This window comes from Balaenoptera ricei, chromosome 19 (assembly GCF_028023285.1).
Source record: "Balaenoptera ricei isolate mBalRic1 chromosome 19, mBalRic1.hap2, whole genome shotgun sequence".
Lineage (NCBI taxonomy): Eukaryota > Metazoa > Chordata > Mammalia > Artiodactyla > Balaenopteridae > Balaenoptera > Balaenoptera ricei.
The window spans coordinates 3,300,237-3,512,756 of NC_082657.1; the positions used below are offsets into that span (position 1 = coordinate 3,300,237).

General features: G+C 51.9%; 12 protein-coding genes and 1 pseudogene across 36 annotated transcripts; 11 read left to right on the forward strand and 2 right to left on the reverse strand.

The window, feature by feature from the left end:
- The first annotated feature begins 1,322 nt into the window (after positions 1 to 1,322).
- Positions 1,323 to 26,744, forward strand: PPP6R1 (protein phosphatase 6 regulatory subunit 1). Of its 9 annotated transcripts, none has more exons than XM_059905663.1 (24): positions 1,323 to 1,863; positions 12,525 to 12,757; positions 14,395 to 14,581; positions 14,662 to 14,799; positions 14,890 to 14,955; positions 16,304 to 16,416; positions 16,503 to 16,616; positions 16,943 to 17,114; positions 17,200 to 17,352; positions 17,469 to 17,603; positions 18,152 to 18,216; positions 18,309 to 18,424; positions 18,505 to 18,593; positions 18,752 to 18,841; positions 18,918 to 19,015; positions 21,457 to 21,514; positions 21,593 to 21,765; positions 24,152 to 24,285; positions 24,371 to 24,551; positions 24,623 to 24,714; positions 24,872 to 24,953; positions 25,412 to 25,522; positions 25,605 to 25,676; positions 25,789 to 26,744. In XM_059905663.1, the coding sequence occupies exons 2-24, from the start codon at positions 12,531 to 12,533 to the stop codon at positions 25,790 to 25,792; spliced, it is 2,670 nt and encodes an 889-aa protein (XP_059761646.1). In that variant the 5' UTR covers positions 1,323 to 1,863; positions 12,525 to 12,530; the 3' UTR covers positions 25,793 to 26,744. The 9 variants fall into 9 exon arrangements, with proteins under 9 accessions (XP_059761646.1, XP_059761651.1, XP_059761648.1 ...); XM_059905668.1 differs by having other exon boundaries at positions 24,644 to 24,714; XM_059905665.1 differs by having other exon boundaries at positions 18,508 to 18,593.
- Positions 26,745 to 26,832: 88 nt separating this feature from the next.
- TMEM86B (transmembrane protein 86B) lies at positions 26,833 to 29,732 on the forward strand. Of its 2 annotated transcripts, none has more exons than XM_059905786.1 (3): positions 26,833 to 27,741; positions 28,065 to 28,311; positions 28,986 to 29,732. In XM_059905786.1, the coding sequence occupies exons 1-3, from the start codon at positions 27,658 to 27,660 to the stop codon at positions 29,366 to 29,368; spliced, it is 714 nt and encodes a 237-aa protein (XP_059761769.1). In that variant the 5' UTR covers positions 26,833 to 27,657; the 3' UTR covers positions 29,369 to 29,732. The 2 variants fall into 2 exon arrangements, with proteins under 2 accessions (XP_059761769.1, XP_059761770.1); XM_059905787.1 differs by having other exon boundaries at positions 28,068 to 28,311.
- Positions 29,733 to 34,040: 4,308 nt separating this feature from the next.
- Positions 34,041 to 45,694, forward strand: PTPRH (protein tyrosine phosphatase receptor type H). The gene is given in 13 exon segments (XM_059905395.1): positions 34,041 to 34,065; positions 34,542 to 34,665; positions 34,667 to 34,806; positions 36,312 to 36,390; positions 36,507 to 36,554; positions 42,211 to 42,301; positions 42,965 to 43,055; positions 43,321 to 43,397; positions 43,494 to 43,628; positions 43,996 to 44,118; positions 44,324 to 44,484; positions 45,335 to 45,470; positions 45,569 to 45,694. Coding segments are annotated over 13 exon segments (1,356 nt in total).
- Positions 45,395 to 53,485, forward strand: SYT5 (synaptotagmin 5). Of its 3 annotated transcripts, none has more exons than XM_059905748.1 (9): positions 45,395 to 45,470; positions 48,101 to 48,203; positions 48,770 to 48,942; positions 50,587 to 50,706; positions 50,822 to 50,989; positions 51,314 to 51,481; positions 51,778 to 51,895; positions 52,172 to 52,305; positions 52,918 to 53,485. In XM_059905748.1, exons 2-9 carry the CDS (start codon positions 48,125 to 48,127, stop codon positions 53,116 to 53,118), a joined length of 1,161 nt encoding a protein of 386 aa, XP_059761731.1. In that variant the 5' UTR covers positions 45,395 to 45,470; positions 48,101 to 48,124; the 3' UTR covers positions 53,119 to 53,485. The 3 variants fall into 3 exon arrangements, with proteins under 3 accessions (XP_059761731.1, XP_059761730.1, XP_059761733.1); XM_059905747.1 differs by lacking the exon at positions 45,395 to 45,470 and adding an exon at positions 46,776 to 46,980; XM_059905750.1 differs by lacking the exon at positions 45,395 to 45,470 and having other exon boundaries at positions 48,020 to 48,203; positions 51,781 to 51,895.
- Positions 53,486 to 57,651: 4,166 nt separating this feature from the next.
- On the forward strand, positions 57,652 to 63,289 carry DNAAF3 (dynein axonemal assembly factor 3). Of its 4 annotated transcripts, none has more exons than XM_059905700.1 (12): positions 57,652 to 57,738; positions 57,843 to 57,931; positions 58,229 to 58,371; positions 58,727 to 58,820; positions 59,909 to 60,066; positions 60,276 to 60,545; positions 60,755 to 60,880; positions 60,985 to 61,107; positions 61,353 to 61,482; positions 62,114 to 62,228; positions 62,397 to 62,471; positions 62,556 to 63,289. In XM_059905700.1, the coding sequence occupies exons 2-12, from the start codon at positions 57,847 to 57,849 to the stop codon at positions 62,962 to 62,964; spliced, it is 1,728 nt and encodes a 575-aa protein (XP_059761683.1). In that variant the 5' UTR covers positions 57,652 to 57,738; positions 57,843 to 57,846; the 3' UTR covers positions 62,965 to 63,289. The 4 variants fall into 4 exon arrangements, with proteins under 4 accessions (XP_059761683.1, XP_059761684.1, XP_059761685.1 ...); XM_059905701.1 differs by having other exon boundaries at positions 62,117 to 62,228; XM_059905702.1 differs by having other exon boundaries at positions 60,363 to 60,545.
- Positions 63,290 to 63,394: 105 nt separating this feature from the next.
- On the forward strand, positions 63,395 to 67,436 carry TNNI3 (troponin I3, cardiac type). 2 transcript variants are annotated; one of them, XM_059905790.1, is made up of 9 exons: positions 63,395 to 63,730; positions 63,916 to 64,068; positions 64,378 to 64,390; positions 64,544 to 64,630; positions 65,082 to 65,123; positions 65,380 to 65,511; positions 65,911 to 66,000; positions 66,529 to 66,705; positions 67,287 to 67,436. In XM_059905790.1, the coding sequence occupies exons 2-9, from the start codon at positions 64,058 to 64,060 to the stop codon at positions 67,368 to 67,370; spliced, it is 636 nt and encodes a 211-aa protein (XP_059761773.1). In that variant the 5' UTR covers positions 63,395 to 63,730; positions 63,916 to 64,057; the 3' UTR covers positions 67,371 to 67,436. The 2 variants fall into 2 exon arrangements, with proteins under 2 accessions (XP_059761773.1, XP_059761772.1); XM_059905789.1 differs by lacking the exons at positions 63,395 to 63,730; positions 63,916 to 64,068; positions 64,378 to 64,390; positions 64,544 to 64,630 and having other exon boundaries at positions 64,712 to 65,123.
- Positions 67,437 to 70,858: 3,422 nt separating this feature from the next.
- TNNT1 (troponin T1, slow skeletal type) lies at positions 70,859 to 82,620 on the forward strand. 4 transcript variants are annotated; one of them, XM_059905812.1, is made up of 11 exons: positions 70,859 to 70,909; positions 71,057 to 71,128; positions 71,952 to 71,973; positions 74,531 to 74,594; positions 75,297 to 75,413; positions 75,627 to 75,704; positions 77,915 to 78,028; positions 78,589 to 78,698; positions 81,356 to 81,446; positions 81,577 to 81,617; positions 82,477 to 82,620. In XM_059905812.1, the coding sequence occupies exons 5-11, from the start codon at positions 75,315 to 75,317 to the stop codon at positions 82,520 to 82,522; spliced, it is 579 nt and encodes a 192-aa protein (XP_059761795.1). In that variant the 5' UTR covers positions 70,859 to 70,909; positions 71,057 to 71,128; positions 71,952 to 71,973; positions 74,531 to 74,594; positions 75,297 to 75,314; the 3' UTR covers positions 82,523 to 82,620. The 4 variants fall into 4 exon arrangements, with proteins under 4 accessions (XP_059761795.1, XP_059761796.1, XP_059761798.1 ...); XM_059905813.1 differs by having other exon boundaries at positions 70,859 to 70,888; XM_059905815.1 differs by lacking the exon at positions 71,057 to 71,128 and having other exon boundaries at positions 70,859 to 70,888.
- Positions 82,621 to 86,046: 3,426 nt separating this feature from the next.
- PPP1R12C (protein phosphatase 1 regulatory subunit 12C) lies at positions 86,047 to 109,399 on the forward strand. Of its 4 annotated transcripts, none has more exons than XM_059905674.1 (22): positions 86,047 to 86,470; positions 90,330 to 90,460; positions 90,537 to 90,655; positions 97,721 to 97,880; positions 102,454 to 102,598; positions 102,698 to 102,772; positions 104,092 to 104,165; positions 104,246 to 104,373; positions 104,492 to 104,565; positions 104,828 to 104,986; positions 105,063 to 105,130; positions 105,738 to 105,875; positions 106,062 to 106,152; positions 106,927 to 107,010; positions 107,089 to 107,149; positions 107,304 to 107,389; positions 107,488 to 107,534; positions 107,616 to 107,709; positions 107,926 to 108,030; positions 108,382 to 108,432; positions 108,625 to 108,675; positions 108,770 to 109,399. In XM_059905674.1, exons 1-22 carry the CDS (start codon positions 86,150 to 86,152, stop codon positions 108,854 to 108,856), a joined length of 2,349 nt encoding a protein of 782 aa, XP_059761657.1. In that variant the 5' UTR covers positions 86,047 to 86,149; the 3' UTR covers positions 108,857 to 109,399. The 4 variants fall into 4 exon arrangements, with proteins under 4 accessions (XP_059761657.1, XP_059761658.1, XP_059761659.1 ...); XM_059905675.1 differs by having other exon boundaries at positions 107,307 to 107,389; XM_059905676.1 differs by having other exon boundaries at positions 86,277 to 86,470; positions 107,646 to 107,709.
- Positions 109,400 to 111,975: 2,576 nt separating this feature from the next.
- Positions 111,976 to 123,608, reverse strand: EPS8L1 (EPS8 like 1). The gene is made up of 20 exons (XM_059905681.1): positions 123,501 to 123,608; positions 122,793 to 122,845; positions 121,230 to 121,270; positions 120,918 to 120,976; positions 120,195 to 120,356; positions 119,725 to 119,874; positions 119,065 to 119,147; positions 118,427 to 118,688; positions 118,035 to 118,161; positions 117,742 to 117,830; positions 117,572 to 117,646; positions 117,325 to 117,473; positions 116,179 to 116,320; positions 116,044 to 116,072; positions 113,924 to 114,053; positions 113,710 to 113,823; positions 113,232 to 113,502; positions 112,873 to 113,047; positions 112,311 to 112,443; positions 111,976 to 112,222 (listed from the first exon to the last, which is right to left on the reverse strand). The coding sequence occupies exons 2-20, from the start codon at positions 122,807 to 122,809 to the stop codon at positions 112,136 to 112,138; spliced, it is 2,295 nt and encodes a 764-aa protein (XP_059761664.1). The 5' UTR covers positions 122,810 to 122,845; positions 123,501 to 123,608; the 3' UTR covers positions 111,976 to 112,135.
- Positions 123,609 to 131,536: 7,928 nt separating this feature from the next.
- LOC132353903 (claudin-6-like) lies at positions 131,537 to 137,149 on the forward strand (annotated as a pseudogene).
- Positions 137,150 to 138,688: 1,539 nt separating this feature from the next.
- Positions 138,689 to 168,411, forward strand: RDH13 (retinol dehydrogenase 13). 4 transcript variants are annotated; one of them, XM_059905744.1, is made up of 12 exons: positions 138,689 to 138,889; positions 142,222 to 142,340; positions 145,318 to 145,473; positions 148,573 to 148,677; positions 149,797 to 150,009; positions 150,790 to 150,891; positions 160,977 to 161,012; positions 166,050 to 166,187; positions 166,282 to 166,324; positions 166,414 to 166,451; positions 166,657 to 166,709; positions 166,782 to 168,411. In XM_059905744.1, exons 1-12 carry the CDS (start codon positions 138,825 to 138,827, stop codon positions 166,899 to 166,901), a joined length of 1,188 nt encoding a protein of 395 aa, XP_059761727.1. In that variant the 5' UTR covers positions 138,689 to 138,824; the 3' UTR covers positions 166,902 to 168,411. The 4 variants fall into 4 exon arrangements, with proteins under 4 accessions (XP_059761727.1, XP_059761726.1, XP_059761729.1 ...); XM_059905743.1 differs by having other exon boundaries at positions 166,657 to 168,411; XM_059905746.1 differs by lacking the exons at positions 160,977 to 161,012; positions 166,050 to 166,187; positions 166,282 to 166,324; ... (1 more) ...; positions 166,657 to 166,709; positions 166,782 to 168,411 and adding an exon at positions 160,562 to 160,684.
- Positions 168,412 to 172,652: 4,241 nt separating this feature from the next.
- On the forward strand, positions 172,653 to 188,529 carry GP6 (glycoprotein VI platelet). Its single transcript, XM_059905763.1, has 8 exons — positions 172,653 to 173,429; positions 176,962 to 176,997; positions 177,113 to 177,370; positions 181,167 to 181,451; positions 183,575 to 183,628; positions 184,754 to 184,813; positions 185,973 to 186,023; positions 186,913 to 188,529. The coding sequence occupies exons 1-8, from the start codon at positions 173,372 to 173,374 to the stop codon at positions 187,131 to 187,133; spliced, it is 1,023 nt and encodes a 340-aa protein (XP_059761746.1). The 5' UTR covers positions 172,653 to 173,371; the 3' UTR covers positions 187,134 to 188,529.
- Positions 188,530 to 192,133: 3,604 nt separating this feature from the next.
- LOC132353904 (NACHT, LRR and PYD domains-containing protein 2-like) lies at positions 192,134 to 197,136 on the reverse strand. Its single transcript, XM_059905396.1, is given in 6 exon segments — positions 192,134 to 192,178; positions 192,277 to 192,391; positions 192,724 to 192,894; positions 196,429 to 196,599; positions 196,944 to 197,001; positions 197,004 to 197,136. Coding segments are annotated over 6 exon segments (693 nt in total).
- Positions 197,137 to 212,520: the final 15,384 nt, after the last annotated feature.

Genomic DNA, 212,520 nt, shown 5'->3' on the forward strand with positions numbered 1-212,520 from the left:
AATTAGATGGTTCAACAAATATCTGCTCCCTCTCATTGCACCTCCATGAGAGAAGTACATTTCCTCACCCGTGCTGGGTGGGGCGTAGGTGCCTGCCCCATGACTTTGGGCTTGACCATGTGACTTGCTTTGACCAATGGATGGTGGCACATGTGAGGCAACCTGAGACTTGAAATATGCTAACACAGCTTGGCTTGATCTGAGGCGCCTCTGTCTTTTCTTATGAGATGGTGCCCTGGGATGTCCATTGGTGCCCAGAGTATGAGAGACATGAGGAACAGAACCAGCCTCACCAACCTTCACACCTGCAGCTCTAAGCTGTGAGCATGATAGGTTGTGGTTGCCTGTCACTCAGCAGTAGCTAAGAACATCACACGCAACAAATACACTGGAAATAGCAAGGAACAGAAGAGACACGGCTGTAAAATGAAATTACTGACGTGGTAATCAGCAGATGCAGGTAGAAATGACAAAGATTAAAGCAATTACAGAGAAGCTAACAGATGTTAAGCACAAATGCATAATGACATCCTTGAAATAGAGAACAACTAGACTAGGATTCAGTAAAAATGTCCCTGAAATGTAAAAGGTAAATCTGCGAGTTAAAAAAATTAAAATATGCCGAGTCCTTACACGCACTTACAGCGCTGATTCTTACAGAAGGCCTGTAACATGGCAAGAGAGGGGTATGAAAATTGAGGAGACTGAGACTCAGAGCAAGATGGGACCTTAAAGAACATGGATACAAAGTCTAGGAGAACCCTTCCAGTCGATGTTGTTAGAGGATACCTTGTGCAGCGGCTGGCAACAGTAAAGACACGGCCGGGGCAAAGGCCTAGAAGTGGGACTGAAGTCAGCCCAAGGCACAGAGGAGGAAGGCTTCGAGAAAGATCGCAGCGGGACAAAAAACTCTTGGCCGGGGTTGGAGAGAAAACCCGAGATGGATTGCTCAGGAGCCGACCCTGGAGCCGAAGCAGGAATGTGATTGGAGGAGACAGAAGAGCAAGTGGATTTCCAAAGGGAGCGAGGGGATAGAGAAATTCAGGAGCAGGATTTCCTGTGGACCTTTGGAACGGAGTCGCAGAGAAACGATGCCCTAGTGTGCAATGGGGCCTGCGCACTGGGTTGCCTGGATTTACTCAGGGAGAGACCGTTGGCACAAAGCGGCGCAAGCACTTCTGCGGCGGAGTTATTCTAGCTGGGCGTGGTCCGCAGCAGCTGGCCCAGCGCGCATGCGCACTGTAGGGCTCGGGCGCGTGGCCTCCGCACACCTGCGCACCGAGTCGGCGGCAGGAGGGCGGGGCTTCCTGCGTGCCTCCGTACTCGGAGGATTGTGGGATAGTGGCGGACGGAGCCGGGCATCTAAGGCCCTGAAGCCGAATGCAAAGCCCGGGAGTCTCGCCGGTGTGGGGAAGGGGGTGGTGGAGGAAGTGGGCCTCGGCTTCCGTCAGCCGTTGCTCAGCACTGCGGCCTCTTCTGACTGCGGAGTAGGACGCCTTCTGTGACCAGCCCTTGCTTTTCCGCGGGGCGCGCCGGGCCGGGGAAACCGGGGCGACTTCCCAGCTGAGGGCCTACGCGGGCCTCGCGACCCCGCCAACCTCCCTCAGACACCTCGCCCGCGGGCCCCGGACCCCCGCCCCGCCCGACCGGCGCTAGCCCCTGAAACTCTGGAACTCGGCGCGCGAGGGCCCCCTTCCTAGGCCCGAGACGCGTGCGCGAGCCCCGGCGCCAGGGCGAGACCCCGCCGCCGCCCCCCGCCCCCACATACCGGCTCCCTGAGGAGGGACCGGAGCCGCCGGCGGCGGGGCGAGGGGGGCGCCCCGATGAGCCCCGAGTGCGAGGAGCCGCCGCCCCCCCGCGCAGGTGAGCGGGCCGTACCGGGAGTCTCCCCGCAGTCCAAGCACCCGAGTCACCCTCCCCTCCCCCGAGTGCCCCGCCCAGGTATCCCTCGAGTTTCTTCACCCCTTTCCCTTCGGACCCTGTCCCTCGTCCCTGGGGGTTCCCCACCCCCGGTCTCTCCCTTTCAGCGTCCCAGGTCTCCTAGTCTCTCCCCCAAGCCGCCCTAGTCTCCTGTCTCTCTCCCCCAGGCCCCCAAGTCTCCTGTCTCTCCCCTTCAGCCCCCCAAGTCTTCTGTCTCTCTCCCCCAGCCCCCCAAGTCTCTTAGTCTCTCCCCTTCAGCCCAAGTCTTCTATCACTCTCCCCCAGCCCCCCAAGTCTCTTAGTCTCTCCCCTTCAGCCCCCCAAGTCTTCTATCTCTCTCTCCCCCCAGCCCCCCAAGTCTCTTAGTCTCTCCCCTTCAGCCCCCCAGTCTCCTATCTCTCTCCCTCTCAGTCCCCCAAGTCTCCTAGTCTCTCTCCCTCTCAGCCCCCCAAGTCTCCTAGTGTCTCTTCCTCTCAGCCCCCCAAGTCTCCTAGTCTCTCTCCCTCTCATTCCCCCAAGTCTCCTAGTGTCTCTCCCCCAGCCCCCCAAGTCTCTTAGTCTCTCCCCTTCAGCCCCCCTAGTCTCCTATCTCTCTCCCTCTCAGCCCCCCAAGTCTCCTAGTCTCTCTCCCTCTCAGCCCCCCAAGTCTCCTAGTGTCTCTTCCTCTCAGCCCCCCAAGTCTCCTAGTCTCTCTCCCTCTCATTCCCCCAAGTCTCCTAGTGTCTCTCCCCCAGCCCCCCAAGTCCCTTAGTCTCTCCCCTTCAGCCCCCCTAGTCTCCTATCTTTCTCCCTCTCAGCCCCCCAGTCTCCTATCTCTCTCCCTCTCAGCCCCCCAAGTCTTCTGTCTCTCTCAGCCCCCCTAGTCTCCTAGTGTCTTCCCTTCAGCCCCTCTAGTCTCCTATCTCTCTCCCTCTCAGCCCCCCAGTCTCCTATCTCTCTCCCTCTCAGCCCCCCAAGTCTCCTAGTGTCTCTCCCCCCAGCCCCCCAAGTCTCCTAGTCACTCCCCTTCAGCCCCCCTAGTCTCCTGTCTCTCTCCCCCTCAGCCCCCCAAGTCTCCTGTCTCTCTCCCTCTCAGCCCCCCAAGTCTCCTGTCTCTCTCCCCCTCAGCCCCCCAAGTCTCCTGTCTCTCTCCCTCTCAGCCCCCCAAATCTCCTGTCTCTCTCCCTCTCAGCCCCCCAAGTCTCCTGTCTCCCTCCCCCTCAGCCCCCCAAGTCTCCTGTCTCTCTCCCCCTCAGTCCCCCAAGTCTCCTAGTGTCTCTCCCTCTCAGCCCCCCAAGTCTCCTGTCTCTCTCCCTCTCAGCCCCCCAAGTCTCCTGTCTCTCTCCCCATCAGCCCCCCAAGTCTCCTAGTCTCTCCCCCTCCAGACCACCCTTCCTTCCCCTCTCAGGCCCATCCCTTGCCTCAGTGTCTCTTTTTTCCACATTCCCCTCCCTCACCTCGTGTCCTGCCTCCCCCACCTCACCTGTGATTCCACGGGAGCCCCCTGTAGTTTTTCAGTGTCTTCCCCCTCTGACCCCCCTAAGCCCCTGGGCTTCCACCCCCACTCTCTTCCCCTCTGGCCCACGCCCCCTCGGACCCTTCCCCAGGACACCCCTTGCCCTCCCTCTCTCTGCCTCCCGATGCCTGCTTCGTAGACTCGGCTCTGCCTCCCACCCTGGGCTCGGGGAACTAGGGTAGTGGGGCTCTCCCTTCGCCCCGACCGTGGCTCCCCGCCCGGCTGTCTCGGGCTGCGAGGAGGCCAGGGAGCCAGATCCGTGGAGCGCCCGCCCCTCCACTCCGTCCCCTTCCTGTGAGGGGAGGCCGGCTGCGGGCACAGAGGTGGGGGGGGCCGGCCCAGGCCCTGCCCGGGGGAAGCAGAGGCGGAGCCGGACGGTCGCAGTGGCTGGTGTAGTGACCGAGGTAACCCAGGGGGTTGTGGAGGCCGCGGAGCAGGGGGACTGGCGGGACCGGCTCAGCGGGTGGCGTGTTCTGTCTAGGAAGGATGAGTAGGAGTTGACAGGTGGAAAGTGGGGAGCAGGGCCTTGCGTGTGGAAGGAACAGCACGTGCACACGTGTGAAGGTGGGAACCCAGGAGTCCTGCGCGCCTGCGGTGCAGATGTGCTGGGAGCGCGGGCGGAACCCCGTGGTCGGGCTGCTTGTCCAGGCCCTGGAATGTGACCCGGTCAGGGTCTTTCTTGCTGGATGTTTTACATACCTGTACGTCAGTGCTGAGGACACGGTTGTTACCGGTGCCACCAGCCTGAAAGGCAGGCTGTTTCTGGAAAGGAAGATGTGTTGTCAGGTGTGGGACGGGCTTCAGAGTTGTAAAGAAGAAACTTCAGTGGGGTGTAGAGTGGCACTGACATCAGTGCTCTCCGCGTAGGGTGGTTCTGGGGGTTCAGCGTGCTCTTTGTAGAAGCCTGTAGCGGAAAGCAAGGCACAGGAAGTGCACCAGCGTTATTATTTAGTTGGGGGTTATCCATTGCAGTGGTTCTCGACTGGGGGGGGTGGGGCGATGGTATCCCCCAGGGGACGTTTACTGCCGGTGGGAGACGTTTTTAGTTGTTACCGCTCGGGATGCTACTGGCATCTCGTGGGTGGAGGCCAGGGGTGCTCGAGCTCCTCCAGCGCAGAGGACAGCCCCCCACAGCACGGTGTTTTCCAGCCCAGCTGTCAATAGTGCTGCAGTGGACGAACTCTGCTTTCTTGCTTGGGTGTTGTATCGTTGTGGCTTGTTTGCTTTCTTGCTACTGTGAGCTCGGCTGTGTGTTCTGAGTTGTGTACTTTCATTTACTTTTGTGTTTTTGGTAGTTAGTTTTGTTGGGATACCTACTGTTTCTTTCCAGTAAAGGAGAATCTGCTGGTCTCCCCCCAACCCACCCACCCACCCACCCAATGTTTTTTCAGGATCCATGGCCAAGTGACCATAGCAGGTCACCTTTCCCCTCTGGACTCCAGTTTTCATCAGTTCAAGAAGTATCTCTAAAACCACAAGGCCCTATTGTATAACACAGGGAACTATATTCAGTATCCTGGGATAAACCATAATGGGAAAGAATATGAAGCAGAATGTGTATGTATGTATAACTGAGTCACTTTGCCGTACGGCAGAAATTAATACAACATTGTAAATCAACAAGACTTAAATAAACTAAATTAAAGAAGAGAAGAAGTATCTCTAGCTGTGGGCTTGGCCTTATGCTAGGTCCCGGGAAACTGGCATCTTGCTGCGGGAGGCAGGCGACCGAACAGGCAAGTCCTGTCGCAGAGCGCTCAGATGCCATCGTAGTGTGACCGCGGGAGCTGTGCAAGTGTGGAGAAGGCCTCTAACGCAGTCAGGGGAGGCTTCCTGGAGGAAGTGGTGTCTGTGCCGAAGCCTGAAGGACCCGCGAGGAGCTGGCTAGTCAGGCCCAGAGAGCTGGAGGGAAGGCAGAGGGAGCAGCCGAGCAGTCAGGTGTGGCGGGAGTGTTGAGCGCCATGCGGGTTGCAGCAAGAGATGAGGTGAGAGAGGCCTGGACGCCTTGGTGGAAACGAGAAGCCTTCCCCGCACTGCCGGCCTCCTAAAGGGAGCTTGGGCAGGCTCAGTACCTGGGGGGTGGGGACACACCTTCCTTTCCAGGCTGAACCATGGTTTCCCCCTGAACACTGGTTTTGTGGATCTTCCCATGGGAAGTGCCGTCTTACAGTGACCGTGAGGTGTCTCTCAGGGAAGAGACTGAGGTCCCTGGTCTAAGGCCCCAGAGACTGGAGTTTGGAGAGGCGGATTGGAACTCAGGCCTTTCTGACTTTGGATCACCCTATAACACTCACTCCTGCCCTCTGTTTTCCAAGAGCTATTTCAAAATCTATTCGTTGCTCTTTTCCGCTTTGAACCCATGACCGATCCAGGAGATGGTACTGAATGGGAGCTTTCGGGCCCCTCCTCAGTCCTTGGCTGGGTATCCCATTCTCTTCTGTTTCCTAATTGTTCCATCCTCTAGGGTTGGACCAGAGCCGCCACCTCCCCTGGGCAGGTGTGGTCTAGGGCCAGATGGGGAGGTGGTGCCCCTAACTGCTGCCTCCCCACCCCCCCAGCCCCCCATGGGAAGGATGAGCCACAGGAAAGCCCCAGCCCATCATCCCGTGTGGCCTTGGCCAGGTCCCTCTCCTCTGGCCTCTGTGGCCCCTACTTCCAAATGGATGTCCCGCTGCTTACCTTGCTGGGTCTGTGCTGGGTCCTGCTGTTATCCATTGTCCCCTTCTGGGAATTGGAAGTCCCCCACCCCCATTTCATTTCAGATTTGGCTGAGAGCTGACGGACGGGGGGCAGTTAGAGGGTGGTGGTCTCGCTGTCCTCTGAGCTGCTGGGCCCTGCCAGGGGCTGGGGGCTGGCCAAGCCAGCAGCAGGTTCTCCCCTCCTGCGGCTCGCCTGGCCGCTGTCTCTTTAGGGGCCTGTTGGCCTGTGGTGGCTGAGGGCAGCAGCGGCAGCAGGCCTGAGATGGCCTCTCCCAATGTTGGGGTCTCTGCTGAGCCTCGGGGCATCTCAGATGGCCGCCCCAGGGCCCTCCCAGAGGCCTCTTCACACTTGACCTCCACTTCCGGGTGCTTCAGGGCCAGGGCAGGCGAGAAAGGGGTGGCAGATAAAGGATCAGCCCACGGGCTCCCTGGCAGGCGGGGCCGTGTCGGACGGTGGCAGCAGCGGCAGTGGGGACGCTCTCTGGGAGCTGCAGTCGGGCCCTATCTGAGCCCAGGCAGGGCCAGGGGCTGGCAGGCTCCCGAGAGGGGCAGCTGGTGTCGGAGGCCTGAGAACAACGCAGCAAAGCAGGAAACCTGGGGCGATGGTGCAGAGCTGGCAGAGAGAGAGGTAGTTTTCGTTTTTAATGGCTTCCTTTCTCATTTACAGTTTCCCCTTCTTCCGTTTGCAGCCAGAGTCATGGTTTTCAAACGGTCGCTAAAAACCAGTAGGTAGTCACTTCCGTTTTCTTGAAGTTCGCTAAAAGTTGCAAAGAGTGGGGGTGGCGGGGTGTATGGCGCCCACCAGAGCACTTGAGTGACCTCGGTCACTCAGGCAAATGGGGCATTTCCTCAGGTCTTCTGTTTTTAGCGCCGTCACCCTGGGTAGTGGCTGTTCCTTCCCTCCTGCTCAGAAGTGTCCAGGCTCTGGCCTGGCCTCAGGGACAGATAGGAAAGGCCAACACCTGCTGAGCACCTGCTCTATCAGGACCACTGGCCTGACCCAGCTGTTCTCATGAAATGGCCCTTCCCGATGGCTGTGCCCCCATTTCACAGATGAGGAAACAAGGCATTTGGATGCCAAGTGCCTGGCCCATGTTCACCCCCTTAGAGAGAAAGAACGAAACCCACCTCTCCTGTCCAGTTCCCAGAGCTTCCTCCAGGAAGTTCCATTAAGTGGAAGGTGGGATTGACTGTCAGGACTTGAGGCTAGAGTGAATTGAGAGTTTGTGGCGGGGGAAAGTGTTTTTCTCTTTTTTCTGTTTTCTTTTTTCCACTTCTCCTGTGTCTGCATCTCCGTTCTGCGTAGAGCTTGAGACCTGATGTTTGTGGGATACCAACTACCACCCGACTGCCTCTGATCTTTGCAGCCTCCTCTGATTTTCGGAGGAGGGACCTGAGGTTCTGAGAGTTAAGGGGCCCCCTGGTTTCTGAGGCTGCTGGAGTCCACACCCCTCAGCCCTCCGCACCGCACCCGCCCTCCGTTCTCCGTTCTCTGGCAAGCCAGCTTTGGGAGGGAAGTCCTACCTGCTGTCCGAAGCAGGTGGGAGGGGTGGGGTGGGAGGAGCGTAGCCTGTGCCGCGTCTCCAGATGCTTTGGAAGTGTCTGGGCGTGCCTCAGCCTTGAGAATTTCCTCCTGTGCTCTGGAGAGGGCGCTGAGCTCTGGTTCTGCTGTGGCTCGACCCCTGCGGGTCCCCATCTCCTCAGCTATCAAATGGGAATAATAACCGTGCTGTACCTAGGCGTCCTGATGAGAGATACAGTGCTGTGCAGGTGCACAGGTTCTCGGAAGGGGTCGGCAGGGCCCTGTCCCCCAGCTCTGGGGGGCCTGCTTAGCTCAGGGGCAGCGTTGGCAGTGAGGGCGGGGAGGGGGGACCTGGGTGCGCTCCCGAGGCGGAGCCTTCACGCCTCAGCCTCGGCTCTGGCCTGGCGGCTTGTCAGCTCGGGGTGTCTTGGATGCAGAACAAGGCCAAGGCCTGGCCTGTCACAGCAGCCTCAGGCAGCTGTGGTTTTGTTTGTTTTTGATAACGGTTTTTTTGTTGAGATGTAATTCATACACCATATATGACTTATTCATTTAAAGTGCACAATTCAACAGTTTCTGGTCTATTCAGAGTTGTGCAACCATCAGTCACCACAATGGATTTGTTTTTCAAATTTTAATGACTATTATAGACTTTTTTATTCCTTCCCATTTTGACAGTATATCCTAATCCAGACATTTTGTGGCTTAACCATTTATTTATTTATTTATTTTTTGGCTGCCTTGGGTCTTCATTGCTGTGCGCGGGCTTTCTCTAGTTGTGGCGAGTGGGGGCTACTCTTCCTTGCGGTGCATGGGCTTCTCATTGCGGTGGCTTCTCTTGTTGCGGAGCACGGGCTCTAGGCGCGCGGGCTCTGTAGTTGCGGCACACAGGCCCTAGAGCGCGCGGGCTTCGGTAGTTGTGGCGCACGGGCTTAGTTGCTCCGCGGCATGTGGGATCTTCCTGGACCAGGGCTCGAACCCGTGTCCCCTGCATTGGCAGGTGGATTCTTAACCACTGCGCCACCAGGGAAGTCCTACAATGGATTTTTGAAATTGAGGTATCGTTGACAAAGTTGTATACAATTGATTTTAGAACTTTTTTTTTTTAGAACATCCTTTTCCCAAAAGGAAACCCCATAACCGCTAGCAGTTCTTCCCCCCCCCTGCCCCCAACCCATGTCCACCAGCTCCTGAAAACCACTAATCCGCTTTCTGTCTCTATGGATTTGCCATTTCTGGATGTTTCATGTAAATGGAAATATACGATGTAGTCTTTGGTGATTGGCTTTGTTCATGCCACCTGGGTGGCCTTTTGACCTCTCTGGTCTCCTTATCGCCGCACAAGTCTGTGATGTAGAAAGAGGTGGTGTTCTCGCCGTGGTGAGCTCCTTGTCCCTTGGGCCCAGCAGTGGCTGCCCCTTGAAGTGATTCTGGTCCCAGGTCCACCCAGCTCAGGAAACCCATTCAGGCCCGGCTGTCTCTTTTTTTTTTTTTTTTTTTTTTTTAATGTATTTATTTATTTATTTATTTATTTATTTATTTTTGGCTGTGTTGGGTCTTCGTTTCTGTGCAAGGGCTTTCTCCAGTTGCGGCGAGCGGGGGCCACTCTTCATCGCGGTGCGCGGGCCTCTCACTATCACGGCCTCTCTTGTTGCGGAGCACAGGCTCCAGACGTGCAGGCTCAGTAGTTGTGGCTCACGGGCCCAGTTGCTCCGCGACATGTGGGATCCTCCCAGACCAGGGCTCGAACCCGTGTCCCCTGCATTGGCAGGCGGACTCTCAACCACTGCACCACCAGGGAAGCCCCCGGCTGTCTCTTGAAGTGAAGAGGACGGTGGAAGGGTCCCTCAGAGGTCTGGGAACTGGGCAGAAGTGGGGAATTGCCCTTGTGCAAAGGCAGGTCTCTGAGCACTTGCAGAGCCGGGGGCGCTGCCTTGATTTCCTTTTGGAGCAGTGGTCCTCACTCCGACACAGGGACCCACGTTCGGCACCGGGTTCAGCCCACTCTCCTTCCTCCCGTCCCCAGCCTGCCTGCCCTGGTGGTCACCCCCACCCCACCCCACCCGACCTGTGACTGTGGTTTATAGGGAGCCTCTGAGTGTGGCTGGGGGAGACAGGGTGGGAGCGGGTCCCTTTACTGATGCCCTGACAGGTATGTCAGCTTCCTGCCTCAGGAGCAGGGTCCGTGGGAAAACTTGGGGTGTCTTTCAGTCAATGTTTCTGAGCACATATCGCATGCCAGGTACCGTGCTAGGTGCTGTCCAGGGTGCTCACAGCAGCCCAGCAAGGAAGGTTCTCTCTGCGTTGTCCACCATCCTATCAGGGCACATTCAGCGTAAGGGCTGTACAGGCTGTGAGGGACCTGGCCTAGCCTTCCTCCCTGAACTCTGAGATGTCCACTGAGTAAGTGCTAGACTTGCAGCTTAGCGTTTCGCTAAGCCCCACAGAGACCAGGAAAGAGCTGGTCTTCAGCTCCCTGAGGGTGTCAGCTGGTGAGAGCCAGGTTAGGGAAGGCCGTAGCCAGGGCAGAGCCAGTGTGGGCAACCACCTTGGGCCTGAGCTCACTCACTTGTTTTGTGAGTGTTCATTGGCAGTGGCTGGGCACCAGTGAATGGGATGAGGCCCTGCACCCCGAGAAATTACCTCCTGGGGTTTGGGTGCCATCTCCACAGTTCACTAGCCCCCAGACCTCGGTGCACCTCAGTTTCCTCACCTGTAAAATGGGGCCATCGGTTTCTTCGTTGGGGGCGGTTGTGAGGGTAGATTGAGATAATGGCTGTGTGGGCCTGGGAACGGTGTCAGGGGTGCAGCTAACGTGGTTTGTCCACTTCACGTGTCTGGTGTGTTGTCGGCAGAATGCCCCCATTCCCGCAGACCCGGAGGCCTAGGGCTGGAGGCAGTGACGTCACACAGGAGGCTCCTCGGGGCTGCAGGCTCTGGAGGAGATGCGCCCTGAAAGGGCAGTCGCGGGGCGACACGTGAGCAGCCAGGCCGGAGCTTGCTCGGGGCCGGGGTGGTACCAGGGGACGTGGCCTGGGCTCGGCGCACACATGGAGGTGGGTCGGCCGAGGGGGTGGCGGGTGTGAGAGAGCCTGGTGCACGTACTCAGGCAGGACTGGGACGGTGAGTGCTGACGGGCAGGAGGTCCTGGGTGCGCAGCGCCAGGAGACAGTCAGGGGCCCTCGGGGTCTTCGCGCGGAGACGGGGGAGCCACCTCAGGGTCTCCTCGGGGGAGCAAGCATGAGGTGCTCACGTTTGTGTTTCAGAAAAGCGTCCCAAGCGGGGTGGGGTGCAGGGCTAAGGGGGCGGTCCCGGCATGCTGTCGGACGGGACCCATGAGGCCTGCGGGACTGGGGGCTCTCAAGTGCCCCCTGCGTCCGCCCACTGTCTGGGGTCGGTGTCTGCTGCTGCCTCCCGAGGTCATGGCTCGTCCACTCCACCTTCAGCCGTAGGCGGCCAGGGCTTAGGAGCTGACATGAGTCCCGGCAGGGATTGCAGATTTAGAGCCACTTGTTCCCAGTCACTGAGAAGTCACCCTGAGGGCTGGGAGGAGATAAGCGAGGCTCCCGAGGAGGCTGGAAGGGAGAGCTGGGTGCTGGTGGCGGCTTGAAGGAACCGAGGGGCAGAAGGCCAGTCGCCTGCCCGCGGCCACACGTGCCACCCAGCTCTGCCCCACTTTCAGCCCCAGCTGCTTCCCGAGTCGAGCGTCTTTCTCCCCTGGGCTGGTGCCCCGTCTGGCAGGCACGCAGTCCGTGGTTGGGATGGTGTGGGCCAGAAGCGGCGAGGGAGGGCTTTGTAGGAGAGGGACCAGCGTGCGCGTCCGGGAGGTTGCGGGAGGGGCGTCCTGGCCTCTGGGTCTGTCTTCAGTGGTCTCCGCTTCAGGTGGTCTTCACGAGGTGGCTGGCGTGCGTGAGCTCTGGTCAGCGCCTGCACGGCGCTCGGGGGGCCCAGCTTACCTGGGTGTGGTTGCCCACCGTGCAGTGGGGTGACCACAGCCCCTCCCAAGGGCCATAGGCACAGTGCCCGGTGCATAGGGAACCTGAGTGGGCAACAAGTGGCCTGGGAACTGGCGGCCAGCTCAGGGCGGGTCTCTACACGGTGGTCGACGCTGGGAGCCTATAGAAATCTTCAGAGGAGCAGCCAAATCCCTGCTCGTCGAGGGCTTGGACCCACCTGGCACCTAGTCAGTCAGTGCTCCACCCGAGATGGCCCTAAGGCCAGTGCCGGGTCGGGTGGGCCACAGCCAGGTGTACAGGGTCTCCAGTGCTGGCCAGCGAGCTGCCATCCTCCAGTGGTGGGCGCTGGCTTTCCGTCCTCCTTGCTAAGGTGGTTCCGTGTCCTGGTTCCTTTCGGCCCCGGGCAGCGGCTGTTCTGGGAGCTGCCACCCCCTCCCCTCAAACTTTTCCTCTTCCTGTCGTGGCACTGGGTACGGGGGCTTGGGGGGTGTGTGTGTGTAGTGTCCGGGCAGCGACCACAGCCTGGAGACGTGGCAGACCTCCCTCCCTCTGCCCCTACCCCACACCCTGCACACGGCACGGAGATTGCCGGGCTGGATGGCGACCGTGCTGGCTGTCATGGGGCATTTTAATTTGCTCGTCAATTCAGATTGAAGCAAGTCTGATGCCAGCGGTTCCAGGATGAGCACAGTTCCAGCCTAGATGTGGGGACAGTGGACACAGGCCCTGGGGTGACAGGATCACGGCAGCTCCGTGCACAGCGTCGGGGCTGTTTTCCACGGGGCCTGTGTGTGGTCGCACCCGGGGGTCTTACCCAGGCCTGGGGGCTCGGCAGTGGACAGGACAGTCGCCCATAGGGTGGTCCTCGCAGGCTGGGAGGTGGAGGGAAGCGGGCGGGGTCGGAGCCCACGTGTGACAGCCTCTGCCCGCAGGGCGCCATGTTTTGGAAGTTTGACCTGCACACGAGCTCGCACCTCGACACGCTGCTGGAGCGGGAGGACCTGAGCCTGCCCGAGCTGTTGGACGAGGAGGACGTGCTGCAGGAGTGCAAGGTCGTCAACCGAAAGCTGCTGGACTTTCTGCTGCAGCCGCCACACCTGCAGGCCATGGTGGCCTGGGTCACCCAGGAGCCGCCGGCCAGCGGCGAGGAGCGGCTGCGCTACAAGTGAGCCCCGCCCTGTCGGTCCCCCACGGTGGGACACCCCGACTTGCTGTGGACATTGTTGACTCCCGTTTTTGTTACGGGGCTTCCCAGACATCTCCCAGGCGGAGGGATGGGCAGAACGAACCTGAGGACCCTTCCCCAGCCGTTAGGGGCGCCGCGTGTGGGCAGTCTGTTTCATTGGCCCACACCCCACCCCCACTTTATTTCCGTGGTATATTCAGTTGGATTTTTGTTCCCTTTTTGGAGTATGGGCAGCGTGAGGCCTGCCCCCTCACCCCCCACGTCCCCAGTGCCCAGCGCGACTCCAGGCGCTAAGGGTGTGCCTGTGCCCCCTCCCCCATGCTCTTCTGCCCTTCCCTCCCACCGTAGGGCCCTCGGGTGTGCCAGGGAGGGTGGACGAACAGGGCAGGGCCCTGTTGAGGGTCAATGGGAATCGTCTCCATGACGGGGGGCTTCTGTCTGCCCTGGTCTCTGCTGCCCTTTTTTTTTTTTTTAATTTATTTATTTATTTTTGGCTGCGTTGGGTCTTCGTTGCTGTGCGCGGGCTTTCTCTAGTTGCGGCGAGCTGGTGCTACTCTTCGTTGCGATGTCCGGGCTTTTCATTGCAGTGGCTTCTCTTGTTGCCACTGTAACTAAGCGTGGGCTTAGTTACTCCGCGGCATGTGGGATCTTCCCGGACCAGGGCTCGAACCCGTGTCCCCTGCATTGGCAGGTGGATTCCTAACCACTGCGCCACCAGGGAAGCCCCTCTGCTGCCCTCCTTGAGCCCTGTGCAGTCTGTCCTGGACAATCCTCCTGGTTCCCTGGTGTCGCCCTCTCCCCGGCCCCTCCCACTGTAGACACGCAGGTGGTCCTTACGAGCTCTGCATCTTCTGTCCCCGCAGGCCTTGAGCCAGATGGGGAGTGGGTGACTGCTTCTCCTCACTTTGCCCTTTGTGAAGCGGGGGTCTGTGAGGTGCTGCCAGCTGCTTAGTGTGGGGTCTGGTGCACAGTGGGGACCTCGGGGGGGGCCAGCAGAGTGTCCCCTGTGTCCCCCAGTGTTCATCTGTCACTTACCTGCCCCCACGTGTGTCTTCTCCCTTCTTTGCTTTGTTCGCCCGGCCTCTGTACCCCCTTGAGCGTGTCCAGCGGCCCCGTGGACGGGGCTTTTGCTCACAGTAGCAGGGAGCCTCCATTCTGACACCTGTGCCGAGCTGCCCCTGGGCTCCCTGCCCTGCCCCAAGGAACCCGCTTCCCAGAGGCCTTACAGTTTATGGGGCAGAGCTGGAGAAGGTTGTGGTCCCCCAGGGCCCTGGGTGGCACACTGGGTGGGGCAGAGCTGGAGAAGGTTGTGGTCCCCCAGGGCCCTGGGTGGCACACTGGGTGGGGCAGCCCTGTCCCTGTCTGTACAAGGCGGTGAGGGGGTGAGGTTGGATTTTAGCAGGGTCATCGGGGCTGGGCCTGGGTCAGACTGGAGGGTTGGGGGTAGAGGAATAGAGGGACAGGTGTTGGGAGGGGGTCAGGTCCCCTGACTCCAGGCTCAGGAGGCTGGATGCTGCCTTGGGGGGTGGGGAGCGTGAATGGGCTGCGACTGGGAGGTGGGGTGGTTCGGCCTCCGCCCCCACCGTGCCCTCCCCAGCCCTTTCTGGGTGTGTCAGGTACCCCAGCGTGGCCTGCGAGATCCTGACGTCGGACGTGCCCCAGATCAACGACGCGCTGGGTGCGGACGAGTCCCTCCTGCACCGGCTTTACGGCTTCCTGCAGAGCAGTGGCAGACTCAACCCGCTGCTGGCCAGCTTCTTCAGCAAGGTCATGGGCGTCCTCATCAACCGCAAGACCGACCAGGTGCCTGGGGCCCCAAGGAGGGTGGGCGGGTGGGCGTGGGGCCGGCTCCTGCGCTGATGTGCCAGTCCCCGTGTCCCCAGCTCGTGTCCTTCCTGCGGAAGAAGGACGATTTTGTGGACCTGCTGCTGCAGCACATCGGTACCTCGGCCATCATGGACCTCCTGCTGCGCCTCCTCACCTGCGTGGAGCGGCCGCAGCTGAGGCAGGACGTGGTCAACGTGAGTGCCGAGGGGCCGCGGCGGGGCAGTGGGCAGGGCTGGGCGGCAGGAGCGGGGTCAGTGAGCGGAGCTCCACCTTCTCGCCCCCAGTGGCTCAATGAGGAGAAGATTGTCCAGCGGCTCATTGAGCAGATCCACCCATCGAAGGACGACAATGTGAGTGCAGCCCACCCACCTGATGTTTCCAGCCTCCGCCCCACACCAGCTTGTCCCTCCACTCCCTTCGTAAACGAGTTGATGAGAGAAGGAAGCACTTGGAACTGTGTGTATTTGAGTGGGGGGCTCCTGCTGAGAACAGAAAAGGGGTGTACACACGTGGAACGTTTCGCAGGAACCTGGCCCATCATCCCATGTGGGGTCAGGGCTCTGAAGGGGGTCCTTTGGCCCTGGCCCCTCGCTGCTGCCCTTCCCAGGGGCCCCTGTCCTCCTCCCCTCTGTTGCTGGCTCTGTGGCCTGGTGGCTCTTCCTGTCTCTTGTGCCTGGATCAGCTCTGCCGGTCCTTCAAAGAAGCCCCCCAGGAGCCCTGAGTCTGTCCTCCCGGCCCACTGGCTTGTAGGCAGAGGTCCACAGGCGCAGGTAGTGAGCACCAGGCACTCAGCCAGTGCCTGGCCTGGGAGAGTGGTGACTGTCCAGGCCTTTGTGGCAGAGGGACGAGGGGTATCTGCCATGAGCCAGGTGGCAGGGCATCTGTGAGAGGCTCTGAAGTGCAGCCGGTGGCCTGGTTGGTCTTCATGGGTCGGGGGTCTGTGTGGGTGGGCCCTGGAAGCACCTGTTGGGTTAGACTCAGAGTTCTGCTTGTGTTTCTTTTTGTTTATTTTGCGACAACTTTATTACATACCACATGACTCATCCATTAAAAATATAGGATTCAGTGGCTGTTAGTATATTCACTGGGTCGTGCAGCCTTTGCCACGTTGACTTTAGAGTATTTTTCATCACTCCACAAGGAGACCCTGTACCCGTTAGCTGCCCCTCCCCATTTCCCTCATGGTTGCTTGGCCCCCACCAACCACCCGTTTGCTTTCTGTCTCTGGGTTTGCCTGTTCCGGACGTTTCGTATAAGTGGATTGCATGGGGCAGGGTCTTCTGTGACTGGCCTCTTTGCCTTAGCACCAAGTTGTCTGTGTTCATCCGTGTTGTGGTGTGTGTCAGCGCTTCATCCTTTTCTAAGGCCAAAGAACGTTTCAGTGTGTGGATAGACCACGGTTGCTTATCTGTTCACCAGGTGGCGGACGCCCGGGTTGTTCTCCTCTGTGGCTACTGTGGATAGTGTGGTGTTTGTGTGGGGTGTCTCCTCTTCCAGGAAGTCGTCTCTGGTTTCCCTTTCTCTCTGTCGTCTCTGCCTTGCCAGTGTTCGGTGCTTTTGTTCTCTCCCTCGGGAGGCACTGTGTCCCGGGGTCTGCGTGACCCTGTGTCCTCAGGGGCGGGTGGCCAGTCTTCAGCTGGTGGGGCTTCCCGGCACCGGGGCCGGCCCGGGGTGCCAGCTCTGTCTCCCCTCCCCCAGCAACATTCCAACGCATCCCAGTCCCTGTGCGACATCATCCGCCTGAGCCGGGAGCAGGTGATCCAAGTGCAGGACAGCCCGGAGCCTGACCAGCTGTTGGCCACCCTGGAGAAGTGGGTTTGCGGGTGGTGCCCAGGCTAGAGGGAAGGGGGAGCCATCTGGGGGCCCTTCTCCCTGACGCCTGCCACCCCCGCCCCAGGCAGGAGACGATCGAGCAGCTCCTGAGCAACATGTTGGAGGGGGAGCAGAGCCAGTCCGTCATCGTGAGCGGGATCCAGGTGCTACTGACGCTGCTGGAGCCCAGGAGGCCCAGGTGAGCGGCTGGCCTCCCTCCCCAGGTGACCCCTCGGAGCCCCACCCTTCGGCTCCGGGGTGGGGGTCGCTAGGGTTCCGGAGAGGAGTCCTCCTGTTCCCTCTGGCAGACGAGGAAACAGGGTGAGTAGACCGCCTGTAGCTTCGAGCTGGCCTTTGGGATCCGGGCTGCTGGGGCGGGTCACTGCCCCCAGGATCCCGGGCTCCCAAGGGCAGCAGCTTCTCCCTCCCTCCCAGGTGTGGCCCACACGTGCAGACGTGTGCACACACGTGCAAGTGCACAGGCTGTCTGGGCGGTTCACTCTGCCCTCTACTGTCCCTCTGCAGGTCCGAGTCTGTGATTGTGAACAACTTCTTCAGCAGCGTGGATGGGCAGCTGGAGCTCCTGGCCCAGGGAACCCTGGACAGTGCCGTGTACAGCGTGGGGACCCTGCATGCCCTGCGCCCACGGCTCAGCCGCTTCCACCAACTCCTGCTGGAGCCGCCCGAGGTGGGCAGGGTGCGTGGGGGAGGGGGTGGCAGCAAGGGCGCCCCGCCGTCAGGGCGGTGCTGGGGCAGGAACTGAGCCTCTCCTGTGCCTGCAGCTGGAGCCGCTGCGCACGACATGGGGCAGCCTGGCCCCGCCGCTGGGCAACACGCGGTTGCACGTGGTCAAGCTGCTGGCCAGCGCCCTGAGCGCCAGTGATGCGGCCCTGACCCAGGAGCTCCTGGCGCTGGACGTGCCCAACACCCTTCTGGTACAGGGGACAAAGGGCAGGGGGCGGAGGGGGCACCCTGCGGAGGGGCGGTTGGGTGGGGAGGACGGGGCCGGGGTGGGGGCCGCTCAGAGCCAGCCTGTGCCCCTTACCCCCAGGACCTCTTCTTCCACTACGTGTTCAACAATTTCTTGCACGCCCAAGTGGAGGTGTGTGTGAGCACGATGCTGAGCTCCGGGCCCCCTTCCAACAGCAGCTCTGACACACCCGCCCAGAACCCTGTCGTGAAACACGTGAGTGGGGCTCCCAGGTCCCCCTTTGATCTCGGGGGGTGGGCTCTGCCCCACACCTGCCCCTCGCCTGTTGTGTGCTGCCAGGCCATTCATGTGCCGGGCACTGGGGGCTCAGCCTCTTCCTTAGTTGGAGAGTCTTGGAAAGTAGAGGGTGACGTGTGGGGGTGGGGCTGAGTGGAGTGGTGACCTTGGGGGACAGTGGGTGTCCTGGGGGACCAGGAAGGGTTCTCCCAGGATGATGGCCACCACGCTAGTGGAGATGCCTTTCTGGTTGTAGCCCGGGGCCTAGGGAGGAGCTGACCGGTGGGGCGCTGGGGGTTTGGACAAGCAGGAGTTGGAGGCAGGTGGAGTGGCTCTGGGGCTTGCTGGGTGGGCTGAGCGGGCGTCACACAGGCAGAGGGCGTGTCTGGGTGAGCAGAGGAGGAGCGTGCGTGTGCACACTCGCTGCACGCTCCTTGTAGGCAGACCAGGGGCTTGGAAGCGGGCTGGGGTAGCAGGGCCCAGCCGTGGTCCCACCCCACGCCGGCCCCTCGCTGCTCCCCCCCCAGCTGCTGCAGCAGTGCCGCCTGGTGGAGCGCATCCTGACCTCTTGGGAGGAGAACGACCGCGTGCAGTGAGCGAGCGAGCGTCGGGGGCCTTCCCCGGGGAGGGCAGGGCTGGGCGGGCGGGGCGGGTCTGTGTCCAGCCGCGGCCCCTCTCGCCCAGGTCCGCAGGGGGCCCTCGCAAAGGCTACATGGGCCACTTGACAAGGGTGGCCAACGCCCTGGCGCAGAACTCGGAGAAGGGGCCCAACGCCGAGCAGCTGGGGCAGCTGCTGAAGGGTGAGGGCTGGGGCCGGCCCGGGGGCGGGAGGAGGCTGGGCGCCCGGGGCCTTGTGCCCTCACACCCACCCTTCCCCCAGCAGAGCTGCCAGAGCAGCAGCGGGAGCAGTGGGAGGTGTTCGTGTCGGGACCCCTGGCGGAGACCAACAAGAAGAACACGGTGGACCTGGTGAGGCCCCTGCACCCAGGCGCGCCCACGTCAGCCCTCGCCGGTGCTCCTCCCCCTGGTCCAGCCCGGACGCCCCTCCCCGCGGCCCCAGCTCGCGCGCATCCTCTCTGGGGGCTCCGCAGGCCCTGACCCCTGCCCCGCCCGCACCCGCTGCCCAGGTGAACACCCACCACCTGCACTCCTCCAGCGATGACGAGGACGACAGGCTCAAGGAGTTCAACTTCCCGGAGGAGGCGGTGCTGCAGCAGGTGGGGGCGGTGGGGGGGGCCGGCCGGGGAGGCTGTTCTGGACACCCGGCCCTGACTGCCCCCCGCACCCTGGCAGGCCTTCATGGACTTCCAGATGCAGCGCATGACCTCAGCCTTCATCGACCACTTTGGCTTCAATGACGAGGAGTTTGGGGAGCAGGAGGAGAGCGTGAAGTGAGTGTGGCCCCGGGCAAGGCCAGGGGCAGGCGGGGCCCGGCTGGCCGTGTGGCAGGAGGGGTGTGAGGCAGCGAGGCAGCGTGCGCTCCCGCGGCGTGCTCCTCCTGCCGTCCTCCCCGCTGCCCCCCAGCCCCACGTGGGGCTCAGCCTGGAGAGCAGCCGGCCTCGCGCCCTCTCCCCGCCTCTTGAGGACCAGGCCGGAGGCGTGGGCGTCCTGGGACACGGGGGCTGGCTGTGCAGAGCTGGGCTGTGGAGCTTGTGGGACAGACACTCGCAGACTCAGAGCTGGCCGGCCGGCCTGCCTGCCCCCCGCGGAGGCCTCAGGGCCTCATGAGAGATGGGTTTTCAACGACCAGGTCTGATTATTTGTGTTTGTCCTGTAGCACTTTGACAGCAGTCGCTTCTGGGCTTGCGCTCGTGAACTACCTTCTTTATTGTCCAAGTTTTTTGCTGACAGAGAAAAAATTAAAAGTTTTAGTGTTTTGTCATTTCACGAGCAGCCTTACGACAGCAACGGGTAAATAGAGAAGGGAAGGGCAGGCAGCGAGAGTCTGAAGGGGAGACTGTGTCGGGGTGGGAGCGGAGCCGCCGCCTGTGGACTCGCGCCGGGCCCTGGGGGACGTGCTCAGTGACCGGCGCAGCCAGCGCGGTCAGAGCAGAAGATGAGTCCATGACGCCCAAGAAAAAGTGGAACAGTCACCGAAGGGCGTGCCGTGGGGGTGTTCCTGAGCGGGGTGGTGACGGAAGGCCCCAGCTGGCCCCTTAGGGGCTGCATGCGGGGGCCGGGGCCCTGGCCTGGTCCGTTTCATCACAGGCAGCATGCCGGGCCCTCTCAGGTGTTGCCCACTTAGGTGCCATGACGACCCTCTGCTCGGGGCTCAGGAGCCCATCTGCAGCCGGGAGACGCAGCGTTGTCGCTCACCCCGGGGCGCTCACCAGTTACTGTGGGAGGGTCAGCTGCGGTCTCTCGGGCCCACAGCCAGACAGAGGCCCTGTAGGACTCAGAAGTGAGGTTCGTGTCTGCTGCTGCTCCGTCCCGCACAGCGCCCGGTGCTGGGAGGCCCCTGGAGAGGAAGGACACTGGCCAAGGAAGACACCACCCCTCCTGGCGGGGGTGGTGACACTCGGTGAATGGCCTCAGCTTAGCCGGCTGCCCTTTTGGGATGAAATTATGTTACTTCTTCCGTCAAGATAAATTCCAGTGAGGTTAAAAGCTTTAAATGTAAGAAAAAAGTAAAGCCATGAAGCATTCTGGAGCAGAAAATGGATGAGTATCCTGAATCTCAGGGCTGCAGGTGCTGCTCGCGGGGCTCTGGTTGCGGTACCTCCCAGCTGCGCGTGTGGGCCGCTGCCTCTCTGGAGGAGACGAGAATACCTGCCCTGGTGGTGGCTGTGAGTCCGTCTGTCACCTGCTTGGACTACGGCGGGTGCCAAGTCAGCACTCAGGGATTGTTCATGTACTTCCTGAATCAGAGAGACAGATAACAGCCTGGGGAGTATCCCTACCACATGGCGTGGAGCCCGGACCTCGGCATAGATACAAAGTGCTCTTTCCACGGAACAGGAGGAGGACGGACTGGTGCCCCAGGAAAAAAAGGGGGTGCAGGGTGCAAACAAAACAAGTAGGAGGCTGTTGAAAAATTGCACAGTCTGCGGGTAGGAGTATAAATTGACAAATGTCTTTCCACAATTTGTGTCAGCATTTAAAATGCATGGATTTAATTCCTTAACCCAGGAATTGCACTTCTGTGAGGCCTTCTGAAAGAGAAAGAGTTGAGCAGAGGTGGGTGTTGGGCGGATGTGGACACTGAAAGGCTGGAAGTTGGAGATGTTGAACACCGCGCTCCCCACGATCCCTAGGATCACTCGCTCCCATCTGGGTCCTGCCTCAGGCTGGCGCTGGGGCCCACACAGAAGCGTTTTTGTTTCAGCTCCAAGGCTGATTCTTTTGGCCCAGACTGACCCTCGTTGGGCTGGGGCGATGCTTTGTGTGGGGCGGCCCGTGTGAGGCTGCATCCAGTAAAGTCACCGTGAGCAGTGAACCGTCTCCTGGGGGAAGCGTGTGCATAGGAATAAATAATCTCACCCAGCATGTGATCTCAAACCCTAAAAACAGCCTCTCCAGCTAGGTTCTGTGTCCCTTATTTTACGGTAGAGGAAACAAGGTTCAGGAGTCTTAGGTGGGGCCTGACCCCGTCTCCTTGTGGGACCTCACTCGGCTGGGGGTGTGCAGCTTGGGCGACTCACTTAACTCCGCTCTGCAGACATCTACGCTGATGGAGGGTGCTGCCAGAGCTGATTTGGGGTTACAGATCAGCTTTAGCGAGGAGGTGCGTTCGCTGGTACAGGGCCCGAGGAGAGCGAGGGTCGTCCAGCGAGGGGATGCGAGGGGGAAGTGGCCGGAGCCTCCCCTCACTGCCCCTGTGCTTCTCCCGCAGCGCGCCTTTCGACAAGACGGCCAACATCACCTTCTCCCTCCACGCCGACGACGACAACGTGAGTGCTGCCCCGACCCCTGCTGGTGGGGGCGGGCTGCACGCAGTCAGCTCACCTCACCCCCCCGCCCCCCCGCAGCCCAACGCCAACCTGCTTGAGATATGCTACAAGGACCGGATCCAGCAGTTCGATGACGAGGAGGAGGACGAGGAAGAGGGCCAGGGTTCGGGGGGGTCTGATGGAGAGGATGGTGCCTGGCAGGGCGGCCAGCTGGCCAGGGGGGCCCGCCTGGGCCAGCCCCCGGGTGTGCGGTGAGTACCCTCCTGCAGGCACCCCAGCACGGCGGGGCCACAGGGCCCGTGTAAAATGGTTTTCATCAGCTGGAGTGAGCGAGAAAAATAAAGGAGAATGTAGTGTCTGTATTATTTGGGGCGCTTTCAATTGTGAGTGATAAAAACCCAATTCAGATGAGTTCAGTTACAAAAGGAGTAGGATAACCGCTTGTGCAAGGCTGGAACAGTAGGTGGGTCCTTCAGGTACAGCTTGGTCCAGGTGCGAATGAAACCATTATCTGCCCCCACCCCCGACTCTGCTCTCCCCTGTGGTAGCTGTCGGGCAGGTGTTCTTCCCAAAAGGGCAGTAGGTGTCCTGTCAGCTCCTTTCCCAAATCTCAGTGAAGTGAGACATGATGATTGTCCCTCCCTCACAGTCCCAGCATGTGGGTCAGTAAGCTGGGACCAGCTCTTTGTATAAGCAGTACATTATTTTTTCTTTTACTGGCTGGCCCCAGAATCACTGACTAAGTGCATTTGGGTGGCATAGGTTTGCCAGTGTGAATACCAACTCAGGGCCTGCAACTTGACCCCTATGGCTTCTGATTTGAGGGTTAGAGTGTTTTAACTTTTTAAATTGACGGGTGACTAGCATACAGTCAAGTAGACAAATCTTACGTGTCCGGACACGTGGACATCGCTTTGCCAGCACCCAGAGGAGGGAGCAGAACAGAACCATTCTTGTACCCCTGTGCCCCCTGCTGGCCGCCCTCCGAGGGTGACACTCTCCTGACTTCTTGCCCTATAGATTTTGCCTCTTCGTACATGTGAGGCCCATCCCTCGGGTAGGTGTGGTTGTGTGTCACTTCCCATCCGCTGGTGTGTCATTGTGTGACTGCCAAGTTGATTTGCACTTATGGGTGTCATTGCCAAATCCAAGGTTGTGATGCCTCCCTGTGTTTTCAACGTCAGCTCTTAACGTTTAGGTTTTTGATCCACCTTGAGCTAGTTTTTTAGATGTGGTGTGAGGTGGGAGGGTCCGGCTTCATTCTTCTGTGTGTTGGAATGCCAGTGTCCCAGCATCACCTGTTGAAGAGACTCCCCACTCACTGGATGGTCTTGACACCTCTGTCGAAAATCTTTCTACTGTACATGCAAGGGTTTATTTCTGGCCTCTGTCTTCTGGTCCATTGGTCTGTACACCTCTCTGTGGCGGGGCCACCCTTGATTACTGTTTCGTCGTAGTGAGTTCTGAACTTGGAAATGTGAGCATCCAGTTTGTTCTTCTGTTTTAAGTTGTGTTGATCATTCCAGGTTCCTTGAGATTCCAGGTGAATTTTAGGATCAGTTTGTCAATTTCAACAGAGAAGCCAGCTGGGATTCTGAGAGGGATTGCCCTGAATCTATAGGGCAGTTCAGGGAGTGTTGCTATTTTAACAATATTTTGTCTCCCAGTCCATGAACATGGGATGTCTTTACATTTATTTAGGTGTTCATTACTTTTCATAGTGTTTTGTAGTTTTCAGAGTATAAGTTTTATGCTGCTTTTGTTAACTTTATTCCTAAGCATTTTATTCTTTTTGATACAATCCTGAGTGGAATTGTTTTCTCAGAGTCATTTTGAAGTTGTCATAAGTGTATAAAAATACAAGTCTCTTGCACATTGATCTTGTATCCTGCATCCTTGCAAAACTTGCTTGTTCTAACAGTTTTAGAGGATTCCTTAGGTTTCTATATACAAAATCACCCATTCTGCAGTTAGAGATAGTTTTGCTCCTTCCTTTCCAAGTGGGAGGAGCACTTCCCTGATCTGGGGGGACGTCGGGTCTCCCTGTTGAGTGTGACATGGGTTGTGGGTTCTGGAGACGCCCTCCGAGGTTTCCAGGTTCAGGAAGCTCCCTCTACCCTGTCCGTCTGCCCAAGCGTCCGGCTCGTTTTCACCGTGCGGACGAGCCCCTTCTGGTCACGGCAGCCAGTGACCGTGGAGCAGCACCCAGGGCTGCTTAGCGGTTCCCCATCGGACACGGTGTCGGGTTGCGTGTTAGTCAACACTCAGCCGTTACGTGCGGAGCAGCTGCGCTGCTCTGCTTTGCCCTCCTCCGAGGCTATAGTGGATGGAGAAGAGCGTGGAGTCAGCCTTGCCTGCGAGGGCTGTGCAGGGGGTGGGAGGTGTCCCCGTTCCTGCTGAGGGCTGGGCGGGGCTTTTCCGCCCCTGTGCTGCTGGCCACGCTCTTTCCAGAGGGCACTCAAGTTCCCACCTGCCTTCCCACCACCATGGGACATGGGCTCTTTCTCTGGGCCTCTTCCCCACTGCCCCCTCCTCTCCATCCCTTTGATTCCTTCCCATCGTTTGCCTGGGGCCGGCCTTGGTGGGGTCAGGAGGGTGCCCAGCACAGTGACTGACTGACAGGTGTCCCTGGGGCAGGAGCGGAGGCAGCACAGACAGCGAGGAGGACGAGGACGACGAGGAGGATGAGGACGACGAGGATGGGGACCGGCGGGTGGCCCGTGGCAGGGCTGGGCCCACCTCTCACCCCAGCCCTGGCCCCCAGCCTCCAGGTGGGTGCATGCGCGGGGCGGGCGTGGTCGGGTGCATCCGGCTGTCTGCCTCTGTGCTCACCCCTGCGCTGCTCTCCCCCTCCAGACCCCAGCTGGACAGCTACCTTTGACCCAGTGCCTGTGGATGCCCCGACCGGCCCCCAAGCCTGCAGGGAGAAGGAACTGCACTCTGGGCCCCCTGCCCCACAGGAGCCCCGCAGCGGGCCCCCGGACCTCCCTGCCCCGAGCCCAGCTGGCCCTGCGGCCCCCAGCACCCTGCAGCTCAGGTGAGGCCTAGTGGCGGGTGCCCAGGGCCTGGTCGCCTTAAGCTCCAGTGCCGACCCCAGCTGCGCCTCAGGCTCCTTCTCTTGCCTCCTAGGTCTCAGGATCCCATCCCTTCCTCAGCACCTCAGGAAGCCACAGACGGCAGCCAAGTAGCGGAGCCCTCGGGTGAGCCGCTCTCTACCCACCCCCCGTCCTGCCCCCCTCACCCTCAGCCCTCCCGTACACAGCTGTCCCCTGGCCTCGCCCACACCTGCTCCTGAGGAGCGAGGCTGGTGTTAAGCTCGCCGAGGCTCACACCTCTGGGCCACTCTACTCCGCACAGCCCCCTGCCAGGCCTTGGTCAGTGCTGGGGACCTCCAGGCCACCCTCAGAGGGACGCACCCCACCCCCAGCTCCTCGGACAGGTAACTGGCTAGGGAGCAGCCGCTGGGGGTGCCGAGAAGGGGAGAGTCTGGGGAGGCGGGTGGAGCCTGTTCCCCGGGCCGTCCCTGCCCTGGAGCTACTCCACGTGGCCCTTGCAGGACCCCCCTCCCCCCACGTGTGTGCCACTGCCTCAGAGCTTCGGGAAGCTGAAGGTCTAGGGCTGTGCCTGTGGCCACAAGCGAGGATCCTGGACCCCAGGGTCCCGCGCTCGGCGCTGGGGTGGGAAGGCCCGGCAGGAGCAAAAGGGGGCTGGGGGTGTGCAGAGCTCGTGTCCCGCTGACCTTGAGCTGCTCCTGCCGGCGGGCGGCTCCCAGGGGTCTTCGGATGTGAGGGACGCCCCTGAGCCGTGCACTCCTTCCCTGCTTGCACGAGCAGGGGGCTGAGGGAGAGAGTGCCCAGCAGGGTGTCGGTGCCAGTAACCCCACGGGTCCCCCCGCAGTGCAACCAGAGACCCCGCTACCTCTGTCCCGGCCCCCAGGGCCCACCAGCCCCCCCAGACCACGGAGGGGGTGAAGAGCCCAGAGTCCTTGGGGCTCCCCCGAAGCCAGAGGTAAGCATGGTGCAGCCTCACAGGGCAGCTGGTGTTACGTAGGGGGCACTGACCTCCCCATGTTGTCCCTCTCCCCCAACAGTGCCCTGGCCCTCGAGCCACTTCCGATGCCCAATGGCTCTGCCCCAGGAGGGCCGGCGTCCCCGGGCTCCCAGTGAGTGGTGGGGCTGGGGGCAGAGGGTGGGCTGGGGCAGGGCAGGCAGGGACTTCACGGGGTGGCCACGGGGCGGCCGGCTCCTCACGTGGGTCTTCCTCTCGGTTCCCAGGTAACTGCCCGGTCCCAGTGGTGGCAGCCAAATCCTCCGTACTCCACGTGGACCCTGTCCGGGTGGGGGCGTGGCAGGTTCCGCAGTGGCCCTGTTGCCCCGTCACCCCATCCCTACCCTACCCACCCCGGGTCCTCTCTGGGCTCCCAGGAGGCAGGTGCCAGGGAGACAGGCCCCTCACCCCACCCCCGTTTGCACTGAGAAAAGAAATTACGGAGTTTTGTCTCCTAGAATAGAGTCGAATAGAGAGAAAGAGAGAGAGAGAGAGAGAGACCTATATTATATATTTTATATATATATATATATATATGTGTGTGTGTATATATATATATATATATATATATCTCGAGGCGGGAGAGAGTGGGCAGGCGGGGAGCCAGAAGGAAGCAGGGCTGGGCGGCAGTGGCTTGGACCTTCACCCTGTCCCACGGGGGCTGCGGTGGTGAGGGTCCTGAGGCTGCCACCCACCCTCCCCTCCCACCATGCCCAGCCTCCCTCCGGTGCAGACGCCCACACCCACACTCACACTTGGCCTTTCAGCTCAGGTCCACCTTGGGGGAGGGCCCGAGTGGGGGTCGTGCCTTTGCCCAAATCCCCTTGCCTCGGACCCTGCACTTTGACCCAGGCCGGGAGCTAAAAGACCCTCCACCTGGCCCAGCCAGCTCTGTGGGAGGGAGCTGGGAGTCCTGGTCCCAGGGGGCCTCCCCGGTGACATTCCCTCGGGGCCCTGACGCACTCACTGAGACCCCCCCCCCATCTCCCATGGACTCTGGGGTGGGGGTCTGGCTGGGGTCCCCGTCCTACTCCCAAGGGTCTGGGGTCCAGCCCAGCTGCCAAGTGACCTTGTCCCAGCTCCCTCTCCCCAGGCTGGCGTGCGTGTGCGTGTGCGTGTGTCTGTGCCGAGCTTCTGTTTCATATTGCAAATACAAACAAATAAAGGAAGACAGTTGAAGACTCTTGCTGCTCGGCCTTGAGTTCTGGGACCTGGGGTCGGGGAGCCTGAGCTGCTCCCGCGTCGTGGCCTCTTGGGGGGGACCCTTGGAGCACGGAATCGGGCTCCTCAAGCTCCGCGCTCTGCTGTGGGGTGACTTCTGCTCAGGCTGCGGAGCGCTTCCTGGAGGAGCTGAGCGCCGCCTGGCCTCACCCCCTGTCCACACGCGCAGGCTCCGGGAGGTGTGGTGAGGGGGCTTCTAACCAGCCCCCTCCCAGCACCTCCTCACCTGCCCGGCGTGTTGCAGAAGCCATGTCCCCGAGCCCTTTCCCCTTGGTGGAGCAGTGGTGGTTGGGGGCAGCCAACCAAGCCAGACAGGTGGGCGCCCAGCGGGCCCACATCTTCCAGCGGAAAGGTAAAGAACATACCAGGTGTGCTGGCGGACATGCGCGGGAAGCCTTCCCTGGAGCTGAGGGCTGGCACGGCCTCCTGGTTCGGCTCCTTCCTGTTGGTTCAGCAGGCGTTCGTGGTGGGGACTCCTGAGGGAAGGCAGGGCCGAGGACGGCGAGGGGAGGAGGGAGTCTGCCGACCTGTCCCTGGGCTCCGGCCCCCTGCCCTTCGCCCCGGCTCGTGGAGGGAGGGTGTTGAGATTCCGCACCCCGTTCCCTTCTGACCCGCCAGGCACAGCACAGCGGGAGGGCCACTGGCAGCCACGGCTCCCTAGGCGAGGGAGGAAGCCAGGGGCGGGGGCTGTGGAGGAGGAGAGACCCCTGGGTCCCAGTGGGCACCTTATCAGCGGGTGCCAGGCAGGGCCATCCCCAGGGTGGGGGCAGCATCTCCCTGGGCCCTGTTATCAGTCCCAGAGTCCACAGGACGCTCCTCGGGTTAACGTGTAACCACACGCCATCCCCTCCACCCTCAAAGCCACCGGTGCCCACATGCAGGCCAGTTGGGGTGGGTCACACGTTGACATGGACACCGGGGAAGAGGGGCTGCCTGGAAAACCTCGCTTTTCAGCTCAAGTGAGAGCCACGGAGTGTGGGGTGGGAGCTGGGCCTGGGCTCCTGGGAACCCACGTGACCTGGAAGAACTGGGGGGCTGGGTTCTGTGCAGTTGGACGTCCTGGTCCCTGTGCAGCTGCCCCCCTACCCTGGACAGCATGGCTGGCGTCCCTGGGTGGGGGTGGGGGGGAAGCCCTGACTCCCAACTCCTGGCCGGGTGAGGCCTGACCCCCAAGGGCTGGGAACTGGCTGAGACCAAGACCAGGAGGGTTCTGGAGCCTGGTCCCAGGGCCTGGGGGCTGGGCTGAGTTCCCGTGGCTCAGCGGCTCCTTTGTCCCCCGAAGCAGGCGCATGTGGGCAGGTGGCTGAGCCCGTTCTTCCTCACCTGTGCTGTCTACTTTCTCCTCTGGAGCCCTGAGAACCAGCCGTCTTGGGTCGGTGCCCTGATCAAGTGCCTGCCCATCCTCTACCTGGTGGTGTTCCTGTGGACCGTGTACCCCGGCGAGGGCTACAGCTTGCTCCTGCAGGGGGCCCTTCTGTGCTCAGCTGTGGGGGACTCCTGCCTCGTCTGGCCTGAGGCCTTCCTCCACGGTGAGAGGGGCTGTGTTGTGTTGTCCCTTGTGGACCCCGGCGGGGGGGCGGGGGGGCGGGGTGCAGGGGGCGACTCCCCAACAGAGCCCCTGCCGAGTGCTTGAGCCAGTTGGCGTGCAAAGGCACTGGGAAATGGACGGCAGTGAGGGAGACATACCCAAACCCTGGCCCCCGAGGAGCTCTCCTTCCATGAGGGCGCGGGCAGCATTACCTGAGGCTGTGTGAGTGTCCAGGGGTCACGGTCCTGAGTACGCTGGTCAAGGACAGCCTCGCCGAGAAGGTAAAGTCTTGAAGCGGGTGCGGGGTACCAGCCAGGTGCCCTTCCAGGGAAGGCCCTTCCAGGCAGAGGGGCAGCAAGTGCAGAAACCCTGGGGTGGGTGTGCCTGCTGGGTGAAGCCGACTAGGGGCTGAGCAAGATGGGGTGTCAGTCGGTGGACGGTTCTGAGCAGAGTAAGGAAGGAATGCAGTGCGCGTTTTTAGGTCATTCTGGCGCCAAGAGCGGGAGGAAAGAGGACCACCAAGGAGGCCAGCGTTGTAATCCTGGCAGATGGGGTGGTGTGGCCAGGGTGGGAGCTGGTGCTCGGGGACGGCCCTTTTCCTCAGGCTCTGAGGGCAACGAGCTGACGCCGGGAAGCAGGGGTCTCAGCAGGCGCACCCGCCCCTGTCTCCTCCAGGCATGGCTGCCTTCGCCGTGGCCCACCTGCTCTACCTCTGGGCCTTCGGCCTCACTCCCCTGAAGCCTAGCCTCCTGCTGCCTATTCTCCTGGCTTCCATCCCATATTATGGCCTCCTGCTTTGGCACCTCCCGCCTGACATGGTCCTGCCCCTGACAGCTTACTCCCTGGTCCTGGCCGCTATGCTGTGGCGTGGCTTGGCCAGGGGCGGGAGTACCAGCTGGGGCGCCCTGCTCTTCACGCTTTCAGATGCCGTGCTGGCCTGGAACATCTTCGTCCATCCCCTGCCCCATGCCCACCTGGTGGTCATGACCACCTATTACGCTGCCCAGACCCTCATCGCCCTGTCGGCCTTTCAGAGCCCCAGGCTCAAGTCCAACTGACTAGGGGCTGAGGCCGGCAGACGTCCACTCCCCTCCTCCCTCAAGGACCTGGGCCTCCAAGACCAGTGAGGCCAGAGAAACACCCTTGGGGGTGAGAGCCAGGCCCCCAGACTCCCATCTGCCGGTGCCAGTCTTATCTGCAGACACAGAACTGTTTCTGGAATTCCGAATCCACCGCCACGTTCCCACTGCCTTCCCTCGGTTCCGATTCCAAATTCCAGGCCCCTCAACCAGACCCACGTTGGGCCCTCCCCAGCCCCCTGCCTGCTTCTGTAATCCCACATGGTCTCCATGTGTGCCTGCCCCTTCCCTCTGGCCCTAATCTATTTTTCTGTTGCCTAAGTAAAGTGGGTGTTGAAATGGTGACATCTCCATTATTTGGGGAGGGGTGGGAAGGGAGGGGTGATCACAATAACAGCAAGTGGTTCGTTTTCCTTTTTTTTTCCCCCCACAAAATTTACCATTTTAACCACTTTTAAGTGTATGATTTAGTGACGTTAAGTACATTCACAGTGTTGTGCATTGAACACTCGCTGTGAGATCTACCCTCGGGACACGTTTTTACATGTACAACGCAATGTTGTTAACTATACCCACAGCAGACTCCCTGTGGACCAGTCCTGGTGCCCAGGACTTAGGGGGTATGGAATAACCAACCGCCCCCCACCCCGGGCCCTTTGCTGGTGGTGGGGATTCATCATGCTCACTGTACAGGTGAGGATTTTACAGATCTGAGGCTGGGAGGAGACTGGTCAGTGTATTAGTTTCCTGTGGCTGCTGTCACAAGTTACCATAAACTGGGTGACTTAAAACAACAGATTTAGTCTCTCACAGTTCTGGAGGCCAAAAGTCCAAAATCATAGTGTTGGTAGGGGTGCCCTCCCTCCAAAGCTCTAGGGGAGGGTCCTTCCTGCTTCTTCCAGCTCCTGGTGGCCCCAGCCACATTCACATGGTATTCTCCCTCTGTGAATCTGTCCTCTCCTGAGGACACCAGTTGTTGGATTTAGGGCCCACCCTAAATCCAGGATGATCTCATCTCAAGATCCCTAATTACATTTCCAAAGACCCTATTCCTAACTAACATCACATCCATAGGTGCTGGGGCTTAGGACTTGGGCATATCTCTTTGGGGGGTCACAGTTCAACTGATGACAGTCACATACAATACCAGGAGAGGAGGGGGTTGAGGAGATGAGGAAACTCAAGAAGAGACTTGGAGGAAGGGGTAGGTAGCAACACGGTGGGAATAGAGTACTAAAGAAGGAAGAACCTGGGTGTGGCCCTCGTCCTGGCTGTGACCTTGGCAGCCCACTGCCCCTCTCTGGGCCTCAGGTTCTACATGTGAGGACAGAAAGCACTCAGAGCTGCTCTCCAAACCCTGCTCAATTTCTACAGACATGATGTGCTTTTAGGGACTCTTACAGCAGAGAGGAGACTTCTACATCCATGATGTGATTTTTTTAGGGACTCTCATAGCAGAGAGGAGACTTCTACATCCATGATGTGATTTTTAGGGGCTCTTAGAGCAGAGAGGAGACTTCTGCATCCATGATGTGTTTTTAGGGACCCCCAGAGCCCACCCTTGGTTTCTAGTCCCTGCCTCACCTTCAGGCCAGGATCCCCACTCACCATAGACGAAGGCCTCAGGCCAGAGGAGGCAGGTGTTCTCGGTGGGGGTGCCCTGCTCTTCACAATCTCAGATGCCACGTTGGCCTGGGATGCCTTCCTTCAGCCCCACACCCACTTGGTGGTCATGACCACCTCTTAACGCTGCCGAGGTCCTCATCACTCTGTCAGCCGTTAAGGGTGGGAGACTCATGACAGACTAACTGGGGGGTGAATAAAGTGAGCACCCTCTCCCCTCCTAAAGGGCCCCCCAGAACAACCTTCCACCCCAGGGAAACGTGCTAAAGGAGCAATATTCCCAGCCTCCATCTGTCTAAAGCCCATATTCTGGTTTTTTAAATTGAGATATAGTTGACATAAAACATTGTGTACCTTTAAGGTGTACTGGTGTTGATTTGATACATTGATACGTCACAATATGATTACCCTGGTAATGTTAGCTAACATCTCTATGGCATCACATAACAACCTTTATTTTTTTTGTGGTGGGACCAATTAAGTCTTTTTTTTTTTTTTTTTTTTAACTTTGGGTTTATTTATTTTATTTATTTATTTATTTATGGCTGTTTTGGGTCTTTGTTTCTGTGCGAGGGCTTTCTCTAGTTGTGGCAAGTGGGGGCCACTCTTCATCGCGGTGCGCGGGCCTCTCACTGTCACAGCCTCTCTTGTTGCGGAGCACAGGCTCCAGACGCACAGGCTCAGTAATTGTGGCTCACGGCCCTAGTTGCTCCGCGGCATGTGGGATCTTCCCAGACCAGGGCTCGAACCCGTGTCCCCTGCATTGGCAGGCAGATTCTCAACCACTGCGCCACCAGGGAAGCCCCCAAGATCTAGTCTTTTAGCAACTTTGAAGTTTATGATACAACATTGTTGTCTGTAATCACTATACTGTGACCATGTTCTGTTTGGAGGCATTTATATCCAATTCCTGAAAACGTTATGATCGCAGCTTTATTGAGATACTCTTCATATACCACCAACTGCCCACTCAAAGTGTGCATGTGGTTTTTAGTGTTTTCACAGTTTTGCAGCTATCACCACAATCAATCTTAGAGCATTTTCATCACCCCCAGAAGAGACCCCGTGCCTTTTACAAATCACCCATCCCCTCCAGCCCAAGGAAGCCACTAGCATAATTCACTTTTTTTTTTTTTTTTTGCTGCGCCGCGTGGCTTGCAGGATCCCCGACCAGGGATTGAAGCCGTGCCCTCGGCAGTGAAAGTGCAGGGTCCTAACCACGGGACTGCAAGAGAATTACCCATAATTCATCTTTAAATGTTGGTATTTCCAATCATTTGGGTTGTTTTCAGTGTTTTTTTTTCTTTTTTCTTTTAATTTTTTTTAAATTGAAGTATACTTGATTTACAATGTGTTAATTTCTGCTGTACAGCAAAGTGATTCAGTTATACATATATATACATTCTTTTTTTAATATTCTTTTTCATTATGGTTTATCCTAGAATACTGAATATAGTTCTCCCGGGACTTCCCTGGTGGTCCAGTGGTTAAGACTCCTCACTTACAATGCAGGGGGCGTGAGTTCGATCCCTGGTTGGGGAACTAAGATCCCCCATGCCCTGCGGTGTGGCCAAATAACAAAAACAAAAACAAAAAAACGTCGAATATAGTTCTCTGTGCTATACAATAGGACCTTGTTGTTTATCCTTCAGTGTTTCATGATGATAAACAATTACGACTCTGCACTCAATTCCAGTGTGGGGCTTGCTCCCCACACCAGCAAGCCAATCTCCAACACCAGCTGGGCGTCCTACAAGTCAACTCAGTTCTGACACTATCCCACAGGTTAAGGACTCAGTCCTACAAGACTGCCACATTTTACCCCCCACCCCCACTTCAGATTCCAATCACAAGCCCAGGTTGTTAACCTGTGCTTCTGGCCAACTGGCTATAAATCAGAGGTTCCCAAGAACCCCCTCCTCGGGTTGAATTAATTTGTTAGAGCAGCTCACAGAACTCAGAAAAACGTTTTGCTTACTAGATCACTGGTTTATTACAGGATGTAACTCAGGAACAGCCAGATGGAAGAAGCACAGGCACAGGGCAAGGTGTGGCGAGAGGGCACAGAGCTTCCATGCCCTATCCAGAAAGTGTTCCTCTCCCCAATCTCCACGTGTTCACCAACCCCGCAGGCTAACTATAGATTGAGACTAGGCTGGGACCGGGTGGCCTGACCCCTACTTCAAGGTCACTCCCTCCAGTCCCATTTCCACCTGGCCCTCTGGCCACACAGAAATCCCCCCAGATTGCCCCCAGCCCTCTCCTCCCTCTTAGCCCTGACATGGGCTCTCCCCTCTGCCTGTGATGACGTCCCAATGCAGTTCTTCACTTGACCAAACCCTGCTCTTGTACGAAGACTCAGCCCCAATGTCACCTCCCACTAAGGGACAGGTGCTTCCTCGGTGCTCTCACCGTGGCAGCCCACTTCATGTCACTCTGCGGTTACCTTCCCGGTCTGCCTCCTCACCACAGTGTAAGCTTGGCCAGGGCTGGAAGAGGCTGTTTGCCCTTGGAGTCCCCGGTGCTGGTTGAGCCTGTGGTCCTGCCTGCAGGAAGCCATAGGTGTTGGGTAAACACCTGCAGGCAGGCAGGGAATTGCTTCAAGATGGTGAACGAACACGGCTTCAGTTCTTGAACCACACGAGGAGAGGAAAGCATGGAGCAGAGAGACTGATGTCCACTGAGCAGCAAAAATAGTGAGAAACTCCTGGGAAGATTGAAGGGGGTTGTGAGCTGGTGGTGGAGGGGTAGACAGGGTTGGCAGCTGGAGCGGGTTAGAAAGAGGATAGCCACGGAGTCTGTAAAAAGAGAGTGTGGCCCCTCCTGGGGGCAGGCCCCACAGAACTGAAAACGTACAATGTTTTCATACATACAACTGAAAACATACAATTCAAGCAACATTATTTTTAACAGCCAAAAAGGTGGAAACCCAAATGTCCATCAGCTGGTGAATGGAGAAACAAATTGTCATCTATCCATTGAGTGGAATATTATTCAGCCACGAAAAGGAATGGAATATGGACGTTGGATGATTATCATTGTGTTCATCAATGGTAACATGTATACATTTTGGGGATGTTGACAGTGGGGGAGGTTATGCATGATGGGGGCAGAGGGTGTATGGGAAATCCCTGTGCCTTCTGCTGTTTTGCCGTGAACCTAAAAGTGCTGGTGAAAATAACTATGTCATGGGCCAGCAAACGTTTCCTGTAAAGGTCCAGGTAGTAACTTAGATCAATCAGACCTGGGAGCAATGAAGGTGAGTGGACTCCAAATCCCATCAGGCCATGGGGTCATGACTTGATGAGCTGCAGTGACACAGAGAGTCCAAGTGCTCATGGGAGTTGTAGTTTAAGGGGGGGCACGTCTATTTGGGGACAACAGATAATGAGGGACGAAGAGGTATTTTGATTTGGGGGAAGGAAGGGGTAAGCTATTTCTCAGAGACCTGGCGCGACTGGTGAGGAGTGGGGAGTTGGAAAGCCTCCCTGGATGGATCCTACTGATTCGTCTTGTTCCCTCCACCCAGCCCCGGACCCCGTCACCATCACCGCCTGCATCAGCGCCTCGGGAGGCCACGGAGTCATCCTTACCTAGCCCTGCCCCCCGGGAGGCTATGAGGCCTTTGAGTTGGAGGTGGGTGGCAGCGGGACTCCAGGACAGCTCCTCTCGTGGGAGAGGCGTGTGGGTGTCGGGGCTCAGGCCGGCTCAGTCCTACTCAGCCACCATCACGACCGTCTGGGATGGAATGAGGGCCCAGTCTGCCTCCGTGACCTGCCACACCGAGAGCACAGGTGAGCAGAGCCCCACGGGGACAGAGAGCTATTGATACAATGACATTCTCTCCAGACCCCTTCACGCCCTGTTGTTGAGTCTCACCAACCCATGGAGTCCTTTTTGTTTGTGTTTTATTTCCTGCTTTCTTTAAACAGCTCTACTGAGTTGTAATTCCTATAACATACAACAGCTCACCCATTGAAAGGGAACAGCTCACTGGCTTCTAGTATATTTGCAGTATTTGCAACCGTTATTACCATCAATTTTAGAATATTTTCATTAACCCATAAAGAAAAGTCATCTCCTTAAGCCATCACCCCCTAATTTCCCCAATCCCCCACCAACCAGCCATTGGCAATCTCTAACCTACTTCTGTCTCTATAGATTTGCCTCTTTTAGAGCTTTCCTAAAAATACAGTCACACAATATGTGGTCCTCTTTGACTGGCTTCTCTCACTTAGTATAATGTTTTTAAGGTTCATCCACTGTTCTAGTGTGTATCAGTGCTTCATTACTTTTTATTGCCAAAATAAGATTTCATTGTGTGGATAGACCACATTTTGTTTATCCATCTGTTTGATGGATCTGTTGGGCCATTTCTACTTTTTGGCTATTATGAGTAATGCTCTGAACATTCGTGTGCATGTTTCCATGTGGACGTATGTCTTCATTTTTCTTGGGTGTATACCCAGGAGTGGAATTGTTAGATCATATGGTAAGTCCGTGTTTAATCTTTTGAAGAACTGCCAAATTTTTTTCCAACACGGCCGCACCATTTTTCACCCACCAGTGGGGTATTTGAAGAAGTTTGAACCTCACACTCAGGAAATCTTTAATCATGTACCATTGACCGTGGTCATGGGCCTCCCTGGGCCCTGTCAGCCATTTCCTAGGAATGAAAGCCTCTTATGAGATGGGGTCTCTGATCTGGAGACACTGGAGTTTGGTGTACTGATAAATGGATGCTCTTCCAAACTGGGTTCAGTGGGTCCCACTGTCCAGGATTCTTTGGTTTAGCAAGAAGGGTCTCTGAGAACACAGGTCCTCTTGGATCCTGGACTGGATCACTCTTTCTGATGGAGAGGTGGGGGCTGCCCTGGGCATGGTAAGATGTCGAGCAGCCTCCCCGGCCTCCACCCACTAGAGGCCAGTGGTGCCACCATCGCAGCTGTAACAACCAGAAGTGTCTCCAGACATTGCCCAATGTCACCTGGAGGGCAAAATCGCCCTCTCTGAGAACGACTAGTCTAGGCCAAATTGGGGAAGAGTCACTCTCTAACAACCAGGTCTCCTGAGAAAGTGATGCCGTTGGATCAGGCTCCTTGGGAAGTGAGGACCTCAGGGGAAGAGGTTGGGTGGGAGGTAGGGCTCTATCCAGAAGCTTTCTCCTTTCCCTTCTCTGCCCTCGAATCTACCCTCTAGACCCTCTGATCACAGTCTGGGTGAGGACACAGGTAGGGGAGATGGGACAGCAGGAGAGCAGACCTAGGCTCTCACAGCCCTCCATGCCTCCGTCCCCCAGGGGCCATCATCGGAGCCATAGTCGGTCCCCTTCTGTTTCTCATCCTGGTGGGCCTGCTGGTTTTCTTCCTGAAGAGGAGGTGAGACTCGGCGCAGGGATCATCGGGGGCCAGGAGGGAGGGGGCCTGGGGAAAGATGGGGATCCGTGGTTCTGGCCTCACTCCCCAAGCCTTTCATCCCCATGTCCTTTTCCCAGGCATAAGAAGAGTGAGAAGAAACCAGCACCCAGGGATCTGGTATTCAGGTGAGTGGGTTTGGGGAGCATCCAAAAGACTCACTGTCAGGTCAAATCCGGCTGGTCACTGTATAGGTCAGAGGGCAGGGCCAGGGAATCCACCCACACCAGCCTCAGATCCCCCCTGCGGCAGGGATCGCAATACCTTCACCGCTGCCCACTCCCTAAGCAGCCTGGGCCGGTGGCTGTGGAGTCTCTTTCAGTCTCAGTTCTGGGACTTCCATTCATTTATCCAAAAAGACATTCACTGAACCCCTGTTAAGTGTGAGGCTCTGTTCTAGGTGCCGAGGAAACTGGCTGAAACAAAGATTCCTGCCCTTGTGGAGCTTACATTCTAGTACAAGCAGCCATTAATAAACAAAATGATTGGGAATTCCCTGGCGTTCCAGTTGTTAGGACTCCACGCTTCCACTGCAGGGGGCACGGGTTCCCACCCAGGTCGGGGAACTAAGATCCTGCAAGCCGCGCAGTGCGGCCAAAACAAACAAACAAACAAAAAACAAAACCAAGATGATAAAGAATGTGATGCTTACTTGGAGACAAATAAAGCAAGAGGTGGAGGCAGGAAGGATGGAGGAATATTTTAAATAGAGTGTCCAGGAGAAGCCTTACTAAGATGACTGAGACGAAGTCATTTGAGGACAGACCTGAAGCAAGTGAGGGCAAGAGCCCTGTGCCCATCTGGGGAAAAGGCATTCCAGGCAGAGGGACCAGCAAGTGCGATGGCCCCGAGGCAGGCACAGGCTTGGCGTGTTTGGAGAATGTAGTGTGTCCCTGAGGCTGAGCAGAGTGGATGAGGTGGGGTGGGGGCAGGGCGGCGGGTAGGAAATGAGGTCAGAGAGTTACCAGGTGGGATCAGATCAGGTTGGGCCTTGTAGGTGATAGTGGGGACTTTGGTTTTATCCTGAGATGGGAGTTTTTGGAGGTTTTCAATAGACCTGTGACACAGTCTCACATTTTTATGAAGCAAAGGCAAAAGTAGGGAAGCAAAGGAAGACGTCTGTATATAATCCAGATGTCTGTTATGTCTTGGAGCAGGAAATAGTTAGAGGGAATCAGATTCAAGATGCCGTTTGAGTGTTTGAAGAGCAGACCTGGTTAAAGAATGGATGTATGGTGTGGGATTCAGAGAGGGCTCAAGAGTGAACCCAAGGAATTTAGCCTGAGCCCCAGGGAGGCTGGAATGGCCGTTACTTGAGACGGAATGACTATGCGGGGTGCAGGTTTTGGGGAAAGTATCAGGAGCTCAGTGGTGGACGCACTGATTTTGGGATGCTTGTCAGACACGTGAGTGAAGACAGTGCTGAATGGGCTGTTGGACACAGAGTTCCGTGGTTCAGAAAAATGTTTGTGCAAATGTCTTCATCGCTCTGAGTCCCCTTTAGGTTGGGTCAATCATCATCAAATCTCTATGTCAGAATGATCCCCAGGGATCAATAGAGGAGAGATAGGCCAGGGAGTTAAGGGATGTTGCGAGACCAGCTGAGACGGCCTGGGTGCAAAAGAAAGAGGCATAAACTGAGGGCATGGCCATCAGAGGCAGGGGCATGAGGGAGAGTAAATACGATGATGTCCAGTTTCTCCTTCGCCATAGAATCTGTCCTGGCCAGCGTCCCGCCCCACTCACCCTGTGACCTCTCCCCTCCTTACCCTGTGTCCATTATATGGCACCTGCAACAAATCACTGCGCCCATTGGATTCCAAGTCTGGCCCCACCTGTGTGCTGAGCATCTTGCCCTCCTCAACCTCAACGTGCGTGTTTGGATGTCCCAGCGATGACGCTCGAGGACACACAGGTGGAGATTCCAGGAGGCAGGTGGGAAAACAGCTCTGAAGCTCAGGAGGGGGAGAAGTAGGGACTGGCAACGGAGATTCAAAAATCACAGATGAATGGATGGAAAGCGAAGCTAAGGAAGTGGACAAACCCCATAAGAAGTGTGTGTCCAGTGAGAAAGGGGGGCTTGAGGATGGGCTCCCGGGGATGCCCACCTTTTAGGATGGGCAGAGGACCAGGGGCCCACCAAGGAGACGGAGAAGCAGGAGCCAGAGAGGCGGTGGTGGTGCAAACCAGGAGAGGGTGTTCAGGAAGAGGGTGGATCCGGAAGAAAGGAAGGCGCGGCCAAAGGTGCTAAATGCTGCTGAGCACTCACGCGAAGGATGGACTGAGAGGTGGCCTTTGGAATTGGTGATAAGGAGGCAAATAAGATAGGGGACTTTGAAAAAAGTCCTTGTTCCCCTGTAGTCGTGGTGTAGACACCAGGCCGTGGTGAAGGGTGGGAAGGAAGCAGAGAAAACCGGTCAGTGTGAGAAGTTTGAATGTGAAGGTGTGTTTTCATAGGTCTTATTATTGTTTAGGTGTGATAAGGCCAAGGGATCCAGAGATAGACACCACTGAAAGATAGTTCATTACAATCACAGATCCCAAGAGAGGGATTACACGTTAACACCAAGCAAGGCCATGCAGAGAAGCACCAGGGTCAGCTGGGAGGTCGGGGAACACCTGAGGAAGAGGCTTTATTGTGGTTTCTGCCGGAAGAAGTGGGCAATCCAAGGCGAACGGGTTTCGTTGGAATCATTTCACTAGACTCTGATGCACAGGGCCCGTCCCCTGTTCCTGGCGGGGATTCCAGCAGATGCATCCCGAAAGGGGAGGTGGTGAGGGTGTGGATTTAATCAGCTTCTCAAGAAGGAGAACTGGGGAAATCCCTGGCGGTCCAGTGGTTAAGAGTCCAGGCTTTCACTGCTGGGCCCAGGTTCAATCCCTGGCCAGGGATCTCCCACAAGCCATGCAGCGTGACCAAATAAATAAACAAAAGTGTAAAAAAAAAACCCAAAACCAAAAAAAAAAAACAATCACGCAAAAAAGAAGAAGGTAAACTGACGAACCTCCAACCAGGGTCTCAAAACTGAGTCAAGACTGTATACATAACATTGTATATATAACACTATACTACAAGGGGAAGAGAGACAAAGAGCTGGAGCTGGAGCCACAGGAGGTCAAAGGATTTTTTTTTTAATACAAAAGCGAGATTAGCATGTTTACACACAAAAGGGAAAGAGGAGAGGGGAGAGATACAGCAGAGAGGGAAGAACCATGGCTAGAGAGGGCCGCAGGGAACTGGGGCCCAGAGAAGGGCAGTGGTCCTAAGTGGGAGAAGAAATACCCTTTCCTTTTTTTGAGTCAAAACAAATTTTGATTGTGGTAAAAAACAAACAACCTCCAAATAACAAATTTAGCACCTCAACCATTTTTAAGTGTGCAGTTCAGTGGTATTAAGTCCATTCACATTGTTGTGCAACCATCACCACCATCCATCCATAGAACTCTTTTTTTTTTTAACTTTATTTATTTATTTATTTAGGTCACGCCACGTGGCTTGTGGGATCTTAGTTCCCCGACCAGAGATTGAACCCGCACCCTCGGCAGTGAAATCGCAGAGTCCTAACCACTGGACCGTCAGGAGATTCCCCGTAGAACTCTTTTCATCTTGCAAAACTGAAACTCTGTACACATTAAACACTAACTCCCCATCTCCCCCATCTCCCAGCCCCTGGAAACCACCCTTCGACTTTCTGGTTGTATGAATTTGATGACTCTAGGTGCCTCATATAGGTGGAATCGTATTTGTCCTCTTATTTGTCCTCTTGTGACTGACTCATTGCACTCAGCATAATGCCCCCCAGGTTCATCCACGTTGTTGTATGTGTCAGAATTTCCTTCCTTCCTGAGGAAGAATAATATTCCATTGTATGGTTAGACCAAATCTTCTTCATCCATTCATCTATCAATGGACACTTGGTTTGCTTCCACTTTTTAGCTACTGTGAATAATGCTGCTATGAACATGGGTGTACAAATATCTGAGACCCTGCTTTCAATGCTTTTGGATATATACCTACAAATGCAATTGATGAATCAGAAACAAAATCACTAACTTGAAAAGATATCTGCACTCCCATGTTCGTAGTAGCATTACCCACAATAGCCAAGATATGGAAACAACCTAAGTGTCTGTCAATGGATGAATGAATAAAGAAGGTGTAATATAGGGCTTCCCTGGTGGCGCAGTGGTTAAGAATCCACCTGCCAATGCAGGGGACATGGGTTCGAGCCCTGGTCCAGGAAGATCCCACATGCCACGGAGCAACTAAGCCTGTGCACCACAACTACTGAAGCCCGTGTGCCTAGAGCCTGTGCTCCACAGCAAGAGAAGCCATCACAATGAGAAGCCCTCGCACCACAATGAAGAGTAGCCTCTGCTCACTGCAACTAGAGAAAGCCCATGCACAGCAACAAAAGACCCAACGCAGCCGAAATTAATTAATTAATTAATTTAAAAAAGAAGGTGTAATATACATATAGAATGGAATATTATTCAGCCGTAAAAAAGAATGAAGTGGGCTTCCCTGGTGGCGCAATGGTTGAGAATCTGCCTGCCAATGCAGGGGACATGGGTTCGAGCCCTGGTCTGGGAAGATCCCACATGCCACGGAGCAACTAAGCCCGTGAGCCACAACTACTGAGCCTGCGCGTCTGGAGCCTGTGCTCTGCAACAAGAGAGGCCGCGATAGTGAGAGGCCCGTGCACCGCGATGAAGAGTGGCCCCCGCTTGCCACAACTAGAGAAAGCCCTCGCACAGAAACGAAGACCCAACACAGCCAAAAAAAATATAAATAAATAAATAAATTTTTTAAAAAAAGTAACATTTAAAAAAAATAATAAAGATGTTATGATGATCCATGTACAAATCTTTAAAAAAAAAAATGAAGTAATGCCATTTGTGGCAACATGGATGGACCTTGAGGGCATTATGCTAAGTGAGATAAGTCAGACAGAGAAAGACAAATACGGTATGAGATATCACTTATACAGTAAGTCCCTTACACACAAATGAGTTCCGTTCCAAGACTGCATTCATAAGTCCAACAAAGTTAGCCTAGGTACCCAACTAACACAGTTGGCTATACAGTACTGTACTGTAATAGGTTTATGATACTTTTCACACAAATAATACATAAAAACAAGCAAACACAAAAAATAAAACATTTTTAATCTTACTGTACAGTACCTTGAAGAGTACAGTAGTACAGTATAACAGCTGGCATACAGGGGCTGGCATCGAGTGAACAGGCAAAAAGAGTTACTGACTGGAGGAGGGAGAGGAGGTGGGAGATGGCAGAGCTGAAGGATCCTTAGCCATAGGAGACAGAGGGCAAGCTGCAATTTCACTCACGCCTTATGTGATTGGACATGCGAACACACATTCGCGTCTTTGAAAGTTCGCAACTTGAAGGTTCGTATGTAGGGGACTTACTGTGTGTGGACTCTAAAAAAAACTCGAGGGAATTCCCTGGGGGTCCAGTGTTTAGGATTCGGTGCTTTCACTGCCAGGGGCCCGGATTCGATCCCTGGTCGGGGAACTAAGATCCCACAAACTGTGCGGCGTGGCCAAAATTTAAAAATTTAAAAAACCTCAGACTTGTAGATACACAGAACAGACTGGTGGTTACCAGAGGCAGAGGGTGAAATGGGTGAAGATGATCAAAGGTACAAACTTCCAGTTATAAATAAGTCCTGGGGAGGTAAAAAAAGAAAACAAAATCCTTTTCTTTTATCCCAAGCGCGCAAGGTTAAAGGAGGTTTATGTGCCCTTCTTCCCCCACAGCGTCCCAGGGGACATCCTGGCTGAAGACTTGGCCGACCACGTCAGGAAACACGAGAAGGGCAGCGGCTGTGGCTTTGCTGAGGAGTACCAGGTCGGGTGAGAACACAGGGGGCCAAGCCGAGCCCCACGTGCCCACCGAGACCTTTCCACCCCTTTGGGATTGAACAGAAGCAGGGATACATACTTGGTTGGCTCATACAGAAATTCTCAGCCATGATTATCCACCTTTTTGACTCACTGAACTCTTACTGTAGTGTTGGTTGGATGCGTTAGTCCTAAAGCAGCACCTTGGTTTTCCCCTGACCCCTCCTCTCTCACCTACCTCGCCAGTCCCCATCCTCCTGCCCATCCTCCCAAATGCCCCCCTGGGGATGGTGCACACACTCATCCTATTTCTTTATTTCTTTTTTTAAAAATAAATTTATTTATTTATTTATTTTGGGCTGCGTTGGGTCTTTGTTGCTGCGCACAGGCTTTTTCCAGTTATGGCTCGTGGGCTTAGTTGCTCCGTGGCACGTGGGATCTTCCCAAACCAGGGCTCAAACCCGTGTCCCCTGCATTGGCAGACAGATTCTTAACCACTGCACCACCAGGGAAGTCCTACTCATCCTATTTCTGTAGGTGCTACAGAATTCCAGGGTGTAAGGGGTGAGTGGGGTGGCACTTAGGAAGGCAGAGGGAGCAACGTGGGTATCCCTGGGGCGGGGCAGAGAAAATCCAGCACCTGTGCACCCTCCCCTCACTTCGCCCCCAGCAACTGGCCCTGGAGGACCACAGCCAGTCCCAGACGGTGGCCTCAGCTCCGGAGAACAGCGCCAAGAACCCTTACAGAAACGTGCTGCCCTGTGAGTCATGAGCCTCTGCTGACTTTGTTCTCAGCCGTGACTTTGTCAACACCCCAGGCCTGACCCCTGTCCCTTATTCCCCGTGAGGGACAAAGCTCTTGCCCCCGTGAGCTGAGAAACCCCAGGCCGGCTCCTCCCGCCCGAGGTCCCTCAGCCCCTCTCCCAGCTCCCCTTGTCTGTGTGCAGCGTGACGTGTCGGCGTGACCTCTATCCCTGGGTCTCCTGCCCTGCCCCCTGCATCGCTAATGCCGGCCTCTTCCCCTAGATGACTGGTCCCGTGTGCCCCTGACACCCCTCCCTGGGGAGCCGGGCTCCGAGTACATCAACGCCAGCTGCATCCCTGTAAGGCTGCGGCTGGGAGCCGGGAGGATGCTGAATGAGCGTCGGAAGACGAGGGCCAGGTGAGGCGGGACGTGACCTACCTGTTTCCTCACCCAGGGTCTCTGGAGCCTCCGGGAGTTCCTTGCAGCCCAGGGCCCCCTTCCCCACACTGTGGGCGACTTCTGGCGCCTGGTGTAGGGACAGCGGAGCCCCACACTTCTCATGCTGACCAACTGCGTGGAGTCTGCCCGGGTGAGAGGACACCTGGGTCCTGGGTGCTGACCCCTGAGCTCCAGCCCGTGACCCTGCCCCAGACACTGATCCCAGGGTAGCCCTTGACCTAGACCTCACTGATTCCCTCCACCACGGCCCCAACCTTCCTGTCTCCCCCAGTCCGCCCATTTGTCCACCTACGGGGTGAAGCTGATCTCAAGGACCTTGGGAGAGAAGAGTCCTCCCGGCTGGGATGAATCTACACCTGGCTGCCCGTGGGTCCTGCCTTGTCACCAGAGCAGGGGGGGATTCCCCGGCACTGAATACAAGAGCCACCCTGCGGAGGGGCACCAGGGAAGGTGCCCTGGGGCCTCCTGTACTCTGACCCGCCCCAGTCTTCCCCCAGGTGAAGTGTGAGTATTACTGGCCTCTAGACGCCCAGCCCTGCACCCATGGGCACCTACAAGTGACCCTGGTGGGTGAGGAGGTGGTGGAGAACTGGACAGTACGAAACCTGAAGCTCCGGCACGTAAGCCCCCACCCCACCCCGTCAGCCCCACCTTGACCCTCAATTCCTCCCCTGTGTTATTCCAGGCAGTGCCCTCCCCAGAGCTCCCCGTGAAGTCTAAGCTTCCGCCACTCCCGCAAGGGACCACAATGTGCCCCAGGGATGTCCCCACCGGTCAGAAACTAGCCCCCGGATCCTGAGCTACCCCCAACTCCCCTCCCTCTAGATGCAAGAGCAGAAGACTTTATCTGTGCGTCAGTTCCACTACGTGACCTGGCCAGACCACGGTGTCCTCCACTCCCCAGACCCCTTGCTGGCCTTCTGGAAGATGCTCCGGCAGTGGCTGGACCAGACCGTGGGGGGAGGTCCCCCCATTGTGCACTGCAGGTGAGGACCAGCCAGAGCCCTCTGCCTGTGAGGAAACCGCCCCCTTGGGGCTCAGAAACCAGGGTTCTCTGGGTCCTTAGGAACTTCTAGAGGAGGTGGAGGAGATGGGGAGGGGACGGAGAAGATGGAGGCAGAAGGTGAAGGGGCGGTGATGCAGGTCGAGAATGATGATACAGGTGAAGAGATGGGAAAGAAAGAAAAAGAGGTAAAGGAGGAGGCATGCGTGGGGAGAAGGAGGGAGGAGGGGTGAAGAGCAGGAGGGAGAGGCAGCCAAAGGTTTTAAGAAACATTTAAAACAGCTCCTTGGGGGAATTCCCTGGTGGTCCAGTGTCTAGGACGCAGCACCTTCACTGTCGAGGGCCCAGATCCCACGAGCTTCACAGCGCGGCCAAAAAAAAAATTGTTTTTAATAAAAAATAAAATAAAATGGTCATTTTCATGTTTAAAAAATTTTTTTAAATGACAAGCTTGGGAGCTCATCTTCCGGTGTGTGAACCCTAGCTCTGTCACTTACTAGCTGAGTGGCCTGGGACAATCGACTTCACCTCACTCAGCCTCCATTGCCCCATATGTAAAATGGGCACGCTCAACTAATGGTTCCTACCTCTTAGGAGTGGGAGGAGTGAAAAAAGCGCATAAGGCACCTGGAACAGGGCCTAGCAGATAGATAGAACACAGAGCATAGTCATTTGTTATTACTTCCTACTTAATTAAGTAACCCCCACTTAACACTGTAGCCTCCAGAATAGTCTCACTGAACACCCTGACCCCTGGGTGCTCCAAACACAGATCCCTCCTGTCAGCTGAGACTCCCCCCTCCCGTGGTCTGACCCTTCTTGTCTCTGCCTAGCGCTGGCGTGGGCCGCACGGGCACCCTCATTGCCCTGGATGTCCTGCTGCGGCAGCTGGAGTGTGAGGGCCTCATGGGGCCCTTCAGCCACGTGATGGAGATGTGAGAAAGCCGGCCACATATGGTGCAGACTGAGGTGATGGGGACCCTCCGGCACAGGGTGGGGTGGGGCCCCAGAGGAAAGCAGGCCAAGGCTCAGTAGCGCACCCTCACCTGCCCGCGCTCTGTCCCCAGGCCCAGTATGTGTTCCTGCACCAGTGCATCCTTAGGTTTCTGCAACAGTCATCCCCAGTGCCCGCTGAGAAGGGGCCCACCTATGAGAACCTGCTTTTTGAGAATGTAGCTCCTACAGAGGCCTAAGTTGTGGGAGGGCTGAGACCCCAGCCCATCTAGACTCAAATTCTGCATCCCTACTTCAGCCCAGATACCTGGACCCCTGGGACAGCAGAGGGCTGGGGTCCCACACTCCTGGGCCCTGCAGGAAGAGGGGGCTGGCAGCCTAAACTCCTGCTTTTCGGAGGGGGAGAGAGGTCAGGTGGGAGCCCAGATCCTGGATTTCCAGTTCCTTGAAGAAGGAGAGGGATGGGATCTAGGATTTCCTTGTTGTTTTTTGAGGGAGGAAGAGGCTGCAGGGTCTCAAGGAAACAAGCTGAATTCTGAGGAAGAGAGAAGTAATGAGGGTCCAGAATTCTGGCCACCCAAGGAGCAAGGGCAGGCCAGGCACGATCCTGCCCATATTTTACTCCAGAAACTAAATCATCAGTCTTCGAGGATCTGAGGTTTCCCTGCACCCCACTGCCTGTACATATTTTTTCTTTTATCCCATAATTTATTAAATCACTATTCTCCCCAGAGACACTTGCCCCATTGGATTTCTGGGTCTGGAAATAATATTGGGATGGGTTCCTGATGTTTAGGTACTGAGGCCAACGTCCTAGGGAGGAAACTAGAGGGACTCACAACTTGCACCTGAAAAATGTAGGTTTGGACATTTGAGTCTCTCCGAGAAGCCTGCAGGTCTAGGGTCTGGGCAGTGTGGACTCACTTCTCTGGAGCTAGGAGCATGGGGGCTTGCCTTCTGGGCCCGGCCTTAGGGGAACTTAGAGGGTGGAGTGAAGTCTGTATCGGATTTGCTGGAGAATTTCACGCTTAGTCTCCCGTCTGGATATCTGAATAGCCGGGTCTCCGGAGAGGGTCTTCTGGGTCCTAGAACCCGATATCCTGGAGCCCGGTTCTATGGACAGTCCCGGGGGCTGGGGTGGGGAGAAGGGGTCTGGATGCCAGGTGGCTGAACTAGAAAGCAGAAAATCCTTGGGACCAGGATAGATATCCGTGGGCGCCCTGGTGCTTCCAGGCTGGGGCGGGACGAGGGCCGGGGCGGGGTTCTCCACCTTCCAAACACGCACGCGCACACACACATACACACTCCCACAAACAGGCTTTCTCTCACACACATATACACGCTCACACACACGCACACGGGCACATACACACCCCGCGCCGGCTCCGTTCGGCCGAGCCCCCGCCCCACAGCGCTCCGCGATCAGCACCCAGGACAGCGCCAGCCACACGCGTGCGGGGGCGGGGTCCGGGCGGGGCCGGCGCCTCGGTGTCTCTCGGGAGGGTCCTGTCTAGCCACCGAGCAGGTAGGAGCCGCTGGAACCCCCTCCCTAAGCCCCATCCTCATTCCCATCCCTAGAGAGATGGTGTGTGTGTGTGTGTGTGTCTGTGCGTGTGTGTGTGGTGGCGGGGACACTGGGAGAGACCAGCAGAAGGAGTGGGAGGGCTGGAGCCTGAAACGGGGAGAATGGGATTTAGAGACAGGTGTGGAGACAAAGAGCCAGAGGGAAGGGAGGAGCAGGCAGTGGAAGAGGGTGCGAGACCCCGGTAGACTGAGATCAGACAACAGGCAGAGGCCAGACAACCCAGACGGAGGAGCGGCGAGAAGCCGACGGGGAGACGGACCTCGATGTGGGGTCGAGAGAGGAATGGAGGCCGAGGCGGTCACGAGGACAGGTGTGAAGAGAGAGCTCAGGGTGCGCGGAAGAGACAAACAAGCTGAAAAGGATGTGGGGGCCCAGCCAAGGCAGCAGGGCAGCCGCCCGCCCCCCACATTCCCCGCAAGAGTGGGAGAGGGAGGGCAGCCTGAGTCTTCACTCCCAGGGCCAGATGTGGAGGGAGGAGCCAGCTGTGGGCGCGTGGACAGACGGACAGGCAAGACTGCGTCCTCCCCACCTTCGCTTGTCACGGGTATCCGGGTCTGAGGTCCCAGGTGGGACGGGGAACCGAACCAGCTTGCGCCTCTGGGACTCGGCGTCTGTGCGTCAGCCCCGCCCGTTGTCCTGGCAACAGGCCGTTGCCGGGGCAACCAGCGCTACCTTCACCCCGCCCTCGCGGAGCCAGCCGTTGCTCTGGGCAAACCGGTGCGCTGGTTCCCACGCCTGCCCTCGCCCACTTCCGGTTCAGGCCCCGGGGAAGGGCAAGGAAAGGACAGAAGTCAGCGGGATTGGATTCCTGGCGGCCTTGGAGGGAGGGGGCGTCCCTTGGGATGAGACTTGGTCCTGGAATCCACCCCAAACCCTCGCCCTCCGTCGCAGGAAGGCTGAAACAACAACCCCCAGCATGCCTCGCGGCGGTTGGCAGGTTCCCATACGGGACCATACGGCCCAGGGTGCCGATGGGAGTTGGAGTTCTTTGTTGTTCGGATGGCTCAACGGATGCACGGGGTGGGTATGGGGGGACTAGAGCGTTTGGGTGCCTCCGCAGAAAGAACAGTAAGACCCCGCCGCCATGTTCCCGGAGCCCCCAACACCGGGGCCTCCAGCGACCGACACGCCTCCTGACTCGAGTCGCATCAGCCACGGCCCTGGTGAGCGAAACCCGGGGTGGAGCGGAAGGAAAGCCAGGCTAGGATTCCCAGGGGTGGGGTTCGAACGGGTGTATTCAGGCCGGCGGGCTGGAAAGTACGGGTGAGATTATAGTCGGCATCCTGGATTGGAATCTAAATGAAATGAAAAAGGGACAGGTTTGCAAGAAAATCAGGAACCAAATCAAGGGGTGTGGAATGGAATGGAACCGTGGATTGGTGAATTGGAAGGTCCACCTCTCCCTTCTTTTAAAGAGGAAGACTGAGGCCCAGGGAGGGGTTAAGCCTTCTAAAACACAGCAGTTGAGCAGAAAGATTAGAACGGGGGTAGAAGAGGAGGTGGAACTAATCCTAATAGGCAAGAAAATCTAGATGGTGTCAGCCTGCCTTAGGTCTTCAAATAGTTTTATATGTGAGACCAGTTGGAAGGAAAACATGGGAATAAAATGGAATGGAAATGGCTGGAGGAAAAACAAGGCCAGAATTTCAGCTGACGCGTGTCATACAGAATGAATCAGCCTGCTTGTCTCTCAGGGCCTCAATGTTTGCTGTTTCCATGTCCTCTGCAGTGCCCCCCTGGGCTCTGGCCACCATCGTGCTGGTCTCAGGCCTCCTCGTCTTCAGCTGCTGTTTCTGTCTCTACCGGAAGCGTTGTCGGAGGCGGATGGGCAAGAAGAGCCAGGCTCAAGCCCAGGTCCACCTTCAGGAAGTGAAGGAGCTGGGCCGGAGTTACATAGACAAGGTGTGGCCTGGCCCAGCCCCTCAGCCCTGCTCCTTCCTGCACCCTTACTCCTCTCAACGGCCCAGCAGCCTCAGTCCCTGCTCCATCCCTCCTACACCCGCTGTATTTGCTCATCTCCCCTGTGTGTCTAGCCCTAAACTGGACCTGGGGACCTGGAGATAGACCAGACATTCACAAGAACCTCCAGTCTGATGGGGAAGTCAGATGCTCATATAGACATTCAAAATACAGGGTGGTATGTGCCACATTAGAGGCAGTACAGGGCATATGGGAGCGCAGAGAAACCACCTGACAGCCTAGGGGGTCTGAGAAGGCTTCCTGGAGGAGGTGACTTCTGTGTTGTGACCCAAAGGAACTCAGAATTAACTGAGAGCAGAGAGAAGGACATTCTACCTCAAAGGAGGAGCATGTATTGAGGCCTGGAATCCTGATCCTGAGGGATATTTGGAGAACAAAGAGTCATTCTTCACAATAGCTGGGGTATAGCATACAGATATCCTGTGCTCTAGGGTGAGGTTTCTGGAGAGCTCAGCAGTACCCATGTAATGAAGGTGATTAGGAACCACAGAAGTTTTGAGTGGGAGAGGCACAAGGGCACATGGGCTTTAGGATGAATCCCCTGGAACCCTTGTGGAGGACAGGTCTGGGGCAAGGAGACAAGGGAGGGGGCTGTATGGCAGCCTTGAGAGGTTGAAGCAAACGCGAGTTGGAAGACGTCGTTGGCGTGGAAAGCTACAGGTGCAAGTATCTGAGCACTGGGCCTCTGAATGCAGAGTGGAATGAGGCTCTCCTGGGAGCCAGAGTCCTAGGTTTCCAGCCCAGAGCAACCGGCTCTGTGACCTTGGGAAATTCACTGTCTGTCTCTGAGCCTCAAGTTTGTGGACCATAGCTAGTATTTCCTTACCTCCCTTTTCAACAAATAGCTGTTATAATTATTACCCTTAAGGGGTGTCCTGTAGGGCCCTGGTATCCAGTCTCCATCCCTCTCCCCTAAGCCAGTGACTCCAAAGACGCATCGGCATCAGAATCAGTTCAGGTACTTGTTGAAATGCAAATTCTGGATCTTGTGCCAGACCTACTGAATCAGAATCTCTGAAGTGAAGGCATTTTACCACACTACTCAGGGGAATTCTGATTCACATTGCATTTTGAAAATCGGTGGCTTACTTTAAGAAGTTTTCTGACTTTGTTGTTCTAGTTTAGAGTGGCAAATACGCACTAAATATGCCATTTTTCCTCCATATTTTCTGTCCAAGATCACTAATCAATGTGGCAATTTGGACAATCACCCTAATACATCCATTAATGTGTGAACTAAAATCTGCATCCATCCTGTAGGCAATGAGACACTGTCAGTGCTTGTTTTTCTAGTCTAGGCATGACAAACACACTGCATGCGTGTCACCACGTCTATGCCCCACCGGTAGCAGCCATCACTAATAAAACACTGACAAACCGTACCACACTGTGTTGCCATGGCTAGTCCCACCTGTGGCAGACATCACTAATCAAACACCGACTCTGCTTAGCGTGCAAGTGTTCAGGTATAGCTGGAGGGATCTGTGAGTCTCCTTTGGCTTCTGCGCCTGGTGGATATCACTATCAGGGGAAGAGTTCACCTGCCCTTGCCCCTGGCTCCCTAAGGTGCAGCCAGAAGTGGAGGAGCTGGAGCCGACACCATCTGGGCCAGGGCAGCAGGTGGCAGAGAAGCATGAACTAGGACGACTACAGTACTCACTGGATTATGATTTCCAGAGTGGCCAGGTGGGTGTGGAGGAGGGGAGATGCTTTGGAGGGGAGGGTCCCAGGGGTTCCAGCCCCTTCTTGGAGGAGGCTCTGGAAGGGAAGCTAAGACTAGGGTCCCCTTATCACTGTACAGCTGCTGGTGGGCATCGTGCAAGCTGAGGGATTGGCAGCCTTGGACCTCGGTGGCTCCTCTGACCCCTACGTGCGGGTTTACCTGCTGCCAGACAAACGGAGGCGGCACGAGACCAGGGTGCATCGGCAGACGCTGAACCCACACTTTGGGGAGAACTTTGCCTTCAAGGTGAGCTCGTGGCCTCAGTGCTTTATGCCCGGCAGCCTGTCCCCAGTCTCTGGGACACTAGGGACCGGTATCTTCAGCTTTTACTGGTGGCAGCTACCAGCTCTGGGGACTATTCCACTGGACCCTGCGTTGTCCCTTTGGGGGACACTACTGGCCCCTGGACTGCTTCGTTGGTCCTTGGGCTGTCCCATTTGGGGTCCATTGACACCCCCCTAACTGTTCCTTGGGACCCTTGCTGCCCCCGCTCATCGCCTTCCACCTGGATGTGCTGTGTCCCACTTCCTACTCTCACCGTGTGCTTTCTTTGCGTCCCCCTTCCCCCAGGTCCCCTACGTGGAGCTGGGGGGCAGGGTACTGGTCATGGCAGTATACGACTTCGACCGCTTCTCCCGCAACGACGCCATTGGGGAGGTGCGGGTCCCCATGAGCTCCGTGGACTTGGGGCGGCCAGTGCTGGCCTGGCGGGAGCTGCAGGCGGCTCCTCGGGAGGAGGTGAGCACGCGTGGCCACGCCCCCACATATGGCCCCGCCCACCTCAACCCCGGGCCAATCAGATCACAGGCCTCCGCGATCCTCCGGGCTCCAGCGCTTCCACCTGCTGCAGAAGAGTAGCTCCCAGGTCTATCCTGGTGGATCAACGCCTCCCCTCGGCAGTCCCCCTCGGATTGTACCACCTGGGTCTTAACTCTGGACCATACCATTTCAACACGAGGGGGAGGGAAGAAAAATCGCAGAGGGGTTGGATGCGGAGCCCCGGTTCCGGTGATGGGTCCCTCTCCATCTTTTAGCAGGAGAAACTAGGTGACATCTGCTTCTCCCTCCGCTATGTCCCCACGGCTGGGAAGCTCACCGTCATCGTCCTGGAGGCTAAAAACCTGAAGAAGATGGATGTAGCAGGGCTGTCAGGTGTGTGGGAAGCACATGGTGGTGGTGAAGGGCGGGGGAGGTGCTCTGGCTAAGGTTCTGGCAGTGTCTGGGTCCCGAGGGTCTCATGGGGAGAGGGAGGTCCAGGCTGTCATGGAGGATTTAGATTCTATTTGGGGACAGAGAAAGGGAGACCTGAGGGGTCCATGGGCTGTCTCCATGTTGTTCCAAAGAAGAGTCTCATGCATTCCCCTCAATCTGATCCCTTTGGACTCACCAGAGTGGTGGGGTTATAAGATTCCTCCTCCCTCTCCCCAGATCCGTATGTCAAGGTCCACCTGCTGCAGGGCGGCAAAAAGGTGCGGAAGAAGAAAACGACCATCAAGAAGAATACTCTGAACCCCTATTACAACGAGGCCTTCAGCTTCGAGGTGCCCTGTGACCAGGTCCAGGTGAGCTCAGACCTGCCCATAGCCCCTGCCAGAGCAGCCCTTACCCCGCAGTCCCAGGCCCTTAGAAACCCCCGTTGCTAAGGGAAGGGAGACTCCTTAGCAACCCTTAGAAGCCAGGTCTTGGGGGTCTGATTGTGTTCTCAATCTCAGTTTCTCCCATGAGGACCAGGAAGCCCCGCCCCCAAGCAAGACCAGGGTGCCCATTGCCCTCAGGAGCTCTAAGTACTGAGAAAAAGAGACTTCCCCACAGCCCTAAGGCCCGGCCCCTCCACCCATTTCAAAGTCTTGAAGATTTGCCCCCCTTAGGAAGCAGACCCTAAGGAGCCTCCTAACAACCCCCGAGCAACGGGGATCCTGCGAGTTTATCTCCTTTGAAATCTGATCGCAGGAAGACTCCAGAGCATCCCTGTGACCAGCCGCAGGGCGCTCCGCCCCCCCCCGCCCCCCACCCCCCCGTCCGAGCTCCAGATGAAGCCTTAGCCCGGCGGCCTAGGAAGGCCCCTCAGAATGAGGCTTGCGAGGGAGAGGGTCTCCTTAGCAATGATACCTGAGTCCCTCGCGTTACCTCCTTACCCCACTCTCTGTCTCTTCTTCCTCCCCTGCCCACCCCAGAAGGTTCAGGTGGAGCTGACTGTGCTAGACTACGACAAGCTGGGCAAGAACGAGGCCATCGGGAGGGTGGCCGTAGGGGCAGCGGCCGGGGGCGCTGGCCTGCGGCACTGGGCAGACATGCTGGCCAACCCCCGGCGGCCCATCGCCCAGTGGCACTCGCTGCGGCCCCCTGACCGAGTGAGGCCACCGCCAGCACCCTGATCCCCACCCTCAAGCCCCTGACCCCAGACTCCTGGCCAAAGCCACGTCCATGCCCACCTTTAAGCCTTCTCTGAACGCTAACACCCGCCCCCCACTCTACCCATTCCTGCCTTCTCCCCACCCCCATTATGCCAATCATGATAACCTGCCAACTCCCCCAATATGGCACATGCCCAGAAGCCCCAGGGACCCCTGGAGGAGGGGAGCAGTCTGGGCTCCCGCCATCCCAGGGTCCCGCCCTCTGCTTTGACAATCAGTGATCCCAGCCTACTATCCCCTTGGCTCCCAGTACCCCTTTTCCTGCACAGTGTCACCCACTCCTGTCCCCGGTCTGATTCCTGCACCGCTCCTGGGACCAAATAAATACTCAGCAACTTTGCTGGCCTGGACCGGTGCTCCTTGATGGGGGTGGGTAGGGGTGAGGACTGGGAACCCAGGAGGGACCCTCCAGGGGTGGGACCACACAAGGGCAGGGATAGGGCTGCCTATCCTGGAAACACACATGGAAACTCACCCACCCACTCATCCATCCATCCTTTCACCCACTCACTCTCCCATTCACTCCCTCACTTATTCATTCACTCACCCCTCCAAACTTCAGCTTCCTCATCTGAAAAAAATCATGATAATACTAATACCTACTGTACATTTGCTGTGAGGAGTCAATGAGAATTCACTTAGTTATTCATGAATTTATCCACTCCCTCACCCATGATTTACATAGATTTTCATACCCATATTTCCCTCCCTCCCTTTCTTTCTTCCTTGCATCATCCATCCTTTCTATATTCCCTGAGGCCCTCTGTGTGCCAGCTTCTGTTGGATGCTGGGGACCCCCAAATAGATGCAAATCCAGACTTTACTTCCAAGCAACTTACTGTCATCAAGGAAACAAAGTAGATATGCAGCATCTAGGAATGAAATCCCCAGAGAATGAGAGAAAGGGCAAGATTTCCTCAGGGAGACACAGTAGTTCCAGCTACACTTCATTCTTTTTTCAACAAATTCTTTCTCTCAGTCTGTGTCTAGGAAAGTTGATCATTTTATTGGCTTCTCCCCCATCTCATCCCAGTCAGGATTTCAGGTGATGGACAAAGGTCCATGGCATTTGGCGAGAGAGCTCTCTGAGCATCAGGTAAAGTGGAAAATGAGCCAACAAGTACTGCCATGTGCGAAGGAAAGGGGCAGAACTTACCCCTGAGCTTCCTGGTGGCCAATGGGAAAAGGGAAATCTGATCAGTTACCTAGGTTGTGAGGTCCATGAAATTTAAAAAATTTCTCCAAAGGGATGCAGTAATTTCTCATGTGTGAGTGAGTGGGGGGCATCTTTATAAAGACAGTACTATGTATATATTATTACTATTATTACTATTACTTTTGCTACTTTTGATAATAATCCTCACAGCAACCTCATGAAATAGACACGATCATTATTCCCAGTTGACAAATGAGGAAACTGTGCTTCAGGGAATTAACATGACCTGCTCAGGATCATACATCCAGGAAGTCCTTCTCTAAATCCTGGGATTGAATCTGTTCTGAGTTAGATGATGACATTGGGATCCCTGGGTCTATGTCTCCACAAGTAAGCAGACAAATGAGAAGTATAAAACCATTACAAGTGGCGACCAAACTGGGAAGGAAACTAGTAAGGGCTCAGATCATTTAAAGAGGGTTGTCAGGGGCAGCTTCTCTGAAGAAGTAGTGTTTAGGCTGTGATATGAATGACAAGAAGGCATGAGGCTTCCAAAGATGAAGGGGAAATACAATGGAATATGATCCAGTCACAAAAAGGAATGAAGTACTGATTCATGCTATAGCACAGATGAACCTTGAAAACACGATTTTAAGTGAAAGAAGCCAGACATAAAAGGCCACATATTGTATGATTCCAACTATATGAAATATCTAGAATAGGCAAATCCACAGAGAAAAAAATAAGTAGACTAGTGGTTTTCAGGAACTAGGGAGAGGGATAAGTGGGGAGTGACTGATTAATGAGTATGGGGTCTCCTTATGGCGTGATGAGCAATTTCTGGAACTAGATAGTGGTGATGGTTGCACAATACTGTGAATGTACTAAACATCATTAATTGTAAGCTTTGTATTGTGTGTATTTTAACACACACACACACACACACAAAGATGAGGGGGAAGAAAATTCCATACAGAAGGAACCCCAAGTTCCTCGCAAAGGCCCTGGGGGCAAGAACAGGCTTGATGTATTCTCAAAAGAGCCAGGAGGCCAGTGCGGCTGGAGAGGAGCATCAGGGCGGATGTATGGGGGGTGGGGGTGGGGACATGACTTAAGAGACACAGCCAAGAGCCAGATCACACAGGAACTAGGAAGTGAAGCTAAGGAACTGGGATTGTATCTACCTGCAGTGAGAAACCTCAGTAGGGTTTTAGAGGGAAGTGGCGTGGCTTGGTTCACATTTCAGATTACTCTGGCTCCTCCGTGGAGGAAGCGTTGTGGAGAGTGGTGGTGATGAAGATAAAAGACATTATGTCTCACTGGAGACAGTCAGGATCTGGGGCTCTAGTGGGCTGAAGGTTGACTCAGGAGGGGCCCAGGTTGGCTGGCCCACTCCTGGAGCGTTGCTGAAAACTCAGCCTTCATTTCCTTCCCGCTAACCAGAACTGTCCTCAGCAGGCAGGTGGACCTCCTTTTAACCCACCACACTCCTGCTAGCTGCATGTTACCTTTCCCATTTTACAGAGCAGGAAACTGAGGCAGAGAGGGTGACTGACTTGGCTAAGTTCCTGTAGCAGGGTGAGGAGAGGGGACAGAGGACAGAGGCTCCTTGGGTGCTGTGCCCTGGGCTGGGTGCTGGGGATGATCTGGAGATGTGCCTCACTGGAGTCCCTGCCCTTGTGGAACTCACAGACAGGTTAAGTCACCTGGCCGAGTTCTCTCAGCCAGCAAGTGACAGGACAAGGTGTAAACCCAGCCATGTCTGGCACCAAAAGCCACATTCTCAAGCGTCCTCAACCCCAGATATAAAGTACTGGGAGTCACAGGGTAGACTACAGTGGCCATCTGCTGAAAAAGCAGGAGCAGAACTCAGGAAGATCCCTGGCTAAGGTTGGAAGGATGAGTTGGAGTTTTCCAGGGGGAGAAGGGGAGGATGTTAGAAGGAGCAACACAAGCCATAAAGGGACTTCCCTGGTGGTTCAGTAGCTAAGACTCCGCGCTCCCAATGCTCCCAATGCAGGGTGCCCAGGTTCGATCCCTGGTCAGGGAACTAGATCTCACATGCCGCAACTAAAAGGTGCCATGTGCTGCAACTAAAAAAAAAAAAAAAGATCCTGCGTGCCACAACTAAGACCTGGCTCAGCCAAGTAAATAAATAAACAAAAACACAAGCCATATAGACCTGGAGACAAAAGAGGACTTGGTGTGGTTCCTGAGGTGTGCTATTACCATCTCTCTGAAGCCCTGTTGTGTAGCTTGCCCTCTTCCGTGGTTTAAATACTGTCACTGTGGCTGATTTCAAGCCACCAATGTGAAGTCTGAATATAGAGTTGAGAAGAGATGCCTACTACCACACCATCCTATAGTATTTCCCAGAGTAGAACAAGGGTCCCAAAATTTAAGGCAAAGCCAAAACAAAAACAAAAACAAAGTCACCAAAACCAACACACCCAGTAATCAAGATAGTATTTTAATGCAATATTTTTTTAAATTCAAAACTAATGGAAAAATAAATAAAATATAAAAAATTTAAAGACAGGATCTGACCCTTCACTTGGACCACTCTGCCTTATCCTAATCCTGGCCCTTGTTCTAATAAAACTTTATTTACAAAAATAGACAGCCCATGGTCCTAGTCTGCCAACTTCATTTTTTAAACTATTGCATTAAAATAGCATTTCCTTCTTACAGGTACAATAGCTGTAAATAACCTTAAGACCATCAATAATTATAAAATATAATAAAGTAGGAAGTGATGAGTTTTGAGTATGATTACTTTTATTTTAATGTATTTTATTGGAATTTAATTTTTAGTAGTTAATTTAGTAAAAAGTTTAATTTTTAGTAATGATTGTGTGTAAAACCAGGTCACAAAATTCCTGAAAATTTAACAACCGGGGCCAGTGCTAGCTGGCCCCAGTACTTCGCTGTGTTTTTCTCACCTGGAGAGAAGCCCTGTGTGATAGAGCCAGGGTGTGAGGGGAAATGGGGCCACAGAGGTCTATAGTTTAAGGTCTAAGCCACCTGAGTTTAATTCGGGTTTATCAAGATTCTGTTCCGTTCTGTCTAAATTTGAATCGGCCCAGGCCTCCAGCTTCCAGAAATTTTGTTCGTCCCCAGCTCCGCCCCAGCCTCTTCCGGCCCCGCCCCTACTCCTCCAGCGCCGTCGTCATGACAACCGCGTCCTCTCGCCCACCACTCCCACAAACCCTTAGCGCTCCCATTGGCTAAAAGTTTGCAACCGGCAGGTCTCCCTCGCTCTCATTGGTCAGTTGATCGCGGTGGTGCCAGCCCGCCCACTCCTATTGGCCGACTGATTGAAAAGGGCGGGGACTATGGGCAGCAGTTGTGTAGGGGCCTTCGGATCCCAGCGCCGCACCGAGAGGGGAGGGAGAGGACGTCTCGGGTTATTTGGAAGGATAAAGGTGAGGGGGGTGTGAAAGGGGCGAGAAGTCAGCGGAGGTGAGAGGGGAATGGGTGGGCAATGCAGACACGATATTTGGGGACTCCCGGGTTGTTTGTCCCGCAGGGCGATGACCACACCAGCGGGCTCGGGCACTGGCTTCGGCTCTGTGTCCTGGTGGGGCCTGTCCCCGGCGGTTGACCTGCAGGCTGAGAGTGAGTCGCCCACTCAGGACCACAAATCATCCGACACAGCGGCTGCTTTCACAGCCTGGCAGACACTAACGTTCTGGCGCTAACGTTCTCTGAGGCTCCGAGGGCGGGGGGTGCCCTCCAGTGGACAGCCTAGATACCTCTGCGAACTACGAGTCCCAGAACGCTTAGAGGCACAGCTCCTTTTAAAACCAAGGCCAGGGGTGCAAGTCCTGCTGGGAGTTGTAGTCCATCGTTCTGGGGGTGGCTTCAGGGGGCCCTCTCCAGGCCACCAACCCCAGCCCGCTGTCGTCTTGTCAGGTCCTCCTGTGGACCCAGACTCACAGGCCGATACAGAGCACGGGACCCCCGAGCTAAATGTGCTGCTGTTGGGCTCCGTGGATGGGCGACACCTGCTACGGACCCTGGCCCGGGCGGCTCTCTGGCCTCGAAGGAGGTTCCGTGTAAGCTGGGATTATGGGATCCTGGAAGGAGGAGGATGAAGATAAGAGCACAGATTCCTGAGTCCTTGAGGGAGGAGGGAGCTGGGGACCCAGACTCCTAGGTTCTGAGGAGGGAAGGGGCTGGGGTTGGGGACTCCTGGGTTGAAGTGGGAGGAAGAGCCTAAGGATCAAGTCTCCTGAGTAGTGATGGGGAGGAGGGTTCTGAGTGCCCACACTCCTGTGTTTGAAGGAGTGGGGCTGGTGTACAGGTCTCCTGGGTCCTGTGGAAGGAGGGGGCTGAGGTTTCCCACTCCGGGGTCTCCTAGGGGCCAGGAACACAGGTCTCAGAATCATTCTTCCCTGTCCATCCTTCCAGTTTTATGTGCTGGAGAATAATATGGAAGCTGTAGCCCGACACATGCTGATTTTCTGCCTAGCCCTGGAGGATCCTGAGAAGATGGGGTTGCAAGGTCAGCAAAGACCCAGCAATCTGGCCCCCAGCTCCTTCCCCCTCCCTGCAGGAATTCTGGCATTTCAAGGGTGTGGTTAAACATTTTGGACATTGTTCCCTATTTCATCACTTGCTCACTTGTTTGGTAGCCTTAGAGCCTCAGCTTTTCCCACCTTTGAAATGGGGATAAAAGATAATACTTCCTAGAATCATTTAGGGAATTCCAGGAGAAAAGCCAAATAAAACTCTCAGAACTGTGCGTGACACAGTGTAAGCATTCAAAACCTCCTCGCGAGGGAGAAGCCCAAAAGAGATCAAAGGGCTTCCTGAGAGGTAGTGAGTCCCCCAGATGTGGGGAGGGTTTGGCTGAGCTGAGCTCAGTCCTGCCCAAAGCCTCCCTCAGGCCTGAGTCTCCCTTAGTTAGAGGTGTGCACCCCAGGGAATCTGCGTGGAGGAAGCGGCCTTGGAAGTGAGATTATAAGGAGGAGGGGGAGAAGGAGGATTTGGGTGGGAAATGATTATTTCCCAGTAACAAAAACTTCAGTTTAGTGCCTAGAGCAGAGTGTAGACTCAGGCAGGCTGTGTTCAAATTCTGACTCTGCTTGCTGTGTGACCTTAGTTGCGGCAGGTGAACTCTTAGTTGCAGCATGCATGTAGGATCTAGTTCCATGACCAGGGATCGAACCCGGGCCGCCTGCATTGGGAGCGCGGAGTCTTATCCACTGTGCCACCAGGGAAGTCCCTTTTGTAAGATTCTTAATTAAAATGAAAATATTCAACACTTTAACACACATAGATCTTCATCTCCATCTATATCTATATACAACTTTTCCTTTTTTAAGGCAAGGGAAACAAACATGAAATTCAGGATTGGGGTTACCTGCAGGGGGTGGGAAGGAATAGGCGAGGAGACCTAGGTGAGGTGTAAGTTATTCTTCGTGTTCTAGCTATTCGGGTGGGTAGGGAGTTTGCCTGGGTCCGTTGTGCTCATTACACGACTATGGAATAAGAAGATCACTATAAAGTGGGTAGGCGTCACCTGCACGGGTCTCATTTCTGGGCTCACTCCTCTGCCCCCTCCTCTAATTTTCTCCCCCCTCCCTGCAGAGAGGAGCGAGACCTTCCTGGAGGTGTGGGGGAACTCGCTGCTGCGCCCGCCTGTGGCCGCCTTCGTGCGCGCCCAGGCCGGCCGCTTGGCTCGCCTCGTCCCGGAGCCCGATCGCCTGGCGGAGCAGCTGCCCTGGCTCAGCCTGGGCGCCCTCAAGGTGCCGCCGCCCGGCCTGCGACCGTCACCGGCGGGGATCCGGGTGGCGGCGGGAAGTATGGGGATGGGCAGTCCAAAAGAGTTTGCGTTGATGGATCGAGCTGAGGGCTCCCCGGCTCCCACAGTGGGATATGGCCCTGGGGGTGGCTTCTACTCTCGGAGCCTCAGTTTCTTCATCTGAGAAAAAAGAGAATCGTTCCCACGCCCTAGGAGGGAAGGGAGGATCAGGTAAGAGAAGCCGCGGTCCCTGCAGCCGCCTCTCCTTCGTTCTGTCTCCACGCGGGCCTGGCCGCGCAGTTCCGCGAGCGCGACGCCCTGGAGGCCGTGTTCCGTTTCTGGGCCGGAGGGGAGAAGGGGCCCGAGGCTTTCCCCATGAGCCGCCTGTGGGACTCGAGGTTGCGCCACTACCTGGGCTCCCGGTACGACGCCCGGCGCGGTGTCAGCGACTGGGACCTGCACATGAAGCTGCACGATCGCGGGGTGAGGGCTGGGAGGAGGGGCCTGGGGTCTCCAGTCCTGGGTGTGTAGGAGGAGGGGCTGGGGCTTGAGGAAGCAGCGGTTGGGGGCCCCGAATCCTGGGTCTGAAGGAAAAGGGTGCCAGAGGCCCTCAGTGCTGGGTCTTTGGGAGGAGATCCTGGGATCCATATACCAGATTCACTGAGGCCTCTTCTTGCATCCCCCCACTCCAGGCCCGAGTCATCCACACCAGTGAGTTCCGGCGCTGGAGGGACACAGGAGTCGCCTTTGAACTCAGAGACGCCAGCGCTTATCACGTGCCCAACCGGACTCTGGCGTCCGGTCGCCTCCTGAGCCACGTGCGAGTCCACTCCCTGCCCTGGCTGCTGCTTCTTTTCGGGGGCCCAGGAGTCGGAGTCCCGAACATCGACCTCACCCGTCTCCTCTCTCCCTGATTTCCCAGCGTGGGGAGCGCGTAGCAGCGCGCGGGTACTGGGGGGACATCGTCACGGGGCCCTTCGTGGCCTTCGGCATCGAAGCTGACGACGAGACCCTCCTGAGGACCAGCAACGGGCAGCCTATCAAGGTTTGAGGCTGGAGGCGCTGGGGCTGGAGGCGAGTCCGCGAGACCCCGCCCCCTGCCGTCCAGGCGCCGCCCCCTACGCGCCCCCTCTCTACTTCCTAGGGCCAGTCTGGAAGTGTAAGCTTGCCCGCTAGATGCTAGCTCTGGGGGTGGGGGAGTGTGGGGGTGGCGTCCTCTAAGCCTCTCCCCTGCCAGTCCGGCCCCGCGGTCCTAGCCCCGCATCCGGCCACGCCCCTTCTCCCCTAAAGACTGCGGGTGAGATCACGCAGCACAACGTGACGGAGCTGTTCCGAGAGATGGCCGCCTGGGGGCGCCCGAGAGCCGCCCAGGGAGACCCCGCGCAGGTGCAAGGCGACGCGGATGGAAGCCCGGAGCCTGGTAAACGACGGACTCAGCCTTCTTCCTTGAGATGGGAAGTGGGGCTCGGGTGATCATGTCTGAGAGAGAATGGGACCCGGACCCCCGTCCCGGGCTTCAGGCTCCTGGTGTTTCAAGTCCAAGCATGGACTGATATGGTATCTAATGCCTGGACAAGTGACCTCCCCTTCCCGACATCCGGTCTATTTTTCTCTCTTCTCTTTGAGCTTCTCTCCCTTTCCTAAATCCTCACACCATCCTTACCATCCTGAATTCCAGTAGTAGAATTCTCATCCTACCTGCAGAAGTCCAAGAGGCTGAGAACATTTTAACAAGGTTAAGCTGGGTCCCAGCTTAACGCCGGAGAGCCCCCCCCCCCCAAATCTGGTCGTGCCTCCTTCTACCCATCCCCTAACTTGGCCCTCCCGGGTGAATGGATGTCTTGTGTGGCCATGGGCCAACCACTCTTTTCTTCTCTTGAATCTCAGTTGCCTAGTCTGTAAAATGGGTCTCTGCGTGCCAGGCCAATCTTCCCAGAATTTTCCAGGAATTTGCCTAAGAGAAAGGATGAGAAAGGGCTTGAAGACAGACAAGGCGAGTCATCTCCAAGCTTTGTCTGTCTGTCTAACCCTGCCAGTCTTCCCTTCCCCAGCAGCCCCTGTCCCGGAATCCTTCGCGGTCCACTTCCTGTCCCTCGGTTCTGCCCTGACCCTCCACCACAAGAGCTGCTACAAGGGACGGTTCCAGCTTCTCTACATGGCTTGTGGGTAAGAGGGCCTGGGAGGTTCCCAGATTTCCCTCCCCCAACCCCTCTTCCCTCAGACCCAGGAATCCAGGCCTCCAGACCCTCCTTAATCAGTGTCTAGGTCCCCAGCCCGCCTCTTCCCTCAGGACCTAAAAGTCTGAGCCTCGGCCCTCCCCTTTTCTCTCCGCAGGATGGTCCATCTTCTCAGCCCTGAGCTCGGGGCCTGCGTGGCCCCCGGAGGACGCCTCATTGTAGAATTAGCCCAGTGAGCCAGCGGAGAGCAGGGCGGGGAACTTCCAGGCTGGGGGCGGAAAGCCAGGTCCCCTAACACGCCGCTTCCTGGTTCCAGGTTCCTAGTGGACCTGCGGCAGGAGCAGCTGCAGGGGTTCTCCACCCGGGTTGGGGAGCTAGCACAGGCGGCTGGATTCGCCCCACAGCCGGGGGCCAGGCGCTCGCAGACCTTCGCGCGCTTCTACAAGGCCGGAGACTCTGCTCCCAGCCACAAGGACCCAGCTGTGGGATCTGGGACTCCGCCCCCTGAAGTCCTGGCCCCGCCCCTTGAGGCATCCAACCCTCCCCCCGAGGACCTGACCCAGCCCCTTGAAGGCGGGACCCTACCCTCTGAACCCCTCAAACGGCCCTCAGAGTCTCAGGCTTCACTGTTGGAGGCTTTGGTTCCACCCACAGGGAGTCAGACCCCCAAACCAGAGAGTCTGACTGTACCTCCAGAGACCAACTCCCCAATCCCTAACTTCTAAAGTCGGGTCCTAGAATCAGAACGCGCCTCTGGAATACTCAATTATACTCCCAGCATTCTCACTCAGCGCCAGAGGTGTCGCTAGAATTTCAGATTCCATTCCTGGGATTCTATATTTTATTCCTAGAATTCTAGATTGTTCTCTTGAGTTCTACATTCCACTCCCAAGACTCTAAAACCAGCCTGGAGATCCGGCCCTGGGGCTCAGGCCCTCTGCGTGGTCCCGTCATCCCCAGGATCCCATTCCTAACTAGGGCTGGGGGTGTCTCCTCTCACAGGCTGGTCAACACTAGGGTGGTCCAAGTAAAGAGAGCCAGATCCTCTTCTCCGTGTGTCCATGTGTCTTTCCTGCCCTCAGTCTGTCTCCAGGGCTGGGAGAGGGGAGGGGCAGGAGTGTTCAAGAGAGGAGACTCGAGACCAGATTTCTGGGTTCCCAAGAGGGCTAGGGGTGAATTTCTCCGTGCTGCCTGCTGAGAGCCTGGGCACCCCACACCTGGATTCTCAAATAAATCAGCAAAATTTATGGATTGGCTAACAGGTTTGGGGCACTGAAACTGACCATAACATGGTAAAAAAAAGTTCCAGCCCTCAAGGAGAATTACAATTTAGTGAGGGGGCGGGGCCTAGACTCCTGGGTCTGAGGGAGGAGGACGTTGGGGTCCGAACTCTTGTGTCAGAGGGAAGAGGGGCTGGGGGCCTGGACTCCTGTGTCAGAAGGAAGAGGATTTTGGGGGCCTGGACACCCATCGGGGTCTGAGGATGGAGAGGTTGGGGGTCTGGACTCCTAGGTGGGAGGAGGGAGGGGCTGGATTCCCAGGCCGCCAAGATGGAGGGGTGATCCAGCTGGAGCATGGCCCGCCCCAGCCCTCACGCGCCCCGTTATCTCGAATCCTGGGCAGGGAGAGGAGGGGGCAGCAATATATTTAGTCTCTGTCCTCGCCCTTTATCTCAGTGTCCTCAGTGAGGCTTGAGCAGACCGGACGAGACAGAAGCCCCAGGGGCCTTCAAGGTCACTCCGGACGCCCCCTCACTGACCCTCCAAGAGCCCCTTGTCCCCTGCTCTGCCTTCCGCAACCCCTGGCCTGAGACTCAGCATGGCGGACCGGTGAGTGAAGATTGGTAACCGGGACTCCTGAGGCCCGAGACAGTGTCGGGTAGGGGGGTGATCTCCCGGGTTCCTGTGAGGGGTGAGAGCTGCGAGGTTGGACTCCAGGCCTGAGAAGGGAGGTAGGGACAGGACTCCTGGGCATCGGAATGAGGTAAGAGTCTGGGAATCCGACCCCTAGGAGCCGAGAAGCGGCAGCTGGTGGGCCGGACCTGTCGGTCAGAGGGGCCTCTGGGGTCCCTTAGGACACGGCGTGGACAGGACCCAGGCCTACCATTAACCCCCTTTTCCTGGTTTCTCTCACTCCAGGAGCGGCGATGCGGTGAGAGTCGGCGTGGGCTGGACCCGCCTGGCCAGGGAGGGCGCTGCCGGGAGGGCTCTGGGGCGAGAGGCTGCAGCCCTGGAAGACTGCATGGAGAGGGGCTGGGGAGGGGGGTGTCCCTGTGATAACTCAGCTCCGTTCCCCCAATCCCAGGCGGGGGACCCGCGCCCCGCGCCACCCCTTGTACGACGCCGCTCCTCAGCCAACTACCGCGCCTACGCCACGGAGCCGCACGCCAAGGTGAAGGCGGGGCCAGCGCGGTGGGCGGGGCCGGGCGGGACTTCGCAGGGTCTGGATTCGGATTCTTGGGTTACCCGCAGCTTGGGGAGGAGGGGCGGAGCCAGGGCCTTTACCAGACTTTGGTCGTGGGCGGAGCCCAAGCGGATGAGGCGCTTCAGGGGCGGAGCTTATCAGAGGGCTGGGCTCTGATTGGTGAGAGCTTGCCTATGGGCGGAGTCCCGCTGCCCGTGGGAAATGAGATTGCTTAGAGATGGTGGGGGGAGGTGCGTAGCCAGAGACACCACATTGGTGGATGGGAGTGAGGGGCGTGGCTTCCCGTAGACTGAAGGCTGGAGTTGGAGGCGGGACTAAATCTGGACCTGGCTTGAGGGGGCGGGTTCTGAAGCCCCTCCAGGCGTCCTCCTTCGGATCCTCCTCGCTCATCCTTCCTTGCTCTGTCTCACCCCGGCAGAAAAAGTCTAAGATCTCCGCCTCGAGAAAACTGCAGCTGAAGGTGCGATGAGCCTGGGGAGAGTGCCTAGGTGTCTTCAGGGAGCGGGGCTTGGAAGTTGGGTGGGGCTTCGGAAGAGCAAGTGGGCGGGAGGCCCTGCAAGGGAGGGGCGGGGCCTTGGAATGATGGACATCAACCTTGGGGGGGCAGGTCTCTGGAAGCAGGCCTGGGATTAGAGGGCGGGGCCCGGCGGGGGTGGCTATCCCGCTCTGTCCTCATCCCCATACCTGTGCTACCGTACCCGTCGTCCCCTCCCCAGACCCTGATGCTGCAGATTGCGAAACAGGAGCTGGAGCGGGAAGCAGAGGAGCGGCGAGGAGAGAAGGGGCGTGCTCTGAGCACGCGGTGCCAGCCTCTGGAGCTGGCCGGGCTGGGCTTCGCGGATCTGCAGGTACCCGCTCCAATCAGGGACTCCTGCCTAGCCCGGGATCCGAGGTTCCTACTGTCCGATCTTGCATCCCTTAGGACTCAGGGGTACAGTTACTATGCCCCCTTTCTGCTCAGGACCTTCGGGTCCAATCTCCCAATTCTTACCCTCAGGAGGTCAGAAATGTGGCCTGCAGCTGCCTAAAATCTCAAAACCCAGAGGTTGGTTCCTCCAGCCCACTCCAGTCCAGATTCTCAGAACACCTGGCTCTGGAGTTCTGCTTTGTTCGCAGTTCCCCAGGGTCTGGCTTCAATCTACTCCTCCAGGACCAGATGTCCAGGTCCCCAGCTCCTCCTCCCTCAGACCCCAGGAGTCCAGACCCCCAGCCTTCCCCCCACCACGCACACTGCATTCCTCCACCAGGACTTGTGCCGACAGCTCCACGCCCGCGTGGACAAGGTGGATGAGGAGAGATACGACGTGGAGGCGAAAGTCACTAAGAACATCACAGAGGTGGGAGACACTGGGCCGTCTGGGTCGCTTCAGGGTAGGGGGTGATGCCTGGGGCTCTGGTCTCAGCCTGGACCCTTGCAGCTGCTTATGGTTGCAGACACCAGGAGACCCAGGACAACTGTGAGCCTGGCAGGGAGGGGGCAGAAGGATGAGTACAATACGGTCAGGGAATGCTGTTCCAGGCAGAGGGAACAGCACATGCAAAACCCAGGAGATGGGAAAGCGGAAAATATGTTTGTGAAAATGTGTGGCTGGAGCCTCAAGTGTTGGTAAGTGAGTTCAGGTGTGGGCCAGGGAACTGTGAGATGCGTGTAGCTGGACCGGGATGTGTCAGTAGTTTTCAGAGATGAGGCTGGGGCAGATCAGGTTCCAATTTCAGGATGGGGATCTTGGATTTTGTCTCGAAGGCGGTAGGAGCCTAAGCTAGGTAGAACCTGGATCGGGATAGGAGGGAAGCGCAGGGTGGAAGCGTGAGGCAAGGAGGAAGTGGAAGGAGGGGTCTCCACCTCCCTTTATGGCTGCTACCAGATCGCAGATCTGACCCAGAAGATCTTTGACCTTCGGGGCAAGTTTAAGCGGCCCACTCTGCGTAGAGTGCGGATCTCTGCGGATGCCATGATGCAGGCACTGCTGGGGACCAGGGCTAAGGAGTCCTTAGACCTGCGGGCCCACCTCAAGCAGGTGAAGAAGGAGGACACGGAGAAGGTGAGTGTGGCTAGGTCCAGGAAAGGGGGTGCTTAGGGGAGAAGGTGTGTGTGTGTGAGCAATTCTAGGGACTAGCCTGAGGGCAGGTGGCACTTGAAGTTGTGGGGAGAAGTATCTGGTAAGGGTCTTCCACAGGAAGTACAGGAGGGACACAGGAAATGCAAGAGGAAGACAGAATGTAGATGCGGAAGACAGGAAGCGCATTAGGGAGAATGGAAGTGGCAAGGAGTCAGGAAGTGCATGATGTCTCCAGGATGTTCATGAGAGAAAAGGTGTGCATGAGGGAGCCAGGAAGTCCAAGAGGGAAACAGGAAGTGCAGGAGGGAGACAGGAAATGCAGAGGGGAGACAGGAAGTGCAGGAGGGAGACAGGAAGTCCAAGAGGGAGACAAGAAGTGCAGCAGGGAGACAGGAAGTGGGGCAAATTGGAAGGGATCGTCTGAGGGGACAAGAAGTGTTCCAGAGCCAGACTGTGTGAGGGGCATCCGGAATAGAGTGGCCCAGCAGGCGGGAGGGCAAGCGGAGGATATCTGAGAGCCTGTAGACCAGGAAGACACCCTAACCTCTGACCCGTTCCTCCAGGAAAACCGGGAGGTGGGAGACTGGCGCAAGAACATCGATGCGCTGAGTGGAATGGAAGGCCGCAAGAAGAAGTTTGAGGGCTGAGCCGGCCTGTGCGCAGCCCTGGTCCTGGCCCTGAGGACGGCCCCGAGAAATAAAGCTTCTCTCTGAGCTGGGAGTGGCTGTGTGTCTATTACCAGGGGGGCTTAGGTGTGAGAGAGGCGGGAGACCTGAGGGCCAGGCACCCCCAAAGCCGCAGCGTACATCAGGAGCAGAGCTGGGTCTCCACGTGGGGCTGCACAGAGGTGCCGAGACCAGGGCCCAAAGACAGACACACAGGCACGGACAGACTGAGTCAGAGACCCAGGGAGAGAGAGCCAGGCAGAGACCCAAAGGGAGAGGGAAAACAGGCGGAGATTCATAGGAAGAAGTGCACAGGAAGGAGAAACAGAGACAGATATACACAGAGAGACAGAGATGACCTCGCCCTGGAAGAGACAGAAATAAGGACCCACAGAGGGAGAACTGCAGATACAAAGAGACATCCCCCCCCACCACCACACACACACACAAGAACTAGAAAGATAAAAACAGACACAGAGCTAAAGACAGACAGAAACCGAGTCACAGAGAAGCACAGGGACACCTGGAGACACAGACACCAATAGCCAGACATCAAGAGAGGCAGATACTCAGAGACACCCGCAGAAATGCAGAGAGAAAAACTGGCGACACAGAGACAGGCAGAGTGAAGAACTCAGAGACAGAAATGCAGAGAGAGGCCCAAAGCCAACCCCTGAGAAATGCATAGAATCAGAAATTCGGAGAGACAGACACTGGCACTGAGGGGTGAGGAAGCCCCTAGAGTTCAAGGTTGTGGATTGGCTGGGAAGGGGGAGGGGGATACCAAAAAAGATCAGTGTCCGATGGAGGTGGGGAGTGTGAGGTCCTGTGGGCCTGACACACCCCCTCCCCCCCCCCTCCCCCTCACACACCTGTTTCCCCGTTTTAGCGCCTGTTGTCACCCGGGTGGAATCCTGGTGGCAGACAAAGGGATGAGGGTGGGGAGGGGGGGACAGAGAGATGGACAGAGACAGAGGTGGAGAGACGGAGAAGCTGAGACAGACACACACAGAGAAACACAGACGGAGAGTCATAGAGACAAAGGAGAGATAGAGACAGGGAAACGGGGTATGGGAAGTGGAGGCCCAGAGAGACACAGAGAAAGGGACCCCTTCATGGAGCTAGAAGGGGTCCCTTGTACCCCTTTCATCAATAAGCATCCTCCAAGGACCTACTGCGTGCTGAGCCCAGGGGCTTCAGAGCATAGTGTGCCGTGTGATCTGGGAGATGGGGAGCCCGAGGGTGGCCTGACCCAGCCTGGGGTTCCTGGACAATGCTTTTGGGATGGAGGAGAGGCCTTGGAACAGCCAGGAGGTGCCTCGATCCCGAAAGTGGAGCCAGAGTGGGGGCAGGGCAGCCTCTGAGTGTCAGGAAAGGAATTCTCTACCCCTCCCTCTCCCCCTGGGGCGGGGCTGAGCCTCCCAGTATAAACTGGGGGTGCTTCAGCCTGCCCGGCAAGACTACCCCACCACTCACGCCTCTGCAGACGCAGCCTCAGGTAACGGTCCCAGAGGAACTGGGGATGGAAGGGAACGTATTAGGACTTGGGGGTTATAGAAGCTGGGAGTGCAGGGTTTGGGTGTCCCAGAATATAACATCTTAGGACCTCGGAGGTCTGAGTCTGAGGGAATCTCAGAAACTGGGAGTCCCTGGGCTTGGATGACAGACAGTCTGGGTGTCAGAACTGGGGGGCAGTGTCTCAGAATCTGGCGATTTAGGAATCGAGGTCGCAGAGTCTGATGTCTCATGATGGGAGGTATTAGAATTTGTAATGTCATATTTTGGGGTTTCATGAATCAGTCCCCTGAGTTTAGGCATCCAGATTTTGGGGTCTCACAGTCCTGAGGTTTCAGAATTTAGGGGATGTCAAGACCTAGGGGGTCAAGATTTTAGGGCACCCATAATTGGGAGTCTCGACAGTTGGAGTCTCAGAATCTGGAGATATGAGGAGTTACTGGCTTTCAGAATTCATAAATTGGGGTCTGTGGGTATGGGGATTTTGTGGGGTCTCTCAACCTGGACGCCTTGGAGATCTCAGAGATTGGGGAGTCTTAGTATTTAGGGGTCAGGATGAGGTCTGGGGACAGAAGCTGCTCTTATGTGTCCTGTCCCCTCCATGGCAGTGGGTGAAGGTGAAAGGAGGCGACAGGTGGGCAGATAACCAGCCAAAGGGGAGGGGACCTGGGGTGGGAGAGGGCAGCGGGTATGATTAATTATCCTAGAACCCCCCCCTCCACGAATACTTCTCAGGAGATGTCCTCTGTGTCACTCTCTACGACATCTCCCCAAAATAGACCCTGGGGGTGGGGCAGCTATTGTCTTCGGGCCACTGTCCCTTCCCAAATACCTTCTCCTAATCCCTACTCAGATCAGGTTCCTACGGACTTGTCATAAGACAAAAGGGGACAGCTGTGGTCAGGGGGCGGGGGCTGCAGCCTTGGGGCTCTGCCCGGACCGTATCTCCCAACGCGCTGTCTTCACCCGCGGTTTAGGAGTCTTTAGGAGTTGGGGGTCCCCAGCCCCTCCTCCCTCAGACCCAGGGGTCCAGACCCCCAGCCCCTCCTCCCTCAGACCCAGGGGTCCAGGCCCCCAGCCCCTCCCCCATCAGACCCAGGACTCCAGGCCCCCAGCCCCTCCTCCCTCAGACCCAGGAGTCCAGGCTCCCGGCCCCTCCCCCCTCAGACCCAGGGCTCCAGGCCCCCAGCCCCTCCCCCCTCAGACCCAGGGGTCCCGGCCCCCGGCCCCTCCTCCCTCAGACCCAGGAGTCCAGGCTCCCGGCCCCTCCCCCCTCAGACCCAGGGCTCCAGGCCCCCAGCCCCTCCTCCCTCAGACCCAGGGGTCCGGGGCCCCCAGCCCCTCCTCCCTCAGACCCAGGGGTCCCGGCCCCCAGCCCCTCCCCCCTCAGACCCAGGGGTCCCGGCCCCCAGCCCCTCCCCCCTCAGACCCAGGGGTCCCGGCCCCCAGCCCCTCCTCCTCTGGGCCCCACCCCACTCCGCCTGTTCTCTGCTGCTCGTAGGTCACACCAGGACACCAAGATGTCGGACGCCGAAGAGCAGGAATATGAGTGAGTGATGCTGGCAGGAGGGCTGGGGCCCTGCAGCGGTGGAGACACCTCCCCCCGCCAAGGCGCCTAACTCTCCCCCTCCCTCTTTCCTTCCCACCCGGGTCCCCAGGGAGCAGCCTGAAGGTGAGTGGAGAGTGGGCTGGCCTTGGGGGGGAGGGGAGGTGGGGACGCCTCGGCGCATCTTAGCCCACCCTGCCCTACGCCCACCCTCCTGGTCCGCACAGCCCGTGGGAAAAGCTCAGTGGGCCCACTTGCAGCTGAGGCCCAGAGGGGTCCCCCCGTCTAGATGAGACTCGAACCCGAGCGCGGGTCTCTGCGCACTCCCCCACTCTTCCCCCATCTGAAGCCCCTTCCGTCCCCGCCCCGGGCTCCTCACGCCGCCTCTTCTCTCCCCCACCCCTTCCAGAAGAGGAGGCTGCGGAGGAGGAGGAGGAAGGTGAGGCCCTGGACTCCGCAGGTCTGGAGCTGGACGCAGGACCGGGGGGCTGGATGGGCGGGGGACGGGGATCTCGATGGCCTCGGCCTCAGCTCCTTTAACAGCCTCTCCCCTCTCTCCCCCTCTCTCCCCTTCCCGCATCCGGGCATGGCTGCTCCCCTCCCCCAGCTCCCCAAATCCTCGCTTCTCCTCCCGCCCCCTCCCCAGCCCCCGAGGAGCCGGAGCCGGTGGCTGAGCGAGGTAACCGCGGCTGCTTCGCTTCCTGAGGCCGATTTCGGGGGTCCTTAGGGCCCTGACCTCCAAGATGACTCCCTCCCCGCTCCCGTAACCCGTCCCCGTAACCCGTCCCAGGCCCGGTCCTTTAAGCCCCGGAGAGCTCTCGCGCTCTCTGGCGGCCAGGAAGGGAAATAGCCTCGCAACGGCTTTAACCCGTTCCCTTCCTTCTTAAAGGGACCGACACCCAAGCCTTCTTCCCCAGTCTGGAGGAATACTTATAGAAGGGTTGGATGTTTGCGGAGAGGCAACCTTCCCCCCCTCTCATCTTCGCCTGTCTGTTACTTGTCTCCTTCATATACATTCAAAGGTTGGGGCGTGGGCTGTAGAAGGGACTAGCGGTGGGAGTCCGTATTCCTCTGTCCCCAAGGGGGAGGGGGCTGGGGACGCAACTCCTGGGTCACCGAGTGAAGAGGGGGCTTGGGGCCTCCCTGCACTGCTAGATCTTGATGGAGGGCAGGAGCTCTGGGTATGTAGAACGAGGGTCTGAGGGTTTGCTTTTTTTTTCTCCTTATGGTCTGGGGGTTTGGACACCTGGGTTCCCAGAGAAGTGGGAGGGGGATCCCCACACCAGTTCTGAATGTATATCTGATGCGTGTGACCCTCTCCCTCCTTTATGGCCACCCCGATTTCCCTTATCCTCTTCCCCCCCCCATACCCTTCCCCCAGAGCTGCAGGAGAAGGGAACTGGGCTTGTGGGGACCAAGGCTTGGAGGGGGGTCCCTCCTTTGGATGTGTCATGCCCACCCCAAGAACTCTTGCTAATTATCTTTTTGTATCCCTCCACCAGAAGAGGAGCGCCCCAAACCAAGGTGAGATCCTGGGGGGGTGGGGGTCCCAATCATGTCCTCTTAAATATGTCCCCCACCTCCAGAGATAGGGTGCAAGAAAGGCAGAGAAGGAGAGTGGGGAAATGGAAACATAGAAAAGGACAGTGATTCCTTCTTTCCACAAACATTTCTGGTGAACTTCCCACTGTGTTTGGCAAGAGTTAGACTCTTGCTGTCCTGTTGGTGAAACAGACCCAGATACAGCAATGGTAGTGCAGAAGAGGGCCCTATCTGTGCCCTAGGCAATCAAGGAAGGCTTCCCAGGGGAGGTGATGCCGAGTCCTGAGGGCGGAGTCCTTCAGTTTGCTAGCTGAAGGAAGTAGAAGGGAGATTGTAGATGACGAAGCGGAGTGGTGTGTGCAAAGTCCAGTAGCTGGATCTAGGCTAGTTTTTCAGGGAACAGATGCAGACACAGGTCATTCTGATGAGAAAGATCCAAACTAGGCAGACCAGTGAAGTCTGTGAGAGCTCACCCCTGGAGGGTGTGACATTGGGGACAAAGCTTGGAGATGCAAGGAGGCAGCAATCGAGCATGAGATGCAGAAATTCTCTGGGGCACCGGGGAGCCATGGAAGGGCTGTCCTCAATTCAGGGAGTGTATCCCCCCAAATCCCCGCCCTCCCCGCCAGAGGAAGAGGCTGGCAAGTGCCTTCTCATTGGGTTCACTGCCTGGAGTGGCGTGATTAGTGGTCAATTTCAGAGGGGGCAGAGGATCAGATCTGGCTGAGAGCACAGGGGCACATGAAAGCACAGGTGTGCTTCAGTGTCAGGGAAAGCTTGTAGGAGGAGGGAAGGTCTCAGGGGTGGAGTATATCAGGGGAAGGGCATTGTAGGCAGAGCAAACGGAGTGTGCAAAGGCCCGGGGGCACAAAGGCACATGACATGGCCAGGGAACTGTAGGATGTGGTGAGTTTTCAAGGGGAAAAGGCCTAAGCTGGAGCAGAGGGCATAGGGTGGAAAGGGGCCACAGACTGAGAGACCCACAGGTTGATGAGCTCAGTTGGGGCAGGGTGTGTGCAAAGGCAGGAAATGTTCAGGAAGCGTCTGTTTACTGGAGTCTGGGGTTTGGGAGAGAGTCTGGGCTGGAGACAGAGTTGGTGAATCCTCGGTAATTGATGATAATCGAAGTCACAGGAGTGAATGACATTAATCACAAGAGTGTCCCACGAATGAATCAAAGGGCAAAACTCTCTTAATCTGAATAATAGAAATTGTTGCTTTTTATTAAGCCAGGAAAGATGAAGCATAATTTGTTTAAAATTCTCTTTGATCATTGAATGACCAAAAAAGGAAACAGAAAGTCAAATATATGAGGGTTTTTTTCATTTCTTAAGTTAAACTTTAAAACTGTATTTAAGGAATCAAATCTTACAAAATCCTGGAAGGTTTTAGTAATGATGATGATAATTTCAAGGAAATTAATAAAATACCTATTGATTTTAAAGTGTATTTTATTCAATAGTTTTGGTATCTTGCCATGGAGGATACTAGCCCAGCCTAGCAGAAAAGTACAATATGTATAGCGTATTTTAAAAGTTATATTCCATAATCATTTTGAAATGCTGGGCAAACATAAAAAAAAAAATCCCTAAGTTATTTGCATTTAATTCAGTTAATCAGGCATTTTGAAAGCTAATTGATTAAAACACTGTAATATGATTGAAATTTTGTAACATTTTAATGTTATTTTTACTCTACTGTGAAAAGTTTTTTATACGATATACACACCCTAGTTTATTTTTGTGTCTTAGTGTGGACTTACAAATTTACTACAGGTATCCTGAGCCAGGAACACAATCAGGTTTCAGGGCAGTTTGATACTGGCTATTCTTAATTTTCATATGAGTGTAGGACTTCAAACCAAATGTTATGTCGGTGGGACTGTGCTGTCTGTGGAAGTTAATAGATTACATGATCATTTTCTTCAGACTTGAAGGAGAGTGATAAATAAGATTTGGAGTCATAGGGTACTGATGTACAATTTAAGGATTAAAGTTTCTTATAAATCAATTGTGAACAATGAATTACTAAATTAAATGTTGACTTCCTAGTATAAAACTGCAAGAATAAAAATAAATTCTCCATCTTAAAAAAAAAAGAAAGAAAGAAAGAGAAAATTCCAGGAAGTGGGAGTGCCCAGGGCAGGAAATCAAGGAGAGGACAAGGGCAGTCCCCCAGAGGAGCACCACCCAATACAAATACAATGCAAGCCACATATGTAATAACTTAAAAAACAATTTTTTTTTACTAGCAGCCTTTTAAGAAGTAAACCCAAACAGGTAAAATTAATCCCAATAGCGTATTTTACTCAACCTGTTATAGCCAAAATCTCGTAATTTCAACATTAATCCATATAAAACGTTATTAGTAAAATATTTTACATTCTTTTGTTCAACCAAGTCTGTGAAATCCAGTGCATTTCACTGACAGCCCCTCTGATCTGGACCAGCCACATTCCAGACGCTCAGCGTACGTGTGGCTGGTGCAGCCCAGCAGGGAGGTCAGACTACTCAGTGTTTCTTCCCTTCTGTCCACTCAGCCGGCCCGTGGTACCTCCGCTGATCCCCCCAAAGATCCCAGAGGGGGAACGTGTGGACTTCGATGTAAGTAACAGACATCCCATCCCAGCAGGGGCTGCTAGCCTATAGGGTGCAAATTAGGAAGAGGCGCCCCTTCCTAGCCACTGTTTTTTGTTTGTTTTTGTCTTTTCCCTTTTGTTTGTTTGTTTCCTACCCCCTTCTTTTGGAATTGTGCCTTGACAGCCCCTTAGTTTAGTGTCAGAATACGATGCTTTGCTGCCATCTGCTGGAAACACAGTGCATGGCAGACGTCTGTCCCAGCTGTCAACGCCACCAATTCTTTTTTTTTTTAATTTATTTTTGCCTGCGTTGGGTCTTCGTCGCTCCGCGCGGGCTTTCTCTAGTTGCAGAGCGAGCGGGGGCTACTCTTCGTTGCGGTGCGCGGGCTTCTCATTGCGGTGGCTTCTCTTGTTGCGGAGCACGGGCTCTAGGCGCACAGGCTTCAGTAGTTGCGGCTCACGGGCTCTAGAGCGCAGGCTCAGTAGTTGTGGCGCACGGGCTTAGTTGCTCTGTGGCATGTGGTATCTTCCCAGACTAGGGCTCAAACATGTGTGCCCTGCATTGGCAGACGGATTCTTAACCACTGGGCCACCAGGGAAGCCCAACCACACCAATTCTTGCTGCAAAGGGCTCCCCCTCCTGATGCTTCTCAGAAGTGCTGAGAGGTTGGCGCCCTCTTGGGGCACCACCTGGGGAATGACCGTGCTCCCACCCTCTGTCCCCTAGGACATACACCGGAAGCGCATGGAAAAAGATCTGCTGGAGCTGCAGACGCTCATTGATGTGCATTTTGAACAGCGGAAGAAAGAGGAAGAGGAGCTTGTGGCGCTAAAAGAACGCATTGTGAGTCAAGGGAGGTGGGGTTCCCCAAATTCTTCTCCCTCCTTCCATCCTTTGGGTCTTGGGAGATACGTTCCCGTCCACTACAGACCCAAGGCTGAAACTTCTGGGAAAGTACCCAAGTTGGTGCCCATCGCCACTCTTGACCTACCCTGGGAAGTGATAAAGGGGGTGCCTGGTGGTCCCTGCACCCCCTCATTCTTCTCTCTCCCCCAGGAGCGGCGCCGGTCGGAGAGAGCTGAGCAACAGCGCTTCAGAACTGAGAAGGAGCGCGAGCGTCAGGCTAAGCTGGTGGTGGGTGTTTCCCCTCCTCCCGGAGCCCAAATGTTACTTTTTCAGCTGGACACTGCAATTTTCCACTCATAATATTCTCTGTGATCCCATAAAAGTCCTCATGCTGTATTATTCAAGGGTCTTTCTGCTGGAAGGGACAGAAACTCCAACCCAAACTGAACTTAGCAGAAAGAGAACTTTATTGGCTCATATAACTAAAAGGTCTAGGGCATGGCTTGCTTCAGGCATGGCTGGATCAAGGGACTCAAATAATATCACAAAGACCCAGCTTTTATCTTCCCATCTTGGCCAATATTTCTGTGGACAATGTGTCCAGGAGGGTGCGCAACTCATCCTGGTTTGCCTGGCACTTTCCTGGTCTGAGCCCTGAAAATCCTGCATCCCGTCAGTCCCAGGCAAACCAGATGGTTCCCAGGCAGGGGTGGCAAATGGCCACCAGCAGCTCTGGCTTAAACTCATCTTTTCTCTGTCTCCTGCACAAATCCTGGGATGTTTTCAGATTGTTCACCTGTCCACTGTGGAGTGAATCACTGGCTAGTTGGGAGACAGTGGCTAGAATGCTTCCATTGGTTTAACCCTTGAAAACATGACCTGACTTGGCATCAGGAGTGGCTCACTCAAACCACTTTTTTTTTTTTTTTGCCACGCTGCGCGGCACGTGGGATCTTAGTTCCCCGACCAGGGATCGAACCCATGCCCCCTCACAGAGTCTTAACCACTGGACCACCAGCGAAGTCCCTCAAACCACTTTATTTATTTATTTATTTATTGGCTGCATTGGGTTTTCGTTGCTGCGCGCGGGCTTTCTCTAGTTGCGGTGAGCGGGGGCTACTCTTCGTTGTGGTGCACGGGCTTCTCACTGCGGTGGCTTCTCTTGTTTCAGAGCACGGGCTCTAGACATGTGGGCTTCACTAGTTGTGGCACGCAGGCTCAGTAGGTGTGGCTTGTGGGCTCTAGAGCACAGGCTCAGTAGTTGTGGCGCACGGGCTTAGTTGCTCCATGACATGTGGGATATTCCCGGACCAGGGCTCGAACCCGTGTCCCCTGCATTGGCAGGCGGATTCTTAACCACTGTGCCACCAGGGAAGCCCCCTGAAACCACTTTTAAAGAACAGGAAACGGGTGGTGTGGTACGCAAAGGACTGGTCTCCCAAAAATGTCCACATCTTAATTCCCAGAGACTATGAATATGGGAACCTACCTGGCAAAAGGGACTTTGTAGGTATGATTAAGTTAAGGATCTTGAGATCGGGAGATTCTCCTGGATTTTCTGGGTGAGCCCAATGTTATCACAAGGGTCCTTATACAAGGGAGGACCTTTGAAGATGGAGGAAGTGGCCCTGAGCCAAGGGATGCAGGCGGCCCCTAGAAGCCAGAAGAGCAAAGGGAGTGAATCTCCCCTAATGCCTCCAGAAGGACCCAGCCGTGTCCATACCTTGACTTAGCTCATGAGACCCATTTCAGACTTCTGACCTGCAGAACTATAAGCTGATAAACTTTCATTGTTTTAAGCCACTCTGTTTGCAAATTACAGCAGCGAGAGGAAATTAATTCAGGTGGGGAATCCTGGACAAGTGAAACACCATCATACCCATCTCACCTGCCTCTCCAGTGGGGAGGGGGCTTTGGTCTGGACAAGCCACTAATTCTGGAACATGCAATGCAGACTTTCTGGTTGTGGTAATGCCTTAGTGAAGGCATTCTAGAACCTCTTCCTCAGGCTCAAGGCCAAGAGCCTCTTTACTGCCCCAAGCCCCCCGACTCCCATCACAAGTTACCTTCCATGACCCTCTGAGGACAGTCATTCTCCTCTCATGAGACTAAGGAAGAGTAAGTCCCAGAGAGGGTATGTACCTGCACTGAGGTCACACAGCAAAGATCACCATTGGCCATTTCAGGCTGGAGCATGCAGAAAAAGCAAGCACATCCCTCCACTAGTTTAATAGTTTCCTTGGGGGTGGTATATAAAGTCTCAAAGAGGAGGAAGGACTTGCAGGTGGTCACACAGCCAGGCCTGGAAAGGTGAGGAGGGGACCGTCAGCATCCTTGCCTGTTCTGATATTGACCTTGTTTTACGCTTGGGTCTGATTGATCCCCGCTTCACTCAGTGCAGAAGAGGGCCCCCTCCCACGTGCCCATCTCAGACCCCCTCCCCTCTCAGTCCAGGGTGCTCGAGGGAGGCCCAGGAATTAAACCCTTTCTTCCCGCAGGAGGAGAAGATGCGGAAGGAAGAGGAAGAGGCCAAGAAGCGGGCTGAGGACGACGCCAAGAAGAAGAAGGTTCTGTCCAACATTGGGGCCCACTTTGGGGGCTACCTGGTCAAGGTGAGCTCAGCCTGCTGGGGCCTCAACCGGAAACGGGTGGTGTGGTGCGCAAAGGACTGGTCTCCCTAAGACGTGGGAGGAGGGGCTGGGGGCCCGGACCCCTGGGTCTGAGGGTGGAGGGGCTGGGGGTCTGGGCTGATGGACGAGGGGCTTGTGGCCCAGACCCCTGGGTCTGAGGGTGGAGGGAATGGGGGCCCAGACCCTTGGGTCTGAGGAGGGAGGGTTGGGGATTCCGGAACCCTTGGTGTGAGGGGGGAGGCACTGGGGGCCTGGACCCCTGGGTCAGAGGGGCGAGGGGCTGGGGGCTGGGACCCCTGCGTGTGAAGGGGGAGGGGTTGGTGGTCTGGGTTGAAGGAGGAGGGGCTGGGGGCCGGGACACCTGGGTCTGAAGGAGGAGGGGCTGGGGGCCTGGACCCCTGGGTCTGAGGGAGGAGGGGATGTGGGACTGGACCCCTGGGTCTGAGGGAGGAGGGGCTGGGGGCCCAGACCCCTGGGTCCTGAGGTGCGGAGCCATCCGGGTGACCCATCCCCCAGCTCACAATGTCCTTTCCAACCGTCAGGCAGAACAGAAGCGGGGTAAGCGCCAGACAGGGCGTGAGACGAAAGTGCGCGTCTTGTCGGAGCGTAAAAAGCCTCTGAACATCGACCACATGGGAGAAGAACAGCTCCGGTAGGTGGGAGAGGCCTGGGTATGAGACAGGCAGATAAGGGGATGCCTGACCCAGATCCGAGTTGGGCAGAAGCCCTGGTACTGTGTGACTTTGGGCAAGTGTCTCTCCCTCTCTGCGCCCCTGTAGACTCCCCTGTGGAATGTTTCACTGATATAGGACCCATGTTTTGTGGGTGCCGAGACCTGTAGAGTCTGGGTGATAATACGGAAGCCAGACAACAGATCTGACCAAAATTTAGGAGATGATGGTGTTTTGATGTCCCCTGGGAACTCTGAATGGGCCCCATCTTTTACCTGAATTAAAGCCAGACGCACTGGCAACAGTTTTCCAGCCACATCTCTTCTGGATGGGGCTCTATCTTGCCCTTCACAGCTCACTGTCTGCACAGCCTGGATCTCGTGATAAGCCACCTGAGGGAAGGCCGGGGAGGGTCTTTCCTTCGGGGCCCTCGTCTGCGTCTTGACATTTTCTGGCCCAGGCACAGACGTTAAAGTCAGAAACATCCACCACCTCATAGGCAGCACAGTGATGAGGTTTGGAGCTCAACATCTGAAACCACTTGCCGGGGGCTCAGTGCCGGCTGCACCACTTACAGCTGTGTGATCTTAGGCACGTTGTTTACCTTCTGTGAGCCTTGCTTCCCTCACCGGTAAAATGAGGCTGTGATAACAAAATCTACATCACAGAGCAGTGGAAGGTCAGTGAGCCCATCACCATCGTCATCATAACGGCAGCAGCAGCCCCCTGTGGAGGGCTTACAACCCTACGAGGCAGATACTATAATACTGTTATCACCCTCATGTTAAAGATAAGCAAGCAACTGGAACATACAAAAAAAAAAAAAAAAAAAAGAGCAACCCTAGGCACAGAGAGGTTGAGTAACCTTTCCAGGGTTGCACACCTTGCAAGTGGAAGAGTGGGGATTTGAACGCAGGCAGTCTGGTGCGGTAGTCTGTGCTCTTCATCACTCTTTTACAAAGTGGTGTGATGGTAAATGTTTAACATGTGGATCTCCAGGGCCTAAAAGTCCACATCTTAGCATTTGCTCATTTCCACGGTGTAAATACTCCCACCGTGCTGATTTCAAACTACCAGTGTGAGAACAGTGCACTCGGAGTCGGGAAAGGATGTGCAGATTTGGCTCCAGCCCACCACTGGTGATGTGCCGTCCTTCCCCAGTCACGTTATCACAGGGCCTAGCAGTAAATAACAGGTCGCTAAAGTTCCTTTTTCCTCCTCTTTCCTTCCCTCACCACACATCCACTCATAATTTGGGCCTACTAATTTTTTTTTTTTAATTTTATTTATTTATTTATTTATTTTTGGCTGTGTTGGGTCTTCGTTTCTGTGCGAGGGCTTTCTCTAGTTGCGGCAAGTGGGGGCCACTCTTCATCACGGTGTGAGGGCCTCTCACTATCGCGGCCTCTCTTGTTGCGGAGCACAGGCTCCAGACGCGCAGGCTCAGCAGTTGTGGCTCACGGGCCTAGTTGCTCCGCGGCATGCGGGATCTTCCCAGACCAGGGCTCGAACCCGTGTCCCCTGCATTGGCAGGCAGATTCTCAACCACTGCGCCACCAGGGAAGCCCAGGGCTCTACTAATATTTTTTGAGGATCTCAAGTTATTTAAGTTTTATTTATTAGATAGAGGTCATGTGATGGTCTATAAAATTTTAAAGTAAAATACACCACGGAAGAGACAGCATTTGAAGACCATTAGCTGGCAAAAGAAAACAAAGACTGCTAGTAAGAATAAAAAGAATAGTAACAACTAGCTTTGTCGAGTATTTAGCATGTGCCAGGTACTTTATACCTATTCTCTCATTCTATAACAGTTCAAGGCAGTAGATTTTTAAGTTCAGAATAAGTTTGGCCTCTAATAACTGAGATCTGACTATAGCAGCCTAAAATATAGAGGTTTGTTTTCTCATGTAGAAGAAATCTGTAGTCCATAGCTGGTATGGCAACTCTACAAAATCATTAGAGACTCAGGCTCCTATTTTTCTGCTCCACTACTTTTAGCCCAATATTTCTGTCCTCAAAATCACCTCATGGTCCAATGTGGCTGCTGGAGTTCCAGCCATCACATCCAAGCAGCAGAAATTACAAAGCAAAACCCACAAAGTCTTACCTGGAAGCTCCACCCAATGACCTACTTTCATCCCATTGGCTACCCTACCTGTAAGGGAGATTGGGGAGAGAAACTTTTTAACTGAGCCTACTGCAAAAAATTCGATTTCTAAGGAAGAAAGGGAGAAGGTGGGCAACCAGCCATTTCTTTCACCGTTTGATTTCTACATTTTTCTGGAGAGGGAAAAAGGATCCTAGGGGGAGTCACTTGGCCACAGTCACAAACCAGAGAATTCCAAAGCTGGTATTTGAACCAAGGCTTTCTGACTCCAGGGCCTAGGCCCTTAACCATGCTCATTCTCCCTTAGAGAAATGTGAGCTCTCTGTTTTGGATATGGAGAAGCGGGCAGAGATTTTAAAACCCCTTGCTGCAATTCACTTTGAATATCGTGGCCTCCAATATTAACAAAATGGCACCAATAATGTCGAACTCAGAGACTCGCTGTGTGGCTTTGAACAGTTCCCTCAACCTCTTTGGGCTCATGGCCTGGCCTGGTTCCCTTCCATGACAGCCCTTCTGCCCTGCCAGGGAGAAGGCCCAGGAACTGTCGGACTGGATCCACCAGTTGGAGTCCGAGAAGTTTGACCTGATGGAGAAGATGAAGCAGCAGAAATATGAGGTGAGACCCATCTCTGCTGAAGGCCAGGCTGGGCTGGGGATGGCTGGGTCGGGGGCTGGGCCGGGGCTGGGTAGGGAGTGAGCGGGCCTGTCCCTCCGGCTGTGCCAGAATCTCCTTCCTGTCTCTGCAGATCAATGTTCTGTACAATCGCATCAGCCACGCCCAGAAGTTGTAAGTGTGAACCCGGCCCTGAGCCCCGCACCCCTCCCTCTGACTCTTGGGGCCTCTCTTTCCTTTCCTCTTGCTGTCCCTTACTCTGAGTTTCAGTTCTCCACCCCTTCTTGGGGGCTCTGTCTTTGTCCCTCTTTCTCTGGGACGGTCTCATAATCTGTCCTTTCCTCTCCACCCTCCAGCTCTCTTCTGGGGTCTCAATGCCCGTTTCTATGTCCCTCTAAATCACTGGTTCTCGGGGCGGGGGTGATCTTGCCCCCGAGCCCGGGGACATCGGGGGATGTCTGGAACCTGTTTGGGGAGGGGGACACTACTGGCACCCGGTGGGTGGAGCCCAGGGCTGCTGTTGCACGTCCTACAACGCACAGGACGGCCCCCACCACAGAATGATCCGGCCCCCGAATGTCGCTCGTACTGAGGTTGAGAAGCCCGGCTTTTCCTCTGTTTCTTGTTCTGTCTCCCCTCTCTCCTTCCCTCCCTCCCTCCCCTCTGCCTTCTCTTCACCTTCTCTCTCCATCTCACTTTCCATCTTTCTGTCTCTTTCACCCCAGCCTCCCCGACCCTCTCTCAGTCCCTCACCCTTTCCTTCCCCCTTCCCTGTACCCATAAATATTTATCAGCGCCCACATGAGCATCCCGAGCTCACCCACTGACACCAACTCCTACCCGCCTGTGGGCCTGTGACCACTAATCACGCCACTCCAGGCAGTGAACCCAATGAGAAGGCACTTGCCGGCCTCTTCCTCTGGCGGGGAGGGCGGGGATTTGGGGGGATGGACTCCCTGAATTGAGGACAGGGACCCATCTCAGAGGTGGGTCAGGGAGGCCTTCCTTCCTGACAGCCCTCCTTCTCCTACAGCCGGAAGGGGGCCGGGAAGGGCCGCGTTGGAGGCCGCTGGAAGTGAGGATCTGGGCGCTGCCCCCCGACCCCCCTCCAGGCACCCGGGAGCCCTGGGAGTGTGTGTCCCATCTGTGGCTTGAAATAAATGCTCCCCCCGCAGCACCTGCTGTTCTTTGATTGTTATTATTAGAACCTTCAACAATCATGACGGTGATGTGTAAGCTTGAACCCTCACACACAGCTGGCAGGAATGGAAAATGGGGCTGCCGCTTTGGAAAACGGTCCAGCGGTTCCTCAAAAAGTTAAACGTAGAGTTACCATAGGACCCAGCAATTCTGCCCCAAGAGAACTGAAAATCTCTGTCCTCACAAAAACTTGTACAGGAATCTTGGCAGCGTTACTCACGATAGCCAAGAGGTGGAAACAACCCAAACGTCCGTCCACTGGTGAATGGATACAAGGGAATATCATTCAGCCATAAAAACGAATGAGGCTCTGACACAGGCTACAATGTAGATGAGTCTCCAAATCATAACGAAAGAAGCCAGACACAAAAGGCCACACGTTGTGTGATGCCACTGATAGGAAATTTCTAGAAGGCAAATCCATAGAGGCAGGGAGTAGAGTCGTGGTCTCCAGGGCCTCAGGGGAAGGAAGGAATGAGGGGTTATGGCTAAAAGGAATGGTGTTTCTTTTTGGGGGTGATGGGAGTGTTGTGGAATTAGACAGTAGTGACGGTTGCACAACCTTGTGAATAGACTAAAAACAAAAACCCACTGATCACGCTGCTATATATAAGATAGATAACCAACAAGGACCTACTGTACAGCACAGGGAACCATACTCAATATTTTGTAATAGGGTGGTTCAGTGGTTAGGACTCTGTGCTTCCACTGCCGGGGGCCTGGGTTCGATCCCTGGTTGGGGAACTAAGATCCCACAAGCTGCAGGGCGTAGCCAAAAAAAAAATTGCAATAACCTATAAGAGAAAAGAATCTGAATAATAATATATATATATATAAAATAACTGAGTCACTTTGCTGTACACCTGAAACTAACACAACATTGTAAATTAACTGTACTTCAATTTTTAAAAATGGTTAAATAAAGGCACTGTGGCTCTTGAAAACAAAACAAAACAAAGCCAAAAGTGGATAAACCTAAAAAAACCCCACAAAACTGCCATCAGGAACTGAGATGCCTCCCGCCTTTCTGCTCTGCCTCCGTCTGTGAGGTCACAGATGGGTCACAATATGATGTCTGGAGCTCCAAGCCATCACATCCACTTCCAGGAAGGAAGGCAGCAGAAGACAAGAAGGCAGAAATGTGCACCTCTCAGCTAAATCAAATCCCTTTCCAAAGACTTTCTGGATGCCCCACCCAGCAATGCTCACTTACATCTTATCAGCCACCCCTAACTGCAAAGATGACTAGGTCTCTTGCTCGCTCTTTAGCTGGTTGGGTGTTTTGCTGCTCCAAACAAAAGCAGGGTTCTATTTTTGATGGGCAGGCAGTTAGTGGTCTCTGACCCAGTCTCCCCTAACCCACATCTTATTCTTATCTTTCTGAGGTTATTTTCACCAGCCTTGAGGAGGGCCTGCAGTTCCCAGGTTAAGCATCAAACTTCCAGTGCTAGCATTGAGAGAAAACAGCAGGCTTGAGAATTGAAAAAAACCTTCATCATGGAAAAGAGAAGGGCAGAAGAGAATTGTAATGAGTGGAATATAAAAATGCCTGTACAGAGCTGATGTCTACCTATGAGACAGGCCAGGTACACCATCTCAACAGCTACGAGAGGCAGAGATAAAGAGACTAAGCCTAGGTCACAGAGCTAGAAAGTGGGCAGAGGCAAGATCAAATCCAGGACTGCCTAAACCAGAGCTGGAATTCCTAACAATTGTAGTAGAATAGAATTTGTTAAATAGAGGTTAAAGTCTAAGCATAGGAACCTAAAGATTCCTAATAGAACTTATGGTGGGAGCACATCCTGTAGTAAGTTGTATGGGTTGAGCAGATACCCCAGATTGTGTCTCCCATAAATAAAACTCACAAAAATACAGACATATTTACACCAAAGCTTACAGACACAACAAACACAAGCATCCAAAAACAGCATACACCCAGCCACAGACATGATCACAAATACACAGTTATCACAGTTATGCACAGGCACAGAAACACACATAAATACAGACACCGTAACAACATACGAATAATTTAAGCTCGCTGGAGAAGAAGGTGGGTGTGTACCTTGAGTGGGAAGTGTGGAGTTTAGGGACTACACATCCCAAGAGCCACCGGGACTGCTATCCCCTTTGTATCCATCCCGACGGTCTCCAGGCCTCACGGGATTTGTAGTTTATTATTATTACTATTATTATTTTGCACAAGCCCAGGGACTTCAGAGTGGGTAGGGCTGCTCCGACATCCCTTGGGAAAAAAGAATCTTGCTTCTGTTTGGATTTCAGCGCCGTTATGCTGAAACGTTTGCGCTTTTTATGGGTATTTGTTCCGGTCTAAAAGTGCCTGCCTCTTTCCCAATGAGAATTTAAGTGCAGAGTGCTTAACATAAGGATTATATCATGCTTTATGGTGCTATGTATGAGGCAATTCACCCTCCACATCTCTTCGATCTCCTCGCCCTGGACTACAAATCCCAGCATGGCTTGCGATGATGTAGAGCCCGGTTGTGGACCCCGTCTCTTCGGTTCATTTCCCGATGTGATCCAGGGGTTCCATCAGGGACTTGGGGTGCTTTGGGGCTCTGCCTAGGACCAACTGTGCCTTTAGGGGCTTGGCCCCGAGGACTACGTTTCCCAGCGTGCCCAGCGGCCGATTGCCGTGACCTTTGTACCGCAATCTTTACTTCCCAGCATGCCCTGGGAGGTCACCCAGGGATTGTCTTGGTCTAAGGGTTGCGGATTCAATCTCCCGTAGTGTCCTGACGTTTCCCACGACCTAGGGAATCCATTCATTCATTCATTCATTCATCCAAAATACTATTTCCGATCGCGGAGCAAGTAGTGCACACGGAAGACAAAATTTCTTGTCCTCTTGGGGCTTATTTCTAGATGAAGCGAGCAGACTAACCCAAAATAAATAAATTACATGGTATGAGGAAAGCGGGTAAGGTGTGTGGAAAAATTAGTTCTATACCTTTTAGGACTCCCGGGCTGTCAAGTCTATTTCCTACTAGGTCCCCAGGGGCCAGTTCTTCGTCCTTTTAATGCTGTGAACTACATTTCGCAGCATGCCCTGGGGGGGGCACACCTGTAGCCTTTAGACTCCATTTCCCAGCACTCCCAGGGGAATCCTCTCAATCATGTTTCCTTTCGACATCTCGGAGCTGCGAACTTCCCAGTGTGCCTCGGGGCCGATCGTGGCCGGAATGTTGCCAAGAGCAATTTCCGTGTATGGACTCCATTTCCCAGCGCTCCCCGCGGCCTTCCCTGAGGCGGTTGCCATTCGCCTCTCCAGGCTGCGGACTCCATTTCCCAGCGCGCCCCGGACGGCGTGGTGACGTCACGCGCCGGGCGGGGGCCCGTGGATCCTTGGGCGGCGCGGGGCGGCGCGGGACGGTGCGGGGCGGGCGGCAGATCACGGCGGCCCGTGGGCGGGCGGCGGCAGCTCAGGGCTTGGAGCTCGGCGCTCGCTCGCTCGCTCGTTCACTCACGGGCGGGCGGGCGGCGCGATGTCGGGCGAGGATGGCCCGGGGGCGGGCCCCGGGGCGGCGGCGGCAGCGGCCCGCGAGCGGCGGCGGGAGCAGCTGCGGCAGTGGGGGGCGCGGGCGGGCGCCGAGCCGGGCCCCGGGGAGCGGCGCGCCCGCACCGTGCGCTTCGAGCGCGCCGCCGAGTTCCTGGCGGCCTGCGCGGGCGGCGATCTGGACGAGGCGCGCCTGATGCTGCGCGAGGCCGACCCCGGCCCGGGCGCCGAGCTCGACCCTGCTGCCCCGCCGCCCGCCCGCGCAGTGCTGGACTCCACCAACGCCGACGGCATCAGCGCCCTGCACCAGGTCAGCGCCCCCGCCCGGGCCCGTCCCGGGGACCTGAATCGCCCTGGGTCTGCGCCACCTCGAGCACCCTCCCTCCCCTGTCCGGAGTCACCGTTGCCAGTCCTGGTCTGCGCCGTCGCTGCTGCTCCGGTCCCTGCCATCCCGTGCTGGCCCTCTTTTCCGCCCACCCACCTCGAGCTCCCTTCTTCCGATCCTGAGAGACTTGAACTGACCCTGGTCTTTGCCACCCTGCGCCGCCCTCTCCCTGGACCCGAGCCATTGCTGACGGCCTCAGTCCAGTCCGTCCTAGTCTTGTCACTTCGCGCTGCTCTTTCCCGACCTTGAGCTCTCTTTACTAGTCTTGCCTGTGCCACCTCCATCGGTCCCACCTCTACCTTGTCATCTAATGCTGGACCTCTTTCCTGAGTCTGTGACACTTACAGCTCTACCGGTGCCCACAGCTTCCCCCTTCCAGGCAGGTATCACTTTCCTGGAGCAGCTTCCTTCTCTTTCTTGGGCCTGTGCTGCTTCCCCCCCTTGGTCTCTGGTTTGGGCCACCTGTTTGGCTAGGCCCAGGGCCTTCCATGCCACTTCTTTCATCCTTGGTCTGTGCCATCTGTTGCTGTCTAAGGATGCTCTTTCCTGAGCCCCTGCCTTCAAGGCTCTGTATTCTTTTTTTGGCCGTGGCACGCAGCACGTGGGATCTTAGTTCCCTGACCAGGAATCGAACCCATGCCCCTTGCAGTGGAAGCGCGGAGTCCTAACCACTGGACCGCCAGGGAATTCCAGCTCTGTATTCTTGAAGGGGATGCTCCCTGGGTCTGGGTCACCTCATGCTGTCTCCCCGCCTCCCTTCACCCTCATGGCCTCTTCATTCTCCTTCTGTGGGCTGTGCCACCTCTTGTCTCCCACTGTAGGCCTTCTCTCAGGGATGTTTCTTCTTCTCCAGGCACCTCCTCTCTGCCTCTCCTCTTGCCTTGGCCAGACCTGCATCATCACCCTTTTTTTCTGGGCACGCTCAAAGCACCCACCTCTTCCTGGCTTCGGGACACCTCTCTGTCCTTTGGTCACCTTGCTTTCTCTGCCTGGATCCCCTCCTGTGGATGTGGGCAGATTCTTTCTCCCGCAGCATGTGCCATCTCTCCCAGCCCCCCGTCATATCACCTTCCCAAGGGGTCTAGCACCCTCTTGCTCCTCTGTGTCCACCCTGGGGACCCCATGCCGTTCCACAACACTCCAATTGCTGTCTCCAGGGTTCCTCTGAACTAGGGCCCCCCAATGTCCCACAACCAGAGTTCTCTCTAGTTCTGCGTGTTATTATCACTCCCCCCCCATCTCCAGTGGGACCACCAGGCACAAGCCACAGAAGAGCTCTGTCCCCTCCCTCTGTCCCTGAGGCTGTCTGCCTCCTACTCTCCTCGAATTGGTCCAGTCCCCAGCCCTCTTCTGTGTGGGAACCGCTAGGGTTTGGTTACTTTGGGGCCCAGAGAGGACCCTGGGAAGGAAACCTTGGCAGGGGGCAGGGGAGTGGGGTGGAGGCAGGAAGAGGCCCGCTTCTCAGGTTCCCGGGAAGAGGAGCAGCTCAGGAAAGCAGAATAGTCCTGAGTTCTGATCTCTGCTCCTCAACTTTGTGATCTCAAATGAGTGTCTTTTCTCTCTGTGCCTCAGGTTTCTTATCTGTTAATGGGGCCAGTAGTCAGCCCCTCCCTGGCAGGGCTCTGGCAAAGGAGGAAAAACACCCTTCAGGAAGCGGCCGTGGGCATCCAGTTGGGGAGTTGCAGCCCCTGGTCCAAGTGCTACCCCTCCCCCCTTTCCCTTTCCCTACCCCCAGGCCTGTGCCCTGCAGAGGCCCTAGTGCTCTCTGGGACATTTTCCTCCATCTAGAGGAGGGTCTCAGAGCTTGGCACGCCCAGGAAAGGGGCCTCAGGTTTCACTGTCCCCCTTCCTCCGCCACCGTCCCTGCCCCTGGCTCCCCTCGACCTTCCCGAAGGGGTTCTTGGCCCTGCGTTGCAGGCCAAGCCCCATTCCCCACCCTCTCCCTTGGCCCAGACCCTGCAGAAGACCACCCCGGCCTGGCCTGCTAGGTGGGGTCCCTCTCCCACTCCCGCCACGGGCGAGCACTCGGTAAGCTCCCTTGCCAGGCCTTTGCAGGAGGCGTGAAGGATGAGGGCATCTGAGGTTCAGAGAGGGCAAGTCCCCGCCTAAGGTCACACAGCCAGCAAGCGGGGGTGCTGGGGTTTGGGTCAGGTGTGGGTGTCTGGTGACCAGCTCGTGCTGGTTTGCCCAAGACTGGCCTGGTTTTAGCACTGAAAGTCCCAGGTCCCAGGAAACCCCCAGACAGGCAAACCGGCACAGTTGCTCACATTATCTGGGTGAGTCCTGCGGCTGTGGTTTCTGTTCTGCATGGAGCAGGTCCCCAGGCATCAGCTCCCTGCTCTCGTCGTGTCCCTAGGAGTTCTCGAGCCTCGGCCCCAACCTCAGGCTGGTTTGTCAACTGCTAGACGAGGCTGGTATATTCTGTCCCCTCCCTGAAATTACCTTGTAATTAGTGGCCAGGGGCCTGGGGTGTGGAATAGGAAAGACTGTGAGCCAGGATTCTTAGGTCTAAACAGCGAGGGGTGGGGGAGTCTGGACCCCTGAGTCTGAGGGAGGAGGGGCTGGGGGCCTAGATTCTTGGATCCCTGGTGCCCAGGCCTCAGGCATCTTTCACATGGATGCCTGTGCCCGGCCAGGTCCTTGAAAGGGAAAGGCCCATCTCCCTCCTTGCCCCCCTCCCCCATCACCATGACAACCGAGTGGAAATAAACGGAGCCCAGAGTTCATCCCGTTCCCAGGGCACGTGTGGCCCCCCTTTCACAGCCTGAGTTTCCATGACTTCATGCTCTTGGCCCTTGTAGCTTCCTCCCCCTCCTCCAGATGGACGGTTTTGGAGAGGTGAGGGAGCTGGAGGTTAATCTACCCTGAGGACCCAGGAGTCCAGGTCCACTCCTATCCCTCAGCCCTTGCTCAGGTCCCAGTGCCCACCCAGTGTTCACACGTGCCCGGGGCTAAATCCCTTCTCTGGCCCCCGCTTGGTGTGCCAACTTGGGCAAGAGCGCTTGTCTCCTGGAGCTTTGATTCTTCCTGCATCAAACAGGACCCTGACAGCCGTAGGATTGGGGAAGATGCCCGTGGAAGCCCCTTGGTGCAGCGCCCTGTGCCTAGGAGGCCCTCGGTGCAGGGGAGCTGCCCCTCCTCGGGCCCCAGGTCCAGGGCACACGCTAACTCAGCCATGTCTCTCAGTGGAGGAGGCCTGCCCGGGACCCTCACTCTGTCCCAGGTTTCCAGGGACCTGGTGACTTTACCAGCCCTGCACAGCCTTGGGCCCCAGGGGTCCAGCAGTCTCCCCTCCAGGTACAAGGCAGGGCCATGGTCAGTTCTTGTAGAGTATCTGTTGGATCTGAGGGAGGGGTTGAGGGCCTGGACCCCTGGGTCTGAGGGAGGAGGGGCTGGGCCTCTTCCCTTTGGTTCATCACTGGAAGCCCCATCCTTCGGTGGTGACTGTGGGGGACGTCTCATCTAACAAGCACTGTTCAGGATTCCTACACCTGGATGTGAAGCCCCCCTCTCTTCTCTGTCCAGTTCCTCCTCTCATGGTCTCCAGTAAGCCCCAGATGCCTGGCTGACCTAAGCACTGGGAAGCCGGGGGCTTTTAAACAGCTGGGTGGCTGGAGGGGCCTCCGGGGACAGGGTTGGTGCTTTCCAGGGCCATCTGGGTCTTCTCCTTGACTGTCAGGGCCGCTTGGCCCTGCATCTGCCTAGCGGTCCCGGCCGGGGGTCCTGCCTGCAGGGCACGCGGGGTCCGGACCAGGTGAGGGTGACACCGTGTCCCGCCCCCCAGGCCTGCATCGACGAGAACCTGGAGGTGGTGCGCTTCCTGGTGGAGCAGGGTGCCACGGTGAACCAGGCAGACAACGAGGGCTGGACACCCCTGCACGTGGCCGCCTCCTGCGGTTACCTGGACATCGCCAGGTGAGGCGGGGAGGGTGGGCGGGGCCTGATGAGAACGGGCCCGGACCCCTCGGCTCTGACCTCGCCCTGCCCCCAGGTACCTGCTGAGCCACGGGGCCAACATCGCGGCGGTGAACAGTGATGGGGACCTGCCCCTGGACCTGGCCGAGTGTGACGCCGTGGAGGGGCTGCTGAAGGTGGAGATTGCCCGCCGAGGTGGGCCTCGGGGGCTGCTGCGGGGCGGGCCCTCCGTTCCAGAGGACCCTGACTCTCTGGGCCTCCGTGTCCCTACATGGGAAGCGGGGTGTGAGTACCTACCCCCGGGGTTACCTAGAGTAGTTGGAGGAAGTGCTCGGCACAGAATAAGAGCTCAAACCACTGTTGGCCTGCAGTGTCACGTTATCCTCAAGTGACTGAGGAAATTGAGGTAGAGGCTTGTCCAGGGGTTCGTTACGCGATTGCAGGTGATCTCAGGAATTTTGCTGGGGTGCGGGCAGGGGAATGCACAGGCTTCTGGGGGACTGGTCTCTCCCTTGCTCAGGATCACTGAGCCCCAGTGTCCTTAATATGGGGCCCAGGACCCCTCAAAACTCTGTGTCTGGCCATGCTCATTTTTCTAGGGGGAGTGTGTGTTACTTCTAGCAGGTTCCCACCTTCCCCCCGCCCCGCTAAAAATAGCCGTCTGGGGCCAGTTGGTGTGCAGTGTGCGTGGGGAAGGCTGTCGCCTGGCTGAGCTGGGGGCGGAGGACACGGGGCAAGTCGGGTGGGCGATGGCCAGCAGCTTCACCGCTTCACCCGGTCTCCCGCCGGAGCCCTGGGTCACAGTGCAGCTGTGGAGGTGACCGTCTCGTCCCCAGAGCGAGGGTGGCGGCAGCAGTGCCTCGCGGGTGGTCGGGGCTCAGTGGGTGGGAAGGTGTGAGCGCAGGGCCCGTGGGCCTGGCAGGTCTGGAGGGCTGCGCAAGAGGTGCAGGCAGGCTGGTGAAAAGTAGATGCCGGGGCGTCCGAGGTGACGCCCAGACTGCCGGCTTGGCTCTGGGCGGGAGGGACAAGGGCCCGCCCTTGGGCAGCTGTGTGTCGGTGGCCGTGAGAGCCACGCAGGGTATGGAGGTGCTGGTGGGAGAGCCGAGGTGGGCGGCTGAGGTCCAGGAGCCCTGCTTTGGTTCAGGTGGAGGGGAGTGGGAAGCAAAGGAAAGACAGAACCGGGGTTTTCTCCCTCCCCTTCTCCACCTTTTTATCTCAAAAAACTTCAAACTCAGAGGCAGGTTTCGATAGCAGTCCGATGAGTGCCCACATGACCTTCACTGAGATTTACCAGGGGTTTTCAGCAGCTTCATGGAGATAAAATTCAGTGTGTACAGTTCACCCTTTGGAAGTGTACGATCTGGTGTTTGTTTGTTTGTTTTTAGTGTGTTCACACTAAATGTGCATCCATCACCACATTGATTTTATTTTTTAAATTTTTATTATTTTTTAAAATTTTATTTTATTTATTTATTTTTGGCTGTGCGGGCTTCAGCAGTTGTAGCACGCGGGCTCGGTGGTTGTGGCACGCGGGCTCTAGAGCGCAGGCTCAGTAGCTGTGGCGCATGGGCTTAGTTGTTCCGCGGCCTGTGGGATCTTCCCAGACCAGGGCCCGAACCCATGTCCCCTGCATTGGCAGGTGGATTCTCAACCACTGCGCCACCAGGGAAGTCCCCACATCGATTTTAGATGATTTTGATCACCCCAAGAGAAACCCCACACCCCTGAGCTGTCATCCCCAGCCCTGCATCCCCCTCATTGGCTTTGTGTCTCTAGATTTGCCTATTCTGGACGTTTTGTATCAGTGGAATCATAAAGTATGGACTCAGGAGTTTTTAACTTCTTGGCACGATTGCCCGTGCACCCTCCCTCTCCTCTGGGAGCGGACCTCCCTGGGTCCCTCCCTGCACCTGGTTCTCAATGTCACGTCCAGCTCCCTCCACCTGGATCAGCCTTCGTCCTTCCCACCCTCCCTTGTTTCACACACAGGTCCCTCAGCTTGGACCTGGCTGTTTCTTCAGTTCTGCAGTTTTGGCAGGAACTTCTCAGCGAGTCCCTCTGGGAGACAAGCTCTGTCTCTCTGTCCCGTTACTGGTGATGTTAGCCTTGAACCTCGTTCAGGGGGGTTGCCCAGGTGACTCTGCCGTGGCGGCATCTTCCTCCCTTAGTTAAAAAGTAGTCTGAGGGCTTCCCTGGTGGCGCAGTGGTTGGGAGTCTGCCTGCCGATGCAGGGGACACGGGTTCGAGCCCTGGTCTGGGAGGATCCCACATGCCGTGGAGCGGCTGGGCCCGTGAGCCACAATTGCTGAGCCTGCGCGTCTGGAGCCTGTGCTCCGCAACAGGAGAGGCCGCGATGGTGAGAGGCCCGCGCACCGTGATGAGGAGTGGCCCCCGCTTGCCGCAGCTGGAGAAAGCCCTCGCACGGAGGCGAAGACCCAACACAGCCATAGAATAAAAAATAAATAAATTAATTAATTAAAAAAAAAATTAAAAAAAAAAAAAAGTAGTCTGAGATTGGGGCTTCCCTGGTGGCGCAGTGGTTGAGAATCCGCCTGCCAGTGCAGGGAACACGGGTTCGAGCCCTGGTCCGGGAAGATCCCACATGCCGCGGAGCAATTAAGCTCATGTGCCACAACTACTGAGCCTGTGCTCTAGAGCCCGTGAGCCACAACTACTGAGCCCACATGCTGCAACTACTGAAGCCCACGCGCCTAGAGCCCATGCTCCGCAGCAAGAGAAGCCACCGCAATGAGAAGCCCGCGCACTGCAATGAAGAGTGGCCCCTGCTCGCCGCAATTAGAGAAAGCCCGCGCACATTAATGAAGACCCAAGGCAGCCAAAATAAATAAATAAAAATTAATTAATTAATTTTAAAAAAAGTGGTCTGAGATTGGGATAGACACATAATACACTAATATGTATAAAATAGATAACTAATAAGAACCTGCTGTATAAAAAATAAATAAAATTAAATTTTAAAATTAAAAAAAAAAAAGTAGTCTGCAGGGCAGTGCTTGGAGGCCACCAGGGGGCGGGTGATCTCTCGGACATCCTGTGTGTTTCTGCAGGAAGTGCCCAGAGCTCACACCACCTTCTCACAGCAGCCCATGTTCCCCTTCTGCGGGGCGAAGGTTGGGGGATGTTGCCTTAGGGCCGACCAGGCGCACAGGCCTGTGGTCCCACTGGGAGGCCCCTCTGCTGCACTGCCGGGGGTGGGAGGCACCTGCCGACACCACCGCAGCCACTGCCTCGGGAACCGGGCGGCTCCTGCCCCACAGCTCTGCGATGCTTTCCCTCACACGGAAGCCTCAGCGGAGTGCGGTCGGCAGAGTCTCTGTATTTTAACCACAGTTTAAAAAAGAAGACAATTTATGGGCGTAGGTAACCGAGGTCTAGGAGTTACATGGACTTAAGGTATGGTTTGATCGAGGTGCACAAAGTCAAAAGCATCCCTCCATCACTGCTGAACTCTGTGCTGACTTCATCCTTAGGCAGGTTCTCTCCCGGAGGTATTGATTCTTAGCATGGCTCCTATAGCAGGGCAGGCCGATACCCCAGCGGAGCTAGAACTGGACTCCTCAGTAGTCCCATCCACAGTCCTCCGCCTGACGCTCTTAGGGCCACCTTGGTCACAGGCTGGCCCCTGAGCCAGTCACGGTGGCCAGGAGGAGGGTCAGGCCTGGCGAAGCGGCCACCCATGGAGCCGGGCTGCGGGCTCAGCCACGTCGGAACCACGTCGGCTGAAAGCAGGGGCCAGGAGGAGGCAGAAGTCTTCACGGAGGCGGGAGGCCAGATGCCTGCAGGTCCAAGCAACGTCTCCACCGCAGATGCTGTTCCCACAGCCCGGGCCGCAGGGACACAGCCCAAGCACAGGACTCTCGGGCCGCTTGCTCAGAAGGGCCACGCTCGGACCCACAGGGGCTTGGAACTGGGCAGGGAGGACACGTGAAGTGTTTCTGAAGCGTTTGAAGCCATCCCTTGGCATCCCAACATCAGGACAGTGGACGTGGGGCAGTTACTCTCAGAGACGGGCAGCTTTGACAGTCAGTTCAGTGATGGCGAGGCAGGGCGCTCTTATCCCTGGCCCGCAGGAGTGCGGGTGATTCCAGCCACCGTGGGGACCAGCTGGACGGCATGGATTACAGCTGGAGATCCACATTCCCCGTGTTCCAGCAGTTCCGCTCCTAGGCCACCCGATGGAACCATCCAAACTCGAGGCCTCAGTGTTGAGAGGATGTGGCCGGCACCAGAGGGCGAACGGATCAGTCCGTCATCTATAAATGAGTGATCCAAGCAGTGGTCGGCAAACGTTTTAGGCAGTGAATTTTTTTTTTTTTTTTAGCCACACCGCACGGCATGCGGAACTTCCCCGACCAGGGATGGAACCCGTGCCCCCTGCAATGGAAGCTCAGCGTCTTAACCACTGGACCGCTGGGGAAGTCCGTAGGCAGTAAATATTTTAGGCTTTGCGGGACATGCTGTCAGGTTGCAACCACTCTACCCCGCTGCTGTGGTGGGGAAAACAGCCAGGGAGGATATGTAAATGAGTGGGTGTGGCCGTGTTCCAATAAAACTTTACTTACAAACACAGGTGGCTGTCCAGAAGGGGCAAGTCCGCAGTGACAGGAATTGGATTGCTGGTTGCCAGGGGCTGGGGAGGGACTGCTTAATGGGGTACGAGGTTTCCATTTGGGGTGATGAGAAAGTTGAGGTACAGATAGGGTCAATGGTTGCGCGTTGTGAATGTCCTGAAAGCCGCCGAGTAGTACGCTTTAAAAGAGTGAAATCGGTAAATTTTATGTTAACCAAACAGGTGGCCTGCACGTGCAGGCCGTAGTTTGCCGACCCCCATCAAGAGCTCTGCTAATAAACATGGGCAAATCTCGGCAAAGAGCAAAATTGCCGAAGGATGCGTTTGAACACGCAGGATGCTAACTGATTGCTGAATAAAAGGTTGGCAAACTCTGCCCTTCCCTGCCCGCAGCAAGGCGCCTGCATCTATAATAGGACCGAATGTAGGTGATTCCCTTTAAGGAGGTCGGGGAGGAGAGAGGGCGGGGGTTGTCCCTGAGTCTCCGGCACTCCCCGGGCCTCCACCCCAGCCTGGGCCTGCGGGATGGGCCCTAGCCAGCCAGCCATTCCTGGAATAGCTGCCTCTGGGAGTCTCCGCCAGCCAGGGGACCCTAAGGTAATCCACTGGAGTTTAGTCCGAGTGCCCAGGTGCCACCGGGTGGCGCCAGTGCGCAGCTGGACCCGGACAGATTCGGTCCCGGCGGGGATTGCGTTTCTGGGATCCTCCGGGTAGCCCCGGGGCAGCGTTTACAACCTTGCGGTGAGTGTGTAACCAGGTTCACGGTCATGAAAGCAGATTCGTGACGGTGGTTAACCTCTGGGGCCGCGGGGAGGGGCACGCTGTCATTGCCTCTGTCGCCTCGTACTGCTGTCAGCCAAGCGGCCGTACGCCGCACCTTCGCCAGTGCTGTCCAGTGGAAAGCCAGAGTCAGCCGCAAGCGTAATTGAGAATTTCCAAGTAGGCGCGTGGAAAAACAAAAACAGGTGAAGTTAATTGTAGTAATATATTTTACTTAATCCAGTACGTCCAAGACATTACCATTTCAATATGCAATCAATATGAAAGACTACGCGTGAGCTGCCGCACACTCTTTTTTTCTATGCTTCGAAATCCAGTGTATTTTACAAGGCGTCTCGGTGGGAAGTAGCCGCGGTTCAGGGGCTCCGTAGCTGCACGTTGCTGACGGCTGTTGAGCAGGACGGCTCAACTCTGTGCAGCACTTGGGCGAGTGAGAAATTTCACAATCGAAAAAATAACAGCCAGTGATACACTTCCCAGGAGAAAGAGTACACATTCCCTGGAAGAGACTGTTTTTGACTCCCGTCTCAATAGTTCATAACGTGAAAGTACAGATTCTCAGTGACAGTCAAAAGGTAATATTCCAGCCTCAACAAGGCTACCTGTTTTTTTGTTTGTTTGTTTTGTTTTTTTTGTTTTTTTTTTCACACACACACACTGTATTTTATTTTTACAAGAGATAAATAGACTGACACCAAGCATTGTAAATGGATGACCACAACAAAAGCAACAATGATTGCAATTACCAAACATGAAACACACTCATACTATGTCATAATATTGACATTCAGTCCAGTAATCCTCCACTGTAACAGCTCCTTTACTTTGCAGTGAAAATTGATTTGTATATTCTTTGCCTCTGAGTCCTTGTGGGATTTTTTTTTTTTTTTTTAAATTCAGACAGAAAGTCACAAAAATTATACTCATCCTCATCAGTTCACTCAGTCCCATGTAATTAATTTTTTTTTTCATCTTGATCTTTTGTTAGCACTTTTATGAGTTCATCAGTTTTTCATTAGAGTTCTGAAAATGCTTATTCATTCAGTTCAGCAGTACAGTCAGTTACCAGAAACCTGTACTTGTCAGAGTCTTTTCCATGAATTTCTTGAAGATGAAACCCTTTTATAGGAACATATTTGCAAAATCATCAGAGTACACCCAGAACTGTCTGTAAATGACAAAAGACTTAAAAATGACCACGGTTAAAGATTTGATGAAAGTTCATAATAATGCAGTTGACAAGAAAATTAGTTATTTCTGAGATATACATTTTAAAGTAATAACTAGGATTATTACTTATAACATTATACCAGAACATATAAGATTTTTAGAAATTTCATGTAATGTAGGCTGCCTGTTTTGATCCACAGTCAACTTATGTTTAAAGTCATAACTTGCCTTTTGCATCCATAACGCAGTACAGTTTTCCATGAGACCAATTGACTACAGTGAAACTGGCGAGTGAGGAAGCATGCTTGCCTCGCACAGATTGTGCAGGTGACAGCAGGGAACAGCACCTGGTGGGAAGGTGCCGTTGCCCCAATGGTACGGGCACTGTTTAGTGGCTTTTTGCCTGGTTTCTCCTACTCATGAGTGATAACGGTGACAAAACACACAAAGATGCTGGGCTAAGGACTGTATCTGTGGTGATAGGAAGTGTAAGATGTACGATTCCTGCGCCCTCCATCCTCCCAGCCCCCAGCAGTGACTCAGAGACCCTTAGTGGAACCCAGGGCTTCACGGAGCATGGTTGGGAAGTGACAGAGCTAGTTCAGGTCCTCTGAGCCCCTGAGGAGCGCTCAGAGCAGAGACACCAGGCCAGGTGCCACTCTGTGCTTCCTGGGTCTCAGGGTGGGTGTCCCACCTATCCCCCCTTCTCGTCCTCCCAGGTGTGGATGTGGAAGCAGCCAAACGGGCCGAGGAGGAGTTGCTGCTTCACGACACAAGGTGCTGGCTGAACGGGGGCGCCATGCCAGAGGCCCGGCACCCCCGCACGGGGGCCTCTGCCCTGCACGTGGCCGCCGCCAAGGGCTACATCGAAGTGATGAGGTGAGCTGGGCCGGTGTAGACCCTCCCTCTTCCCCTGCCCCTTGCTCTGGGGCAGCCTGTTCCTTCTCACTGTCTTACACCTTCCTGTGGATTTTGTCCATTCCCTCCCTTTTCTATTTTATGTACCTAAGGCCATGCATTTCCCTCTAAATACAGCCTTAGCTGCATCCCTAAGTCTTGATGTGCATGCTTCTCCCTGTCCTTCAGTTTAAAACGTTTTCCAACTTGTAGTCTTCCTTGACCCAGGGATCATTTAGAAGTACGTCGTTAATTTCCAAATACATGGGATTTTCTAGTCGTAGTTGAATTACATGCATGCCTCATTTTATTGTGCTTTGCCAATAGTGTTTTTTTTTTTTTTTTTTTACAAATTGAAGATTTGTGGCAACCCTGCGTTGTCAGGTGAAGGTGAACGTTTTTTAGCAATAAAGTGTTTTTTAACGTATGTACTTTTTTTTTTTTAAGACATAATGCTGTTGTACACTTAACAGACTTAACTTTTATATGCACTGGCAAACCAAAAAATTAATATGACTCGCTTTATTTCAATATTTGCTTTATTTCGGTGGTCTGGAACCAAACCCTCAATATCTCCGAGATCTGCCTGTACTCACTTCCTGGCTTACTTGCACTGTGGTCAGAGAACAGTTTCTCTGTGATTCCAGATTTCTGGAATTCATTGAGGTTTGCTTCATACCCCAGTCTGTGTAAGCTGGAGTGCTTCATAACCCAGTCTGTAAGCTGGAAAAGAATTGTGTTGTTAAGTACAGCATCCTATATAGGTTAATAGGTCCATTTTGTACTCATGCTATTTAAATCTTCTATATCCGTAGTGATTTTTTTTCCCCATATGCTTATTCTGTCAGTTGCTGTGAGAAGTGCAGTAAAATGTCTCACTATGATTGTGGATTTTTGCTGTTTCTCCTTGTAGTTGTGTCAGTTTTTGTGCTGCATGTTTCAAGGCCAGGTTATTTGGTGCATCTATATTTTAAATTGTTGCACTGTGTACTCTCTTCTCATCCTCACCTTGGTCTTGTCCATTTCTGAGTGCCTCACCCCTTCCTGTCAGTAGTTGGCTCTACTTCTTATTGTCAGGCTCCCCTGTTCTCTCTTTATTTTTTCCCTCTCTCTCATGTGATGTTATACTTTATGTTTAGTATATAAATGGAGTCCAGATGAATCTCTCCATCTCTGCTCACCTCTGTGTTAATGAATTTTTAGAAAGGTCTTCCAGGGGAATTCCCTGGTGGCCTAGTAGTTAGGATGCTGGGCTTTCATTGCCGTGGCTCAGGTTCAGTACCTACCTGGTTGGGAAACTGAGATTCTGAAAGCTGCACGGTGCGGCTGGGGGAAAAAAAAAAGAAGCTTTTCAGTGAGGAACTTAAGATGACGCCCAGCAACTCCAGGCTCATGTCCTGGCTGCTTCCCCTAATTCAGAGGTAGAGTGCCTCGTCCTCCGTAGTTCCAGCGAAAGTCCTGGGTCTGATACTCACTGGGCTACCTTGCACACCTGCTCATCCCAGGGCTGATCCCTGTGGCAAGGAGGGTGGGACACTGTGAATGGTCAGGCCCGGTGATGTGCCCAGCCCTGGAAGCTGTGCCCTCTTCTACCCATGGCTTCCACCCCTGAGTCTCAGGTGGCTGCTTCAGCTCCTGCCATTGCATCTGTGTCCCAGCCAGCAGGAAAAAGCAGGGGGCAAAAGGAGCAAATGTCCATTTCTTTTAAAAGAACAGTCCAGAAGTGGTGTACATACTGAATACTGACATCCCATTTGCCAGACCCTTCTCAGCTGGCCACTCCTAGCTGTGAGGGAGACTGGGAGATTCTACTTCAGCAGGTGACCCACTGAAAGCTGGGTGCCATTTTTTTTTTTTTTAGAAGGGTCTTCCCAGGGCAGGGGGCCTCATCTTCATTCAGGGCTCTGCAGTGGCTATTTATTTATTTATTTATTTACTTATTTACTTACTTACTTATTTACTTATTTACTTATTTACTTACTTACTTACTTACTTATTTACTTACTTACTTATTTACTTATTTACTTACTTACTTAACTTATTTACTTATTTACTTATTTACTTATTTACTTACTTATTTACTTATTTACTTACTTATTTACTTATTTACTTACTTACTTATTTACTTATTTACTTACTTATTTACTTATTTACTTATTTACTTACTTACTTATTTACTTACTTACTTATTTACTTACTTACTTATTTACTTACTTACTTATTTACTTATTTACTTACTTACTTATTTACTTATTTACTTACTTATTTACTTACTTATTTACTTACTTATTTACTTACTTATTTACTTATTTACTTACTTAGTTATTTACTTAGTTACTTACTTAGTTACTTAGTTACTTATTCACTTACTTACTTATTTACTTATTTACTTACTTATTTACTTACTTATTTGCTTATTTACTTATGTATTTACTTATTTACTTACTTATTTACTTATTTACTTACTTATTTATTTATTTACTTACTTATTTATTTAATTTAGCTAGCTAGCTAGCTAGCTAGCTAGCTGCACTGGGTCTTAGTTGCAGCACACGGGATCTAGTTCTCTGACCAGGGATTGAACCCGGGTCCCCTGCATTGGGAGCACAGAGTCGTAACCACTGGACCACCAGGGAAGTCCCTGGGTGCTATTATTAAAGGTGGAAGGAGAGTGGATATTCATGGACAGCCTCATTCTCTGCCACAGAACTGAAACGCTTTGGCCTTAGAGATACTCACTGACTATAATTTCATTTCCGCCCCTTAGTATGGGTTTACAACCAGATCTATGGACTGCATTTTTGGAAGAATGTAGCTGACATTCTCCTCGTTAAAGATGAGTGGCAGAGTAAAGGCGTACATTTCTTTGATGCTATTCACTCAACACTTACTGGGCACCTGCTGTATGCCAGGCCATCGTTTAGGTACTGGGGATGTAGCAGCAAACGAGACAGACCTGGGCCCATGTGCCGTTCGCAGCCTTGTCGAGGAGACAGACAGACAAGTGACTGAGGAAGCCGGTCACATCACGTGGCCCTGAGTGCTCAGAGAGGGGTCCTCAGCCTCCACCCTGGTGACGTGGGGCTGGGTAACCCTGGGGGCCTGTCCTGCTCGTGGGGGTGGGCCACTGAGCAGCGCCCCTGACCTCCACCCGCTAGATGCCGGGAGTCACACCCCACCGCCGTCACGACAACGAGGCACATCTCTGGGCGTTGCCCAGTGTCCCTTGGGGGTCAGCGTCGTCCCCAGCTGAGAACCACTGGCCTAGAGGGATATAAACAGGGAAGTTGGGGAGAGCGAGTGCGGTGGGGAGGTCCCCTTCGAGATTCGGTGAGGGGGTTGTGACTGCCGAGAGGGTGGCACTGATGCCTTGAGAACACTCGCTGGGCAGAGAGAACAGTGGAGCCAACGTGGGCGCGTGCTTGGGGGAGGAGCGGGGTGCCCGCATGGCTGGAGCAGAGTGAGCTGGGGGGCCCCACAGAGGAGCTTTTGTTTAAAACGGTTCTTTACAAGGTACCTCATCTCTCTGCCTTTCCCACCTTGCTTTAGCTCTTTCTCACTGACACAGAACCTAAATGCAGTTCTCTAAAAGCAGGCGTGTCTACCCTAAGCTGAGTTTGCAGAATTGCCCTGGACCAGATCGTGGGGTCTAAGGTGGTGATTATCTCCCGGGAAAGAATCGTCTAAGCCAGGGGTTCTGTCTCGGCACTGGTGGCGTTTGGACCAGATCGTTCCTGGTTGGGTCTAAGGTGGTGATTATCTCCCGGGAAAGAATCATCTAAGCCAGGGGTTCTGTCTCGGCACTGGTGGCATTTGGACCAGATCGTTCCTGGCTGGGTCTAAGGTGGTGATTATCTCCCGGGAAAGAATCGTCTAAGCCAGGGGTTCTGTCTCGGCACTGGTGGCATTTGGACCAGATCGTTCCTGGCTGGGTCTAAGGTGGTGATTATCTCCCGGGAAAGAATCGTCTAAGCCAGGGGCTCTGTCTCGGCACTGGTGGCATTTGGACCAGATCGTTCCTGGCTGTGGCACCATCCTCTGCGCCGTGGGATGTTTAGCAGCACCCCTGGCGCCGACCCACTGACGCTTCTGGCACCCACCCCTACGTTGTGACATCCAGAAACGTCTCCAGACACGGCCAGACGTCCCCAGGCGGCAATGTGGTCCTGGTTGGGAACCGCTGCTCTGAGCCGGAGGGTTCCTGGAACAGTGCTGCCCCCAGGCCGCCCCTTCTGGGGTCTCATCCTTTCTCTAGGCTTGGGTGCTGGGGAACCCCTGCCCTCACCTCCCCTGGAGCTGTCTCACAACCAGGGGTGACGCTCAAAAGAGTCGAGCACTTTAGGTACAAGAAGCAGGGTTCCAGAGGCCACCTGCTAGGCCAGGGGAGGCGTCAAAGCAGTGGCAGAGGGGGCCACTTCGGGGAGGGGGCGCCTTGGGGCCATGGCGCTTTACCCCCTGGCCCAGGACTGTTTTCGGTGCAGCACAGCTGGCCGACCTTAGCTCTCAGCCCTGAGCCCCTGCCCTGGTCCTTGACCTGAGCGTCCCTGGCCCCCAGGCTGCTCCTTCAGGCCGGCTATGACCCGGAGCTGCGGGACGGGGACGGCTGGACACCCCTGCACGCCGCAGCCCACTGGGGCGTGGAGGACGCCTGCCGCCTGCTGGCGGAGCACGGTGGGGGCATGGACTCGCTGACGCACGCGGTGAGGGCCGGGTCCGGGGGCCCCGGGGACCGGTGGGGGGTGGGGGGTGGGAGGGCCCCTCCACCTCGTCCTCACCTGCCTTTTCCCCTCCCCACCCAGGGGCAGCGTCCCTGTGACCTGGCAGATGAGGAGGTGCTGAGCCTGCTGGAGGAGCTGGCCCGGAAGCAGGAGGACGTGAGTGTCTGTCTGCAGCCAGGAGGGAGGGCCTCCACGTCCCTGGGGACCTGCTCTTCCCTGGCCGGTGACCGGGGCCCAGTGGGGAGCCAGGAGGAGGGGCATAGCTGGGCACTAGGGGAAGGCGGGGCCTGGGGCCCCAGGGGACCTTGGGATGCCGATGGGAGTCATCTATCCAGGCTTGGGCTGGGCCTTGTCACCCCTGGGACTCCCCCCCCACCAGCACTGGGCCAGGCCTTGTCGCTGGAAAAACGCAGAATGAAGGGGTGAACGGTGTGGACTTGGGGTTTGAATCCCAGCTCTGCCATGGATTTGCTGTGTGAGCTCAGGCCAGTCACTTAACCTCTTTGGGCCTCAGTTATCTCATCTGTAAAATGGGGATAGTACGGCGCACTTTATGAGTTACACGTGGTGTTACGTGGAGTATGTATTATGCTATGAGTGGTGTGTATGTTACTAAACAAAAGCATTCAGAACCCTGCGTGGCACACAGTAAGCACTCTTAGGTAGCAAGAAACATCTCCTGAGGCCTTCTGGGGGCCAGGCCCTCTACCTGGAGCTTCTGGTGAGTGGCAGGTAGACAGGGCCAGATCCCCGTGTTTAAAGCTTGGCTGTGGCAACATTGAGGGAGACGGTCCCGTTTCCGGCTTGGCGGACTTGGGCAGCGTCCTGGGGACTAGGGCTCGCACACTGTTGAGGGAACAGTATGTGCAAAGGCCCGGGGGTGGGGAGTCGTATGGTACCCGGAATTAGGAGAGGGGCAGACCCTGAAGAGCCTCGAATGCCAGGGAGGAGCAGCGTGAGGGTGAGGAGGCTGGGGGCCCTGGGGGGGCGTTTAGTGGGTGGGGCAGGGTCTCTGAGAGGTGGGGGCACAGACGAGGCCTGGGGGTGTCTGGGAAGGGAGACCTGCAGCACAAGGGGTTTGCTAGGAGGGGCGTGGGAACTGCTGTGCAGGCTCCGAGGCGTGGAGACACAGCAGTCTGGGAACTGCGCCCTGAGATGCCATTTGGGGGCTGGGCCTGACAGCGAGCCTTAAGGGAGGAGGCCGGGCCTGGCAGCCCGTGTCCGGGCGTGCTGAGGGGTCGGGGAGAAGTTTGGGCAGGTCGCCCCTGGGAGGTAGAGGCCAGGAAGCCTGGGGGCCCCTGAGTACTGGACGACATACTTGAGACCCAGGGCGCCATGTCTAGGAGAACTCAGCGGGTGCACAAATCATCCCATTCGTTCCCCCCTGTACCACCTCCACCCCGGCACGGTTGTGTGTGGGACCCAGGAGGGTCTGCGTGCTCTGCCCCTCCCCAGCGGCCCCCTTCCCCTTGCAGCTTCGGAACCAGAAGCAAGCCTCCCAGAGCAGGGGCCAGGAGCCCCAGGGGCCCTCCAGCAGCAAACACCGAAGGTAGGGGAGAGGCGCCTGCAGGGTAGGTGGGCTGGAGGCTCCCCAGGGCTTGGACCCCAACGCCTTCCCCTTCCCACCAGGAGCTCTGTATGTCGTCTGAGCAGCCGTGAGAAGATCTCCCTCCAGGACCTGTCCAAGGAGCGCCGGCCTGGAGGGGCAGGGGGGCCCCCAATCCGGGACGAGGATGAGGGAGAAGAAGGCCCCTCAGGTGAGGGGCTGGGGGGCTGGGGTCCTGAATCTGGAGAGGAGGGGTCTGAGGGAGGAAGGGCGGGTGCTCAGAGGCAGCTGGCTGATCCTTGTGACCTCTCCCGCTTCCTACACTGTAGAGCCACCCCCTGCAGAATCCAGAACCCTCAACGGGGTCTCCTCCCCGCCACCCTCTAGCCCTAGGAGCCCCATGGTGAGTCTGGGTTCCCGGAGGCGGTGCTGGCCTGGGAGGTTAGGGGGGGCGTAGCCGTAAAGGCTGTGAACCTCTTGTCAAGGCAGGTGGGGTGAAGACTACAGTTCCCAGAATCCTCTGGGACAACTGACTGCCTTTTCCTGGCTGTGCCTGTCCTCCCCACCCCCCAGTTGTAGTTTGTGGTGGTCCTTTTGGGGGTAACACTTGAAGTTCTTGAGAAGTAGGACCCTCTCCCTGTAACTGAGACCCTTCCCTTCTCCAGACCCCCGACGAGGCCCCCTTCACCACGCGCTTTGGCCTCCAGAAGACGGGGAGCTCCGGGGCCCTAGGTCCTGCGGAGAGGCGGGGCGCCGAGGGTGCCCCCGGGGCTGGGCTGCAGCGCTCCGCCTCCTCCTCGCGGCTGGAAGGGACCTCCACTCAGGTGAGCAGGGTGCGGGGCAGGGGACCAGACCCTGCCTAGTCAAGGAGAATAGCCCCCTCCTCTCCTCTCCCCGCAGGCCAGGGAGCCCCGTCTTGCCAGAATTACCCCCACCCCCTCCCGGAAGGTGCCGGAGTCCTCTGCCCCGTGAGTCTGACGGCCCGGGTCCCGCCGGGAGTGGGGCAGGTCTGGGCCCCTGTCTTGTCAGCCTTTGCTCTCTGGGGTCTGGTCCCTGCCTCCCACTCTTGGCCTCAGTTTCCCTTTTGGTGCATCAAGTAAAAGCTCACAGTAAAACTCCAAGGCCACCGTGATCCGGCCTCCGGCGGCCCCCACCCCCCTCTCCATCCCTCCACCCTCCTTTCTGACGCGGGCTTGCTCCTGCCCGGGCCCTTCACTGTGGCTCCCCGCTCACCCCCACAGGGCTTCCTTCCTCCCTCTCTCAGGTTTGTTTGAATGTCAGCTTCTCAGGGAGGCCCACCAGCCCCACTGCCCCAGCATCCGGACATGTACACCTCCGGTCTCCCGTCCTTGCTCTGTCTTTTTTCTCCAGAGTACTTTATCCTCCTGATGTATCATGTGGTGTCCTGATCTTTCTGTGGTTATCCTTTCTTTTGCTTGCATCTTTTCTGCTCAGATTTGACTCATGGGGGCAGAGATAATTTGTTTCTTTTTCTTTTGCTCCTTGCTGTATGTCTGGTGCCTGCCATGTAACGCGAGCTTGAGTAATATTTGCTGATTGAATGAATTCACACAGGTCTGAGATCTCCAGGCCTCCTCCTCCCTTGGATAACTCCACTCCTCCCTCCAGGATTCCGGAGCCTGAATCCCCAGTGAAGCCAAATGTCCCCGTAGCCTCTGCAGCGCCCCCAGCGGACTCCCGGGACCGCCGGAGGTGAGGTGAAGAGGCCTGGGGGCAGGAAGCAGCTGTCTCCCCAGCTGGGAGGCAACTGCATTACCCAGGAGTCCCAGGGTTGGCGTTGAGGTCCTCTGGCCGAACTTGACTCCCCCTGAGAGTGTCAGCCATGGGATGGGACAGGGTCCAAAGGAACCCTCTCTGAGGTCGGGGCCCTTCACGCAGGTCCTACCAGATGCCTGTGCGGGACGAGGAGTCTGAATCTCAGCGGAAAGCTCGCTCTCGCCTCATGCGCCAGTCCCGGAGGTCCACACAGGTGTGGGATGGGGGATGGGCCCCTGGGTCTGAGGGGGGAGGGGCTGGGGGCCGGACCCCTGGGTCTGAGGGAGGAGGGGCTGGGGGATGGGCCCCTGGGTCTGAGGGGGGAGGGGCTGGGGGCCGGACCCCTGGGTCTGAGGGGGAGGGGCTGGGGGCCGGACCCCTGGGTCTGAGGGATGAGGGGCTGGGTGCCTGGACCCCTGGGTCTGAGGGAGGAGGGGCTGGGGACCCGGACTCCTGGGTCTGAGGGAGGAGGGGCTGGGGGCCGGACCCCTGGGTCTGAGGGAGGAGGGGCTGGGGGATGGGCCCCTGGGTCTGAGGGAGGAGGGGCTGGGGGATGGGCCCCTGGGTCTGAGGGAGGAGGGGCTGGGTGCCTGGACCCCTGGGTCTGAGGGAGGAGGGGCTGGGGACCCGGACTCCTGGGTCTGAGGGGGGAGGGGCTGGGGGCCGGACCCCTGGGTCTGAGGGAGGAGGGGCTGGGGGATGGGCCCCTGGGTCTGAGGGGGGAGGGGCTGGGGGCCGGACCCCTGGGTCTGAGGGGGAGGGGCTGGGGGCCGGACCCCTGGGTCTGAGGGATGAGGGGCTGGGTGCCTGGACCCCTGGGTCTGAGGGAGGAGGGGCTGGGGACCCGGACTCCTGGGTCTGAGGGAGGAGGGGCTGGGGGCCTGGACCCCTGGGTCTGAGGGGGGAGGGCCTGGGGGCCTGGACTCTGTCCTGAAGGGGCTGGGCCCTGAGTCCTGGACCCCCGCTGACTGCCCCTTCTCCGTGCCAGGGTGTGACTCTGACAGACCTTAAAGAAGCAGAGAAGGCTGCAGGAAAGGCCCCAGAGCCAGAGAAGTCGTGCCTGCAAAGCCTGGTGAGAGGGTTCAGGTGCCCGGGCAGGGGGTGGTACAAGACGCCCTCGTCCTCTGACCCCCGTGCCCCTCTCCCGCAGGACCCTTCCCGGCGACCCCGAGTCCCTGGGGTCGAGAACTCTGATGGCCCTGCCCAGAGAGGTGAGGTCTGGTCTCTGGGAGGTGGTCCTCCTGGGCCCACCGGCTCCCTCCTGCTACAGCCTTACTGTTTTCCTGGGGGTCGGGCCCAGAGACCCTGACCCTGCAGGAGGGAGCCCTGCACAGATCACTGGGCTGACTCCTGCCCTTCCCCCAGCAGAGGCGCCCGACGGCCGAGGGCCAGGACCACAGGCCCCCGAGGAGCATCGCACAGTCAGCAAGGAGCGGCGGGGACCTGCGGAGGTGAGGGGTGGGGCCCAGGCGGGGCGAGCTGGGGCTGTGGGCCGGCCTTGGAGGTGGGCTGGGGGTGGAGCCAAGCTGAACCCCACCTCCGCCCACAGGGGGAGGAGGCGGAGCCGGCGCCTGCAGACCGCAGCCCAGGATCCAGGTACAGGGTGGTCAGGAAGGGCTTGGGCTGTCTGTGGGGCCGTGGGCGCGCCCCATGACGCCCTCCTTGCCCTCACCCCAGCACTCCCGAGGGCGGCCCCTCTTCCCGCAGGCAGCGGGACCTCAACCCAGAACCAGAGCCAGAATCGGAAGAGCCTGATGGAGGCTTCAGGAAGGTTCGCGATCCCACCCCACGATCGTGCCATTAACCCCCACTTGCTGGCTTTTATATACCTGCCCGCCTGCCCCCTACCTAGTGGCGCTGCCTGACCGATCGGGGCATCCTGCTCTTTTCCGCCCCACCTGAGCCGCAGTCACCCCCCTTCCCCGCAAACATGCGGCACCTCAGCCGGCAAGCCTGACCCCCGTGTCCCTCCTCCTGGGGCCCCCAGCTGTATGCAGAGCTGCGCAGTGAGAACGAACGACTTCGCGAGGCCCTGACCGAGACCACACTGCAGCTGGCGCAGCTCAAGGTGGAGCTGGAGCGTGCCACGCAGGTGAGGACGCCGCGGCCCTGGAGGTGGTGGGAATTGGCCGGCGTGCCAGTGCTGGCTCCGGATCCCTGGGAGGTAGGGCCAGAGCGTCGAGGGGAGGGGCCTGAGTGGTGGGGGTACTAGGACCTTTGGGAGGCGGAGCGTGGGCAATGAGGGGCAAATGAGGGGCAGAGCTAGGATCTCGGAGGCGGAGCCTGGCCCAAGAGCGGCTGGGCTTGTGGTCCTGAGCAGTGGGTGGGGAGGTCTGGGCCAGCCAGGAGTCTGCCTTTCCCCCCTCTCACTGCTGGCTTCCCCCTTCTGGCCATTGCGGTTTGGACGCTTCTCTGACCCCTGCTCTTTTTGTGTCCCCACCAGAGGCAGGAGCGATTTGCAGAGAGGCCCGCCCTTCTGGAGCTGGAGAGATTCGTGAGTAAGGGTGGCTGGAGTGGGGCCAGCTGTGTCCCCAGCCTTACGAGCTCAGGCGGGCCTGGATGAAGAGGGCCACACTGACCTCCTAACCCGCCCCTCTGCCCGTTCCCCACCTCTCTCAGCCGTACTTGACCTCCGGCCCTCCCCCACCCCCAGTCCCTCGTCCTCACCTTCCCCTGTTTATTCCAGGAGCGCAGGGCCCTGGAGCGGAAGGCAGCAGAGCTGGAGGAGGAGCTGAAGGTGAATGTTAATGGGGAGCTGAGGGCAGAGGGCCAGGGTGGGCAGTGGGTGCAGCCTGCCCGGGGCCACCTGGCTGACCCGTCCCACCTCGCAGGCCCTGTCCGACCTCCGGGCTGACAACCAGCGACTCAAGGACGAGAACGCAGCCCTGATTCGCGTCATCAGCAAACTCTCCAAGTGACTCTGGAGGAGGCCCTTCCCCCGCACCCGTATTTATACAGCTGCTTCTGCCACGTGCACCCCTTCCTTTGCGTGAACACGAGTGACAGGGCTCCCGGGGAGTCTGTGAGACTCCCCTTGGGACCTCCAGACTGGGAGGGGGTGCAGAGTCCCCAGGAGCCAAGGGGGGCCCTCCGAGGCCAGGATGGAGGCGGAGGCCGAGCCAGGTAGGGGGACGTCGCTGAGGGGGGACGGGCTGGAGGCGGGACCAGGAAGGAACCGAGGACCAAGGAGCGCCAGGACCAGAGTGGCCGCCCAGAGGTCCCCCCTCACGTGTGATGCCACCCTCATCACCCCTCCCACTCCTGAACAGGGATCCGAGAATGTGCCAATAGTCCCTCCGGCCTCGGCCAGGTGGGCCTGTATATAGGGTCCGTGTGCAATAGGGAGGGATGTCTTCTATTTTTTGCTGCCCCCTCGCGGCCCACTCTCCGGGGCAGGGGGAGAAGGTATTTTCGAGATAAAGCACAGGCACCACAAATAAAAGCCGTGAAGTTGCCACTCAGTGGCTGCGTCCTTGGCTGGAGGTGGGGCACTGCTTCCCGCTTCCGTGCTGGGGCTGTGCCTGCCCGTCATGGGGTGGGACGGGGCTTCAGGAAGAGCGGCTAGTTGGAGCAGAGGTCCCAACCCAGGGCCCACGTGGTCACAAGTTGGCTTGGTACAGAGCAGGAAGGGTCAGCCGAGCGAGGGGTAGGGGCTGTGAATATTAGGTTGGGGAGCTTGGGTCTTGCCATCACTTCTTTTGCAACAAATTTGAGTCAGCTGCCAACATTTAAAACTTGGGGTAGTTCACATATAAAAGTCCGGGGTTTTGACTTTTCTGAGTAAACAGGACTCCGACAGTGCGAGCTGTTCAGTCCTGCTCGGCGGCAGTTGGCTGGAGCCAAGTAGGAGCAATCCTCCAAGTTGGGGCATTCATTCATTCACTCGCCCATTCGTGGTCCTGTTCTGCTTGCCTGGCCGTGTCCTACGTGTTGGTGGTACAGTAGTGCATGAGACAGGGAAAGATCCGGTACATTTTAGGAGGAGAGGCATGAGGCACCCAGGGACAAGATAAATGTGTTGCCAGTGGTAGCGCTGCGGAGAGAAAGCAGAGGGGGCGGCGGGGGTTAGGGAGGCTGGTGTGCGCGTGTGCAGGAGTGCGTGCCTGGCGGAACACTCTGATTGGCCCAGAGGGGGCGTGGCAGACCACGGGGGTCCGGGATTGGTCCAAAACGGGGGCCTGTCTGATTGCAACACCGAATGTCAGGCTGTGACATTTTGTACAGGGTGGTCAGAATAGGCCTTACTGGAAAGCTGGCACTGGCAGATACTTGAAGGCGTCTGGGAACGAGCCATGTGGGTATTTGAGGAAAGAGGCTTCTGGATGAGGAGAACAGCGTGGGCAAAGGGATAAAAATGTGCCTGAAATGTAGGAAAGTAGCAGGGGATGAGGTTGGAGAAGTAAGGGCTGGCCCTGTAGGAGTGTGGCCCTGGTAAGGACTTTTTTTTTTGGCCGTGCTGCGTGGCTTGTGGGATCTAAGCTCCCCGACCAGGGATTGAATCTGTGCCCCCTGCAGTGGAAGCGCAGAGTCCTGACCACTGGACCGCCAGGGAAACCCCAGGGGAAAACTCTTGTTTTGGGGAACTGCTTGCTTCCGTGGTTCTTTGGTTAGAAACAGGGGCTGGGGCACCAGGCAAGAGGCTGAAAGACGATTAGACACCTGCTAGGGCTGAGAGTATTCCGGGTGAAACGAACAGCATGAACTGAGGCGTGGAGACAGGGAGAGGGAAGCTGGGCACGGTGCCCGAGAAGCTTGTAAGCTTGGCAGGCTACAGGCCCTCGGCTGCCGAGCCGGAGCTTGGATTTTATCTGGTGGGACATGGGGAGCCAGGGGAGGTGTGTGAGCAGGGGAGAGGGTGGGGTTGAGGTGGGAAGGAATCTTGGAGAGATGATGGGTCTGGTTCCAGAAGGAGGCCGAGGCATGAGGGCGGCAAATAGGGGCTGAGGATCAGCTCCTGCCTGCCTAGGGCTGTGCCTCTGGTCCCTTCCCATCTGATTTTGGAGGGCGCCATCTGGTGGCTCGGATAGAAGCTGAGCTCCGGGGGAGAGGCCAGCAGGAATTGGTTGGGGTGGGGAGGGGAGCTTGTCAGGGGGCATTTTGGGGAAGCAGAAGCGTCCACGCTGAACCAGGTTGGGATCCAGAGAAAACCAGTCCCAAACCAGCCTCGCCACCCACCCAGATGACGGGAAAAACTTGCTGGCTGGCCAGAGGGAAAAGGAGCTGTTGCTGAGGAGGTAGGAAGCTTCCTGTTAGGCTGTCGTCTCACAGGATGAAGAGTGGCCAGGAAGCCTGTGACTCATTCAGGAGGCAGCCACTTCTCCGTAGCTGGACCCCTGGCTGGAGGTGGGGAACAAGGTGTAAAAGTGGATGCTGGGAGACTAACCTAGGGGATGCGGGCAGGCTTTTCCAAAGAGGGTATTTGAGCTGGGTCAGGACAGCTGAATAGGAGTTCAACAGGCAGAGAATCGTTACAGCCAGCAGAAACCAGCAATTGTTAAAACCCCAGTGGTCGAAGGGGTTTGGGGAGTGTGTGGAGAAGGGCAGGACCAGAATGCACTGGGGATGAGGAGGTGAGAGACGAGGTTGGAGACGTAGGGACCAAACCACTCAGGGCCTCGAATGCCAGGCTATGGGGCTAAGACGGCGATGGGGAGCCAGAAAAGGATTTTGAGCAAGGGGTGGACTGGGGCATTGGGTGTTCAGAAGATCCCTCTGGAGTGAACTAGAGGATAGACTGGAGGCTGGGAGGTCAGGAGGAAGCCTGAGCTGGGAGGATTCAGAGAAAGAAACCAAAGAGAGTGGGGACATCTGCTAGATTCCTTTCCTGTGAGGCTGTTGCTGGGGTGAGGGGCAGGTTCCTGGCCCCTGGTACCCGGGTAGAGAAGGGACAGCAGTTGACACCGCCTGCTAAGAGGAGGCTATTTATAGACCGGGCAGCATTATCACAATACGCAGGGCTCCCGAGCGCAAGCACTTGCCCTAAATTGTCTCAATGCCCGTTCTCGGCCAATCCGAGAGCACTTCTCAGGAGACTCCATTATGGGCGGGCCGATTTATCTAACCGGACGGGGTAAGACCAAGGCTGGAACAGGTCGGCGATCCCTGGAGGGATCTACTTCCGTTGGTGGGGGCAGTCTGCAGAGTCCGTTCTCCCGCGGGGCTGCTGCCTGGAAACTTAGCAGAGGGGCGGGGAAGGATCAAATGACTTCCGTTTCCACCTCGTCTTCCAGCCTCTTTTTTTGCTTCTTCATTACCGCTTCCAGCTCTGACACTTGCTCTTTGTCCTGGAGCGGGGGTGGAAAATCAGGACGTTGGAGGCAGAGCCCTCAGCGCCCTCCCCCGTCCGGGCTCGGGGACGAGCGCCTGCCTCACCTCCAGCAGCGAGCGTTGCACTGTTATCTGGCTGTACACGCGCGCCCCCTCCTCGGGGCTCAGCGCCCGAAACTTCTCTTTCTGCAGCGAGAATAGCTGCGCGCCGCTCAGTGCGCCTAGCGCGGCCACGGTCCTGAGCAGGGGCATCCAGGGCACAGTCAGGCCTGTTGGCCAATCACGGCTCAAGCCTCCTCAGCCCCACCAACCACTCTACGCCCGCTTAGCCCTTTGTCCAATCTGAGCAGCATTCTAGCTCTCAAGCCGGGGGGCGGCCGCTGCTGATGGCTCCTGAATCCCCATCCACCAATCATAGCGCGCCGTGGTGGTGGTGGGGGGGGGGGGCTGCCTTCCAAGGGAGGCGGGGCTTCCCTGGAGACTCCAATCGGAGCCTGGAAAAACATGCCAATCACAGCCTGACAGTCATAGTTGCTATCAGACAGACCCCCGTTTTGGACCAATCCCAGTCTCCCGTGGTCTGCCGTGCCCCCTCTGGGCCAATCGGAGCGCTCCGCCTCTAGCGCCGGTATCTCAGGATCCCCTAGCCGGCAGCTGCCAAACTCACCCTGAACTAAAGCCCTTGCCCTGCAGCCAGGCGCGGACCTCCGAAGCGTTGGAGCGCGGGCTGAGCTGCGGCTCCGGGGTGCGGGGCCCCGGGGCTGCGCGGCTGGGGCCCATGAGGCCCTGGGCCAGGCGTGCCTGCAGCTCCTCGTTGATACTGAGCATCTGGGAGAATTTCTCTGCAGGCGGGAAACCGGGAGGGAGGGCGGACTCAGGGCGACGGGCCCTGGGCTCAGAGGGTCGGGGACCTCCAGCGTCCTCGTGATGGGTCGGGAGTCCGTTTAATCTTTCTGAGCCTCGGTTTCTCTGCCTGGAAAGCGAGGACAAGGACCGCTCCCTCGAAGGGGTGCCCCCACCACTCACCCTTCTTGCTGGAGTCCAAGTTGTTGAGGCTCTCGCAGCTGTCCCTGGGAGACCGAGACCGAGACGGAGCCGGAGCCTGGGTCCGCGCTGGTCGGGGACCGGGAGCCGCAGCCAGGGCCGGCGCTGGTGGGGGAGGGGGAGGGGGGGGAGGAGCCGGGGCCGAGGCTGGTGGGGGAGGGGGAGCCGGAGCCACGGCCGGCGCTGGTGGTGGAGGGGGAGCCGGAGCCGGGGCCGACACTGGTGGTGGAGGGGGAAAGGGAGTGCTACTCTCCTAGAGAGGGGAAAAAGAGGAGAGCACCTGGATCACAAAGAGGACTGAGTCCTAGTCCCCTTCGCCTGGAGGTGAATTTCCGAATCCTCAGCCACTTCCCCTGCCAGTGACTTTGACCCCTTATCCCCCGCGCCTCTTGTTCCCAGGACGCAGGATCTGACCCCTAGCCCCTCTTCCCTCAAGACCCAGGAGTCTGCCCTGGCTCACCAGGCTGCGGCCCCCACGCGGCCCCGGGTGGGGTGTCAGGATATTATAGGGTACATATCCCTCCTGTCCCCTCTGGTCCCGAACCTTCCACCACTTGCGCTGGTCATCCAGGACCTGGAAGAGGTACAGGGGAGGGTTCAGAGGCTGTGTCTGTAGCTAGGGCTGGGTGGACTCCAGCCCCCCAGCCCCCGACCCCGTCCCCCACTCCTCTGACCTCCAGTATGTCCCACTGCTTGACGGGCAGCTCGCTGCTATTGCGCGCCTGGAAGTCATAATTACATAGGACCCACTTTCCCGCCGGCTCCAGCCCCTGGGGCTCAGCTTCTGGTTCCTGGTCTTGGTGACTGAGGAGAAGGGGAAGGGTTGGGGGGTAAGGAGGCAGCCAGCTCCACTGCTCTGGACTGTAGGGTGTTGGTGTGAGCTGGGGTTAAAGCCAAGCAGGGGTCGAGGCAGGGGAGGCAGGTTAATACTGTTAACACAGGTTTGAAATTGGAATACCGGTTTGAATATATTGTGCTCCTTATGTGCCTGGCACCATGCAGTAAGCACGTGATATGAGTACTAGCATCAGCTCCATTTTATAGGTGAGAACATTCAGGCTCAGAGAAATAAAATGACTCTCCCCAGATTACACAGCTAGAGACAGCTGCTATTTATTGAGCATCTACTGTGTACTGGACTTATGCATAATGATAACTCATAAGCATAATAAAAACAATAGTTAACACTTATATAGCACTTATTACATGCCAGACACTGTTCAAAGTCTGCTACATATATTAGCTGATTTGATGCTAGAGACAACACTTGGTAGAATCATGAGTTTGGACCCCCTAGTTCCTTCCTCCCTCCAGAGACCCAATTATTATCTCCATTTTACAGGAAAGGAACAGTGATATAAAGTGACACGGTGATGTAAAGGTCACAGAGCAAGAAAGAGGTGTAGTCAGACTGGGACCCGGGCAGGCTGGCCCCAGAGCTCATGTCCTGAGTAATTCCATTCTACTTGCACACAGCTGGACGTGAACCTGAGCGCTCCCATGACCCTGAGCTCCTAACTGCTAGCCTGTACAACCTCACAGACTTCTCCCTCTTTCAGGGAGGGATTATTATTATTTCCATTCCCCTCCTGCCCCCTGCAAAGAACTTGAAGCGCAAAAAAAAAGGTGAGTTAAAAGCTGTGGGTGTAAAAAAAAAAAAAAACTGTGGGTGTCAAGCTCAAGATTCAGAAGCGCACCGAGAGGGGGGGTCCGCTAGACCAGGCAGCTGGGGGGAGGGGGAGCAGACTTTTAGCTCTGACAACCCAGTAAAAGGCACCTCAGCCCGGATCAGGCCTACCTGTGCAAGGGAGAGGGGAGTCTTCAGGGCCGAGGCACCCCCTGTGTGGGGCCGGCGCCAGCTCCCAGCACGCCGCCGTCTCTGCTGAGACTCTCTGCCCGAGCCCTCACCCAGACCCCCGTCTGCTCCTCCAGACCTGCTGCTTTGTTGTCTTCTCATCCCACGCAGTTTCCCTCCCATCTGCCCCGCGACTTGCCCAAGGAATCCTAGCTCCTCTAGGCCCTTCTTCCCCCGGGACCCAAGAGTCTGCACCGCCATTGCTTGTTGGGACTATGAATTTGCACCCCCAGTTCTTTCCTCCTCCAGAGACCTAGGAGTCCAGATCTCAAGCTTTAATTTCCTCGACCTTTTAACGCTTAAAAGGTCCCAGTGTGACACCCAGCAGGGACTGAGACAATTGCTCTAGAGCCTTGGGAAAGCAAGGGTCCAGCCTCCCAGCCTTTACCTCTCTCAGGAGCCCAGAGATACTACCACTTCCTAACTTTCCCAGAAACTTGCCCCTTGGCCCTTTAAGTCCCAAGCCTACTTCCCTGGGTCTCCAAGGTCCCAAGCACCAGACTTGAGCTCTTCTTCAAAACCCAATATCTAATTCCCCAGCCTCTTCTCTCCAACACCCAGGACTCTGTCCATATAGGGACCCAGGCAGGGAGCTTCCCAGGCCCTGGGAAACCAAACTGCCTTCTTCCAGACCTTTGGGGATCTAGGGGTCCCTCTCAGACTTTACCCACTCCCAGCACCCTCCTCCCTTAGACCCTGGAATCTGGGCCTCCAGTTCCCTCCTCCCTTGAACCCAGAAGTCTGGGCCCCACTCCCTCCCTCGTTGATCCTCCCCCCTCTCCCAGCCCCGGCCCCTGCCTCATTGCCACCTCACCCACCTTCGAACAGCCGGGAAGACAAAAGGAAAAAGAAAAAAGGGGAAGCGGAGTCAGCGCTGGGAGCCCCCAGGACGCACCCCTCCTTGACCCCACCTGACCCGACTCACCCATTGACACTCACCCATTGACAGCGACCTGAGGAGCGCTTTGCTGCAGGAGACGAGAGCAGTAGATCAGCTGGGGCCAGGCCTGCGCCCCAGAATTCAGTGTCACGGCCCCCCTGTGTCACCTGGGGGAGCTTAAGCCTTAGCCTCACCTGCTGGCGCCGCCGCTCGTGCTGTAGCTGTTTCTCTACTGGGTCCTCCCAGGCGCGACCCTGTGGGTCCGTGGCTGGGGGCTCCCAGCCACTGTAGAACTCAGGTCTGTATGGGGGTCCCTCCTCTGAGGGTAGCTCCATCCTGCAGCCAAGGAGGGGCAAGGGATCCTCAGGGATCCTGGTCTGACCTCCCTGTCAGTAACTTCATGAAGTTTTCCCCCTCCCCTTAAGCCTTGTTCTATTCCAACAATTCTAATCTTGCCCCCTTTTGCCAAGCCCTGCCCCTGCCTCTAAGCTGCATCCACGATATCAACTATATTTGTAAATACCCTGATTCCACTCATGCTCCGCCCTGGCCTCTGAATCTCACCTCTGATTCCAAACCATGTTTCTAGCTACACACATGCCGTCCCTTTCCCCTAAGCCCAGCATCTAGCTCTGCACGTACTCCCTTGAAGCTCTCAGCCTCCAAGCGCAAAGACTGCGCCCCCTTTCCAAAACCACAGACCAAACGTTTCCTAAGCCCGCCCCTTCGGCATAGCCTCACTCCATTCCTCTAAGTCCTGCCTTTTATTCCGGTTTGAGTTTTTGAGTCTTTTTTTTTTTTTTTAATCATGCTACGAAAAAACCTAACTACCTAACTTTAAGATTTATTTTTGCAACTTTTTTAAACAGAAAAGACAACACACTCCTTGGGGAAAGGTGAGTGACTGAGAGGACAGGTCCTGGGTACAAATTACTACGACAGAGCCTGGAGTTGATAGGCCTGCCTAGGAGAGAACCACGGGCACTGCCACACCACCAAAGAGGCTCAGCAGACCGTTTCATACGCCACGCAAAGCTGCTGACCTTCCCTCCAATCGGATCGTGGCATTTGACCTAGTCCCACCTGAACTTCAATTTCTTTGGCGACACCCTCTAGCTAAGCCCCACAACTAACCTACCCTCCTAGCCCCATCTTTCCAACAGCCCCGCCACTTCCTCTCAACCCCACCCCTAAATCACCACGCCTCCTGCTTCCCAGCCCTGTTCCTCCAATCACCACGCTCCCAGCCCCCCGCCCCGCCCCTGAATCACCACGCCTCCTGCCTTCCAGGCCTGTCTCTCCAATCACCACGACCCCAGCCTCCCAGCCCCGCCCCTTACCCCGGGCGGGTCCAAGAGTCCCCCAACGAGGTCCAGAGCGTGTTTTCAAGTTGGGTGACGTTGTCCCACAGCAGCGCCACAGCCTCGGAAGTCAGATGCGGCCGCCGCACGCAGCTCGCAAACTGGGGGCCGCCCGAGGTGTCCACAATCTGGCAGGGGCGCAGGAGTGGGCAAGCTATCAGACCTTCTTGAAGTGGAACCCTCCTGCTGCAGGCAGCCCTGAGGGCTGAGGCCGGGGGTGTCTCACCATTTGCAGAGGTCCGAACAGGAAGTGCAGCAGTTCTGGGGAGGAGGGGTTGGCGATGTTGCCGCGCAGCCGGCCCTGTGGAGCCGGGGAGGTGCTGGTATTAGTGCGCGGACAGGTCAGGTTTGTTATTCCCCTCGCCCCCTGACGCCCCGGGATGAACGCGTCCTCACCAGCAAGCTGAAGGCGTACTTGATTTTCTGAAGCACATCGATGAACTCAGCCTCTGAGGGCGGCTTGGCCCGCAGCGTCAGGAGGCCCTCTGTGGGTAGAGAGGCAGGCGCGGTGATGGGGGACATGCAGACAGCGTCAGGCAGGGTCGAAGAGAGAGGCAGAGACCCAGTGAGATCGCGATAGGGAGTGAAACTGGCAGGGGGCGCAAGGAGGGACCCAAGGGAGCGGGTGGATATTTGGGAGTGGCCAGGAAGGGGGTGTTCAGGATTGCCTCTCGGTGGCGCCTCCTCACCCCCCGCCTCCCGGTGCCGGGTCCTGCGGCTGCGCTCTCGGTGCTCCAGCACTCGGGTGGCCTCGGCGGACTTCTGCAGCCTTGATACGAAGGTCTCCACGTCGTCGAACACGTGGTTCAGGATGTCCTGGGGGGCAGAGCAGGGGGATGCGTGGGACCCCTGAATCTCGGACCCTCATCCCCCCTGTCCAAGCCCTCTCAAACCAAGAGCGCTTAGGCACATTCAGGCCAGGCCACGCCCTCTGATGCTTGACCCTGCCCCCATTCTGTCACACACACCCCGGCCACACCCCCAGAAGTCTGACCAAGTCCCCAGAACCAAGCCCCACCCCCTGACAGAAGATTCACACCTGCAGCCAGTCCCGCCCCGGCCCTAGCCCCGCCTCACTCACCACTTCCCGCTCCGCCTGCAGACTGGCCAGGTCTGGGCCCCGGGGGCCCAGGTCCCGAGAGGCCGGGTCAGCGCTGCTGCAGACCTCCGCCCGGCCCGGCCTCCGCATCTCTTCAGTCTCTGGGATGGGGTCCGCCTGGGGTCGCCTGCGGCCCGCGGCTGGCTCCGCCGTGTTGATCGCGGCGCGGACCGTCGGGCGGTGCTGCGGGGGCGGGGTCTCGGCGGCGGGAGAGGGGTGGCACTGCAGCTCCTTTCGCGTGGCCCTGCGGGGGAAGAAGGGGAAACTGAGGCTGGGCACACCGAGGGATCCGGGGAGGGGAGAAATTCGGGCCTTCAATCTGAAACACTGTGGCCCAAAGGGGTCAAACCTAGGCTCTCAGTGGTAGGGAGAAATCCGATATATAGGGGATGGGAGAGCACCTCTCCGGAGGGAAACTGAGGCAGAGGGAGGAGAAACCGACGGGAGGGGAGTACACTTGGTACAGGGTTTGTTTGACTCCATTTAAAACTCGTTCTGCTCTAGGCTAGTGGTATCCACCGATTTCTAGGATGGGGAAACTGAGGCCCAAAGAGGGGAGCCGGCCCCCCAGAGATCTCCCCGTCGTCTCTTCTCCCCCGCTTGCAGTCCGGCCCCCTTACCTGAGCGCCGCCGCCCTGCGCTCCCCGCGGCCCGAGCGGTAGTTGTGCAGAGCCCCCTGGATGTCCTCTCGGATCAACTCCGCCTGTCAATCACGCCGTCAGGCCACGACCCCTACCCACCCACGGCCCGCCCAGGCGGCTCTCCGGATCGATTCCTCAGCTCGGCCCCAGACCACGTCCAGTCATCGCTTACGCACTGCGCCCACGCACGTCCACGCCCTAAACTCACACCCCGGCCCTTAGACTGTCCCTGCCTTAGGCCACTCCCCCAACCACGGAGGCCCCGTCCAGATGGCACTTCGCCCCTAGACCACACTCACTCCCATCCTAGTTCTGGCTGCTCCCCAAGACGCTCACTTCCATGTTCTGTCCACGTTCTGTCCGAGCTCTTAGCCTCCGTCTCCATTCTGCCCTCCCGTTCCTTCTCGACCCTACGTTCAATCTGTCCTCAAATCCCCCTCCCTCCCAGAATTCCTTTACAGGTCGCGCCCCCTCCGCTGGCCCTGACCCCGCCTTTGCCGCACACCATGCCCCCCCGTCTTAGAGGTCCCACCCCGTTGGAGGTCTGGCTCCGGACTCCGCCCAGTTTCAGCTCCGCCCCCGGAATCCGCAGGGTCTCAGCCCTGTTCTGGGCTGTGGCCCCGGCCCCGGTTCGCTCACCTCCAGACGCAGGCCCTGGAAGAAGTGCACGTCGGGCTGCGTGCGCTCGGGCTCCTGGCACACGAGCAGCAGCAGTGAGCAGCTCTGGCCCGGCGGTATCACCGTGTCGCAACGCACGATGGCGCTCAGCGGGTACGACTCCAGCTCCTCCTGTGGGGTGGAGGGTGGGACAGCGGGTAAACTGAGACCCTGAGCCAAGGATACTCCTAAGTGGTGCCAGCAGTGCCAGCACGTACAGGCACTGCGCACGGCAACCTCCACCCCAAGTTGAGGGGCCAGGGATAACACCCCTGTTTAATAGATGGGGCTAATGAGGCTCAAAAAGGGGGCGGGGGTCCCTTGCCAAAGTTTCCAGAGGAAGGACGTGCAGGAATCAAGGTTCACACTCAGATCCCTGACGTCCCTAGGGCTCTCCATGCCTTGGCCGGCTCAGTCCAAGCTGCTCCTTCCACCCACATGCCCCGTGGCACCTTGGAGACTGGGTCCAGCAGCGCAACGTGTTTGGGAGACACGCGCAGCAGCATGTCCTGGGCCCAGACGCGGCCTTGGCTGTCCATGAGGGCCAGCTTACGCGAGGCGTCCTCCACCGTGTGCACGCCATCCTCCTCACCCAGGCAGAAGGTCACCAGGTGCTGGAGAAAGCAGCGAGTTCCAGGATGAAGCCAGGTGGGCTGAGAATCCCCTGGAATCAGCCTTCCAGCCTGCGACTAACCACACCTCCTCTGGGAAGCCTTCTCTGATCACCTGCCCCACCTCCTCGCAGTGCCCTTTGTGTGTCTTTCCTGGGTCTAGCTCTGCAGCTAGACCCCTTGAAGGCAGAGAATGGTCTGGATTATATCTAGTTCCTTCTAAGCAGCTCTACCTCCGTTAGAGCACCTGGCAATTTTGCTGGTGCCTCTGGACCTTGTCTGACCCCTGCTCATCCAGGATTGCATCTGATTTGTCCCTGTGGTCCAACTATCCAGCACAGAAGTTGGTCCAGAGGAAAAGTTGGCAGAGTCAAGTGGAATTGAGTTCCTCCACTGAATACCCACATCTGAAGCAAGGCAGAAGAAGTCCATTTTGCAGATGAGCAAACTGAGTTTCCCAAGTTCTTTCTGCTTGGAGGTCCAACCGCTTTCAACACCCCCATCTCCTCAGGCCTGCCTTGCCTCCTGCAAGACTCCCCGTGGCGACACAGACCCCAGACTCACATTGACTGGATATTGGGAAACATCGGCCATAACCTCAGTGGAGTAACGCTTCCTCTGTTCTGTGGGGGGAGAAGGAGAATGGCTGCAGGAGACCCAGCTCCCAGCCCCTTCCCGCTCAGACTCAGGAGTCCAGACCCCCAGCCCCCTCCCCTCCAGACCCAGGAGTCCAGACCCCCAGCCCCTCCTCCCTCAGAAAAGGAGTCCAGACCCCCAAACCCTTCCCCCATCAGATCCAGGAGTTTGGGTCCTCAGTTACCTCCTCCCTCAGACCTAGTTTCTCTTGGCCCGGGGCTTCCTTGCCCCTCAACTCACCATAGATAGACTTGGCACTCCGTTTGGGAGAAGCTTCTGGGCTAGTGAAGGAAAAGAGGGGTGAGAGGGGCCTTGGGAATTGGGGGCAGATCATGGGAGTTTTGAGTGCCAAGCAGAGCTTGTGAGGGCAGTTGGGGAGCCATGGAGGGTTTTGGGCAGGGGAGGGCAGGGCCAGAGCTGGACTTTAACAAGACAAGTATGGCAGTGGTACTGGGTGGTGGTGGCGAGTGTGGTCTCTACTGTCACACAGACCTGGGTTCGAATCCCCTGCCAGCTACTGCTTTGTCATAAGACCCCGGGTGGGAGACAATCTCTCCTGCTTCGGTTTCCCTTTCCGTAAGACAGGGGTTAGTTACCCTATAGTGTCTGTCTGGTAGGTCTGTTGGGCGAATTCAATGAGGTGATGCAGTTGGAATGTTGTGCAGCCTTAGTAACTGTTATTATCATTATTATGATGATGCAAAGGGCTTAACACACAGTAGTTGCTCAATGAATGGGTTTTTTTTTGTGGCTGCGCTGTGCGGCGTGGCTTGCAGGATCTCAGTTCCCTGACCAGGGATTGAACCTGGGCCACGGCACTGAAAGCGTGAAATCCTAACCACTAGACCACCAGGGAACTCCCAATAAATGGGATTTTTTACAGTAGCATTAGTATTGGGAGTAGATGGAAAGTTATCTTCTTCTCCTCCTACCCCCACGGGCCAGGTTCTTTTCAGCCAAATCCTTCTCTGTCTCTTGCCCTCGACCTCCTCTTCAAGGTCACTTTCTCTGAGAAGAATTCTCGAGTCCCCATTTCCACAGAAATAACAGAAGCTCAGAGCTTGGTTGGGGTCGGAGATGAGAGATGAAGGATGAGAAACTCTTTTAGTCAAACCTCTGCTCCTCATCCCGCTCTTGTCAGTCAAATCTCCCCACGATTTGATTACCTCTGGGCTGGAGAACTCATTCCCTTCCATCTCCCGTGCAGCTATTCCCATGCTTCTCTCTTTATCCTTCTCCCTGCTCACTCCAGGAGACTTGACCCTTCATTATCAACAGCCCTGAGTTTTTAGCAAAGGGTCAATATTTAATAATAAGATATAACAACTGGGAATTCCCTGGAGGTCCAGTGGTTAGGACTCAGTGATTTCAGTGCCCGGGTTCCATCCCTGGTTGGGGAACTAAGATCCCATGTGCCACGCAGCGCAGCCAAAAAAAGAAAAAGAAAAGGTAACAACGATAGCCTAGCAGTTCTCATGAGTTGAACACCTGCTGTTGGTCAGATGCTCTGCTAAGTCCTGTATGTGCATTAGCCGATCAAGCTCTCAAAATTGTCCCTGTTTCACGGAGGAGGGACTGAGGCTTAAAGAGGTGATGTCCTTTGGCCAGGGCCACACCACTGCTGAAAGTTAGCGCCTGGATTTGAACCCAGGTCTGTCTGCTTGGCAGCAGGAGGGAGGCAGCTCAGGTGGTCTTCAGAGTGTCCAGGCCTGGGCTGCTGTAAATGCCACCTGCGGGTGTGGATGAAAGGGTGGGGGGGGAAGGGTGGGGCGGCCGGGGGACCTGGTGGGCGGGGGTCCTTACCCAGTGCTGGTGTTCATGGTGCCGAGAATGGGGAGCTCCTGCCACCTGGAGCCCTGAGAGCCAGCAAAGAGGTGAGGCCTGGCTTGATCGCAGGACCTATGATTCCTGCCCAGCCCCTCCTCCCTCAGACCCAGATGTCCAGGCCCTCAGGCCCTTGTCCCTCAGACCAGGAATCTAGACCTGCAGGCCCTCCTCCCTCAGACCAGGAATCCAGGCCCCCCGCCCCTCCTCCCTCAGACCCAGGGGTCCGGGCCCCCCGCCCCTCCTCCTTCACACCTGGTACACTTCCCCACCCCCAATTCCTCAGGGCTCCATACATGCAGCTCCCTAGTCTATGTGTACTCCATTTTCCTTCCTCTACCCAGGGATCCTGTCTCCCTGTCTCCTAGCCTTTTACCTTCTCAGGGGCCCAGGAGTCCAGAACTCAGAGCTCCTTGTCCCTTGGAACTAAAGGGTTTTGACACCAAGTCTCCTCAGAGAAACATTCATCCAATTCTTCAGCCCCTACGACCCCATAGTCTTCCCTTAGGCGTTAGGGTCCGACCTCCAGCCCCTAGCTCTTCAGAACTAGACTTTAGTTCCCCCAGCCTTTCCTGTGTCTGGACCCAGGAGTCTGGGCCCCCTGCTCCCCTCCCCCAGACCCAGGAGTCCCCACCGCCAGCCCCTCCTCGCTAGGACCCAGCTCTCTTCCCTGGGCCCCCTCCTCACCTGCTGCTCAAGCTCTGTCAGACGGGAGGCTCTGAGCTCTTCTCTCCCTTCCAGACAGGGGCCTCTCCTTCCTGCTCACTCCCAGGGCCCTCCCTCCTCCGCATACCTGAGCACTCACCTGGTACAGCCTGCTGGAGTGGCCCCTGGGCGGGGCTGGCTGACAGACCCAGGGCGCCGGCTGGGATGTCCTCAGGGGAGCCGGAACGCTTATTGTCTCCATCACAACAGGAGAACAAGAACTACAGTAATTCGATGTCACACTCCTTCACGCGTCAGAAATACCCCCTTCGAATTCTCCTGGTACCTCTGCGAAGTTGATTGCCGCTTGTTCATGGTCAATGTGGAAGGGTGGGGCTTTGAACCCGGAGCCACCTTTCCATCTCCAGGGCTGGTGTCCATCCCTGCTCTGTGCACACCTCCTGTCTGGGGTTCCTATCTCCACCGGTGCCCTTGGCCCCCAGCCCTCCCCTTCCCTCCTTCTTTGGAAATGTCCCTCAGTAATTCCCGATGACGATGACAGCTAAGACTCAATGCCCAACTCTGCTCTGAGGGCATCACAAAAATGAACAGGTTCCTCAGGCATAAAAATCTCCTTTCGAGAACTTCCCCTGTGCCATGGTCCTCGCTGACCGAGTTATACACGCCGCTTCTTCCCCGAACCCAGCGAAGGGAGTGTTGGGGTGTCTCCATTTTGCAGATGAGGAAACTGAGGCTCACAAGGGCTCAGAGACTTGCTCAGAGTTACACATGTAGTGGTCTCCCTGCTGTCTTCCTCCCCAGTCCGGTCTCAATGCATGGACCCCATAGAAACCTAAATCAGCTTACATCACTCCACTCTCAAAAGCCCTCGGTGGCTCCCCATTTCTCTGGATAAAAGAGAAGACCTTCTACAAAGTCTTAAGTGATGGTACCCTACCTCATCTCTTCCTTTGCTCCTTGAGTACCCAGATGGCATTCTGCCTCAGGGCCTTTGCACTTGCTGTACCCTTTGCCTGGAAAGCTCTTCTCATATCCTCAGATGAGAAGAGGCTTGCTCCCTCATCTTCTTCAGGTCTTTGCTTGAATGGCACCACCTCACGGAGGCCTGGCTGGCAACCTTGTTTAACATGGCAGCACCTCTGACCCTTCCCTCCTTCAGAGTCTCTTCCCCCTCCCCCAACATTTAGTTTTTCTCCAGATCATTTATCACCCTGTAACACACTATATTACCTGTTTGTCTATGTTATGTCTTCCCCATTAGAATGTAAGCTTCATGATGACAAAGGCTATTGTATGTTCAGCCCCCCAATGTATCTGCAGCATATAGAATAGGGTCTTGCACGTAGTAAGTGCTAGAGTGACATTTGTTCAGTTACTGAGTTTTTGCATTTGGTGCACTCATGTGCATTATTGCTTCACTGAACACATGTTGACCCCACAGTCTATACTAAGAGAGGCTGGAAACCAGAGAAGACACATCCTTGTCCTGGATTGATGGGGAAGAAAGAACAGACAGAAAGAGAGAGAATCATATTGTGTGGTGTGATGGTGAAGAGCCCAGGTGGGTGTGGGTTCGGGTCCTGGCTTTGCCACTTAATAATTTTGGTAATACTTATTGTGTGCTTATATCCTCTTCTGAGTACCTATGTGTGTGTGTGTGTGTGTGTGTGTGTGTGTGTGTGTGTTTGTTTGTATAAACCTCACAACATCCTATGAAATGGGTTCAATTATCCCCATTTTATACATGAAGAAACTGAGACATATTCAAGTTAAGTAACTTGTCTATAATCACACAGCTAGTAAGTGGTAGAGATGGTTGAGCCCAGGCCATACAGTTTAGACACTGCATCTTGGTTGTTACTCTGTGCCCCCACCTCATGGTCCAGGCCCCTATCTAGCTGTGTGACCCTGGGCAAATTACTTAACCTCTCTGTGCCCCAGTCCCCCATCTGTAAAATGGGGATAACAGCACTGGGAAGATTAAAGGAGGTTATGGAGAGCTCTTAGTACAGTACCCGACGAAGAGAAAATCCTAGGGAAGAAGTGTTAGCAACCACATGGATGACGTCTTTCTTTCCACAGGTCCTATAATGGCAGATGCTAAGGGTGCCTTGGAAGTCTGGAAGCGGCTGCTCACAGAGGGTCAGGGCAGGCTTCCTGAAGGAGGAGGGGTGCGGTGGCCAGAGCTAAACCTGAAGGGCAAGTTTGGCAGCCCCAGGTGGCCTGGAGGAAGAGGGAGGGGTGTTCCAGGCCAGGAGCCGCCTGAGCCACGGAGGGGAGGGCCATCTAGCCAGCGAGTGTGCGGGCACTGCTGGGCACTGCTGGGCACAGAGACATAGTGACCAGCTGGGCGAGTAGCCACTGCCCCCCTCCTCCGTGCAGCAGGGAGAGGGTCCTCTGCTCTTCTGTGTCCGGCTTCTGTCACTCTGTGTCCCTGGCACATCCATGCCACAAATGTTTTCTGAGCTTGGCCCTGCCTGGTTTGGAGTCCGAGGGAAAGAGCAGACCCTTTACTCTCTGTGAGGCAGACGGGGCTGGTTCTGGTACCCCGCTGATAGAGAAGACAGAGGCTCGGAGTGGGGAGGCCACTAGTCCAAGTCTCAGTGGCTCTGGGCCATGACAAACGCAGATCTGGCTGAGCCCAGGCCCTTTCTTCATGCGCAGGTGGAGAGAAGTGTCCTTGTAAAGGCATTCAGTGGGAGGGGCCAGGAGTCCTGGGTCTGAGGGAGGAGGGGCTGGGGGCCTGGACCCCTGGGTCTGAGGGGGGAGGGGCTGGGGGCCTGGACCCCTGGGTCTGAGGGGGGAGGGGCTGGGGGCCTGGACCCCTGGGTCTGGGCGGGGAGGGGTTGGGGGCCTGGACCCCTGGGTCTGAGGGGGGAGGGGCTGGGGGCCTGGACCCCTGGGTCTGGGCGGGGAGGGGCTGGGGGCCTGGAGCCCTGGGTCTGAGGGAGGAGGGGCTGGGGGCCTGGGCCCTGGGTCTGAGGGCGGCCTGGGCCCTGGGTCTGAGGGAGGAGGGCAGTGGAGCGCAGGCGCCCCCAGGCCTCACCGACAGCAGCTCCTTCGTGCTCCGGAGCAGCAGGTGAGACCAAAACCTGAGCCTCCGCCCTCGTTCAGGGCCCAGGGCCTCCTTCCTTCTTCCCTGCCACAAAGGAGGCGCCTCCCTCTCTCCAAACCATAGCACGTGGTTCCCAAGTACCAGAGGAGGCTCACACCCCTGCAGAGTCTGACTCAGTAAAGCCCTGGGTGGAGGCGCTCACCGGGGGGACCTGGCACCAAAACACCGACAGTAGAGCGCCTTTTACTGAGTGAACTTTAGGACTCTGTGGGTCTGAATTTGCCTCTGTCCCTGAACTGGGATAGCTTTGTTTTTGGGGAACTGGATTGTTTATTCTCTCTGTTGGGAGATCCCAGGAACCAAACAGAATTCTCATTGCTGCTTGTTAAGCCAAGATCCTCTGTATGTCATATCTGAAAACACCCCATCTCTTCCCTCATCCTCCTCGCCCAAGACATGCCCCCCACATCTGTCCCCCAACTGTAGGATTTGCTGATGAATTCCTAGGACAAGGAAGGAGGTCGAATTCACAGGTCTGGCAGCTTGTTGGGGCAGGGCATATAAATAAGATGGGAGTTGGGTCTCAGGGAGATATATTTACTTACATATTTGTCCATTCATTCATTCATTCATTCATTCAATAAATGGTCCCTGAGACCTAATTGTGCCTCATCCTTTGCCCTCAAGAAGTCAGGTTGATTGGGGAAATAGACCCTGCTGGCACCCACAGTAGCAATTCACAGTGAAATGTGCACTGCTGGAGGTGGCAACAGGGCATTGAGTGTCCCCAGAGGAGACACTTATTCCAACTCTGTGGTGGGTATGCGAGGCAGTCAAAGAAGACTACCCAGGTTAAGTGATAACTGGATGGGGTTCTGAAGGATGAATAGGAGTTCGCCAAGGAAGACGTGGCAAGGAATGATATTCTAAGCTTGAGGAGTGGCGTATGCAAAGTCCCAAAGTCATGTAGTAGCAAATACTCAAGCACCTACTGTGTACCAAGCATGTTCTAAGTGCTAGACAGACAAAACCCCTGCCCTTGTGTTGTTGTCATTCTAGCGGGTGTGGTGGGGAGACAGAAGATAAACAGGTAGGGACACACACGTGAATAAGACTTTCAGATTGTGGTAATCTCTGTGGAGGAAATAAATGTGAAGAAATGGAGTGACCGAGGGGCAGGCAGGTGTGGCCACTTCTGGTGAGGTAGTCAGGGATGGCCTCTCTGACGAGGTGGCATGGGAGCCTTGACCTGAATTTCAAGACGGAGCCAGGAATGCAGAGAGGGTTTTAGGTAGAGGGAACACCTTGGGGAGGCTGGGCAGGTGGGGGTGTGGCTGGCCAGAGGAGATGAGACTGGAGACAGCTATGAGGATGGTCATGATGTTGGTGTTGACCATGACAACTGCAAAGGATAGGGTAGCCAAACTTCAACGCAAATGCACTTGCCCCAAGCCTGAGTCTCAAGAAGCTCCCTGTCTGGGTGGGGAGGTGACTCAAACATGGGTTGCCTGAAACGTGCCATAAACGGAGGTCGCTCCGGCAGTGTGGAAGCTCGGAGGAGGTCTTCCTGGGACCTAAGGGGTTAGAAAACGTTTTTCCTTGAAATTCCTCTGAGACCGGCTGGCCCTGGAGAGGGGGCGGGGAGTAGCACCAGGAGGGTGAGTCTGAAAACTGGCCTGGCCAGAGGAGGGAGGCTGGTGGCCAGCTGTTTATTCTCTGGGGGGGGATCCAGGGCAGATTTGTCTCCTGAAGCTGGAGGCATTTGGCTTCCATGTTGGGGGCCTGCATCCAGGAGGAAGTGATGGGTAAAGGGCTCCAGACAGACTTGAGTCTGGATCCTGGGTTGAAGCAATTGACTTTGCTCTCTGAGCAAGTGACTCTCCGATTAGTCTCATTTCTTCCTCCCTAAAAGGAGCATAAGCCCTGGTACCTGCTGTAAAGGCTGGTGGGAAGATGCGGTGTGAAAAGACGTGTAAAGTGCTTAGAGCAGCTAAGTGCTCAGCCAACGGACGAAAAATAGACGAAGGAATAAATCAATAACTAAATGACCAGATCCACATGAGGTGACAAGGGCTGGTTCTGCAGACACGCAGCTCTGCACCCCAGTGCCTGATCTGACACCTCAAGCAATGGACAGCCTCCGTCCTAAGCTTCCAATGACCATTCATTTATTCAGGACATTTATCCATTCATTCAACAAATGTTTATTAACCATCCCCTCTACACCAGGCACTGTTCTAGGTGCCAGGGAACTCAATGGCCCCAGACCTGTCCTTATGGAGTTTACATTCCTGTAGAAAACAAAATTAAAAAGTAAATGTGTAGAATGTCACATGGTGGTCATAAAGCAGGGAAGAGCGCCAGGGAGGTCCAGCACGTGTTTGGGGGGTTTTATTGGTTGGGGAGGTCCTCCTTGAGACTATGATATTTGAGTGAAGCTCTGGAGGGAGTGAGGTGTGAGCATATCTGGGGAAAGATTTTCAGGCAGGGGCAAGGGCCAGTGCAAAGGTCCTGAGGTGAATGCTCACACAGCAAGGCTAGTGTTTATGGAGCAGAGTGTTGAGGGCAGAGGGGTAGGACATGAAGTCAGAAAGGTGATGGGGGTGGATTGTGGATTCCCAGGGTCACTCTAAGGATCAGAAATTGACGGTACAATAGAAGTGTTTTGATCAAATTTTTTTAAAAAATTGACCTGAAATTAACCATCTTTTTTTTTTTTTTAAGATTTTTTTGATGTGGACCATTTTTAAAGTCTTTATTGAATTTGTTACAATATTCCTTCTGTTTTATGTTTTGGTTTTTTTGGCCACAAGGCATGTGGGATCCTAGCTCCGCGATCAGGGATCGGACCCGCACCCACTGCATTGGAAGGCGAAGTCTTAACCACTGGGCCGCCAGGGAAGTCCCTGAAATTAACTATCTTAAATTGAACAACTGAATAGCATTTAGTACACTGACAATGTTATGCAACCATCATATCCATCTAATTCCCAAACATTTTCACCCTCCCCAAATAAAGTCCATACCCATTAGAAGTCACTCCCCATTCCTTCCTCCCCACAGCCCCTGAAAACCACCATTTGCTTTCTGTTTCTGTGGATTTGCCTGTTTTGGACATTGCCTATAAATGGAATCATACAATATGTGACCTCATAGTGTTTTTGAGGTTCATCTATTTTTTTTTTTAACATCTTTATTGGAGTATAATTGCTCTACAATGGTGTGTTAGTTTCTGCTTTATAACAAAGTGAATCAGCCATACGTCTATGTTGTATTGGTCCAGTGTTGAAATAATTTCAGACTTGTAGAAAAGTTGCAAAAGCATACAGAGAAAACCTCTGCCGGGTTTCTGTACATTTTTTCCTTTGTAATTAATAAGTATCTTGTGGAGAGCTACTTTGAGACTATGTAAATATCCTGTGTGTCATGAAACTTTAACTCATTAGTTTTGGCATCTACGGATGCTTCCTGCCTGAATCGATTATGACCAAGATGGTTCCCCAACGGCAATTGAGTTAAGTTTCAAAAGGATTCCCTAATTTCTGTGTGGAGAACAGGGGGAAGCAAGGAGACCAGCTAGGAGGCTTTCATACTAATCCAGTGAGAGATGGTAGCAATGGACATGCTGAGACGTGGTCAGATTTTTGGATATACTTTGAAGGAAGAGCTGGCAGGTATTGAGAGAAAAAGAGGAGATAAGCATGACTCCATGTTTTGCTCTAGGCAATGGGAAGACTGGAGTTGCTATTTTCTGAGATGGGATCGCTGCTCTAACAGAAAGACCTGGACTACTAGTGGCTTAAATCGGGTTGAAGCTTATTTATTGCAGTTGATCCAGGGCCCATGTGGCAGCTCCATAATCATCAGGGACCCAGGCTCTTTCCATCTCATTACTCTGGCAAAATAGGGCTTCCACCTCATGGTCCAAAATGGCTGCCTCAGGTCCTGCCATCAGATCTGCCTTGCAGCCAGAAGAAAGGAAGAAAGGGGGCAAGTGTCTTTTCATTTTGAGTACACATGTCCTTTTTGCTCACATCTCGTCTAAGTCAGAACTTAGACACATGGCCACAGCTAGGTGCAGAGGAGGCTGGGAAATGATTCTTTGTTCTAGGTGCTCATGTGCCCAGCTATAAACCAGTGGCTCTAGTATTATGAGCAAGAAAGGAAGAATGTATGTTTGGGGAACAACTAGTCAACTTTCCCTAATGGGTCCTGAATGCTGCTCTTCCTACATCCCTTATGTCCCTCTCCAGTCCGTATTCTGCATCTCACCTGGAAACAAAATTCCTAAAACATAGATCTGCTCATGACCTTCCATGGCTCATTACTCTTTCATGGGTCTCCAGTATCCTCTGAATTAAAGCCAAGCTTCTCAGCCTGGCATTTGAGCCATAATCTGGCTCCACCTTCCAACCACTCCAGCCTCATTCCTTCCACCCCATCCACACCTTACACTCCCACAATGTCCGCACATACCCGTGTGCTACCTTTTCTTTAAGCTGATCCCACAGTCTGGAGCATCCTTTCTGGCCTGAGGAAATCCTTTCTGTTTGTATCACTGTGATCAACACCACATCCTGCAGGAAACTTGCCCAGCCTTCTTACAGTGGGGCCCTCTGCCTCTCACAAACTCCCAGACTCCCCATCACCCCATCCTAGCCAAGAGGTCAGCTATTTGTATGGTGCCTGCCTTACTCCAGGCAAATTCACTAAGTCTTTCCTTTCCTGTCTTCCTTCCTTCTCACCACCCTTCCCTCCTGTCTACACTCTGCCCCTCCTCCCTTTTGCCTTCCCTTCCTCCCAGTTACGGAGCATGAAAGTGCTGCACTCAGCACCTGTACTAAACAAAGAAACAAACAAACAAAGAATCAATTTTTCCAGTTACTAAGGTCATGTGACAAATCATTCCAAGACCTAGTGGCTTCAGACAAGGGCCACATTTAGTTTGCTCACGAACCTGCCATCTGCACAGGGCTTGGTGGAGGCGACATATGGTGACAACATGGTGACAACGGGGATGGTTTGGAAGCTGGGGCAGTGTCTTGGCTGAAAAGGCTCAAACAGCTGGAGCATGGACCAGTTAGGGCTCCTCCACCATCTGACCTTTTCTCTATGTGGTCTGTCCAGCATGGTAGCTTCAAGGTAGAGAAACGTGTTTCTTACATGTCAGATAAGGGCTCTGAAAATGCATGGAGAGAGAGAGAGAGAGAGAGAGAGAGAGCGCGAGCGAGAGAATGACTTGGGTATGATAAGCCCTCTGATGGGGGAAGAGTCCCCTCAGTACCTGGAACAGCAAGCAACGTTTATCAGGAATTTATTAACGACTTCAACAATGATAAAGGGATGCATGGCTTACCTGGTAGCCCGAAGAGATATTCTAAACACCTTGGGTGCATATGGGAATCACGTAGGAGGTCCTCAGAGGAAGGAATTTGGATGCATTGTTCTGTTTACAGTAACAACATTACAGCCATCAATGCTCTGGCATTTACTGTGGGTTAGATCTTTGTCATGAATTACTTTCTGTCATCCTTCCAAACTTTGTGACAGGGGCCAGGAAACTGTGGCCCACCACTTGTTTTTGTAAATAAAGTTTTATTGGAACACAGCTCTGCTCATTTGTTTGTATACTGTCTGCGGCTCCTTTCCTGCTGTAATGGCAGAGTAGTTGCAACAGGGACCAGATGACCCCAAAAGCTGAAATTATTTGCTATCTGGTCCTTTGCAGAAAATATTTGTTAACTCCTGCCCTAGAGGTAGATGATATTAGGAGACCAGTGTATAAAAGAGAAGAAAAAGGCTCAGAGGGGGATGCTTTATTCGAGGTTGAGAGAGTCAGCGTCTGTACTTTTTATTTTTTAAAAATTCCCTTATTTTTAATTGTGGTAAACTACACATGCCATAAAATTTACCATTTTAGGGGACTTCCCTGGTGGTTCAGTGGTTAAGACTCCACATTTCCATTGTATGGGACACGAGTTGGATCCCTGGTCAGGGAACTAAGATCCCTCATGCCACTTGACGTGACCAAAATAACATAAAATAAAATAATAAATGAATTTTTTAAAAATTTACCATTTTAACCATTTTTTAGGGTCCAGTTTTATGGCATTAAATGCATTCACCTTGTTGTGCATCCATCACCACCAACCATCTCCAGAACTTTTTTTGTCTTGCAAAACTGAAACTCTGTCCCCATTAAAAAACATCTCCCCATTTCTCCGCCAACCCAGGCCCCGGGCAACCACTATTCTACTTTCTGTCTCTATGACTTTGACAACTCTAGGGACCTCATATAAGTGGAATCATACAGTATTTGTCTTTCTGTGACTGGCTTATTTCACTTAGTATAATGTCCTCAAGTTTCATCCATGTTGCAGCCTGTGTCAGAATGTCCCTCCCTTTTAAGGCTGAATAATATTGCACTGCATGTATATATCATGTTTTGTTTGTCCATTCATCCATCAGTGGACACTTGGGTTGCAGTATCTGTGCTTTTAACCTCTGCCCTCCACTCCTTATGGATGGTTTCACCTGAATAAGGAATAAACCTTATTCAGATGAGAAAATGCAGATGAACAAAAAGCAAAAAACAATAAAATCACCCATCATCCTGCCTGGCAGAGACCCCATGCAGAATATTATAGGTTTTTTTTGCTCTAAAAATATACGCATTAATATATAAGCTTAAAAAAGAGAATCAGCCTGCTTTTCCCCTCCCGCCCGTATTGGTATTTAATGAAGGAACTCAGAATGTTCTTAAATATTTGAGCCTTGTAAAGCTGTAGACAGTCTATCCAGGAACACATACAGATGAATTAACTTTTACTGTCAGTGTCAGGAGATCTGTGAGGGAAGGGAACTTGTCTGACTCATTGCTAAATTCCCAGTGTATAGTTCAATGCCTGGGACACAGTATGTGCTCATTAAACAATTTTTTTAGAAGGACTGTAGGGAATAGGAGAGAGTAGGACCATTCTCCTACTGACAGACATAGATGTTGATTTTTATTTGTGCCAGTGCCTCGCTATTACAGAGAAACAGGGCTGTGAGGAACATTTTCCTATGTTTCTTTCCCAATGACCAATTATTCTCTTAGCATAAATTCTTCCAAGGGGAATGGCTGGGTCAAAGATTGGCACTGATGGGACTTCCCTGGGGGCACAGTGGTTAAGAATCCCCCTGCCAATGCAGGGGACACAGGTTCGAGCCCTGGGCCAGGAAGATCCCACATGTCATGGAGCAACTAAGCCCGTGCGCCACAACTACCGAGCCTGTGCTCTAGAGCCTGCGAGCCACAACTACTGAGCCCGCATGCCACAGCTACTGAAGCCCATGTGCCTAGAGCCCATGCTCTGCAACAAGAGAAACCACGGCAGTGAGAAGCCCATGCAATGCAACAAAGAGTAGCTCCTGCTCGCCTCAACTAGAGAAAGCCCACGTGCAGCAACAAAGACCCAATGCAGCCAAAAATAATAAATAAATAAATGTTAAAAAAAAAAAAAGATTGGCACCAATGGTTTTGCCATGTATTACTGAATGGCCTTTTAAGAAGGCTGTTCTAATTGACACTTCCACCAGCAGGTATGTATACCTGTTTTACCACATCCTTGCCAACACTGGGTATTATCATTGCTTCTATCCTGCCAATATGACAGGTGAAAAATATTATCTTATTATCCTAACGAGCATTTCTTTGATTCCTTGTAAGCCTGAGTAGTTTCATGTGCTTGTTGACTTTCTTTCTTTGCAAATTGCTGCTCATATTCTTTGCCTATGCTCCCCTCTCTCCCTGTTGGGGGTGAGACTTTTTTTCTTATTGATTCATAAGAACTCTTTACGTATGAAGGATACTAACTGTCATTTTTGTGGGTAAGAGGAGACAGAAGTTGACAGAGGGGAAGTTACTGCTCAAAGTACACACCTAAGAAGAGGTGGAGCAGGAATTTGAAACAAGATCTGTCTAGATCCATGCCTGGGGTTCTGTACAGCCTCTGTGGAACCTTCCCCTTTCCCAGGTCTTGCCCACTAATATCCCAGGAGCTCTGAGTTCCCATAATCTCAGGAAGGGGAGAAATGGTTCGCCAGACCCAGCCACACTTTCTGCATCCCCAGCAGCAAACCTATTCTCTGCTTTGTTGTGCAGATTAAATATTTGGCATGTACTAGGTACTTAATAAACAGTAGCTGGTATTATTGCTTGTTTTTTTAATTATCTTCTCTTCAGACACATCTCTTGCCAGCTGCCCACCCCTTCAAGCCAACCTCCTACCATCCCAAGCAACCTGCCTCATGACTCCTAGGCTTTGCATATGCTATTACACCTGTCTAGTTGTCCCTCTCCACTCAGCCCACTTGAAGAACTCCTACTCATCCTTCAAAACCCTATCTTGTTTTCCCCTCCTCTGGGAAGTCTTCCCTCACTCTTAGGCTGAGTCTCCAATCACAGATCCTGGATCCTGGCTGTTGCTTTCCCTTTGGGTGCCCTGTTGTGTTTCCTGTGTCCAGGAGGGATTATATGACTCACTGCTGGCACTGCTGCCCCAGGACCTGCAGGCTTCTTGAGCCCTCTGCATCATCACCCTCCTTGTGGCCCTGCTCAGTCTGCTGGTCTACCTTGCCAGGGCCAAGTGCACCACCTGTTTGGAGAACAAGGACTCCAAGGTCCATTTGGTGCTCACCTCCAGGATCATCTTTGTCGTCTCAGGGGTCGTGACCCTGATCCCCATATACTGGAGAGCCCACACCATCATCCAGGACTTCTGCACCGCTCCCCGATGGCTGAGGCCCCAAAGCAGGAGCTGGGAGCCTCCCTCTGTCTGGGCTGGGCAGCCTCTTGTTGCTGGGTGGGGGGCTACCATGCTGCATCTGCCCCTCTGGGCGGGGGAGTCCCGGGGCTCCAGCCATTACATGGTCTGATACTTGGCATCTGCCCCACATACCTCCTCTCGCAGTCCCTCCAAGTACCCCACTAAGAATTATGTCAATTTGGGTAGGGGAGCAGGAGCTCCCACGACAGTGGGGCCTAACTCTCTGAGCTGGAGCCACAGAGATGGTGATTTTTTTTTTAATTAATTTGATTTATTTTTAAAATTTATTTAATTTTATTAAAAAATTTTAAATTGAAGTATAGTTGATTTACAATGTTGTGTTAATTTCTGCTGTATAGCAAAGTGATTCATCTATACACACACACACACACACACACACACACACACACATACACACACATATATACATTCTTTTTTTAATATATTCTTTTCCATTATGGTTTATTATAGGATATTGAATATAGTTCCCTGTGCTATACCGTAGGACCTTGTTGTTTATCCATTCTATATATAAAAGCTTACATCTGCTAACCCCAAACTCCCACTCCATCCTTCCCCCAACCCCTTCCCCCTTGGCAACCGCCAGTCTGTTCTCTACGTCCCTGATTCTGTTTCTATTTCGTAGATAGGTTCATTCGTGTCATATTTTAGATTCCACATATATTAAGTGATAGCATATGGTATTTGCCTTTCTCTTTCTGACTTACTTCACTTAGTATGGTAATCTCTAGCTGCATCCATTTTATTTATGTATTTTTTATACAATTTGAAAAAAATAAATTTATTTATTTTTGGCTGCGATGGGTCTCCGTTGCTGGGCTACTCTTCGTTGCGGTGTGCGGGCTTCTCATTGCAGTGGCTTCTCTTGTTGCAGAGCATGGGCTCTAGGCTCGCTGGCTTCAGTAGTTGTGGCACACGGGCTCAGTAGTTGTGGCTCGCAGGCTCTAGAGTGCAGGCTCAGTAGTTGTGGTGCACGGGTTTAGTTGCTCCGCGGCATGTGGGATCTTCCCGGAGCAGGGATCAAACGCGTGTCCCTTGTATTGGCAGGTGGATTCTTAACCACTGTGCCACCAGGGAAGTCCCTATACAATTTTTTAAATACAATTTTTAAAGGCTCCACTGCATTTACAGTTATTACAAAATATTGGCTATATTCCCCATGTTGTACAATAAATACATCCCTGTAGCTAACACCCAGCAGCTATCCCACTCGCTCACCCCTATATTGCTCCCACCCCCCCACTGGCAGCCACTTGTTTGTTCTCTATGAGATGGTGATTCATGACAGCTTTGGGGTTGTTTTTGTCTCTTGTTTTTGCTTTTTATTTTGCAAAGTGTGTGTGTGTGTGGTTAATCCATTTGATAACCCACTTGGGCTCTGCTACTGGTGTTCCTCATCTGTGGATGATGGAGCCAAGAGGTGATGCTTCAGAGTTTCTAGATTTTCTCCACCCTGGACATCCCCGTCTTAGAGACCAACCTGGAGCTTGCTGTCCAGGTGCTTTCATCCTGTCCCCAAGAGCTCCTGCTGTTGCTGGGGGCAGGGCCTCCTGAGACTTGTTGGGACAAGCCTTCCCTTCCTGGTCAGAACTCTGGAACCCCCTGGGGCTCTTGAGCCTCATGTAGCTCCGAGGAAAGTGGGTGATAAGTTACCAAAGAACTGCCCACCTCCAAGACTTCTGGATCCTCCATCCTGAGTGCTGTGCTGACCCCTGGCCCTCTCATCTCCAGCTCTGTACACTTCTGCCATGTCCTGCCCCCAGTCACCAGTTTTAACTAAATAAGCATGTTTTGTCTTGCTAAAAAAAAAAAGAAACCTCTTGGGACATGTGGAAACAATTTATCGGTCAGATATTTGTCATTTCGTAAGTATTCTGAAGTATGCCTGTGGATTGTTGACAAACCTGATCCAATCATAAATCAAATGAGTTACTTGGGGTCAAATAATTTCCAAAACAAAATTATGCAAATCTTTTCAGTGTTTTTTTTCAGCTGTATTGCACTATAATTTACATGCAATAAAATTCACTATTTTTAAGTGAACATGCTGATGAGATTTGACAAATATCAAACCCCCCTTTCCAAACCCCCCAGAAGTTCCCTTTGCAGTAATCACTTCCCCCACCCCCTCTGCCCTTGGTAACCACTGATCTTCATTCTCTCACTATGGTTTTGTTTTTCCTAGATTGTCATGTAACTGGAATCATATTGTGTAAATACCAGTAGTTCATTCTTTCTTTTGGGGGGGGAAGGGGCCCGCACCACAGAGCATGTGGGATCTTTGCCGACCAGGGTTTGAACCCATGCCCCCTGCATTGGGAGCTTGGAGTCTTAACCACTAGACCATCAGGGAAGTCCTCATTCCTTTTTACTGAGTACATTGTATGAAGTTATTATGAATAACTTATTCCTTCAGCTGTCGATGGACATATCAATTACAAAATTGGGTTGCTTCCAACTTTTGGGTATTACAAGTGGGATGGGTTGAATTGCCTCACCCCTCTCCCCCCACAAATTCATATGTTGAAATCCTAACTTGTAGTAGACCACAGAATGTGACATTATTCGGAAATAGGGTATTTGCAGATGTAATTAATTAAGATGAGGTCGTTTTGAATTAGGGTGAGCCTCTCCTCAGGCCCAGGAGTCCCTGTCCCTAGCCCTTCCCCCCTCAGACCCAGGGGTAGAGACCCCCAGCCTCTCCTCTCTCAGACCCAGGGGTCCAGGCTCCCAGCCCCACCTCCTTCAGACCCAGAGTGTATGCCCCCATGTCCTCCTGCCTCAGGACCCAGGAGTTTGGGAACCTCCCAGGCTAGTAGGTCTTAGATTCTGAGCATTGAAATGATCAAATTGTCCCAGAAAGTCAACGAGGAACACATATATTTATGTTCCTTATTTATTTTTATTGCAGTATAGTTGATTTACAATATTATATTAGTTTCAGGTGTACAACATAGTGATTCAAAATTTTTATAGATTATATTCCGTTCACAGTTTTTATAAAATATTGGCTATAGTCCCTGTGCTGTACGGTATATCCTTGTAGCTTATTTTATACATAGTACTTTGTAAGGAACATATTTTTAGAAGAGGAAACAAGCTGATACATTTGAAAGACACAGAGGACGGAAGTCCGAAAGCAGCAGCTGCAGGATTGGGATCGTGGGGTCCCTCCAGCAGCTGTGCGAGTGTGACGTTATTGGAACCGCGCGTAGGCCCCGCCCCCGAGGTCACGGCCTCGCCCCCGGCTCCGGAAACTTACGCTCACGGCCCCTCTCCATAGGTCCCTCCCCCGGAAGTTCCGCCCCGCTCGTTTCCGGAAGCCGAGGGTTCCAGCCGGGCTTGCACTTTCCCACGTGAATCCCAGGCAGCGCGCTCCTAGGACCGACCCCGGGCGCGGGTCTGCGGGCGGCTGCAGTGGAAACCGCCCCCCCCCCAACCCCCCCGCTCCGGCCCAGTATGAATCGCTACATTCTGCCGCTGTCCGTGCTGGGCACAGCGGTGGGTGGCGCCGTGCTGCTCAAGTGAGTACGTGCGGGTCCCCCAGGCGCGGTAACGGCTGGCCGGTGGGCAAGGACGAGGGAGGGAAAGCCGAGTGGAGATCGCCAACCCCTGGCCCACCCAGGAGTCCTCCAGCTCACCCGTCCAGCAGTGCTCCCAGAGAATGCGGGGGCAAGCCTGGTCCCCGAGAGGGCAGGTCACGGCCCAAGGTCACCCAGAGAAAGGGGCGGATCCGGGCCCTGGTAAACATTTTGGTCTAGTTGCTTCTGGACTTTTAATGGATTAATTCATTCATTCAGCGGACACTTATTGAGCACTTCCCATATGTCAAGTCCTGGCCCAGATGCAAGGAAAGTATGTATCACCTAAGCTCCCGTTGTCCGGAATTAGAGAAACAAATTAAAATTGTCCAAGTCAGTAAGTGAAAAGATCGTATTGCGTGGTATATAGACATACTGTAGTTCTTTCTTCTCTTTCCTAGGCTAATTCGTTTAATAAAAACAAGACAAAACGGGACTAAGAAGTAAAAACTATTAGGTGTAAAATAAGCTACAAGGATATATTGCACAACCCGGGGAATATAGCATATATTTTATAATGTTATAAATGGAATGGGTTATAAATGGAATATAACCTTTAAAAATTGTAAATCACTATATTGTACACCTGTACCTTATATAATATTGTATATCAACTACAATATAAAAATCCCCCCAAACCAAAAAACTGCTACCAAATATTCTATAGGAGCACCATTCAGTAGAACTTCCTGTGATCATCGAAATGTTTTACACTTGCCCTGTCCATTATGAGCCATACCGTGCGACTATTTTTTATTTATTTATTTTTGGCTGCGTTGGGTCTTCTTTGCTGCACACAGGCTTTCTCTAGTTGCGGCGAGTGGGGGCTACTCTTCGTTGTGGTGCGAGGGCTTCTCATGTTGTGGAGCACGGGCTCTAGGCACACAGGCTTCAGTAGTTGTGGCACGCGGGCCCAGTAGTTGTGGCTCGCGGGCTCAGTAGTTGTGGCTCGCGGGCTCTAGAGCGCAGGCTCACTAGTTGTGGTGCACAGGCTTAGTTGCTCCGTGGCATGTGGGATCTTCCCTGACCAGGGGTTGAACCCGTGTCCCCTGCATTGGCAGACGGATTCTTAACCACTGTGCCACCAAGGAAGTCCCCGTGTGACTACTGAGCACTTAAAAGTATGACCATGTTATGCTTGTAGTAACAATATTGTATTGTATTGTACACTTAAAAATTTGTTAAGAGGGTAGATCTCATGTTACGTGTTCAGGATTAGCAATATGTAATATTACTACAGTTACACAAGTGATTAGCTGGGCGTTAGGCCAGAAAGTGATTGCACTATTGAAATACCTTTTTTTCCCCCTTAAGGCAATCAAGGATATACTCTAAATCTCTTTGAATAAATACCTTTGGGTTTGTTTATCTGCTCTATGATGAGGCTTCATTTTGAACTTGTTCCTCCTGATCTGATAAAGTCTTTTTTGTTTAGCTGGCTGATACCTTGTTATTTATAATCATTAAACAGCTGCTTTGTAAATATTAACTACCTTTTTTGGAAAGCTCTAGAAAATGGAAATAATTTTTCCTTATAATAAAATTCATCAGGGAATTCCCTGGCAGTCCAGTGGTGAGGACTCAGCACTTTCACTGCTGAGGGCCCAATCCTTGGTCGGGGAACTAAGAACCTGCAAGCTGTGTGAGTGACGTGGCCAAAAAAAAAAAAAAAAAAAAAAAAAATCATCGGCTGCTGTTTTTTTTTTTTTTATAAATTTATTTATTTATTCTTATTTTTTATTTTTGACTGCGTTGGGTCTTCATTGCTGCGCGTGTGCTTTCTCTAGTTGCAGCGGGCGGGGGCTACTCTTAGTTGTAGTGCGTGGGCTTCTCATTGCGGTGGTTTCTCTTGTTGCAGAGCACAGGCTCTAGGCGTGCAGGCTTCAGTAGTTGTGGCACGTGCGCTCAGTAGTTGTGGCTCGCAGGTTCTAGAACACAGGCTCAGTAGTTGTGGCGCACGGGCTTAGTTGTTCCACAGCATGTGGGATCTTCCTGGACCAGGGGTTGAACCTGTGTCCCCTGCATTGGCAGGCAGATTCTTAACCACTGCGCCACCAGGGAAGTCCCTTGGCTGCTGTTTTTATTTTTAATTCATGCTGATGTCTTTCAGTTCTGAAAAAGCTTAAAAATAAAAAAGTGCCAGCATGGGAAGAATAAAAGAAAACTGAATGCCCTAGGGGGGAAAGTATGACTTTTTTTTTTTTTTTAATTTTTATTGGAGTGTGGTTGCTTTATTATGTTGTGTTAGTTTAGACTATTTATTTTTAATTAAATTAAAAAATTAGCCTCGGGGACTTCCCTGGTCCCCTGTGACATCTGAAAAGTCCCCTTTGACAAGTTCTGGGAATTAGGACGTGCACATCATTGGGGGCCCTTATTCTGCTACTACGCCCACATTCCAGAGGCTAAATACTGGAAACAACCAAATGTCACCAACAGGGAACTGGCCAAATAGACAATGTCATCTCCACACAAGAGAAGGGCAACGTACAACACGGTGGCCACCAACCACCAGAGACTAATTGTTTTCTTTTTTTAATTAGTTAATTTATTTTTTTTATATTTATTTTTGGCTGCATGGGGTCTTCGTTGCGGCGCGCGGGCTTCTCATTGCGGTGGTGTCTCTCATTGCGGAGCGCGGGCTCAGATGTCAGAGGTCACCGTGTTAAGGACCTTGAGATGGGAGATGACCTGGGTTATCCAGGTGGCACAACATCATCACAACGGTCCTTATAAGAGGGAGGCAGAAGCATCAGAGTCAGGGACTGGAAGATGCTGTGCTGCCGACTCTGAAGGTGAAGGAAGGGGCCACGAGCCGAGGGATGCGGGCGGCCCCTAGAGTCTGGAAGAGGCGTGGGGACGATTCTCAGTTCTCCCTGGAGCCTCCAGAAGGCACACAGCTCTGCCGACACCTCGATTTTAGCCCAGTGAGACCCATTTCGGACTCTGACCTGCAGACTGTAGGAAATACCATTGCATGGTTTTAACCCACTGAGCTTGTGGTGATCTGTTACAGCAGCCACAGGAAGCGAATACGGGGGGTCTTTCTACAATGACGATTGTCTTGCTGTGCACGCTCCCCCACACCAGACCATGCTGAGTCCTTTACCTGTACCACGACACCGGTCCCATGGAGTTAGGCGATGTCGTTTCCATCTTTCCGTTGGGGGAACACAAGCTCAGAGAGGTCATTTCCCTGAGATCACAACAGTCAGGGGCACCTGTGGTGAGAGAGGACAGACAGACCGAACTGACCTGCCATTTTTTACCTCCAGGGACTTTGTCGCCGGCGGGGCTTGTCCCAGCAAGACCACCATTCCCGGGAAGACCGTCATTGTGACCGGCGCCAACACGGGCATCGGGAAACAGACCGCCTTGGAGCTGGCCAAAAGAGGTGAAGTCCCGGTGGGCACCTGCTTCTCTGCCTGAGGCTCGGGCGCGAGATCTGGCGGTGGATGGTTTGATTTCCCGGGGGATGTTAAGGCATCTGATTCTTTTGGTTGGAAGTGGCAGAAACAGACTCACGCCGGCTGAAGCCCCAAAGCCTCGTGTCTCTGGAAGAGGGAAGGGCAGGTTCAGGGTCTCAGAGGAGGCCGTGGGCACTCAGCAGTTACTGGTTTGGGTTTTTCTCTTTGCATCGGCTGTGCCCTTTCCTACTGTAGTTGGACTCAGTCCCAATGGCTGGGTCAGGGCCTGGGTCAGAGGTTGGGGGTCAGGCTCTCCCAAGCTTACTGGTCAGGCGTTTTGTGGAAAGAATATCCTTCGATTTGGGTCTGTTTGACGTTTTTCTCATGGTCAGGCTGGGCTTATGGAGGAGGAGTGCCCTCCTCAGCACATGCAGATGTCTTTTGAACTTGGAATCAGTGGGGTTTCCTGTGGGCTCAGGCACGAGAAAGGGAGGAGTTAAGGTTTTTGTTTGAACAGCTGGAAGACCAAAGCTGCCTTGGCTGGGACGGGGAGGCCAGGACAGGGCAGGGGTGAGGGCTGGGGAGCCCGGAAGCGCTCCTTGGGCTGGTCGAGTCGAGGTGGCCGGTGAATGGGTCCCTGATGGACTGGCCAGGCCTGAGCTGCCTGTTCACCCCTGAGGTGAGAGCGGTGGGGGGCCATGAGGGCAGCCCCCCTGCCCCCCACGCCACATGGGGTTTCCCCAGGGGAGGGACAGGTGCTCCTTTCAGGAAAAAGCGAGAAGGGAGGGGCTTCCCTGGTGGCGCAGTGGTGAAGAATCCGCCTGCCAACGCAGGGGACGTGGGTTCGAGCCCTGGTCCGGGAAGATCCCACGTGCCACGGAGCCACTAAGCCCGCGAGCCACAACTACTGAGCCCGCGAGCCACAACTCCTGAAGCCCACGCGCCTAGAGCCCGTGCTCCGCAACAAGAGAAGCCACCGCCATGAGAAGCCCGCGCGCCGCCATGAAGAGTAGCCCCCGCTCGCCGCAATTAGAGAAAGCCCACGCGCAGCAACGAAGACCCAGCGCAGCCAAACATAAATAAATAGATAAATTAAAAAAAAGAAATTAAAAAAATGAAAACAAAAAATAAGACAGCTAATTTATTTAAAGAAAAAAAAAAAAGTGAGACGGGAAATTGGGCGAGCACACCCACTGTGGTCCCTTGAGAGCCAGGCTGCCACTGGGAGGGCAGACAGATCCGGGACTTGATGAGTCCGTTCTGGACTGTGTGGTGGGGGCCCAGCTGTGCAGGGCGAGCCCGCAGGCCCACGCGGTCCGCAGGCTTGCTGCCCGTCCTCCTCGCAGTCCCTGTTTCTTCTCACTTCTCTAAGTTGAAAGAAAAAGTTTAAAAAAATTAAATTTTTTCCTTTTTTTAAAAAAAATTTTGGCTGTGCCGCCCCGGCATGCGGGAACTTAGTTCCCCGGCCAGGGATGGAACCTGCGCCCCCTACAGTGGAAGCGCGGAGCCTTAACCCGCTGGACCGCCAGGGAAGTCCCCGAAAAGTTTTCTTTTTAAAGGCTGTATTAAGATTTAATTCACACATTTAAAGTATACACGTCCATGTTTTTTAGCATATTCACAGAATTGTGCAACCGTCACCGCTTTCCATTTTAGAACATTTTTCATCACCCCAGAACGAAACCTGGCTCCTCTAAGCCATCATCCCCTAATTTCCCTTCTCCGCCAAAGCTAGGAAGCCACTAATCATCCTTCTATGGATTTGCCTCTTCTGGACATTCCGGATAAATGAATCGTGTGCTCTGTGTCCTTCTGTGTCTGGCTTCTTTCACTGAGCATCACCTTTGTGAGGTTCATCCATGGTGCAGATATGTTGGAATTTCCTTCCTTTTCGTGGCTAATATTCCACTGATGGACAAACCACATTTCACTTATTCATTCATCCCTTAAAAAATTTTTTTTTAATTAAAAATTTTTTAAATATTTTATATCGGACTATAGTTGATTTACAATGTTGTGTTAGTTTCAGGTGTACAGCAAAGTGATTCAGTTATACATATACATGTATCTGTTCTTTTTCAAGTTCTTTTCTCATTTAGGTTGTTACAGAATGTTGAGTAGAGTTCCCCGTGCTGTACAGTAGGTCTTTGTTGGTTATTTATTTTATGTATAGTAGTGTGTACATGTCAATCCCAAATTCCCAGTTTATCTCTCCCCAGCAATATTCATTTATCCCTTGATGGACATTTGGGTTGTTTCCACCTCTGGCTATTCTGCATAGTGCTGCTGGGTACATTTGAGTGCACATTTTTGTGTGGACTTATGTTTTCATTTATCTTGGGTATCTATACTTAGGAGTGGATCTTTTTTTTTTTAATTTTAAAAAAATTTGTATTGGAGTATAGTTGATTTACAATGTTGTTTCAGGTGTACAGCAAAGTGAATCAGTTATACATATACATATAGCCACTCTTTTTTTTTTTTAGATTGTTTTCCCATATAGGCCATTACAGAGTATTGAGTAGAGTTCCCTGTGCTATACAGCAGGTTCTTATTAGTTATCTATTCTATATATAGTAGTGTGTATATGTCAATCCCAATCTCCCAATTTATCCCCCCCATCCCCTGGTAATCATAAGTTTGTTTTCTACATACATGACTCTACTTCTGTTTTGTAAATTACTTCATTTGTACCCTTTTTTTGGATTCCACATATAAGTGATATCATATTTGTCTTTCTCCATCAGACTTAGTTCCCTCAGTATGACAGTCTCTAGGCCCATCCATGTTGCTGCAGGTGGCATTATTTTGTTCTTTTTATGGCCGAGTAGTATTCCATTGTATACATGTACCACATCTTCTTTATCCATTCCTCTGCTGATGGACATTTAGGTTGCTTCAGGAGTGGAAATTTAAAAAAAAATTTCATTAAAAAGTTTTTTTTTTTTGGTCTGGCTCTTCCAGGAGGTACCATCATTCTGGCCTGTCGAGACTTGGAGAAGTGTGAGGCGGCAGCCAAGGAGATTCGAGGGGAGACCCTTAATCACCACGTCAACGCCCGGCACCTGGACTTGGCCTCCCTTAAGTCCATCCGAGAGTTTGCAGCAAAGATCATTGAAGGTGAGAGGGATGACGCTGGCCTTGTGGGGCAAGGACTTGGGTGGCCAGGCTGTGAGGAGGGAATTATACCAGGCAGGTCCTAGAGCCAGGTATTGGTCGCCACCTGTTTTCGTTCAGCCTTTGGGTAAAGATTTTACATTTTTTTCTCTTCTGACATTTTCACGTTTACATGGGGGAAAGAAAATTAAAAGAATAACATTTCATGACACGTGACCATTATATGGAATTCAAATTTTATTTTATTTTGGCTGTGCCACATGGCTTGTGGGATTTCTTTCTTCTTCTTTTTTTTTAAAATTTACTTATTTATTTATTTATTTTTTGCTGTGTTGGGTCTTCGTTTCTGTGCAAGGGCTTTCTCTAGTTGTGGCAAGCGGGGGCCACTCTTCATCGCGGTGCGCGGGCCTCTCACTGTCGCGGCCTCTCTTGTTGCGGAGCACAGGCTCCAGACGCGCAGGCTCAGTAGTTGTGGCTCACGGGCCTAGTTGCTCTGCGGCATGTGGGATCTTCCCAGACCAGGGCTCGAACCCGTGTCCCCTGCATTGGCAGGCAGATTCTCAACCACTGCGCCACCAGGGAAGCCCTCTTCTTTTTTTTTTTTATAAATTTACTTTATTTATTTATTTTTTGCTGTGTTGGGTCTTCGTTGCTGCTTTCTCCAGTTGCGGTGAGCGGGGGCTACTCTTCATTGTGGTGTGCAGGCTTCTCATTGAGGTGGCTTCTCTTGTTACAGAGCACGGGCTCTAGGCGCGCGGGCTCAGTAGTTGTGGCATGCGGGCTCTAGAGTGCAGGCTCAGTAGCTGTGGCGCACGGGCTTAGTTGCTCCGCGGCATGTGGGATCCTCCCGTACCAGGGATCGAACCCGTGTGCCCTGCATTGGCAGGCGGATTCCCAACCACTGCACCACCAGAGAAGTCCTGGGATTTCTTTTTTTAAATAAATAAATAAATAAATAAATTTATTTATTTATTTTTGGCTGTGTTGGGTCTTCGTTGCTGCACGCAGGCTTTCTCTAGTTGTGGCGAGCGGGGGCTACTCTTTGTTGCAGTGCACAGGCTTCTCGTTGCAGTGGCTTCTCGTTGCGGAGCACGGCTCTAGGCACGTGGGCTTCAGTAGTTGTGGCATGCCGGCTCAGTAGCTGTGGCTCGCGGGCTCTAGAGCGCAGGCTCAGTAGCTGTAGCGCACGGGCTTAGTTGCTCTGCAGCATGTGGGATCTTCCCGGACCAGGGCTCGAACCCGCATCCCCTGCATTGGTAGGCGGATTCTTAACCACTGCGCCACCAGGGAAGCCCTGGCTTGTGGGATCTTAGTTCCTGGACCAGGGATGGAACCCGCGCCCTTGGCAGTGAAAGTGCAGAGCCCTAACCACTGGACCACCAGGGAGTTCCCAGAATTCAGATTTTAGTTTCCATAAAGTTTTATTGGCATGCAGCCATGCCCATTGGTTTACGTATTATCTGTGGCTGCTTTAGTCCTGGGAGGGCAGAGTTTAGTAGAGACAGACCATATCGCCTGCAAAGGCAGAAATATTTACTACCTGGTCCTTTACAGAAGAAGTTAACTGACTGCTGTCTAGGAAAACTAAGTCCTGTATGTCCTTGGATCCTACAAGAAGTAGAGGCCAAGGAGGGAGGAAGAGTTAGTCAGGTGGAGAAGGGCAGAAACACTGATTCAGCCAACATTTCCGGAGGCTCTCTGGCTCTTGGGTGATGCAGGTGACACAGACGTGAGTCAGATTCAGCCTCTGCTTCCGAGGAGCGCCCGGGCTGGTGGGGGACACGGCTGTGACAATAGGTAACTAAGGGTTAGTGCAGAGAATCTGGAACTCCCACATTCTTTGCTGGGTGTTTCTTTTTGCAAATCCAGGGATGAGGCTGGCATTTCTCTGCACTTCCGTCACGTTGATGCCTGACTCACTCTTTTTGCTCCCCACCACATGGTCTCAGAACCACTTACGAATTTATTTTTTTCAAACAGGAATAACATTTGGAGGGTTAAACGTTCAGAAAGTGCAAATGGGGATACAGCAAAACCTCTTCCCGCCACGCCTGCCATTAGCTCCCAGCATGCCGTCCTCAGATGTGTTCAGTGCTCCATGTCTTGTGTGTCCTTCTGGGGCCCATTTATGCATTTATAAAGCAAACGGGGATACACTTGCCCTTGGCTTTTTTGTGCAAAGCGGAGCCTGTTATATACCTGGTGCTGCCCCTTGCTTTTTCTCCCCGGTTCTATCTTGGAGATCGTTGCAGGCAGAATTTTTTCCTTCTTTTCTTGTGGCTAGCTTGTGGTTTTTTTGTTTTTTTGGTCTTTTTTTTGGCCACTGCGTGGCATGTGGGATCTTAGTTCCCTGACCAGGGATGGAACCCGTGCCCCCTGCAGTAGAAGCATGGAGTCCTAACCCCTGGACTGCCAGAGTGTTCCTGTGTGTGTATTTTTTAAATTTTTATTGAAATATAGTTGATTTACAATGTTTTTGTAGTTTCAGGTGTACAGCAAAGTGATTCAGTTATATACACACACATGCTCACACATACACACACACACAAATTCTTTTTTAGATTCTTTTCCATTATAAGTTATTACAAGATATTGAATATAGTTCCCTGTGCTATATAGTAGGTAGGTCCTTGTTGGTTATCTATTTTATATATAGTGATGTGTATATTTTAATCCCCAGCTCCTAATTTATCCCTCCCCCCCTTCTCCTTTGGTAACCATAAGTTTGTTTTCTAGGCCTGTGAGTCTATTTCTGCTTTGTAAATAAGGTCATTCGTATCATTTTTTTAGATTCCACATGTGATATCATATGGTATTTGTCTTTTTCTTTCTGACTGACTTCACTTTGTGTGATAATCCTCTAGGTCCATCCACGTCGCTGCAAATGGCATTATTTCATTCTTTTTCATGGCTGAGTAATATTCCATTGTATATGTGTACCACATCTTCTTTATCCATTCCTCTGTTGATGGACACTTAGGTTGCAGAAAGTACTTGTCGAATGGATAATAACGAAGCCGTTCTACCCAGCAGGTTCTGTTATCACCCCTTTTACAGAAGGGGAAACTGAGTCACACATTTGTCCTCACCCCTGTCTTCCAGAGGAGGAGCGAGTGCACATCCTGATCAATAACGCAGCCGTGATGCGGTGCCCCCACTGGACCACCGAGGACGGCTTTGAGATGCAGCTTGGCGTTAACTACCTGGGTGAGGCTGCAGGCTGTGTGGCGTCGGCCTGGGATGTGAGCAGGAGTCCCCGTGGGCCAGGCACAGGCTCCGGGAGGGGTCTTCCTCTCTCCGGTATGGCCAGGCGGCCGTGAGTAGGGTCACCTGGCAGCTCAGGGAATCACCTGTTCATTGCTGGACCCTCAGTCCTTCGGACCTTCCATCAGCCTCTTGGCCATTTGTCCCTTTGTCTGTCTGTCCTCCAGTCTCTGTCTGTCCTTCTCTCACTGTGTCAGTTTATCTGTTGTCACCCTGAAGGCATCTGCAGTCCATTAGTAAGGGTGATGGATGTTGGGTGGAAACCAATCATATAGGATTAGGGCCCACCCTAATGACCTCACCCTAATGGCCTCATTTTACCTTGATCACCTCTCTAAAGACCTTCTCTCCAAATAAGGTCACATGCTGATGTACTGGAGGGTAGGGCATATTTTTTTAGGGGGGTTGGGGAGGGTGACACAATTCACCCATAACACATGTGAGTTGTGACTACCCTTCACCCCCTATGGGCTGGGACTCAAGTCATGTGACCTGATGGAGCTGCAAGGGAGTCTGGGAAATGTAGTCTTTCACTGGGCAGTCTCATGCATAACCCAAAATTCTATCACTGAAGAAGAAATGGAGAAAGGATTTTGGGAGACAGAAGGCATTCTCTTCTCCAGCTGACCTCATAGAGGGTTATCACAGGGCTTTGTGATAATTTGTTGTCAGGAATGTCTTGTACATTGTAGGATTTTTTTTGCCATGCCACACGGCTTGTGGGATCTCAGTTCACTGACCAGGGATTGAACCCTGACTGCAGCAGTGAAAACCCAGAATCCTAACCACTAGGCCACCAGGGAACTCCCACATTGTAGGATTTTTAGCAGCATCCCTGGCCTCCACCCACTAGGTGGCAGTAGCACTCCTCTACTGTCCACAGTTGTGATGATCAAAATTATCTCTAGATGGTGCCAAATGCCTGCTGGTGGGGGGCGCAAAGTTGGACCGTGTTGAGAAACATGGGTTATGGGAGGATGAAATAAGGTGATATTCTCAGTATGGTCCTATGCACGGGACAAGACTTCAGTGAAAGTTATCTTTTCGTTTTCCATCCTCCAGGTCACTTTCTTTTGACGAACTTGCTGCTGGACAAGCTGAAAGCCTCTGCTCCTTCGCGCATCATCAACCTCTCGTCCTTGGCCCACGTTGCTGGGCACATAGACTTCGAGGACTTGAACTGGGAGAAGAGGAAGTATGACACTAAGGCAGCCTACTGCCAGAGCAAGCTGGCCGTTGTCCTCTTCACCAAGGAGCTGAGCCGGCGGCTGCAAGGTGCGTGTGGCGAGCCTCGCTGGTCTCCCCTTTCCTTTAGCTCCGAGCCTGAAACAGTCCTGCTGTGACCCTGGGTGGATGGGAGGTCAAGCATTGCCTCCAGGACCGAGTAGGCAAACGTATGACACACTTACCACCACGCTCCCCGCTGGTGGGTGAAGCAGGCATCACTAATCAATCACAGCATTCTTCTTCTCTGCTCATCCCGGACAGGCACCTGAGCCTTTGGTGCTCTAGACCAGTGAACCTTTGGCAATATCTGGAGACATTTTTCGCTGTCAGTTTGGGGAGCAGGGGCGGGTTGGGTGATATTCCTGGCATCTAGTGGGCAGAGGCCAGGGATGCTGATCAACATCCTACAGGGCACAGGATAAAGAATCATCCGACCTCGGTGTCCATAGTGCTGAAGTTGAGAAGTCTGCCCTTTGCCTTTGCTTCTCAAAGAGTCAGTAGACCAGCAGTGTCAGCTCACCTGGGTGTTTGTCATAATTGCGGCATCTCAGACCCCACCCTGACCCACTGCTTCAGACTCTGGGGTGGAGCCTGGCGGTCTGGGCTTCTCAAGCCCTCCAGGTGATTTTTACACACTGAGGTTCAGAGGCTCTGCCCTGGACAGCCATGAGTCAGAGCTGCCTTGCAGGTGAAACCGGGGATGTGGAGGCTTCAGAGCAAGAGGGCGACATGGATTCAGGGGGAGCCCCCTAGGATGGTTGCTATCAGCCTTCCTGGTGAGGGGTGAACCTGATGTCTGCCTGCCTCACTTTTTCCTTCTCTCCCCAGGCACGGGCGTGACTGTCAATGCCTTGCACCCCGGCGTGGCCAGGACAGAGCTGGGCAGACACACGGGCATGCACAGGTCCGCCTTCTCCAGCTTCACGCTCGGTAAGTCCCCTCCTGGTCTGGGGTCCCTTAACCGAACCCCTGTCCTCCTAGCTTGGGGCTCAGGACCCTCAGTGTATTAGGGTCTTCCTGAGAAACAGAACCAATAGGATAGGATATACATAGGTATTTAGAGAGATTTATTAGGGGGGATTGGCTCATGCATCTGTGGGGGCTGAGAAGTCCCAGGGTCTGCTCTGTACGCCGGAGGCCCAGGAACGCTGACGGTGTAGTTGCAGTACAAACCCAAAGGCGTGAGCACCAGGGGAACTGATGGTGCAAGTCCCGGTCCAAGTCGGAGGGCCAGGAGCGCCAGTGTCTGAGGCCAGGAGGAAATGGATGTCCCTGCTCAAGGAGAGAGAGAATTCGCCCTTTCTCCACCTTTTTGTTCTATTTTCACCCCCAACTAATTGCATGGTGCCCACCCACATTGGTGAGGGTGGATTTTACATAGTCTATTGATTCAAATGCTAAATCTCTTCACACCCTCACAGACACCCCAGAAATAATGTGTTATCTGCTCTCTGGACATCCCTTAGCCCTGTCAAGTTCACACATAAAATTAACATCACACTCAGGGGCTTTGCTCTGCCCCTTGCCCTGTATCTTCCTTGGTACTAAGTCACTTTCATATGTCTACCCAGCCTGCCAGCCTCAGAACAGCCCTGGGAAACAGGCCAGAGCCTGTTTGATGAGACTGTTTCAGAGGTGGAGGTCATGGAGCTGACTTCCTGGAGTCCGGGCGTGCTTGGGGTAACTCCAGTTTCATCCCAGACTAGCTGGGCCACCCATCAAAGTGACTTCTCTCCGAACCTCCCTTTCCTTATCTGCAAAATGAGGGTCATGGTAGTACCTGCCTCAGTGGGGAGGATTAGATGAGCCCTCGCTAAAAGGGCCAGCACAATTCCTGGCCGAATAAATAATTAGAGCTTTATAACTAGTGTTTATAATCCTGAAAAACATTTAGTTGTTGGGGGCTAGGTATCAGGGACCTGAAACTGATGCTGGCACTGGAGACACTCAATACACAGAAGCTACTTTAAAGAAAGATCGGGTGGGGTGAGGACTTGGGGCTGACATAGAGGAGGGGGACCTTCCGTTTGCCTGGGAAAAGCCAGGGGGGCTTCCTGGAGGAGGCAACTTTCAAGCTGGTCCCTGCATCTGGAATTTGTCTGGGCAGTGCCAAGGAAGGGGGCTCCTGGTGTTGGGAACCAGAGGGGCAAAGGCCTGGAGGAGAGCTCTGTGGGACTCCAGGGAAACTTCTGGCCTTCGTGGGCCCTGAGCCACCTGGGGTGGTGCTGGGCTTTCTGTATCTTCCTCTCTGAATGTGTGGACTGAACTCTCTGTGGGCCGATGCAGGGCCCATCTTCTGGCTGCTGGTCAAGAGCCCCCAGCTGGCGGCCCAGCCCAGCACCTACCTGGCCGTGGCGGAGGAGTTGGAGGGCGTTTCTGGAAAGTACTTTGAGGGACTCAAAGAGAAGGCTCCGGCCCCGGAAGCTGAGGATGAGGAGGTAGCCCAGAGGCTTTGGGCTGAAAGTGCCCGCCTTGTGGGCTTGGAGATGTCCTATGGATCCTCTGAGAGGGGACAGCCCCTCCCCAAATAACTTCTGGGAGCAGGTATGAAAGCCACCAGGGAGGCAGTCACCAAGATGGGACAGCAGCCAACCAAAGCTGGCTGCCATGCCCGCAGCACCCTCTAGGTGGCAGTATTGGCCAAGGAATGCTGGTGGCCATGCCCGCAGCACCCTCTAGGTGGCAGTATTGCCCCTTTTCTGGCCACAATGGATTGGACAGCAGGTGAGCACCTGACCCAGGGGCTGGCTGGTACAGTGTGCCCTGCTGCCAGCAGGTGAGCTGGGCCATCAGATGCCTCCCTTGGGAATCCAAACCAGGAATTTTGGGGGGCAGCATCAGCTCCCTCTGGTGTGGGCCATGTCAGGGACTGGATGGCCGTGGGCAAGTTGTCTGGCAGATGCTTGAGTTCATGGTCCCCCGTGGGACCTTGCACACCTCCAGTCTCCTCTCTGAGCCTTGGTTTCTCCAGCTGTAAACTGTGGAGAATAACCTGACTACCTCATTGGATGGCCGTGAGTTACCGCTGGGCTTGGAGAATGGCAGCTGCATACTCCTTGCCGTTGGATGTTTACCGAGGACCTTCTGTGTGCCAGACCCTGCAAGGTGCTGGGGATGCCCCCCAGGAACAGACCGACTCAGATCTGGCCTTGTTATCTCCGAGTCACGCTGGGGACAGCACGGTGGGGAGGAACCACTGGGGAACCAGGCTGCCTGGGATCACGACCTTCCCTCCAGTTCCTGTGGGGATTTCAACTGTAGACGCTCAAGCTTGCTCTTTAATAATAAAAAGAAAACATTTAACTGAGTCACAGCTTTTATTTTCTTCCTCGTGCGGGTGTGTGGTGGGGGGTGGAGAAGGGGCAGCGCCAATGACCTGAACAGGAAGAACTTGTATTTATTGCATTTAGGAAACTGGGTCAGTGGCTTAAATATTGCCAGGGCAGTAAACCACTCAGAAGTTCAGACTTTTGGGGGAATTCCCTGGCGGTCCAGTGGTTAGGGCTCCGCACTTCCACTGCGGGGGGCACGGGTTTGATCCCTCGTTGGGGAACTTAAGATCCCACGTGCTGCACAGTGTGGCCAAAAATAAAGAAAAAGAAAAATTCAGACTTTTAGAGACGAAAGGTGCCCTTCCCTCCTTTCACATGGCAACAGTCGTTGAAGTCTGCGGAGAAATGGGGCTGACACTCAGCTCGGTCACAGCATTGAAGGAGCACCGCAAATCTCAGTAATCAAGACAAAAATGTTTTAACATTAAAAAGTGTAATATATGAGATAATTGTGGGGCACTGCTCCACATCCTACGATACACAGGACGACAGAGAATGATCGTGTTCCAAATGTCATCAGTGCTGAGGGCGGGGAGTGGTGGAAGAGGAACTAAAGATGACCCAGCGCTTCATAAACACAGTGAGCTTTCTTCTGTTACTGCATCAGGTGGAAAATAGCCAAAGGACGTGTGGGGTGACCTGGCCCTGGTAGGTAGCTTTGAATGAACGCCACCTCCCTGTTTGTGCCCGGTGTCTTCTCACTCTGTGGGCTGGACCTAGAGACTCATTTCTTTCTTTCTTTCTTTTTTAAAAATTTTTTGGCTCCGCCGGTCTTAGTTGCAACACGCAGGATCTTCATTGCTGTGTGGAGATCTTTAGTTGCGGCATGTGGGATCTAGTTCCCTGACCGGGGGTCGAACCTGGGCCCCTGCATTGGGAGCGCGGAGTCTTACCCACTGGACCACCAGGGAAGTCCCTAGAGACTCATTTCTAACAAACAGAATAGGGCAAAGGGGATGGACATGGACCGTGGGATTAGGTTACAAAAGGCTGACTTCTGTCTCGCTGGCCCCCCCCCACCCCCTCCCCCCATCCCCACTCGACAGCTGCCGTGCTGTGGGCGGCCCTTGGAGGGACCCGAAGTGGGTCTCTCTGGGCTGAAATCAAGGAGTGAACAGTTCTGAGAGAAAGACAAATACCATATGATATCATCATATGTGGAATCTAATTAAAAAATGATACAAACGAACTTATTTATAGAACAGACACAGACTTACAGATATCAGAAAACAAACTTATGGCTACCGAAGGGGAAACGTGTGTGTGAGGGGGAGGGATAAGTCAGGAGCTCGGGATTGACATACGCACACTACTACATAAGATAGCTAACCAACCGGGACCTACTGTATGGCACAGGGAACTCTACTCAGTATTCTGTGATAACCTATATGAGAAAAGAATCTGAAAAAGAATGAATACGTGTGTACGTATAACTGAATCACTTTGCTCTACACCTGAAACCAACACAACATTGTAAATCAACTATACTCAAAAGTAAAAAAAAAAAAAAGTGCACAGGTATGGTTCCTTCTGGAGGCTCCCAGGGAGAACCTGTTTCCTTACGTTTTTCCAGCTTCTAGAGGCGCCTGCACTTCTTGGCCTGTGGCCCCTTCATCTGCAGAGCAGGCAATGGCAGGCCAGGTCCTTCTCATGCTGCCATCTCTCTGTTTCTCCCGCTTCGCCTCCATCTCCTGTTTTTAAGGACTCTTGTGATACCACTTGGCCCATCCAGATAATCCAGGATCATCTTCCTCCTTTAAAGTCAGCTGATTAGAAACTTTAATCCCATCATCCACCTTAATGCCCCCTTTGCCATGTAAAGTAACAGGGTTCTGGGGAATAGGATGTGGACATCTTTGGGGGGACCCACTTTTCTGCCTACCTCTCTGTCCTTTTCAAAATCTGCTTCCTTAGCACCCCCAGTGTACTTCCCATGCATTCCTTTCTGCTCAAATAGAGAGGAATAAGCTTCAGGGACTTCCCTGGCAGTCCAGGGGTTAGGACTCCACGCTTCCACTGCAGGGGGCACGGGTTCGATCCCCGGTCAGGGAACTAAGATCCCTCATGCCACGTGGCGAGGCCAAAAAAAATTTTTTTTTTATTAAAAAAAAAAAAAAAGTCAGCTTCACCAGTGTTGCTTGCAAGCAAATCAACTGAGAAGAACAGATTTTTAAAATCACAAACTCCCTACCCGCTAAAAAAGAAGAGAAAAAAGAAAAAAACTTGGAGGTGTGTTAGAAAGAAGAGGAGCTGGAATTCAAAGTCTGATTTTAGAACCCACTTTCTTTTTGGGGGGAGCATTAGAGGTCTAAATGCCCAGGAGAACAGCTAACCACAGGGAGATTTGTCTATTATGTAGATGTGAGCAACACACCTCAGGGCTAATTCTAACCACAAACCTTCACAACCAATATCTGCTTGCTTTCTGAAACAGAAACCCCAAGGACCACAAATGTTGACTCACAAATCAACCTAATCCCCATCTACTTCTCCGAAGGCTTTGAGGTGATTCACAAACCTAGCTACGACCTTCAGACTGATGAAAGATGATAGAAACCAACCTCAAACAAAACAATGCAAAACAAAACCCAAAGCCACAGAAACCCAGAGAGGAGATGGTGCCAAGTAATAAACAGACCCAGGAATGCAACGTGGAAGGACAATGCTTCAGGGGGTGGGTTCTTCACAAAGGGAAACCAAGTCAGGGTCAAATCGTTCATACCTCACTCTGGGGCTTGGAAATTCTGTCAGGATGCCTTGGGCTGCTGTTGACAGGACATACTCAAAGGATGTAAGCTGAGCTGACTTTCACCCCAGGCAAAAGCAAGAAGGAACGCTATTTCACAGAAGTAGAAGCCCAGGGGTGTGGCAGGCTTTGAGTTCATCGACATCATTAAGATTCCTACTGCATGATGCATGACGGTCTGACAATTACCAATGCAATGTCATTCCAAGGCTGGGTGTTTGTAACAGGTTGGATGGTGGGGTGCCTCCCCCTAAAAGGTATGTCCAAGTCCTAACTCCCAATACCTGTGAATGGGAGCCAATTGGGAAAAAGTTTCTTTGCCGATGTAATTAGGAATCTTGAGATGAGATTGTCCTAGATTATCTGGGTGGACCCTAAATCCAACAAGTGTCCTTAGAAGACAGAGCAGAGGAAGAAGCAATGAGGGGATTGAGGGCAGAGACAGGGATGATGCAGCCTCAAATCGAGGAATGGCGGGAGCCCCCAGAAACTGCAAAAGGCAAGGAACAGAATCTCCCCCAGAGCTTCTGGAGGGTGCGTTCCCCACCCCGCCCCGCCCTGCCCTGCCACCTTGAATTTGGACTTCTGGCCTCTGGAACTGGGAGAGAATACATTTATGTTGTTCTAAGTCACCAAGGTGATGGTATTTGTTACAGCAGCCAGAGGAAACTAATGCAGGCTCTTTGGGGGGTGGGTCACGAGATGACTACCAGAGCCAATTTGGGCCATTTGTTTTCTTGTTTTTTGCCCAGTGACGGGGAGAGAAGCATTTCTCTATCTTTTTTTTTTTTAATTTATTTTTGGCTGTGTTGGGTCTTCGTTTCTGTGCGAGGGCTTTCTCCAGTTGCGGCAAGTGGGGGCCACTCTTCATCGTGGTGTGCGGACCTCTCACTATCGCGGCCTCTCTTGTTGCGGAGCACAGGCTCCAGACGCGCAGGCTCAGTAGTTGTGGCTCACGGGCTTAGTTGCTCCGCGGCATGTGGGATCTTCCCAGACCAGGGCTCGAACCCGTGTCCCCTGCATTGGCAGGCAGACTCTCAACCACTGCACCACCAGGGAAGCCCACGTTCCTGTCAGGCATGTGGGAATCTTAGCTCCCAGACCAGGGATCGAACCTGCACCCCCTGCATTGGAAGGCGAAGTCTTAACCACTGAACCACCAGGGAAGTCCCTAAAGGTGGAAGCTTTAATTATGGAATTAATTTTTAAAAAGCCAGCTTTTGGTTAGTTTTGGGTTTTATGAAGTTTTTTGTTTTTTGGCTTAATACCTTTTTTTTTTTTTTTTTGGGCCAAGCCTTGTGGGATCTTAGTTTCCTGACCAGGGATGGAACCCGTGTCCCCTGCAGTGGAAGCTTGGAGTCCTAACCACTGGACCGCCAGGGAAGTCCCTCACTGTTGCTTTCTCAGGGCTAAGATCCCCTCCATCTCTGCCCCATGTTTTCAACCCCAGTAGCACTGGGTCTGCAATCCCCATCAGGGACTCTTCGGTCACAGGTCAACAAGCTGACATTTGAAAGTGGCTCTGCCCCATAGACCCTCATACAATGATGGAAATGTCCTTTATCATTTGAGTTTCACGACTGATTCTCTAGGGCTGTGCTGTCCCACATGGGAGCCGTTAGGCGCTCGGTGGCTACAGGGCACGTCGCGTGCCTATTGCAACTGAGGAAGTGAATTTTAAGTTTCATTTAATTTTCATTAACTTAAAGCAAAAGAACTGCCTCTAGCTAGCTGCTGCCATAGTCTGGGAGTCCCGGGAGCAGGCGGGAAGCGTGGGGACCCCTCACCTCTCTCTGGGAGCATCAGGACATGACTGGCTTCTGACCAGAGGTAGGGGAAGTTCTTGTGTAGACCGTAGTAGCATCTGTAGGTCCCCGGGTGCATCAGGAAGATGGCATTCACAGGAAAGTCGGCCTCAAAAGCCCCAGCTTTGTACTTGGAGCTTAGGTCCTGGGCAAATTCTACTCTTCCGTTCCTGGAAAGAACGAATGCGTCAAACCAGGTCTCTGAGTGATACCGCAGACTGAGCTTCTTAGAGGGGGTCTTCTTGGAGGAGGAGCCCCAGTGAGCCGAGAGGGAGGGTTTTCTGTACACACCTGGGAAGGAAGAGAGCCAAGGTGGCGAGTGGGCAGCGCCTCCGCCCGCTCCCTCCCGATTTAACCTGAGCACATCTTCCTAACGCCCAGAAAGCACCCTTCCTGCTTTGCTACACTTGTCCGGAGCTTGAGGCCTCTCCAATTTTGTCCTTGTTTCCTCTGTGTCTCTTTTTCTCCCTGATTCATTCTGTCTCCATTACTGTTCCTCTCACCCAGGAGTCCTTACTGTGACTCAAAAGGTCCTACAGGGGGGCTTCCCTGGTGGCGCAGTGGTTGAGAATCCGCCTGCCAATGCAGGGGACACGGGTTCGAGCCCTGGTCCGGGAAGATCCCACATGCCGCGAAGCAACTAAGCCTGTGAGCCACAACTACTGAGCCCACGTGCCACAACTACTGAAGTCCGAGCGCCTAGAGCCCGTGCTCTGCAACAAGAGAATCCACCGCAATGAGAAGCCCGCGCACTGCAATGAAGAGTAGCCCCCACTCGCCGCAACTAGAGAAAGCCCGCGTGCAGCAACGAAGACCCAACGCAGCCAAAAAAAAAAAAAAAAAACGTGTTGAAAAATAATCTGCCTGCATCCCCCTGTGTGTTGCAATCTTCTCAAAGGCATCCCTGAGCCCCCAGGGTTGCCCAGGCCCGGGTCAGGCACCTAAGGGCTTCAGGAAATTTTTACTGGATACAAGCAGTGAATCTGGATTTCCACTTGCCCTTTTATGTCACACACCAACATGCAGGTGGCCCAGTCTGAGAAGGGGGCTGGGAAGATCGTAGGTGGATAACATCCCACTGCAGGGAGCTGCCTTGGCTTCTCCCACAGCCTGAGCAAGTCCGTTTAGGGGCCCAGGGAGTTCCCAGGGATGGAGAGTGTGTCCGAGCCGTAGGTTCCTTACCTATGACTGTGAGCTTCAGTGGTTTACTGGAGCTTTTCCATTTATAGGGGAAGGTCTTGTACGAGCCATACACCTGTAGATCCCAGTATGGGCTGCTGTCACTGGGGAGATGTGGGATCTATTATAGCTCTGCTTGATATAGTTCATGAAGTCACCTTCACCGTGTTGTTTGGTCAGAGCAAAAAGATCATACGTAGATCCTGAATTACAGTATAGGGTCACAGTTTCTTCTAAAGTCACCACAGGGTACGCCTGGGCAAAGAGTGGTAGTCCAACTGTGTACACATCTGAAAATAAGGCGGGACTGGCATTTACCATAAGCCATCAACAACGATCAAATATTTGGTAGAATCTATATATCTAAATGCCCAAAGCAATTCATTTCAGTATTACATGTAATAACAGGAATATGCTCCTACTATAATTTCCTGACAAATGAAAATGATATATTCTATGGAGGAGGAAGGTCACAAGATATTCACATTTTCATACATGATGTCCAGGATTCATTAAAAAAAATTACCTGCTATATGTTCAAATCCATCAAGATGTATACATTAAATATGCAAAAATTTATTTGCATAACAATTATACCTCAGTAAAGCTTGAAAAATTACTTGCTATGCTAGGGGTGAGAAAAGATGTTCCGGACTTCCCTGGTGGCGCAGTGGTTAAGAATCCGCCTGCCAAGGCAGGGGACCCGGGTTTGAGCCCTGGTCCGGGAAGATCCCGCATGCCGTGGAGCAACTAAGCCCGTGCGCCACAACTACTGAGTCTGCATGCCGCAACTACTGAAGCCCGTGTACCTAGAGCCCATGCTCTGCAACAAGAGAAGCTCGCGCACCGCAATGAAGAGTAGCCCCCACTCACCGCAACTAGAGAAAGCCTGCGTGCAGCAATGAAGACCCAACACAGCCAAAAATAAAGAAATTAATTAATTAAAAAAAAAGAAGCCTATATAAGACATCAAATACTCAGGAATTTACATATTTCTCAGATTAAAGGAAGGTCATTGATCATCCCAAGCAAATTAAAACACTCATTTCTAGTGAGTTGATATTAATGCCCCCATCAGAGATTTTTGGTCAGGACATAACCCTTGGAATGCAGCCATTCAGGAAAAATGTACTCTTAGTTGAATCTTTTCATACCCACTATTACTACAGAGAATCCATATCCTACAAAAGAACTGGTCTTGCAGGCATCTTCCCTGGACCCACATTGCTCTCCACCAGATTCTCTAGTTTGGTTTAGGTCTGCAGCACCATCCCTAATAGTTTCATATATTAGATTCAGTCTTTTCGAACTACATTTCACCTCCTTTTTTTGGGGGGTGGGTAAAGCTTCCTTCAATTCTTCTGTGGTAGATAAACCGATCATTGTGGAGAGCATGGCACAAATCTCCCACGTCTTTGTGGCTGTAAGATCACAGCAGGAAACCCACAGAGTAACTCATGTCCAGCGGGATGATATGGTGGAGGGTTGAGAGGCAAAGCCTCAGTCTTGCACAAGGAGCGGTTCCCCTTTTTGTTTAGCAGGGGATGTTGTCACTCTTCGGCAAGGGGTTTAAAGCCCCAGGCTGTTCCATCCACGGGTGTGTCGTGCTGCCAAGATTTGCTGCCCAGTTGGCTGTGCTGCACGGTGTGGAGCTGTGGGCTCAGGCACTGCCATGTCCCTGGGGGTCATTTTTCTGCTTGGACTTGGTGAGTGGGGCAAGGGAAGTTGTGTGGGAGGCTGGTGAGGGAAGAGGATGTAGATAAGAGGTTTATAACCTGGGTTCCTCTTGTGGGACTCTTTCTTTATGAGGTCCTGGGGCCAGTGACTTATAGAGAGATCACCCATAGGGCCACTTTTCTTCAGTTTGGTCTAGATGTGGTGCCCTGAGCTCAGGTGTTTGGGACTCGCTGTATTATTGGGAGACATCTCTTACCAAGTCTTTCTCTATTTTAGTGTTTTGCTGGGATCAAAGGATTCGGGCACAAACGGGTGAGTGTTTTCTCCCTTTTCTGCCTAGAGAACTCTGAATTGGGCTGAGCGGACTGAGGGATGAGCTTGAGTAGCCTTGAAAGAATCCCAGCCTTTAACCTGCACCATCTCTTCATCCACTCGTCGTATTACTTATTTTCTGTGTTTTAATTCTTCACCATTATGCCAATCTTTGGTGGAAAACCTCTCCCCTTCTCTAGAAAGCTCCCTGATCCCCCGCTATTCCCTGTCAGCACAGATGAGTCAAAAAGGGAATGCCCAGGTTTTCAAATAATGCAGAAAGGGAACACAGTTGAGGTCGACATTCCCAACGCAGACACGGAGAACTGGGGACATTTGTATGGGCACCAGATCCCCCTGTGGGTATGGGACCATCACTCATTGGGTGTGTTGTGTGTCCTTTCCATTTGCCATCACCTCAACTGCTTCCGTCTCCCTCATCTATGGAAGGTTTGTTCACAAGGAAGGTACTCTTGCTCAGGAGACAGACGTGCAGTAAAATGAAGACCTCAACACTTACTGGTTCTGGGACATTTTGCAAGCAGTTTCCTGCATTTGGGTCCCAAGTTCCTTCTTTCTAAAATGAAATAACGGGAGTTCCCTGGGGGTCCAGTGGTTAGGACTTGGCAATTTCACTGCCATGGCCCGGGTTCAATCCCTGGTTGGGGAACTAAGATCCCACAAGCCACGGGGCATGGTCAAAAAAAAAAAAAAGAAGAATGGTGTTGCATCAGTTAAGATACAATGCATGTCAAGCTCAGATAACAACGTTTTGCTCAGATTAGGGGTCATTGCGTAATGTTAACAATTGCGTGATAACATTTATTGAGGTTTTCCCATTGCCAAGGGCTATTCTCAGCTTTTGTATACATGATCTCATTTTAATCTTATTAACTCCACCAAGAGGTAAGTTAATTTTTTCATATTCCAGATATATTGAGCCCTGGATGTGACCTTGACATTGTAGTATGTGTTTGGCATAGGTTTTTAATAAATTAATTAAAGTATAATTGAAGTACAATATTATATTAATTTCAGGTGTGCCACATAATGATTTGACATTTATATACATTATGAAATGATCACAATAAGTCTAGTAACCATCTGTTCCCATATAAAGTTATTATTACATTATTATTGACCACATTCCCTATGCTGTATATTTCATCCCTGTAATTTATTTATTAGATAACTTAAGGTTTGTACTTCTTAAACCCCTTCACTTATTTTGGCAGCCACCTGTTTATTTTTCTCTGGGTCTGTGACTCTATTTTCATTTTGTTTGTTTTGTTCTTTAGATTCCACATATAAGTGAGAGCGTATAGTATTTGTCTTTTCTCTGACTTATTTCACTTAGCAGAATACCCTCTAGATCCACCCATGTTGTCACAAATGGCAAGATTTTTTTTAATGACTAATATGCCATTGTGTATACCTATATATCACATCTTCTTTATCTATTCATTTACTGATGGACAATTAGGATTGCTTCTATGTCTTGGCTACTGTAAATAGTATTGCTATGAACATTGGGGTGCATGTATCTTTTAGAATTTGTGTTTTCATTTTTTTTTGAATGTATACCCAGGAGTGGTAGTTCTATTTTTAGTTTTTTGAGAAGTCTCCATACTGTTTTCCATAGTGGCTGCTCCAATTTACATTCCCACCAACAGTGTATGAGGGCTCCCTTTTCTCCACATCCTTGCCAACACTTGTTATTTGTGGTATTTTTGATGATAGCCATACCGATTGGTGTGAGAGAATGTCTCGTTGTGGGGTTTTTTTAAAAATTAATTAATTAATTTATTTATTTTTGGCTGCATTGGGTCTTCACTGCTGTGTGTGGGCTTTCTCTACGTGCGGCAAGCGAGGGCTTCTCTTTGTTGCTGTGCGCGGGCTTCTCATTGCAGTGGCTTCTCTTGTTGCGGAGCACAGGCTCTAGGCACGTGGGTTTCAGTAGCTGTGGCTCCTGGGCTCTAGAGCGCAGGCTCAGTAGTTGTGGCACACAGACTTATTTGCTCCATGGCATGTAGGATCTTCCTGGACCAGGGCTCAAACCCATGTCCCCTGCATTAGCAGGCGGATTCTTAACCACTGCGCCACCAGGGAAGTCCCTCGTTGTGGTTTTAATTTGCATTTCTCTGATGATTAATGATATTGAGCATCTTTTCATGTGCCTGTTGGCCATCTGTGTGTCTTCTTTGGAAAAATGTCTATTCAGTTCCTCTGCTCATTTTAAATCAGATTGTTTGGTTTTTTTTGCTGGTGCTTTGTATAAGCTGTTTATATATTTTGGGTACTAACCCCTTGTTGGTCATATCATTTGCAAATATTTTCTCCTATTCAGTAGGTTGTGTTTTCATTTTTAAAAAAATCTTTATTTATTTATTTATTTTTGGCTGCATCGGGTCTTAGTTGCGGCACGTGGGATCTCTTGTTGTGGCCCACAGGCTCTTCGATGTGGCACGCAGGCTTCTCTCTAGTTGTGGTGCACGGGCTCCAGAGCGCATGGGCTCTGTAGTTGTGGCATGCGGGCTCTCTAGTTGTGGTGCGCGGACTCAGTAGTTGCGGTGTGAGGGCTTAGTTGCCCCGCGGCATGTGGGATCTTAATTCCCCGACCAGGGATCGAACCCAAATCCCCTGCATTGGAAGGCAGATTCTTAACCACTGGACCACCAGGGAAATCCCTGTCTTTTCATTTTGTCAGTGTTTTCTTTTGCTGTGCAAAAGCTTTTACGTTTAGTTAAGTCCCATTTGTTTGTTTTTGCTTTTTTTCCCTTTGCTTTAGGGAGATAGATTAAAAAAATATTGCTACAATTTATGTCAAAGAGTGTTCTGCCTATATTTTATTCTAGGAATTTTATGTTTTCCAAGCTTACATGTAGGTCTTTAATCCATTTTGAGTTTATTTTTGTATATGGTGTTAGAGAATGTTGTAACTTCATTCTTTTACATGTAGCTGCCTGGTTTTCCCAGCACCACTTATTGAAAAGACTGTCTTTTCTTCATTGTATATTCTTGCCTTCTTTGTTGCAGATTAAGTGGGTTTATTTCTGGGCTTTCTATCCTGTTCCATTGATCTATATGTCTGTTTTTATGCCAGTACCATACTGTTTTGATTATTGTAGCTTTGTAGTATAGACTGAAGTGGGGAGTGTGATAAATCCAGCTCTATTCTTCTTTCTCAAGATTGTTTTGACTATTTGAGGTCTTTTGTGTTTTCATAAGAATTTTAAAATTATTTGTTCTAGTTCTGTGAAAAATGCCATTGGTGTTTTAATAGGGATTGCATTGAATCTGTGGATTTCCTTAGGTAGTATGGCTGTTTTAACAGTGTTAATTTTTCTAATCTATAAACATGGTGTATCTTTCTCTCTGTTTGTGTCATCTTCAATTTCTTTCATCAGTGTCTTATAGTTTTCTGAGTACAGGTCTTTTATCTCCTTAGGTAGGTTTATTCCTAGGTATTTTATTCTTTTTGATGTAATGGTAAATGGGATTGTTTCCTTAATTTCTCTTTCTGATATTTTGTTAGTGTATAGAAATGCAACAGATTTCTGTATATTAATTTTACATCCTACAACTTTACCGAATTCATTGATGAGCTCTAGTATTAGTTTGGTGGTGTCTAGGATTTTTTTTATATATAGTATCATGTCAACTGCAAACAGGGAGCTTCACTTCTTCTTTACAATTCAAATGACCTTTGCTTATTTTTCTTGTCTAACTGCTGTGTCTAGGACTTCCAATACTATGTGAATAAAAGTGGTGAGAAAGGACATCAGGGTCTTTACTTCTGATTTCAGAGGAAATGCTTTTGGCTTTTCACTGTTGAGTATGATGTTGGCTGTAGGTTTGTCTTATATGGTCTTTATGCTGAGGTATATATGTTCCCTCTATGCCCACTTTGCTGAGAGTTTCTATAATGCCAAGCAATGATATTTGTTCTTAAGTTGACAGGGAAGACTAACATTGGATTATAATGGGTAGATTAAAGAAGATCTGCTTCAGTTGTCCAGTATCTGCTGATGGCTATCAAAGTTATCATTCACTCCAGTCAAAAATGCTCCTATGAAAAAAAAAAAAAAAAAAAAAAAAAAAAAAAAAAAAATGCTCCTATGAATTTCTTATCCAATGGAATCTTTGACATCTACTCAGACACCTAATGAGAATCTCAGCAGAACTCTCAACAAATCTCAGAACCTCCTCCTTATATTGGTCTTCCCATCTCAGTAGATGCCATCAATCCTCTCCAATGATCAATTCATGGAGAATGATATATGATGCCCCTCTTTCGCTCTCAATGCCCATCTGCTCCATCTCTAAATCTCAAAGCTCATCATTTCTATCCTCCAAAACTCCTCAAATCCATTCTCTTGTTTCTTTCATCACCACCACATTGTCATTACATGATCATTTGTCATGTAGCTGCCTGTGGCATGTTCCCTAATTGTCCCTCCACTTTCCACCTGGCCCCTTAAATCCATTTATCACACCAGAAATATAGTAATTTAAAAAATTACAAGCTCACTGCTTGTTAATCCCTTTGTGGGTCATTATTACATTTAGACTTAAATCCAGACTCTTTTCCTCAGCTTCCAATGTTTTGGACCTTTGCTGATATCTCCTGACCTTTCTATCTTTACCAAGAGCCATTTTTCACATTATGTACCATTTGTCCTTTCTGTATGTGGGTCACACAAAACTCCTTCTCACCTCTGAGTTTGCATATGTTGTTCCCTTTTCCTGGAAGGCAGTTCTTCTTGCACTTCAGAGATCTATGTGTTTCTTATCCTTCAGGGATCATCTCCCAGAGAAATCTCTCTTATAATGATAGTTTTATCATATAATAAGAGTAACAACTTCTGTGTATTGGTTCACATGTCTAGACTCTGTTATTGGGTAGGTTCACTACAGTTTCCAAAACATCCAATAACTTGCCTCGTACATGGAAGACACACAATAAATATTTATTGAATGGATGAATTAACCCAAGAGGAGATCAATAACAGATCTTTACTGTTTACTAATTCCTAGATCTACCTGAAGTCTACCTAAATCCTCCTGGAGATGAATACCTTCCCACTGTGACTGTGACTTCAGTCATCAGCCTTCTACCTTTCCTCTTCCTCCTTATCTTCCTCCTCTGCCGGTGCTGGTGTCGAGCCAAAAACAGTACGTCCTGGAGGGGGAAGGGTTAACCTGGGAGGAGTGTGGGGAGGGGCTTTGTGGGTCCCCTTCCAGGATTCTGATCACTGACTCTCTGTAGAAGCCACTGAGGATGAGACCAAGAGCCAAGTGAATGATGACAGGTAGGAAAATTTGGACTCTCCCAATAGAAAATGCTGTGTCTGTCTCATTTCTCAGGCCTACCTTAATGCGTCTCTCTCCTTTCCCTTAGCTCCAGCCCAGACATGGACTTCCAGGAAGAAAATCAACGTAAGAGGAGTGAGAAGTAGGGGTAGCCAGGGTGGGGAAGATAGAAGGCATCCTAGAAGAAGCCGAGAAGGTTGGGGCAAACCTCACTGGGTGTGATGTCACTGCCCTTCCCCGATTTCAGTCATCCGTCTCTGAAATATAGATGGCAGGACTGGATAATCTGAAGGCTCTTCCTGGAAGCCTATCCTCTCCTCTTTTCTGGCAGATGATGTCTCAGGGGATATCCCGCCTGAGGAGGACAGACAAATGGACATGCATGTGAGTCTCTCCTCCTTCCCCCGCTCCCTCCCCCAGGTGCTCTCCCCTCACCTTGGACCTTCATGCTGGCAGGTCCACGCAGAGGAAGACCCGCCGGAGTCTTCTGAGTCTTCTGCTCAGCTACACCAGGACCCCCTTACAGGGAGCGGGGATTCACTCCCGTCCTGCGCCACTGAGGAGTCCTCAAAATAGCCCTGTGTGCATGCCACCTTCACCTCGTCCAGAGAGCAGAGCCGGAACGGGCTGTGTGGACTCCAGGGTTCAAGTGCCCCTTAAGGAAAATGGGGCTTCGTGAGTTGTCCTACTCATGTACCCACGCCACTCATCATCTTGGAGCCCCTGCAAAGACTCAAGAATAGAGAAGCCCTGTCAACCACAAAGAAGTTCTGGGACGCATCACACATCTCTCAACGGATTCCTGGTGCCTTGTGTATTTACCCACTCATTTGCTTATTTAACAAATGTTCACAGAAGTTGACTCTTTCTTTGGACCTGTGCTGGCGATATACATATTAGTAAGATATAGCTTCTGGTCTTTTTCTTTTTCCTTCTGTTTTGCATATTGGTTTTTATTTGAAATCAATGTTAAAGAGAACAATTGCAAAGATAGGACAAAAACTCCACTTTACCCTTCACTTGGCATAGCTTCTGGTCTTCAGGAACTCATGGTCTACTGAGAGAGGCAAATCACATGATCTGGCCCTTAGAAAGCAGAGAGGGAGCAGGCATTAGGGATGAGCTGGGCCACTGAGCACGAACAATTGTCCAAGCATGTTTAAGGAGAACTCACTGGTACCAAATACATGGAGAAGCCAAGAAGTAAGAGTCGGGCTTCCCCAGTGGCGCAGTGGTTAAGAATCCACCTGCCAATGCAGGGGACTTGGGTTCGAGCCCTGGTCTGGGAAGATCCCACATGCCACGGAGCAACTAAGCCCGTGCACCACAACTACTGAGCCTGCGCTCTAGAGCCTGTGAGCCGCAACTACTGAGCCCACATGCCACAACTACTGAAGCCCACGTGCCTAGAGCCTGTGCTCCGCAACAAGAGAAGCCACCGCAATGAGAAGCCCACGCACCGCAAGGAAGGGTAGCCCCCCCACTCACCACAAGTAGAGAAAGCTCGTGTGCAGAAACAAAGACCCAACGCAGCCAAAAATAAATAAATAAATAAAATAAATAAATTTATAAAAAGAAGTAAGAGTCAAATTGGGCAAGGAGGAGGGACTTTTCTGGCGGTCCAGTGGTTACGACTTGGCACTTCCACTGCAGGGGGCACGGGTTGGATCCCTGGTCAGGGAACTAAGATCCTGCATGCCACGTGACAAAAAAATTGGGCAAGGAGGCAGTTCCTAATGGCGTTTCAGTCTAATGTTCTAGGAGTTTCTGAGAGCTGAAGCCTTCGAAGCAGCAAAAAATGAACAAGGAAATGTTCTTTGTAAAGGAACCAAATTGCAATAATTCAACTACAGAAGGGTTACTCTTGGGGAAGGGAATGATGCAGAGGGTGTTTAGGCCGGGGGTTTATGGTTTTCCCCTAGTTTTGGTGAACTTCCCCCTTTAGTTATGCAATTAAAATAAATAGAACACAAACTTAAAAGCTTTTGCACAGCAAAGGAAAACATAAACAAGACAAAAAGACAACCCTCAGAATGGGAGAAAATATTTGCAAATGAAGCAACTGACAAAGGATTAATCTCCAAAATTTACAAGCAGCTCATGCAGCTCAATATCAAAAAAACAAACAACCCAATCCAAAAATGGGCAGAAGACCTAAATAGACATTTCTCCAAAGAAGATATACAGATTGCCAACAAACACATGAAAGGATGCTCAACATCACTAATCATTAGAGAAATGCAAATCAAAACTACAGTGAGGTATCACCTCACACCAGTCAGAATGGCCATCATCAAAAAATCTACAAACAATAAATGTTGGAGAGGGTGTGGAGAAAAGGGAACCCTCTTGCACTGTTGGTGGGAATGTAAATTGATACAGCCACTATGGAGAACAGTATGGAGGTTCCTTTAAAAACTAAAAATAGAACTACCATACGACCCAGCAATCCCACTACTGGGCATATACCCTGAGAAAACTATAATTCAAAAAGAGTCATGTACCACAATGTTCATTGCAGCTCTATTTACAATAGCCAGGACATGGAAGCAACCTAAGTGTCCATCAACAGATGACTGGATAAAGAAGATGTGGCACATATATACAATGGAATATTACTCAGCCATAAAAAGAAACGAAATTGAGTTATTTGTAGTGAGGTGGATGGACCTAGAGTCTGTCATACAGAGTGAAATAAGTCAGAAAGAGAAAAATACCGTATGCTAAAACATATATATGGAATCTAAAAAAAAAAAAAAAAAGGTTCTGAAGAACCTAGGGGCAGGACAGGAATAAAGACGCAGACGTAGAGAATGGACTTGAGGACATGGGGAGGGGGAAGGGTAAGCTGGGACAAAGTGAGAGAGTGGCAATGACATATATACACTACCAAATGTAAAATAGATAGCTAGTGGGAAGCAGCCACATAGCACAGGGAGATCAGCTCGGTGCTTTGTGACCACCTAGAGGGGTGGGATAGGGAGGGTGGGAGGGAGGGAGACACAAGAGGGAGGAGATATGGGAACATGTATATGTATAGCTGATTCACTTTGTTGTAAAGCAGAAACTAACACACCATTGTAAAGCAATTATATTCCAATAAAGATGTTAAAAAAATAAATAGAACACAATCAAAAAGAGATGTGAATGACAGGAGAGGAATTGGAGTTGGTATTAAAAATAATTCAATAAGTTTTGATGAGAGGAAGTAGAGAAGAAAGTTAATGGTAGGGTCAGTGAAATACAGCCAAGTGGTTTGGAGTGGAGAGTAGAAGAAATAGAGGGGAACTAAGAATGTGTGTTGATTGATGGAAATAGACCCGGGGAGAAAAATAATGTGGACGATGTTGGGGAGTGACACTTGGTGGGAGAGCATAGTAGTAAGAGCTCAGAGTCTAGAATAGATGGGCTAATTAGGGTTCAAATTCTCTTCTGCACCCACTAGCTGAATGATCGTGTACACATTTAAAAATTATTCTCTTCAATATCCTGTAATAATCCGTAATGGAAAAGAACATGAAAAAGAATATATATACGAGGGACTTCCCTGGTGGCGCAGTAGTTTAGAATCCGCCTGCCAGGGCAGGGGACGTAGGGTCGATCCCTGGTCCAGGAAGGTCCCACATGCCGCGGAGCAACTAAGCCCGTGCACCACAACTACTGAGCCTGCGCTCCAGAGCCCGAGAGCCACAACTACTGAAGCCTGCGCACCACAACTACTGAAGCCCGTGCGCCTAGAGCCTGTGCTCTGCAACAAGAGAAACCACCGCAGTGAGAAACACACGCACCGCAACGAAGAGTAGCCCCTGCTCGCCGCAACTAGAGAAAGCCTGCGCGCAGCAACGAAGACCCAACGCAGCCAAAAATAAATAAATAAATTAATATATAAAAAAAAGAATGTATATATGTATAACTGAGTCATTTTGCTGTATACCAGAAACACATCTTCAATCAACTATACTTCCCTTAAAAATTAATAAAAAGATAAAAATTTAAAAATATAAGACAAGGGACACCAAAGATTGCCAACAAGTCGCTAGAAGCTAGGAGAGAGGCACGCACCAAGTCTCCCCCACTCTGCCCTGACCTCCACCCCGCAGTTCTCAGGAGGAAATCTGCCAGTATCTTGACCTCAGACTTCTACATTCCAGAACCATGACACAATAAATTTCTATTGTTTAAGCAACCCAGTTTGTGATACTTTGTTACGGCACCCCTAGCAAGCTAATATACCATCGGACTGGCAAAGATTAGAAGGCTGGGTAATCCCACATTTTTTTAAACTTTTTATTTTATATTGGAGTACAGTTGATTAACAACGTTGTGTTAGTTTCAGGCGTACAGCAAAGTGATTCGTTACACATAGACATGCATCTGTTCTTTTTCAAATTCTTTTCCCATTTAGGTTGTTACAGAATATTGAGTAGAGTTCCCTGTGCGGTACACTAGGTCCTTGTTGGTTATCCATTTTAAATATAGCAGTGTGTACCTGTCAGTCCCAAACTGGGTAACCCCACATGTTGGGGGTATTGGGGAGGTATGGGGATCCTCTTGCACTGTTGGGGGGGAAGAAACTGGTGCAGCAAATGCAGAGTTCAGTTTGGCAGTAAGTAAATGAAAGATACGCTTAAGAGCTGGCATTTGCTGTCGGGTGCATATTTTAAGGACATTTCACATATGTCCACAGAGGCACATGTAGAATGATATTTAGCTCAGAATTGTTTATCTTGGAGATATTTGGATGTGATGTGGCTGCCTGTTACTGGGACAGTGGAGGGATAAATGTGTTGGAAGCAAATCAATATTCTACAGATCTGTGAACGGACTGTGAAATCTCTGTGGGCAATGGAAAGACGAATGACTTCCACAGCGTTGCACAATTTACAATAGAGTATACGTTTTGCACGGTACGAAATCACGTTTTGCAGAAATGAACTAATTCACATGAGATATTGTAGAGTTGTTCCTTGGAGATGGAGAAAAGGAATGAGAACTAAAGGGCATACATAAAGCAAACAAGGGAGAGACTCTGCCTAGATCCATGTGAACATGTGCTAAACCAGAGGAAAATGATTTATTTGGCTCCCAGCACCCAAGCTTCATCTAGAAAAGCACATTTTCTTCTAAGCTCAAGTTCTCTCACCAGAGTGGGACTAAAACAGAACCCGTTTTTCAGGCTTGTGTGAGGATCAAATGAGGGAATGCTTGAAAAGTGAGCAGTATTATAAAGAGATATTTGTGCATCCAAGTTTATCTTGCCCTCTAAGTCCCTGAATGATGGAACCCAACGGTTCTCAACTGGGGGTGATTTTGCTCCCCCCAGGGGACATCCGGCAATGTCTGGAGACGTTTTTGGTTGTCACAACTGGAGGGGGCATAGTGCTAGTGACGTCTAGTGGATGGAGACCAGGAAGGCTAACGGACAGACCTCCCCTACTCCAGCAGAGTCACCTGGTGCAAATGAACTCATTTACAAAACGGAAATAGACTCACAGACAGAGAAAACAAACTTATGGTTACCAGAGGGGGTAGCGGGTGGTGGTGGAGAGATAAATTAAGAGTTTGGGATTAATAGATACACACTACTTATATATAAAATAGGTAAACAGCAAGGATCTACTGTGTAGCACAGGGAACTATACTCAATATCTTGTAATAACCTATAAGGGAAAAGAATCTGAAAAAGAATATACATACCTACATATATATATACATACATGTATTTATACATGTAAGAATACACATACATGTATATGTATGTATAACAATTGCTGTGTGTACAAGTGAAACTAATGCAACATTGTAAATTAACTATCCTTCAACTAAGAGAAATAAAAGATAATTAAAAGGAAAAGAATCACCTGCTAAAGTTGGGCCATCCTGATCTGACCCCTGTGATCTCTTCAGTCAGCTTTCTGCTCACTTAAGGCCAGCTACACCAGTCATTTTCTGGTTACATGAAAATGCCAGGCTCTTTATTTCATCAAGACTTTAGGGCAGGCTGAATGTGCTGCCTTTCCTCTACGAATATTTCTTACCATCAGGCATAACCTCAAACATCACCGCTCCAAAGAGAAGTTCCCTGAAACCATTCTATTACAGAGATCTGTCAGATGGTACTCCGTGTCAGCACCTTGTTCAAAACACTTATCAAAGTTTCCATGCATTTTACCCCAGTAGAGATCTAAAATGGTGCAATAACTTCCCATTCTCCCTTCCCGCAGCCCCTAATAACTTCCAAAGTACTTTCTGTCTCTGTGAATTTGCCTATTCTGGATATTTCATATAAATGGAATCATATAATGTGTGGTCTTTTGGGTCTGGATTATTTCGCTTAGCCTAATGACTTCAAGGTTCATCCAGGTCGTAGCCTGTGTCAGAATTTCACTCCTTTTAAAGGCTGAACAATATTCCACTGTGGTATGTATACACCACCGTTTATTTATCCTTCCATCAGTGGACATTTGAGTTGTTTCCATGTTTTGGCGATTGTGAATAATGCTGCTGTGAACACGGGTATACAAATATCTGTTCAAGTTCCTGCTGTCGATTCTTTTGGGTATATACCCAGAAGTGGAGTTGCTGAATCATTCACTGCTTCACGTTTCGAGGAAATGTTTTCCACAGCGGAGGCACCATTTTATACACCTACCAGCAAAGCATGAGGACTCCAACTTCTCCATTTCCTCACCAACATTTGTTAATATCTGTCTTTTTGATGGAGCCATCCTCGTGGGTGTGAAGTGATATCTCATTGTGGTTTTGACTTGCATGCCCCTAATGAACGCCAGGGAGCTTCTGGGAGTATCAGAACGCAGACGATGACTCGCTAGGCAGACCTGCTGGGACACTGGGCTGGTGACGGGAGATAAGCCAGGCTCCTTGGGGCTTGTGTGCAAAGTCATTCTACTGAGGGGACGCCTCCGGCTTGATGGGTCTCAATTAGGAAAAGCCAGGCTGATGGGGGAAGGGAGGAGAGCATTCTTCATTCCCATCACATCTTGTATCTCTGCTCCAGCCCGCACCCTGGGCTTCCCTCCTGGGCTATGCAGCTCAGGACAGGCCGAGGAACCATGTGTCCATCCATGGCTGCCTTCTGTCTTGGTGAGTCAATCTGCAAGATGCTGAGGGATAGGCAGTGGGCTATGAGACAAAGAATTTTTAAAAAATTGCATCAGTACAAGAGGCAAGAGGAAATTTTCAGGGCAGGAGGTGACCAAGGGTCACCTCATTTATTATGTTGGGTGGGAAAACTGGGACCCCAGGGAGATGGTGTTTGTCTGAATTACTCTAGTGTATTCATGGCTGAGTCAAAAAATAAATACAGGTCTCCCAGTGTTGGCTGCAACGTTCCCACTACTCCATGCTGGTTTAATTTTAATTAATTAATTAATTAAAATACAGTTGATTCACAATGTGGTGTTAGTTTCAGGTGTACAGCACAGTGACTCAGATATATACATATATATGTTCTTTTTCAGATTCTTTTTCTTATAGGTTATTACAAAATATTGAGTATAGTTCCCTGTGCTATAGAGTAGGTCCTTGTTGTGTGGGGTTTTTTTTATTAAACTGTTATTAGATTCTTTATAAAAGTTTATGCTGCTTTTTACAAGTTGTAAGAGGACACATAAGAAAACAATAAATTCTGTTCTAAGCCCCCCTTAACTCATCAACAGTAACCAATACTTGTTTATCCTTCTACATGTATCTTAATTTTTTAGTACAAATGTGTACACATACGTACATAGACTTTTTTCTTATAAAAATAAGAACATATGGTACACATTATTCTGCAGCTTATTTTTTGACACATAGCAGTAGACATGTATAGTTCTTAATTTATTCTTTTAAATAGCTGAATATTATTCAACAGTATTTAAACATTTCCTTGGCTCTTCTTCGCTTTTTTTTGTTGTTGTTAATTTTTATTGGAGTATAGTTGATTTACAATGTTGTGTTAGTTTCAGGCGTACAGCAAAGTGAATCAGCCATACATATAAATATATCCACCTTTTTTTAGGTTGTTTTCACATACAGGCCATTACAGAGTATTGAGGAGAGTTCCCTGTGCTATACAGTTGGTCCTTGTTGTGTTTTAATTTTTAATTTTGTTTAATGTGGATTTGGTATCAGGGCTAGATTATAGATTTAGCTTGCCAGTATCCCTCATGGTACTGGTGCAAACAGTTCTGCCATTTGTGACAATGTGGACGGACCTTGAGGGTACTATGCTGAGTGATATAATCCAGAGAGAGAAAAACAAATACTGCAGGATCTTACTTATACGTGGAATCTCAAAAACCCACAAAAGCAGAGAGTAGATTGGTAGATGCCAGGGGCTGGGGCATGGGGGTGGGGGAAATGGGGAGGTAGATGTTGGTCAAAGGGTACAAACTTCCAGTTATAAGATGAAGAACTTCTGGGGATCCAAATTATAGAATGATGATCATAGCTAATAATACTGTAGCATATACTTGAAATTTGCTAAGAGAGTACATTTAAATTTCTCACCAAAAAAAAAAAAAAGATAATTACGTGAGGTGATGGATGTGTTAATTAGCTTGATTGTGGTAATTATTTCACAAGTCATCATGCTGTAAACCTTAGATATATAAGATTTCTATTTGTCAATTAACCTCAATAAGGCTGGAGTAAGAGTCCCCCTTAACAGGACCGGGCGTGGGCTCAGATGCGTTTTTACTGCCTTCTCCTTATCAAGCTTTATTCTGGGCACGTGTGTGCATTATTTCCTTATTTCTTCAAAAGAGCTTTATCGCTAAAAGGACAGAAGCTCCAAGCGGCTAAGAAGGAAGGAAACAGTTGGTGTTAATTGGGGATAAGAGTGTATACCATAAACACAAACTGTCTCTCATTCACTTATTCATTTATTCATTCTTTAAAAAGACACTCATGTAGCACTTACAGTTACATTACTCTATGTTTTTAAACAGACACTTACTCATTTAATCCCCATAACAGCCTGATGAAGTAGGACCTACTATTATTCCCATTTTACAGGTGAGAAAACTGAGGCCCGGAAGGATGAAGTAACTTGTTTAAGGTCGCACAGCTATGGCTCGAATACAAACTAAGGAATGTTTGCACCAAATCCACATTCTTTACCACGAAAATATGCTGCTAGTGTTTGAATCTACCTGATCGTGGACCTCATGGGAACTACTATGCAATATATGCTGTATATTATTTGTTGTTTACCTGAAATTCAAATTTCACTGGGAGTCCCATGTTTTTATTTGCTAAGTCTGGCAACCGTAGTGAGACTTAAACTGATAATGCTACTAACTCAGCAAAACGGTTAAAAAAAAAAAGAGTCTTAGCTTGAGAGAAAAAGGGCAGTTGTTCAACCTGGAGAAGAATTAGTTCAGATAGAAGAGAAAACGGGGGGAAGGCACCTCCAAGGGAAAAAGTGGAATTTATAGATTATGCAGTTTGATAGATGTGTAAAGTTACATGGAAAGGCTATTGAAAATTGTGGAAAGAATTAGATATATGTTCAAGGAACACTATGCGCATGGAAATAAACCATACAATTTTTGATCCTAGGGAAAATAAATAGAAAAAAAGTATATAGGTGCATTATAATGCTCAGGTGTGAATAATATTTGCACAGTCATAATAATGACTTAACCCCAAAGCACAAAATAGGGAGAATGTTGATTTAACCCAAAAGCATGAAATAGGGAGAAATCCAGTATTAATGCACCCTGAGAGCTCTTGACTTATGATTTAATGCAAGACACCACATCGTGATCTAATATATGGCATGGTGATTATAGCTGATAATACTGTAATATATACTTGAAAGTTGCTAAGAGACTAGATCTTCAATGTTCTCACCACTGACAAGAAATAGCAACTATGTGTCCAGATAGAGGTGTCAGCTAGTACTATGGTGGTAACCATCCTGGGACAGAAAAATGTATCAAATCAACACTGTTACACGTACACCATGTTATATGTCAATTACATCTCTATGAAACTGGAAAAAAGTGAGACCCCCTTCTGGCACACAGCTCCCTTCTCTTTCCAGCTGTGTGAATGGGGAAGTATACTGCAGGGAGCTGGGGGGGTGCGGTAAGGTTTTTAAAAATTGTGGTAAAATAATACACTTCACATAAAATTTACCACTAATGACATGTAGTACACTCACAATGTTGTGCAACCGACACGTCTATCTAGTTCCAAGGCCTTTTCACCACTCCAAAAGGAAATCTCATACCCGTTACAATCACTCCCCAATCCCCCCTCCTCCCGGTACCCGCTACCCGCCACCCCCCCTCCCCCCCCAGCTCCCCATCTACTGTCTCTGGACAGATTGATCCATTCTGGATGTTTCATACAAATGGAATCATTCAATCATGGCCTTTTACGGCTGGCTTCTTTCACTTCAATTACATGCATGTGTATCTTTGAAACAAAATTACGACAAAAGAAAGCGAATACCTGAAACTAACACGTTGTTAATCAACTATACCCCCAACATAACATAAAAATTAAAGAGAAAAAAGAAAAAAAGCCAATGCATGCAAGTTTCTCATCCCGGTGCCCAGCACGCAGGAAGTGTGGATTCATGCTGAGGTCCTGGTGATTGACCCTTTGCTTCCTTCCTCAGGGCTGTGTCTGGGGCAGGCGATACAGGCTCAGAAAGGTGAGTCCAGGTCCCTCTTCTGGGTTCAGCCAGCGAGAGGGCAGGAGGGGGTGGGAGAGCCCAGGAGGAGGCTCTGTTGGAGGCTGACCTCTGCTAGGCTCTGCTTCCCTTCCAGGCCCACTGCCCAAGCCCTCCCTCCAGGCCCGGCCCAGCTCCCTTGTGCCCCTGGGGAAGCCGGTGACCATCAGCTGCCAGGGCCCTCCAGGCGCGGACTTGTACCGCCTGGAGGAACTGATATCCCGGAAGTATTTGGACCAGGCGGAGCTCTCCATCTCGGCTATGGAACAACGCTTCGTCGGACGCTACCGCTGCTCCTATCAGAGCGGGACCAGCTGGTCTCCCCCCAGCAACCAGCTGGAGCTGGTTGCTACTGGTAACTGGGCGTGGGGTGTGGCTGGACTTGCAGCCGCAGGGCTGCGTGGTCCTCAGTTCTGGGCTCAGAGAGGGTGACAGTGGGGGTTAAGATGACCGTAAATCCAAAGTCCCAGAGGCGCTGGGATTAGGGTGGGGCAAGCGAGGCATTGGCTTTAAGTGCTAAATTTAGGTGCCAAAAAACTCAGTAATCAACATAAGTAATACGTTAACGCAATATCTTTAAAAAAACAAACAAACCCAAATCAATGCAAAATCATCCACGATGTACACAATACCGCAATTTTAAGTAAAGACAAATTCCAGGAATGCCATTCCAAGCCACATCCAAACCTGACACAAGAGGAAAAATGCTTACCCCTCTAGCCACATTTACGCATTGAAAAAAAAAATTTCTTTCTTTATTGGCTGCCCTGTGTGGCATGCGGGAGCTTAGCTCCCTGACTAGGGATCGAACCCGTGCCCCCTGCAGTGGAAAAGGGAGTCCTAACCACCGGACCGCCAGGGAAGTCCCACGTTTATGCCTTTTTATTTTTTGATGGAATAAAATGTTCTCAGCTTATCCTTTTCTAGCTAATGCTTTTTTTTTTTAATTTTTATTTATTTATTTATTTTTGGCTGCGTTGCGTCTTCGTTGCTGCGTGCGGGCTTTCTCTAGTTGTGGCGAGCGGGGGCTACTCTTCCTTGCGGTGCGCGGGCTTCTCATTGCGGTGGCTTCTCCTGTTGTGGAGCACGGGCTCTAGGCACGTGGGCTTCAGTAGTTGTGGCACGTGGGCTCAGTAGTTGTGGCTCACGGGCTCTAGAGCGCAGGCTCAGTAGTTGTGGCACACAGGCTTAGTTGCTCCGCAGCATGTGGGATCTTCCCGGACCAGGGCTCGAACCCGTGTCCCCTGCATTGGCAGGCAGATTCTTAACCACTGTGCCACCAGGGAAGCCCACTAATGCATTTTTAAATGATTATTTTCTGAAGTGGCTTCAAAAAATATTGAGTTTGCTTCCATGAAAGCCAGGAGAGTAAAGTGATAATGAATTCTGTTTATTTTTTGTATAAATAAAATATTTAAACTTAAAATAATGTTGTGAGTTTTAGTAATCAACTTTTAAACTTTTCAAGATTTTTTTCAGCTATGTTCATAGCATGGAAAAAATGAACCATAAAAAGCCATAAAAGCGTTTTGAGCCGCTTTTGAGCAACTTTCAGTGTTGTGTACTGCGTGCCAGGCGTAGGTTGGGATGCTCTGTGATGATAATAATATCAAGTTATACAGCAGGGTGGGTTCATGTTTCAGACTTCAGCATGGCTCCCCTAGGCACAGCTGGATTCTGTCTTTGTTTAAAATCTTGATATTTTGTTCCCTGTAAATGTGTTTGCATTCATTTTTACTTAAAAATTAAAATAATATTTATCTTGATTACTGAAGGTTTGTTTTTTTTTTTTTTTCATCCGAAGAGAGTGCCTAGCTTGCCTCACCCTAACTCCTGACTCCCTGAGGTACAGTGGTCCACCAGTGTGGCTTGGGGGCTGACTCAAATACTATCTTTTTTTAATTTTATTTTTTATCTTTAAAAGAAGATAGCTTATTTATTTGTTTATTTATTGGCCTCACCACGCAGCATGGGGGATCTTAGCTCCCCCACCAGGGATCAAACCTGCGCCCTTGCACTGGAAGTGCAGAGTCTTAACCACTGCACCGCCAGGGAAGTCCCCATCAAATACTATCTTCTCATTAAGTATTTCCCTCACCACCTTACTTAAAATTCCATCTCGATTTAAAATGGCATTCATCATTATCTGGTATGCCACACATTTACTTATCTATTTTTTTCTTAATTTATTTTTATTTATTTATTTTTGGCTGTGTTGGGTCTATCATTGCTGCGCACGGGCTCTCTAGTTGCCGCGGGCAGGGTCTACTCTTCGTTGCGGTGCCTGGGCTTTTCACTGCGCTGGCTTCTCTTGTGGCGGAGCATGGGCTCTAGGCGCATGGGCTTCAGTAGTTGTGGCTCGTGGGCTCAGTAGTTGTGGCTCGCGGGCTCTAGAGCGCAGGCTCAGTAGTTGTGGTGCACAGGCTTAGTTGCTCCGTGGCATGTGGGATCTTCCCGGACCAGGGCTGGAACCCATGTCTCCTGCATTGGCAGGCAGATTCTTAACCACTGTGCCACCAGGGAAGCCCTACTTATCTATTAGTTATTGGCTATTCTTTCTTCCTGATGGGATTTTTATTTCTAGAGACTAATCCATAATAGTTGCTCAGAGGAAAAAATTGTTGAATGAATAAATGAGCCATAGTTATCAGGCAACTTTGGCTGTTGTGAGTATGGCTTTCCAGGCGTGACTTGTGATGCTCTATGATGATAATAATAATATCAAATTACATAGTAGGATAGGTTCACCTTTAGGAGCAGACAGCCTGGAGCCAACCTCCGTGATTGCAAACTTCAGCTCTGCCACTTACTGTCTTGTGACCTCGGACAAGTGATTCAGCATTGTGTACTTTAGTTTCGTGTATAAATTGGGAATATTTATAGGGATGAATGCATAGGTCTTTGTGAGGATTCAGTGAACTGATATATGGCATGGTCTCGGAACAGCACCTGGAATCTGGCACTCTAATATGTTTGCAGTATAACTATTGTATACTGTAATACAAGCTTACAGGGTAATATCAGGTTAAGCTAGTTTGTTACAACCATTATATTTTGGATGCTTACTATGCATTCCATATTCTGTTAAATGCTTAATACATATTGTCTCATCCAATCATTCCCGTTTTATAGTAGAGAACACGGAGGCACAGATACAGGGGGAGATTCGTCCAGCCCCTAAGCTGCAAAACCAGGATTTGAGCCTGGGCACTGTGATGTCACTTCTGTCATGCTCCCTTAACCACTTTGTGAGCTGGTGGTGGGAAGAGTAGCTTCTCTAGGCTGGATACAGCTGGAAAGTTCCCTAGCCTGTAAAGAGGTGGGGGAACCTTCCCATCCCCACAGCTGAGACACTGGCCACCATCTTTATTTATTTACTTATTTTCAGTTTTAATTTTTTTTAATTGAAGTGTAGTTGGTTTACAATGTTGTGTTAATTTCTGCTGTACAGCAAAGTGATTTGGTTATATATATATATATATATATATATATATATATATATATATTCTTTTTTTAAAACTATTCTTTTCCATTATGGTTTATCATAGGATATTGAATACAGTTCCCTGTGCTATACAGTAGGACCTTGTTGTTTATCCGTTCTGTATATAAAAGCTTACATCTGCTAACCCCAGCCTCCTACTCCATCCCTCCCCTAGCCCCCTCCCCCTTGGCAACCACCAGTCTGTTCTCTATGTCTGTGAGTCTGTTTTTGTTTCATAGATATGTTCATTTGTGTCATATTTTAGATTCCACATATAAGTGATATCGTATGGTATTTGTCTTTCTCTTTCTGACTTACTTGACTTAGTATGATAATCTCTGGTTGCATCCAGGTTGCTGCAAATGGCATTATTTCATCCCTTTTTATGGCTGAGTAGTACTTCATTGTATATATGTACCACATCTTCTTTATCCATTCATCTGTTGATGGACATTTAGGTTGTTTCCGTGCTTTGACTATTGTGAATAATGCTGCTATGAACATAAGGGTGCATGTATCTTTTTGAATTAGAGTTTTGTCCGGATATATGCCCAGGTGTGGGATTGCTGGATCATATGGTAATTCTATTTTTAGTTTTCTAAGGAACCTCCATACTGTTTTCCACAGGGGCCACCATCTTTAATACCAGAGTTTTCTTCTCTCCCAGGAGTTTTCACCAAGCCCTCGCTCTCAGCCCAGCCCAGCCCGGCAGTGGCCCCAGGAGTGGACGTAACTCTACGGTGTCAGAGCCAGTATAGTTTTGACCAATTTGCTCTGTACAAGGAGGGGGACACTGGGCCCTTCGAGACACCTGAAAGGTGGTACCAGGCTGATTTTCCCATCACCACGGTGACTGCTGCCCACAGCGGGACCTACCGATGCTACAGCTTTTCCAGCAGATCTCCATACCTGTGGTCGGCCCCCAGCGACCCCCTGGAGCTCGTGGTCACAGGTTAGGGGTGCAGACCAAACCTTTTCCCCCAGCCTTCACAGGCCCTGGTGGAAGCTCCAAGGGGAGGGAGCAATAGGCATGAAGAAAGTGGGAGGGCAGGAGAAGACAGAGGCTTTGGAGGGTGTATGAGTGTCTGAGTGCTGCTGGAACAAATCACCATGAATTCACTGGTTTAGAATATCACAAATTTATTACCTTACGGTTCTGGAGGTCAGAAGTCAAAAAGGGGTCCTGCGGGGATAAAACAAAGGTGTCAGCCAGCCTTCTTTCTGGAGGCTCAAGGGGAGGTTTCTGGTGCCTTTTCCAGCTTCTAGAGGTGCCTACATCTCTTGGCTTCCATGGTCCATTGCTTCATCATCAAAGTCAGCATCATAGCGTCTTCTAATCTATCTCTGACTCTTCCTCCTTCCTGCCTCTCTCTTACGCTTTTAAGGACCCTTGTGATTGGACCCACCCAGGTAGTCCAGGGTAATCTCCCCAGCCCAAGATTCTTTTTTAAAAAATTTTTATTGAAGTATAGTTGATTTACAACGTTGTGTGAGTTTCAGGTGTACGGCAAAGTGAATCAGTTATACATATACATATATGCAGTCTTTTCATTTATTTTATTTTTTTTTTAATTTAATTAATTTATTTATTTTTTCTTTCTTTTTTGGCCGCACCGCGTGGCATGCGGGAGCTTTAGTTCCCCGATCAGGGATCAAACCTGTGCCCTCTGCAGTGGAAGCATGGACCCCTGGACCACCAGGGAATTCCCTACTTTATTTTATTAATTAATAAATTTATTTTTAGGCCAGGCCATGCAGCATGTGGGATCTTAGTTCTCCAAGCAGGGATCAAATCTGTGCCCCCTGCATTGGGAGTGTGGAGTCTTAACCACTGGACCACCAGGGAAGTCCCTTATTTTTATTTAAAAAAATTTTTTTAAATTTTATATTGGAGTATAGTTGATTAACAATGTTGTGTTAGTTTCAGGTGTATAGCAAAGAGATTCAGTTATACATATACGTATATCCAATCTTTTTAAGATTCTTTTCCCATACATTACAGAGTATTGAGCAGAGTTCCCTGTGCTATACAGTAGGTCCTTATTAGTTGTCTATTTTATACATAGTAGGGTGTATGCATCAATCCCAATCTCCCAATTTATCCCTCCCCCGCTTTCCCCCTGGTAACCATAAGTTTGTGTTCTATATCTGTGACTCTATTTCTGTTTTGTAAATAAGTTCATTTGTACCCTAATTTTAAGATTCCAAATATGAGCGATATCATGTGATATTTGTCTTTCTCTGTCCGACTTACTTCACTCAGCATGACAATCTCTAGATCCATCCATGTTGCTGCGAATCAGCCCAAGATTCTTAATCATATCTGCAAAGTCCCTTTTACCATGTAAGGTACCATAGTCACCGGTTCTGGGGATTAGGATACTGTCATATTTGGGAGGCCATTATTCTGGGTATACACACTAAGAAAAATAAATTTTATTTATTTTTAAAAAATGTTTTGGTCATGCTGTGCAGCTTGCGGGATCTTAGTTCCCCAACCAGGGATTGAACCCGCGCCCTCAGCAGTGAAAGCACGGAGTCCTAACCTCTGGACCGCCAGGGAATTCCCAAGAAAAATAAATTTTAATACTATGAATAATGCCTTGTGATTTGTCTAGGTAAAAAAAACAAAAAATCCACAAGCAAGCAGCAAGGGTGGTGGGAGAGGAAAGCGGGGCTGTGTTTTATTCCTTAGGCAGTTCCCTTTTCTCCCCACATGGTATGCCTGTCTTTCCCCAGATGTATCCCATAGTTTCTGTCTCCTCATCTGCTTCCCAGGAGGCAAGAGCCTGGTTTGTTCCCAGGGAAAACAGGTAAGTAAGACGGCAGGTCACAGAGATCCAGAAGAAAGGAAAGCACTGAGGTTCGAAAAACAGGGAAGGCAGCTACAGGGAGTGTCATTAATCAGCCCCAGAATGTGCTAGGTGTGCCTTTCAAATGCTATTTAACACCCATGACAGTCCAATGATGGAAGCGTCTTTATTTTTATTTTCCAGGTGAGGAAACTGGGTTTGCTCAGGATCCATACCTAACAGAGCACAGAATTCTCTCTCTTTTCTTTTTCTGATTTCTCAGGGACCTCTTTTACCCCCAGCTGGTTGCCCACAGAACCATCTTCCTCTGTAACAGGTAAGTTCCGGAGGATTCACCCTGGTTTCCGTGGTATAAGGCACATGGACCCCCTTTTCTTTCTCCTCTTTGTCTAGATTTCTCAATTTATTTCATTTGCCTCTTTCACAGATTTGCTTTATTTTAAAAATTCCTTATTTCTGCCTGTAAAGAAGGTATAATAAATGTATAGATATGACGATCCTATCCCACATCCCTACCTCTCTCCAGCCTTTCGGGGTTGGTTTGTGATGTCTAACCTGTAGAAGAATAAGCAGAGTGGCTTGTAAAGTTGTAGATTCCTGGGCTCCAGTTCTGAGTCTCTGATTCCATTGATCAGTGGATCTCAAACTGTAGTGGGCTTGAGAATCACCTGGAGAGCTTATAAAGGACAGGTTCCTAGACCCCTAGAGTTTCTGATTCAGAGGGTCTGGGGTGGGGTCCAATAATTTTCAAGTTCCCAGGGGATGCTACTTTGAGAACCATGGCACTACCTTTCGTGTGAGCCATGGTCTTCCCAATTTTCATGGCATCTCAGCTGCTTCTGGCGGTATCGGATGTCAGCCTGTGTCTTAAGAAATAGTACGCTAGGTCTTCCCTGGTGGCGCAGTGGTTAAGAATCCACCTGCCAATGCAGGGAACATAGGTTAGAGCCCTGGTCCGGGAAGATCCCACATGCTGCGGAGCAACTAAGCCCGTGCACCACAACTACTGAGCCGGCGCTCTAGAGCCCGCGCTCCACAGCAAGAGAAGCCACCGCAACGAGAAGCCCGCACACCGCAACGAAGGGTAGTCCCCGCTCGCCGCAACTAGAGAAAGCCCGCGCATAGCAACAAAGACCCAGTGCAGCCAAAAATAAATAAATAAAATAAATCAAAAAAAAAAAAAAAAAAAAGAAAGAAAGAAATAGTACACTAGGCTGTGACATCTCGAAATGACACCTGACACCTCATTTCTTATTAAGCCACTCAGAAGTAGAAGGCAGTAGAGTTTGGGCTTTTTGAGTTTGTCTTTCCTCTGTGTCTGGGCAGTGTGTGTTAGAGAAATGGGTTCCAGGGAGACTGGATATCTCAGAAGGGGTGTGGAGAGTAGGGACTTACTGGGCAAACCTGACGTTATCCAATTCCTTATAATCCTCTTGCTTAGAATTCTCAGAAGCCTCTAAGAAACTGAACCAGTCACTCGTGAACGAAGTTTCCGCCGCTGGTGAGTAGCCAGGCGCCCAGAGCTCAGCAGAAAGGAGGAGGATTGGGCTCCCTTCCATCGTCTCAGGCTGTAGGCTTTTTTTTTTTTTTTAATTTTTAAAAATTTTACAATGTTGTGTTTCTACTGTACAGAAAAATGAATCAGCTATACATATACATATATCCCCTCTTTTTTGGATTTCCTTCCCATTTAGGTCACCACAGAGCATTGAGTAGAGTTCCCTGTGCTCTACAGTAGGTTCTCATTAGTTATCTATTTTATACATAGTATCAACAGTGTATATATGTCAATCCCCCTCTCCCAATTCATCCCACCTCCCCCTTCCCACCTTGGCGTCCATACATTTGTTCTCTACGTCTGTGTCAGGCTGTAGGCTTTTAATCTGCTTCTCAAAACCACCTGATTCTTCCCGGGAAAAGTCCTTGGTTTGAAGATGAGGATGGGATGGAGATGGGCTCTGAGCTTGGGGGCAGAAGAGCGTTCTGGGTAATGTGGCTGTTTCCAAGATGGCGGCACCAAGGCTATCATGGGAAGACCATTGCTCATCCCTACACGCTGCTCTTCTGACTCGGCTCTGATCCATGTGTGTAATCTTGTTCCCATTGCTTCCAGGCAGAGCCCGTGCTCCAGCCCCACATAGATCATAGTTACCTGGACACAGTACATTTTTCTTATTCCTCCAATCCAATGCAAATATGCTTCCTTTATGCTGCCATTCTCTTTGCCCTTGGCTTCCCCAGAAAAAAGTCTCCATTTCCCCCAAGACGGAAAACCTTTGACAGATCCCCAGAGGACAGGTTAGATATCTCCACTGCGTCCACACAACTCTAGCTTTTTTTAGGTTCCTGATGCCAGCAGGGTCTTTCTAAGACCCTGATGAGATTCCTCCTCACCCTCTGTTCAAAACCCTTCTGGGTTCCCAGTCGCTCTCAGGACAGATAGGAAAACTGACTCGTATATGTGACGTCATTTGCCCGAGACCCTGCATCTAATAAGTGCTGGGCCTGGGGTTCAAATTGTAACACCCTGACTCTACAGTTCATGCTCTTCTTAGAACCCTGGAATTCCAGCTCCCAAGTGCATGTGTTCAGGATAACGGTAGAAACAGGGGTAGGAGAGATGGTTCCACCCCTTTACACGTATCCTTTTTGATTCCCAGAAACTTCTAGGAATGCCACCATCCTTCCAAAGGAGTCAGACCCTCCAACTGGTGAGCAAGTGTCCTTCTCTGGACCAACTTCCTTTCCCCGTCCCATGTCTTTACCCAAAGCTGGCTGCTTTCCCTACACAGAAGCTGCAGCTCTGTGATCTGGGGCTCTGGTGTGTAAAGTATGAAGTGGAGGGGGGCTATTAGTGTGTGGCGCTCCGAACTGGGCAGGGATCAGGTGTGAAGGTGGCCTTCTAAAAGGTCAGAGAAAGAAAGGTCAGAGAAAGAAAGATAAATTTCATCTCTCTCCCCACCCCTTCTAACAGTCTACAATTAGCCAAATAACCAGGTAGTGTCTGTGTGTGGGGTGAGGCTGAACCAGAGGCCTGTGAGGGGGTGTATGGAAGATACTTAGACAATTGGGCTTATCTAATCCTAACCCTTGGTGAGGAGGAAAGGAACCCTCCAGGAACGAGATTGGCATCCTAGCTAGCCAGGAGTAATAGAGTCTCAGATGAGGCATACGGCTATGAGAAACCCAATATGTATGTGGGTCCTGGAGATGGGCTTTTTGTTTGTTTGTTTGTTTGTTTGGCTGCACCGTGCGGCATGTGGGATCTTTTTTTAAAACTTGATTATTTACTTATTTATTTTCTTTCTTTCTTTTTTTTTTTTGGTTGCGTCAGGTCTTAGCTGCGGCACGCGGGGTCTTTGTTGAGGCATGCGGGTTCTTTCATTGCGGTGCGAGGGCTTCTCTCTAGTTGTGGCGTGCGGGGTTTCTCTCTCTAGTTGTGTCGCTCAGGCTCCAGGGCGCGTGGGCTCTGTAGTTGTGACGCGCGGGCTTAGTTGCCCCGTGGCATGTGGGATCTTAGTTCCCTGACTGGGGATCGAACTTGGGCCCCCTGTGGAGATGGGCTTTTATCATCTGCTCCTGTCTCTCTCGTTCCTCCAGGTCTTGCCTTCCAGTATTACACTAAGAGCAATCTGGTCCGGATATGCCTGGGGGCTGTGATTCTAGTACTCCTGGTGGGGCTTCTGGCAGAAGATTGGCACAGCCGCAAGAAACCCCTGACGCACCGGGTCAGAGCGGGCCACAGGCCGCTCCCACCCCTCCCTCAGACCCAGAAGTCACACAGTTGTCAGGATGGGGGTCGACCAGATGATCATAACTGAGGATACCATCATTAGAATCCCAAGGCTTGGTCGTATCTAAGAGATAGGTCATGGGAGTGGGGAGGGGACTTAATGTGGAGTGTGAGAGTAAAAGGATAGAGCCGACAGCTGTGGAAAAGGAGGGCGGGGGGTGTTCTTCTTGGTGCCCCATCAAGGAGTTGTTGAGTCAGTGTCTATTTGGCTGTATGTCCTAGGACTCTGTTTGGGATGGAAGGAATCTAGTGGATGCCATAGTCTCCTCACTGATACCTTGCTCATTGTGGACCTTGTGGCACCTTAATTGGGCCATCACACTTACCTCCTTCTTCAACCTTCCCTAATATGAGTTCCAGATTGACTTCTAATATTCCCACGTCTCACAGCTGACCTGTTCTATCCTTTGCACAAAACTCTCCCACGTTTCCCCCGTGCCCACCCCGTGCTTTTTTTTTTTTTTTTAACAGGAGCATAGTTGATGTACAATGTTGTGTTAGTTTCCGGTGTACAGCTAAGTGAATCAGTTCTGTGCTTTTTTTTCCTGATTATCCCCAAACCTAACCCTTGCTCTAGCCCTATCTTAAGCTGTAGTCTGAAAAATCTCCTTTTGTTTCTTGAGATGTGCCTGGTTCTTTCAGGCTTTGGGGCATTCTGTTCTTTCCGCTTAGAATATAATATAACCAACATGAATATAATTATAACCAACATGCCAGTGGCTCGCCTTTATATTAGAAAAAAAGTCCAAAGTCCTAACTAAGTTTGTGCCAAAGGCTAGAATATGTAAATCCATAGAGATAGAAAACAGAGTGGTGGTTGACAGGGGTTGAGGGGGGAAAGGAATGGGAGTAATTACATAATCAGTATGTTTTTAAAAAACTTTCGCAGTGATGAAAATGTTTTGGAATTAGATAGAGGTGGTGGCTTCGCGACAAGGTGACTATACTAAATGCACTGAATTGTTCACTTTAAAATGGTAAATGTTATGTTACATGAATTTCACCCCAATAAAAAGAAAAAAAAAAACCAACCCTGCTCCTTGACATCCACCCATCTCTGTATGGGGTCACTTGTCCTAGGGAATTAGGTGAGATACATCAGGAATTCTTTCCCTTCCCTGTTGCCAGACTCCAGCACCCCTTGGGGGCTGCCCCCTCCTGCTAAATTGAAGCCGCTCGGTTGCTGACACTCACAGTCTTTAGATGAAATCCAAAGTCTGGCTCTTCCATGAATATGACTCTTGTACACATTTGGGGTTCCAGCTCCTATCAGAGAGAACCTCAGACCCTGACTTTGGTAGGTAACTTTCCCCAGGGGCCATGATGAAGATTGGCAGGAACCGGGCAGCAAGGCAAGGCAGGCAAATCAACGTGGTCACAAACATTTCTTTCCCATTCCGCCTGCTAGGCTCAATTCCCCCCAAATAAAGCATCTTTTCTCTAAGTTTGGTCAGAATCCATTAATAAATAAGACTTTTATCCATGAATGCTTTCACCTTTATTTCTCTTGATATACTTGAGATATAGACATTTCATCCACAGCAGGGTTAAGTGATGTGTGTATGTTTTATATAAACCGGAGGTACAACCACGGCTAAAATAACATCTGGCTCTGCAACTAACGTCACTGAGAAGGATCCTAGGAAGTTCACCATCACCTTGACGATTGATCCAGGACTTTATTGGAGAATGAGTGCCTCCAGGGGGATTCAGAAAATGAAAGCACGAGAAGACGGTCTGTTATTTTTTTGGATCTCGACCATCACTCTCAGTAGTCAGTCGTGGGTTGCTTTCCTTCATTCCTTTCAGCAGCTTCTGGATGCGAACATCAGATTCATCTGTCTTCAACCTAGGAGGTAAAAAGGGGGGGGGGAATTTCTTGTTGCTTCAAGGAGAGTCATTCCAAATGCCCAAGTGCCTGCAAATCTCATGATTTAGGAATGTGCAGAGCAAGGGCCATCTTTCCTGGTTATTACATGCTGCAAAGTAGAGTTCCATATCAATTTGGTAGGGAAAAATGATGCTATCAGGTTAACATCGTAATGGTATAAAGCCACTCTGCAGCTTTGGAAGCTTGGATGATCTTGGGTGATGGTCATATCATACTTGGCACTGGAGGTGGAGTTGATGAATACATCTGTGATGTACCTGTAATACCTACCTAGTCCGTAACTCACTTGGACAACTTCTCCTACATGGTAGATCCAGGATGAGGAATACACACTTGAATCAAGTCAGTGGGATTAGCTTTTTATCCCTCTTCGTTAGAAGATACTAGATAACTACCACCCTGTATTTGACCTGTGATGAGAGGCAGTCTCATTTCTTGGATTCACCTTTTGGTAACCATATTCAGCCATGTGTATGTGGAAATGGGAAGTGAGAAGGGGGAGAGAATAATTAAAGTAAAAATACGTATAAAAACAGGAGACCAAAGATATTGGCTGCCATGTTTCTTATTGGCATTATAGTCCTGGTTTTGCTGGCGTATGAATCAATATCTGTTTTGTTGTTTGAGATTCACAATACTTCCATGCAACAAATCTTCTGTTAAAAGATGAATAAGTTTTGGAGATCTAATGTACAGCATGGTGACTATAGTGAATAATAGTGTATTATATACCTGAAATTTGCTAAGAGAGTAGATCTTTCTTTAAATAATTAATTAATTAATTAATTAATTAATTTTTGGCTGTGTTGGGTCTTCGTTGCTGCACGTGGGCTTTCTCTAGTTGCGGCGAGCGGGGGCTACTCTTCGTTGCGGTGCTCAGGCTTCTTATTGCAGTGGCTTCTTTTGTTGCGGAGCACGGGCTCTAGAGTGCAGGCTCAGTAGTTGTGGCGCACGGGCTTAGTTGTTCCACAGCATGTGGGATCTTTCCAGACCAGGGCTTGAACCTGTGTCCCCTGCATTGGCAGAAGCATTCTTAACCACTGTGCCACCAGGGAAGCCCAAGAGAGTAGACCTTATGTGTTCACACCATACACACACACACACACACACACACACACACACAAAAGGTAACTGTGTGAGGTGATGGATTTATTAATTACCTTGACTGTGGTGATTGTTTCTCTTTTTTTTAATTAAAAAAAATTAATTACTTGATTGATTAATTAATTATTTTTGGCTGTGTTGGGTCTCTGTTGCTGCATGCGGGCTTTCTCTAGTTGTGGCGAGCGGGGGCTACTCTTCGTTGCGGTGCTCGGGCTCTAGGCGCATGGGCTTCAGTAGTTGTGGCACGTGGGCTCAGTAGTTGTGGCTTGTGGTCTCTAGAGCACAGGCTCAGTAGTTGTGGCACATGGGCTTAGTTGCTCTGCGGCATGTGGGATCTTCCTGGACCAGGGCTCAAACCCGTGTCCCCTGCATTGGCAGGCGGATTCTTAACCACTGTGCCACCAGGGAAGTCCCTGGTGATTGTTTCAAAATGTATACACATATCAAAACATTACATTGCATACCTTAAATATATACAATTTTAATTTGTTAATTATATCTCAGTAAAGCTGGAAGAACTCCCCCCACTCCCAAACTCAATACACCCAGTCAACCTTAAGCTAGCTTGAGCAGATACCTTGTCAGCAATCAATATAACATTGGCTAAAATATGGGCCAACTAGCTTCAAAATATTTTAAACATGACCCTTTAAGGTCAAACATAATTGTGTTTATTCATGATTGTCAGAGGTTGGTCATAGCCTGTGGTAGAAAAACAGAACTAGTTCTCACAGTAGAACTGGGTCTGGTCAAAAGTGTTGAAGGAATCAGAAATGGGATGTGAAGAACCAGATTGGAAGACATAAATGTGTTGCTCTTAGAATGAGGTGTGATGGTGGGGTTCTTTGGCCTCAAGCAAGAGAAAATGACTATAGTTGACTTAAAAGGGCTTATCAGAATATGGGGTAGAATTAGAGAACTAAAAACCGACTTCTAAAAGGGCAGGCCCAGGGCATTTGTGCCTTTCTAGGATCTGTGATTCAGGAAGAAGCCTCCACCTTGAAGCACTCATCTTGAGATTCAAAGACTGGGAGAGAATGTCTGATCAGCTGGTCTAATGAAACAGCTCCGATGTTGTCTTTGTGAGGGCTGTACATCCTGATTGAAATTCACCAATGTCATCTAAAGTGAGAGGGCTAATCCACAAGAAAGGGGCTAGAAAAAAAGACCTTTAGTGTACATACATTCCTTCCTTTGACTAGCATGGTACCTTGGGCTCTGAGATCATGTTAAGTAAATATACAATGTTTCTTCTACATAATTAACGATCATTTAAAGCCATCAGTTGTCTATGTTGCATTTGAGGATTTTATTTTGTTTTATTTTATTTTTTGCTACGCCACACGGCTTGCAGAATCTCAGTTACCCAACCCGGGATTGAACCTGGGCCACGGCAGTGAAACACCAGAATCCTAACCACTAGGCCACCAGGGAACTCCCTTGAGGATTTTTTTTTTCTATTTTTTGGCCGCGCCGCGCAGCGTGCGGGATCTTAGTTCCCTGACCGGGGATCGAACCCATGCCCCCTGCAGTGGAAGGGCAGTGTCTTAACCACTGGACCGCCAGGGAAGTCCCTCCCTTGAGGATTTTAAAAAGTTCCCACACTCTTAGGAAGAGTTTTATGGTTCTTTGTTGCCAGGGTAGCAAGTAAACAACAGAACTCAACAACAAATTGCTCCAGCGAGCAAGTAGAAGACAGCCAATTGGTGATAGCTTCTACGATCACAGATTACTCTCATTAGATAGCAGACTCACTCCAGAGAACATGCTTCAACGCTGCCATTGACCCACTAGACCTCTGTAACCCGTGCAGCCTGCAAGCAAACTCTTTCCAGAACACCATATAACAGCTGCAATTTGGTTTCCCTAATGAGACAGTGGCTGGCTGCTCTAAAGCCCTAAGTCCAGCTCCTTGGTTTCCAGATCAAGTGTTGGTCTCCTTTGACTCATCTTCCCTGGCAAAACAATCAAAGGAACCTTTAGGAGAATTATCTTGTGACCGGACATCAGTAGAGGAAAGTTGAGTGTTAGTCCTAGATGCCTACAGCAAATTCCTGTAGCTCGTGCTGCCCCAAAACCTACGATCATGGAGCAAACACTGGGGAGTAGTAGGATCATGCCTGAGTGTCTGGAGGGGGTAACTTGGAAGTTTCAAGGCATCACACGGCATCTTTACTCCATTATACCCCAAGGAATTCTGGCCCAGGTCCACAGTGACCAGGCTCTGATTGCTTCTAAGGGCAGACAAGAGTTCTGCACAACTGAAAGGAGAGATGGCACATCCCCACAACCTACAGGCAAAACACACAAATTCATTCATTCATTCAACCAATGCTTGTTGATGCCATCTTATATGCCAGGCGCACACTTGGGTGTTGTTCTTTGTCAGGGTCGATCTGGCTATTTGGGGTCTTTTGTGGTTTACTGTGAATTTTGAGATTAAATTGTGTGTGTGTGTGTGTGTGTGTGTGTGTGTGTGTGTGTGTGAAAAATGCCATCCTAGTAGACTTTTTAAAATACTCCATTGAATTTATTCCAATCCTTTATGATAGACCTGGAGGGGTCTGCTACATTGATAGTTCATTGCATATACAGATTGAAGTTCAAAAAAACCATAACTTACCATAGACACCTTAGTTTACACAGTGATTTCTTCAAAGCTTCACACAGAAACTTCAGTCCAGTGATTCCTATGTGATTCAGTCCCAGATCCAAGTGTGTAAGGCTTGAATTTTGTTGAAGGAGCATTGAGAGATGAATGCAGCCATTGCTGGTTATGTTGCAACACCATAGCCTAGAAATCAGTCACGTGAAGGAAAAACTTTTTTTCCACTGAAGAGATGCACCAAAACCACGACTGTCCACCTCAAGCCATGGGTTTTAGACAAGCTTGAAGACAGTGGAGGCATGGGAATGGAATCATATGTGGTGTCACAGACAGAGTAATACCCCCGCCAAGATGTCTACGTTCTAATTCCTGGTCCCTGTGACTATGTTACGTTGCAGGTAAGGGGACTTTGCAGGTGTGATTTTGTAAGGCTCTGGAGATGAGGAGATTATCCATGTGGGCCCAATGTCATCACAAGGTTCCTTATAAGGCGGTTGAGCCAGGACAGTCAAAGCCAGCAGGGAGAGATGTGGTGAGGGAGACAGAAGGACATTTGAGGACACCACCCTGCTGGCTTTGAAGATGGAGGCAGGGGCCACAAGCCGTGGGATGCAGGCAGCCTCTAGAGGCTGGGAAAGGTAAGGAAATGGATCCTCCCCTGGAGCCTCTGGAAGGACCACAGCCCTGCCCACACCTTGGTTTTAGCCCAGGGGGACCCATTTTGAACTTCTGATCTCTAGCACTTTAAGATGAGTTTATTTTCAGCTTCTTAGTTTTTGATAATTTGTTACAGAAGCAGTAGAAAACTGATACAGGTGGTATGTATTATTTCTGCCCCCACTGTGGGGCAGAGAATGTCAATCTTGCCTTGGCCTGCCACCTTCTACTAGGGGAAGGTGACCAATTATACTTCCTAAATCCAGTTACTAGAATGGTAGAATATCAGAGGTGGTGGGCACTTGTTCTGGATGTACCTGGTACTAGATCTTAGATATCAATTATTCAATTACACAGAATATCAGTGGTATTTCACCCTAACTTTTTTTTTTTGGGGCTGCACTGCACGGCTTGTGGAATCTTAGTTCCCCGACCAGGGATCGAACCTGTGCCCTCGGCAGTGAAAGCGTGGAGTCCCAAGCACTGGACTGCCAGGGAATTCCCTTAACTTTTTTTTTTTTTTTTTTTTTTTTTTACTGTCTCCTGCTTTACTATTAGAGTCCTGAACTTAATGATATTAGCAGAAGAACAGAGATGATCAAAGTTCATTTATTTGGTTTTTATGGCTGCGTCAGGTCTTAGTTGTGGCACGCAGGATCTTTTTTTCTTCATTGCAGTGCGTGGGCTTCTCTCTAGTTGTGGTGCAAGGGCTCAGTAGTTATGGCTCACAGGTTTAGTTGCTCCATGGCATGTGGGATCTTCCCGGACCAGGGCTCGAACCCGTGTTCCCTGCATTGGCAGGCGGATTCTTAACCACTGTGCCACCAGGAAAGCCCTCGAGATGATCAAAGTTATGATTGGCTGTTGCCATAGACAGAATAATGGCCCTCAAAGATGCCTGTGCCCTAATCCCCAGAACCTGAATGTGTTACCTTACATGGCAAGGGGAACCTTGCAGATGAGCTTAGACTAAGGATCTTGAGATGGTGAGATTACCCTGGCTTATACAGAGGGGCTGAATCTAATCTTAGGCAGAAGTGAAGAGAAGTGTGGTATGAGGACTCAACCCATTGTTGCTGGCTTTGAAGATGGAGGAAGAGGGCCATGTATCAAGAAATTCAGTGGCCTTTAGAAGAGGAGGCTGGCTCTCAACTTGCAGCCAGCAAGGATACAGGGACCTCAGTCCTACAACCACAAAGAACCAAATTCTGCCAACAATCTAAGTGAGCAAGGAAATGGATTCCTTCCTAGAATCTCCAGAAAAGAACACAGCACTACTGACACCTTGGTTTTATCCCAGTGCCATGCATATTGGTCCTCTAATACAAAACCATGAAATTGGGTGAAGCCACTAAGTTTGTGGTAATCTGTTACAGCAGCAATGGAATACCAACACAGCTGCCTTTACAGTTTAATGATTGTGTAGGCTTTGGCTTCCACAAAGGCAACCTGTCACATGGCTGGACCCCAGGGAATAATGGTCATGTGATACATGCAGGAATGTGGGACCACAGGCAACCTTAATACCCCTGTTCCCAAGCTAAGAGCCACAGAACCTGGACGGACGATAGGAGTGGACAACAGTTCTGAACTGACCCATATGAACGGCAAGGAGCCAACATACACCCCGATGGCTTGGTAATTTGTATGTTTATAGGAACTTCCATGACTATGGGGTAATGCAGGAAGCCCCGGGCAAGACTGACAAATTCAGTTTTGACAGCTTAGCAAGATGGAGGCATGGATCAAAAAAACTGAGTTGAGGTTTAAAAAGAAGAGGACTTGACCTATATTTCCTGAGATTCATACCTTCTACAGGTATGCAAACTTGATGAGGTTTAATGTCGAAGTTTCAGTTTCCTTATCGTCGACCTGGGAGAGATGAATATTTATTTTATACGTCTGAGAGGATTAAATGAAATAACCTCTGGCAAGTTCTTAGCACATCTTAGGTGCTTAATAAGTGTTGACCATCAGTATTTTGTTTTTCTCTTTGGATGCCAGCAACTTCTCACAGAATTTGATTTGAATATAGGGCTAGTGGGTGAGTAACTATGGAACTGTATATTATTTTAGTGTTGGAGAGCTTAGATAGTGGGGAAAAATTCTTTCCTTTTACCTCTCTCCAACCAAGAACTAAACACTTCATGGAATTTTAAGTGAGTGAGTAGTTTTCAGATACTGGGTGCCTTAAGGCACATTTTAGATTAAAACTAGTTTGTAGGAAAAGCTAACAGTTACTGTCAGAGGCAGTTTTGTAGAGAGCAAGAACACCAGAGATGTTAATGCTGAATAGAAACAAGCACTGCAGGGCTCTCCTGGTGGTCAGTGGTTAAGAATCCACCTGCCAATGCAGGGATGCAGGTTTGAGCCCTGGTCCAGGAGGATCCCATATGCCGCGGAGCAACTAAGCCCGTGGGCCGCAACTACTGAGCCTGCGCTCTAGAGCCCACGAGCCACAACTACTGAGCCCGCGTGCCACATCTATTGAAGCCTGCGTGCCTAGAGCCCGTGCTCCGCAACAAGAGAAGCCACCGCAATGAGAAGCCCGCGCACCGCAATGAAAAGTAGCCCCCGCTCCCGCAACTAGAGGAAGCCCGCACACAGCAACGAAGACCCAACACGGCCAAAAATAAAAATAAATAAAATAAATAAATTTTTAAAAAAAGAAACAATCACTGCAGCCCCATTCCTTTCTGAAAAATAGTCTTATGATTTTAGTATTAACAGGAGGATTCTATCGAGCTTGTTGGCAAATAACTCCACCTACACCCAATTGCAGATAGCATTTATGTTACATAGTTTTAAGAACACGCATTAAAAAAAGTAAATCAAACCTGGAAACCAGCTACACCTCCCAAGTCCCTACGGAATATTGACACCACTTCTTGTAATTCTTTCTATAACCTTCTCCCCAGATCTCCCCAGAGCTGACCATCAGCATCATACTTTGGGTATTCAGAGGAATTAAATGCTTGAAACTGTCCGATTTGAATCCAGTATGTGATGTGTGTTTGTACATACAGCACACACACGCACATACAGAGCCAGCACGGACTTAACACCAGGGCTTGTAGTTGACATTCAGGGTAACTCAGGCCCTCACACAGAAGTTTCACCCCACGATCTCCAAGAGCGTTCTTTGCCAAGCACAGGTGTGTCAGCCTCTGGTTGACAATCAAAGCAGAAGACAGATCCTTGCAATAGGCTTCTGTAAGGTGACAGTTTTCCAACCTGCAAAAGCACCCCACAAATAGTAAGATGGTGAAAACGTTTCCAAAACCCACCTTTCTTGGCTGTCTTCAAAGACTAGAGTCCCTGGCTACAGCCCTTCTTGTTAACCCTCCACCCTCTCTGGACGGTGTGCTACTGACCGTGGTCGTAAAGGAACAGGAATGAGAGAAGGATGAGATGCCTGAGCCATTTGCCTGGGACCAAAAATGGGAACCAGGCGTCTACATCGGTGGGAGGTCCCATCCTGGTCACCCAGAAAAGCCAGGTGTTAGCATTGCTCTTCTCTATGTGGCCCTAGATCTACCACGAAAATGCTCCATGGAAAGAGAGGAGAGACTTAGGACGACCTCTGTAGGAAGCACGCTGGGTGTCTCAGAGTCATGGACAGCACCCGGCACCCTCATCCAGGAGCTCATTTGCCGTGAGGTTCAAGCATGTGAGGGACTAATTGATTTTGAGGCGGCAGGAGAGATCAGCCCATTGCTGAGTGGTGGCAGAACGAGATACCAGCCCGCAGGAGAAATGGTAACAAGTCATTCACAGGAACCAAACAGCAGATACATAATTGTCTGCAGTTTTTGTCTCTCACTCCATTATGTTAACCCTGGACCAGATTCTCGGGAGCAGTGGTTGTCAAAGTGTGGTCCCTGGACCAGTTGCACCGCATCCTCTGGCAGCCATCTAGAAATGCAAATCCTCAGGAAAGCTGCATGTAGAGTCCAGTGATCTATGTTTTAAGGTGTCTGTCATGGAGCAGATGTGTTAGAACAAATTCTTAAGCCATATAACCAGAATGGGACTCAGAAGATCTGGGCGAGACCCAGGAATTTGGATTTTAACAAGCTCCCGGGTGACGCTGCTGCTGGTTTGGAGACCACACGTCGAGAACGACTCATTTAGAAATCCAGCCAGTCAAGCATATTATGCAGCATGGTACCCCTATTCTCCCCCTGGAAATACGTATTCTTTATCATGAGCAAATGAAACTTCATGGGAACATTATGTATACCATCATGGCCTTTGGGGTAAGGTCTTTTTGTTTTTTGTTTCTTAAAAATATTTATTTATTTGGCTGCACCAGGTCTTAGTTGTGACATGCAGGATCTTAGTTCCCCCACCAGGGATCGAACCCGTGCCCCCTGCAGTGGAAGCACAGAGCCGTAACCACTGGACAGCCAGGGAAGTCCCAATAATTTGGGACAATAACCCAAACTACCATGGTTTTTGTAAAAATGAAATGTAAACCCCCTCCCTTTGTAATCTACCTGTCTAGAGATGACAGCAGACAAGGCAGGGCTGTACCACTGTTCCTATCAGAGTGGAGACCACTGGTCCCAGTTCAGTGACCCCCTGCAGCTGGTGATGACCGGTGAGTGAGACACAGAGGCAGCAGAGCCAGAACTGACCCCTCTGCGGAGGGAAGAACCGGGCTGTGGGGATTTGCAGCACGGAGGACCAAGCCTCTATCCTTAGGAAGCACTCAGGGATGATGCCGAGACAGATTTCCTCAGGGTGGGGTGAGGAGGGGAGAGAAGCCAAAGCCACGTCTGCTCCCAGGGAACAAAAAGGGACGGTGCATACGTGGCCCTTCCCTTTATCACCAAACTTCCTTCTTTCTCCGGCGTTTATGAGAAACCCTCCCTCTCCAGCATGGCTGGCACTGTGGTGACTCCTGGGGAGAATGTGAAGTTGCAGTGTTTCTCCAAAATCAAGTTTGAAGCATTTCTTCTCACCAAAGAAGACGGAGATCACATCACCCAGAACCAAAGCTCCACCCCCCAGGACAAAGGCTACCAGGCCATCTTCCCCTTGAATCAGGTCTCTTCTACACAGGCAGAGAGCTACAGATGCTACGGTGTCTTCAACCAAGAACCGTATGTCTGGTCTCTACCCAGCGACCCATGGATATCAAGAGGCCAGTCTCTGCTGCGGGAATGGTTGAATCTCAGGAGATACCAAGGAAGGAGTAGGCAGGGCTCCAGTGGAGAAGACTGGCGGTACCCAGTCTGCCCCAGGGATGCCCCATTTCAATATTTCTGAAGCATAAGTGTGAGATTTGAAAAGAGGATGAGAGATGTGACTTTTTACAGAGTGAAGGAGAAGTATATTTTCAGGGTTTGTGTTGTATGTGTGTGTATAGAAGCATCAAAGTGCCAGGTACTTTTTATAAATAGTAAGTTGACACATAGCAAGATGTGATTTCAATTCCCATTTGCTTAGGCTGATGGATAAGGGCAAACATAATATTACACACTTTATTTTCAAGGGAGACAGAAAGAAAAGTTGACAACAGTTACAAGGTTTTTCTCCTATGTTTTGAGTAAAAATATCCAGAATGTCTCTGGCCAAAGATCTTTCAATTTCAGCAAATCAGGGCAAAATAGAAAACACTTCTTACACACACACACACACACACACACACACTATGTGAGGTGATGTGTTAGCTTGATGGTGGTGATCATTTCACAATGTAAATGTATATCAAAATATCACACTGTATACCTTAAATATATAAAATTTATATTTGTCAATTATATCACAATAAAGCTGGAAAAAAGCAGACTCATGTAATAAAGCAAAATGTAAATATTTCTAGGGAAACCAAAGAAATAAAATCAGAAATTTAAAATCTCCCTCAGTAACTCCCACTTCTAGCTATCACAGGTGTATCAGACCAAATGTCTCACTGAGAATAACTATAATAAACATTGGATCAAAATCACACAGCTATATCTGTCACTTATATATCAGCCAAGGCTACAAGATCCCCCTAATGTCTGATGAATCCTGGTGTGCAGCATTGGGAGGATATGACCTCCTTCTACTGTTAGAGAAGAATTTTATTGGAAAGAGGTTGTAATATCTTTCTGATCTGGGTTTATCTGCCCTGATAGTTCTGAGACTTTTGTCAAGCTCTGCAATGTCTTTGAACTTCAATTCTCAATCGTATATTTGAAATATTGTCCTTTTCACAGATGTGTGGTGGAGATTTCACATGTTTAATTATGTAGAGAACCTACCGTGACATGGAGAATGTCCTTGACATTATTTAATTCTCATTTCTGTCTTCTTTATTCCTTTAACTCCTTTCCTCTCCCCATCTCTCTCCCTCACCCTTTCCCTCTATTTCTCCAATTTAAAATAGAAAGTTGAGAATAACGGACAACAGCAAGGACCAGCAACCTGTGGCCAGTGGCCGAATCTGGCCCACCACTTGTTTTTGTCAATAAAGTTTTATTGGAACACAGCCCATTCGCTATATATTGTCTGTGGCTGCTTTCTTTCTGCAATGGCAGAATTGAGTAGTTGCTACGGATAGTATATTTCCTGCAAAATTGAAAGTATTTACTATCTGGCTCTGCAGAAAAAGTTTGCTGACCCCTGGTTAAGAGTATGTGCTCTAGGGCTTCCCTGGGGGCACAGTGGTTGAGAATCCGCCTGCCAATACAGGGGACACAGTTTTCGATTCCTGGTCTGGGAGGATCCCACATGCTGCAGAGCAACTAAGCCCCGTGCGCTGCAACTACTGAGCCTGTGCTCTAGAGCCCGTGAGCCACAACTACTGAGCCCGCGTCACAACTACTGAGCCCACGTGCTGCAACTACTGAAGCCCACGTGCCTAGAGCCCGTGGTCTGCAACAAGAGAAGCCACCGCAGTGAGAAGCCCGCGCACCTCAACAGAGAGTAGCTCCCACTCGCGGCAACTAGAGAAAGCCTGTGTGCAGCAACAAAGACCCGACACAGCCAAAAGTAAATAAATAAAATAAATAAATGTATTAAAAGAAAAAAAAAAGAGTATGTGCTCTAGATTTTGACTGCCTTTCACACTCTCTGCCTCAGGTTTAAAAACAGTTATGATAATAGCAATACCTGCCTCATATTCTTGTTTGAGGATTGAATGAGGTAATACATGCAATGGGCTTAGAATGTACGTGACATGTTATCACTAAATTTTATGGTTTTAAAAAATTGAAGTAGAGTTGATTTACAATATTGTTAGTTTCAGGTGCACAGCATAGTGATTCAGTTATTTTTTTCTGATAATATTCCATTATAGGTTATTACAAGATATTGAATATTGTTATTTAGCCACAGGCTATTTTCCAGTCATAGAGCCTGGAGAGTGCTCAGGTTTTCAATTTTTTTTCCTGGAAAAATATTGGCTCTCAAAGAGGCAAAATGAGTTAAAATTAATACCTATAAGAATTGATACAAAATAAGCGACATGGATGCACGCTTAAATGTCAACAGTAACGAATACCATCAACTGTAGGACACATGAACTTGACCATTGTGACAGATACATTTTAGTTAACATAGAATATGGATGCATTTCAATATCCTTGGTATGATGGAGTCAGCTAATTGCACCTGTGTCAGTGATTCTCAACCAGGGGTGATTTTTGTTCCCCAGCGGACATTTGACAAAGTTCGGAGACAGTTTTGGTTGTCAGAACTGGATGGTGCTACTGGCATCTAGTGGGTAGAGACCAAGGATGTTGCTAAACATCCTACCATGCACAGGACAGCTCCCCATAACAGAGAATCATCCATCTCAAAATATTGCTAGGTGCCAAGGTTGAAAAACCTGACCTAGTTGGTCTGGGAGAGAGACTGCACATTAGAATTGAGACAGGCTGGGGAATCCCCTGGTGGTGCAGTGGTTAAGAATGCGCCTTCCAATGCAGGGGGCGTGGGTTCGATCCCTGGTCGGGGAACTAAGATCCCGCGTGGTGCGGCCAAAAATTAAAAATAAATAAATAAAACACAGTAAACAGCAATTTTTAAAAATTAAAAAAAATACAAGAATTGAGACGGGCTGGGAGCTGGGACCCTTTGCTGCAATGCTTGCGCCTGGACTCCTCCAGCAATAAAATACAAAGAAACTACATGGGGCTAAAAATAACTGCGTGCCTGCCTACAGGTGGGGCAAATTCTGGACTAAAAGATACAAAGAGACCAAAAAACGCAACTGACAATTTTGAAGAGCCCGGAGCAAAAGCGGGGGGTTGGGAGCAAAAGCAGGGTACTGAGCATGCCCCCTGCACAAAACACCACCTCAGGGGTGGGCAGACCACCTAAGCCCCCGCTCCAGCCCGACACCCTGGACACACCCCTACCCTCTCCCCATATAAGGAGAGAGCTCCCCCCTCCCCCTGCCTTGGGGAACAAGCCAGCAAGGGAACGTCATGTTTGTTCTCTCTCCCCGCTGCTGCAGCAAGTGCCCCAATAAAACCTTGCGTGAATTTCTTCTCTGGCCTCTGATCAATTTCTATTGATTGGGGAAGGCCAAGAACCCTGGTCAGTAGCAGAATCACCTGGGGGGTTTTTGAAGACTCCTGGCTCCTTAAAGCCCACCCCAGACTAATTCAAGTAGGATGACCAAGGATAGGACCTGGGTAATTTCAATGTGAGTCTCATTTTAAAGATTGAGAACCACCGGTTGATCATTATAAGGAGGGCCATTTCACCCTGGGCAGGAAGTCCTGCCCTCCCCCCAGGTCCCGTGGGCCAATCACAGAGTGCGGGCTGGTAGAAGAATTTCTCTTGTTGGAGGTTTTGCTTTGCGTGAAATAACCCACAGGTTGCAACTGAGTCGTAGCCGAAGGGAGGTGAGTACCTACTCTGTTTCTCTGTCTGATCTCGTAAGTCAGTGGCAAGTATTGGTAGGGTCTCTAGCACAGAATGTTGCGAGCTTGAATGGCTGGCGTGAGACTTTGAGAAGGTTTTTTCAGCCCTCAAGTTGAGCTCTCTCTTTATAAGGAGGAGACGAGATTTGGAGTGGGGGGAACAGCTGCCAATGGTTTCATGTGTAATTTTTTTCTTCCAATGCTATTTTTAAGTGTTTCTTTAAGGTATGATTTCCATCTTGCAGAATCCACCCGTTTTAAGTGTACAGTGGCTTTTAGCAAACTTACAACAGAGTTGTGCAACCATATCTATAACGCAATTTCAGGACGTTTCCATCACCCCAAAGAGATCCCTCAGGCCCACCTGCGGTATCTCTGCATTCCCACTGTAATTGCGAGCAGAGGACTACTGTGTCTGAGCCTCAGTTTTTCATCTATAATTTGGGATGGTATCACTCCTTGATCTCAAAAGACGGATGCAAGTGTCACTGTCATGAAGGGTGAGGGACAGCGACGTGGTCATGAATTGATAAATTTGTATTTTTTCCCCCCCCAAATGCTTGTGGTGGCGGAGCATCCAGGGGAAGGACTGCTGCTAATTAGATGCAGAGTCCTGAGCAATTCTGTAGCTCCAGGTGGCAACACATCGCTTCCTTTCAGCAAGTGCCTTTGCTTTTATTTTATTTTATTTTTTTAAAATAATAGTAGTATTTTATTTATTTATTTATTTTTGGCTGTGTTGGGTCTTCGTTTCTGCGCGAGGGCTTTCCCTAGTTGCGGCGAGTGGGGGCCACTCTTCATCACGGTGCGCGGGCCTCTCACTATCGCGGCCTCTCTCGTTGCGGAGCACAGGCTCCAGACGCGCAGGCTCAGTAGTTGTGGCTCACGGGCCTAGTTGCTCCGCGGCATGTGGGATCTTCCCAGACCAGGGCTCGAACCCGTGTCGAGGCAGACCCCGCATTGACAGGCAGACTCTCAACCACTGCGCCACCAGGGAAGCCCTGCCTTTGCTTTTATTTTGCTGTCACAGCGGAGCCTTTCAGGCTTGTTCCAGCTCAGGTCCTAAGTTTATCCGCACTGGTCTTCACCCTTACGTTGCTTGTACCTATTTCAAACAAAGAACTGCTTGGGGCTTCCCTGGCGTCCAGTGGTTAAGGTTCTGAGCTTCCACTGCAGGGGGCACGGGTTCCATCCCTGGTTTGGGAGCTAAGATCCCACGTGCTCCGTGGCACGGCCGAAAAAAAAAAAAAACAAAAAGAAAAATTAACCCCGAAACAAATCAAAGAACTGCTTTCCGCTAAGGGTAAAGCTATTCACCTGTAGTCCATTTGGCTCCATCAACTCATTTTGTTATTCATTTTTCAAGGCTACCTCTCAAGTCCTGCTTTTATCTGCCTATGAATATACCCAAGTCGCGGGCTCCCCCCTTTTCCCGTCACCCATTCATTTTGGGTGGGAACAATCCGCTTTCACGATGGTAAGTGCAGAGAGAATGACCTAAGCGTGAATGTCTCTGCTGCTGTAATCACAAGACATATTCAATCAGGGAAGGAGCCACTATATTCCTGGGATCGCGTGGTTTCAGGTGTGGCTCTTGGCCAAACAGGCTTAGCAGTGGGAACTAGAATTAAATGACTTATCCTGTCACTTGAGCAGGATTAGTGTAGGAAGCCAGAGGTTTATGTCCCTCTCCACTCTGGGGGTTCTCAAATGTAGATGCTCATCCTTACCCATTTGTACGAGACCAGGAATTCCTCTTCTGTTTCCTTCTCTGACTTCATTCGGGTTCTCCCCCAATATCTCCTTCAAGGAATCATGCTCTGTCTCCTGGGTGGTCCGGAGAGCTAACTACCTCTGTGCACCATTTAGTCTTGGGTGTTTACCTTCCTTGTTTTCCCACGTGGCTCTAATGCGGCTTTGCTGTGCTGGGCTGCCTCGTTGAGTAAATGAGCAGTTCGTGGTGTTACCTGCAGTCCTAACTGGTCGTCCTTCAGTTACGTGAGAACCAAATTATTGATCTGTAAGCAGCACACAGGCTAGAACGAGATGGTGACTTTCTGCCTATTTTAATGCCCTGCCTCATTCATACTGTGCTGCCCTGTGTGTTCTGTCTTCAGATGCAAGCCTTTTTCCTCCTCACCGTCTGATCCAAAATTCCATCAGCCTTCGTGTCCCCCGCACGTTGGTATGCTTGTCAAGGACCTTCACCCCTCCCTTCACCTGTGGGCTCTTAAACCTGAAATGTAGGCTTTCACTCTCCCTGTCAGGTTTCTAAGAAGAGCTCTGTGTGTCCCCACGTCCCCATCACGCCCGTGTGTCCCCAGGCCACTCGATCTGCCTTCTAACCTCGTCACCCACCACCTTCCTGAAACTTCTTCCTTCTCATCTTAACTGAAAAACATGACAGGAGGCGTGTTTACCCTTTGCCTTTCTATGACCTGGTGACTCATTTCCCTGTAACATTTTTTCTTCCCCAAACCAAATGCATGTTCATCAGAGAGAGCATTGAAAAAAGAGCCAATGACTGGATAAAGTCATCCACGGCGTGGAAACTCAAACACCATCGTTGGGTTTTGGGGGTGTGTATGCTTCTAGCACTTTTCTGTCTGAGGAAGTGATTGTCTGTTGCTCCAGTTGGCATGTTACAGATGTGATGCTGCTTTTTGGTTATTGGTGCTCTTCTGACTTAGCATTTTAGCACGAGCATTTTTATATTAAATATAACAATTGTGAACTCTGATCATATGTTGTGATTTGAAACATTTTTCACAATAAGTCTTCTAATTGGGTGTAATTCCCCCCACATACTTACTTAACAGTGTTTTTCATCTTGTGAACCTTCCCCGGTGTTGCCCATTTAATGCCCGAGGATGTGAGGATTGTTGTTTATTAATTTGCTTTTTGTTCCATTGAGGAAGTGTCAGTGATTGAGGGCACAGGTTCTTGAGTTAAACTCCTGGATATAATCTTGGCTTCGACTCGAGCAAATGTGGGAACTTGGGCCTTTGTTTCCCTATGCCCGTGATCCTAAAACTAGCATTTATCATAATCACCTGGAAGCTTTGTTAAAACACGGTTTTCTGGGCCCATCTCCAGAGTGTTTGATTTTGTAGGGCTGGGGGTAGGGCTTAAGAATCTGCATTTTCATGAGTTCCCAGATATGCTGTGGTCTGCGGGCCATACTTTGAGAACCACTTCCCTAAGCCTCAGATTCGTCATGTGAAGCATAGATAATAGAATTTACCCAATAAGCTGTTTGCAAGAAAAAAATATGATCTGTAGAAGAGCTTATAATAGTTCCTGTACATGGTAAATACTCAGATGTTGACTATCATAGTGGGTCCTTAGAAAGACAGGGATTACAGAAAATGTAAAGGAGATTATCCAGATAAAGGGGGTATGTTTATAAAGTGAACATCTTATGCAGTCATATTTTGTCTTTTACTTTTATTATGTCACTTCTAAGTTAAAAAGCTACGCTAACTTCCTCTTGATTTTTTGAAACATATTTTTTCCTGTGTGCATTTGTCTGTATATGTATAAATATAATCTCTGGTTGTACATATTTACTATCATACTTAATTAGCTAATCATACTTGATTGGCGATTACTTCAGTGTTTGTTCATGTATATAATCATACTCCCATGTAATCACTAACCAGATCAATGGACAGCTTTTCCAGAACTGTGGATGTTTACTCTTCTCTCTGAGCTGTTTGGGAAAGGCAACCGCTATTCTGACTACTACCACCATAGGTTAGTTTTGCTTGTTGTGGACTTCATATACATTGAATCAACTCAATTAGAGTTCTTGTTGTATGGTTTCTTTTACAACTACAGTTTGGGGACATGACGAATAAAGGTTCTGTGAACAGATGTGCATGCATCTTTTGCAGACCTAAGCACTGATTCGGAGGTAAAATTGCTGTGTCATAGAGCACATGTGCTTAGTTAGCTGTAGCGAAAACCACCCGCAAGTTTGGCAGTGGTGTTTTCTCAATTTAAATTTATCTATTTATTTATTTTTGGCTGTGTTGGGTCTTCATTGCTGCGCGCGGGCTTTCTCTAGCTGCGGCGAGCGGGGTCCACTCTTTGTTGCGACGTGTGGGCTTCTCATTGTGGTGACTTCTCTTGTTGCAGAGCTTGGGCTCTAGAGCGCAGGCTCAGTAGCTGTGGCGCGTGGGCTTAGCTGCTCCGCGGCACGTGGGATCTTCCCGAACCAGGGCTCGAACCCGTGTCCCCTGCATTGGCAGGCGGATTCTCAACCACTGGGCCACCAGGGAAGTCCCTGTTTTCTCAGTTTAACTCGTACCACCATGTAAGAGTTGTTCTTCATTGTGTGAAGTGCTTGTGCCTGTCTTTAATTTTAAGCATTCTGATGGGGGTGTCGTTTTTTCTGTTCATCAGGTTCTTAATTTGCATTTCTCTGAAGTCTAATGAGGTTGACGGTCTTTCAGTATGCTTATTGGCTATTTGGCCGTTCCTTTTTTGAAGTGCCTTTTCCAAATCTTTTGATTTCTTTCCGTTGAGTTTTATCTTGTTTTAATATGTCAGGGAGGAAGAAATGTTCCTCTACCCTTCTAGGTTCTTCTGGCTGGCCTAAGAATTGACATGAGACTGATTAACAAGAAAAAAATTGGACAGTTGTTTGATACCATATGTATAAATGGGAGAGAGTCAGGGAGACTGCGTAACTGGCCAAAATGGCCCAAACCCTTACCTTAAGTACCATCTTCAGCTAAAGACTGTTGACTAAAAAAATATTTTCACCACCTAGAAGTTGAGAGTTATGTTATATTTGGGGGATATGCTGAGGACTTCAAGCCTGGGAGTCAGGGTCTCAAGTAACCCTGAGAAAGCTGCTCTGAGGCGGCGAGGGGGGAGCTAGGAAATATAGGAGAGTTTTGCAACAAAGGGCAGGTGGTAGGAACAAAAGGTTACCATTAATAAAAGACAACCAGGTATCTCGAGTTAGGCACTTAGCACTTTTCTATGTATGGGAAGATGCAAGAGTCTGGGCTCACTGAAACCATTCCTTTGATAGGCACCTCAGCTATCTGGGGCCAGGATCCTGCGTTTTCTCATCCTGAGTTCCCTCAGGGCTCACCAGCTCACTGGTGGCTGGTGGCTATAATCGCTGATGACTGTGACATCCTTTGTTTACTGATGTGGCAGGAAATATTCCATTTCTCAAGACAAAAGAGGACGTTGTGGGTAGCGGTTTGGGACTTCAAAGGGGAGAAAGGCAATTCACATGAAGACGGAAAAGCAAATGTTTGGTAAACAAGTGTTTGCTGGGCCGGGCAGGAACATAGAGTGGACTCTGGTCTCCAGGCTCTGCTGAGTTTCCCCTGCCACACTTAGCTCGTGTTCTTTGCACGTACCTCTGGTGGTAGCTCTATTCCAAGAAGAGACCCTCTGTCTAAAATGTTTTAGGAAGTTAGGGGGAAAGTCAAAGTTTCTTCCTGAGTCTTTTGGGCCTCCATTGTTTTCGGCTCAAGATAATGCACATGCTCAAGAGACGTTTTGGGGTACCAAGTTTTGCTCCCTTACAATGAAAGCTGTAGAACAATTTGGAAAGAACTGATACTATAATACAGAGCCTTCCAACTCATGAATGTTATTTCTCCATTTACTGATGATTTCTTTTCTGTTTTTTTTTTTTTTTTTTGGGTGTGCCACACGGCACAGCTTGTGGGGTCTTAAGTTCCCTGACCAGGGATTGAACACAGGCCCTTGGCAGTGAAAACATGGAGTCCTAACCCCAACATTTTTTTTTTTTTACAAACTTGTGGCTCTCAGGAGAGAGATCGGATGCATGATCCTAGGCTTATTCTTAGGTATTTGGTGTATATGTATGTAACTCTTCCCCCCAGCACATAGACCTGATCAATTCAGTCACTTCTAATAGCGTGTGTATTCTTCGGGTTTACTTTTTTTTTTTAAATATCGTGGCTTTTTAAAAAAAAATTTATTTATTTATTTTTGGCTGTGTTGTGTCTTCGTTTCTGTGCGAGGGCTTTCTCCACTTGCGACGAGCGGGGGCCACTCTTCATCGCGGTGCGCGGGCCTCTCACTATCGCGGCCTCTCTTGTTGCGGAGCACAGGCTCCAGACGCGCAGGCTCAGTAGTTGTGGCTCACGGGCCTAGTTGCTCCGCAGCATGTGGGATCCTCCCAGACCAGGGCTTGAACCCGTGTCCCCTGCATTAGCAGGCAGACTCTCAACCACTGCGCCACCAGGGAAACCCCGGGTTTACTTTTTTTTTTTTTTTTTTTCACACACACACACTGTATTTTATTTTTACAAGAGATAAGTAGACTGACACCAAGCATTGTACATGGATGACCACAACAAAAGCAACAATGATTGCAATTACCAAACATGAAACACACTCATACTATGTCATAATATTGACATTCAGTCCAGTAATCCTCCACTGTAACAGCTCCTTTACTTTGCAGTGAAAATTGATTTGTATATTCTTTGCCTCTGAGTCCTTGTGGGATTTTTTTTTAATTCAGACAGAAAGTCACAAAAATTATACTCATCCTCATCAGTTCACTCAGTCCCATGTAATTAATTTTTTTTTTCATCTTGATCTTTTGTTAGCACTTTTATGAGTTCATCAGTTTTTCATTAGAGTTCTGAAAATGCTTATTCATTCAGTTCAGCAGTACAGTCAGTTACCAGAAACCTGTACTTGTCAGAGTCTTTTCCATGAATTTCTTGAAGATGAAAGCCTTTTATAGGAACATATTTGCAAAAGCATCAGAGTACACCCAGAACTGTCTGTAAATGACAAAAGACTTAAAAATGACCACGGTTAAAGATTTGATGAAAGTTCATAATAATGCAGTTGACAAGAAAATTAGTTATTTCTGAGATATACATTTTAAAGTAATAACTAGGATTATTACTTATAACATTATACCAGAACATATAAGATTTTTAGAAATTTCATGTAATGTCTGAAACCTTTATATTAACATATTTCCATACATATTTCCATACAAATACAAATATAAGATTTTTAGAAATTTCATGTAATGTCTGAAACATTTATATTAACATATTTCCATACAAATAACCCAATGAAAGTTTAGTATTAGTTGTTTTGTTTCTTGTTTTATACTGCAGGTTCTTATTAGGCATCAATTTTATACACATCAGTGTATACATGTCAATCCCAATTGCCCAATTCAGCACACCACCATCCCCACCCCACCGCAGTTTTCCCCCCTTGGTGTCCATATGTCCATTCTCTACATCTGTGTCTCAACTTCTGCCCTGCTAACTGGCTCATCTGTACCATTTTTCTAGGTTCCACATACATGCATTAATATACGATATTTGTTTTTCTCTTTCTGACTTACTTCACTCTGTATGACAGTCTCTAGATCTATCCACTTCTCAACAAATGACTCAATTTCGTTCCTTTTTATGGCTGAGTAATATTCCATTGTATATATGTACCACAACTTCTTTATCCATTCGTCTGTTGATGGGCATTTAGGTTGCTTCCATGACCTGGCTATTGTAAATAGTGCTGCAATGAACATTCGGGTGCATGTGTCTTTTTGAATTACGGTTTTCTCTGGGTATATGCCCAGTAGTGGGATTGCTGGGTCATATGGTAATTCTATTTTTAGTTTTTTAAGGAACCTCCATATTGTTCTCCATAGTGGCTGTATCAATTTACATTCCCACCAACAGTGCAAGAGGGTTCCCTTTTCTCCACACCCTCTCCAGCATTTGTTGTTTGTTGATTTTCTGATGATGCCCATTCTAACAGGAGTGAGGTGATACCTCATTGTAGTTTTGATTTGCATTTCTCTAATAATTAGTGATGTTGAGCATCTTTTCATGTGCTTCGTGGCCGCCTGTATGTCTTCTTTGGAGAAATGTCTATTTAGGTCTTCTGCCCATTTTTGGATTGGGGTGTTTGTTTCTTTGATATTGAGCTGAATGAGCTGTTTATATATTTTGGAGAGTAATCCTTTGTCCGTTGATTTGTTTGCAAATATTTTCTCCCATTCTGAGGGTTGTCTTTTCGTCTTGTTTATGGTTTCCTTTGCTGTGCAAAAGCTTTGAAGTTTCATTAGGTCCCACTTGTTTATTTTTGTTTTTATTTCCATTACTCTAGGAGGTGGATCAAAAAAAGATCTTGCTGTGATTTATGTCAAAGAGTGTTCTTCCTATGTTTTCCTCTAAGAGTTTTATAGTGTCCAGTCTTATATTTTAGTGTCCCCTGCATTGGCAGGCGGATTCTCAACCACTGCGCCACCAGGGAAACCCCGGGTTTACTTTTGACATCACAGTTTAAGATGGATGAGCCAAGAAGACAATACAGACTTAATAGTAGAATCTCTGTGAAACACACATATTATGCTAAGTGAAGGAAGCCAGACACAAAAAGCCACATTTTATAATTCCACGTGTGTGAAATATACCAAATAGATAAATCCACCAAGACAGAATGCAGGTTATTGATGGCCAGGGACTGGGGAAGGGGGAAATGGGGAATGAATGCTTGATGCATATGGGGTATCTGTTTGGGGCGATGAAAGTCTTCGAACTGAATAGTGGTGTTGGGGTTGCATAGCTCTGAAAATGTTTTCAATGCCACTGAATCATACACATTAAAGTGGTTAAAATTGTTGTGTATTTTACCATAATAAAAATAAAGTAGACTCAGGAATACTTAAAGTTCTCTTTATCTGCCATAATGTCTAATCTAGGAAGCACAAATAGCCCTGTGGGTCGAGCTTTCGTCCATGTGGGTTTAACGAAGTGTTCACAGTACAAAGAATAGATAACTCAAAGCTGGTGCAGCCGAATCTGGCCTCTACCCCGATACCGAATTAAATCTCGGAGACAGAGTTTTGAGTGAAGCAGAAAAGAACAGCTTTATTGCTTTGCCAGGCAAAGGGGGCCACAGCGGGCTCATGCCCTCAAAACTGTGCCGCCCCCCCCGCCCGCCCTCTTGGAGAGCATAGTGAGAGGTTTTATAGTGATGGTTCAAAGAGGCCATGATCAGCTCATGGACATTGCTTCTGATTGGTTGGTGGTGAGGTAAGTGGAAGTCAGCGTCATCAACCTTCAAGTTACAACTGGTCTGGGGTGTGCGTGCTTTTGGGCAGCATATCATCATTAACTGTTAACTTCTTTCACCTGCAGGGGGTTGCAGTATCTGCAAAACAGCTCAAAGATATTGTTGTATGTATTCCTTGATGGGGAACCAGGACCTTGCCCCAAGGCTGCACAAATGTTTCTCTTGACTATTTGTTTCTCCCTGGTCTCGCATCCCCTCCTTCCCCCTAATTAACAACCGCTTGAATCTGCTCCTTGGAGCTCAGGGAAGGTCATGGAGGCTGAATGAAGGCCATTTCCTGTAATCGAGAAATGGGGGACACAGAAAGGCTTGGTGCCCAGGAGTCCCACGGGGCCCTGCTAGGTATCATTGGGAGAGGCAAAAGGAGACTTGCGGGTTAGAAAACGCAGGTGGGGAACTACTGCCTTTTTTTTTTTTTTTGGCCATGCAGCATGCAGGATCTGAGTTCCCCTATCAGGGATCGAACCCACACCCCCTGCGTTGGAAGCACAGAGTCTTAACCACTGGACCGCCAGGGAACTACTGTCTTATAGTCGTAGGTTTGGTGTTTGGTTGTGTGCATGGTAATTTTCCGCTTCTTGGTTCCTCATTTCTGGTGTAGGAGAGCAAAACTTACCACCCCAGAATGTCTCTTTGGCATGCAGATTATTTCAAGCTGAAAAACGATCAAGGCCCAAACTACTCAGGAAGAAACTTTGACTTCCTCTTAACCACCTAAAGACTTTAGATAGAGACCCTGTTCCCAGAACAGAGCTATCACCAGAGATGTCTGCAAAGAACACGGGCTAAGGGTGGTGGGGAAACTCAGCAGGACCTGGAGATCAGAGTGCACTCTGGGTCCCATCGTTCCTGCCGGCCCAGCAAACATATGTCTACCAAATATTTGCTTTTCCATTTCCAAGTGTATTTCCTTCCTCCCCTTTGAAGTCCCAAACCATTACCCTCAACATCTTCTTTTGTTTAGCTGAGATGGTATTGAAGGTGAGGGTTTCAGCCATTTTGGTGAGTAATTCAGTTTTCCTGGGTCTCTGTCATGTATATGTTATTAAAATTTTGGTTTTTTTCTCTTGTTAATCCATCTCATGTCAATTTAATTCTTAGACCAGCCAGAAGAACCCAGAAGGGTAGAGGAACATTACTTCCTCCCTGACACTGGTCCTTTACAATATGAATTTTC

Excerpts from the sequence above, each read along its gene's own strand:
- PPP6R1 (XM_059905663.1), top strand. The coding sequence starts at position 12,531 with ATGTTTTGGAAGTTTGACCTGCACACGAGCTCGCACCTCGACACGCTG. Across the intron at positions 16,617-16,942 it reads CTGGAGCCCAGGAGGCCCAG|GTCCGAGTCTGTGATTGTGA; the intron begins GTGAGCGGCTGG and ends GTCCCTCTGCAG. Across the intron at positions 24,954-25,411 it reads ACCCCCAGCTCCTCGGACAG|TGCAACCAGAGACCCCGCTA; the intron begins GTAACTGGCTAG and ends GTCCCCCCGCAG.
- TMEM86B (XM_059905786.1), top strand. The coding sequence starts at position 27,658 with ATGCAGGCCAGTTGGGGTGGGTCACACGTTGACATGGACACCGGGGAA. Across the intron at positions 27,742-28,064 it reads AACCTCGCTTTTCAGCTCAA|CAGGCGCATGTGGGCAGGTG; the intron begins GTGAGAGCCACG and ends TGTCCCCCGAAG. Across the intron at positions 28,312-28,985 it reads GCCTGAGGCCTTCCTCCACG|GCATGGCTGCCTTCGCCGTG; the intron begins GTGAGAGGGGCT and ends TGTCTCCTCCAG.
- SYT5 (XM_059905748.1), top strand. The coding sequence starts at position 48,125 with ATGTTCCCGGAGCCCCCAACACCGGGGCCTCCAGCGACCGACACGCCT. Across the intron at positions 51,482-51,777 it reads AGGCGGCTCCTCGGGAGGAG|CAGGAGAAACTAGGTGACAT; the intron begins GTGAGCACGCGT and ends TCCATCTTTTAG. Across the intron at positions 52,306-52,917 it reads TGCCCTGTGACCAGGTCCAG|AAGGTTCAGGTGGAGCTGAC; the intron begins GTGAGCTCAGAC and ends TGCCCACCCCAG.
- DNAAF3 (XM_059905700.1), top strand. The coding sequence starts at position 57,847 with ATGACCACACCAGCGGGCTCGGGCACTGGCTTCGGCTCTGTGTCCTGG. Across the intron at positions 60,546-60,754 it reads TGAAGCTGCACGATCGCGGG|GCCCGAGTCATCCACACCAG; the intron begins GTGAGGGCTGGG and ends CCCCCACTCCAG. Across the intron at positions 62,472-62,555 it reads CTCATTGTAGAATTAGCCCA|GTTCCTAGTGGACCTGCGGC; the intron begins GTGAGCCAGCGG and ends TCCTGGTTCCAG.
- TNNI3 (XM_059905789.1), top strand. The coding sequence starts at position 64,923 with ATGGGAGTGAGGGGCGTGGCTTCCCGTAGACTGAAGGCTGGAGTTGGA. Across the intron at positions 65,124-65,379 it reads CGAGAAAACTGCAGCTGAAG|ACCCTGATGCTGCAGATTGC; the intron begins GTGCGATGAGCC and ends TCCCCTCCCCAG. Across the intron at positions 65,512-65,910 it reads TGGGCTTCGCGGATCTGCAG|GACTTGTGCCGACAGCTCCA; the intron begins GTACCCGCTCCA and ends TTCCTCCACCAG.
- TNNT1 (XM_059905812.1), top strand. The coding sequence starts at position 75,315 with ATGGAAAAAGATCTGCTGGAGCTGCAGACGCTCATTGATGTGCATTTT. Across the intron at positions 75,705-77,914 it reads AGCGTCAGGCTAAGCTGGTG|GAGGAGAAGATGCGGAAGGA; the intron begins GTGGGTGTTTCC and ends TTCTTCCCGCAG. Across the intron at positions 81,618-82,476 it reads ATCAGCCACGCCCAGAAGTT|CCGGAAGGGGGCCGGGAAGG; the intron begins GTAAGTGTGAAC and ends CTTCTCCTACAG.
- PPP1R12C (XM_059905674.1), top strand. The coding sequence starts at position 86,150 with ATGTCGGGCGAGGATGGCCCGGGGGCGGGCCCCGGGGCGGCGGCGGCA. Across the intron at positions 86,471-90,329 it reads GCATCAGCGCCCTGCACCAG|GCCTGCATCGACGAGAACCT; the intron begins GTCAGCGCCCCC and ends CCCGCCCCCCAG. Across the intron at positions 108,433-108,624 it reads TTCTGGAGCTGGAGAGATTC|GAGCGCAGGGCCCTGGAGCG; the intron begins GTGAGTAAGGGT and ends TGTTTATTCCAG.
- EPS8L1 (XM_059905681.1), bottom strand. Across the intron at positions 117,831-118,034 it reads CCGGCACCGGGAGGCGGGGG|AGGGCCTCCTGACGCTGCGG; the intron begins GTGAGGAGGCGC and ends CTCTACCCACAG. Across the intron at positions 117,474-117,571 it reads TGTTCGGACCTCTGCAAATG|ATTGTGGACACCTCGGGCGG; the intron begins GTGAGACACCCC and ends CGCCCCTGCCAG.
- RDH13 (XM_059905743.1), top strand. The coding sequence starts at position 138,825 with ATGAATCGCTACATTCTGCCGCTGTCCGTGCTGGGCACAGCGGTGGGT. Across the intron at positions 148,678-149,796 it reads GCTTGGCGTTAACTACCTGG|GTCACTTTCTTTTGACGAAC; the intron begins GTGAGGCTGCAG and ends TCCATCCTCCAG. Across the intron at positions 166,188-166,281 it reads CTGGTGTCGAGCCAAAAACA|AAGCCACTGAGGATGAGACC; the intron begins GTACGTCCTGGA and ends GACTCTCTGTAG.
- GP6 (XM_059905763.1), top strand. The coding sequence starts at position 173,372 with ATGCAGCTCAGGACAGGCCGAGGAACCATGTGTCCATCCATGGCTGCC. Across the intron at positions 173,430-176,961 it reads CATGGCTGCCTTCTGTCTTG|GGCTGTGTCTGGGGCAGGCG; the intron begins GTGAGTCAATCT and ends TTCCTTCCTCAG. Across the intron at positions 176,998-177,112 it reads GGCGATACAGGCTCAGAAAG|GCCCACTGCCCAAGCCCTCC; the intron begins GTGAGTCCAGGT and ends CTTCCCTTCCAG.